The sequence below is a fragment of the Mytilus trossulus genome, chromosome 6 (assembly GCF_036588685.1).
Source record: "Mytilus trossulus isolate FHL-02 chromosome 6, PNRI_Mtr1.1.1.hap1, whole genome shotgun sequence".
NCBI classification, from domain to species: Eukaryota; Metazoa; Mollusca; class Bivalvia; order Mytilida; family Mytilidae; genus Mytilus; species Mytilus trossulus.
The window spans coordinates 31231650-31491509 of NC_086378.1; the positions used below are offsets into that span (position 1 = coordinate 31231650).

Below are 259860 nucleotides of genomic sequence, written 5' to 3' on the forward strand. Positions count from 1 at the left end.
TCCTTACAATTACCAATTTAGGGGCAGCAACCCAACAATGGGTTGTCTGATTCATCTGAAATTTTTTAGAGCAGATAGATCTTGACCTGATTAACAATTTTACCCCATGTCAGATTTGCTCTAAATGCTTTGGTTTTTGAGTTATAAGCCAAAAACTGCATTTTACCCTTATGTTCTATTTTTAGCCATGGCGGCCATCTTGGTTGGTTGGCCGGTCAAAAAACATAAATTTTTAACTGTGGCCAAGTTTGGTTAAATTTGGCCCAGTAGTTTCAGAGGAGAAGATTTTTGTAAAAGTTAACGCCAGACGACGGACGACGGACGCCAAGTGATGAGAAAAGCTCACTTGGCCCTTCGGGCCCGGTGAGCTAAAAACTAGTTTTTAAATCTATATAATGCAATATATTTTTACCTTATTTTCAGAGAAAAGAGACTAGTCTTTCATTTCCCTTTTGAAACTTAATTTGTTTTTTTCTAAATTTTGAATATTGTAAGAAGAAGAAAAAAGAAGTTTCACAGAAATTTTCCGTTACCTTTATCTTATTTAAAATATATTATATGTTAATTACTCCTGAACAATTCTCAAGTATTAGTATAAGTAAAATACAGATGATAACAATTAATGTTGAAACAGTGTTCATAACATGAAACTAACAAAAACAGGTTTACAACGGTACTCGACGTGTGAGTGTGAATATGGTCAAAGATTTACTTAAGGACTAGCATACACACGGTAAACCAAATTTTAGTATTTCTTTGTATTTTAGAGACACATATTGTCGTTTTTTGTCTGTTAATGGTTTCACTTGCTACGTTATCCCATTTAATTGGTGTTATTGTCAAGAACTTCTAGACTGGTTCAGATCTTTTCCCATTTCGGAGGACGTCAGTTCGACGATCATTCCGTCGGATCAAACTAAATTAAGACTTTATATTTACTTTCGGTTGCTTAGAAAATATGGCCAGGTTTAAGGATCTTAAAAATGACTAATGATAAAATAATTGACAGATGAGAAGTAGATACAACAAGAAAAAAAACAGAAATCGTTATTTACTTTAAGGTTAATTTCTATTTACGGAAGTGTCAAAAATGTAAAATCACAAAAATACTGAACTCTGAGGAAAATCCAAAACGGAAAGTCCCTAATCAAGCTATTTGTAAAAACAAAAAACGGGAAAACACTTATCATATTAGCTGTATGTTAAAAAACTGATAAGAAATGTTCAGACGTTTTTAGACGCTGTATATAAGGAAACAAAAATCCAATAAAGAAGGAAAAATGATTTTAAGTACATATATATTATAGATATAGGAAGATGTGGTGTGAGTGCCAATGAGACAACTCTCAATGCATATAACAATTTAAAAAAAAAGTATTTTTACCATTATAAGTGACTTAGTCAATGTACCGCCTTCAACACGGAGCCTTAGCTCACACCGAACAACGAGCTAACAAGGGCCCCAACATCACTCGTGTAAAACCATTCAAACGGGAAAACCAACGGTATAATCTATATTAAAAAAACGAGATACACGTAAAAATTACATAAACAACGACAACTACTGAACATCAGATTCCTGACTTAGGACAGGTGCAAACATTTGCAGCGGGATTAAACGTTTCAACGGTACCAAACCTTCTCCCTTTTCCTGAAACAATAGGGTAACATCACAACATAGAAAAACACACGATAAAATATCAATTGGCAGGCTTAACTAAATCAAAAAACGCAAATTAATAATATGCAGCTTTACATGTAAGAATGTCCTTATATTGCTATGGTGTACTTATATGTTGCTGATTTTTGAAGGCATGAACTTATGTTGACTTAAAGATGAAAAATTACCAAAAAAGGCATCGTGTCATAGCTTTGATTGCACGGTATTGTTATAGATATGTCAAAACAAGGTTTACTCCATACCCCTTACATTTAATTATCAATAAAATGTTCCATAGTACTCAATAACTTACAAAAAAGCAGTGATGTTGTTATATATCTGTAACAAGAGTTGCTAGTAAAAAAAGAGGCAGATGACAATTTATGTATCAAAGTATCACACATGTTTATATTTATAAAATTAGGTATGCTATATTATGTTTGTGCATTTATTAAAAAAACAACTTATTGAAGTTTTATATATAATTCGAATGAATTCGAATAGAATGCGAATATAATCGCTTTTCGCGTTTAAACACTCGGAAGTTCTTTTTTAATTCGAATTATTCAATTCGCATTAGAAATACGCTTTTGTGAATACGAACTAATGTTTACGGTCAAGTTGCAAATATATAGTTCATAATGGAAAGTTGGCAATCATATTACATCTTATTTTTATGAGTCCTATATATATAGAATGTTTCCGAAGATGTGGCAGACATGCGTAGACTTGTACAATTCATAATATCCCTGAAGATGGAGAAAATGGCAATCAAAATTCCTTTCCGCGTGTTTTCTGAAGATAGAGAAGTGGCCGAACACGGGTGTTATTCAGAATGTTTCATAACGTAGAGAACATAATTAATATTCATAATATTTATACAGATGGCGAAGAGGGGTAATTTTCAGAATATTTGCAATAAAATTGAGAATGGAAATTGGGAAAGTGTTAAAGAGACAACAACCCGACCATAGAACAGACAACAGCAGAAGGTCACCAACAGGTCTTCAGCATTGCAGCGAGAAATTCCCGCACCAGAGGTGTCCTTCAGCTGGCCCTTAAACAAATATTTATACTAGTTCAGTGAAAATGTACAATAATAGTTAACTTGAAGAAAAGAGACTGACTATTCAGAATCTTTCTGAAATTAAAAAAACATGGACATGTGCTGCTCAGAATTTTCTGAAGACGGCGAACACGACGAATAGGTTGGCGAATTGTCGACATGACATATTGCCAATTCTGTACCAGCCTGATATGCCAGTCATTATTCATTCCGAGTCCATTGTTTCATTTTTACATAATTACATGAACGTTTGAATAATTTCGCTAATATCCGCCATTTTTTATGCACTATAATTTTTTCCCCCCATTAAGGCTACACTATAACCAACAGGTAATTATAACCCATTTTGGTGTCTGGTCCCAACCTGCTATAAAATATTATTATTATTAAAGATAGCAGCTAATAGGATGCATGGTAGACAACTCTATTGTCAAATGCCACGTATATATACATCAGTATAGGTAGGCTTAGATCAATATGATTTAAAAGTTCAGTATTAATTCACCATGTGAGAAAACAACATATGTTATTTTGAAACAGATTATATATTACATATTTAGAGATATATATTGGTTTTATGGACATATTTATTTAATACATCCATTTCACAACAATATGTAAGTGCATTGGAAATGTTTACTTTGATAATAATTAGATAAAAGAAGATGTGGTATGAGTGCCAATGAGACAACTCTCCATCCAAGTAACAATTTATAAAAGTAAACCATTATAGGTCAAGGTACGGCCTTCAACATGGAGGTTTGGCTCAAATCGAACAGCAAGCTATAAAGGGCTCCAAGAATTACTAGTGTAAAATCTTTCAAGAGGCTATTCGTTCATTACTCATAAGTTGGTTTAGAAAGGGTTGTCCAAAAGAGGAGATGGGAAGATATGGCACACTGGACACAGATTTAATTATCGGCATTACAGAATGTAGCCTATTAAAATCTGCGAATCTTCGTCAACTGTTCTTTAAAATTTCAATAGAAACTTCATCTTATAAAAATTGGTGCGAGCGAATCTATGAACTAAAAAATTCAGTGGCGCTATACAAACAGTATACATATTTCGATGTAAATTTATCATTCTATTAAAGTACTTATATATAGTTCAAGAAGAACATTTTGAAACTCTATAAAAAAAATGAAAGCGTTTCTATCGTACCTTACTTAGTGTTTCACTGCAAAAATTTAAAAAAAAGCGAATCGTGTTTTCTCTTTATATGTAAAAACATTCAAGCAACTTTACATGCAACAGAATCTCTTATCTAAATTGTTATGTCTTTGCATACAACGAATTGTTGTATCTGTACTACTTGAAAGACATAAGCTGCAGCGTGGACTTTTTTCTCTTCCCCTTTTGTGTTCAATTCATTCACTTTTTATTAAACATAAATGCTTCATTACTTGTTTAAAATGTAAATACCCTGTGTTACGAAAATCTCGTCTGTCATGTGTCTATTGTCCTTGAACTCGGTCTCATTTTCATGGTTTAGTGACTGCTTGAAAAATAATAACACTTTTTTTGTTATGTGAAATATTTACTTACTATGAGGAAAAAGGTAGCTTTATTTGGTAAATGGGTTCCCTGCAAGGTCTTCATGTTCGTCATGTATGGTTAACCTGTCATCACCCTTATTTAATTGATCACAGATCTTTGTCAAGTCAAGTTAACTCAAATACTAGTAAATCAAGATTGGAGACGAGTGCACCTAGCTGCCCGGTGGGGGATTCTTACTTACAACTTCATAGCTAGTGATACAGTAGTAGTTCGACTACTTAGGCCACTGGGCCACCGATACTTCTTTTAAATTTCTAAGAGATTTAAAGCAAAAAAGCCTAAAAATAGTAATGATTACCATTGAAGACAAATAATTCCTACAATAAGTCGTTTTACAGTTTTGATGTTAAATAACAATAAGCATATCTCAAAATTCTGAAAAAAAATTTACCCGTCAGATTTTCTCTTATTATAGCAGTTTTCAAGACAGTAGACCAAAACTAGCATTTTATGCCTATTTTCTGTTTTTAGCCTTGACGGCCACGTTGTTTGGCAAGCGGGGTCATCAGACACATTTGTGAAACTAGATAATCTGGTGATGGTTTGGGCAAAGTTTGGTAAAATCGGCTCAGTATTTTCATAGAATATGATATTTGTAAAAGATTACGAACGACGGACGACGACAAACGCCAAATGACGAGAAAATCTAACTTGGCCCTCTGGGGCAGGTGGTCTAAAAACTTGTATGCTCCTTTATTGTCTCTCAGATGATGATTTTTGTAAAAGATTACGGACGACGAACGACGACAAACACTAAATGACGAGAAAATATAACTTGGCTCTGTGGGGCAGGTGGGCTAAGTTATAGATAATGCATATTTTAAGGTTTTTCTTGTCGTAGAACACACCGAGGGGTGTCAGGATTGATCAAATGAAAGACCGACCGGAGGTGTGTTCTACGACAAGAAAAACCTTAAAATATGCATTATCTGACTTATATACCGTCAAAAAATATTGGTTTTATAAAGATTTGTAAAACTTAGTATTCTTTTTTACCGACAATACTAAAGTGGGATATTCCTTTCTAATGCGTTCAGGTTTTAATACGACCTGCGGCTCATTTAAAATGTGAAATAAAACTCACTAAATAATTTAGATATAAACCTTTTAAAAATAGTTATCCATACACAATAAAAAATATTACTATAACTGCATGAAGTAAGACACAAATGTATTTTTACCATCCGATAACGGTGTATGACAAATACAAGACACATTGTAAGTTAATTATTGTACCACTTAGCTTACGGAAAAGGGGGAGGGGGTATGTTTTTCTTCTTCTATTTGTTATGTTATTTCTATCGCGGAAAAGTTGTTATTTATTTAACCATTTTACTTGAATCGAATGAAAAATTCAGAAAGATTGTCTTTCGAATATTACATTTTATTAAAAGATAATCAGGATAAAATTATATACCCTCCGCACCCGACCGTTTCGTGAGTTACGTTAATGTTATTCAATAGAATATAAGATTATTTTATTAGTTGATCATTTGTTAGAGTAAAAGGTGTACATAAATTTTAAAAAGTTACGAACTGACACGAAGACAAATATAAATACATGTAGGTCACAATATGATTTCCTATTCAGTGTGTATCGTTCTGAACATGAATGAAATATTTGCCACTGGACGTTAAGCAATCAACCAAAAATCAATCAACCTATTCAGTTCGACTCAATCAGATTTTCAAAATCTTACACACGAATTTGTTAACTATCTGGATTTATTTTATGAAAGTCTACATTAAAATTCATCTAACCTATATGATAATGTTTCTTTATTATAGCGATAAATCAACAAAACTTCACGTTATTTGTTTCTAAAATTAAATTGCGGGTCTACAATGACGGTTTCTTTTACATCTATCATCGGTTGAACTTAATAAATTTCCAAATCGGCAACAAAAAACTATTAGACGAATACAATTTTGAAGTAAATCATAGATTGCATGTTTATCAAGGAAAATAATGACCTTACACAGGTCATTATTTTATGCCTTGGAGCATATACCATTGAAACATGGTATCGTCCGGGTTGATTCTGAAAAAGAATGACCTGACGTTCTGAAAGAAAATAACTCCATATAGGTATATAAAAACTTGTATGCTCCTTAATTGTCTGTCAAGTCTGATCCATTCTAAAAATAACTGATTTTTCATAGAATTGCTCGGTTCATTGTGTATGTGTTCGATTATTCTTCTATTATCTGAGCGTAATCGTTACTTTTGTATATATGATACTTTGATGATATGAAAACTTTATTCAAGCGTTCCAACTGAGTGCACTGTAATATTTTTTGTACAAAATACGTTTAATTCTGATTTTTTTGTGTATGGATTTAGTATTGCTTGCACATCATTTGTATTGAACAATACGTTTGTCTATAAAAGTACACTTATAGATCTGTCTTTGACAAAGCAGACGACTTCTTTATATCTGATGATATTCATGGGAAGTTTAATCATGTGAGATTGGTAGACCGTTAATATCTATTGTCCGAACGTTATTACATCTTTTAGATTTGACATGGAACATAGCCAGAAAATACTAGAGCTGAAGAAAAGACTGGTGGGAATTAAGCCACTAGAAGACGAGCCTGACTTCTTTAACTCAGAAGAAACGTAAGTTTTTAATTTGAATTCTGCATTTTAAAATTCACCCGTTATAACAAACTTTTTGTTTTGTATTACAGCACGATACCAATACCAAACTTGCTTTGATTCATCTCACCTTTTCTATCTAGGACAGTGGCAGATTTAGGGGAGGTCATGAAATCTGGAACCTCTTTGTGACGCTAAACATATATGATCATATATGGTTAATGCATATAGCTTTACATGTTCCACTCCTGATATTGCCTAGGTTTGCACCCTATTTTTTCAAATTTTAGGATCCGCGTCAGTCGGAAAAATATATTGCTGCTAGAAGCCAACCGCCTTAGCCACTTGTAGAACTCTTGACTATGTCGTGACCACCGGTTTTTGTCGAGCCTGCAACTTTTGTTGTAGAAAGCTCGACATATGGATAGTGATGCAGCGGCGGCGGCGTTAGCTAACTTCTTAAAAGCTTTATATTTTAGAAGGTAGAAGACCTGGATGCTTCATACTTTGTATATAGATGCCTCATGTTTTTCCGTCAGTAACATGTCCAATGTCCTTGACCTCATTTTCATGGTTCAGTGACAACTTGAAAAAAAGTTAAGATTTTTTGTAATGTTAATAAAATCAACGTTACCAATTTTGTTGCACCAGATGCGCATTTCGACAATACATGTCTCTTCAGTGATGCTCGTGGCCAAAATATTTGAAATCCAAAGCTTATATAAAAGATGGAGAGCTATAATCCAAAAGGTCCAAAAAGTATAGCGAAATTCGTGAAAGGAATCAAAGCTTTGCACGAGGGAGATACATTCCTTAATTTATAATAATTTTTAATATTTTGTAACAGCAAATTTTAATAACACAAAAAAATCCGTATTTTCATGCCAGTACCGAAGTACTGGCTACTGGGCTGGTGATACCCTCGGGGACTAATAGTCCACCAGCAGAGGCATCGACCCAGTGGTAGTAATAAAATCAACGGTACCAATTTTGTTGCACCAGATGCGCATTTCGACAATACATGTCTCTTCAGTGATGCTCGTGGCCAAAATATTTGAAATCTAAAGCTTATATAAAAGATGGAGAGCTATAATCCAAAAGGTCCAAAAGGTATAGCCAAATTCGTGAAAGGAATCAGAGCTTTGCATGAGGGAGATACATTCCTTAATTTATAATAATTTTTAATATTTTGTAACAGCAAATTTTAATAACACAAAAAAATCCGTATTTTCATGCCAGTACCGAAGTACTGGCTACTGGGCTGGTGATACCCTCGGGGACTAATAGTCCACCAGCAGAGGCATCAAATTCTGTCTTATTATAAGTAATTGGATAATTATATTTGGTATGTGCGTACCTTGCAAGGTCCTCATACCTGTCAAGACAGTTTTCACTTGACCTCGACCTCATTTCATGGATCAGTGGTCAAGGTTAAGTTTTGGTGGTCAAGTCCATATCTCAGATACTATAAGCAATAGGTCTAGTAAATTCGGTGTATGGAAGGACTGTAAGGTGGCAGGTGTCATCTGACCTTGACCTCATTTTCATGGTTCAGTGGTCAAAGTTAAGTTTTTAAGTTTTGGTCTTTTTATCTAATATTATATGCCAAAGGTCAACTATATTTGGTGTATAGAAATATATTATGATCTATATGTTAGTCCCGCAGGTTTAATTTGACCATGACCTCAATTTCACGGTTCATTGTACAGTGTTAAGTTTTTGTATTTTGTTCTAATATCATAGTTTTCTTAAACTATAAGTAATAGGTCAACTATATTTGTTGTATGGAAGCATTGTTAGCTGTACATGCCTGCCTGGCATGGTTTTCTTGACCTTGACCTCATTTTCATGGTTCATTGGTCTTTGTTTAGCTATCGGCTTGGTTTATGTTGAAAATTTATGTGACAGTTGTACTAAAGCTTTATACTTAGGACTATCAACATAATATGGATGATTAGTAAAGAAGGCGAGACATTTCAGTGTGTGCACTCTTGTTATTGTTAGCAGTAGGAAAATTTGTAGAGAACCATCGACCTTTTGCAGGAAAATGACAATCGTTGTCAATTAAGATAGGAATAAAATCGCACTTGTCACGAGCGGTGTTCGAACTTAAAACCTCATTGTTAACAAGCTAGTGGTGACTATAGACTAACTATTGAGACCACGAGGCCACCGATTTATTATAGATATTTTGATAAATTTTTAGCAGGTCTGTTGATAAATTTTATAAAACTTTGTGCGCTACTTTCAGTCAGGCAATTAAGAAATTAACAGGATTATTTTTACCCTTTAATGCAACCGTTACACTTTTCGTGATTTGTCTTGACTCAAAGAGTAAAAATGTCAAAAATAGGGGTGCAGCAGTCAATATTGTGTTATCATCTTAATCACTAGAAAATATAACCTAGGGATGTGTAACCTTAGGCTCTACACCATTCATAAATGTATTAACCTAGGGATGTGTAACCTTAGTCTCTACACCATTCATAAACGTATTAAAAAGTAAAAACACAAAAATACTGAACTCCGAGGAAAATTCAAAAAGGAAAGTCCAAAATCAAAAGGTAAAATCAAAAGTCCAAACACATCAAACGAATGGATAACAACTGTCATATTCCTGACTTGGTACAGGCATTTTCTGATGTAGAAAATGGTGGATTGAACCTGGTTTTATAGCTAGCTAAACCTCTCACTTGTATGACAGTCGCATCAAATTCCATTACATTGTCAACGATGCATGAACAAAAAAAAAAACATACCCAAAGAGTAAAAATGTCAAAAATAGGGGTGCAGCAGTCAATATTGTGTTATCATCTTAATCACTATAAAATATAACCTAGGGATGTGTAACCTTAATCTCTACACCATTCATAAACGTATTAACCTAGGGATGTGTAACCTTAATCTCTACACCATTCATAAACGTATTAACCTATATTATCGATAACCCAGACGCATATTTAAATATAAATTTTGATACTAGATACTTACCGTTTTCCAGGGTGTTTATCTATAAGACATATCCGCTGTCTATTTCGGGGGCTGGTGCTCAGTTTGTGAAAGCGCAATATTTCAGAAAGAAGACCTGAATTCGTCCTGCCTTTTATATGGATGCCTCAAATTACGAAGTGTGCGTATGTCATTTGTATTTTTGATTTCTCCCTATATGAGTAATAGGATAACTATAATTCGACTTTGTTTAGAATGTGTGTTCCTTGCAAGGTCTTCATTCCGGTCAGACAGTTTTCACATGGCCTTGACCTCATTTCATGGATCCAAAGTGTTTGTGGTCAAGTCCATTTCTTAGATACAATAAGCAACAGGTCTACTATAAATGGTGTAAGGAATGATTGTAACTTGTACATGTCCAGCTGGCAGGTGTCATCTGACATTGACCTCATTTTCATAGTTCAGTTTTTGTGGCTTAGTCTGTTTTTATATCACTGTATGCAATAATAGGTCAACTATATCTGGTGTATGGAAGTAATTTACGATGTACATGTCAGTTTGGCATGTTTTATTTGGCCTTGACCCCATTTTTATTTTGCATTGCTCAATGTTAAGTTTTTGGTTATTTTTGTCTGTTTTCTTGTTCTTAAAGCAATAGGTCAACTTTATTTGGTGTATGGAATAATGATAAGATGTATATTATGTTTGTCTTGAAATATCATTTAATCATGACCTCATTTCATAGTTCGTTTGTCAATCTATCCACCAAGTTGAAATGAAATGGACTTAAGCTATGATAGACAACCAACCGTACGACATTTAACGATAAGAAAAACACATCCTGTATAGTCGCTATAACAGTTATAAAAGGCACCAACATGAAAGATCATGGAAAATATGAACTGTACGTGTTCAATTGAGAAAACTTACGGCCAATGCGATTGCCTTTAGTTGCTAACATCCACTAGATTTGATCTTTGGTGGATATTTGTCTCATAGGAAATCATACCACATCTCCTTTTTCATTTATATTCTATAATACATACTGTAGATAAATGCTCGTTAGACTTGTTAGACACTAGTGTTATTGTAACACTAACGACTATTCAGCCTGTTCTCACTGGATTGCTAACGATTCAGTCTGTTCTCACGGGATTGCTAACAATTCAGCCTGTTCTCACGGGATTGCTAACGATTCAGCCTGTTCTCACGGGATTGCTAACGATTCAGCCTGTTCTCACGGGATTGTGTGCTAGGCTGTATGTATAGGGATGCGGAGTGTAGGTATTAATAATACAAAAGTTGTTTTTTCGGAGACAAGTGTGTGTTTTCTGCTTGTAAATTTGACATTCTCAAATACATATTGATGGGGAATACTGATTAAGAATTACTCAAGTTGTAAGCACGATTTGCTCACCGCATTATGGGGCATATCTCTTACACTATTTCATTTGTAATTTCAGGCTAGTAAGATTTTTGAAATCAAGGGAATGGAATATAAACGATACTGAGAAAATGCTAAAAGAATCAATAGAATACAGAAGAAGAATTCGGCCTTTACATTTAGATTGTAAATGGTGCCATGACCGACCGGGTTGTCATTCAATGGTATTTTTTGTGTATAATTTTGTATGAGATGGCTCATTAACATAGATTCTAAATGCACATTAAGCATAATGACTTGTTTACATATCAGATATATCACCCGATAGACACATTCTCATTAAGATGGACCAACATTTGTACTGCTTCCAAGACACCTTTTGCCGAATGCGTACGATTAATAACTCAGTCAATAAATAATACCAGTCCGTCAATCAATTGATCAATCAATCAATCAACAAATCAATCAATTACGCAATCAATTCGTCAAACAATTGGTTTGATTACTTATATTGAAAAAAGACTGAACCGGTACAGTAGTTGGTAAAAAGGAAACATGATACTGAAAATTTATATCGGATTAAGGTGTGTCCCCAAATATTCCAAAAATAACACTTGACAATCATTGAAATTGTACAGGGCACTGTCATAACTATAACCAATGGCTTATAAATGGTATGACCACTCTATTTTACTGTCAAAAGCATCTTCGTTGGTAACATCATGGAGTGTTACACAGAAACTGTTATATCATTCTTACATTCAATGACAACTGAAAACTGCATTAGTCTTAATTTAATTATATTCATTTCTTATAAACCCTTGTGCAGATTGTGTCAGTTCAATGTGGTTTTTATACTTTTGTTTTGATTATAGACTTTACATTGAATTCACTTCAGAGACAAGTTGGTTTTGATGAAGCTGGAAGACCTGTCATTTACTCCAATTTTGCTCAGGCTAATCTACGTCATAATACAACGGAAGATACTATCTGTCATTGTACCTATCTTATAGAAAATGCAAAAAGGACTATGCCACCTGGAGTATCAACTTGGGTCTTTGTTATTGATTGTACAGGTAAGGACCATGCCACCTGGAGTATCAACCTGGGTCTTTGTTATTGATTGTACAGGTAAGGACCGTGCCACCTGGAGTATCAACTTGGGTCTTTGTTATTGATTGTACATGTAAGGACTATGCCACCTGGAGCATCCATATGGGTCTTTTTTTATTGATTGTACAGGTAAGGACTATGACAACTGGAATATCTACATGGGTCTATGTTTTTGATTGTACAGGTAAAGACAATGCCACCTAGATTAACAATATGGGTCTATGTTATTCATAGTACAAGTAAGGACTATGCCACCTGGAGTATCCATTGGGTCTATGTTATTGATTGTACAGGTAAGGACAATACCAAACGGAGTATCCACATGGGTCTTTGTTATTGAGTGTACAGGTAAGGACCATGCCAACTGGAGTATCCAAATAGGTCTTTGTTATTGATTGTACAGGTAAGGACTATGACACCTGGAGTATCCACATAGGTCTTTATTATTAATTATACAGGTAAGGACCATGCCACCTGGAGTATCCACATTAGTCTTTGTTATTTATTGTACAGGTAAGGACCATGCCACCGTGAGTATCCACATGGGTCTTTGTTAGTGATTGTACGTGTAAGGACCATGCCACCTGGAGTAACCACATGGGTCTTTATTATTGATTGTACAGATATGTACTATATGCCACCTCAAGTATCCACATCTGTCTTTGTTATTGATTGTACAGGTGAGGACACAACCACCTGGAGAATCAACATGGGTCTTTGTTATTGATTGTATAGGTAAGGTTCATGCCACCTGGAGTATCCACATTGGTCTTTGTTATTGTTGTACAGGTAAGGACCATGCCACCTGGAGTATCACATGGGTCTTTGTTATTGATTGTACAGGTAAGGATTATGCCACCTGGAGTATCCACATTGGTGTTTGTTATTGATTGTACAGGTAAGGACCATGCCACCGGGAGTATCACATGGGTTTTTGTTATTGATTGTGCAGGTAAGGTCAATGCCACCTGGAGAATCCACATTGGTCTTTGTTATTGTTGTACAGGTAAGGACCATGCCACCTGGAGTATCACATGGGTCTTTGTTATTGATTGTACAGGTAAGGACTATGCCACCTGGAGTATCCACATGGATCAATGTTATTGATTGTACAGGTAAGGATTATGCCACCTGGAGTATCCACATTGGTGTTTGTTATTGATTGTACAGGTAAGGACCATGCCACCGGGAGTATCACATGGGTTTTTGTTATTGATTGTGCAGGTAAGGTCAATGCCACCTGGAGTATCACATGGGTCTTTGTTAGTGATTGTATAAGTAAGGTCAATGCCACCTGGAGTATCACATGGGTCTTTGTTAGTGATTGTATAGGTCTTGACCATGCCACCTGGGGTATCCACATAGGTCCAAAATATTTGAAAGACTGCAATTGTGTTATATCACATTAAAACATACTAAATTTGCACTTCAAAATTATCTACTTAATAGTATCAGTCTATTTTTGCTAGTTTTTAATAATTTGATGAATTTAAAACTTTCATTCATTATCACTCAATATAAAAAAGAAGATGTGGTATATAAACTCATCATAGATACCAGGACTAAATTTTATATACGCCAGACGGGCATTTCGTCTACAAAAGACTCATCAGTGATGCTTGAATCCAAAAAAGTTTCAAAAAGCCAAATAACGTACAAAGTTGAAGAGCATTGAGATCCAAAATTCCTAAAAGTGTTGCCAAATACAGCTAAGGTAATCTATTCCTGAGGTAGAAAAGCCTTAGTATTTCAAAAAATTCAAAATTTTGTAAACAGTTAACTTATAACAGCTACGCCCCTGGTTTTTCTGTGTAAATATAAAAAAGAAGATGTGGTATGATTGCCAACGAGACAACTATCCACAAAAGACCAAAATGACACAAACATTAACAACTATAGGTCACCGTACGGCCTTCAACAATGAGCAAAGCCCATACCGCATAGTCTGCTATAAAGGGCCAAGATAAGACAATGTAAAACAATTTAAACGAGAAAACTAACGGCCTTATTTATGTAAACAAGAGGCTCTCAAGAGCATGAATCGCTCACCTTAATTCTTTTGGTTAAATCTCTCATCAATGATTATTTTGGCATTTCAATTTATTTAAATGTTTTTTGGATCGTCCTATTTTCTTCAAAAACCAAAAAAAATAATCATTTTCTCCTATGTTCTATTTTAGCCATAGGAGCTATGTTTCTTGACATACAAGGAAATAAAATATAGAATTTATACTAGATACTCTGAAACTCATTTAGCCTAAGTTTGGCTGAAATTGATACAGCAGTTTCAAAGGAGAAGATTTTTTAAAGTAAGTCAACATGATGAACAAATTGTGAAAAAAGTCTTTAAAGGGCAATAACTCCTTAAGGGGTCAATTGACAATTTTGGTCAAATTGACTTAATTGAAGATCTTACTTTGCTGAACATTATTGCTGTTTACAGTTTATTTCTATCTATAATTATAATCAAGATAATAAACAAAAACAGCAAAATTTCCTTGAAATTATCAATTCAGGGGCAGCAACCCAACAACAGGTTGTCTGATTCATCTGAAAATTTCAGAGCAGATAGATCTTGACCTGATAAACAATATTACCCACGTCAGATTTGCTTTAAATGCTTTGGTTTTTGAGTAATAAGCCAAAAACTGCATTTGACCCCTATGTTTTATTTTTAGCAATGGCGACCATGTTTGTTGATAGATCATAACTTCGGATACAATTTACAAACTAGATACCCTAAGGAACATTCAGTTAAAGTTTGGAAGTATTTAGCCCAGTAGTTTCAGAGGAGAAGATTTTTGTAAAAGATTACTAAGATTTACGAAAAATGGTTAAAATTGACTATAAAGGGCAATAACTCCTAAAGGGGTCAACTGACCATTTCCGTCATGTTGACTTATTTGTAAATCTTACTTTGCTGAACATTATTGCTGTTTACAGTTTATCTCTATCTATAATAATATTCAAGATAATAACCAAAAACAGAAAAATTTCTTTAAAATTACCAATTCAGGGGCAGTAACCCAACAACAGGTTGTCTGATTCATCTGAAAATTTCAGGGCAGATAGATCTTGACCTGATAAACAATATTACCCCATGTCAGATTTGCTCTAAATGCTTTGGTTTTTGAGTTATAAGCCAAAAACTGCATTTGACCCCTATATTCTATTTATAGCAATGGCGACCATGTTTGTTGTTAGATCAAAACTTCGGATACAATTTATAAATTAGATACCCTAAGGAACATTCAGTTAAAGTTTGAAAGTATTTGGCCCAGTAGTTTCAGAGGAGAAGATTCTTGAAATAGTTTACGACGACAGACGAAGACAACGACAGACGACGGACGACGACGGACGCCAGTGATGGCATAAGCTCACTAGTCCCTTCGGGACAGGTGAGCTAAAAAAATGAACAAAAAACAAATATGCAACACATAAACAAGCGACAACCACTGAATTACAGGCTCCTGACTTGGGACAGGCACATACATAATGTGGTTGGGTTAAAGAATGTTTGCATATAATATCATCAATACTGGTATATAGTTAATGTCAATATTGTATTTTGCAGGTATGACTATACAAGCTTGTAATCCAAAGCTTGGTTATGGTGTTACACAAGTAATGGCTAATCATTATCCAGAACGTCTAGGACTTGTTATCTGTGTTAATCATAACCCAGTCTTCCAAGGTATCTGGAAAGCCATGAAAGTATTTATACACCCAAACACTTCATCCAAAGTCAAACTTGTCAAGTCAAAGTCTAAAGTCAAACAAACATTCCTGGAGGTATTCCCGTCAGAATTGACAGACTGGATTCTTGAGGAAATGAGACAAAACAAGATCAAGCCATTACCTTCAACACAGAGGGAGTTCTGGAATAAACCTGCCGACACTGGACGTCATGATCCAAGAGGTTGTTTGTCATATGTAGAAAAATACATTGAAAGAAGTGAAAAAGAAAATGCTGCTATTGAGATTGAACATAAAGCACATCCGAATATGATAGATTCTATAAAGGGAAAAGTTGTATCGTTGAAAAAATCTTCTGAACTTGAAAAGAAGTCATCACCATTCCATCATGTTGATTCTTGTAATTCGGACAGTGATGAGGAATTTGAACAAATTGAAATGCTAGATATTCCAGATGAGTTCAAAGTTCCTGATGATGCAGTCAAATTTACATGAATAAAGTTTTGTTAATTGTTTTAAAAGTATCACATATTTCACCAACAGAACAAATCAAAAACCAAAGTATTAATTCTATACCATGTCCCATTCTTCTATTGGCTATACATTTGTCAATTTTGGATAACAAGCTCTTAGGTCATTTTTGGTCTTTTGTGGATAGTTGTCTCATTGGCAATCATACCACATCTTCTTTTTTATATCTTCATTCTCTTCAAATAAATTTTGTTGTCAAATATTTTTGCTACAAGCACCATAAGGCAAATATTGTCAATAGATCTGGTGCAGAAAAAAAGGTCTTGATTAGGAATTTACTTTGGAAAGTTCACATCATAATGCACATATGTTCCAAGTATAATGATGATGTTTATAGTAAAATACCTAAAACAAAGTCTTAAAACTGAAACCCAATGACCAAATGAAAGAAAAGATAAAGTGTGGAGATGGCGTAAACTTTTTGTATTTTAGAACATGTAGAAGTTAGACAACCTGGATGCCTCATATTTTGTATACAGATGCTTTATGTTGTGGTTTTTCCTCTGTGATATATCCATTCTGTAATAGTTGCTTATTAAAGTGAAAAGAACAACTATATTTTGTATATGGGATCATTGTAAGGACTAATGTTTGTTTTCCTAGACCACTTAACAAAGTTAAATTTTCATGGTCAAGTTCTTATCTCAGATACTACTAGTGATATATCAACTATATATGGTTTATGCAATGATTGTAAGGAATACAGGTCAGTCGTTTTGTCTGGCCTGATTCTGACCTTGACCTCGTTTTTGTGGTCCAGCAGTCCATGTTGTTTTTGTGAATTGATATATTTCTTAGTTACTATAAGCAATAAGGCCTGGGTGTCAAACATTTTAGGATGCATACCTTTGTAATTTTAAAAAAATGATCAGTATACTGCAGTTTCATTATGATTCTTGGAGGACGTATTATTTTCAATTTCTTAAGTCAAAGTAAAACCTGAATATCAATGTAAAACAACAATTGTTTTTACTCTAAATATGAGCATGGAAATTTGTGAAAACCACAAAATTAAATATTAAGCAAAAAATTGTTCCCCTCAATCTATGCAAATTAGTGTCCATGAAAACAGTAATGTCCTTAATGATGATTAATCGTATTTAACATCAAACAGAATAACATTAATTTTGCAGAAGGTGACTCAAATATCCTACATCAGAAAAATCATATAGAAACGCTTTTAGTCCAATAAAAATAAACAAAATGAAAAGGAAATATGTTGAATAAGAAACTGCTTCAAGGTTGGACAGAAAACAATATGTTCTTGGATACTGGAGTAAAAATGTTTCACAAACAAAATGATCAGAAATTTATCAATTTATAAAGGAAAACCTGTTTTGTAACAGTACATACTTATTGATCAGAATGTATACACATGGTAACATATGTTTATGTACCTTCTATACTATTTTACATTCACAGAATGAATCATAAAAAACAGCTGTATGGATGAACCTTCATAAATAGTGTTACATACTTATAATATTCGGTGTAAACAAATGAAGCTTCGATAGTAACAATTACAGGCAAGATACATAATTTCCATACTACATAAAACTATAAGTTGGTAGAAAAGGAGACAGCAATATTCCGAATGTTTTAACCTTTTTACCCCTCCCCCTTATATCAGATTTTTTATTAAATGCTGATGACAAAACTTAAAGATACCATATTCTCAGGTCAAAGTCCCAAAGCTAAAATAGAATTGCAGAATTGTAAAAGTAATAATACTTTAGTAAGTCAAAAAAGTTTATGAAAAAATACAAAATTATATTTTCTAACTCTAAACTATAATGACCAATTATACTCAAGAATTTGACTTATATCAATAATCATAATTCAACCAAATAATCAAAGAGACATATGAGAAAATGGAAGAAGGAGTTATCCCAAAGATTTGAAAAGCATATTGAATTATTTGTTATACTTGTCTTTTATATAGTTTTCAATAGCTATTTCAGCAATAAATCAAACATTTCTAAAATTTTAGAAATTGGGTGTCAAAAAAATTTACGAAAAATACAAAATGATGTTTTCTAACTCAAAACTATAATGACCAATTATACTCAAGAATTAAAAATCTCAAAAAAAGTTGGGGATTGTTGAGTTCTGTTATACAAACTTATATGAAGATCTTTAAAAAATATTGTTCTCGACATACTCAAGCATAGCCACAATCTAATAAACATCATTTCTTTTTACATTCAAGCAGCAAATTTATACCAGACATGATTCATAACAGACATACTGGTCATGTGGTTCTCATGGTCAATATTGTCCAGCAGAATTGATACTAGTTTTATGAACCTAAGTCTTTCCTTTGTCATGATTTTGTTTTATGATTGGCTCCAACTGCCTCTGTAATGCTTTTATAACCATCCTTTCTGTAATGATAAACATAATAATGTATTATGATTATGGTGATAATCTGAGAAGACACTCATTCAAATGGTCAGATAAAACAACAAATTATATCTTATCTGATCATCATGTTCAAATGGACAAAATTACTTTAAATCATGTGCTCTTTTGATTGTACATATTTAACAATGAACAAAAATTGCATTAAATTTAATGTTTATGGAGTAATGAAAGACAACGGGGGAAAATGTCAAAGAGACCAACTTAAAGAGGAGAAAACATCCCAAGGCCACCAATATATGTTTATGTGTGTGTCACTGGGGACACTCTATAGTGGTTGTCTCATGTTAATAAACAGTATTTTTGTCCACAATTTTTATTATTATTAGTGGCAGATCTAAGAATGTTTCTATTTAATTTATTATGCAACCCACAATCAATCAATCAATTAAATTGATTTGTAAACTTTGCTGTTAAAAAAAGCTGTTTTCATGTGGGTATATGGTAAATAAATGTCTCCTTCTGAAATACTTCAAAATTCAATAATACTTACATTAATAATTCTGATAATTCCCTATTAATTTTGCCTATAACAGGTGGACCTTGGTAAATTAAAGCTGTATATAACTGGACTAATGAAGCCCCTTCTTTGATTTTATCATAGGCATCTTCACCTGAACCAACGCCACCTACTCCTATAATTGGTACTTTTCCTGAAGTATAAAAATTGAAATAATTATTATCAAAATTATGTATCCCTAAAATGAGTAGTTTGTGGCCTTTTCTGGTTGACTTTGATGTATAGAATTTGCTATTGTTTTGATGTCGTATGGTGACATATAGTTGTCAATTTCTATGTTATTTGGTGTCTTGTGAAAAGTTGTCTCATTGGCAATCATACCACATCTTATTTTCTAAAGGTGCATTCACACAATACGATTTTCCGTTCGATTTTCCATTCGACTTGACACCGTCGCACAGGTAAATCATACAGCGTTATGTTCACACGATACGATTTTCCATTCGATTTTCATCAGATTTGAACAAGTGCTTTTTTTATATTTCTAAACGCAGCAACTTCCGAAATTATCTTTATACGCAAATATTATTAAAGTTTAAACAAATATTATTGAGTTTTTTTTTATTGAATGGTGATTTGATAATGAATTTCCAAGGACTATTCCTAAATTCTCCAAAATATTTGTTTCGCCGTCCAGCCAGTTTTCTTTATGTATACCTTAAGCTTTTACTTCTTTATCAGATATTTTATATTTCTTTAATATTATATACATATTGCACTACCATCTTATATTGAGACTACCATTATAATGATCGTACTGGCCGTTATTTATAAATTATAGTTCTTTGCAAACCTGTAGTTTCCGTTAAGACTAATAAGAAATAAGAGATAAAAGACCCAAGCTTGGCGAAATATTTAGCACAATAAAGAGTGTAGTACGAGTTATAAGTTTACCTTGAATACTTTTTGTTTATATCAATTGTGGTCATTTTTAAAATACTAGTACTCAAAATTATATGATTATCAGTCTTGAAACAATGTCAATGGTGAAAAATGCAGAAATTTATTAGTCATGTAATCTCTGTTTTCTAAATAAACAGTTTTGAAAATAGATTCTACACCCAACATATTGATATCGGTATACAAATTAATTCTAGTACAACTTCTGTCTTCAGATACAGGTATAGTTTTATAAAAGATGGAATACTCGAAATGTAATATCCGTGGAATGTAACATAATAATTTAATGTGGTAATATATCCGTTGAAGTTTTGGTGAAGAGTGCTTTCTTTCACGTCCGCACTTCTATCAAGTATGGCATGCCAAAATAACATTTAAAAATTTATTGCGGATCATGGTGAATATATAAATTACAGAACAATAACATACAGAGACACCATGTGACACTCTTAATTTTTCGATTATATTAGTGTAACAGAGTTGATTTTCTTCTCAGATCTAGAAAAAAAAGTAACGGATATTTATACATCAATATTAATGCTAGTAGAAAATTTAAACACGATTTCAATATTCAAAAAATAAAACTTGTATTTAAAATATAGATTAAAAGGAGAACTCGATACGATTGAAGAATAGAACTCTAAAACAGATAACCGTGTTGCTTGGTGTCTTAATTTATTGCTACACATATGTCTTTCTTAAATAGGCGCATGTTTTTTGTGTTATTCACGTCTTTCTTGGTAGAGTTAAGTCATATATTTAACTAATATTCTATAGTGTGTCTTTTCGTGTTGTAATGTTATATACATATACATACTACTTTTTAGGTAAGGGCGAAGGTTGGCGCCTTTTAAAACATTCATACTTGCTATATTATCATGATGCAGCTGTCCCAAGGGCTGTTGTTAATTATATGTCGTGTGTGAGTTTCATAGATGTTTTTATATGACCGCAAAAATATTTTTTTTGTCGTACATTAGTGAGTTTCCAGTCAAAATAAAGTCCTATCATTTCTACTAAAACAAATATTTTTCAAAAAATGATGAACAGTTCTTTATATTGGTATGTAATCATTTTAAACATTTCAAATTTATGAAATTATATTTGTACATCAATGTTTTTGATACACCAATAACTAAAACTGAAATATATTGAATTGATGCATTTTGTAATTATTCAAAATTATATCAAAAACCTATACTTAATTATAAAATAATGAACCTATTAAAGGGAGACAATACTCGCATAACTTTTTCGAATTAGCACATAATACAACGGAATGTCATTCTTGCATACACATGGCACATCAAATTAACTATTTAACTGGGCAATCGTGCTCCACCTTCAATGATGATTTATATATAACCAAAAGTTGTTAATCTATGGATAGTGAAGACTAATGAAAGCTAACCCACTGTTAAAATATTTCTTTGCAATATTTTAAAACTTCCTCCGAAAAATGCTCGAGCCACTTGACTTTCATAGCTCATAATTAACGTTTTTACACAATGTTTAAAAAAGTAACTTAAGATTATTCGCTTCTCAAAGTGTAAGACGCAATAAAAATGGTATGCATGCACCATCTTACCCAAATACAGATTTAATTAAGTTATAAACATTTCGACATTTCTTCGTTTAAAACAAATCACAAGTACATGTTAAGATCCGACTTATTCCCTTGGAATATGTACAAAATGGTCTATCTCTATTATTTATTATATCTGTAGTTTTGATACAATTTAAGTTTGAAAAGTTTATACAAAAATGGCTACAGAAGGGTACATAAGCCTTAACTCATCAGACGATGAAAACGAAATGTATATTGGTATCACGAGGTCGTCGACATCGTTGTTGTCGTCTGCGTCGTCGTCGTCCGAAGATCAATGGTTTCCGGATAATAACTTAAGTTTTTAAGTTAATCGATAAATATTTAACGCAAGGTTAATTACCACTAAAAGAAGGTTTGGATTGAGTTTCGGGGTTTTGGTCCCAACGGTTTGTGAATAAGGGACAAAAAAGGGGCACAAATAAGCATTTTTCTTTATTTTCGCACAATAACTTCAGTATTAGTAAAAAGAAATTTTTGGTCCCGTTTTCAAATAAGTCTACATTAAGGTCCAAAGGGTCCAAAATCAAACTTAGTTGGATTTTAACAAAAAATGAATTCTTTGGGTTCTTTGATATCCTGAATCTAAACATGTACTTATAGTTTCGACTACGGGCCCACTTTTCAAGTTGGTTCAAAGGGGGGTCCAAAATAAAACTTTTGTTTGATTTCAACAAAGTAATTGAATATATGGGGTTCTTTGATATTCTGAATTTAACCATGCATTAATGTTTTTGGTGTTAGGGCCCTTTGTCAAATTGGTCAACATTGAGTTCTCAAGGGTTCAAAATTGAACTTTATCTAATTTCACAATAAACGAATTATTGGGGTTATTCTGAATCTAACCATGTATTTAGATTTGGGATATTGGACCATAATAATAAAATGTCCAATTTAATTTTTTAAAGTTTTTAGTGTCAACTATTTTATCACAATCCAAATTCAGAGCTGTATCAAGCTTGAATGGTGTGTCCATACTTGCCCAACTATTAAATTTCCTGTTACAAAACTTTAAATTTTTTGAAAAACTAAGGATTTTCTTATCCCAAGCATAGATTACCTTAGCCGTATTTGACACAACTTTTTGGAATTTTGGATCCTCAATGCTCTTCAACTTTGTACTTGTTTGGCCTGACAAATATTTTGATATGAGCGTCACTGATGAGTCTTATGTAGATGAAACGCGCGTCTGGCGTACTGGATTATAATCCTGGTACCTTTGATAACTATTCAGGGTTCGATCTCTGCGGTCGTATAAAGCTGCTCCCTGTAGAGCATCTGGTTTGTTTCCCGTTTGTAAATAAATTAGACCGTTGGTTTTACTGTTTGAAAATTATACACTGGTCATTTTGGGACCCTTTATATTTTGCTATTTTGGGTAAGCTAATCAAAAGACGGCTCAGTGTTGAAGGTTGTACTTGGACCTATAATTGTTAGATTAAATTCGCTGAGACTTGGATGCGGAGTTCTCTCAATGGCACTTATACCACATATTCTTTTTTTTCAAACTTATTTCGAAATATTTTAATTGGAAAATAAAGAACTTTATTCATGTGCGAACTAAAGTTGGGTTTAGGGGTGGCATGAATATAGGAAAATAATTCCTTTTTATAAATTAATGCTAAAGGTCTTCGAAACTTTGCAATAACATAAATTGGAAAATTTAGAATAAATAAAAAGGATATGAGACTTTGCAATCCCTTAAAAAAAATTGCCAAGATTCAAGGTCGCTACACGTCATAATATTATAGGACAAGGAATAGCTAGCATGATTTGATTTCCTTTACAATGTCCATTCGAATATTCAGTATTAATATGATCCTACAATATAAGCTATACTGCCAGTTCATACATTCTCAGATCTAACTGAATCTTACCTCGAAATCCAGAAGTTTATAATTTTTCTGATGACACGACTATTTCAAGAGCTAAGAAAGTTTGACCTATTTTTATAATTTGGATTATCGTCACTGGTTTCTAAGATACAACAGGGGTTGATTCCTGATGAAGCCAGAGGCAGGGGATCATCCCCCCCCTTTTTGTGAAAAAAAAATGGTTGATTAAATAGGGAATCACTTAAGCATAACTGGAGCCCCTCTTAGGCAGTCAATGGGCCCTCTTTTATGAAAATTTTTGGATCCACCACTGGACGCGGTATAGATTATATTTTTCATTCGATTAAGATAGATTATTTTCCATTGTGTTATTCATTTTGATCCCTTTTGATAGAGTCAATGCATACGGTTGTTGAGTTTAAAGGGTAACAAACTACTGAAAAACACACTTAGCCAAACTTTTCTTAATGGTATTTAATATTCTTATTTTCAAACCGAAATTTATGGGGTCTTTTGCATAATGTTCCTTATAATGTTCATCTCTTAAGGACTGCAATTTCGCGGACATCATTGAGTGTATGCTTATATCAAAGAGAATATATCGGCTTGCGACGTTCTATCAATGTATTCTTTAATCTTTATATTTGGAGAAATGGAACAAAACATCTGTTATTCAATTTTTAATAACTGGATTTAAGTATGGCCGTTGCAATTTGGTTACTCCGCATTACGGATCCTGGATCGTTAGGAGGTCTGTTCAGACCAATTTTTCTTTGATTCAATATGAATTCAAACTCAAAGTTTTATTTATTGTCGATACAAAGTAAACAAAAGTGAGCTTTTATAATCGACATTATTTTTTTTCAAAATTCAAAATTAAATTTGTGTAAACAATGATACCTCTACAAAATAAACACAGAAAGGAAATTTTTGTCTAAATAATAAAAAAAACCGTAAGTAATTTTTTTTATAAAAAATAGGTGCATAGTATACTATTGTAACTATGTATATTGTTTTGGTGAATTATTTAAAAAAAAAATCATCTACATTGTATTAATCAATTCATTATGAGCTGTTTTATTTGGGAATAAAACATCCTCTTTTAAATGCTTTGTCGATTACCACTGTGCCTGAAGTGAAATATTTATAAATAGATATCAGAACGCGGACGTGATAGAAAGCCTAATTTAGAACATTGTCTAGTCTAGAAGAAAGCCGGAAAGGAAATAAGTTGAGTTAAAAGTGATAAATATTTAAGAGGTGCATCATATACGGCTTGCACATTCAATGCACAGAACTACTCACAACAAACAAATGCTGGCCCCTCGTCATCCTTTGGAGATATGTTGATAGTAGGTCTTCCCATTGATAGAAACATGCAATCGCCTGTGTATGAAACACTTCCTTAATCTTCCTTATCTTTTTGTAATTCTTGAACAGGCAAATTCATCCAATGTCACTCCTCCTGACTTTGGAAGTGCTAAGGTAAATTGCATTGACTAGCACTTGTCACCCTATTAACGCCATGTAAGTCCGTCAGTTCTTATCGTTTATTTGAACCACACCCTCTTTTCGTAACTTGGTCTAACCATAATCCCCCAGCCAAGTACACGATAATATAGCAGTTACTGTAGTAAGTATTATGCCAGGATTTACCTACTACAGTATTATGCCAGGATTTACCTATTATTCACAATCATTATTTACGAAGGCTTTGTGAAACGGCTGTAAAACCTAATATTTATTAACCATGGTTTTCACTATGGATCTAATGACACGTAGACTTCGGAAGGCTTTGTAAAACGGTGGCCAGGTTTATGAACAAAAGATGACAATGTTTCCTGTACGAATTAAAAACGTTTAGAATGATGCCAAAATCGGAATGTTGTCGATTAAATTTATAAGCTTGATTTTTTCAATCGACTGATTAATTTAGTCGATTTGGCGTTCACAAGGTCCGATTCCAGTCAAAACGTCGAATGAAAACAGCGTATGTTTCGATTTCAAAACAACGTTTCGACTTGACGTTCGACTTCAGATTTTAGTGTTCACACGATACGATTTTAGTCGAAAGCAGGTGCACAGGTAAAAATCGAATGAAAATCGAATGGAAAATCGTATCGTGTGAATGCACCTTTAATGTTTCATTATGTTTAATTGCACTAGTTTCTGATAATCCCATGAAGCAGTGTATTTCCCCTTTATAGTCATAAAGTTGATTAGTATTCACTATAATTTAAAAAATCAATACTTACCTCAACACTTGATAAATTTTGAATTGTTCAAGCAATTAAAATGCCATCTCCTATTAAAGGCAGAGCTAATGTTATTTGGTTTTTATTATTTTGTTTAGGTCACTTTTGGTCTTGGTCATATAGTAACTTAAGTTTTTATATATACTTTTTTTTTAATTCTTGATATTTAGGGAAATGTATAAAAGAGATTCTCAAAGTGTTGTTTTGATTTTTAAACATGTTGTTTACTGTTAGGTATAGCTGATAAACTCACCTTCAGTTAACCTGTACATATCAGATATGGTCTTTGTAGAAAGATCTTTTAATGGTTCTCCACTTAAGCCTCCAACTTCATCTTTATGTGAACTTTTTAGTGAGTCTGGTCGACTCACTGTAGTATTACTAACAATTAACCCTCCAAGAGATTCCTGTAAATATACAAAGAGTGTATTACAATGGGATGTTCAAATTCACTGTGATATTACCAGGAACATATATACTGTTCCCAGGCAGTGACATAGTATGTATGCTCAGATTCATCCACATCATTTTGAAAAAACTAAATTAAGAACAAAAAATTATTGCATGTTTTATCTGTCAAGCGGAGCCATGGCGTATATATGATATATCAGCATCACACCAGTATTCATATCAACTTTGCCAAATCTAAACCACCATATCATGATATCTGGTCCTCTTACATGAATGACGATGCGATAAAAACTCAATTTGTCAGAGTGAATGACTGATCATTCCTGGGGTAATACTTCTCCAGTTTGTTTTACTTTGGTTAAACCTCAGAGTTTACATCATGTCCTTTTGTATTCTTTGCCAAATCTAATAACACTTATTAATTATTTATTTTTTCCATCTAGGTAAAAATACTTGTTTTATTTCCATGATTTCATTTCCAATAGTATTCATTTTGTAACATTGGATACGCATAAGGTCATTGCTTGAAGACATGCAATTTTAGGCCCTCACGGGGGTTTGGAATGGACCAAGCAATTTCATAATCACTGAAAAGGCCAAGCAACTAAAGACAAAAAAGACCACGGGGAGGCTCAAATTTCAGAAAAGGGAGTCAGTTTGTTCCCTTTAGTCGAAGTTCAATATGCCAAAGTGCCGCTGTAATGGGTCCTTTTTGCACTGTTGAATATAAACTTTTACATTTAATATTTATGAATTGAATGACTATAGTTTTGAGTATACAATACAATTCTGCATATAGAAAAATGTTTGAAAAAGTTATATTTTCTGTATAAAATGGTCCATTTTTTTTTTATAGCAGTTTGTATGTAGAACACTATTAAATTGAATAATATGCAACCAGGTTTGGAACTAGAATATTATTTAAATTCCATCATATTGTGAATTTTGAATAATTAAGAATGTCCATAGTACATGAATGCCCCACTTGCACTATCATTTTCTATGTTCAGTGGACAGTAAAATTGGGATCAAAACCTTAATTTGGCATTAAAATTACAAAGGTCATATCATAAGGAACATGTGTTCTAAGTTTCAAGTTGATTGGACAAAGTTCGAAAAACATGAAGCCATCTAGAAGGGTCATAATAATGCCCAAAAGTTTAAGAGATGGGGGCACAAATATCAAATTGGTCCCTGTATCAAAACAAAATTCTGAGCAGCATTGACAGCAAGATCCAGCTGGACCTATAATTGTTTACTTTTTACACATTGTTACTTGGCATTGGAATTCCTACCACATCTACTTTAATATTTTTATATATAAACACAGAAGCCAATTGTACAAAGAACAATAACTCAAACATTTATCTCCACTCATTCAAATGATTATGGTGACTTGAAAAACACCGGTATCACTCAGATTACATTTCTACCTTGACAGGTAAGTTTGTATTTAGCCTATGAAATACTTATTTAGCCTTGAGAATTGAAAGGTCAGTTTATCCCATTCATACAAAAGAAGTTTACCTATGAGGGTCAGAATGTGGTTTACAGAATAGAGAATACATGTAATAGCAACAAAAAAATAGAGAAAAGAGAAAATGATCAACAAAATAAAATATAGAGAATACTGTGGTGCAAAAGTATAAAGAATACTTGAAAAAGGTAACTTGAGTGACTGTAATGCAATACTGATAATATAATGATCAATGTACATAATTGATAAATAATCTTGTAACAGAAAGACTATATAGTAAAATCATTTTCATGAACATTTTACAGAATGAGAGTTACTTTCATGACTTTTAAGGCCAATAAACATGTTAAAAGGAAAATGCCATAAAAATTTAAAGAATACAGATATTAAAAAGACCCATGCAGGTCCTCATGTCATTTACATTATCAATATATAGGACACATCATTGTTATTCCAAGACTCATCTAGTCAAACTGGTTTTAAACTAAACATCTAGTCAAACTGGTTTGATATAACTGATAGTTTGTTGCCCTAGTTGTATATTTCACAGTGACCCTATGTGTTTGTGCTAAGAGTACATTGTAATGTCATATTTATTGATTTTCTGTTGGGACATGACCTACATTGTTAACATGAAAAACAGTGGCTTGAAATTTCAACTGATATAAGTATAATAAAAAATGATAAATTAATATTTGGAGTTTTATATCCTGGTTGATGATGTTTTTTTGGGATCAAGATGTTTTCTTCATTCTAGTTTATATTATGATTATTTTAACCTTCAACATTGTTCAATGCACATTTTGAGATTGAAAAAATTTCAGGTTTTATTTTGAATATTTTGCAACTAAATAATAATTTGTCAGAAAAACAAGACAGTGTAATAGATAACCTGCAAGCATAGGCTATTTCTATAAGTCAAGCAGATAGTTTTTTTTTTTAAATCTGAAAAAAAACTACCATGTAAAGAAATATGCAATTTAAAGGCCTTAAATAACACCTAAAATTCAACATTAACAGATTTTTAACAATTAAATCAAGATGCACAAAGTTTTAAGTAATGGTCAGAATACAGGGTTCTTTTGTACTTTAACAATATCACAATAACAATCAAGTGACCTTAATTTTGGACAAGGTAAATGGCATGAAGCCAAATTTATCAACTACTATTGTATGAATGGGATAAACTGACCTTTCAATTCTCAAGGCTAAATAAGTATTTTATAGGCTAAATACAAACTTACCTGTCAAGGTAGAATTGTAATCTGAGTGATACCGGAGTTATTCAAGTCACCATAAAAGATACACTGTCAATATGGATAGTAACACACTGACATGTCTTATGAAAAGTAAAAAAATTCCGTGGTGGAACCAGAACTTTTCATAAGGAGGGGCTCCCTGACTGATCTAAGAGGGCGGGGTGGGATAGGCTCCAATCATGCTTTAGTAATTCCCCATATAATCAACCAAATTTCTCCCACGACTGGGCCCCCCACCCCTGGGTCAGCCTATGCAATCACATAGTGATGTATAATGGTATACAAAGTCCAAATACATCTAAGTTAATCTATACCTGGGATAAGAAAGTCCTTAGTATTTTGAATAATGCATACTTTTGCAAACATTAAATTTATAAAATGACCTAAATTTTACCTTTCTATTTAAAACAACTTCAGCAATATCTTTTTTATCTTGATCTGTTAGATCTGGAGCTATTTTTACTAACAATGGTGGCTTTCTACCTCGTATATGATCTCTCTCTGATAATACCTGAAAATGAACATAACAAACAATGATTGCATATTATACACTTTAGATGTCTTACCATACTACAGCTGGGACTTAAACTTGGTAAACAGCATCTTTTTTAAGGTAAAATTTGGAATACCTGTAATCAAATACTGTCAACCAACTTATTTTTGCGGTTACTTTATTTCGCGTTTCATCCTTTCTTGTCTATTTCGCGGCTATTTAATTTCGCGATATTCTAATTTCTGGATATAGTTTAATAAGGAAAGATCTAAGATAAAGCATATTCGTGTTATTTTCCTACTCGCAAAAGTCAAGAAAATAAATCGCTAGCGAAATAAGTTGGTTTATAGTACAGTTGGGTATAATTTTAGAAATAGAGAAAACCAAGATTCCATTTTCAATTTTTCAAAATTATATTTAACCCCTATACATATAAAACATTGCATTTATCTTTTAAAAACACTGTATGGTTGGCAAAATCCCTTTTTTCTTCTTCATGGAAATGAATTGGTGGAAAGTTCTTTTTAACAAAGTTACCAATACTTACTTTTTCTAACAGTGTATCTAGCATATCTTTCCCTTGCATAGCTCGTAAGCCTGGAGTATTAGGACTAGATATGTTTATGACGAGGTAATCAGCCACTTTACCAAACTTTCTTACACCTTGTACATAGTCCTCCACGGGATAAGACGAGGTTTTGTTTTTACCCAGGTTTACACCCATGATGCCGGGAACTAAAATAAAAAAATAGTCATGGTGTCATTTTACAGAAACATGTGAGTATAGATAATAGAAATGTCATGGTTTTGTAATTTGATTCAGTGAAGTTCTTGGTTTTTTTTAAACATTAATTTATAGTGGATTGAGATTATTACAACTTATATCAATCCCTATCCACTTTGCAGGTGTGAGTGCTGCCTTGTGATGGCACTTAAGCCTGCTTTGTTTTCGAAATCTACAAGGGTGTTTTTACGTGCAAGAGATATTGCTCTCTGTTAAAATGGTTCAGTGATTTATCTTCCCCTTCCAATGGCTTATCATTGTTTGTTAAGACCATATTCGCATATGCTGTCATGGAAGAGCCTAAAATTCTGTCCCTACAATTTTCTCCCTGGATTGGGGATTGAAACCAGGAACCTTTGTGTTAATAGTATAATGCGCAAACTAAGTACACCACAGCTATCTGAATTCCAAACAAACTTTCCAAAATATATTTTTATTTTCTGGATTGAAATTGTTGCAATATAAACAAAAAAATCTTTGATAAAGTCCACTTTTATTATTTTTTTAATATTCATAGCTTCAAATTTACAGCATCATATACACAAAAAGTAAAAGCAATAAATCTTTCTTAGAAGCATTTTTTCTAAGTCCCAGTTTTTGAATATCACATAGTTCTTCATCTTTTTCCTGAAACTTTGAACAATGCATTATAAGTTAAATTTCAACACAGTGTGTCCTTCCAATCTGAAAATGAACATTTGTGTTTAAGAATTTGAACTAGAAATGAACTCAACAAAAATAAAAGTAAAATGATGCATATTGTGATACCTTTAAGGAGCCTTATATCATCTGGGACAGTGGTGTCTGTCCATAGATTTATATTTAACATGTTTCTCTCTTCACTCATTTGTGGAAAGTGGGGTAGTAACTCTGTAAAACAGAGTAAAGTTTTTATAATCTCACTACCAGTCAAATTGTAAAAAATGTTATTCATTGTAAAAAAAGAGAACAAATATCAATTTGTAACAAACATAGTGATAATTCTTTACTAAATATTCACCCAGTTAAACTTGTGTTTAATTTGTAGTAAAATTGTAAACTTATTTTTTTTTTACATATTATATTTTTGTTATTATATAAAAAATACATACAGCTGAGAGGAAACATTGTTAATTGAGGCGAAGCCAAGGTTAACAATGCTTTTTCCAGGGGTACCAATCTGCTCTATCACCCTCTAAGCTGTATGTTATTTAATTATTGTCTTTTACAGTTTAAATTCAAAATTCAAAGTATTTTACTTTGAAGTCATGTACATAGCAATGTTACAGTTATTCCAAATATCAACAGAAGTGAAACTATATTTATTTTATTTTGACAGTCGACTAAACTGTTCTGTGCCAAAAGGTAGAACTTAAGTATTGTCTTTAATTACCTAATGTAAATTCAATTCATTGTCAATTTTTGGATTGTTTTTTTCCCAGAGAGTGACATTCACAAAAAAATTGTCTCCTGCTCAACCATGGGAAAGAGTAAATTGTCTCCCTCGTATAAGCAATCAAAATCTTGCATTTTTACATAAAGTATAATAATTAAAATTGCCACCCTCCAAAAAAACCCAACCCAAAACAAGAATTGAAAACTGCTAAATACTAGTATTCAAAATCACCAGTTTTAACCAAATTTAGTGAAATAAGACCTGAATTCTCTGGAGGGCTGCTCTCTTTGAGTGAATGGTTCAGTTGATTTTTGTACGGTTACAATCATCTTGTGGATGGATTACATTATTGAGCATATCTTAAGAAAACTTTGCTGCTTTCATTTATTTCCATACATATCTTGATCATCCCATTATATTGTACTGATAAAGTTATTGACAAAATCTGAAGTTGTCCATTATTTCTATATGATCGAGGTATTCCTCTTGAGATGTTTTGATTTTTAACAAATACAGATTTTTTAGGCTCAGCTTATCATTCATTAAAGAAAGACGATTTAGTATTTTATTTTGTGTTGTTTAATTTTCTGTGTAGTTCTTGACATTCTATTAATTCTAAGTTATCATACTAACAAAGACTATTGTGATTTCTAAAAGTGTGGTTTTGAAGGCAGTGGTTTACAGAATGTACTGAACTATGTCGTCTTTTTAACCCTTTTTAACCCGTTGTCCTGAAAACCACACTTTTAAAATCAATTAATTAGTTATCATAATAGAGCATATTATTTTATTTGATGTATATTGATCAATGATGGTTATATGCTGAATTACTTAATTAGTCCAACCAACAGGTAAAATTTAAATCTCAATATTTTCTGGTTAACACAAAATTCAGGTAAACAAATATTATGACTATGGGTTTTTCTAGATCTATTTATAGACCTGGTTAACACAACTATGAGGCCATTGAGGGATAATATTTACAACTTGTATTTTCAATTATTTATCAGTATTATTATTGGTCCATATGCACAGTGGCATGTTTATAATGACCTTAATTAACTCAACATGGACAAGTTATTGTTTAACTAATAAATCTTTTGTAAAGCTTATATTTGAATTTTACAACTCCTCACTGTACATAGCATAGTGACTGTTAAAAATAGGCAATATACCTGTCACAATATCATTACACCAGAAACCTTGAGAGGAGAAAGACTGATTTAAAAGTAAGTCTATTTAAAGGAATAATCTTATATATGCAATTATAATACACATACAATTTTTTGTTTATATTTCTAAAATATTGGACTCTTAAATTGGTGGTGTATTAAAAACAAGGATAAATGCAAGAAAACAAAATTGTATGAAAATAACTTTAAATAATCCCCCATCTCAAAGCTCTTTTCAAATAACAAATTGAAACTTATCTATATGTGCTGAATAATGTAAAGCAAAAGGAGCAAGACCATTAAAATAAATTTTTCATGTAGGTAAGGTGCAAATGTAAATAACTTATAATTTTAACAGTACAGCATTTAATCAAGTTTATGTAAATTCAATATCTCTAATGAAATGTATAATGAACTGCTCCAATAATATACATATTTTTTCAGTTTATATGTGTATTAAGTGCACATGCATGAGAACAATAGGGATCTATATTTCAGTGTGAACACATTTAGTAACAGTAGCTAACCTGTTGTGTTGTTAGAGAGACCAGACGTGCCTAAGTAAAAATTTAGAACAAGTTCTAATCTTTTCAAAAACTGTATCAATTTTACCATTTGTTACCCAATGCCAGTTCGTTACATTAAAGCAAGGAAAATTATCTTCATTTAGCAAAAGTCTGGAAAATAATGATAGACTTTTGTTGATTGATTGGTGATATGCACCACTTTCAGATCAAAATAAACCATTAATTTCCCCATAGGCAACAATGGTAGCCTTTTCCAAGATACAGACTTAAGAAAGTTGATCTGTTTAACGAAAACTTGCTAGAATCAAAGAAAAGTTATTAAGACAGTATTTTTTGGTCCAAAACACATAGGTTCGTGTTGCTTTTCTTAGCATATTTTGTACTTATCTCCCATGCCTATCAATTTTGCTGTTACAGTGCTTATCCAGTGACCTTTGGGGTATCACATTTGCAAAGACCAAAACAGTTTACCAAATTGCAGTCAGATTTCTACTCCAACTAACTGATCAACTGGTAAAATATTTTAGCAGAATACTCAAGTAGTATGTTGTTAGTATGAAGTGAGTGCTGTAAAATAAAAAGTTATACTTACCATCCAGATCCAGTCAGTTGATACCTTTGTCAATCATTTCTAACACAAATAATATCCTAGTATAGTATGAGTCACTGAATAAAATGGTATAATTTTGACATGGAAACTTCTATCATAAATAAGTATTATAAATGAATAGTTTTTTGTAGGTGTATATTTAATAGCTTTGTCTTCTAAAATGAAGTTATTGTGCAATTGTGATTCGAATAACATTTTCTATACAAATTACTGATCTGCTGTCATTAAAGGGAAATAATTCATATTGAGTTTAAATGTACACATAAAATTTAATCAATGATACGAGGCTTATGATTTTGCCTACAAAAGATTCATAAAAAAAAATGAAATGCAAAATTAGTATGAAGTTGAAGGGCATGTAGAACACAAATTAGAAAGGTTTTGCAAAATACTGCTTATAAGTTATCTTGTGCTCCTTGGTAGACAATCCCTTATACTTTGAACAATTCAACATTTTGCAAAACAGCTGTTAATCGTCTTTCATCATTAAATAAGTTTCATCTTTCGTTTTAGAACAGAGGATAAAAGTTAAATAATAACAGAAATAATGTTACAAACAAATTAAATGGGGAAATTTGATATTTGTCAGACAGAACAAAATTTTGCTGATTATTTGTAATGTAAATTATTTCCCTTTAATGCCAGCAGATCAGTAATTTGTATACAAAATGTTATTCGAATCACAATTGCACAATAACTTCATCTTAGAAGACAAAGCTATAAAATATACACCTACAAAACAATGTTTTGAACTATTCATTTATAATATTTATTTATGATAGAAGTTTCCATGTTAAAATTATACCATTTTATTTAGTGACTCATACTATGGTATGATATTATTTGTGTTAGAAATGATTGACAAAGGTATCAACTGACTGGATCTGGATGGTAAGTTTAACTTTTTATTTTACAGCACTCACTTCATACTAACAACATTTCACTTGAGTAATCTGCTAAAATATTTTACCAGTTGATCAGTTAGTTGGAGTAGAAATCTGACTGCAATTTGGTAAACTGTTTTGGTCTTTGCTAATGTGATACCCAAAAGGTTACTGGATAAGCACAGTAAAAATATGTGTCTTGTTCCAGCGTTGAAAAGTCTTCTCAGTGCCTTTAGGGCTACAGAACAAATTTTATTTTGCCTTTTGTATAAAGCAGAGTGCACGAAGTCTCTAATAATAAACTAGAGGCTCTAAAGAGCCTGTGTCGCTCACCTTGGTCTATGTGCATATTAAACAAAGGACACAAATGGATTCATGACAAAATTGTATTTTGGTGATGGTGATGTGTTTGAAGTTCTTACTTTACTGAACGATTTTGCTTCTTACAATTATATCTATCATGAACTTTGCCCATTAGTAACAGAGAACTATATTTGGTAAAAATTTACATAAATTTACCAAATTAATGAAAATTGTTAAAAATTGACTATAAAGGGCAATAACTCCTTAAGGGGTCAATTGACCATTTAGGTCATGTTGACTTATTTGTAGATCTTACTTTGCTGAACATTATTGCTGTTTACAGTTTATCTCTATCTATAATAGTATTCAAGATAACCAAAAACGGCAAAATTTCTTTAAAAATTACCAATTGGAGGGCAGCAACCCAACAACCAGTTGTCCAATTCATCTGAAAAATTCAGGGCAGATAGATATTGACTTGATTAACAATTTAGCTTCTTGTCAGATTTGCTCTAGATGCTTTGGTTTCATAGTTATAAGCAAAAAACTGCATTTTACCCCTATGTTCTATTTTTAGCCGTGGCGGCCATCTTGGTTGAATGGCCAGGTCATCGGACACATTTTTCAAACTAGATACCCCAAAGATGATTGTGGCCTAGTAGTTTCAGTGGAGATTTTGTAAAAGATTACTTAGATTTATGAAAAATGGTTAAAGATTGACTATAAAGGGCAATAACTCCTAAAGGGGTCAACTGAACATTTTGGTCATGTTGACTTATTTGTAGATCTTACTTTGCTGAACATTATTGCTGTTTACAATTTATCTCTATCTATAATAATATTCAAGATAATAACCAAAAACAGCAAAATTTCCTCAAAATTACCAATTCAGGGGCAGCAACCCAACAACCGATTGACCGATTCATCTGAAAATTTCAGGGCAGATAGTTCTTGACCTGATAAACATTTTTATCCCATATCAGATTTCCTCAAAATGCTTTGGTTTTTGAGTTATAAGCCAAAAACTGCATTTTACCCCTATGTTCTATTTTTAGCGGTGTCGGCCATCTTGGTTGGTTGACCAGGTCACGCCACACATTTTTTAAACTAGATACCCCAAAGATGATTGTGGCCAAGTTTGGATTAATTTGGCCATGTAGTTACAGAGGAGAAGATTTTTGTAAAAGATTACTTTAATTTACGAAAAATGGTTAAAAATTGACTATAAAGGGCAATAACTCCTAAACGGGTCAACTGACCATTTTGGTCATGTTGACTTATTTGTAGATCTTACTTTGCTGAACATTATTGCTGTTTACAGTTTATCTCTAACTATAATAATATTCAAGATAACAACCAAAAACAGCAAAATTTCTTCAAAATTACCAATTCAGGGGCAGCAACCCAACAACCGATTGACCGATTCATCTGAAAATTTCAGGGCAGATAGATCTTGACCTGATAAACATTTTTACCCCATGTCAGATTTGCTCTAAATGCTTTGGTTTTTGAGTTATAAGCCAAAAACTGCATTTTACCCCTATGTTCTATTTTTAGCCGTGGCGGCCATCTTGGTTGGTTGACCGGGTCACGCCACACATTTTTTAAACTAGATACCCCAATGATGATTGTGGCCAAGTTTGGTTTGATTTGGCCCAGTAGTTTCAGAGGAGAAGATTTTTGTAAAAGTTAACGACGACGGACGCCGGACGCCAAGTGATGAGAAAAGCTCACTTGGCCCTTCGGGCCAGGTGAGCTAAAAATAAAGGGCGCACATATCAACCAATCAGGATTAGCCATACTCTTAATTATGAATACCATGTTATGCTCATAATATGGCTGCGCCCATAAAATCTAATGGTGTATTATAACCTTCAGCACTATTGTGCTATTTGGCGGTGGAAATTTATAATTGGAGGAGGACTGTGGGGAACACAGATCAAGTTTGAATTTTGAAGGGGTCACTTTACTGTTCGAGAGTTATGTCCCTTTACAGATGGAAACAAATACTGGATTTTTCATTTCTGTTACCTTACTAAGTTGCCTAAACCGAATGCAATGAAACTTGTATACAATGGTTATTTCCACAAAACTCAGATTAAGTTCAAATTTAGGTAGTTTCACTTTAACTTTTCATCAGTTATGTCCCTTTATAACTTTATATAAGATATGGAAGTTAGGGATTCATCTGTGTCCCATGGACAAATTTTCCATTTATTTGATAGTATTTAGTTTCAAAAATTGTCAAAATTGGAGTTTAAAAGGGTTAGATCAACACCTTTTATAGGGAATATTCCACATAAAGTAAGAAAGTAGACATGTACTATTCAGGTACATTCCAAATTTAGCATTTCTGGTTAACACAAAATCAAGGTAAAAAATAAAAATATTAAATTGCTGTTTTTTTAAATCTAATTATAGACCTGGTTAACCCGTGACAACCATTTGTCTTTTAAGGTATAGTGATAACAAATTGTCATTTTAATTGGTTAAACAAATAGAGGAGAAAGACTGATTTTAAAGTAAGTCCATTAAAAGGAATTATGCTATATACACAATTATAATACACATACAAATTTTGTTCGTTAACATATTTGACTATTAAGAAGGTGTTACTATGAAACAAAAATAAATACCAGAAACCAATATTGTATAAAATGCTGTAAAATCATCCCCTTTTTCAAAACTGTTAACAGTTTACTATAAATATATATGAAACTGTTCTTATAATATAAATATGTGCTGAATAATGTTAAGCAAAAGGGAAAAACAAATATCAAAATAATTTTTTGCATATATTACCATGTATACTGTGAATTCATTTATCATTGTCAATATCAGTTTTCGTAAATAAAAAAATAAAATAAACAATGATTTTTCATGATCATAGAAAAAATGTAATTATAAGTATTACGGTCAAGTTACAGTAAATATTCAAGTAACAGTAATGGGCCATGTCACAGATTTCAGTAAAATTTTGCACACAACTCGGGAAGGATATCAATGAACTTCAACTAAAAATTAAACCAGGTGCTCTGCAGGGCAAAACTTTATACAACCCCAGTGGTTGAACCCTGTACAGTTTGTGGCAAATTTGGTCACAACATTCAAGCTTGATTCTGTCTGAATTTGGATTGTGATCAAATTTTTTATATAATATAGGTTTTTGTCACAAAATTAATGTGGTCAAAGATCTAACAAATCTATTGCACAATACTGTTAAATTGAAGATTTCTTCTTAAAAATTTTCAAAATTTTGAAAAAAAGAAGCCCTTCAAAAAATGGTAAACAAAAAATCCCCCTCCCTTTTGAAACCCCTTGAAGCAATAACCCTTAAACTCAATCCCATGCTTTCCTTTGTAGTATTGAACCTTGTAGTGTAATTTCAGAGACATCCATACAAGATATTATCATGATTGTTTGGAAACTAGAAACATGCTTCTTTTTGGCCCTTTTTTGGCCCATAATTCCTACATATTTTGGGCAATTAACCCAATACTTAATCCCAGCCTCCCCTTCATTATATGGTACATAGTGGTACAATTTTAGAGAGATCCATACAATTACACACAAGTTAATGTCTTGAAACTAAAAATGCTTGTTTTGACCCCTTTTTGGCCCTTAATTCCTAAACTTTGGCCCCATAACCCCTAAAAATGAATCACAACCTTCTACTTGTGGTAATAAACATTGCGGTATAATTACAGAGGATTGAAATGCCTCTACACAAGTTATATCATCCTCAAAATAGAAAAATGCTTGTTTTCTGCCCTTTTTGGGCCCCTTATTCCTAATCAGTTGGGATCACCATCCCCAAAATCAATCCCAACCCTCTTTTTGTGGTATTGAACCTTCTGAAAAAATTTCATGAAGATCTATTCACTTAAACTAAATTCATTATCCTGAAACCAATGTGTCTTCGGACAACGACGCAGATGACAACATCATACCATTATACGATCCCAAAAATATTTTGGGGTCGTATAAACTGGAGGCTCTAAAGAGCCTGCAGTGTCGCTCACCTTGGTATATGTAAATTAAACAACTTTACTGAAAATTCTTGCTGCTTACAATTATCTCTTTCTATAATGAACTTGTCCGTGTAGTTTCAGTGGAAAATGTTCGTAAAAATTTACAAATTTTATGAAAATTGTTAAAAATTGATTATATATGTCAATAACTTCTCAGGGGGTCAATTGACCATTTTGGTCATTTTGACTTATTTTTATACGACCGCAAATTTTGAAAAAATTTTCGTCGTATATTGCTATCACGTTGGCGTCGTCGTTGGCGTCGTCGTCTGCGTCGTCGTCGTTGTCGTCGTCATCGTCGTCGTCCGAATACTTTTAGTTTTCGCACTCTAACTTTAGTAAAAGTGAATAGAAATCTATGAAATTTTAACACAAGGTTTATGACTATAAAAGGAAGGCTGGTATTGATTTTGGGAGTTTTGGTCCCAACATTTTAGGAATTAGGGACCAAAAAGGGCCCAAATAAGCAGTTTCTTGGTTTTCGCACTATAACTTAATTTTGGGAGTTTTGGTTTCAACAGTTTAGGAATTAGGGGCCAAAAAAGGGCCCAAATAAGCATTATTCATGGTTTTTATACGACCGCAAATTTTGAAAAAAATTTCGTCGTATATTGCTATCACGTTGTCGTCGTCACGTCCGAATACTTTTAGTTTTCGCACTCTAACTTAAGTAAAAGTGAATATAAATCTATAAAATTTTATCACAAGGTTTATGACCACAAAAGGAAGGTTGGTATTGATTTTGGGAGTTTTGGTCCCAACATTTTAGGAATTAGGGGCCAAAAAGGGCCCAAATAAGCATTTTCTTGGTTTTCGCACTATAACTTTAGTTTAAGTTAATAGAAATCTATGAAATTTTGACACAAGGTTAATGACCACAAAATAAGGTTGGGATTGATTTTGGGAGTTTTGGTTTCAACAGTGTAGGAATTAGGGGCCAAAAAAGGGCCCAAATAAGCATTATTCTTGGTTTTCGCACAATAACTTTAGTTTAAGTAAATAGAAAATAATGAAATTTAAACACAATGTTTATGACCACAAAAGGAAGGTTGGTATTGATTTTGGGAGTTTCGGTCCCAACAGTTTAGGAATTAGGGGCCAAAAAGGGACCCAAATAAACATTTTCTTGGTTTTCGCACCATAACTTTAGTATAAGTAAATAGAAATCTATGAAATTTAAACACAAGGTTTATGACCATAAAAGGAAGGTTGGTAATGATTTTGGGAGTTTTGGTCCCAACAGTTTAGGAAAAAGGGGGCCCAAAGGGTCCAAAATTAAACTTTGTTTGATTTCATCAAAATTGAATAATTGGGGTTCTTTGAAATGCTGAATCTAACTGTGTATGTAGATTTTTAACTTTTGGTCCCGTTTTCAAATTGGTCTACATTAAGGTCCAAAGGGTCCAAAATTAAACTTCGTTTGATTTTGACAAAAAATTAATCGGTTGGGTTCTTTGATATGCTGAATCTAAAAATGTACTTAGATTCTTGATTATCGGCCCAGTTTTCAAGTTGGTCCAAATCGGGGTCCAAAATTAAACTTTGTATGATTTCATCAAAAATTGAATAAATGGGGTTCTTTGATATGCCAAATCTAACTGTGTATGTAGATTCCTCATTTTTGGTCTTGTTTTCAAATTGGTCTACCTTAAAGTCCAAAGGGTCCAAAATTAAACTTATTTTGATTTTAACAAAAATTGAAATCTTGGGGTTCTTTGATATGCTGAATCCAAACATGTACTTAGATTTTTGATTATGGGTCCAGTTTTCAAGTTGGTCCAAATCAGGATCTTAAATTATTATATTAAGTTTTGTGCAATAGCAAGTCTTTTCAATTGCACAGTATTGCGCAATGGCAAGAAATATCTTATTGCAAAATATTGTGAAATAGCAATTTTTTGTTCTGATTAGAGTTATCTTTCTTTGTCCAGAATAGTAAGCAAGAAATATCTAATTGTAAGAATTTTTTTTATTTGGAGTTATCTTTCTTTGTCCAGAATCAACTTAAATCTTTGTTATATATACAATATACAATGTATATTCACTTTTTACTACCAACTGATAAATTAAAATAATCTTTACCATTCAGTGATAACAAGCAGTTTTTTTTACATCTTAATATTTTATGATGTATTTAAATGAGTAGTAATTGTTGCAAACTCCATTAGAAATTTTAATTGAGATTAGTTTTGGAATAAGGGAAAGGGGGATGTGATTAAAAAAAATGGGTTCAATTTTCTCATTTGAAATTTCATAAATAAAAAGAAAATTTCTTCAAACATTTTTTTGAGAGGAATAATATTCAACAGCATAGTGAATTGCTCTAAGAGAAAACAAAAATTTTAATTTCATTAGAACACATTCATTCTGTGTCAGAAACCTATGCTGTGTCAACTATTTAATCACAATCCAAATTTAGAGCTGAATCCAGCTTGAATGTTATGTCCATACTTGCCCCAACCGTTCAGGGTTCAACCTCTGCGGTCGTATAAAGCTACGCCCTGCGGAGCATCTGGTTGTACAATAACTTTAGGTTAAGTAAATAGAAATCAATGAAATTTAAACACATTTGTTTATGACCACAAAAGGAAGATTGGTATTGATTTTGGGAGTTTAGGTCCCAACAGTTTAGGAATTAGGGGCCAAAAAGGGACCCAAATAAGCATTTTTCTTGGTTTTCGCACCATAACGTTAGTATAAGTAAATAGAAATCTATGAAATTTAAACACAAGGTTTATGACCATTAAAGGAAGGTTGGTATTGATTTTGGGAGTTTTGGTCCCAACAGTTTAGGAAAAAGGGGGCCCAAAGGGTCCAAAATTAAACTTTGTTTGATTTCATCAAAATTGAATAATTGGGGTTCTTTGATATGCCGAATCTAACTGTGTATGTAGATTCCTAACTTTTGGTCATGTTTTCAAATTGGTCTACATTAAGGTCCAAAGGGTCCAAAATTAAACTTAGTTTCTTGATTATTGGCCCAGTTTTCAAGTTGGTCCAAATCTGGGTCCAAAATTAAACTTTATTTGATTTCATCAAAAATTGAATAAATGGGGTTCTTTGAAATGCCAAATCTAACTGTGTATGTAGATTCTTCATTTTTGGTCCCGTTTTCAAATTGGCCTACATTAAGGTCCAAAGGGTCCAAAATTAAACTAAGTTTGATTTTAACAAAAATTAAATTCTTGGGCCTCTTTGATATGCTGAATCTAAACATGTACTTAGATTCTTGATTATGGGCCCAGTTTTCAAGTTGGTCCAAATCAGGATCTTAAATTATCATATTAAGTATTGTGCAATAGCAAGTCTTTTCAATTGCACAATATTGTGCAATGGCAAGAAATATTTAATTTCACAATATTGTGAAATAGCAAATTTTTTTTTAATTAGAGTTATCTTTCTTTGTCCAGAATAGGAAGCAAGAAATATCTTTTTGCAAGATTTTTTTTTAATTAGAGTTATCTTTCTTTGTCCAGCATCAACTTAAATCTTTGTTATATACAATATACAATGTATATTCATTTTTTACTACCAACTGATAAATTTAAATAATCTTTACCATTCAGTGATAACAAGCAGTTTTTTTAACATCTTAATATTTTATGATGTATTTAAATGAGTAGTTATTGTTGCAAACTCCATTAGAATATTTTAATTGAGATTAGTTTTGGAATAAGGGAAAGGGGGATGTGATTAAAAATTGGGTTCAATTTGTATACGACCGCAAATTTTGAAAAAAATTTCGTCATATATTGCTATCACGTTGGCATCGTCGTCGTCGTTGTTGTCGTCCGAATACTTTTAGTTTTCGCACTCTAACTTTAGTAAAAGTGAATAGAAATCTATGAAATTTTAACACAAGGTTTATGACCACAAAAGAAAGGTTGGGATTGATTTTGGGAGTTTTTGTCCCAACATTTTAGGAATTAAGGGCCAAAAAGGGCCCAAATAAGCATTTTCTTGATTTTCGCACTATAACTTTAGTTTAAGTTAATAGAAATCTATGAAATTTTGACACAAGGTTTATGACCACAAAATAAAGGTTGGTATTGATTTTGGGAGTTTTGATTCCAACAGTTTAGGAATTAGGGGCCAAAAAAGGGCCCAAAAAAGCATTATTCTTGGTTTTCGCACAATTTCTGTAGAATAAGTGAATAGAAATGAATGAAATTTGAACACAATGTTTATGACCACAAAAGGAAGGTTGGTTTTGATTTTGAGTGTTTTGGTCCCAATAGTTTAGGAATTAGGGGCCAAAAAGGGACCCAAATAAGCATTTTTCTTGGTTTTCGCACCATAACTTTAGTATAAGTAAATAGAAATCTATGAAATTTAAACACAAGGTTTATGACCATAAAAGGAAGGTTGTTATTGATTTTGGGAGTTTTGGTCCCAACAGTTTAGGAAAAAGGGGCCCAAAGGGTCCAAAATTAAACTTTGTTTGATTGCATTAAAAATTGAATTATTGAAATTCTTTGTTATGCCGAATTCAACTGTGTATATAGATTCTTAAGTTTTGGTCTGTTTTCAAATTGGTCTACATTAAGGTCCAAAGGGTCCAAAATTAAACTTAGTTTGATTTTGACAAAAATTGAATCGGTTGGGTTCTTCGATATGCTTAATTAAAAATGTACTTAGATTTTTGAATGTTGGCCCAGTTTTCAAGTTGGCCCAAATCGGGGTCCAAAATTAAACTTTGTTTGTCATTTCATCAAAAATTGAATAAATGGGGTTCTTTGATATACCAAATCTAACTGTGTATGTAGATTCTTCATTTTCGGTCCTGTTTTCAAATTGGTCTACATTAAAGTCCAAAGGGTCCAAAATTAAACTTAGTTTGATTTTAACAAAAATTAAATTCTTGGGCTTCTTTGATATGCTTTATCTAAACATGTACTTTGATTTTTGATAATGGGCCCAGTTTTCAAGTTGGTCCAAATCAGGATTCAAAATTATCACATTAAATATTGTGGAATAGCAAGAAATTTTCAATTGCACAGTATTGCACAACAGCAAGAAATATCTAATTGCCCAATATTGTGCAATAGCAATTTTTTTTTTCAATTGGAGTTATCTTTCTTTGTATGGAATAGTAGTTGAATCAACTTTAATCATTGTTTTATACAATATACAATGTATTTTCATTTTTACTACCAACGGATAAATTAAAACAATCTTTACCATTCAGTGATAACAACCACTTTTTATAACATTTTAATATTGTATGATGTATTTAAATGAGCAGTTATTGTTGCAAAGTTCATTAGAAATTTGAATTGAAATCAGTACATTATAACTTTAGTATAAGTGAATAGAAATCTATGAAATTTAAACACAAGGTTTATGACCATAAAAGGAAGGTTGGTATTGATTTCTGGAGTTTTGGTCCCAACAGTTTAGGAATTTGGGGCCCAAAGGGTCCAAAATTAAACTTTGTTTGATTTTGACAAAAATTGAATTCTTGGGGTTCTTTGATATGCTGAATCTAAATATGTACTTAGATTTTTAATTATTGGCCCAGTTTTCAAGTTGGTCCAAATCGGGGTCGAAAATTAAACTTTGTTTGATTTCATCAAAAATTGAATAAATGGGGTTCTTTGATATTCCAAATCTAACTGTGTATGTAGATTTTTATATTTTGGTCCAGTTTTCAAATTGGTCTACATTTAGGTCCAAAGGGTCCAAAATCATAATGTGACATAAACCTATGTTGTGTCAACTTTTTAATCACAATCCACATTTAAAGCTGTATCAAACTTAAAAGTTGTGTCCATACTTGTCCCATCTGTTCAGGGTTCTACATCTGCGGTCGTATAATGCTGCGCCCTGCGAAGCAACTGGTTTAGTCTTAAATTGCTGTACATTATTGCTGTTTACAGTTTATCTCTATCTATAATTATATTCAAGATAATAACCCAAAAACAGCAAAATTTCCTTAAAATTACCAATTTAGGGGCAGCAACCTAACAAAAAGTTGTCCGATTCATCTAAAAATTTCAGGGCAGATAGATCTTGACCAGATGAAAAATTTTACCCCCTTGTCAGATTTGCTCTAAATGCTTTGATTTTTGAGTTATAAGCCAAAAACTGCATTTTACCCCTATGTTCTATTTTTAGCCGTAGCGGCCATCTTGGATGGTTTGCCAGGTCACAAAACACAATTTTTAAACTAGATAGCCTAATAATGATTCTGGCTATATTTGGTGATATTTGGCCAAGAAGTTTCAGAGGAGAAGATTTTTGTAAAAGTTAACTAAGATTTACAAAAAATGGTTAAAAATTGACTATAAAGGGCAATAACTCGTAAAGGGGTCAACTGACCATTTTGGTCATGTTGACTTTAAATATTTGTAAATCTTACTTTGCTGAACATTATTGCTGTTTACAGTTTATCTCCATCTATAATAATATTCAAGATAATAACCAAAAACAGAAAAATTTCCTAAAAATTACCAATTTAGGGGCAGCAACCCAACAATGGGTTGTCTGAATCATCTGAAAATTTCAGGGCAGATAGATCTTGACCTGATAAACAATTTTATCCCATGTCAGATTTCTCTAAATGCTTTAGTTTTTGAGTTATAAGCGAAAAACTGCATTCTACCCCTATGTTCTATTTTTAGCCATAGCGGCCATCTTGGTTGGTTTGCCAGGTCACAAAACACAATTTTAAACTAGATAGCCTAATAATGATTCTGGCTATGTTTGGTAAAAGTTTGTAAAAGTTAACGCCGGACGCCAAGTGATGAGAAAAGCTCACTTGGCCCTTCGGGCCCGGTGAGCTAAAAAAATGCATGACATGGGTTATGATCTTCTCATTTATATATGTTATGATGGTATGATACTTAACCCCTAACGGGAAGGTTTGTGCCCGATATTCTTATGATAAAATATCAGTTTAAGTCTGAAGCTGGCATATGTCAGTTAACTGCTAGTACAAAAAATGTAGTCTGTTGTTATTTATGTATTATTGTCATTCTGTTTATTTTCTTTGGCTACATCTTCTGACATCAGACTCTGACTTCTCATTAACATGTTTAACCCCGTTGTATTTTTGCGCCTGTCCCAAGTCAGGAGCCCCTGGCCTTTGTTTATAGTCTTGCACTATTTTAATTTTAGTTTCTTGTGTACAATTTGGAGTTTAGTATGGCGTTCATTATCACTGAACTAGTATATATTTGTTTAGGGGCCAGCCCGGTGCAGGAATTTCTCACTACATTGAAGACCAGTTGGTGACCTTCTGCTATTGTTTTTTCTGTGGTCGGAATGTTGTCTCTTTGACACATTCCTCATTTAAATTCTCAATTTCATTTATCTCTTTTATTATCTGAAGTATTACAGATTGAATTCTTACCAAATGGGTGAACATTTGTATAGAAAGCAAATACAAATTGGTGCAAAAAAAATAATCTAAAATCGGTCTTAAAATCATCAAATATCTTATTCTACTCCATAGATTTTTCTGACACAAAATAAAGATAGGGTCACCGACTCTGGTTAACATAAAATCAAAGATAAGAAGTAAATATAATTATCGATTCTTTAAATCTATTTATAGACCTGGTTAACACAACCATGAGGCTATTATGGGATGATATTGTCATTTAATTATAAATCAAGATCAGGGATGGGGTAATCGTAATCTGTAATCGTAATCAATTGTAATTGATTACATTTTTTCAAGTATTCAACTTTCGATTACATGTAATCGTAATTTAATCCATTACACTGAAAATTTGGATGTTATCATCGATTACTTTTCGATTACATTTCGATTACTTTAGTAAAATAGTTTGATGAAAAATAACCTATTTCAGAGGAAAATATGCATGTTATCACTTTGTAATTCAGATAAAAAATTATGCATCAACAATACTTGAGAGTTAAGCAACTGCCTTATTTCTATCTATTGTCTCAAGCTGCATTATGAGTACCCAGATCACCTACCTAAATTTACTTTATATCTAGCTTTTGAAACAAATGGATGTATGTGCTTGTCAATACTTCAAGAGCTTTTAGTATTTAAATAAATAGATTTGAAATAAAAAAATAGATCTTAAATATGAAATGTGTCTGTCTTTTGTTAATTTCTTTACTACATTTTTTAAAAGTAGTAAGCTTATTTGTATGAACTTTCCTGAAAACATAATTTTCAATCAGCGTTGAAATTAAGTTTAGAATAGATAAACAGTTGATTTCTTAAATGTTATGATATACATGTATATAAATTAGATAAAAAAGAATGCAAAATCCTTTTAACAATGAACTAATGGCAATGCATATCATTTCTTTTTAGAAATAGATACATGTATCCCTTTGACACTATAAATACATTTTGTATATAATTTGTTTGAAGAAGTTACAAATCTTAAAAAAATTTTTGCCTTTACTAATGAGATGATCAAAGTCTTCTAATCAATAACAAACATACTTTGTTTTTATTTCAATTATCTTTTTGTCTAATTAAGAAGGAAATTTACAATATGTAGCCCCAGGTTCAAATTGTACTCCAGTGGCAGTTGTAATTGTAATAAGTTTATTGCAAATCAGCATATAATATAATGCTATAGCATCAACAACATATGTAATATAGTAAGCGACATAATATAAATGAAAACAGAAAGCAAAATAATAACACAAAAAAAAAAACCAAAAAAACAACACCACATATTAAACAGATAGTACCATATATAATCTACTTTATCAGTTGTGACCGTAGTTTCCAGTTTTCATTTAACAAACAACAAAGTTTTAATACCAAAGTCCTTGAACTTGTTTGAATAAGTAATAAACATTTTGACATATTAGGCCAAGAACAATAATATTTAGGCAAAAATCTTAAACGCAGATGTCTATAGGCTGGACAAATCATTACAAAATGATATTCATTTTCAATAGCTTTCTTATTGCAACATTGACAAAGTCTTTCATTACGAGGCACATTATTATATCGTCCAGTTTCAATGTTGAGTTTAAGTGAACCACATCTAAGTTGTGCTAAGAGTTTAACATTGACATCAAGAAGTAAATATTTTTCTAAACAAAAGTCAATTTTGAACATTTTAAAAATATCCAATTTTTCACAATCGAACATACTAGAACGCCAGTTTTGTATAAACTGATCATAGAGGCGTAGTTTCAAAACATCATATGAAAAAAATACATTTTCTTGGTTATACCATAAAAAATTATAACCAAGATCATTTAACAAGGTACGAACATTTGACACCCAGTTTGTTTTACCATTCTCAGCATCATTAACTAACATTTTATATACATCAAATACAATAGGAGGTTTCTTGGTAACAATTTTCAACCAATATTTAAGTATTCTTTGTTTTCTAATAATATACATTGGGAAATGTCCAAGTTCACCGATAACAGCACAAATAGGTGAATTTTTACCAACTTTAAGTACAAATAAAAAGTTAAATAATCTGTAATTAGGGTGGTTATCCAAACAAAAGGTTTAAATCATGCATGTCATTATAAAAATAAATTTTGATCTTAAAAATTATCTAAACTAATTAATTATTCTACTTTTTTTTATATTTCCTTAAACATTTTAATTAACTATGCTAATATATTTTTTTTTATAAAGAGTAAAAACTAAATAGCTAACGTTAGTCAGTAAGAAAGCTAATTTTTTTTAAAAACAATTGCTTATGAATAAGTGATTATTGCAATGTGATGACATCTTACATTTATGTTGAAAGTCAAAATTTCAAAACACAACCATGAGGCTATTATGGGATGATATTGTCATTTTAATTATAAATCAAGATTCAAGATAATCAATTATTATAAATATGTACTATGACATGACTTATTTTTTACCTTATTTAGTTCAACATCAATAAATTATATTATAACTTATGAATCGTTTGTACAGTTTATATCTTGATTTTACAACTCCTACCTGTACATAGTATGTAGGTAGAGTAAAAAATAGGAAATACCTCTGTCACAATATCATTACATCAGAAACCTTAAGAAAGACCTTTTTAAAGGTAAGTTAAATGAAAGTAATTAAATTATGTTATATACATACACATTTGTGTTTGTTCTAACACATTCTACTCTTACAAATAGATTAAATAAACCAAGAATAAATGAATAACACTGAGGAATAAATGAATCAAAGAGCTGAAAGCTCTGTTTAAAAATGACGCCACTGTCTCTAATATTGGGATAGTTTTTATGCAAGTCTTGATTTTCACATGCCATAATTAGTTTAACAATGCAACATGTATCGTAAGCATATAATTGATATTCGTATATGTGTGTGTGTGTGAAGTGAAGGTGACAACTGGCTGTTTTTTTTAAGACAAATGAATAGGTCAAGACTACCTGAATTGTACAAATAAATACCGTAGAAAGGCTTGTATATTTCTCACTGGTACATAGTCTGAATCCGGGTCTGTTCGCTTCCATTCACGTTTGCGCCCACTCATTTTCACCCCCTTTCACTTTCACACCCTACATGTTCGCACCCAATCTTAATTGGTTTTGTGTTTAATAACTCTGTAAGCAAGTGTTTTCTTATAAGTATAATTGTTGTCATATATAATGTCTCAAAATAAAGTGAGACAGTATTTTTTTTTTGTTGAATAAATCTTAATCATATTTTGGATAGGGTATTGTTAAAAATAATAATAATCCTTTCTAAATAAAGTGGTATTTTATCAACGTTTTATTTTGTGTTGAATAACTCTTAATCATGTTTTGGTATTAAAGTGTATTGCTATAACTTGTTTCATTGACTTGTTTCAAAATGAAGTGAGATTCTGACTATATGTTTGTTTCTGTGTGTTGAATAAATTTTATCATGTTTTGGTTATATTAGTGGATTGCTATATTTTAGTTTCTATGTTTTATTGTTTTGTTGTTTCAGATCAAAGGGACCAAGCTTTTAAAAACAATTATCTTTTGTGTTTTTCCTTTAAAATCTTCAATGTTTTACTCATACCAAGCTATAAATACATTCAGTATTTACACCAAAGCAATATAAAAAAACAACCATGATTTTCCAATTATTCAACTTCAATTTGAATTAAAATTGGGTGCGAATGAGTCGAGTGCAAACGGACCTTGGGTGCGAATGTGCGAACGTGTAGGGTGCGAAAATGTATTGGGCACAAACAGACCTGATACCACATTGTCTGAACCCACTTCTCCCACAAAACATTAAGTAAATAATCTTTTTGTTACTGTTATCAAAGGTCTAATTCAAACATTTCTCAAAGAATTCTAGTCAAACCGGCACCTAGTTAAAATTGGCACCTGGACAAATCAGCACCTGGTTAAAATCGACACCTGATATAGCCAATTTGTCACCCATGTTAAATATATATTTTTAACAGTATTTTAAGCAAAAAGAGTAAAAACAAGAAAGGGGTTGCCAGAATTTTTTTAAGTATTTAAGCAAAAAGAGTTAAATACTAACTTTTACATTTTTGGGTGTTCGTGTACATTTTGTATATATTTATTTTTCTCAACTAAATGACTTTTTTGGTGTATTTTTAATGATATATATATATATGAGTAGTCCAAATAATTATTACGTCTGGCAAGGCCTTCCTATAACCGCAAGGCTATGTTAATTTTTTTCTGGGACGCCTTCATTCCTACGAATGTCGTAGGAAGGCGTCCCAGAAAAATAATAAAATAGCCTTGCCAGACGTCATAATTGTTTGGACTAATATATGAGATATTGGGTACTTTTCTGCATTATTTTAACCAGTTGAGCATTTTACAGGATTGTTGGTTTAATGCTGTTTAACTTTACTGAAAAAAAACACCTTAAATTTGCTAATTATTTTGCATGAAAGTTTGATTTATTGAAAGGGACTCATAGTTTTCCATTTTATTTTAAAAATTGTCTAATTGTTAAAACAACAGCTTTGATAAGGTCTTTGTTGTTTACCTTTATACACAACATATTCACTTTAGTTTCGTTGTTTACCTAAATATACAACAACATATTCACTATGTTCTTGGTAACAGTAATTAATTAATAGAATAGAAAATATTATAACAAATATTATTGGATGCCGAATTGACGTCATCAAAGAAAAGAAGAAACTGCTTTAAATGATTCTGGAACGCTTCATGATTGTTAAAATAAGTTTAATTCACCCAAAAAACAATTTTAAAACTTGCGATGTTTTTAAAAACAGGAAGTTTCCAAAGCACACGTAAAAGAAGAAATTAACCGGTGAGAGTGGAAATCTGTATATGACAGATATCACTATAGTACGACATTGAAAGTAAAACAGTTAAATCCTTTTGTAAAACAGTCTTTAATATACCTATCACATTAATGTTTGAAGGGTCTTAAGCTTATTAAACCATATAAGTCGGTATGAAACACCAAAACGGAATGAACAATAACCGATCACGTTTTGTAGTTTACAAATTCTAAACTGGTTCCCGTCAAACTACAACACATTGTTCGAGTGTAGTGGAATACAAGCAGAAACCAGTGTAAACTGGTTCCTGGCTGATTACTACACAATGATCATGCATACATAATGATAACACAAGCAGATTCAAGTTTGTATGGAAAATAGTAAATACGAAACCAAGCGCGGTAGGCAGAGAAATGTAATGAAGTTCAGGTCGGCAGTTATGGAACAATGACTGCGTCATTTTCCAAAAACAAGATAAAAGGAAATCCAAGAATAAATGAAAAACAGGAATAAATGAAAAACAAGATGAAATGAAAAACAAGAATAAGTGAAAAACGAGAATAAATGAATAACAAGTTTTGTATGAAAATATAAAAATAGAAGATGTGGTATAATTGCTGATTATTGATTTTCTGTCAAAATCTTAACGAGTTCAAGGTGAATTCAAAGTATTGAATGATAGGTAAAGTTAGAGAAAACCGAAAAAAGTACATAAACAAGATGGCTGAAAATAAATCGTTATATATATTTCTTTCGCCAAATTCTTTCGCCAATGACGAATTTTAATCGTCAAAATTATTATTTTTTTCGCAAATTGCGAAAATGGCGACCGCCAGCGGAAACCCTGTTGCCAATAAGACAACTCTACACATGGGACCATAAATGACACAGAAATTAACAATCATAGGTCACAGTACGACCTTCATCAATGAACAAAGCCTATACTGCATAGTCAGCTATAAAAGGGCCGAAATGACAATGTAAAACAATTCAAACGTGACAATTTAGACTGTATTATAATCCATTTCTGTTTTCAATATTTATAGATGAAACAAATCTATTATGATTTATGTGTAACATAAGGAGAAAGACCTTTAAAATAAATCTTCATAAACGTAGAGTACAAATGAAAAAAAATTGTAATCCCACAGTGCTAAAACTGTCATTAAAAAAACCAAAATCAACTAGATATCATTGAGATGGAAGCCTTCTCTGTGGGCCCCGCTGTCAATAACGTTGGGTAAATAAATATACTGTGAATCAAAATTGTAAGCGATGGACAGACCAACAGACAGACAGACCTTTGACCTAGGAAGTTGTACATACATCATGACACACCCTCTGGTGTTGGTTAAAATGGATGTCAAGTATAATATTTGAAATCATAACGGTTCCTAAGATATAGAGCGGACACAATCTTCAACTCAGGACACAGGGTTGTCAACTAAAACCAAAGTTTTTTTTACCTTGACCTTTGACCTAGGAAGTTGTACATACATCATGACATGCCCTCTGATGGTGGTTAAAATGGATGTCAAGTATAAACTTTGAAATCATAAAGGTTATCCAGATATGGAGCTGACATGATCTTCACCACAGGACACAGGGTTGTCAACTGAAACCAAAGTTTTTGACCTTGACCTTTGACCTATCAAGTTGTACATACATCATGACACACCCTCTGGTGTTGGTTAATAAACATGTTACATTGTAAGTATTAAGTATAAAATCATAACGGTTATCTAAATATGTAGCGGACAGGATCTTCATCACAGGACACGGGGTTGTCAACTGAAACCAAAGTTTTTGACCTTGACCTTTGACCTAGAAAGTTGTACATACATCATGACACACCCTCTGGTGTTGGTTAATAAACATGTTACATTGTAAGTATTAAGTATAAAATCATAACGGTTATCTAGATATGTAGCGGACAGGATCTTCATCACAGGACACGGGGTTGTCAACTGAAACCAAAGTTTTTGACCTTGACCTTTGACCTAGGAAGTTGTACATACATCATGACACACCCTCTGGTGTTGGTTTAAATGGATGTCAAGTATAAACTTTGAAATCATAAGGGTTCTCAAGATATAGAGGTCACGATCATCACCACAGGACACAGGGTTGTCAACTTAAACCAAAGTTTTTTTACCATGACCTTTGACCTAGAAAGTTGTACATACATCATGACATGCTCTTTGGTGGTTGTTAATAAACATATCATGACACGCCCTTTGGTGGTGGTTAATAAACATGTAAAGTATAAAGTATGAAATCATAATGGTTTTCTAGATATGGAGCGGACACAAAGTTAAAGTGTTACGGACAGACAGACAGACAGACGGACGGACGGACAGACTGATCATTATAGGGCGACCCGACTAAAGTCGGGGCCCTAATTTACAAATGAATCATCATCCTATTTCCATGTTCAATAATTATAACTGTTAAATCACAAATAAAGGCATCAGTAGTGTACCAATGTTCAAACCATCCATCCCAATGACAATTTATCCTTATATGAAACAAGAAATCAAAATCATCATTATTGAACTTGACCTTCATTTAGTTGTCAGTAACAACATACAAAATTTTAAAAGCTTTAGTCGAACGGTTCATGAGTTAATGCACAGACAACATTTGATTGCTGAAAGCCCGCCCACCCCACCGACCGGCCGCCCGCCGTACATCACCAAATCAATAACCGACATTTTTGTCACAAAAATCCGGTTAAAAAACAAATGAACATACACTGGAAAACACACAAAACTTCATAAACATAAAATTAAGAAATGGAGCTATACTTCAGATTCATATTGTACATTTGGAAAAAAATATCATTTATATAAATTAAAACCTCATAACAAATTGCTTAGTGACCAAATATATGTCCATTTATAACCTGTAGATATTACCATGGAGATAAATATAAGATTAAAGCCACCATAGGGGAGAAGCCAACTTTCATTTCTACAAAAGTACGACCGTTGCCAACATCAACATTCAAAAAGGCATTTTATTATCGGACATCCATAACTAGGACATTACATAGAAGATATGGTACACAGATTTGGAATAGAACACTTGGTACCAAAGTTTACAGTCAACAATGAGACATCATTGGCTCAACATGGAACAGATCAGTCTAAATCATGTTTATGTTCTGAATCTTCTTTGGATGTGGAGGAAATTAAAAAGACATCATTGGCCCAACATGGAACAGATCAGTCTAAATCATGTTTATTTCCTGAATCTTTGAAAGTGGAGGAAATTAAAAAGAAATTAAGAGGCTACAACAGAGATCTAAATAATATAAATTGTTTTGCTCTTGATGAAAGAATACCGGCAATAAGTGAATCTATAAGAAGACTAACAAAAGAACTAGAGGAATTGATTCCATGTTTACTTACACCTGAGCTACTGTCTTATTTACAAGCTTTTTTGGTATGTGATGCTTGTGCATATGTACAGTTAATTTTCCATCATGTATTAGGTATATTAGACCATCCAGCAAGAGAAAACTTCAATTCTGCTGATAAATGGAATATCACTTTCTATTACACGAATCAGTTAAAGTGTTACTTTTATCTGTTTTATAAAGATACAAATCCAGAAGTTGCCTTTGATTTAATACATAAAAAATGGAAAAATCATCCAGGGATTGAGTTTATACTCAGAATACTATGCTGTAAAAGATTGCTGGAAAAACAACAATATGATATATTAAACCATTTGATACAATATAATGAAGACTATTTTTTGACTGCTCTGAAAATAATTGGACAAGATAGTACAATTGAATACGGGCCATCTCTTACTGTAGCATTATTTCTTCTCTGTAATTATATAACCTCAAGACAAACAGAAAATATTGAAACAGTACTGATGGTGGTTAAACGCATATCAAATTTCGGAAGTTTACATGTAACTATAAGTAAGGGCTGCAAATATTTTATGCTTCTAACACTAAGCCTAAGACAGACAAGATTGATACCATCATTAATCAAAGTATTGCTGAACAGACCTGAACTTCATAATATCAGTACATGTATAATATCATTATGTAATGAAAGATTACTGAAGGTGGATTGTCATAAAATGTCAATGGATTTCATCAAGGATAATTCTCACTATATTCTAAATGTACCTTTTATTTTGGAAACGAAAAAATGTGATGAGAGACAAAAATACTGCAAACTTGTTTTGACTTTACTGCATGCTTACGTGATGTGTGATGATTTAACAAACATGAATTATGTGCTGAATAGACTACAAGAGTTCAGACAATCATTACTTTCATCCACATTTATCTCATGTGCCTGTTTTATGGGCAAACAAGATTGTCATGCCAATATGAGAATTACTTCAGGTTGTTTACTTCCATGTGATGGTCAAGACATGAATAGATTTAAATCTTCCTTATTGTCACTTTCTATAAATAATATAAGAAATAAAGTCATAAAAGAAGAATTAAGACCAGATTGTTACCTGACACAAATGATATTTGCAGTGGAAAAATACACAGATTTCAGAGAAGATTTAATTGAAGAATTCATCTCTTTTATCGAACAAACATCACTTCACAATGAGAATGGATTATATGATATCATTAAATCATTGTGTGATCTAGAGATGCAACCAGAAATACAAGATATGTTTATCCAAGGACTTATTGAGTATGTACATAGGAAATGCAACACACAGAACAGTATTTTGTCAAACTTATTATTAGATATAAATATGACATGTCGTAATGGAGAATTCTTACAAAAACTGACAATAAATATGGGACAACATTTACTTCCTTATAAAGAAGATACTGTTGAGAAAATTATTTACAGATGTTTCTGTATAGTACGACATGAAAACAAAGTGAATGATGACAAAAAAGCAGATCTTGAAAAATATAAAACCCTTTTTTCTTTCATTCCAAAAATGGAAAAAGAAGAAGAAATGGAAAAATTGTCACACCACAGAAGTTTCTTAGTAATGTTGATACTTCTGATGATTTCCTCTGGCAGTCAGCACAAGAGTGCAAAGTTAAAGAAGTACTTGTCACTGAAGTATGCCTATGAAGATGCCATCTTGTATTTACTGTGGTGCTCTGGGGATGTGGAGATAAATCCTGGACCCACCCTTAAGAAATTAGAGAAAAAAGCAGATTCAGTTAAAAAAAGGAACTGGATTCATGACATGTGTACAACTACTCTCAAAATCTTAAAGAGGATAGAATTGGATTCTAAATCTGATGGTATGTGGAAAGAAAAACCAGATAACTGGAAAGAACTTCATGGTGACAAGCCATTTTATGACCCTAGAAACAAACCAAAAGGTAAACAATACAGTATCGAGACTGATGAGGAACTCCTTAACTGTTTACTAAGATGCTGTGATCATCAAGAGAAGAATATAACATTACCGTCAAATTTTGAAAAGGAAATAACTGCCTGGAAAAATGACAAACCACTTCTTCTTGAACTCTGGGTTGCAAGACAGGAAATAGAGACTATGAGGATGGCAATGGGTTTATTGATCACTTACAGTAAAACTCCTGATTTAAAACGAATTCTGAAAGATTGTAATGTTGATCTATCATTTAATCCAAATAGCGCACAAAAGGTCAGTCCAAAAGGATATTCAGATATTGTAAGGGACTTAGCAACAACATTTTGTAGAAAAAGTAAAGATTTACCTATTTTGAAAAAAAAAGATGGAATTTGGAAAACACCACCAGATAAATGGAACATAAATAATTTATATTACAATCCTTGTAATACAGCGAAAAGACATGAAAAACACCAGGACCAAAAGTTGGTTGATGATTTATTATCTTATTGTGAGGGGAAAAAAAATATACCATCTGAACTGCAGCTAGTTGTAGAAGCATGGAAACTAGGAAATAGATGTGACATATCCAAACACTACACAATCTGGTCATGCATGGCACTAATACAACATTCTTTGAAATATCTTGAGCTAGAGGGTTTACTAGAAAAGCAACATGTACAGCAAAGCTTGAAAAAAATAGGAGTTTCACTTCACTTTGAGAAAGATCCAAAGCATTTTAACAGTGAAAGCACTATTAACACAGATAATGAAGTTTCAGGACTTCTTAATAATTCATTATCTGACAACCATAGAGGCACTGACTCAAGTTCTTCGGATATTGTATACAGTCAACATCTATATGAAGCAAAAGCCTTAACCAACAGACATTCAACTAATTCTGCGATAAAATGTTCAAACCCTGACTTTCAAAACCATCCAGGTACCTCAGGTTGTACCATTTATTCAACACTAGTACCCTGTCCAGATAGTAGAGGTGATTTACAATCCACAGATGAAAGAATGGAATTTTCTGACAGTCACACAATTTTGTCTGAGATATTATATGAAGGGACTGACTTACAATCAAGTATCTCAAGTTGTACTACTTATTCCAAGAGAGCTCCCTGTAGAGAAAATATTGGTGATAAACAATACAAAGATGAAAGGTTAGACATACCTGACAGTCACAAGTGTGTGTCTGAGATATTATGTCAAGAGCCTGACTTTCAACCAAGTTCCTCTGGTTGTTCCACTTTTACAAACAGAGCTGAGTATATAAATGTCAGAGAAAGCATTCCACCCACTGAAAGAATTCAGGTAAATATACATTCTAATTATTAAAATGAAATTAACATCTGGTACGATTTTCCTTGTGCCAAACGGAGGTTAAACCTTGCCTAATGAAGTGACAAACATTGTGCTATTATTACAGCTATATAATTCATAAATGGACAGGTTTCAGCCAGACAGTTAAATGTACTGCTTTTGCAGATAGCTCACTATGACAGGGACAAGTAGACATACCAACTTGGTAGCAATATTAAAAATAACCTACTAAGTGCAAACAGAAATGTTTTAACAAACAAGGGCAAAAGTAAACTCCATATCAAAAGTTTGGGTGATCAAATTCATAAAATGTTTATGAGCACATGTAGCTAAGATCAAAATAGTGTAACAGATCACATATAGTTTGTTTGCCTGATAAAATTATAGTCTATATTAGACAAATTAAATTCTAAATTTAAATGCTTGAAAATAGAACTATTTTTTTTAGGAACAAATAAACATTTATCCAAAAAATACAACTTATAATAAGTCAGTTAATTTCAAAGGTTACAAAAGGAGCTTGTTTTTGAATGAAAGACAATATTTCTAGCATATTTATAATATTTTTTAGAAAAGACACAGGGCAAGAAGTAAAGACAGATCTGACAAGAGACATAGACTGCATTCAGGAAATGAATCTGTAAGTGTAATTAAAATTATAAAACAAATTAAAAAATTTGAAAAAAGCATTGTATTATTTATCAATGCTAGGTCTATCAATGTTACTTAATACCCCAGTCCCACTAGGCCACCATCACACTACGATCTGTGAAAAAACTGCAAATTTTGATGATTGTAGATCGCAGTAAGGTCGTATCACGGTAGTGGTGAGGTCTTCAAGATCGTGATGAGCGTGGCAAACTTTGAACATGTTCAAAACAATCGTGGTGCGGTCGTGACAAAATCAGGTCGTAGTAGAAGCGTAGAGAGAGCGCACTAAGATCGTAGTAAGATCTCAAAGGTCGCTGTGCCATCGTAGTGAGAGCGTAATTCTATTCGGAACTACTGCGCTATGATCTCATTGCGACGTTATTACAACTTCACTACGACCATTACGTTCTCACCGCGACAAAACTACGCCTCCAGTACGACTATACCACGCTGTTCACAACCATAGTACAATTCTAGCACGCCCTTGCCGTCCTCACCACGCTCTTCTTACGACCTGACTACGTTCATACTGCGACCATTATTCTCATTGTCATTTTCCCATAAAATATATTAATTCTCTCCAGGTTTTGTTTGTATGTATGTAATTGGGACTTCTTGTCCATTTTCTCTAACGGCTCAACCATGGTTCTTGTTTTCATATAGATTAGACCGTTGGTTTTCCCGTTTGAATGGTTTAACACTAGTAATATTTGGGGCCTTTTATATCTTGCTGTTTGATGTAAGCCAAGGCACCGTGTTGAAGGCCGTATCTTGGCCTTTAATTGTCACTTTTAAAAATTGTTACTTGGATTGAGAGTTGTCTCATTGGAACTCATTACACATCTTCTTATATCTGTTGACACATCTGTTTCATATCTGATATCGTTCACTAAAATATCGTCATTTCAGCTTTATGGACCAGCAATAGGTTGTAATTTAGGTCGGATCAGTCGGTCCGACATCTCTACTTGATCAAGATTCGTTACTATGATATCAGAGCTCCATCTGCCTCTACATCAACCCTAACACCACGCCCACGTGCTCTAGTAGATTTTGATGGCATGACTGTATTTTTTTTCAAGGAAATCTACGTATTAATCAGATATAGAACTGAAGGAATGATACTGTATTGTTATGGAACACGATGTTGACGTTATTGCTGAGAGCATAGAAAGATCGCGGTTTGAACGTAGTGTAATCGTGGTAAGAACATGCTATAATCGCAGTAGAAGGGTGGTAAGATCGTGTTGCAATCGGATAACTCGTGGTATGGTCGTATTGAGCGTAGAAAGATCTTGATAAGCGTAGTAAGGTTGCAGAATAAGCGTGGTGAGAACGTGTTATAATCATAGCGGGATCGTTGTGGAAGCGTAATGAGGACGTAGTAGCATCGTGAAAGCAATGAAAATTTACATTTTCATGCCGCTCATACCACGACCTCACCACGATCTGAATTTAATTTAAATCGCGGTGAGCGTGGTGCGATCGTGGTCTAGTGGGACTGGGGCTTAAGCTGATTCTCAGTGTATAATTATTATAATCATCTTATATAAATATCACCAAGAAACTTGTAACCTTTCTGTTGCAGCCAGCATCCACATCACCAACCACCAGATGTAATGGTGATACTACCCCTTCATCTCATTGTGATTTAGATTATGCAGTCCAAAATGTACATAGTTCTAATACAGAGGAGGAAGTTGACCAAGACCTGAGTTCAAATAGAATACCAGTACTAGACAATGTATGAATGAATATAAAATAAAATGTTGGTTAAATTATTTACAATTCACATGTTGGTTTTTATTTTAATATTAATGTTGTCCTTTTTTAAACAAGTGATTGGTTTTATTTCATTCTACAGCATCACACTTGTTTGTAAAATAACAAATTGTGCCCACCTGTTTACATTCTCTCATATTCACAGTGAAGATAGAAGTTGAAGAACTTTGTTAAACACAATTATACAAAGAAAAGGACAAAGAAAAGATAGGGGTTACTGCTAATATATCATTAAAACAAACATTATTTAAATATTTATAAAACAATAATAACTGTAAACTAGACCCCTGCTGAAGTTTTGCTCTTTTCTACACAAACAACAGGTCACTGCTGATTTAAGACAGCCACGATCAAGGCCGTATTGTACTTTCTCTGGCTCTTTATGAGAGTTCAGAGTTTAGATAATTGAAAATGGCGATCAACAAGTAAACATGAATCTACACATAATTGGAAACTTAACGCATATAAATTTAATGTTTTTTTACCATCAATTTAGAAAATAAAAAAAAATTCTTTGTTGAGTGCAGAGCATAAATTCAGAAGAATGTCAAGTATTTAAATTGTTAGAAACTTAGAACATAGAATTCCCCGACTTTATTTGCAAAACTGACACAGTTCACCCATAAATTTGTATTGGTCATAGTAAAGAATACAGAAAATATTTAAGGGAAGGACTGTCTATCAAATGCTAAAACATTGTCTGAACATAATACCTGTAATTCAATGTTTTCAGATCTTTTATGTGATGATTAACAAGTATGCAGGAAAAAGATCCAAATTTATTAAGATTGTAATTTTATCACTTTTTAACAGATACCAGACACAGACTCTTCAAAGGATCAATTATTTGGCTCAGAAGATGAAATTCCTAACCATTTACTTCAATACCTAGATAATTATATAAGCTGTGATAATCTGGAAGACTTGGAAGATATAGAGAGACAATTGAAATTGTGGGAAACAATCTAAATGGAATGACAATTAAAATGTATAACTTCAGCAAAGATTGGAGTTAATAAAGAATACTTGTTTCATTAACCTTTTATTTTCATCAAAACTCTTATCTTCGTTGAAATAAGAATAACGTATTTAGTTAAGCTCTATTCAAAAAGTATAATTGAGGCTGTCAGGGGCTGCAAAGACATTTTTAGTTTATCTCATTATAACAACAGAAATTCCAAATTCAACCACATCAATTTCAAATTAGTTAATGAATGTGCTTTCTTAAATAACCTATCTTATAAATATTTCTGAATGTGTTCATTGTATAATGAAATCCTTAGTGTAAATAAAGAAATTATTGCCAGGTTTTTATTAATAGAACAGGTTTCAATACTAAAATTTTTACTTATGTGCAGAGATTTACTTAAATCGCACTAATAAAAACCGGTTGGTGCATCTACAATTCACAGTTTGCATCAGCATAATGCAGATAATATTGAAATATTGAAAAACTGCCACATTTTCATATAGCATTCATTTGATTAGACAATTTTTTAGTTCTATTACTAAAAGTTAAGGAGGTACTGAATATTTTAAAAAAAATCCCTTTTCAGTTCTCTCAGTGATACATATGTTTTTACAGATCAATGCCTACAAAATTTGGGTACACTGAATAATTTTGAACTATTTATGTAGTATTTACAATATGTAATGCATTGGCAATCAATGAATAATATATCATGCAAGTTAGAATTATTGCTGAGACATGTAAAACTTGTGCTAATTTTTCAGTCTTATTATCCTTATTCAGTATTTCATCTTGCTATGTACAATCAGTAAATTTATTAATCCTTTTTCAAATAAAAAAATAGGACTCAAATAGACACCTAGTACATATGATTATGTTGCTAAAACTTTCTTGCCTTAACATTTGAGCTTTCATTTATATATACATATTTTGTTGTATAATTTGTTTTTGAGTTGTACATGTTGTGAATTTCTTTAAAAAGCAAAACAATTCTAAAATTGTATTAAGGGAAGTTATTGCGAAAAAAAAATAACATTCCTTACAACATATAGACATTCCAGGAGAATATAGAATTGATATATTTATGTTCTAACCTCTTCAGATTTTCAAAACAAGCTTAAATAATTAGTTAATACTGTAGCAACAATATTAAATAGATATTTTCAAATTGAGCTGACAAGAAAAATAATCATCATTCATCATTTTTTTTAAAATTAGAGACGCATCTTAAACAATTTGTTTTGGACTATATTGTTTCAAATTCTCTAGTAAACTGGATTGTTCTTTCTTATCTCTCAAAGCTTACTGTTATTTTGATTTTTTATCCTTTAAATTTTGGAAATATTACATATTACAATAATTTTGTTTGTATTTCACATATATCATATGTATTTTATGTTCATTTTTATTTTCTCTTCTATTTCAATATATCATATTTTTTCAAATTGTATGTAATCGAGATGTATATATTGTTTAGTTAGTTATAATTCAAAATATTTTGTATGAATTTGATTAAACCGTAATATGAAAATACTCAGACCACAAAATGTAGCGTAGCATTAACATATCATAACATTTCCAATTATATGATAATGGTGTATAACATTTGTTCATCTTACAAAAATTCTGGGAATTTATAGTTATTTCCCCTTGCAAGAGATATTACATCATTTTTATACGACCACAAAAATTGAAATTTTTTGGTCGATTTATTGGTATTGGTATCGTCGTCCAAAGACATTTGGTTTTTCGCTCTCTAACTTTAGTAAAGGTAAATAGAAATCTATGTAATTTAAACAAAAGGTTTATTAGCAAAAAAGGAAGGTTGGGATTGATTTTGGGAGTTTTGGTCCCAACATTTTAGGAATTAGGGGCCAAAAAGGACCCAAATGAGCATTTTCTTGGTTTTTGCACAATAACTTAAGTATAAGTAAATAGAAATCTATAAAATATTTACATAAGGTTTATGACCACAAAAGGAAGATTTGGATTGATTTTGAAAGGTTTAGTTCAAACAGTTTAGGAATTAGGGGCCAAAAAGGGGCCCAAATAAGCATTTTTCTTGGTTTTCACACAATAACTTCAGTGTAAGTAAATAGAAATCTATGAAATTTAAACACAAGGTTTATGACCATGAAAGGAAGGTTGAGATTGATTTTGGGAGTTTTGGTCCCATTAGTTTAGGAATTAAGGGCCCAAAGGGTCCAAAACTAAACTTTGTTTGATTTCATCAAAAATTGAATAATTGGGGTTCTTTGATATGTCGAATCTAACTGTGTATGTAGATTCTTAATTTTTGGTCCTGTTTTCAAATTGTTTTACATTAAGGTCCAAAGGGGTAAAAATTAAACTTCATTTGATTTTAACAAAAATTGTATTCTTAGGGGTCTTTAATATGCTGAATCTAAACATGTACTTAGATTTTTTATTATGGGCCCAGTTTTCAAGTTGGTCCAAATTTGGGTCCAAAATTAAACTTTGTTTGATTTCAACAAAAATTTAATATATGGGGTTCTTCAATATGCTGAATCTAACCATGTATTTAGATTTATTTAATATTTGGGCCTGGTTATCAAAATGGTTAACATTGAAGTCTAAAGGGTCTAAAATTGATCATTATTTGAATTCATCAAAAATTGAATTATTGGAGTTCTATGATATGCTGAATCTAACCATGTATTTAGATTTTGGATATTGGACCATAATTGGTAAATGACCAATTTAAAAATTTTAAGTTTTTAAGTTTAAGTTCTTAAACCACATTCATTCTGTGTCAGAAACCTATGTTGGGTCAACTATTTAATCACAATCTAAGTTCAGATCTAACTGTATCAAGCTTAACTTGCCCCAACTGTTGAGGGTTCGACCTCTGTGTTGTATAAAGCTGCCCCCTTTTACATCAATGGCAAAAGATGACTTAAACATCCTATACAAAATTAATACAAAACTTTGTATAAGTATTCCAAGTAAGACTAAGTTTGTATTTCAGTTACTTAAGATATATTGTAGCTTATGGTCATTCAGGTTTATTTCCATTTGAATGTGAGGATATATTACATAAATTAATAGTTTTTAGATCTCAAATGATCTGTCACTGATGTTTATATTGTATTATAGGTTTTTTTACAATTGCTGTTTCAATAATTGTTTATTTTTGTTATAATTCAAAATATTTTGTATTAATTAGAATGTAAGGAGATGTGAGAATAACAAAAGGCAGCAACCCATCAACTTTTGTATTCTGATTTTCTGATAATGATAAATCATAATTAGTTCATGGAATATTCATATTTATCTCCAATTGCAAGTGAAAGATATTAAAAAAATTTTTTTTGAGTCAAATCAATGTAACATGTTTATTTTTTATTTATATATATTTTTTTTATAAATAAAAAATATTACATGTACATGCAAAATTTATTTTGAGTTTTCTAAGTCCAAATGTGTTATTGACTTCTTTAGCTGCTTTAAAATATTTTGTATTGAACTTTGTATTTTGTATGAACAAAAATAATACAGCAATCCCAAAACACACCATATCTTTTTCATTTGCTTATACATGTATTTAAAATTTTGTAATTTGGTAATTGCTAAGACCTAGGTCTGCACATTACAGTGACATACAGAAGGAAATCTACAATAAATGCACATTTTCAAAGTAATATTTGATTTTCTATATCTGGGGCAATAGGTCTGACTTTCATTTCTCTAGTGACTGTAAGAAAGTAGTGTAAATAGTTGTGCTGTTTGTTTTATTGCAATTTGTTTGTTAATAATATGATGTATTTTAGTTTAAAATATTTAATGAAATCAGGACACAATCTTATAATGAAGGCAGTATAGTGAAATGTGGGTAAAGAATTTGAAGATTTGCGAGAATACTTTCTCCAACTTTTACTTTTTTCAAATTTTTTGGAAATTCTATTCTTCATTCACTTGTTTTCTAATGATGTGTTATGTTTAAAAACATTGCTGTACAAAAAAAATTGTTTTTTCATAAAAAGATAATAACTTTTTGTTACTCTGATCAGTTTTTTTTTTATTACTAAAAAAGTAAAATTTAATAATGAAAACATTTTCTTTTCACATTTGTTTTATAAACAAATCTCTCACTTTCAAAAGTATAAAGATCTGTCTGTTTTCACATCTTTTAAAACTGCATGCATATAAAACTTAAAACAAAGAATAAAGTAGCTTTTAGTACTCGTTAAATAATATAAAACAATCTTTGAACATTTTTAGTGCCTCTGTAAATACTGTAATATTTTGATTGCATTTATTGCTGCAGCTGTTGAACTATAGATAAAAATGAGAGAATACTCATTTGGGAAATTTTGTTTACAACAAATGTTATCAAAATTTAAAATGTTAAAACAATGCAAATATTACTGAATAACAGAACTTCAACGTCTGATTTTTTTGTTTTTATAATGTCTACAAATACTAAGTTTTTTTTATTGATATGTATATATTGCTTTTAACATAGTTTTTTTAATAAATAATAGTTTGAACATTTGTTTTTGTATCATAAATAAAAATATTGGTATTTTATAGGCTATAGCATTTGGTCTTAACAAGAGTATTTATACAGAAGATATAACACTTAATTCCCCGAAGGGATAACTAACCCAGTAGTCAGCACTTCTGTGTTGACTTGAGTTATCCATATGGTCATAATTATAAATCAACTCTTGTTTTCAAAATTCCAATAGGGAACATACTTTATATAATTGTATAAATAATAAAAATTAAAAAATTGGTTTATTTATACAATTATATAAATTAACTGTTTTAAACAAATCTTTGAATTTTTGAAACACTAAGGCTTTTCTACCTCAGGAATAGATTACATTAGCTGTATTTGGCAAAACTTTTAGGATTTTTTTGCCCTCATGCTCTTCAACTTCACACTTAATTTGGTCTTTAAATATTTTTTCAATTGAGCATCACTGATAGATCTTTTGTAGACGAAATGCGCGTCTGGCGTCAATAAAAAAAATTAATCCTGGTATCTATGATGAGTTTTTTTATACAAGTTTATAGATCTGTGGATTCATTTATTTTCATTTGTACCAATTTTCGTAGATTCCACAACAACTGTATTTTCATATTTATTTGAATTGGTGTTTTAACAAAAGTGACAAATTAATGAAAATAAAATGAAATTAATCCACAGCATGGGATAAAAGAGGGACGAAAGATACCAAAGGGACAGTAAAACTCGTAAATCTAAAACAAACTGACAACGCCATGGCTAAAAATGAAAAAGACAAACAGAAAAACAATAGTACACATGACACAACATAGAAAACTAAAGAATAAACAACACGAACCCCACCAAAAACTAGGGGTGATCTCAGGTGCTCCGGAAGGGTAGGCAGATCCTGCTCCACATGCGGCACCCGTCGTGTTGCTTATGTGATTACAAATCCGGTAAATAGTCTAATTCAGTAGGTAAAATTCATGAAAGGGAAGGGGATTGTAGTTACAACGTAAGGAACATATCCGATATCATTTGTGAAACGGTTATTCCATAACGGTCAACCAACTTGTGATGGCGTCCGTAAAATTTACGAAGGGATGATTTCAACTTCACCATTTGGAACTCTTGGTTTAAAAGCTTCCTTGTGAGCAGTAACCCTCGATCAAGAAAATCATGATAGGAAATGCAAGCACAGGAATATCGTATCAATTGGGAGATATATACCCCGTATGCAGGTGCTGCTGGAATGTTGCTACTTAGAAATGGAAAGTTCACAATTGGAAAGCTGAAATCATCTCTTTTGTCGTAAAGTTTTGTCTTCAACCGACCCTCATTGTCAATGATAAGTGTCTATAAGATAGAATTTGGGAAATTACTATACTTGCTTCCTGTTCTCGTCCTGAATATGCATGAAATATTTGCCACTGGACATTAAACAACCAACAATCAATAAATCAATCCTGCTCTTAGTTCGTTACTGCATATGAGGCCATCACTTGATTTTGTGAAAATGAGACTGTAATTGAAACATATGGTATGCAAGGGAGATGGATGGAGCGATTATGGTATTCAGTATCTTAGTTATGTATCATGAATTTCAGTTACTTACCAACAACAGGAGGCTCTACTTCTCGAACTTTGAGTCTGTTATAAACTTTATCATGACCTTCACTATTAAAACCGTATCTATAATGACAATTTATTTTAATGAATTTGAGATAGTTTCTCGAGTTGTTCATTGTTCTATGCATTGTTCAAAGTTATTTCAACATTGATGCCAAAATGATGCTGAGCAGAGCTTTTTAGAAATTCACTTGACTTTGACATTGTTAGTAGATCATCTATGTTCAAATAAATGTCTGAATAATTTTTGGCCAACAATACCTTACTTCAGTTATTGAAATACCATCACAGGATATTCAGAAGAAACAAGTAATATAAAAATAAGGAAATGTGGTATGATTGCATCTTTTTAACGGATATTTTTCCGTAACATTTTTGTTTAGATGCGATATGAGTACAATGAGACAACTCTTCACCCAAGTTACTATTTGCAATTAGTTTTTTTTATTTTTTTTAATTCCCACCATGTGTTAATTGAAATTGCTAGCATAAACTAAGATGTTTAAAGGAAATAAATTATTTTCAAAAGCGATAAGTGTATTTCTTATGCTTTAAATTATTGACTTGTGAAAATTTTGTACCAGTACAAATCACTACAGATACCTATTTATAACTGCCTTATCCTCTTTGAGTCTGAATACTCTAGGTTTCTCATTACCAGGTTGTGGGTTAGGTGTGACACTGCCGATTTCAACAAAACTAAATCCCATTTTTAACATGCCATCGACAGCTTCCCCATCTTTGTCAAAACCTGCAGCTAACCCTACTGGACTAGGAAAATCTCTGTCAAATACCCTTGAAGCCTGAAAAATATGGTAAAACAAATTAATCCCTAAGTTTTGGGTATCTTATGTATATCTTTGGTACTTTCTCTTCAAATCATTAAATCCATTTTTAGAATTTTGGTAATTTAAAGGCTGTCATAACATAAAGTAACTTGTCAGAGAAAGATAGGTTGTAAGCTGACCTCAGAATTTTTTATTTATTGTTTTCCTGCCATATTTATATATACATGGTTTATTAAAAAAATATATGTATTTGGTTGGTGCATGTACATGGGAGAAAAAAATCCCTTAAAATAAATCCATTGGAGCTCCTTTTTTTTTGTTTTAACTATGAACAACAAACTATCTTGAAAATTATTTTATGAATGGCTTTCATTTATTTTGACTTTATTGAACCATAAAACTAATTTTTGACTCTTCACATTGAATAATCCGCGAAGCGGATTATGTAAAATGTGAAGAGTCAAAAATTAGTTTTATGGTTCAATAAAGTCAAAATAAATTATTGCCATTCATTATAAATAAATTTCTATGAAAAAAATAGGCTCAAAGAACTTTTAATACTATTTATATTAAAACAATAACAACATACACACATGTTGGCGTATGAATACACAACATCAGAATGGGCGTGTCTCCATAAAAATTGATAACATTGAAAATAAAACTAATACTTTTAACCAATCAGAAGACAGTAAATACACCAAATTTATTTATTAGAAAATGTTCAAATGGGAATAATCCTTTCATATTTATTGTTTTCCCTATCAACTTTCTATCTCATTTGTATGCACTGACAATTCATTTTATCCTGATTTAGAGTTATTTCTCGCAATTTGATTGGCTGATATTGTCCTAATAAATTTCAGTACAATTTTTTATTACGTCAATAGGAATTATCTCCCTAATTTATTACGTCAATTGGGATTATCTCCCTTCTACCATTGACCTAATAATATTTTTTTTTAAATGAGTTGCTTCATAGTCCTAAAATTTTAATTTTTCACAGTTTTAGATTAAATATCTAAAATATATTTGGTTGATGTTGTTATTATATTGAATTTAAATATAATAATATGTAATATAACAAAATCAGGATAAATTTGTTGCACAGTGTTCAATTGTCCTAATACGGAATTTATCGGGTCAATAAAATTCATATCGGGTTTGGCTTCGCCTCACCCGATATGAATTTTATTGACCCGATAAATTCTCGTATTAGGACAATTACACACTGTGTAACTAATAGTTCTATTTTGTTGTATTTTATTATGTTATTGTCAAAAAAATAAAAGCATTGTAATAAATGAGTGAAATTTAACACCTGCAAAACAAAAGAATTTCTATTTCTATTCTCCACATCTACTCCTATACATATTAGCAAGAGCTGAATTCAACAAAATTACATACGTAGAATACCTAAAAAGGTTCAAAAGTACACGTAAAACAAAATACAAGCTTTTAATTGATAAATATTATCAAATATAAATAAATTTGATACCAACATACACATGTACAAGGATGAAAGTTGGTGCCTGTTAAAATGTTTAAACCAACTGCATTTGTTTGAACCTGTACTAAGTCAGGAACCTGTTATTTAGTTGTTGGTGCTTTTTGGTGTGGTTCATAAGTGTTTCAGTGGTGTTTTTTTTTTATAGTTTACTCTGTATTCCTGTATGAATGGTTCAACACTTATCATTTTTTGGGGCCATCTATAGCTTGCTGTTAGATGTGAGCAATAGGATTGGGTTGAAGGTCTTATTTTGACCTATAATAATGATAATGTTTTACTTTTCACAATTGTGACTTGGATGGATAGTTGTGTCATTGGCACTAATACCACATCTTCTTATATCTATAGATGAAGATTTGAAGCCTGTGAAAGCCTCAAATATACAAACCAGCACTGGATGTGGTGTTATCTTTGATTTAGGTACCAGTTTATACTTTGCTGCCTTCACTGCCATCTTGTGAGATGTTTCAGCATCAAACAGTTGGAAAAATGGCATTACATACTCTTTATAAAACTTCTCGTTTCCTTTATATATCTGATGTCCAGCAAACATAACAGTGCCACCAGTTGTAATAAAAAAGGCATCTTTCAGCAATTTCTGAAGTATGAAATAAAACATTGTAATCAATGATCCAGTTATGACAGTGGTGTGAGGCCAGCTGAAGGACGCCTCCGGGTGCGGGAATTTCTCGCTACATTGAAGACCTGTTGGTGACCTTCTGCTGTTGGTTTTTTTATTTGGTCGGGTTGTTGTCTGAGGCAGTCTCTTTGACACATTCCCCATTCCCCATTTCCATTCTCAATTTTATTTATGATCTAGTCAATTTTTGCTGATTTTATTTCCTAATATTATTCCTTCTTAATTAACCAAAGTATAACTAAATTTTATACAGATTTCATTTGATTTGTTTGTCTTTTCTTTAAAAAAAAATCCATCTTATATAAAGCAGTGGCGGATCCAGGGGAGAGAGGTTCCAGGGGTTGGAACCCCCTCTTTTTTTTTTAGACGAACCTGTAATTGGAACACCCTCACCTTTTATCCTGGTTTCAGAACCCCTTTTTTAAAATGGCTGGATCCACCTTTGAAAAGTGTTTTACTTTTCAATCAAATGAGATAAATATCTCAGTTTAAAGAGAAAACATTAAGAATTATGAGACTTTTTTTTATAGGATACATGATCTATCACTATTGTCAGGTATTTTCTATTCAAATCAAACTAGGTCTAGGTGATGTACATTTGTAAAGTTCTTGAAAAAAAAAAATCAGAAAAGAGTGGACATATAAAGCTTGATTTTGAGGGGCTTATCAGAAAATCACCCCAGACAAAACCAGATGCTCCGCAGGGCGTAGCTTTATACGACCGCAGAGGTTGAACCCTGAACGGTTGGGGCAAGTATGGACACAACATTCAAGCTGGATTCCGCTCTAAATTTGGATTGTGATTAAATAGTTGACACAGCATAGGTTTCTGACACAGATTGGATGTGGTCTAATGAAATATTTTTTTAGCCTTTGAGCAATTCACTATGCTGTTGAATATAAATCCTCTCGAAAAAATGTTTGAAGAAATTTTCTTTTTATTTATGAAATTTCAAATGAGAAAAATTGAACCCAATTTTTTAATCACATCCCCCTTTCCCTTATTCCAAAACTAATTTCAATTAAAATATTCTAATGGAGTTTGCAACAATTACTACTCATTTAAATACATCATAAAATATTAAGATGTAAAAAAACTGCTTGTTATCACTGAATGGTAAAGATTATTTAAATTTATCAGTTGGTAGTAAAAAGTGAATATACATTGTATTTTGTATATAACAAAGATTTAAGTTGATTCTGGACAAAGAAAGATAACTCCAATTAAAAAAAATTCTTGCAGATATTTCTTGCTTACTATACTGGACAAAGAAAGATAACTCTTATTTAAAAAAAAAATTGCTATTTCACAATATTGTGAAATTAGATATTTCTTGCCATTGCACAATACTGTGCAATTGAAAAGACTTGCTATTGCACAATACTTAATATAATAATTTTAGATCCTGATTTGGACCAACTTGAAAACTGGGCCCATAATAAAAAATCTAAGTACATGTTTAGATTCAGCATATCAAAGAGGCCCAAGAATTTAATTTTTGTTAAAATCAAACTTAGTTTAATTTTGGACCCTTTGCACTTTAATTTACATCAATTTTAAAACTGGACCAAAAATTAAGAATCTACATACACAGTTAGATTTGGCATATCAAAGAACCCCAATTATTCAATTTTTGATGAAATCAAACAATGTTTAATTTTGGACCTCGATTTGGGCCAACTTGAAAACTGGGCCAATAATCAAAAATCTAAGTACATTTTTAGATTCAGCATATCAAAGAACCCAAAGGTTTCAATTTTTGTTAAAATCAAACTAAGTTTAATTTTGGACCCTTTGGACCTTAATGTAGACCAATTTGAAAACGGGACCAAAAATTAAGAATCTACATACACAATTAGATTAGGCATATTAAAGAACCCCAATTATTCAATTTTGATGAAATCAAACAAAATTTAATTTTGGACCCTTTGGGCCCCTTTTTCCTTAACTGTTGGGACCAAAACTCCCAAAATCAATACCAACCTTCCTTTAATAGTCATAAACCTTGTGTTTAAATTTCATAGATTTCTATTTACTTATACTAACGCTATGGTGCGAAAACCAAGAAAAATGCTTATTTTGGTCCCTTTTTGGCCCCTAATTCCTAAACTGTTGGGACCGAAACTCCCAAAATCAATACCAACCTTTCTTTTGTGGTCATAAACCTTGTGTCAAAATTTCATAGATTTCTATTAACTTAAACTAAAGTTATAGTGCGAAAACCAAGAAAATGCTTATTTGGGCCCTTTTTGGCCCTTAATTCCTAAAATGTTGGGACCAAAACTTCCAAAATCAATACCAGCCTTCCTTTTATGGTCATCAACCTTGTGTTAAATTTTCATAGATTTCTATTCACTTTTACTAAAGTTAGAGTGCGAAAACTAAAAGTAAAACGACGACGACGACGACGACGACGACGACGCCAACGTGATAGCAATATACGACGAAAATTTTTTCAAAATTTGCGGTCGTATAAAAACTGAAAGTGGGATACAGCACGCATATATATACAGTGAGATTTGTACAAAAACTGCCTTTAAACAGTAGGTTTAAGCAGCACAGTGTCAGTGAGCTATTATATGCACAAAAAAAAAACCCCAAAGTGGTCCCATGTTCCGGTTGTCCGGTGTATTGGTCAGCAAGCATATGCAAAAACAACATGTACACAGTCCAAGTCCTTTCATACACTATCAGTACACTGGGCTCTAAAGGAATTGGATTGCTATATTGTATGTATATATTAAATATTATTTATAAGTATGTCTGAGTCAGTGACAACTCTACAACAGATTTATCCATCGGATCACTATCAAAGATGGTGATACATGGCTGTGTACATTATGTATATACAACTCGTCTAAACATCAACCCAACAATGTTAGATCTGTAAATTTGCTTTCGCCAATTTTTTGTTCTTCCCTCGCCGGGATTCGAAACCCATGCTACTGAGATATCGTGACACCAAATCACCTGCACTGCAGCCGTCCCGCTTGACCACACGACCACCTGAGCTTCTAAAATAAAGCTTTCGGTGACCGTGTGTTACCTTTCCTCGTCAGTTTTAATCTAGCGTCGTACTACAGTACATTAATTATTATTTATACAGACTTGTGAAGTTGTGTACAGTTGTGTTTGGAAAAATCAGTGCACTGACACTGTAAGTAATGGTTGCACTTTTCTTTTTATAGTGAATGTCATCTTATGAAAATTGGAGAAAACGTTTACCAAATTACCAGGACCTTTCTTAGCTGCTCCACTCATCTCAGTATTTGTTATTTATAACTGTGATACACGGAGAAAGTTAACCCAAAGTCATTTTTTGATGTTATAAAACTCAAGAACATGTAAAGCTATGGGTAAACTAAAATCTCAAACACTTCACAATCTTATAAACTTGCGTGGAAATTCTTTTAAAAATTGAATTCAAATTAAAAATATTTGATTCTCAAGATACAACCTAAAAATTCTTTGCAAAATATATTTTTTAATTTTTATTGTTTAAAATCCGTAACTAATTGTCCGCGAAAATAGCTCTAGTAACAAACCAAAACGTCCAGCATGACAGCTTTTGAAGGTATACTTTTATTTTGTTGTATAAAGACATTTAGAACTCACACATTTAATTTGTCAATATTTTTTCTTTAATTCATATACTATACCTATGACATAAATTAAAATATAGGTTAGCATGCCTAGAATAACTAATATTGATGCCGGCGAAATGTTTTTTTTAGCATGCCGTTAGCTCCCATGAACAACCGGTGTAAATTCTCAATTCAATCAATATTATATAAATTCAGGGGCGGATTCAGCCATTTAAAAAAGGGGGGGTTCCTAACCCAGGCCAAAAGGGTGTTCCAATTACATGTCCCCATTCAAATGCACCGTCCAAAAAAAAAGGTAGGGCTCCAACGGTATCAGGACTGTGTGCCCTAGTAACATGTTCGCCCTGGGTCCGTTTGCCCTGAGTTCGTTCGCCCTTAGAGTCTGTTCGCCCTACCAAAAAATATTAATATTCAGGGCATTGAAGTTGAATAAACTTAATCAGGACTGTGTGCCCTAGTAACATGTTCGCCCTGGGTCCGTTTGCCCTGAGTTCGTTCGCCCTTAGAGTCTGTTCGCCCTACCAAAAAATATTAATATTCAGGGCATTGAAGTTGAATAAACTTAATCAGATATATTTCTATGGTATATATTCTTGAAATTTATGGAAACATGGAAATATCTAAAAGTTTATGGCTTGTTAAGGATAATTAATTTATTGTTTTATGACAAAATAATTCGGATCACTGCTTATTGTGATACCTGTCTTTTGATGGATTTATAATATAAAAAACAAATTTGTTTTGATAATACATTGTAATATATCAGCTTGAAATATTTTTTTTTTTAAATGTACGAACTGTAAAACAGATTTACAAGTTCATTCATTAAAATACTCTGAGACTAGTCTAAGTTATACTGCATACATTAGTGAATGACTGAATACAATTATTTTGTTAACAAATATCAACAAAGATAAATACATTGTATTTCAGTATTCTACTGCAATCAAAGGGAAAATGATGAAATTGATTGCGGTGTGATGATTTTTGTATCTATGGTTAAATTGTTTATATTGGTTACAGTTCAACAGAAGCCTTATTGTATATATTTGTATAATACTTTAATAAACATAGAAAAGAGTAAGATGTTTCGCTGGTAAACTTTGGGTCAGGTTCAATGTAAAGGGGTGTTCCTTAGGAAACTCAGATACGAGTAACGAGGCACTTGATAGAATACCCCTCCTTCAATAATGGTACGGCTACCATTGGGGTATATAAGCTGGAGAGAATCCTAGGTTAGAAGTCATTGGAGAAAAAAGACCACGGTACGGTGATATTCGAGATCGCTCGCTCGTATATATTATAAGTTATTACTAAGAGTAATAAAGAACAGGTTGGTGCCTGTTAGAAACACGGACTTGTACATTTACAAGCTAATCCGTATTGTACCGTATAGGACAAGTGTGAGTCTGTGTGACCACCTTGTAAAGTACATAATTGTACAAGAGGAACAAAGACAAGTGCGTAAACTAGTAGGGTACACTATTGTACCAGCAGGACAAGTTTGTTCCTGGCCTAGGACAAATTTGTAAGAGAACAAATTTGTACCAGTGTATATATTATAAAGTAGAATTGTTTATAGATACTTTATTAGAGATTGCAAAGAGCAGTTGTACATATTTTGGTTCATTGACGTTAATATTTGAATACAGATTATTTGTTATATGTTTTTTAAATAGAGCAATTTTGGATCCAGTATCAAACTGGTAACGTACTCATTCTAAATTGAAATAGACACGCTTACCCTGTGTACACGTTACATAATTTGGTGGCAGCGGTGGGAACCAAATTGTTCATTTTTAAATCCATAGTGAAATATTATATCCAAATTTGATCATCTTATTAACTTATATCCAAACTGTCTTGTGAGAATTTACTGTTCACTTTTGCACAATTCGTTTTTGTTCAAACTGTTCACTCTTGCACAGATCAAAATTGTACTGTTTACGTTTTAAATTTCCCACGGTTAAGTTACGATTATTATTTACATTTGCGATCGATAATGGTACAGGCAAAATTTTGATTGACATTTATTACGTTGTACATTTATGACATTGTGTTGATATTATTATATTGTGAATGCATAGTTATATCGCAAATTAAAGTACAAAAATGTCTTTTGACGACGAATTGACAAAACAAATTGAAGGTTTGGAAGAGACAAGGTATAGAAACAGTTTTGTTTCGTCTACACCTAAAGATCAGGGTGTTAGTCCAAAAGATACTTTTATAAAAAGAAATGATTTGGGTCTGGGATCAAGAGGGTCCTCATTGTCAAGGAAGGGAGATAATGAAAAAGTTGATTTACCAACATTCAACAACCCGAATATGCACAAAACTGTTAAATTTTCCCAAATTGATTTAAAGGAAGGGGATACTTTGCCTTTACCCATAGATAATAGTTACATTAGGGAAAAAGACAAAACTGACAAATCAAAGTACCGACATACTGGTAACACAAATAATTCTGTTGTGAAAATTAAACCATGTCAATATAACAGTAGCACATCATGGACAGACTATTTGTCCCATTTTGAAATGTGTGCACTTGTAAATAATTGGTCGGAAAACCAAAAAGGGTTATATTTGGCGGTATCGTTAATGGGACAAGCACAGGCTGTACTTGGAGATTTACCAAGTGAGAAGAGACAAAACTTTTCCGATCTAGTCAGCGCACTTGAAGAGCGATTCGCGCCTTCTAGTCAAACTGAGTTATACAGAGTTCAGTTTAAAGAAAGACGTCAAAAAGCCAGCGAATCTCTTCCCGAATTAGGCCAGTCAATTCGGAGATTGTCCAACTTGGCATATCCTACTGCCCCATTGGACGTACGTGAAACTCTCGGGGAAAGAGCAGTTTATTGACGCGCTCGTTGATTCGGAAATGCGACTTAGAATAAAACAATCGCGACCGAAAGGTTTAAATGATGCCGTGAGACTTGCTGTTGAACTAGAGGCTTACAATAAAGCCGAAAATAAAGTGAGAGAGGGACGAGGTTATTTACGGCAAACTAGGAACGATGACGAGTTAAGTAGGGAAGAAAGGATTACAAGTAGTGACTCGCCAACGATTGACATTGCATCATGGATGCAAACAATTGAGAAAAGTCTAAGTACTCTTACGACTGAAATGGCAACATTAAAAACTAGTGGTACAAAAGTGGGACCTTCTTATAATAAAACGAGATATACCCAAATTAAGAGAACAAATAAGGGTTGTTACAATTGTGGCAAATTTGGTCATTTAGCAAGGGACTGTCGCCTACCCCGAAGAAATCAGAACAATTATAATCGAAATGAGGGGGATGGGACTGTCAAAACATTAATGAAAACTAGAAAACAAAATAACCGTAAGACAAATGAAGGTGCGGTTACAACAGCATCTGAAGATGCTGGTATGTATGTCAAACTAAATGTAGGAGACATTGAAGCCAAGTTTGTGGTTGATACAGGAGCAACTTTGACTTTGGTATCTTCCAAGTTATACGATATGTTGACTCCATTAGATAAATCATATCTAAGTGAAGTTAAGACAAGTGTTAGGTCAGTATGTGGCACTAAGCTAGAGCTTCGTGGAAAAGGCAGGTTCAATCTGCATTTCGGTCCAAATATGTTGCAATCTGAAGCTGTAGTGACTGATCTGCAAGTTGATGGTATACTTGGTTTGGACTTCATGAAACGACATAATTGTTTAATTAATGTTAAGAATGGGCACTTTTGTATTGGGGACTTTAAGGTAGATTTGTGTTTTCAGGGATCAATAGGCTGTTACCGAGTGGTTGCTTCAGAAGTGGTTGTTATACCGCCAAGGTCAGACATTGTCATTAATGGCACGGTTTGCTTAGCAGATGGTCAGAAATTACCTGCTGACAATGCTTTGTTAGAGGCAAATGAGCATGCAGGGAAAGACTACATTTTGACTGCTAGAACGTTGGTAAGGTCAGGCTAAAAAGTCCCTGTTAGATTAATGAACACAGAACTAGATCCTAAGACAATCTATCCTGGTACAACTATAGCCCAAATGTCTGGTGTTGAACAAGTACTGGATGGTAATATTGGTTCAAATGAAGAGAAACATGACGGACTTAGACCAGATTTACAAGATCTGTTAGACAGGACATCAGATGAATTGACTTCGAAAGATAAACAAAAAGTAAATTCTTTGTTGATAGAAAATCAGAACTTGTTTGCTTCTTCTGATGTTGACTTGGGAAGGACCAATCTTGTAAAACATGAAATCAATACAGGAAACGCAAGGCCGTTTAAAGAACCACCTCGTCGTACACCTTGTCATTTTAACAAGGTAGTAAATCAAAAAGATATTATTAAAGGTATCCCTGCACATAAATGGGCTTGGGAACTTAAAGAGAAGTTAGAACACTCTCACAGCTTTGTCAGAGGTAAAATTAAAGGACAGATGCGCAGACAGAAACACTATCACGACCTCAAACTGTCATATCATAATTTCAGAAAAGATGATGAGGTATACGTCTATTTCCCAGTAAAGAAACCTGGGATGTCTTCAAAACTGACTAGTTTCTGGAAAGGTCCTTTCAAAATTCTCGACAAATATGGCGACCTTACATATAAAGTTGACTGTGGGTACAGAGGGAAACCACAAGTCATACATGTCGACAGACTTAAGAAAAAGAACAAACAGACATTAAGGACAGAATCGGATAACACTTTTGTTCCATTAGACACTGAAAACAATAGTGTTGAAGATGGTCCTATGGACATGATAGAGACTCCATATCTGCAAGACATAGCTGTACACGAGTCAACGTTGCCTGTTGAAGAAACTCAGGAAATTAGTGTTGAAGGGCGTCGTACAAGGCGAAAACCAGCCTGGATGGCAGATTATATTGTTAAATAGATTTTGTACATTTAACTGAATTAAAATGTGTATTTAATATTTCTATGTTTTATCCGTTTGAAACATGTTAAAGATAGTTTTAGACATGCGGGACGCATGTGTTTTTGAGGCGTGGGTTATGTGATGATTTTTGTATCTATGGTTAAATTGTTTATATTGGTTACAGTTCAACAGAAGCCTTATTGTATATATTTGTATAATACTTTAATAAACATAGAAAAGAGTGAGATGTTTCGCTGGTAAACTTTGGGTCAGGTTCAATGTAAAGGGGTGTTCCTTAGGAAACTCAGATACGAGTCACGAGGCACTTTGATAGAATACCCCTCCTTCAATAATGGTACGGCTACCATTGGGGTATATAAGCTGGAGAGAATCCTAGCTCAGGGTCGATTGTTAGAAGTCGTTGGAGACAAAAGACCATGATACGGTGATATTCGAGATCGCTCGCTCCTATATATTATAATTTATTACTAAGAGTAATAAAGAACAGGTTGGTGCCTGTTAGAAATACGGACTTGTACGTTTACAAGCTTATCCGTATTGTACCGTATAGGACAAGTGTGAGTCTGTGTGACCACCTTGTAAAGTACATAATTGTACAAGAGGAACAAAGACAAGTGCGTAAACTAGTAGGGTACACTATTGTACCAGCAGGACAAGTTTGTTCCTGGCCTAGGATTTAGGATAGCTTATGATTCTAATAAATGTTTAAAACACTTTTAACTGCAGACTGTACATGTATGTTATGTTAACTGAACAATAGAAACCAAGTCCACTTATAAGTAAAAGATTCATAATAACAAAATTTTCCTCTAGAAAGATTTATAATAACAAAATTTTCCTCTAGATACTAACTTTTGATCATTAACAAGTTTGGTATAAATCCAGGTTAGTTTAAGAAAGTTATTCAAATTTCCTGGCAGAAAAAAACTAAGTCCATTTATAAGTAAAATACAGATAGACAGGATTTTTTTTTTACCAAATTTACTTGTGTATACTATCTTATGATCAGAAGCAAGCTTCTGTCCAGTTTGGTAGAAATCCAGGATAGTTAAAGAACAATGAAGAAGGTTATGAAAATTTCCAAAATTAACCACAGAGTGAACATTTGTTGATGCTGCTGATGCCGACAATGGACTGTACGAATGCTTTTTCTCACTTTTTCAACAAAATCAAAAGGCTCAACAAAAAGGAATGGTTATGTATGATAACACCAAACAAAATCTACTAAAGATCAATTAACTTTGATGTAAGCAACTATATGTAACCATACTGCCCTCAAAGAAGAGCATAACAAACACTGCATATTATTTAGCTATGAAATGCCCTGACATAACCATGATAACAAAATGTAAAACATTTCTAACAAGAAAAAGCCTTATTTACAGTACCCTTCAAGAGTACCAACTCTCCCACACCCTACACCGAGGAAAATGTCGGAGCCACTCCGAAAAACTCTGATATTCCTCCCAAAATGTTGGGAGGAATTTGGGAGTAATCTCTCCCAAAATCAGGTAAATGTTTATTGTGATAACGAGCTCACTCTCTACACCGAGGAATTAATTGCCCTTATCCTACTTTGATCTATACTGGCACAAGACTGAATGGGTAATTGGATTACCTGACAGGTAAAGGTTGAAGTAATAAAGAATTATATTTCCGGTCTACTGTACCAGTTTAAGTGTCAAACAGGTGTATAATTTTAAATGTCTTTTATACTAATTAAATTTCATTTGTGGTAATAAAAACTAAAGTCAAAATATTTTTGTATTTTTTGTTAGCCCATCTAAAAATATCTTAACCTTAATGTACTTGCTTTAAAAAAAAACCGATTATAAAATATAGCGGAATATGTGAAAAACAAAATATTCTACTTCAAAGTTAAAGTCTTTATTTAAAAATTATAAGTCTAAAAATTTTATATATGCAAGTAAAAAGGAAAATTTATTCACCATTCATTAGACAAAATAATTGGCCCGTAATAATTGTGTAAATCTACAGCATTTTCTTTTTACAATTATCTAATTGCTGGAATGAATAAAAGATTTAAAAGCAAAATGTTGTTTTTAATTCTTTCAATTGTATTTAAGTTTTATTAAAAATGAAAACTGCTTAATTTTGACCTCGATGTCTTCACCAGTAAATTAATATTTTATTGACAAAATGAGCATACTTGTGTAAAAATAACCGGAAACTTTCGCTAAATTAATCTGAGCAGTTAAATAAAATTACGTGTTTGAAAGTTTTGTATATTCAAGTAAAAAGGAAAATATTATTCACCATTCGTTATGCTTAACATTTACGGCATTTTCGTTTTACGATTTGTTGGCAGTACAGCAGAATAATAATACATTTCCGTTACAACAGGAATACTTCCAGCTGCATTAATTCGTCTTTGTTAAATATTAACTTTCGCACAATGAATGTAAATTTGTGTATTTTCAACAAAAGATTTTAAAAACAATTATTTGCCGTGCGAAGACAATTCCACGATACACATCTCAGTTATCAACAGTTTGGGTTGAACTTGAACTTGACTTACTTAACAATGTTAAATGCTAAAAATAGTTAACATCAATGTTATCCACAGCACAAGTTTTTTAAAGGGCAGGAAAAAATATCGCGTACTAGTAAACTCAGGTGACCTTTCTGGCCGACTGGGAAAGTCCATTCAAGGTTTCTAAAGTTGCAGAACGACATTTTTGTGCAATCGTATTGAGGCTCCAGAAGGTCCTTTTACAATTTATTTTTTCGGGAAAATATAATTCTTATCCTAATAAACGTGAACACATTTTTATACGACCGCAAATTTTTAAAAAATTTTCGTCGTATATTGCTATCACGTTGGCGTCGTCGTCGTCGTCGTCGTCGTCGTCGTCGTCGTCGTCGTCGTCGTCGTCGTCGTCGTCGTCCGAATACTTTTAGTTTTCGCACTCTAACTTTAGTAAAAGTGAATAGAAATCTATGAAATTTTAACACAAGGTTTATGACCATAAAAGGAAGGCTGGTATTGATTTTGGGAGTTTTGGTCCCAATATTTTAGGAATTAGGGGCCAAAAAGGGCCCAAATAAGCATTTTCTTGGTTTTCGCACTATAACTTTAGTTTAAGTTAATAGAAATCTATGAAATTTTGACACAAGGTTTATGACCACAAAAGAAAGGTTGGGATTGATTTTGGGAGTTTTGGTTTCAACAGTTTAGGAATTAGGGGCCAAAAAAGGGCCCAAATAAGCATTATTCTTGGTTTTCGCACAATGACTTTAGTTAAAGTAAATAGAAATCAATGAAATTTAAACACAATGTTTATGACCACAAAAGGAAGGTTGGTATTGATTTTGGGAGTTTCGGTCCCAACAGTTTAGGAATTAGGGGCCAAAAAGGGACCCAAATAAGCATTTTTCTTGGTTTTCGCACCATAGCGTTAGTATAAGTAAATAGAAATCTATGAAATTTAAACACAAGGTTTATGACTATAAAAGGAAGGCAGATATTGATTTTGGGAGTTTTGGTCCCAACAGTTAAGGAAAAAGTGGCCCAAAGGGTCCAAAATTAAACTTTGTTTGATTTCATCAAAATTGAATAATTGGGGTTCTTTAATATGCCGAATCTAACTGTGAATGTAGATTCTTAATTTTTGGTCCCGTTTTCAAATTGGTCTACATTAAGGTCCAAAGGGTCCAAAATTAAACTTAGTTTGATTTTAACAAAAATTGAAACCTTGGGGTTCTTTGATATGCTGAATCTAAATATGTACTTAGATTTTTGATTATTGGCCCAGTTTTCAAGTTGGCCCAAATCGAGGTCCAAAATTAAACATTGTTTGATTTCATCAAAAATTGAATAATTGGGGTTCTTTGATATGCCAAATCTAACTGTGTATGTAGATTCTTAATTTTTGGTCCAGTTTTAAAATTGGTCTAAATTAAAGTGCAAAGGGTCCAAAATTAAACTAAGTTTGATTTTAACAAAAATTAAATTCTTGGGCCTCTTTGATATGCTGAATCTAAACATGTACTTAGATTTTTGATTATGGGCCCAGTTTTCAAGTTGGTCCAAATCAGGATCTAAAATTATTATATTAAGTATTGTGCAATAGCAAGTCTTTTCAATTGCACAGTATTGTGCAATGGCAAGAAATATTAAATTTCACAATATTGTGAAATAGCAAATTTTTTTTTAATTAAGAGTTATCTTTCTTTGTCCAGTATAGTAAGCAAGAAATATCTGCAAGAATTTTTTTTTAATTGGAGTTATCTTTCTTTGTCCAGAATCAACTTAAATCTTTGTTATATACAATATACAATGTATATTCACTTTTTACTACCAACTGATAAATTTAAATAATCTTTACCATTCAGTGATAACAAGCAGTTTTTTTTACATCTTAATATTTTATGATGTATTTAAATGAGTAGTAATTGTTGCAAACTCCATTAGAATATTTTAATTGAAATTAGTTTTGGAATAAGGGAAAGGGGGATGTGATTAAAAAATTGGGTTCAATTTTTCTCATTTGAAATTTCATAAATAAAAAGAAAATTTCTTCAAACATTTTTTTGAGAGGATTAATATTCAACAGCATAGTGAATTGCTCTAAGAGAAAACAAAAATTTTAAGTTCATTTGAATACATTCATTCTGTGTCAGAAACCTATGCTGTGTCAACTATTTAATCACAATCCAAATTTAGAGCGGAATCCAGCTTGAATGTTGTGTCCATACTTGCCCCAACCGTTCAGGGTTCAACCTCTGCGGTCGTATAAAGCTACGCCCTGCGGAGCATCTGGTTAACTATTTGAATTTTAATGTTTTATCTTTCAAAAAAGAAAGTACATTAGTTATATGTCCATGGTCAATAATATAGATTTACAGTTGGTGATGTATTAATTGAAATTATGATGGAAATTGTCCGGGGTGATTGATTGTATTCAAATGACAATAATCATGTTAATACGATAAAGAAATGCCAATTGTAGGCGGTTGGGAAATTTTGAAAATAAAATGATGACTGATTTAACTGGAATAGAATATTATGATGGGCAATTATGAGGTTTGATGAATTTTATTAATAATTAAAGGATTAGGACCTATCGGATAGCGATAAGCGGATTACTTATCATCACAACTTTTAACATCTTTTGTAAACGTAAAATGATTGAGCGTCATAAACTTGTCAAACACCGGTAGAATTATAGTACATTTATTATATAATTAATGTGAAAATATTTTTCACTTTCCAAATTCAAATGACGAAATTGATATAAATACTTTCGTCAATTTGAAAACCGCTCCGTAAAATGCAAAAATGACGAGCACTATCAATATCACTTGAAATTATTTCCTTTGTCAACTGAGTTGTCATTTAACAGTTTCTGTTCGTAATTTGAATTATTCAAGTCTGTATAAATGTACCGAGGTGGTGAAACATCATATTTTACATTGCTCAATAAATTAAGTTTACTTGATGATCCGATGAATCGGGTTACCGAAAAAACAACATGATTTTATTAGCCAGTTGATTTTTTAATAATGAACAATTAATGCGCTGATATTGCTTATTGAATAAGTTATAAAAGAAACTAATTGTGGCAAAATCGTCCTTGCTGAAAGAACACAATGTATGACCTGACCGGACTGTAATAGAAACACAAAATAACAATTTTCTTCATACTTTTTCGTATGTACGTTCTATTTTAAAGATAACGGCATAAGACACAAATATAAAAGATAATAATTATCTTATTCTAAATGATATTGTCACATCTTTATCTGTCAAAGAAAGGAAAACATTTGTTCAATTTATAATACCGTGATTTTAAAGCACACCTGTGCAACCCAACCAAGATCGATTAAATGTTCAAAGGTAAATTATCTGGGTAATCCAATTATGTTGTCACGCGTCGTTAATTTGAAGTACATCCGATGGGCAATAAACCAATTAACAGCCACACGGTGTTGGGAGAGAATCTTTGGAGGATTTTAGGAGTGAAATCCGCGGTACTCGGTGTGATTCCGAGAAACACGGAAATCGGAGAAAAAAGTTATCGAATCGATATTTTTGAAGAGTACTGTATGTACAAATGAAAAACATTTGTATTATTCAAGATCAATCAACTATAACTGAATTACATATGTGGAGACACATAAGGAAATGTGGTGGGATTAAACATATTGATGGTTACAATGATACTCAGTACAATAATACTCCTATGGAAGGCTTGTACTACATTTTGTATAAAGGAAGAAGAAGAACCATCTACTTTCCTGTTAGAGCGCAGCATAAGAAAAAACTACATTTGTACAAAAATCAGTCAAAAGGGGCTTGACACATCACTTGACATTGATACAAAAGCACAAAAACAATTATTTTAAACAATAAAGATGCATACCATGTACTGATCTTAAGTACTAAAATTTACTGAAAGCTAGTTAACTATTCCTTAGATAAAAGTCATGGTATTTTATGTACTTTTTTTTACAGAGATGGCAGTGATGCCTGAATTAGGCCAAGCTGTAGAGGAAATGGACTGGAGGTAAGCTTTATAATTTCTTGTAAACTAGAAAGTATGACAATGTATGAATAAATACTGTAAATTCAGAAATTAATGTGAGGTTTTTATTATTGTGAAAAATGCGACTGAGTTGTAAACGCAATAATTTAAACTCGCATTTTGAAATATTTTATATGAATTTAACAGGATTTTTCTCAAAATCGTAAAAATTTAAATCACATTTAAGTCGAAAATGACAAAATCGCAATAATAAATGCACGCAATAATTTCTGAATTTACAGTATTTATATAGGTCAAAGGCCTTCAAAGAAGAAAATCCTGCAATTCTTTATTTTTTTACATATTTGCAAAATGTGTAATCAAATCAGACTGCTTCAGTGGTTAATATTGATTCAGTATACAACGGTTGATTGATGAAATAATTCTTCTCAATACCACATCTTTAATTTTAGGTGGATTGTTGCAGAAAGATTAGTTAACATTCTTAAAACAAAAACAAGGACAAAAGAAAATGTATGAAAGAGCAGTCTATTTGCCTTGAACAAAAGCTATTCCATATTAAATGATCCTCGGAACTTCTAGTATAATATTCAAGAATTTAATGCTTTTTTTGGTAAATTTATTGGAGAGTAAAAGAGTTGACAGAAGTACAGTTTGTATGAAGCAAGGAAGTGCATCATTCTAAAAATGTGTGCACAATATGCTTTTACAACCCTATAAAATTACTGAAAGAGGCATTCCATACTCTTAATTACATTTTTTGTAGGTCATAATAACATGATTTTTATCAAGTTCTTCTTTTATTTACCTGCACACCTTATTCGTGTTATAGTAGAAGGCTAATTGTTAATTTCAGACTGAGAGGAGATTGTGTTAGCTAATCAAAATAATGTATAATAATGAAACATAAATATAATGTAACTATTTGTATTTGAATTTCAGTCTTCCAACAGATGTACAGTCAGAAGCCATTCCCATGATTCTTGGAGGAGGTGATGTTCTGATGGTAATACATAAGGATAGTGATATCATATTTTCTTTTCCAGAAATGGAGAGTGGTGCTGTCTTCAATTTGATATTAATAATGAAGTTTAAAGACTGTAAATTCAGAAATTATTGTGTGACTGTAGTTGTCATTGCTATATTTGAACTCGGAAGAATGGACAAAAATTGGAGATAAATTATTATTTTTTGGCTAGGATTATAAAACATAATTTCTATCAAGTTTTTATTTTGTTTACTTGTGCACTTTATTGTGGAAGCTTATAAATTCCGAAATTAATTAAAATGATTCATACATGTGATGTAATTATATAATTATGAATATTGAATATTGGCCTAAGAAAATTTTGGTTGGTTTTCATAACAAATGATTCTTTTGTCAACTTTTTGGTAACAAAATGTATATCAGCCAAAGTAAGATTATAAAACGTGAAGATGATTATTCTTTTTTTTTGTTGTAGGCTGCAGAAACTGGCAGTGGTAAAACTGGTGTAAGTATACTGTTTAAATTTATCTTAATATAAATTACTTTACAAATACATTTGGAGGAATTCAGGAATTTACAAACAAATCATACAACATAGGCCTAGAAACAAGGACAAACTATAAGAAGCAACCCATGAAGCAGATAGCATTACTTGTTCAAGCACAGACATAGTACTGTACGTTTGTGGAGGTATTTGCATATTGAAAGATTTAAAAAAAATCATTTTAAATTATTAGTTCTCAATAATTTGGGAACAAATATTCAATGATATAATCTGTAAGATTGTTTTATATTTTGTAGGCCTTTTGTTTGCCCATCATTCAGATAGTGTATGAAACATTGAAAGATCAACAGGAAGGAAAAGGGGGAAAACTTCTGACCAAGGCACATGGTAAGGAAATAAGCACCAGATTAAGGGAGGACTGTAATATCTTATACTGTGGATTTATTTATTTTCATGGATCAGGCAAAACATATATATTTATAGATATTTAGCTGATGTCTGCATTCAAGCATTTAGAAAATTGGTGACTCGTAGAACATTTAATTTTCTTGTTCACCGGGGCGTCCCAAAAAGCCACAAAACTACTAAAATTGGTTTCAAATAAATAATATTGAATCCACAGTATTATGATAATTTTACTTCAATAAAAATCTTGGCAATTGTGTTATTGAAAGATATTTTCTTTTAAAAAAAATTAAATCAAAGATAAATATTGATCTGTTGATTGATAAACAGACCACATAGACATTTCACTCTGACTTAAAATAAAAACTTCCAAAAATTTGACTTTTCAATTATGGAGCACTATATATAAATTATCCTTTGAGGGAGATGAACATGATGAATATCAGATGTTTGAATAGAATTATGACAATATCTCACTGTTTGTAGGAGGGGGAGGCAAATGGAAGATGAATGTCTACGACAGAGGTGATGCTATGGGTATGTAAACTTCCTTATCATATCTTATATACACATGTGTAATATTATGGACATTAATTTGATAATCTCCAAGTTCAAACTATCTTGATTTTCACAGACAATGATAACAGCTATTACTGCATAGCAATTAATAACTGAACCATATTTCACATAACCAGTGTTTTTAAAAGGTTAATACAAGAGTAAAATTTTATTTGTAGATGAGTTTGAATTCAACACAAAATTTTCTATTGTACCTATTAAACCAAAATATGGTAACATGTTTTATAAATTATATCTCCTAACATGAATGTGATCTTATTGTCTTAATCTATTGCAGCTATTGACCCAGAGGGTATCCTTTGTCAGGCAAGAGATCCCCAAGGCTGGCATGGTACAAGATCCAACAAGGCTGTTACAGGCAAAGGTAGGAAAAATGAACCAGTCATGATGGCAGCATGTAAAAAACAACAGGTTACCACAAGAATATATGCATCAAAGAGGGGTGAAAGATACCAGAGGGTCATTCAAACTCGTAGATTGAAAATAAACTGACAAAGCTCTGGCTAAAAAAGAAAAAGACATGCAGCCAAATAATAGTACACAAGATACAACATAAGACTAAGCAACACAAACCCCACAAAAAACTGGGGGTGATCTCAGGTTCTCCGGAAGGGTAAGCAGATCCTGCTCCACATGTAGCACCTGTTATATTGAACATCTGTAATGATGTAGAGTTATACATGTTATAACTACAAAATAGGCATAAATAGAATGTTTTGTCAAGGTAGATGTCATTATAAAAATAAGGACCCCTTCTATGTTTGCAATTTAGACAAGTATCCACCAGAGTTTAAAGAGGCACTAGCTGTCAAATTCATGGTCACCGATTTGAATCAAATTCTCATATTTGATTTATAACAATGTAAAACATTTATCCAAACTATTAAAAGTCTAAAATAAATAGTTTACAGAGCATGGGGTAGATAATATAATAGATTAAAAGTAGATGTTTCTCATTGTTTTTAACGGTATAAGAATGATTTTATGTGCATCAAATTAGTAATCAAATGATTTACCGTAGTTTCACTTTCATTGTTGACATTCTTTTTCTTTAGATAAACAGTAAACGTACAATGCATGCGTTGTCAATTTCCAGCTAGGGGTTAAATTGAAGTTCACATGAATACGGATTTAAAGAGGTTGACTCTTTCACTTGCAAGTGAATCAGTAATTATCAATGTTTCTTAGCGTAATTTGACAAAATTGAACCTTTTTGGCTGCAAAAAGCGAATTTTTATTTCACTATTTCACTTTCATATTGATAGTACAGAAAAATATCAAACTTTAGATTTTTATATATCTTGTAGCTAGTGCCCCTTTAAAATAAGTGGATGTAAGAAATTTAACTGTATGGCATTCAACTAGGAGAAAAGTTCTCACTGTATACCGGTAGTTTGCTGTAAAAGTCTTTTCTTGAATGCAACACCAATTAACTAAGTTTCAGAAACAGTATTCATGGTATTGTTTGTTCTAGATTTAGTCACTTCATTAAATGTCTGATTGTATTTTATAGAGAAATATTACTACGAGGCAGTGGTTACTGATGAAGGGCTGTGTAGATTGTATTTTATTTTACAGGGAAATACTACTACGAGGCAGTGGTTACTGATGATATTTTATTTTACAGGGAAATACTACTACAAGGTAGTGGTTACTGATGATATTTTATTTTACAGGGAAATACTACTACAAGGTAGTGGTTATTGATGATAATTTATTTTACAGGGAAATACTACTACCAGGTAGTGGTTACTGATGATATTTTATTTTACAGGGAAATACTACTACAAGGTAGTGGTTACTGATGATATTTTATTTTACAGGGAAATACTACTACGAGGTAGTGGTTACTGATGATATTTTGTTTTACAGGGAAATACTACTACAAGGTAGTGGTTACTGATGATAATTTATTTTACAGGGAAATACTACTACGAGGTAGTGGTTACTGATGATATTTTGTTTTACAGGGAAATACTACTACGAGGCAGTGGTTATTGATGATATTTTATTTTACAGGGAAATACTACTACGAGGTAGTGGTTACTGATGATATTTTGTTTTACAGGGAAATACTACTACGAGGCAGTGGTTATTGATGATAATTTATTTTACAGGGAAATACTACTACGAGGCAGTGGTTACTGATGATATTTTATTTTACAGGGAAATACTACTACAAGGTAGTGGTTACTGATGATATTTTATTTTACAGGGAAATACTACTACCAGGTAGTGGTTACTGATGATATTTTATTTTACAGGGAAATACTACTACAAGGTAGTGGTTACTGATGATATTTTATTTTACAGGGAAATACTACTACCAGGTAGTGGTTACTGATGATATTTTATTTTACAGGGAAATACTACTACGAGGTAGTGGTTACTGATGATATTTTATTTTACAGGGAAATACTACTACCAGGTAGTGCTTACTGATGATATTTTATTTTACAGGGAAATACTACTACGAGGCAGTGGTTACTGATGAGGGACTCTGCAGGGTAGGATGGTCCACAGACAAGGCATCACTTGATTTAGGTACAGATAAATTTGGTTATGGATTCGGTGGAACAGGAAAGAAATCTTATGGAAGACAGTTTGATAGTTATGGAGAGGTATTCTTAAACATTTGTATTATTGATGAAGACTTTGTATCTTTTTTGTTCTGGAATTGAAAGGATGAGGCATTTTGTTTATTTAAGAATTGAATGCTTCTTTTTGTAAATTCATTGGGGTGTAAAAGCGTTGACCGAAGTACAATTTTTATGAAGTGCAGAAGCGCTTCATTCTAAAAATGTGTGCACAATCAACGCTTTTACAACCCTCTGAAGTTACAGAAAGAAGAATTCTATACTTATAATTACATTTTTTAGCTATGATCATGAAAACATGAATTTTATATTTTTTTAAATTTTATTCACCTGTGCACTTTATTGTGGGACCATGTGTTGTCATGAATGACAAGTTTTATTGAGTGATGCAATTCCTTACGGAATAACATGTGATGTGCAGTTAGCCACAAGGGTCCGGAAACGGTCATATTTGCCAGACATGTCCTAAACTGAAACTATGATGTCCTAAACTTTTAATTTGGATTTAGGTCAAATTTTATTTTTCAACCGAAATAATTTCGGTCATTTCGTTGAGATCTAATTTCAAAATCGCCATTTTGAACATATTTTTGTTTTGTTATCTATTTCCTGTAATTAAACTGCCACTTCAATAAAGTGTTATAAACCTGAGGGCCCTCCTAATACATGTAACTATATTAATGCCTCAGGGAGCTATTGGCTAATGATTGCTAATCTCTTTACCTGTGTTTTTAATTCACACCTGGCAATTAATCACAAGCTCCAAACTATTATTATAAAGAAATAAAAAGTCCATACCAACTGGCTTCATTATTTAATTATTCAACAGGTCAGACAATTGTCAATTATGATTTAAAACAAAATTAAACTTGGTTTAATTTACGTAGAAAATTTTTTTTTTTTTACTTCTAACACACGTGCTTTGTTTACTATGTAATACGCATGCTTGAAATTCTCTTCCACAGATTTAGACAATTAATTGTAAATTAAAAAAAATTTCATCCTAAATAAAGCTAGTACAACTATTTTAATTAATATTCTTACACTATTAAAGGTAAAATATTAAAAAGCCGATGATTTCCTGTGATTTGGATAAACAAAACTAATCCCGGAAATGAGTCCGGAATTGTTCGTTTTACTATTGTCGCAGTACATCCGGGTTTGAATTTTGACTTCAGAATCAAAGGAAACGTAAGCGATAACTGAGAATATTATCGTTTTGAGTCATTAAAATCATTTTATTTTTAAATTGTTGCCTTCCCTTGATTGCTCTTAAATGATTTTTGGAACATGGTAGGACAAATCATGAAGTAAATGCGATGCAACAGTGAAACAAGTTGTTGATGCTACGAACATGACGATCGAGTATGAGCATACTCATAATGAGTCTCATGCAGTAATGTGATTTTGACAATCATTTTTTGTAAAGGGGCATAAACTTTTAAGTTGTATGAAAATGACCGAAATTAGGTGAAAAAATTTCCGGATCCTTGGTTAGCCAATCAGAGTATGAGAAACTAAAATATAGAACACTTAAAATGTGATTAAATATTCTGTATTGAATATTTTTTGTTATATTTAATGTGACAAAAGTTGACTGCTTATTTAAAAATGTACTTTACTTTATAAATGAAATAATATACAACATATACAACATTGTGATTAAAGTCCTACATTTCTCAACTGAAATAAATATTTGAAGATTCTGGTTACTCATGATTTGTTCGAAATATTATTTTGTTTGTAGGCCTATGGTATGAATGATGTGATTGGCTGTTATCTTGACCTTGAAAATGGAGACATACAATGGTCCAAAAATGGTATAGTATATTTTGCTGATTTTGTTTTAAAATTGCAGACATTTTCCATATTTTCTTATATGATAAAATTTATTTGATCATATCTTTCTGTGCATGGTCTCTTTAGCCAAATACCAGTCTTTTGTTCATTAAACTTAATGAGAAACACCAATAGAGGAAAAGAAGATTTGTAATGTATTTGATGGGATTTCCATCTAATTGTCTTTACTTTTGATTGATTTAGAGTCTTGGCATAGAGACTATTTTTAGAGCCAAGATTTTTATATTGTTTATAGCTTTATCATGAATTATAAACAACATCTCATTTTATTAGCTCACCTGGCCCACAGGGCCAAGTGAGCTTTTCCCATCACTTGGTGTCCGGCGTCGTTGGCGTCCGGCGTTGTTAACTTTTACAAAAATCTTCTCCTCTGAAACTACAAGGCCAAATTTTACCAAATTTGGCCACAATCATCATTTTGGTATCTAGTTTAAAAAATGTGTCTGGTGACCCAGTCAACCAACCAATATGGCCGCCATGGCTAAAAATAGAACATAGCTGACTATGCGGTATTGGCTCTGCTCATTGGGGCTGCCCCACTCATTGCAATTATTCTCTTTCTTACAATATTATATATACCCAAACTGTGTGGCCTGTGTGAATTCAATTAAAACATGTCCTTAGGAGCTATGCTGCCAATTTTTTGTATGCATTAAAAACATTTCAGTACACTGAGACCATTTACTTTTAATGGGGTGCTATGGATTTCACCCTAAACTTAATATTTCTTTGGTTTTCATTAAAGCCTGGCAAAAATATAACCTTATCACATATAATTAAATATTGTTAGAAATATGGACAGTTGGATGTCTTAATACTTTTTTTTCAAGTTGCCTTTTTTTCAATTGAGGAAGATTCAATGGTTATTTTTTTTTTAAATTAAAAATACACTCTTTAAAAATTGTCTTATAAATCTAAAATATATACATTTTTCTGATGAAAATACTCTACTCATGAAAACATTCTAGTCAAGAAGCATACATGTCTGTCAGAATATATTTTTTTAAAACAGTTCTAATCATAATGACATTCCTTGTTTATAAGTGTTCCAGTATTTAATAATTATACCATATTTTATGTCATAAATTGGATAATGGCACTATGTTAAAGTTTCAGTTTTGGTTAAAAAGTTTTTTATCTGGAAATGCCTGTTCATTTGATGTTGGTTTTCAGCATGTCCAGTGTTTGTTGTTTTAAAATGTTTTTTTTTTCTTCACAAGAAACTTGGTTTAGTGTAACTGCTTGTTTAAACTGTATTTTGGCTGATAAAATAAAATATTTTTCCTACCTACCGACCCTTCAGTCTGAAGGTACAGTTGGAAAACTGCAAACAAACATATTTTTAAGGTTGGCCTCAGTAAAGTAAGATGTACAAACACATCACCCCACCACCAAAACACAATTTTGTCATGTATCTATGTGCTTCTCTTGTTTAATATTCACATATACCAAGGTGAGGGACACAGGCTCTTTAGAGCCTCTAGTTCATATTATCAACTGTCACACTCACTCTAGGTATCGATGAGCTCCTTACATTATGTTTTAGAAAATGTAATGTCACAGTACCCAAATTGCACCTTTTCAACATATTAAAATAGCTGTGAGAATTTTACAAGTTTTATTTGAGACTAAACACTTGGTATTTTTATGATTTGACTTTATATACGTCTTTCAACATAGCTAAATATATTTAAATATACACAAAACCTTCACAGTTAATATCAACAGATTAAGTGTTTACTGAAAAAGTAAATATATGAAAACGTGGTCATACAACATTCTTAATGGAATGGAGACTTTTGTCTGGATCATAAAAAAAAGTAGGTGAAAAAAATGCTTTAAGACTTCCAGTTATGAGAAAGGAACTCCTTCTTATTATTTTGTAGTCAAATACCAACAAAAAAGTTTTCCCTTTTTGGAAGCTCTACCACTTTAGAGGTTATAAAAATGTATACAAATCTGTTTAAAGCATAAAGTTCCTTTTGTAAAGAAATTACCAAAAAATAAACCCAATGGAGGGTGCAAGACCATGAAATGATACTTACTTATTTTATTTTCAGGAGTTGATCTTGGAAAAGCATATAATATACCACAACATTTATGTACAGAAAGATTCTTTGCTGCAGTTGTCCTTAAGGTTAGAGGCTTAAATTGATGGTTTCCTTTCAGTGATATTGTTTGCCATAAATTAGTGGAGAATAAAGGCTTTTTCCCCTGGAGAAAAATCCCAATATGAAAAAAAATGGCTTAAAATTATTAAGACAAGCTTTTTCCCAATCAGTGCAGTGTCAGTAGTAATTGTGCATGGATACAAACTGAAACACTCATTTAAACAATTTTCTTGCCTATAAAAATTACTATATGTGCACATTTATGCATCATCACTGACAAAATGGGGTCTTGTTTTAAAGCAGGGTTTGACTCGTGAAAATGGGTCTGTAAATTGAAGTCTCAGTCAAATTCATGGTTTATTTCAAATTTCCCAATTTTATGTAAATAATCATATTTTTCCAATAAAAAAGGGTAGAGGTAGTTTTGAAAAAAAAGCAAACAATATCACTGCCTTTTGAAAAAATGTATAACAAAATACAAAATGAACTATGTATGATAGAATCATTTATTTGATTGAAGTACAATGTATTGAAGTTGTCTTTTATTTAGTTATGTTTTATGCCCCACTTAGGGACATCATGTTTTAGGTTGAAGTGTATGTTTATACTTCAGTCCGTATGTCTATCCCACCTCTGGTTAAAGTTTTAAATGAAATTGAAATCCAATTAACTTGAAACACATTAACATGTTCCCTATCATATGAACTTTCTAATTGTAATGTCAAATTAGAGAATTGACCCCTATTTAACGATCAACTAAACATAGAAAATGCTTGTGTGTGTGATGCATCCCTGTACTCTGGACACATTCTTGTTTGATTTTTAAAAAAATTGTAAATATGCAAACTGTCTTAATTTGTTTACTTTACATGAACAAATACTTACACAAAATTGTGTATAGCACATACAATATTTCATTTTCATTTTAATTGTAATCCTTTGATATTTATTTGAATTTATTATGTTTTGTAGAATGCTGAAATGAGTTTTAATTTTGGAGGAAAACCCTTCAAGTTCCCACCACAGGTATGGATTATATTAAGTTATCAATTGAAATCATATGATATACTGAAACCTAACCAAACCCAACACCCTCTGGAGATTCAAACACAATTCATGTAAGGGAAAGTTCATTGTGTATGTGTGATCTCACTTAAAAAAATTCTAAAGAAGCTTTCTTTTAAAAATTTAGAATCTGTAACAGATTGCTAAATGTGCACAGCTTGATGAAGTTAGCGATTTGTCTTAAGTTGAAGTTCTTATGTGTTTTTCATCATTCAGAAAAGTTTAGTCATATGGTCAGTATTGGCAAATGTTAACACAAGCTGAATCTGGGATACTGTAAACCAACTTATTTTCACGAGCGATTTATTTTAGTGAGTAGAAAAATAACACGAAAATAAATCATTGCGAACATATATATCTTGGATCTATCTTTACCAAACTACATCAAGTAAATTGGAAAATCCCAAAATTAAATAGCCGTGAAGTTGACTAGAAAGAGGAAAACGCGAAATAAAGTATCTGTGAAAATAAGTTGGTTTACAGTATGGGTTTTACAGGAAGGTAAATACCTTGTGCTGGAGAATGAAAACTGAAGGTTAACCTTTTAACATCCTTGTCTAATTGTGATTGTTACTTTCTTTTTGGAATGTTTTACTTCTTTACTTAAATATATATCATTGTATTTGTTGACAGAAAGGAACATATGTAGGACTAAATCAAGCTCCACAGAAAGATATTATTGAATCCAGGATTATGGGTAAGGACATAAATGTTGCTTTGTGTTGTAAAATTGGGTCTTTTCAGTATTGTAAATGTTTTGTTGAGTTCTGACCTTGCAGACATAAAACTTATAAACAGGATTATTATACTCAGACTCAAAATTCATCCAACAATTTTATAATTAGAGCACTGAATAAAGTTTTATGACCTTGAACTAACTTTTAAAGTTTGAAAAGACGTGAATTACAAATTTAAGGATTTTTTCATTGTTTCTTTTTATACGACTGCAAAAATTTACGACTGCAAAAGTATATTGGTATCACGTCAGCGTTGTTGTTGGTGTCGTCAGCGTTTTTGAAGATGGAGGGTTTCCGTATAATAACTTTAGTATAAGTCTTTAGAAATCATAAAATTTTAACACAATGTTTATAACCAAAAAAGGAAGTTTGGGATTGATTCTGGAGTTATGATTCCTAAGGTTTAGAAATTAGGGGCTCAAAGGGGTCCAAAACAAGCATATATCTAGTGTCAGGACAATAAGTTGTATATAAGTATATCAATTGTTCTGAAATTATACCACAATGTTTAATACCATATGTAGAAGAATTGGATATATTTTAAGGGTTATTGGGTAAACAGTCTAGGAATAAAGGGCCAAAAAGGGGCCAATAATCGTTTTTGTAGTTTCAAGACAATCAATTGGAGTTATCTTTCTTTGTCCAGAATGGTTGTTGAGTCAACTAAAACCAATGCTTTATGAAATCTTTAAAAATTTGAGTTATCCTTCTTTGTCCAGAATAATAGTTGAATCAACTTAAATCAATGCTATATACAATATACAATGCAATATTCACTTTTACTACAAACTAATAAATTAAAGCAATCTTTACCATTCAGTGATTACCAGCACTTTGATATCCATTCTAGGGTTATGCCCCTTTACAAGTAGAAAAAATGAAGATTTTTTTCGTTTCTGTTCTCTTAACTTAAGGCAGTAGACCTATGATAAGGGAAATAACTCTTAAAATCATCAGTACGTTTGTGTCAGCCATTTTCTTAAATATGTTCTAAGCATCTAGGATAAATAGATTACTTTCAATCTGTTTCAGGTAAATGCTTAAAATACATTAATAAAACTTGACTATTACAAACGCATCACTGAATTAAAGAGTTATCTCCCTGGACCAAGGTCTACCTCCTTAAGTTTGTCTTATCTAAATTGAATGAAATGTGTAGGTAATGCTTATTACCTCTAAACTCAGTTTAAGTTCAATTTTTGGCAGCTTCTCTTTTACAGTTCTCGAGTTATGTATAACATTATATGCTAGCATGGGCATGATCTGTGTCCTTTGGACACATTCCCCATTTTTAGCTCACCTGGCCGAAAGTACAAGTGAGCTTTTCCCATCACTTGGCGTCCGTCGTCCGTCGTCATTAACTTTTACAAAAATCTTCTCCTCTGAAACTACTGGGCCAAATTAAACCAAACTTGGCCACAATCATCATTGATGTATCTTGTTTAAAGTTTGTGTTTAATTACCCGGCCAACCATCCAGATGGCTGCCATGGCTAAAAATAGAACATAGGGGTAAAATGCAGTTTTCGGCTTATAACTCAAAAACCAAAGCATTTAGAGCAAATCTGACATGGGGTAAATTGTTTATCAGGTCAAGATCTATCTGCCCTGAAATTTTCAGATGAATCAGACAACCCATTGTTGGGTTGCTGCCCCTAAATTGGTAATTTTAAGGAAATTTTACTGTTTTTGGTTATTATCTTGAATATTATTATAGATTGAGATAAACTGTAAACAGCAATAATGTACAGCAATTTAAGACTAAAAAATAAGCCAAATGACCAAAATGGTCAATTGACCCCCTAAGAAGTTATTGTCCTTTACAATCAATTTTTAACAATTTTCATAAAATTTGTAAATTTTTACTAACATTTTCCACAGTAACTACACGGACAAGTTCATTATAGATAGAGATAATTGTAAGCAGCAAGAATGTTCAGTAAAGTAAGATGTACAAACACATCACAATCACCTAAACACAATTTTGTCATGAACTGTCTGCTTCCTTTGTTTAATTCACATATACCAAGGTGAGCGACACAGGCTCTTTAGAGCCTCTAGTTTTTGTCGAGCCTGCAACTTTTGTTGCAGAAAGCTCGACTTAGGGATAGTGATCCTTTGGCTACGGTGGCGGCGGTGTTAGCTCACCTCTTAAAAGCTTTATATTTTAGAAGGTGGAAGACTTGGATGCTTCATACTTTGTATATAGATGCTTCATGTTACGAAGTTTCCGTCAGTCACATGTCCAATGTCCTTGACCTCATTTTCATGGTTCAGTGACCTCTTGAAAAAAAAGATCAGATTTTTTGTAATGTGAAATTCTCTCTTATTATAAGTAATAGGATAACTATATTTGATATGTGCGTACCTTGCAAGGTCCTCATGTCTGTCAGACAGTTTTCACTTGATCTCGACCTCATTTCATGGATCAGTGAACAAGGTTAAGTTTTGGTGGTCAAGTCCATATCTCAGATACTATAAGCAATAGGGCTTGTATATTCGGTGTATGGAAGGACTGTAAGGTGTACATGTCCAACTGGCAGGTGTCATCTGACCTTGACCTCATTTTCATGGTTCAGTGGTTATAGTTAAGTTTTTGTGTTTTGGTGTGTTTTTCTCATACTAAATGCAACAGGTCTACTATATTTGTTGTATGGAATGATTGTAAGGTGTACATGTCTAGTGGGCAGATGTCATGTGACCTTGATCTCATTTTCATGGTTCAGTGGTCAAAGTTAAGTTTTTGAATTTTTGGTCTTTTTATCTTATACTTTATGCCATAGGTCAACTATATTTGGTGTATGGAAATACTTTATGATCTTTATGTCAGTCGCGCAGGTTTTATTTGACCGTGACCTCATTTTCACGGTTCATTGCACAGTGTTAAGTTTTTGTGTTTTGGTCTATTTTTCTTCAACTATAAAATCTGTAAAAGTTTTATAAAATCTTAATTATTTTTTAATAGTTTTTGAGAACTTAAACATGTCAATGATAAAGCTATGAGAAGTCAAGAGAGAATATTTTCCGCCAAAATTTCAATGGCTAATATCTCAAAACAAGCACAGTGACCTATATATTTTTTTTTGCTTTTATAGGATTCCTTTATTAGTCCCCTACCAATATAAACTAGTGTTTTGAAAAGTTAAATACTTTGAAAACGAGAAGTGAGCTCCCTTAATTTATGGAATACCAATTTTTGTGGATTTTACTTTTTTTTTCTCAATCAATGAAAATTGGTACCAAGGAAATAAAAGAATCCACATTAAATAGATTTGTTAAAACTAATAAGAATGTTGAATAATAAAAAAGTTATCCTGAACACTATGTTTGACCTCTGGAGTACTATTTTATTTTGTATTTCTAGGTTCAGGAGCTGTGAATGCCAAACCAGCACCCAATGCACCACAAGCTATTATTATAGAAGTGAGTTATTGTGGTACTGTTCATTCAGAAATTATTGTGTGCATTTATTATTGTAATTTTGTCATTTTTGACTAAAATGCGATTTTATTATTTGCGATATCGCAAAAAATCTTGTTTAATTCATATAAAAAAGGTGTGAATGTGTTGGATTATATGTGAGCTCTTAACCTTCCCACACGCCTGGGGCAGCAAAACATAAAGCAAGCAGTAACAATCAGTTGAATATTTTTAATACCTCAAGTTCATTGCTCAACTTAAGAGATATATAGGAACACAAAACAAAGAAGGGTTTTGGTTCAGAAGTTCTTTATGTCTCTTTATTTTTCAATTACTTATACAATGAATTTTAGGTTTTCTTTCCTATTTTTACCCTTGTCTTTCTAAGAGTAATTGCATCAATACATTTCTGTCAATTGAAGGAAATGGAAATAAGTTATCTTTCTTTTAACTCTTTGTGAAAGCTGTTGCTGTACATAAAATTTCAAGAGTAATTTGTTTGTTGATTTTTAAAAGACTAATGTCATGGCCTTGACCTGATTTTTGACTTTTCAAGGCCAGTTAAGAGTTTTGTCTCTGAGCATCTAGGGTTGACAGGTCAGCAATAATAGGGTTTGCATAGAAATTTGTCTTTTAGAGTACATGTCCATCTGACATATTTTTATTATTTTATTAGTTGAGCTCCTTTAATAAGTAGCAAGGCAAACTGTTCAACAATTTTTGGTATTCATGAATAGAAGGTCAAAAGTTAATTTGATGTTTACAGTTTTCCAGGACTATGAATTAAAAGATGGGGTTATGCTTAGCACTTCAACGCCAGTGACTTCTGGTTTTATGCTAAATTGCTGGAGAAATTATCTGATTTGGCCATATCTGAAAAACTGTTGACGTTCATTTGTATCTGTTGGCATTACTAGTATAATGATTACTTTGTTCCCTTGATCGTTCAACCATTTTTGTATTGTGATCATGACAACATGATTTTCTGATAAATGTATAATGTAGGTAGGCTCTCCTTTGTTATATTTTAGAATGATTTTATTTTTTTGTAACACATCTTCTGATTGGCTGAAAGCCTTTGGTCTATATTAGATCATAGGCATAATTTTGTCATGTGACCATGACATCAACAATTGTTTTATGATTTACTCCTGGAGTTTAGAAACAAATGAAATTATTAATAACTGAAATGTCTATTCAAAATAACCTCATAAATTTTGTGCACATTTCTAAATAACCTGTACACGTTATTGTTGTTTTCTTTTTAAATATAACCTCTAATAGAATGTTATATATTTCAGCCATCCAGAGAATTAGCAGAACAGGTATGAAAAAAGTTAAAAGTTTCAGAAATAAGTTACCTTTTTCTCCAAGTATTTGATGATATGTATCAGGGCTCACTCTAACAGGCAACTAGGATGAAGAAGTTGATTTCCCACCAAGTCACTTCTACTTATGATTGAGGGTCTGGATTGAGGGGGCGGGGGGGGGGGGGATATGTTATTCTGTAAACATTTAATTTTCACCCCTTTTTCTCTAATCTTTAATAAATTAACCCCTTTTTTTTGCCCATTATTCTCTAATCTTCATTTTTTAAGGGCATTATTCTTTAATCATTTAACCCCATCCAAACCCTCATGATTCTGAAGTTGTGTGAGCCCTGATGTACATCATTAACTGAAATTATGTTAATGCTAGAAAACAGCATCTGTGTTTCATGCTCTTTGACCTTGCAGGTAATTCATACTACTTCAGTGTTAGAACTTAGATGTATTTAGAGAAGGTTTATTTAATTGATTCTTCACTATCTTATACTTACTTTATACATACCATTTAAGTATATGTTCTTTAGTAAAAGTTCAGCTATTATAATCATGCCAGTTTCAAGTTGAAGATGATTTGACATTTTGTAATAAGATAATATGAAATTGTCTATATTAAAAAGCCATTTACTTTTAGAGATATAAAATATCAATGAATTTTAATCTGCCTGTAATTTCACAACAGTTACCGGTATATATAAATTGAAAATGTTACTTTTTAAGCCAGAATAAAATTAATATATATTTTTTTGTTGGATTGATCTGACATGCTAACAGACTTTTCCAGATTATTTATTTATATATAACTTTTGGGAATAAGAATATTTTGCTTCATTGAGATGAATGAAAAGTATTTATAACTTCTTAAACTGCTATGCAAAACTGCTCAATTTTTATATGCATTTAATTGAGATTAAAAGTTCTTTGATCATTATACATATGTTAAAAATAAAGTTCTTACAAAAATCTACTTTTAAATTTGATATCATTCATATCCTAACCGACAAAACCAGTCAAGATGGCTATCAAAAGGATATTGAACTAAAGCATTGTCTGCTGTTAAAATAAGTACCGCCACTATTGTCTATGTCAGATCTTCAGAACAGAGTAGCATGTTTAATGTATCTGATTCTTCAATTTCAGACTTTTACACAGATTCAAAAGTTCAAAGTTCATTTATCAAACCCATCAATCAGGTATGCTTATATTTGAAGTACCAGTATATAGGGGACGACATCAAAAGATAAAAAACTTAATTCAAATAGTTTGGAGATGGGGGGATTGAACTGCTGCAAGATGTGGTTATCTGACATTGATTTTTACATATATCTTTTCCCAAATTAAGTAAAGAGGGGGGTGGGGGGTCAGTGAAAAAACTATGTGAATTAAGTTTTTTATCCTTCATTGAACTTTTGATGTGGTCCCTAATCACCTTGACTACAGTTTGTAATTTTTTTATCAGCAGCAGAAAAAAAGTATGTATGACTCCAAAGTCACAATTTTATATATAAACAAAGAAACAGACAACCATATTCAGTGTAGCAGAACTTTCTTTAGATTAGAGACTAATACAAAAATCAGGAGATATGGTATGATTGCCAAGTAGACAACTCTCCACCTGAATCCAAATGATGTAGTTGTCAATTAAGATCACCTTAGTAGATAAATCCGGGTTTGTTCTGAAATTATTATTCAATTGTCACTTCCCGTTTCATTTTGTTTAAAAAATCGAAAGTAAACATGATCTACAGTCTACAGTCATTAGAATCGTCTCAATAAGTATTGAAGCAGATCTTTCTATCCAATATTAAAGATATTTATTCCAAATATCGATTTGAATGTTTTTTCAAGGATATAAATGATTGTGAAGTGAAAAAGGTCGTTACAAGTTCATTTGTGCAGTGGTTTAAAAATTAGAGACACCTGTGACCTAATTTTTGTTGATCAGGGGTGTCCCCTGAAAATAACTGAAGTGAAGTTGTGAACCATATTACCAGATCCCTGTTCTGATCTTCATATCTAAGCATCACATCAGTCAATTCATGCAATATTGCCAATAACTGCCTACATTAGCAACCCTAAAGTATTTAAAGATCCTAGAATAGTCATTGAAGGACTTGGACATAAATGAATAGCTAGTATAATATACATCCTAGACCCCTTGCTATCATAAAGAATAAGGCTGATTTTTATCACGCGCAAAAGTGACTAAAGCCCTCAAAATCCTAGCTGAAACCCTGCATCTATGTCAATTTGCCTCTGATGGAGAGTTAGTTCATTGGCAATTATACCACATTTCTTGTATAAAATCTGTATTCTTAAGACGTAAAATATATTGGATACATGAAGTACATGGTTATGAAGTTTATGAAGTACTTTTGCACAAAGGTCACACATGTATTGTTCCTTTTGCCACATTACAAAAAGTCTTAAATAACAAAAAAACAAAACAAAAAACAGTCTTGGTACAATTTAAAAAAGAAGATTTATGATACATGATACAAACAGTGATTTCTACCAAAAAAGAGTGTTGAATATATACCAAAGAGACTGTTTGTGGCAGAAAATGACCACAACCTAACAAAAAATATAAAGAAGTCACAAAGACAATGAAGTAAATGCAAAAAAAAATACATTCAAATCTAAAATCTTTTTGTGTGTATGTGATATTAAAATAAACATAGAATTGATATTGATTATATATATATTTATTGTAATTTTTTATTTTTTATAAACTTCTTTTTAAAGAGAGTTGTTAATTATTGGTGGTGTGAATGTAAAAGAACAAGTTGATGTGCTTCAGAAAGGGGTGAGTATTGACAGCAGTGTTATTTATTGCTGAAAAAGCAATCTATTATTGCGAACCCTATCATAGTTTTCCATAGATTTACCTGCAAGTTACCTGTCCATTTAAACTTTTGTAAGTTCTATTGTTCCATTGAACAAATACAACAGGTAATGTTCTCTGTATAGTTTATTTGATGGGACCTTTAAATTTCATTTAAAAGAAATCTATCACTCATTGATTAATTTACCTGAACAAAAATTTGTGTTTTTTTTTTTTTTGCCCTTTCAATACATGTAGTTATAAGCAATAAAAAATGATTCCAATTAGCACTTGTCACATTCTGATATCATAAATAAAACATATTTAGTTCATAATACATGTATATTGCTTCAAATTATATTATTAAATGTTAAATGTATACATGTTTTTTTGTATAACAAAACATTTGGAATTTGAAAAATCATAGGTTATGCCTGCCATTTTCAAAAATGCTGAGTTAGTATTCTTCAAGAATTAAAAAAAAAAAGCTTGACTTATCTGCTGACTCTTCCATCAATTGACAGAAACAAGCACACCCACTGTAGATATTCAATCCTATTGTAACAAAGATGTTTTAAAGTACCTTTCTTTGGTGTCGTTACAAAGTTCAAAATCCTACCGAGGAATAGATTTCCAAAAAAAATTCTTTATTGTAATTGCATGTCAGTAAAGTGCTTAATAAACAGAAGTTGGTTAATGGAGACAAATTAGGAGAAGACAAGTAGATAAAACTATACTTAACCAAATTACATTTCAATACCAGTTATAACACTTTGTCTCATTATAGCTGAAATAGATTTGTGGGACGGGAATGAAATGATGACAAAATCTATACATGTACATATATGTATATACTTTTAAACTAGATTTCCAAAATAAAAAAGAAAGTTGTGGTATGATTGCCAATGAGACAACTCTCCACAAGAGACCAGATGACACAGAAATTAACAACTTTAGTCATCATACAGCCTTCAACATTGAGCAAAGCCCATACCGTATAGTCAGCTATAAAAGGCCCTGAAATGACAAATGTATAAAAAATCACTTGAGAAAACTAACGGCTTATTTTATGTACAAAAAATGAACCAAAAAAATAAATATGTAACACATTAACAAACCAAAAACACTGAATTACAGATTCCTGACTCGGGACAGACACATACATATAGAATGTGGCATGGTTAAACATGTTAGTGGGATCCTAACTGGGACTGGTGTTACTACTCCATTTGATATTTTTAACATGTAAAAAATCTTTTTATCGATACATATACATATTCATTTTTGATTTAGAGATTATAAACTCCATATTAAAGAAAAAATGTCATGTGTTAATTTTATAGGACTAACTGTTTATGTGTATACTTATTTTTATTTTTTTTATTTTTTTTGGAAAATAATCATTTATACTCCTATTTTATTGAGATCTTTTCTTTAATTTGAAAACAGATTAATTGAATTGAATGACAAGATTTACCTGGGTTTTGCCTGAACAAATTGGATTTAGTTTCTCGAAATTTTTTTCACTCAAATAACTCTTTACAGAATTAGAATTGATGTCATTGTAGATAGGAATTGCTCAATGTATTTGCAACCCTTTCTAGTCTCCTTTCTTTCTGACGTGACATTAAGCAATAAACAATCAGTCACTGTCAATCTTAATTTCTTATGATTGTTGTATTGTTAGTTTGCTGTCTAATTTGGATGTACTTCTCAAAAAAAAATAATCAAAAAAGTTTTTGGTGTAATTTGAAGACAGTGAAAGTTATTGAATTGACAAAATGTTTTAATCCATATATGGTCATGGAATTTTAAATGTTAACCTGTGGAATAAAAATAGGAAGTCTGAATTTTATTTCGTAATAGACTTGAAAACAAAGTGGGTTTTGTTGGATAAAGCTTTAGTTAGTTTGACCTTGTCTTTAAATTATATTTCCGGATAAGATTTTGATGGAATTACATTGGAATTTGATCGGATTCAAAGGAAGCATTTAATTTAAAGGCAGAGGATTATTGGGATTTAGGGAAAAAACAATAAAATCTGGACTAATTTATTATGAACACATAAAACAGTTTATGTTTTTTGACATAGTTTTTCAAGCTAGTTCATGGTCACTTAGCAAAGATATCAGACTTCTTGTATATTAATGATTTTTGTTATAGTCAGTTTTTCATAAGTAAAATACTCGTACATTGATTTTTTCTTTCTTTCAATTATTGAATTAGTCTAATAGCATACCTCTTCCCCTTAAAATAATACAAAAATCATACTTTGCAAATAAATAGTAATTTTTGTTCTTTTTAACAAGAAACCACGATGATAAAGTTTTCTGAGTTTGTAAATTCAAACTAAAAAGTTATGGATATATATCTATCAAGATCTAAAACTGATATGAATAATCTACTTATTCTCATACTTCTATTGTTTGTATATTTGTAGGTAGATATTGTAGTTGGTACCCCAGGACGTTTGGAAGATTTGATATCTACAGGCAAACTGACATTACATCAAGTTAGATTCTTTGTTCTAGATGAGGCAGTAAGTCAATGTCCTGTAATAGCTACAATAAACCACACATCTTTTCTGTTTAGGCCTATTGAGGTAGTTCATATTGCAGAAGTATAATACCATAAACTCAAATATATTTGAAAGTTTTCATTTTTGTGAAAATTATGATTGGATGAGTGTTGCTAAGAGAACTTACATTTTAAATTTCAAAAACTTTTTTGATTGCATCAATTCTTGAAATGGCAAAAATTGAAACAACATTTTTGTCCATTTCAAATATTTGCAATGATACATACATGCACAAATTTCTGAAATTAAAGTAACTGATAGTTTAAAACATCCAGGGAAGTTGGCCTTTGAAAGATGATGGACATTAGTATCGTTTAGTAAGAAACTGATTACATGACAGTTACAACAACTTGAAACCATTTTTAAAATAATAGTGTAAAATTATGGCTTTGACCCTAATTCACAGTTTGCTTGCTTTACATGGAAATAATATAATGTGAGCAGAACATTGTTTTCCATGGATGCATACTGCTGTTATTGTCAATATCCCTTCTCACAATCAATTTTAATAGATATAAGAAGATGTGGTATGGGTGCCAATGAGACTTTAGTCACAATTTGTAAAAGTAAACCACAATAGGTCTAAAATTCACCACAGAGCTTTGGCTCACAGGGAATAGGAAGGAGGCTTTTAAGGGCCCCAAAAACTGACATGTATAACCATTCAAAAAGGGAAAACCAATTTATATAAAAAAGAGAGAGAAAAAAAGCACTGATATAAACAACTATTTTGCATATTTGAACAAATTCTGTTAAAACTAAAAATAATGACCCATTTAATTTAATTTGATGAAAAAAATAAAATTCAACCTTTACTGGTAGTCACTTTCTGTGATTAGAAATTTTCGTTTCTGAAATGCCATCCAATTCTGTTTGCAATTCTGAAAACAACAAATTAAGTTTTTAAAAGAAATTCATTGTTTTGTTCCATTATTATTAAATTTTTTTTTTGCGACCTATTTTAATTTGACTTGTCTATAAACATGGTGTAATTAAAGCTTGATTATGAAGTCCAGACACGCTGTAGCTAGCAAAGTTTATTAACACTAAATTCAATATGACTTGTTGTTTAGAAATCATTGAAAAGGTTAATTGAACTTTTTATTTGTTATAACACTACTGTAAAACACAAATCAAGAAATAAAATTGAAAATAGGGAAAAAAATATGTAGTTGATTTAGGAAAATTATGTGTATCAAAATCAGTACATTGCTGCCTTTCTAACCTCTTTTAAGGTTTATGGATGTTATCCAAAGATCATCTAATCCCTGAAAATTTGATTAGGTTTTATAAAATTGTTTCCTTATTTGAACACTGTTAATTCAGACTTATTGTAACATTTGTTATTGCAACTTTTGAAGAATGGACAAAAAAGACTTACTTGACTTAATCCACTTCGTCCCATGGGGGACATAGGGCGACTACAGTAGCTTTCCATCTTTTCCTGTCCTTGGCTAGTTTCTTTGCTTCACCCCATGTTTTTCCAATTTTCTGAAGATCAGATGTTAAATCTCTGCGCCAGGTGGATTTTGGTCGCCCCCTTTTACGATGCCCTTGGGGATTCCAATCTAGTGCCTGTCTTGTTACAAAAAAAAAAGAGAGATTGATTATTGCAATTTTGGGATAAAAGAGGATACAGAGTCTGTGTCTCTATGAAAAACAAGAAGATGTGATATAATTGCAAAAGAGGAGCGAAAAATATCAGAGGGACAGTCAAAATCATAAATCTAAAACAAACTGACAACATCATGACTAAACAAGAAAAAGACAAACAAACAAATAATAGTACACAAGACACAACATAGAACACTAAAGACTAAGCAACACAAACCTACCAAGAACTAGGGGGATCACAGGTGATTTGGAAGAGTAAGCAGGTCCTGCTCTACATGTTGCACCTGTCATGTTGACACAACTATCTTCCAGAGTTCAAATGACCTGTATGTGAGCAACAGTAGGTCAACATCTCTTTACAATGAGTTAAACCCATACTGTGCAAAATGTGTTTAAAACTCAAGATGATTCTGCATTTTCTTCATGTACATGTATAAAACAATAAAAGACAAGTTTCTGCTGTTGTTCTTTCTATGGTCGGGTTGTTGTCTTTCCCCATTTCCATTCTCAATTTTACATATATCTTGTTATGTGTAAACAAAAGAGATGTACTCAATTATATGTAAATGACAAAATTTCTTCAACTAAACACTATTTATATGCCTTATGTACATGTGTGAAAATGCCAGATTGTAATATTGACAGCATCAGGAAAATAATGATGATTTTTATGCCCCATTTATAGGCATTGTGTTTTCTGGTCTGTGTGTCTGTTTGTTTGTAAATTTCCATTTGTCTGTTTATCCGTCTGTCCCACTTCAGGTTAAAGTTTTTGATGAAGTTGAAGTCCTTAGTACACATGTTCCCTATGACATGATCTTTTTACTTTTAATGCAAAATTAGAGATTTTACCCCATTTTCATGGTCCCTAGAAAATGATAGTGCAGGGCTCACGCTACCAGACGACTTGGGCGAAGAAGTCGCTTTCCCGACCGGCACTTCGCTTTCCCCGACCCCCAAAATCGAAGATAAGTCGCCCAGTTGTTTACGATACTCGCTTTTAGTCGCTTCTGTCATCGGACATTTTCAATTTTTACCAAGTTGGTGAAAAATCAACTTTTTATTAATAATTACAGAAATTTAGACATAAACGATTAATTAACTTATGAAATGAGGTTGAAGCATTGTTTTTGCAGTGTGTAGCAAAGTTATTTGATAAAAAATACAACTTTTTATCACTTTGTGCACTTCCGAAAGTTCCCGTGCTTGTTACTCGAAAACGTACATCAACCTAACTTGCGGCTGCAAAATAAGTTTGTTGCTTCATTTACACTTGATAAAAGTTGCCCCCAGTAAATGTTCAATCCATTTATTGCATTAAAAACGTCATGATCCTTTTCAAATTACTTGTCAAACATCGTTTATTTTTGTAAATTTTCTTGCAATCGTCCGCCATTGTCCGATTACTAAACTACAGATCGGAAACGGATCAGCTATGACCGAAATTCGTATTTTTACAAAAATTATTAAGGATGCATGGATGGAACAGCTGACAGAAGAATATTGATCCCAAAAGGAAAAATTACACATTCCACACGCATTAAAAGACTTGGTTACATCTAAATAAACTCATCATTGATTGGTGTATATAATTCCCTATAATTTATATGGATTGTTGTAAACTATTGTAAAGTTGCTTAACTCTTAGACTATTACACAAATATCAATATATTATGGCCCAGCTTACCTTTATACATCTTTTGATGAGAAACACTGATTTCATAGACAAGATACATTTGTAGTTTGTTATTAAATTGTAATTGATCTATTATTATTTCTTTACCTTTTTAAAAAAAAAATTTTTTTTTTAGTGCTAGACATTTAGTTGGTAGTTTCTCACAAGGACCTTAGTAAAATTTAAACAACTTTTAATTTGAAATGTTACTTTATTTGAATACTCAGACATGAATTGAACAATATAAAAAGAACATTATTTACAAATGACTGTTTATACTACAGTAAAATCCAAATATTGTAGCGCACCTCGCGAATGAGCACTTCTCTTTCAAATCTCACCACTTCTCCCTATCAGTTTCAAAAAGAGAAGTCACTTCTCCCTATAATTCTGAAGTAGTGTGAGCCCTGTAGTGCAGATTGGGCATCTGTGTACTGGGGACACATTCTTGTTTTTATTATTTCAGGATGGACTGTTGTCTTCTGGTTATGGTGACCTAATTAACAGATTACACGGACAGATTCCCAAGGTCACAAATGACGGAAAAAGATTACAGATGGTTGTTTGTTCCGCAACACTTCATTCATTTGATGTGAAAAAAATGGCCGTGAGTTTATTACATTTGAATATAATTTTATTTTGAATGTAACACATTCTGATTAGCTGATGGAGTTTTGTCTATAAGCTCATAGACATAATTTTGTTATGTGATTGTGACCTTATAAACATTTTTTCATGATTTACTCTGGCTTAAAATGGAATTACGAATTATTTTATAAGGAATAATTGTAATATTTTTTCTGTCTTTTTGAAATAACATAAAAAATGGAGTGCACACTAAAAAGAAACTCGCTACACAAATTATTCAGTGTTCACCATATTTTTGATGTAATTTCTATATAGCCAGAAAAAATATTGCAGTCATTGTTTTTAAACATAAGCTTTGAAACATAAGTTTCTATGATAACATACTGATATAAGGGTTTAGGGAGCATACATATGGTTTCTATGAACTGGTACAACTAAACTACAGTAACTTTTTATTTTTTTTAAACAGGAAAGACTTATGTACTTCCCGACCTGGATTGATTTGAAGGGAGCAGATGCTGTCCCAGAAACTGTCCATCATGTGGTAAGATTTACATTTGTTTTGATACCCAATTAAACTCTTTTGCCCGATTTCAAGTAGTTTAAGGAGCTCTGAATATTTCTATATTGGCTGGTGAAATACCTCATAGAAATATATTCTTGAAAATAGGAAAGCATTAACATATATGAAGTTCGTGACAAATAACAGTTAAAAATCTTGCCAAATAACTGTATTTTAACAGTTTACTTCCCTCAAAATTGAACCGATTAAAATCTTGTATTTACTTATTACCATTGCTCTTGCTTAACCATGTACCAGGATGTCCTACCATAGAGAAGGTAATCTGTTGACAAATAAAAAATTCCAGAGTCAAAAGTTGGTAATATGAAAATGGACTATTGAAGAAAACATTATCAGAAAAATCTTGAATAGAAAACATTAGATACAAGATATCTTCTACTATTTGTAAATAATGATAGAAAAAATACTTCAGCATAGGTAAAGTTTTATTAAGAAAACTCTGTGTAAAAAATGTTGTGTGTAATATTAGAAGTGGGAATCAGTGTAACCAACTGAATTTAGTTTGGGAAATATGAACTTATTAGTGAATTGAATTCACAAGCTTTGTGCCCAAACTTTTAGAACAGCCCTTGCTAACCTGATGTTCTCTCTGTCTGTGATTATTTAAGAATTGAATGCTTCTTTTTGTAACTTTATTGGGGTGTAAAAGTGTTGACCGAAGTACATTTTGTATGAAGCACTTCATTCTAAAAATGTGTGCATGGTTAATGCTTTTCAACCCAATAAAGTTACAAAAAGAAGCATTCAATATTTATAGTTACAAAAAGAAGCATTCAATATTTATAGTTACATTTTTTAGCTAGGATCATGAAACACAATTTTTTTCAAGTCTTTATTTAACTTTCCTGTGCACTTTATTGCGAGACCTCGTGTCATCATCAATGATAAATTGTATTGTGTAATAAAGTTAAAGGAATAACGCGAGATTACAGTGTAGTCAATCAGAATAATGTATCACAATGAAACATACATCTAATGTAATTATTTGTTTCTCCTAATTGAAGTTCTTATGACATACAAGATATTGCTAAACTGACACTACTTGCCCTATGCTTATCAGTACAAAACTAACATCAAGGCAAGTTCACCTATTTAAACCCTTGTTCAAAAATCATTTGTATTTTGCAAAGCTTTTAGGAATTTTGGTCCTTAATGCTCTTCAACTTCGTACTTTTTTGTTGTTGATTCAAGCGTCACTGATGAGCCTTTTGTAGAAAAAAAAACCATTTCTGGCGTAAATTCACAATTTATTCCTGGTATCAATGATGAATTCATTTCTAATTAGGCATTTGGTATTGCACAAACTTTGAAAGACTTTACATTTTTATAGCGAACTACAGAGTATGGGTTTTGCTCATTGTTGAAGGCTATACAGTCACATATAATTGCTTAAATCCACCTCATTTGTATTCTGCTGGATAGTTCCTCATTGGCAATCATATCACATGTCCATATTTTTATACTGTCTGTATGTTATGTTAAAGTCTGTTGACCTGACATTATACTGTGGATTCATTATTATTCATTGGATTCCAATTTTCGTGGTTTTTCTGGGTACAGCGCTAGCTAGCTAAACCTTGAATTTAAATGATCAATAACGTTTTATGCACTATTTAGCAAAACCGTTAAATTACATATACAGGAAAAGGCAAGTTATTCGAAATCCACCAAAATTGGTACCCACAAAAATGAATTAATCCACAGTATATTCTATTTTCTAGCAAAACTGACACAGCTTGTTCTTTATGAAGATGGCATAATCATTGAATAAGCTGTAAAAGATTTTACAAAACAATCTGTAAATTTTTTTTTATTTTCAAATGTGTCTTTTATGAAGTGTCTAGTTTTATATCATTCAAACCATTAATCAAATGTTTAAAATTGATGAAGACATTTAGTTTCTGGCCTTGAATTGTCATTTTATTCATTGACAGATGATTTATTACAATTTATACCCAGAGCTGCATTATTAATGCATTCATTCCGTAAAACATCGATGCTTTGAATCCCATGATGAACTCAAAAATAATACTGTTACCATTCAAAGAAACATGTTTAAATATGTAACTGTTTTACACTCGATGGATTTAAATCATGAGAAAGAAAAAAATATTAACAGCTGTACTAGGTTCAATATTATTAAAACTGCATTATTGCAATTAAAAAAAAATCACTAAAATTAAGCCATGTTAGGTGTGAGCCAAGGCTCCGTGTTTAAGACCTATAATGCCAATATTAATGATTTACATATACATATTGTGACTTGGATAGAGAGTTGTCTCATTCTCACTCATACTACATCTTCCTATATCTATGGTCTTTCTGTACTTTTTTTTCCAAACTTAGTGTGGTATGATAATTTAACTGTTTATATACCATATGGTTCTTCTTCCCTAGAATTAATTAATTCAAGTGTTGTTCACGAGACCATTTTTTACACCACAATAGATATGATGTTTTCTTCAAAGTTGTAATAACTTTTAATGGAAACTTTGAGGTGATGTTTATAGAACATTTCACTTTAATGAGTATGGTCTTATGGCCTATTTAATCTAGCTTTTAAGACATTAAAACCAGTTTATAAGACTATTAATTTCTATTATTTTTGTCTTAATGAGAATCTTACAAGATACTGAATAGCTCCAATTCTCCATTTGTAAAATTGAAATGGATTTTTACGGAATCCGAATGAAATTGGACACAAAGCTTTTGGATTAAGTTTCCAATTCAACATACGGAGATTAAAATAAAGTTGAGAAAGTTATACTTCATTGATTCATTAATAGGTTTTAATGAAAATTGACAGAGATCATTAAACCAAAGTAATTTGGTATTTTAATCTGGATCATAAGATGTAGAAACCTTATAACCATTGATTTATTTCTACTTCGTATTGTAATAAAACCGCTTTAAAGAGGAATACATTGTTTTTGATATAGCTATCTTGTCTTTTTATAACCATGTAATGTTATAAACTGTTTTTATGTTTAACAAATGGCCCAACTGTCTGTCTCAAACTTTTTTTTAAAGGATTGTTTGATACTAAACAACTCATTAAACGTTATGATGACATTAATTGGCAACTGGTCTGCTAAAGGATCATCCTAGTCAAGAACTTTAGAAAAAAACATTGAAAAAAAACCCCACTTATTGTGGTTGAAACACAATTGCACAGAAGGAATAAGGATATACTGTAAACCAACTTATTTTCGCGAGCAATTTATTTTTGCGACTTTCGCGAGTAGAAAATTAACGCAAATATAAATGGTCGTGAATATGTCAATCTTTGATCTTTCCTTAATAAACTTCATCAAGTTAATCTGATAATCACGAAATTAAAGAGCTGCTAAGTGATCAAGAAAGGGCAAAACGCGAAATAAAGTACCCGCAAAAATAAGTTGGTTTACAGTATTAATTATGTAAAGTCTTCTGATTTAGAAGCTGTTTATTGAGTTGTTTGAGCTTGGATTTCAACAAGTTAAACAACTGATCCAATCTGGTAGTGAACTTGGTGCATTAATGTTTTGTTTAAAACTTAAAATAGTTGGAAGGTTAATAATAAAGTAGACAATTTATATAACATCTATGTAGATCAAAGTTTGTCTATCAAATATCAGAAGTTTTTTTTATCTCATTTACATGGTTCATTACTTTCAAAGTCTTGTTTTTAGTTCAAATCCTCTGTTACTAAATCTTCAAGTCATATTTTTTCCATGGATATTTCTTAACCATTTGAACAATTCTGAGATGATATATAATATAATTGTCATATTTTGGATGATAGATAAGGATAGGCTGTCATGTACGGAAAATAGTTGTATATTGTAATTGTGTTTGTCAAGAATAAGAAAATATCAGGATTAAGATTGTTTTGACCATCACTCTCGGACGGAAATGTTTATTATGTATAAGGATGTCCTTTGTCATTAGAATAGATTGGAATTATTTGACTGACCGTCGTAGATTACCGTGTTATTTTATGTAATCCAATTTTATGTAATCCAATTTATTGAACGGATATAATATTTTGTTCGATCAATCATGTAAATCGTCCTTAATTTTGACAAATTGATGTCCATCCGGGACAAATCAAAACATTTCCGTGTTGATGATCAAATGAAGACTTGCGTTTGTATATATCTATGTAGAGGCTGGTGACAAATGACAGATTGGAATGATTTCCGCTGACCACCGTATAAGAATAATAGATTAGAGTTATCATATAACTGGTGTTGTACAGGAAACATGATGTTGTGGTCATTAAATCTTCTGGACACATCACATGTTTCAAGTTTATTACAACATTGATCCAGGATATTAAGCAGATTAATTTCACAGAATTTTATTGTAAAATGTCCTTCTTTATATTGCTGCATAAAAAAGTAGTCATAGATTGTATACATTAACCTCTTTTGAAATACAAAACAACAGTTATGAATACTGTGGATTCATTGATATTTTTTGGATACCAACTTTTTTTCGTGGATTTTGTGGGTACATGGGAACCAAAAATTTAAATGTTCAACAAATTATTTCTTAAAAAAAATAGTAATATATTTGAAGACATGCTGTGATAAAAATTGGTAGGAAAAATAGAATTGACATTTCTTGATTAGAAAATCGTAATTATAAATGCTTTGCATTTAACGAATTGTTTTGAAGGATAATGTACAGATATGCACATAGTGGTGTTCTGATCATGGAATTAAAAATTAAGATAATAAGACTATGAAATTCTAACTTTTTTTGTCTTTGAAAGTTATGTACTACTAGGCTAATATTCTGACCAAAATTTGTTAGGATTAATTATGTCCGATAAATCACTGATATATGATATAGATATGATTATTAGGATTAATTATGTCAGATTAATTACTGATATATGATATAAATATGATTATGATTACCAATGAAACAACTATCCACCAGAGACCAAAATATGTAGATATTTTTAACTATAGGTCACTGTACAGCCATTTGTTCTCTATCAATCATTCAAATGAATGCACAGGGAAATCACATTTCCTGTCATTTTCATCAGAATATTGCCCTAACATTACAGATGTAAATATTCAAACAAAAGTTAGGCTAATAGGTAAATAAATCAAATTAACTTGTTTACTGAGCATTTGTTATTTACATATAATTGTAACATAAAACCACAGTAAAGATCTTTTTGAGAAAATCTTGTTTATCAACTTTTTTGTTTACAAATACATATGTTGTACAATCAGGTATAACCACTGTAGAGACTAAAGATCTCATTTTGAAAAAAAACAATCGGAATATTGTTAATGAAACAGACACCACTTAATTGTGTTGACAGCTTCTCTTAATTAGATGAATAGACATCCATTTACACATTTGGGCATGTAGCTTAATTGTCTCTAAATGACCTTAGATCTTGTTCAGAATGACCTTCATACATTATACAACAGGTTTGACAAAGTTTTAACAAAAAAAAAAGTCATATTATTGCTGCATGTGATGCAAAAATTAGAAATAGCAGAAAAATTTGCATATAGCATATCATATACTTCCAAGAATCAGAAATGTGTAGAATAAGACAGTGAAATAAATTAAATGAATGATCACACGGCAAAGCAACACCCACTTTTACTGAAATGAATATTCTTCGGAGACCCCCCAAAATGCAATTATGAATATAATGTTTAGAGCTTAACATATGAAACTGACACATTTCTTTTGACTGCATATTGGTGTAGGTCTTGCAGCGACGGGCGTATCATACTCTCATGGCGCAGCCCTTTATTTTATTAGTTTGTTTATTATTTCATTGACAATTTCCCACAATGTCCTATTATTCATATCCCCAAAAAGTCTTAAAATCATAAACCTTAATTTGAAAGTTTATTATTGAATTTGTCCATGTAACCTACAATAGGTTTATTGGTGGATTGAAGATTCCATCGTAAAGATATTTGCTGTTTTCCTTTATATGACTTTATAGATGCTGCATATGGAAAATGGTAGATTTATGGTGTTTCTGATTGGTCATAAACCAAATCATTTATAATATGCCAGATGATTTTATTTCCAACAAATGGTCGTAAAGAAATCATTTTACACTAGCTTCTGATTAAATCATACATTGTTTATAATTGTATTATGGCTATCAGAGAAATGGACTTGAGCCAAGAGAAAATTGCTGATCGGTTAAATTGGAAAAAAAATATGTAATAGGATTTAGCCAGGTCTGTATTTAGATGATGAAGTACATTGTCCTTGCAGGTCTTATTTTCTGATATAAAGCAGGGGTGAAAAGTGACACATAATAAAGATTTATGGGAAGGCAGTCCATACATAAAATCAAAACTTCAAGGGTGAACAGAAAAGATTATTGTGTGTCATACAATTTCTGAAATATGAATATAAATGATGGAATAGGAGCTTCAATAATGCAAAAACCCAACTACGCAGTGATACAAAAGCAAATCATCTTGTATGTAAACATATCATACTGAGCATTTGACAAGTGTTTATGTCATATGTCAGATAGTTTAGATAAGTGATTAAATTTATCAGAAACCCCAGGCCTTGCAGTCTTAAAACTTACCCCAGGCCTTGCAGTCTTAAAACTTACCCCAGGCCTTGCAGTCTTAAACTTACCCCAGGCCTTGCAGTCTTAAAACTTACCCCAGGCCTTGCAGTCTTTAAACTTACCCCAGCTAGGCCTTGCAGTCTTAAAACTTACCCCAGGCCTTGCAGTCTTAAAACTAACTCCAGGCCTTGCAGTCTTAAAACTTACCAATCATATGATCATACTAAGACTCAAAAATCAACTAATGAAACTACTTAATTTGGTGTTTTGAGGACAAACTTTGTACTCCTAGTGAGGAGTAAAGTTTTATGATCGAGAGTTGAGGTTTGTCATCAAGATTAAATTAGTCAGAGGTATAAACCCACTACAAGCATTGATGAGGTTTCTTAGACAAGCTACTTTTATTAAATAGATATAAGAAGATGTGGTATGAGTGCCAATGAGACAACTCTTTCTTCCAAGTCACAATTTGTAATAAATAAACCATTATAGGTCAAAGTACGGTCTTAAACACAGAGCCTTGGCTCACACCGCACAGCAAGCCATAAAGGACTAAAAAATGACTAGTGTAAAACCTAATTCAATTGGGAAAAACAACACTGTCTTATCTATATAAATAACTAGAAACAAGAAACACATCAACAAACGACAACTACTGAACATCAGATTCCTGACTTAGGATTGGTGCAAACAATTCAGCGGGATTAAACGTTTTAATAGGAACCAAGTACCAGCCTTCACCCTTATCTGAAACAAAAGTGTAACATTTAATTTTGACAGTCTTTCGTTTTACTCATCCAGAGATCTACCAAATACTACATCAGAACCTTGAGGTGATTGAGTCTCCCCAATGTCAACTCTAATTGCTAAATCTCATTATAACAGAAAGTTATCTTGTACAAACTATCAGCATTCCAATGGGAAAGAATTGTGCCCCTCTTCTTGCCGACTTGTTTCTTTATTATTATGAGGCTGACTTCATACAGGAACTTCTTAGGAAGAAAGATAAGAAGTTAGCAATATCCTTTAACTCTACTTTCCACTATATAGATTATGTTCTCTCACTAAATAATTCAAAATTTGGTGACTATGTTGAACGCATCTATCCCAATGAACTAGAGATAAAGGATACAACAGATACAGTTAAGTCAGCTTCATATCTTGACTTACATCTATAAATTGACAATGAGGGTCAATTGAAAACAAAACTTTACGACTTAAGAGATGATTTCAGCTTTCAATTGTGAAATTTCCATTTCTAAGTAGCAACATTCCAGCAGCACATGCATATGGTGTAATTATATCTCACAATTGATACGATATCCCCGTGCTTGCATTTCCTATCATGATTTTCTTGATAGAGGGTTGTTGCTCTGGTGACACAAGGAAGCCATTAAATCAAGAGTTCCAAATGGTGAAGTTGGAATCATCTCTTTGTAAATATTACGGACGCCATCACGAAGTTGGTTGACCATTATGAAATAACCGTTTCACAAATTATATTGGATATGTTCCTTACAACCCCCTTCCCTTTCATAAATGTGACCTACGGAATTAGACTTTTTACTGGATTTGTTATCTCATAAGCAACACGACGGGTGGCACGTGTGGAGCAGGATCTGCTTACCCAGCACCTGAGATCACCCCTAGTTTTTGGTGGGGTTTGTGTTGTTTATTCTTTAGTTTTCTATGTTGTATCATTTGTACTATTGTTTGTGTTTGTCCTTTTCATTTTTAGTCATGGCGTTGTCAGTTTATTTTCGATTTACGAGTTTGACTGTCACTCTGGTATCTTTCGTCCCTCTTTTGTACACAATGTATATTGGTTAATTAATTAACCAAAATGTATTTCATATCTAATTTAAGAAATTGTTTAAGAAAATAAAGTATCTACATTCCCAAGTCTGTTAAAACAACAAGTTATTTCTGGGAATGTTGTGATGTTATTTATGTAACAGACTTTGAAACAGAGATATTTATAGATATTTACTGAAAAAGGAAATTGATATTAGAAATAAAACAGTTTTGGTGAGGACGAAATCATTTCCTGCTTGTCACTGTAAACTCACAGTTTGCTGCCGTTGGGTTGTACTATTACATCATCAATTAGATCCAAGTGTCGGCTGGTTTAATATAAAAGAGATGCATTAAGTTGTAAAATTGTGTTAATGAAAAAATCAGAGCAAAAAAAAAAGGCATGTTTAAATTTAATTAAATTTTTACATGTAAACAAGTTGTATCTTCAATTAAATGATTAAAATTTTATGAAATGTAGAAATGTAATTCCCATGAATAAAACTTCTTGTTAACATCATGAAAATCTTCTAATTTCAGTATGTTTTTATAAGGTAAAATGCTTTGACGCTTAAAGCAGAATTTTATCTTTTGAATAAAAATCAGTTTGCACTTTTAGAATTAAATCGTATCCTTTTATAAAATCTAATAAATGTAATATTGAATAAGTATTCTAGTGGCAAATTTCAACACTTGTCTTATATCATCGTGTATATTTTATATATATAATATTGTATAAGAAAACTATATTTAGGAATTGGGACCTAGAATCTGGTATAGGTAGCAAGCATTGAAACCACTGGTTAAAGTGTCTGTCACATATGTCAATGATTAATGTTGTTACTCTTGGTATTGAAGAGGGAGGGGGTTTGTTTGGAAATTTTCTTTTTCAATTTCCTTTTTTTTCAGGGCTTTATAAAGCATTAAATAATGTATGGGGACTTACCCATTCTTGATCATAAAACATTGAACTTCAGATGTCTCTCTTGGGACTTCATTTATTTTGAATGCTGTCTTATTGGTATTTTAAATTATTATTTTCAGTTTGTACATTTGTGCTTTATTGGATGTTTTCTGTAAAATTGTTGGTTGAATTTATAAACTATACTTGCCAAAATGAATTGCAATTTTGGTCGTGAGATATAAATAGATATAAATTTACCAGTTACAGAAGACAATACAATAACCAGAAGATATCTTTTGATATTTTAATCGACCTCATCATACCTGCCAACTGTCACTATTTGCAGGGTATTTCTCCCATGGAGGCTTCCAAATTGAAATTTTGAAAGAGCAATTTTGTCTACAATTTAAACAAAACAATTAATTTTCCAATTAATTCAGGCTTATACAAGTATGAAGAAGCCAAAAAACAACATTAAAATGTATTTGAAGGCCCCCTTGAAGGTTTTTTAAGACTATGACAGCCATCTTGCACGCAAAACCCCCATGGGCATTTTGAAAAGTTGGCAAGTATGCCTCATTGAAGTACAAGCATCTACTTCTATTCACATGAAGAAATGATGACTATACTTATTTTGATAATTTTGATCAATCTTTTTAGCGTTATTTGAAGACATAAATATAAATACCGGACATTGATACTGGTATAAAATTTGTAGACATAAGCAATTACCTGAAAAAGATACCTGTATGAAATTATCAGACATATGTAATTACCGAACATGACATTTGTATGAAATAAAGAACTGATGATTACATGTAACGAGAACTGAAGTAGTATTACATATGATGAACACAGACATTTGATGTCATGTGATGTCTTCATATTTTTAAATGAGACTATGATTACTAGTGTACTGTCTTTGTGTAGAATTACCTTCTATTTTGATATTTCTTATTCCAGACCAATTTCATGTAATTAGTATTTATATAAGACAGATTTTTTACTTTTGCTAGGTTAGTGGGTTTGTTCCTTATCATGCTTATAGCAGTGCTATATAAACAATTGTCTTTTATTATAAATATTTTTATGGTCTAGTGACTACATAAAGGCCTGGGCTGTGTTAATCCATTGTATATAAAAGCCTTATATTATAAAGTTCTGTCTGTCATATGTCAATTGTCCTTGACCTCGTTTTTATGGTCTGGTGACTGCTACTTGAAAAATTAATTAAGATTGTTTTGTAATGTTCATTTTATCCCTCTGATTTTGAATAAAAGGATTGCTATATTATTTTATTGCCTGAGTGCATAGCTGTATCTATGAATAGGGATCCCTTCTATCTTGTTACGCACCATCATCCATGTCATCCTTGTTGGAGACCTTTGGAGTACTTTGACCTGTAATGGTTTTTCTTTTTACAAATTGTGACTTTGCTGGAGAGTTTTCATTGGCCTAATACCACATCTTCTTATATCTACATAAAAATTATATAATTTTTTGGCAAGTTCTTCATTGGAGATCGCTTGAAAAAACTAAACCAAAATTTGTAACCAGAGATACTAGTTATTTTACAATGGTATCTAAAAATAATCAGATTGCAGTTTTTGTTTGTGTAGGAATTTCCTGGTAATTAAATCAAAAGAGGATTATGGAAGATTTGTGGTAACATATATATTGTTATTTCTGTCTGTTTTGATATAATTAATACAGTCATTACCATTGATGAGAACTAGTAGTCCTTAATTAGAATCTTGACTGAATCTTAAAAATTTGAATAATTATAATGGTAGAGTAAATATTTTTTAAAGGTTTGGTTTGTATTAAATGTTCCTGTAGCATGCTTAAACTAATTTAGTCTTTAATGTAATTGAGCAGAGAATTGTTGTTATTTAACTTTGTAATGTGAATTGTTGGTATTAAACTTTGTAATGCACCAATTAACAGATAATTCTGTTGACTTTGATGATACAGATATAATAATTAATTCTCAGAATCTTTAATTTTGCACGATTACTGTAAAAATGAAATAAGAAAAATTCTTTCCCAGAATGTATGTTGTTTTGTTCTGGTTGTCTGCCTGAGCATTAGAATTGTTTTGTAAGCAATAGTGCTTGAGACAAATATTCAATAGAAACCAAGAGACAATTATTTTTGGTTTAGCCAGCAACTTTTGACGCAGAAAGCACAACATAGGGATAGTGATCCAATGGCCATAAAGGCCTGGGCTGTGTTTATACATTGTATATAGATGCCTTATAGTATAAAGTTCTGTCTGTCATATGTCAATTGTCCTTGACCTTGTTTTTATGGTCTGGTGACTACTACTTGAACAATTAATTAAGATTGTTTTGTTATGCTCATTTAATCCCTCTGATTTTGAATAAAAGGATAACTATATTTAGTGCGTATCTTGCAAGGTCCTCATGCCTGTCAGACAGTTATATATGACCTTGACCACATTTCATGGATCAGTAAACAAGGTTAAGTGTTTCATGGTCAAGTAAATATCTTAGATACTACAATGTATAAACAATAGGTCTACTATAATTGGTGTATGGAGTTGTTTGCAAGGTGTATATTTCCAATTGTCAGGTGTTGTCTGACCTTGACCTCATTTTCATTGTTCAGTTGTAAATGTTAAGTTTTCGTGTCATGGTCTTTTTTAATTTGAATACTTTGTGCAATAGGTCAACTATATAATAGTTGAAAAAGTCATTGATTACTTCAAAATAACATATTAATCGTCAGTTCATTACAAAGTGAGAAAATAACTTCAATTACAAATTTTTGCCATCTAATTGTGATCACTTGACAACCATCATCCTGTGTGTAGTTTTAACTTTGATGTGTACTATAATTCCACATGACGTTTCCATATTCTTTGAGACATTGTTAACTTTGTCTTTCATTCTACCATATAAAATGAGAGATTTTTAAACAATCAGATGGCTAAATAATTGAACTTGTGCACATTTCTAATAGCTTTAAATTATTTAAGCACTATCAACTTTTGTCAAAATTAATGCAGTTATTTAATGGAGTCCCTCCTTTACAAATGTAACATTATCCCTAATTGATAGTAGCTGATACTGATTGGTCAGATTTCAGACTGGTTCACCTCTGTTACCCCTTATTGTAAGTAGCTGATTGGTCAGATTTCAGACTGGTTCACCTCTGTTACCCCTTATTGATAGTAGCTGATTGGTCAGATTTCAGACTGGTTCACCTCTGTTACCCCTTATTGTAAGTAGCTGATTGGTCAGATTTCAGACTGGTTCACCTCTGCACATTTTACATCATTAAAGTGATACTTAGTGCATTACTGCAGGGAATACCAGTTTACAAATTATATTTCAGTTTAAAATGTCTATGATAATTCAAATTAATTGTTTCAGCTTTATTCTAAAATGACTTGTTCTTGCAGGACGGAACTCATTGCAGTCAACTTTTCTATTTTTCTGTCTGTTGAGTCAATTTGAGGAGAAGATTTAATCAGAATTTATATGTTTTCTATTGATTGTCTGTATTGGTTTGAAAGACGTGTAATAGTTCTGGTCATTGGTAGGAAATTATAAAGGAAATTATCATTAAATAGATACAAGCATTTATCCTTAGTCGCTACTCATAGAATCTTTTTACCCTATTATGATCGGAAATTGGTGAGCGAGATCTGACAAGTCCATCATATTTACACTTGTTTTGGCACCTTTTGGAAAGATCACACCATTTAAACATTAAATTCATGACTCCCATTTAGCTCCAGTTAAATAGGTGTCCATTTTGTCTGACAGTAAAAAATGATGATATTTTTTTAATTTGAAATACTTCATATTTCTACAGTTCAGATAAAAGATGATTTATAATGCTTCAAAATAGTTTGTTCTTTTTACACTAACAAAATAAACATTTCATTTTGGACGTGGACAGAAATACTGATTCTAATTCTTTTATTTAAGGGAGTTTCAAATTAATTAACTTTTCAAAACACTAGTTTATATAGATTGGGGATTAACAAAGGAATCCAAAAAGCAAAAAAAAGCATATAGGTCACCATGCTTGTTTTTCGAGATATTAGCCATTGAAGTTTTGGCGGGAAAATATTCTCTCAACTTTTTATAGCTTTATCGTTGACAAGTTGAAGTTCTCATAAACTGTTAAAAAGTATTAAAAGTTTTATAAGACTTTACAGATGGCTTATCATTGTACATGTAAAAGATTTACAAAAAGAAAAATGGGGGTCACTGGGCAATTTTTTTCAATGCATTCAAATGGATAAAACCAGAGGATCGGAAAATCTGACAAAAAAATCTAAAACATGACAACCCAGCTGTCAGATTTGAAATGATTTATGGAATTTGTATTAATAAGAATGGTCTTAATAATTATCTGCTATAAATGTCGTTCAAGTATCTGGCTCCTTTGAAAATGGAAAAATTATTGAATTTTTGGTTTCCGTTTTCTAACTTAAGTTGTCTCAACCAAATGTTATGAAACTTATTCACAATACTAATTACATTTTTTAACACAAATTCAGATCAAGTACAAATTTGGGCAGTGTCACTTAAACCTTTTTTTAGTTTAAATAACGTCTCTTTCTAATGTTATATGAAAGCAGGTGCCTCATCTGTTTTCCTAAATTATTGCCTTTTGGTTGCTGTCTCATTTCCACATGTATCCTTATTTAATTAGTTCTTAATTTTTTTTTTATTGTATTGTTTAATGAAGTTGAAGAAAAATGAAAGTCAATTGATTTTAATTTTTTGTTTGTTTAAATAAACTGATTTTTGTTTAAATTGATCCTGTATATATTGGAAACAGTTTTGTAAAATAAAGAAGAAATATTCACTTAATTAACATTTTGAAATTAATGGGTTGAAGATAACAAGCCTAATTCTCCAGTTAAGTATTTGCCATTTTTTTTCTTAAATCTGATTAGTTTACTTCTAATCTGAATGGGAAATAAATCATCATGCAGGGTTTCCTAAGAAGGAAGATTATTTGCCTTCAGAGACGTGATTTAGGGTCTTCCCTGTCTGCAGAAAACCCCTTCAGAAAAAAGAAACCAAAGCTTGAATGAGACATTTATTTTTATGTTTGAATGATACATAACAGAAGTTGTAACTGTACTTTACATGACCCCTTAAAACTTTGGAAAAAGATTGAATGTTGTTAAAAAAATGTCATAGATGCCAAATTCATTACTAACAAAATGGCTCAAACACTTTGATTTTACTACTTTTATTTTTGACATTACAATTTACAACTTGCAGTCCTGCATGTACCTATATCACTAGGTAAATAACACACGAGGACAAAATAAATCCTAGGCACAAAAAAGACGAGTATAGGATATGTGGAATAAATATGATTCTGTCTTAGTAGAGCAGATTGATTTAATATTGTGAAACAGAACTCTTTTGTCGTAATTTGTCTTCAAGGCCTTTAATTCTTTTTATTAGAATACAATCAAAGCTAAGTGAAATTGATAGTAGATTATTTACTGGAATTTAAAATATCTGTCTGAATTTTATACTTCATCCAATAACAGAAAAACCTATGGTAGGGCAGTGCAAAATGGTTGTCAATATTTCTGTACCTATTTTGACGTACATTGAGACAGCATTGGACACATGAAACTATATCCATTTGTACACCGTTATTAGAACTTTGACTTACCCTGCCACTTAAAATAGTGCAGAGCAGTGTTAATAGAAAAAACGGTTACATTACATTTCCTTTTATCCCAATTAACTCTGTCCCTGTTATTTGTCTTTTGTTTTTCTCAGAATTTTTCTCACACAGGAAATGTGTTCTAAAATATACTCAAGAAATAAAAACACATTTAAAAAGTATTGGCAAGAAATTTGTTATATACCTTAATACATTTGGTTTATAAAATATCTGAAGCCATTAAATTTATTATGTCCTTAGCCATACTTTAAAAACATTATAATACTAAAAGATTGAGATAAAAGGGATTTTCTTCTAATAACCATAATTCTTGGCTTTAATTTTAAATATTAAACATTCTTTAAAAAAATTCAATGAAAACAGATATTCCTGTTTGATCTAGTTTGTGGAAAAATGGTCTAAAGTTTAAACAAAACTCCCCCAGATGAACTAGCTGTCTGAAACTCACAGGAGCAATTAAAATATATTTCTATCATTGTCTATATGAAACACAATTTTGATATGAAATTGATGTTCTTTTTAGTACTTTGCTTTGTGATAATTTTGTTTGTCGTGCAAGTCTGTTCATTTGAATTTATGATATCGAAATAAACAACTTATATGTAGCACAAAATTAGGATTTGAAGTCTTAAAATATTAATTTTTTAGGATTGCTGCATGTATTAGGGTGTTGAGTATAGCTGTCAATCATTTCATATGATGGTCTCTGTCAGAATGTACTCAGATAGAATTACACATTCACTACAAATCTTCTCAAATAAATTGAATATTATTGTTTAATGGGATTGGATTGTAAGGTTTTCTGTACTTTTGTTGTCAAGACCGATTATGGTAATGCATTTTTTTTTAAATTTCTTTAGGTTGAAAATTACAGAAATTCTATTACAGAAATAAATTTAAGCTGCACTTTTACTCTGAAAAATGTTGATGAATGTCAGTCATTCAGAAAGTGCAATGTGCATCGAAGGAGACAGAGGTTACATCAATGAGACAGCAACACATCAAAATGAGCAGAAACATTTCATGTGTTGTCTCTTAAATTAGAAATTATGTTTTCTTCAGTTTGACAGTTGCAGGAAATAAATGCTACGTTTCATTGTAGTAAAACTTTTCTGAGTCATACACAAATTTCTTGGGTGTTTCAAAGAATCATTATTTTTTTATTTGTTGTTTCTATAGAATAGAGACCTCGGTGGCTAAGTGGTCAACGTTGTTACTACATTGTACTGTAATCACTAGCCAGTCAACACTGAGGTTGTGAGTTCTAACCCTGCTCCTGCGGGTGCACTTTACTCCAATCTTAATTGACTAGGATTGTCAGTTTTCCTATCAAGGGGTCATGGTTTTCTCCAGACACTCAGACTTCCTCCACCAATACATATTGGCCACCACAAAATAGCTTAAATGTAGTGCTTATAATAAAATCGGCGTTAAAACAAAAAAAATCAACAACAAAAATCTTAATAATTATTGTTGTGTCCAAGATTATTTTTGCTACCCCTGACCCAAGTTAGGAACTTTGTCTGGTTGTCTTTGTTTATTTCTTTTTTTTTTTTGTGTGTATTCACCAATTTTTCTGTTGACACTAAATCTTAGGATACCTCAACTAAAATTATGTGCAATTTGGTGATTTAGATCTTGACAAAGTTGTATTGTTAAACAACTGTTTTTTTCTCTAAATGTCATTTTTAGCTTGTATGATATTGTTGGGTTGTTGACTCAGTCAATGCCACACAGAACATCTCCCTTTATAGATATACTCATTTGTAAATAAATCATTTTTTAAGGATGATGTATGCCTCTTTAGTCTATGCCTTCTTCATATGGAATTATATATAATAAAACATCCTTATCTCGTGTATATAGATAGTCCTGATTGAAAATGCAATAAAAGATTATAGAAAAGTTATAACAAGCTATGCTACCAACTAAATATGTCTCTGCATATTTGAATAATTTTGTTTTTTTACAATACTAATTGCTAAAATATTTGACCAAATTGCTGTTTGTATTCACCTTTTCAAACTGATCAACTGGTAAGTCAAGTTAGCTAATTTTATAAGGTTTTAGAACTAAAGGCTTCTAAGCCCAGCAGCTGTGACCCTTTTCTTTGCATTCCTGTAAAGTTTCATATTGTTATGAGATAACTATATTTGGCATATGCATCACTGCCCTCATCAGGTCTTCATGTCTGTCAGAGAAGATTCACTTGATCTGAACTGAGTTCATTTCAAGAATCAGTCAACAAGGTTAAGTTTCAGTGGTTCAAAGTTCATATCTTAGATACTATCAGTAATAGCAGGTTTTATGTGACCTTGACCTCATTTAAATGATGCATTGGGTAATGCTAAGTTTTAATGGTTTTGCCAGTTTATTTAAGGTACTGGAAAGAATATGTCAACTTTATTATAATGTATGGATAAGGTGTTAATGTCTGTCTGGCTTATATAAAAAAGAATATGTGGTATGATTGCCAACAATGAGACAACTATCCACAAAAGACCAAAATGACACAAACATTAACAACTATTGGTCACTGTAAGGCCTTCAACAATGAGCAAAGCCCATACCACATAGTAAGCTATAAAAGGCCCTGATATGACAATGTAAATCAATTCAAACGAGAAAACTAACGGCCTTATTTAGTTTATCTGACCTTGACCTCATTTTCATGAATCATTGATCATGTTAAATGGTTCAATACTTGTATTTGAAAATGTATCTCAATTTTATTTTTAGGTTTGCAATGTAGATCCAACAAATGATCCAAGATGGAAAAATTTACAGAAACACGTACAGACAGATGAAGTTCATTCAAGAGACAAAGTCAGCGCCAACTCAAACACAGCAGGTAGGTTAAACACATACAGACAGTTGAAGTCTATTCAAGAGACAAAATCAGCACCAACTCAAATACTGCAGGTAGGTTAAACACATACAGACAGACGAAGTTCATTCAAGAGACAAAGTCAGAGCCAACTCGAATACTGCAGGTAGGTTAAACACATACAGACAGATGAAGTCCATTCAAGAGACAAAATAAGGGCCAAATTAAATACTGCAGGTAGGTTAAACACATACAGACTGATGAAGTCCATTCATGAGACAAAGTCAGCTCCAACTCAAAAACTGCAGGTAGGTTAAACACACAAAGACAGATGAAGTTCATTTAAGAGACAAAATCAGTGCCAACTCAAATACTGCAGGTAGGTTAAACACATACAGACAGATAAAGTCCATTCAAGAGACAAAATCAGTTCCAACTTAAATACTGCAGGTAGGTTAAACACATACAGACAGATGAAGTCCATTCGAGAGACAAAATCAGTGCCAACTCAAATACTGCAGGTAGGTTAAACACATACAGACAGACGAAGTTCATTCAAGAGACAAAGTCAGTGCCAACTCAAATACAGCAGGTAGGTTAAACACATTCAGACAGATGAAGTCCTTTCAAGAGACAAAATCAGTGCCAACTTAAATACTGCAGGTAGGTTAAACACATACAGACAGACGAAGTTCATTCAAGAGACAAAATCAGTGCCAACTCAAATACTGCAGGTAGGTTAAACACGTACAGACAGATGAAGTTCATTCGAGAGACAAAATCAGTGCCAACTCAAATACTGCAGGTAGGTTAAACACATACAGACAGTTGAAGTTCATTTAAGAGACAAAATCAGTGCCAACTCAAATACTGTAGGTAGGTTAAACACATACAGACAGATGAAGTTCATTCAAGAGACAAAATCAGTGCCAACTCAAATACTGCAGGTAGGTTAAACACATACAGACAGATGAAGTTCATTCGAGAGACAAAATCAGTGCCAACTCAAATACTGCAGGTAGGTTAAACACATACAGACAGTTGAAGTTCATTCAAGAGACAAAATCAGTGCCAACTCAAATACTGCAGGTAGGTTAAACACATACAGACAGATGAAGTTCATTCAAGAGACAAAATCAGTGCCAACTTAAATACAGCAGGTAGGTTAAACACATACAGACAGATGAAGTTCATTCGAGAGACAAAATCAGTGCCAACTCAAATACTGCAGGTAGGTTAAACACATTCAGACAGTTGAAGTTCATTCAAGAGACAAAATCAGTGCCAACTCAAATACTGCAGGTAGGTTAAACACATACAGACAGATGAAGTTCATTCAAGAGACAAAATCAGTGCCAACTTAAATACAGCAGGTAGGTTAAACACATACAGACAGATGAAGTTCATTCGAGAGACAAAATCAGTGCCAACTCAAATACTGCAGGTAGGTTAAACACATTCAGACAGTTGAAGTTTATTCAAGAGACAAAATCAGTGCCAACTCAAACACTGTAGGTAGGTTAAACAAATTCAGACAGATGAAGTTCATTCAAGAGACAAAATCAGTGCCAACTCAAACACTGTAGGTAGGTTAAACACATTCAGACAGTTGAAGTTCATTCGAGAGGCAAAATCAGTGCCAACTCAAATACTGCAGGTAGGTTAAACACATACAGACAGTTGAAGTTCATTCAAGAGACAAAATCAGTGCCAACTCAAATACTGTAGGTAGGTTAAACACATACAGACAGACGAAGTTCATTCAAGAGACAAAGTCAGAGCCAACTCGAATACTGCAGGTAGGTTAAACACATACAGACAGATGAAGTCCATTCAAGAGACAAAATAAGGGCCAAATTAAATACTGCAGGTAGGTTAAACACATACAGACTGATGAAGTCCATTCATGAGACAAAGTCAGCTCCAACTCAAAAACTGCAGGTAGGTTAAACACACAAAGACAGATGAAGTTCATTTAAGAGACAAAATCAGTGCCAACTCAAATACTGCAGGTAGGTTAAACACATACAGACAGATAAAGTCCATTCAAGAGACAAAATCAGTTCCAACTTAAATACTGCAGGTAGGTTAAACACATACAGACAGATGAAGTCCATTCGAGAGACAAAATCAGTGCCAACTCAAATACTGCAGGTAGGTTAAACACATACAGACAGATGAAGTTCATTCAAGAGAAAAAGTCAGTGCCAACTCAAATACAGCAGGTAGGTTAAACACATTCAGACAGATGAAGTCCTTTCAAGAGACAAAATCAGTGCCAACTTAAATACTGCAGGTAGGTTAAACACATACAGACAGACGAAGTTCATTCAAGAGACAAAATCAGTGCCAACTCAAATACTGCAGGTAGGTTAAACACGTACAGACAGATGAAGTTCATTCGAGAGACAAAATCAGTGCCAACTCAAATACTGCAGGTAGGTTAAACACATACAGACAGTTGAAGTTCATTCAAGAGACAAAATCAGTGCCAACTCAAATACTGTAGGTAGGTTAAACACATACAGACAGATGAAGTTCATTCAAGAGACAAAATCAGTGCCAACTCAAATACTGCAGGTAGGTTAAACACATACAGACAGATGAAGTTCATTCGAGAGACAAAATCAGTGCCAACTCAAATACTGCAGGTAGGTTAAACACATACAGACAGTTGAAGTTCATTCAAGAGACAAAATCAGTGCCAACTCAAATACTGCAGGTAGGTTAAACACATACAGACAGATGAAGTTCATTCAAGAGACAAAATCAGTGCCAACTTAAATACAGCAGGTAGGTTAAACACATACAGACAGATGAAGTTCATTCGAGAGACAAAATCAGTGCCAACTCAAATACTGCAGGTAGGTTAAACACATTCAGACAGTTGAAGTTCATTCAAGAGACAAAATCAGTGCCAACTCAAATACTGCAGGTAGGTTAAACACATACAGACAGATGAAGTTCATTCAAGAGACAAAATCAGTGCCAACTTAAATACAGCAGGTAGGTTAAACACATACAGACAGATGAAGTTCATTCGAGAGACAAAATCAGTGCCAACTCAAATACTGCAGGTAGGTTAAACACATTCAGACAGTTGAAGTTCATTCAAGAGACAAAATCAGTGCCAACTCAAACACTGTAGGTAGGTTAAACAAATTCAGACAGATGAAGTTCATTCAAGAGACAAAATCAGTGCCAACTCAAACACTGTAGGTAGGTTAAACACATTCAGACAGTTGAAGTTCATTCGAGAGGCAAAATCAGTGCCAACTCAAATACTGCAGGTAGGTTAAACACATACAGACAGTTGAAGTTCATTCAAGAGACAAAATCAGTGCCAACTCAAATACTGTAGGTAGGTTAAACACATTCAGACAGTTTAAGTTCATTCGAGAGGCAAAATCAGTGCCAACTCAAATACTGCAGGTAGGTTTAACACATACAGACAGTTGAAGTTCATTCAAGAGACAAAATCAGTGCCAACTCAAACACTGTAGGTAGGTTAAACACATTCAGACAGTTGAAGTTCATTCGAGAGGCAAAATCAGTGCCAACTCAAATACTGCAGGTAGGTTAAACACATACAGACAGTTGAAGTTCATTCAAGAGACAAAATCAGTGCCAACTCAAATACTGCAGGTAGGTTAAACACATACAGACAGATAAAGTCCATTCAAGAGACAAAATCAGTGCCAACTCAAATACTGCAGGTAGGTTTAACAGATTCAGACAGTTGAAGTTCATTCAAGAGACAAAATCAGTGCCAACTCAAACACTGTAGGTAGGTTAAACACATTCAGACAGTTGAAGTTCATTCGAGAGGCAAAATCAGTGCCAACTCAAATACTGCAGGTAGGTTAAACACATACAGACAGTTGAAGTTCATTCAAGAGACAAAATCAGTGCCAACTCAAATACTGCAGGTAGGTTAAACACATACAGACAGATAAAGTCCATTCAAGAGACAAAATCAGTGCCAACTCAAATACTGCAGGTAGGTTTAACAAATTCAGACAGTTGAAGTTCATTCAAGAGACAAAATCAGTGCCAACTCAAACACTGTAGGTAGGTTAAACAAATTCAGACAGATGAAGTTCATTCAAGAGACGAAATCAGCGCCAACTCAAACACTGTAGGTAGGTTAAACACATTCAGACAGTTGAAGTTCATTCGAGAGGCAAAATCAGTGCCAACTCAAATACTGCAGGTAGGTTAAACACATTCAGACAGTTGAAGTTCATTCAAGAGACGAAATCAGCGCCAACTCAAACACTGTAGGTAGGTTAAACACATCACTTTTATACCTGAGCCAACCTCTGATAAATATATGCAACTCTCAAAACACAATTTCTAGATCTATGGATGATTAAAAGTTAGAAGAAAGATGCAAGCATTAAGTTTATTAGTTTAAACATATTTTATTTGCGTAAATGTGCAAAAGGTCAGTGTCATACATATATATAAGAAGCAATTTTAAGGCTCAGTACAGACTTTTGATATAATGCAGCCAATAAATGCTCTTAATCTATAAATTATAAATCCCAGAACATTTTTACTTTTCATTACTGCAAGGCGAGTTTTATGCCCAATACCCTTCCCAGTGACAGTCCATCATGAATCATTACAGATCTATGTAGGACAATGTTTAACCAATTTCAGGTGATGAAGGCAATCAGGGAATGTTGGTAATTAGCAGTGGAAGTTTACCTTAAAACCCTTTGAAAAATTATAAAGGTTTTAACATTATTGAATTTTGTTTAGTCATAATTTACATTAGTAAAAGGAGTCTTATTTCATATCTTGTGCTTAGGAAATAAACAAGAAGATCACCATAAGACTATTTTTGTTCTAGAAGATTATTATTCCATGCTTTGCGCCCACAAGGCAGTTTTTTTCAACCATTTAAATTGATAGCCTGTATCTAACATGAACCATTATGAAATTTCAGGATATAACTTTATTTAGATCTTATCCTCAAAGCCACTTAGCTTTTAAGGTGTTTTTGTTCTGATACTATGAGTGAATTCAATATTAGAAACATTCTGATGATATTAAATTTTCTCCAAAGCAGAACAAGGCTATTAATACTAAAGAAATTAAATTTGATAAAAGATGAGCAGACTTTATTCGTGAGACAAAACAGATTGTTATACACGAGACTAGATATAAAGGAAGTCAGTTAACTTTTTTTTATAAGCTATTGTATTACTGTGTCTGGCTAATATCGGAAAACTGCAATTTGAATAGCTTAAGTCATAGAAATGTTTTGTAATATCTTATTTAAACCATATAAAACCTTTCTGCACTTTCGTTATTAATCTAGTTGTAAATTAGAAATATTTCAGACCCTATTTTGACATCTTAGAGACTATTTCAGTTTCACAAAATGAAAGTGTACATGAAATAAATGATTTCAGATTTGCATTGGTTAAAACAATGACTTATCAATTGTAAAATATGTGGAATTGAAAAAGAATAATGTCTTGTCTGAAAATGTTTTTTTTATTTTTATGTATTCTAGAAAAGAATTTCGAAAATTTCATTCATCCTGACATTACATGCTTTAATTTGCATACCGGGAAAAATTAGAAATACAAATGTGTATATCAGTTCTTAAAAATTTCAATATTTTATGCATTATCATTAATTTTGTAACAATGCAGATAGCTGAAAAATTAAACATGGCAAGCAAGCAACTTTTCATAGACATTGAATTTTTTTATATATATCTGATTTGTTATGGCGTAGCAATCTGGTATTGTTTTCATCACAAAAACTTGTATTGAAACCAATCTTTAAAAAAATAATTTAAAAAAAATGAAATATTTGTTTCTATATATGACATAATGACCTGGTTAAGCAATACAGACTCCTTTGGGTCTCTTATGATATAAATTTATAAGCAGGAAGTTTGAATATTTGATGAAAAAAATTTAAATGAGGTATTTTTTTTTGGTGCATGTCATAAACCATAATGATTGATATTTGAATGTTTCAATATTTAATCAAAATACACTGGTTTTACATACTGTGGATTCATTTATTTCCGTGGATTAAGGAAAACTTACATGTTCGTGGATACCAATTTTCGTGGATTAAGGAAAACTTACATGTTCGTGGATATATAATTCATGATTTTACTTAAGTCTGCATACAAGCCTATATAAAATTTGTAATTCATTGAACATTGATTTTTGTGGTTCATCTTTGCCCACAAAACCAACAAAAATTGGTATCCAACAAATAATTATGAATCCACAGTAGTGGAAATATTAATTGAGAAACGTTTCTCTTTTGATTTTACATGAGCGTTACAGGTAATTGAATTGGGAAAAAAACATTAGACTATACAATGGAGTAAACTTAAATATATATGTCTGCGACAGCCATTATAAAATTACAGTAGTTAAAAACATATGAAGAAAGGTTCATATGAAGAAATAATTTTGTAGCATACAAATTCTTGTGTAGTATATTTATTTTCTTGATGTATAGTATAAGTGCATTGCATGAGATAGATTAAATCTATCCAATGTAACTCATTTTATCTATCAGAAGAAGACAAAATAAATGAGAACATAGAAATTTCAGGGTATAATAATGTATGAAAATGTAACTTATTCACGAGATTTATGAAAGTAGATCAAAGAATTAAGTGTAACTTTTCAGCATTCTAGTCATGAGAAGGTGCATCTGCTCTGCTAACGTCTGTTATTAAAATGTTGTCAATTTAATTATCAATACAGAAATGTACATGAATAAAGATAGAATATTTATTGGTAAGGTTTTAAGAAGATCTAAATCCTCCAATTAAGTAAGTTGCATTCATCAGAATTTTCCTTATAAAGCAGATTAAAAGACAAGCTGAGACTCTGAGTGATGCGAGGTTTTATGGCGGGGCTGGCGCAACGAAGTTGTAGGTGCCATTTAGTTTTACCCTTGTCGAAATTCCATAATTCCGAAATCTCCAAAGTCCTAAATTCTGTACTTCCATCATTCCTTCATTCAGCAACAAACCATTATACAGAGTTTTTTTCTAAACACCTTCAGATATTGGGCTGATTTTTGGTATGTGAGATAACCATGATGAGTTACAGATCAAGTTTTGTTCCGCTTCGCTAATTTTTGTGGAAATTACGGGCTTCATGGCTTTGATGAATTGTTGAAAATCACAGTTATGTGGACTTTTTTTAACACTTTCAGAAATGAGTTACAGATCAAGTTTAAGTTTCGTTCTGCTCCGCTAATTTTTGCCAAAATTAAGGTTATACAGACTGTTTTTCTACACACCTCCAGATTTTGAGGGATTTTTTATATGTGAGACTACCATCATGTTTGTGTCCACATGTGATATTGAAATTGAAGAATTTGAACTTTTTGAGAGGGGTCATTTCGTGTCGCTTTGACACATCTAATTTTTCTTATGTACTTAAATTGTCATGGGTTTGAAAAAAGATGCTTTTAATTTCATAATTTTATCCTTTGTTTTTGTCAAATAACTGGAAATTTGTGCAAAGGAAGTACTTAATATAACCAACAAAATCTGTGAAAATTAGTGTCCTGAGAATAGATAACGATTCACAGTGCCCTGTAATTGATTTAAATGAAAATCATAGTGATTGTGCATTTTACATTTTCCAAACTAGGAAGTCCTGTTAGAAATAAGTTCTTCGTGACAACAAAGTGCTAATGTAATTGTTATTATAAAGTCAAATGAAGGAAATGGATTGTGATTAGATGGTTCATAGAGGACCGTGGTTCGGAGACAATGTAATGTTAATTTAATGGTACAAAGTACATATTATCAGGGTAGCAATCAACAAGGCTTGCATAACTTTTCTACTTTACTGATGAGACAGTTAGTTCTAAGCTGTTTGGTCTTAATCACAGTTATGTCGTAAAACTGAGGAAATAAAATAATTTTTACTGTGGCTTCATTTATTTTGGTTTGTAGCATTTTTTGTGGCTTTATGAAAAGTCATTCATTCAGATACTTAATTTTGAGGTAATAAGGAGTCCAGCATTCTAGCCAGAATAATGATTTGTTTTTTGTTGACTGCTTAAATAAGTTGTTCACTATTACCAACTTAATTCACTAAATCTAGTACCCAGTGTATATATCATATATATACTATAAAGATACCGAAAAGTTAGTGAAAAGTTTTTGGAGAGTTGACCCCTCTGAATATCTTTGCCATACATAAAAGTCAATAAATGTATTACTATCCTGTCAACACTGAGGCTGAAAGTTTAGCCCTGTATGCTGTAGACATCCCTCTTTAATCTTAATTGACTTGGATCATCAGTTTTCATGCTGAAGGTTAGTAATGGTCTCTCTGAAGACTCCAGGGTACTCCACCACTATAAAATGACCACCATGACAAAGCCAATGGTGCTGAAATGTGTCAATAAACACCAACAATCAATCATCAATCAATCAAACTGTGTACACACTTTGATGTGACAACCCCCAATTTGACTTTCTGTTTGGAGAATATAATACACCAGCCAATGAAATGTCTGCTGCAAAATTTTGAAGGTGTATATCAAAACAATTTACAAATTGAAGGATCCAGAAAGATGTTTAAATCAGAATGTAGAACGGAGTGCAGCAGTTTTTTGTAAGGGAAAAGTTGACACATTATCTGTATTTTAATCTGTGCAGGAAAAAAGTATTTCATAATTATTTCATAAGTATTTCGTTCCTTTTTTGGTATTGATGATTCTATCAGCATTTAATGATTTATCGATTTGGGAAGAAAAAAACAAAAGTGTAGTAAAAAAATCTCCTCTTTTTTAAATGATGAATTACAAAGATAGTGTTTCTGTCACTAATAGTCTGATACTGGTACAAATGGTTGAAAGTAGTTTCCATTTTTGTTTTGATGGATGAGGAATGTTGAATTTGTCCATGTTTATAAATAATTTTACATTAACTCGTTGATATATGAGATTTCTTGGAGTATTCCCATTGATATTTGTATAAGTACAATAAATTTATTATAGAAGAGATTTTAACAAGTATACTTTATAGTTTTTGTCCTTTGGGATTTCTGAATGGATAAAATATATAAATAGTTTGATGAAGATGACTTTAAAATGATATGCTTTTAAAAAAAATCATGATAATACTATAATTTGTAATTAAGAAATTATTTCAAAGAAAGTACTAAACTAAGGTGTCCTTCAATGATAAATACTAATACAGGATATATTTGGGGAATACCCCACATTGAATTTACTGGAGACCAAACAATTGTCAAATATCTAAGATGTTAGTGGGGAAACAAATGGTTCCAAACAGTCTAGCCAAAACCATTTCAGTTCAATTTTCTTAAAGGAGTTTAAAAAAGATATTATAATTAAAAAAATGATAAGAAACTGAAAATAAGTCATAATATATCATTCAAATCATGGGACATGCTATTTTGAGAACTTATAAAGCGAGATGAATTCATAATTTTAATGTTCATGTCTAACTTCATTTGTATCTCTTACAATTGGATGCTTTTAGAACTAATCTCTTTTGAAATAATCTGATCTTGGAACTACTAACCATTTTCTTCATGAATAAATTGTTCTAAAAACTTTCAAGAGCACTTACATCATTAAATTAAACGACAAGCGGTAAATTCATCTATATTCAATTTCTACAGCAGTAAAGATACTTAGACGGTCAGTCTAGCAGTATGTAATTCAAAACCTTTATCTTTTGTCTTATACGGCCTTACAAATAAAATGTCCGTAAAAAAGTAAATTGTTTTATAAATATTAATTTAACTATGGTTATTTTTTTAGAAAGGAAAGAATATATCAAATAGGGATAACATAAAGATGAAAATAGGTATATGTTGTATTATTGCACCAGGGACCAAATGAAGTTCAAGTTATTAACAAACGAATAACAAGATGTGGCATGATTGCCACTGAGACAACTCTTTACCAGAGACAAAATGATGTAGAAGTTTAAGTAAAGAATGACAATATTCTGGACACCTTACAAACTTTATCTCTGGGTCTTGAAACTGGAACATTTGAACCATAAATATATCTTTGTCACTTTTTGCTGTTCTTCAGTCATGCTGAATAGAAATAGGAAGATGTGGTATGGGTGCCAATGAGACAACTCTCAATCCAAGTCAATGTGTAAAGAGTTAACTATTATAGGTCAAAGTACGGCCTTCAACACAGTGCTTTGTCTCACACTGAACAGCATTTAAAGTATGAATAAAAGATGTCCACAAGTTTTCAACCGAACAACACAAAAGTAAAAATATCTAGAAGTCACTTCTTTCTAAAATTGAGAAGAACCCTCAGTCTTGTAAAGTATTTTAGAGAATCTGAAAACAAATAATGATACAATGTAATTTTCCTTGTTTGTTTTTATTTTACTACATTGTATTAGGAGTCTAAACAATTTTTTCCAATATTAATTGAGATGTCAAAGTCACTAGCCATTTTTGATTGAGAAAATTGACAAGTCAATTATAGTTTCTATTTAGTTGTTTCATCTGATGCGGTATATAAGAGTTAAATATATTCAAATCATATACCAGAGACTTCTGATGTATTATTTTTAAAATGCCCAAGGACGTAGACTGTATACATATTTATGTTTACCAGAGAATTAAGTTGATTATGTCGTTTTATAAATATATAACCTAGACCAAAGAAAAGTATGAAATATATAAGTTCCCTGGGGACTTTTAAGTTTATTCCAAATTATTTAATTAGCTACTGTGAAAGTACTTTTATTCGTGGGGTACCAATTTTCGTGGTTTTCGTGGATGACTTTATCCACGAATTTAAGTGTCCAACGAAATAAAACAACCATTGTCCAAATCTAGACGTGGAAAGATCCCTATCGGTAGGTTTGACTACTGATATGATCTAGAGAATAAATATATAGAATAACGCCAATCTGAGAATACTTTGATATCAGTCACAGAACTACAACGGCATGCAGGATTATACCCGTTTAATCTTTAATAACCTAAACTGTACAACTTTTGATCTTTTAGTTCTCATAAAAAATATTTTTCATCGATGAAAGTCAGATTTCCGGTATTGATATGCTAGTATAATAAAGTGTTCATTTTATATCCTCATAGCTCTTGACGGTGCATATAGGAAATAATAGTTTCTTGCTGGCCTTGATTTTGATAAAAATTATTTGACTATTAAAGATACGATTATAGCATTTGTTTATGTTCCTGTTTTCTTTGGGTGACATTTTTATGGCCTAATTAACACCTTTGATGGTCTTTTATCTGTTGATCACTTTATCATAGGTTAATTTATGTTATCACTACGATTTACACGGGTCAATGTTTACTTTGCAATTTCATTCAATCCAGACTATTTGTAACCTTCGTTTCTAAAGGTTTTTTTTAGAAAATTAAAATCCACGAATTTAAAAATCCACGAACATGTAAATATTGCTCAAACCATGAAAATTGATACCCACGAATTAAAGTACTTTCACAGTAATATGACAGAATGAGGTGTATAATGTTTCCCAGTGTACTTATTTTTTATAAGTCCCTTAAAACGAACCTTATTAATTAGTATATAATCATCTTTTTTCCACAATCCATCTATCCAAAGGTTTATCCCACAGTGGTCTAGCCGTCAACAATTCATGTAGTAAATCAAATTTTATTTGAATAATTCTGATGTGAAAAAGTTGCATGCTATCTAAACTGCAGTCATTATAAAGTGGGGTATGCTACCCTCCTTTCAGAGTAGTCTAGCTAGACAGATAGATTGGTTATGGGTCTGACTAGTCTGTACTCTATAAAAAGACTAGTCCAGCAGATAACCTATATATCTAGCTGTCTGTAGGACTAGACTACTCCGAAAGAGGGAAGTTAATATAATATATACAGTATTCAAAGGTTCTACAAGGTAATCAAAGGTTCTACAAGGTAGTCAAAGGTTCTACAAGGTAGTCAAAAGTTCTACAAGGTAGTCAACGGTTCTACAAGGTAGTCAACAGTTCTACAAGGTAGTCAAATGTTCTATAAGGTAGTCAACGGTTCTACAAGGTAGTCAACGGTTCTACAAGGTAGTCAACGGTTCTACAAGGTAGTCGAAGGTTCTACAAGGTAGTATAAGGTTCTACAAGATAGTCTAAGGTTCTACTAGGTAGTCATAGGTTATACAAGGTAGTCAAAAGTTCTACAAGGTAGTCAACGGTTCTACAAGGTAGTCAACAGTTCTTCAAGGTAGTCAAAGTTTCTATTAGGTAGTCAACGGTTCTACGGGGTAGTCAACGGTTCTACAAGGTAGTCAAAGGTTCTATAAGGTAGTCAACGGTTCTACAAGGTAGTCAACGGTTCTACAAGGTAGTCAACAGTTCTACAAGGTAGTCAAAGGTTCTACAAGGTAGTATAAGGTTCTACAAGATAGTCAAAAGTTCTACTAGGTAGTCATAGGTTATACAAGGTAGTCAACGATTCTACAAGGTATTCAACAGTTCTACAAGGTAGTCAAATGTTTTACAAGGTAGTCATAGGTTATACAAGGTAGTCAACGATTCTACAAGGTATTCAACAGTTCTACAAGGTAGTCAAATGTTTTACAAGGTAGTCAAAGGTTCTACAAGGTAGTCAAAGGTTCTACTAGGTAGTCAAAAGTTCTACTAGGTAGTCACAGGTTCTACAAGGTAGTCAAATGTTCTACAAGGCAGTCAAAGGTTCTCCAAGTAGTCAAAGGTTCTACAAGGTAGTCAAAGGTTCTACAATGTAGTCAACGGTTCTACTAGGTAGTCAACAGTTCTACAAGGTAGTCAAATTTCTACAAGGTAGTCAAAGGTTCAACAAGGTAGTCAAGGTTCTACAAGGTAGTCATAGGTTCTACAAGGTAGTTAAAGGTTCTACAAGGTAGTCAAAGGTTCAACAAGGTAGTCAAGGTTCTACAAGGTATTCATAGGTTCTAAAAGGTAGTCAAAGGTTCTACAAGGTAGTCAAAGGTTCTACAAGGTAGTCAACGGTTCTACAAGGTAGTCAACGGTTCTACAAGGTAGTCAAAGGTTCTACAAGGTAGTCAACGGTTCTACAAGGTAGTCAAAGGTTCTACTAGGTAGTCAAAGGTTCTACTAGGTAGTCAAAGGTTCTACAAGGTAGTCGAAGGTTCTACAAGGTAGTCAAATATTCTACAAGGTAGTCAAAGGTTCTACAAGGTAGTCAAAGGTTCTACAAGGTAGTCAAAGGTTCTACAAGGTAGTCAAAAGTTCTACAAGGTAGTCAACGGTTCTACAAGGTAGTCAACAGTTCTACAAGGTAGTCAAATGTTCTATAAGGTAGTCAACAGTTCTACAAGGTAGTCAACGGTTCTACAAGGTAGTCAACGGTTCTACAAGGTAGTCAAAGGTTCTACAAGGTAGTCAAAGGTTCTACAAGGTAGTCAAAGGTTCTACAAGGTAGTCAAAGGTTCTACAAGGTAGTCAAAGGTTCTACAAGGTAGTCAAAAGTTCTACAAGGTAGTCAAATGTTCTATAAGGTAGTCAACAGTTCTACAAGGTAGTCAACGGTTCTACAAGGTAGTCAACGGTTCTACAAGGTAGTCAAAGGTTCTACAAGGTAGTCAAAGGTTCTACAAGGTAGTCAAAAGTTCTACAAGGTAGTCAACGGTTCTACAAGGTAGTCAACAGTTCTACAAGGTAGTCACAGGTTCTACAAGGTAGTCAAATGTTCTACAAGGTAGTCAACGGTTCTACAAGGTAGTCAACGGTTCTACATGGTAGTCAACAGTTCTACAAGGTAGTCAAAGGTTCTACAAGGTAGTATAAGGTTCTACAAGATAGTCAAAAGTTCTACTAGGTAGTCATAGGTTATACAAGGTAGTCAACGGTTCTACAAGGTATTCAACAGTTCTACAAGGTAGTCAAATGTTTTACAAGGTAGTCAAAGGTTCTACAAGGTAGTCAAAGGTTCTACTAGGTAGTCAAAAGTTCTACTAGGTAGTCACAGGTTCTACAAGGTAGTCAAAGGTTCTACAAGGCAGTCAAAGGTTCTACAAGTAGTCAAAAGTTCTACAAGGTAGTCAAAGGTTCTACAAGGTAGTCAAAGGTTCTACTAGGTAGTCAACAGTTCTACATGGTAGTCAACAGTTCCACAAGGTAGTCAAAGGTTCTTCAAGGTAGTCAACAGTTCTACAAGGTAGTCAAAGGTTCTACAAGGTAGTCAAATTTCTACAAGGTAGTCAAAGGTTCAACAAGGTAGTCAAGGTTCTACAAGGTAGTCATAGGTTCTACAAGGTAGTTAAAGGTTCTACAAGGTAGTCAAAGGTTCTACAAGGTAGTCAACGGTTCTACAAGGTAGTCAACGGTTCTACAAGGTAGTCAAAGGTTCTACAAGGTAGTATACGGTTCTACAAGATAGTCAAAAGTTCTACTAGGTAGTCATAGGTTATACAAGGTAGTCAACGGTTCTACAAGGTATTCAACAGTTCTACAAGGTAGTCAAATGTTCTACAAGGTAGTCAAAGGTTCTACTAGGTAGTCAAAGGTTCTACTAGGTAGTCAAAAGTTCTACTAGGTAGTCACAGGTTCTACAAGGTAGTCAAAGGTTCTACTAGGTAGTCAAAAGTTCTACTAGGTAGTCACAGGTTCTACAAGGTAGTCAAAGGTTCTACAAGGCAGTCAAAGGTTCTCCAAGTAGTCAACGGTTCTACAAGGTAGTCAAAGGTTCTACAAGGTAGTCAAAGGTTCTACAAGGTAGTCAAAGGTTCTACAAGGTAGTCAAATGTTCTACATGGTAGTCAAAGGTTCTACAAGGTAGTCAAAGGTTCTACATGGTAGTCAACAGTTCTACAAGGTAGTCAAAGGTTCTACATGGTAGTCAACAGTTCCACAAGGTAGTCAAAGGTTCTTCAAGGTAGTCAACAGTTCTACAAGGTAGTCAAAGGTTCTACAAGGTAGTATAAGGTTCTACAAGGTAGTCAAAGGTTCTACCATTACCTACACACTCCATGCATTTTGCTTTAAAACTCAATGTTCATTTAAAAAATGCAAATAGAGAGTTAAACATTACCAAATAAAACTTTGGAAGAAATCTTGCATTAAATGAAAGGAAGATCAATATGCCACTTAAGAAAAGATATTTAAGTGTGGTAATGACCCCTGTTCTTAAACTCAGAAGAATAATAATCCTGTTGTACAGATAATCAGGTCATTTTTAGATAATATTACAGACTTTTCACTTGAATAATTTCCTTCCATCATTTTCAGGGCCATTTCATCTCTAAATCTGTTCATTATTCCTTGTTGACTGACCATTGAAGCTTGATAATATCTGATTACTAATTCTTAATTGTCTCTACAAATGCTGGACATTGTTTAATCATGCTTAGTTCTTGTTTAAAGATGATGAATGTTTGTACGATTAACCTCCTTTACAATTAGACCTTGCTTAAAGACAGGGACTGACTAGTATGTTTGTACGATTAACCTCCTTTACAATGAGACCTTGCTTATAGACAGGGACTGACTCGTTTGTTTGTACGATTAACCTCCTTTACAATTAGACCTTGCTTATAGACAGGGACTGACTAGTATGTTTGTACAATTAACCTTCTTTACAATTAGACCTTGCTTATAGACAGGGACTGACTAGTATGTTTGTTCAATTAACCTCCTTTACAATTAGACCTTGCTTATAGACAGGGACTGACTAGTATGTTTGTATGATTAACCTCCTTAACAATTAGACCTTGCTTATCGACAGGGACTGACTAGTATGTTTGTACAATTAACCTCCTTTACAATTAGACCTTGCTTATAGACAGGGACTGACTAGTATGTTTGTACGATTAACCTCCTTTACAATTAGACCTTGCTTATAGACAGGGACTGACTAGTATGTTTGTACGATTAACCTCCTTTACAATTAGACCTTGCTTATAGACTGGGACTAACTAGTATGTTTGTACAATTAACCTCCTTTACAATTAGACCTTGCCTATAGACAGGGACTGACTAGTATGTTTGTACGATTAACCTCCTTTACAATTAGACCTTGCTTATAGACAGGGACTGACTAGTATGTTTGTACGATTAACCTCCTTTACAATTAGACCTTGCTTATAGACAGGGACTGACTAGTATGTTTGTACGATTAACCTCCTTTACAATTAGACCTTGCTTATAGACAGGGACTGACTAGTATGTTTGTACAATTAACCTCCTTTACAATTAGACCTTGCTAAAAGACAGGGACTTACTAGTATGTTTGTACGATTAACCTCCTTTACAATTAGACCTTGCTTATAGACAGGGACTGACTAGTATGTTTGTACGATTAACCTCCTTTACAATTAGACCTTGCTTATAGACAGGGACTAACTAGTATGTTTGTACAATTAACCTCCTTTACAATTAGACCTTGCTTATAGACAGGGACTGACTAGTATGTTTGTACGATTAACCTCCTTTACAATTAGACCTTGCTTATAGACAGGGACTAACTAGTATGTTTGTACGATTAACCTCCTTTACAATTAGACCTTGCTTATAGACAGGGACTGACTAGTATGTTTGTACAATTAACCTCCTTTACAATTAGACCTTGCTTATAGACAGGGACTGACTTAAGTATGTTTGTTCGATTAACTTTTTTACAATTAGACCTTGCTTATAGACAGGGACTGACTTAAGTATGTTTGTTCGATTAACTTTTTTACAATTAGACCTGGTTTGTAGATGGGGAATGACCACAATATTTTTACAATTAACTTTCTTACAATTAGACCTTGTTTGTAGACAGGGAATGACCACAATATTGGTACGATTAACTTTCTTACAATTATACCTTTTTGGTATACAGGGACTAGTACCAGAATGTGCTTTGAGTTGATATAATACGATGGATTCGTTTATTTTTGTGGGTATCAATTTTCGTGGATTGCTAAAACTAGTGCATATTTGTGGATATTTGATTTCGAGATTTTGCCAATTTCTGTATACTGTCTAAAGCCTATTGAAAATATGTTATTCATTGAACATTTGATTTCATGGTTCACATGTACCCATGAAACTCACGAAAATTGGTTATCTGATGAATAATAATAAATCCACAGTAGGTAAAACCCAGGAGGAGGGAAAGTTTATCGGATTTAAATACATTTACTTCCTAGACTTAAAGAATGGTTATTTTTTTATCTATTTACAGTACATCATGCTAAAAAAATCTTTAAAGATCATTTTGCCACTTTAGTTTGTTTTCCTTAGTAAGGGAATATTCTATCGGGACATGACATGCAAACACCACATTCAGAATCCTAATTGTAGAAAAGAGGAAGTTGGTAGAAAATTAGGTTCACCAAGTACAGTATATATAAGATTGGTTTTATTTTCTTCCTTAATAAACAAATGTTAATAAACATAAGAATTTCAGAATCCAGCTGTTCTATAGCTATGATACTGTAATATGTATTTCTGTTCATGCTGTTTCATGTAATAATGTTGAGTTCTACGTTTTTGCTTTCATCAGTAAAAAAATTGTAATTATATCATTGCTATCCCTGTACTTTTACCAATCATTGATGCTAATAAGTATCCATGGACAACTTACAAGTGTTTGTACCACTTTACCAATTCTAATTAAAATCTCCTAGTCATGGAACTGGTTAGGAATCCATTCATTGAGATTTATTTGTCCATTTTGATTTTCTAATTTGGTGACAACAAACATTTCCTTCCAGATAATCTTGACGACTTTGCCAAAGTAAACAAATTCATTTTCTTACATAATTGGTGCACTGTTGAACTGATTCTTTGCCGTAGAAATGTTACATTGTGTCATATAAGGTGGTTTTACCCTGTTGACTCCTTATTAGGTTAATTTGTGTATGGGTCACCCCATTGACATTTTATATACAGTCCTGATCTTTAATACCAAGCATATAATAAGTAGCAATGTTTGCTTTCTATTGAGTTATATTCTCTACTTTATATTCAGCAGTCATACTTACTATATATAAGGTGGACAAATTATTTGATTATAACGTCCAACAAAAGGCCTCGTCTCTCCAGCTGTAAACGTGACATGGCAGTCTTTAGAATTTGGAAAGTCGAGTTCGATTTATAAAATTGTCTTTATTAGTGTAAGTGTTATATATGTTTGATGTTGTATTCAGGACAAAAACGGTTTGGCGGGTTGTGATTATTGCTGTGTTTTGGTTAATTTGATTAAACCTCTTGATGTTCTGTGGTCATTCGAGGTTAAATTATTAATATAAAGTCTAGTCTATAATATAATTCAGCCATCACACTATGGACAGAATGAGAATAGAAGGTTGTATATAAAACATTATTGAACAGTGATATCGAAGATTTTTCTCTTGGATATTTTCGTTGCAATATTTTAAGGGACAATTTCACTTTCTGAATTTATTGACAAACATTAAAGGATATTAAAGATGATCGCCATTGACCTTTCAACTCACTGCTCCAGAAGATGGCAGTATTGCAGGCTACTGATGTTTAGAATACTACAACTGTTTGAATGACATTCTTGGCTATGTAATTGATGGTATATATTTGAAGGCAAGTATGTTGGCTGTCTGATTATGACATCAATCATACAACAAAACCTCCCCCTGTGCCATCCATTAAACTGCATTTTACATATATAGTACCAAATTTTGTGTGACTTTGAAAATTATGGGTAGTCAACCAATAAGCCTAAAAATGACATGTAAAACAATTAATTCAAATAAGAAAACTAACAGATTTATGTAAAAAAACACCAATGGTTGAAAAAACAAATATGATATACACAACAAACACTGAATTATGAAAGGTCATTCTACACTCACATAATTAGTATGAACATGTATATACAATCTTTTGCTATCTGATATGGGACTGTTTAATAATATAGGCTTATTAATGTGGGGAAAATATGTGTTCTGGACATTAGTGAACCAAAGATCTAAAGTTCAGAATACATATTCTCACATGATTTACTTTTTGATTCATTTTTGCCTCGCTTGTAATTCTTGGGATTATCTTTGGCATGACATGAATTAATGTCCATGTTCTGTAGTATACATTTGTATTTGTTTCTCCTCAACTTCTGACCAGAATTTAGAGAAATTTCTCAAAATCTTCATGCTGTTATACAGTTGTATTGTTTTCATCTTAGATTTTTGGGGGGTATCTGTTAGCAAATAATTGACTTTTCATTAACTGAGGTGTCACAAAAGTTTTTTGTTGAAACCTCCAATTCAAGAATTTGTCTCAGAATCTCAACCATAGACCACAATTGTGCATATCTTTATTAGTTTCTGTATTCCAATAAATTTTGTGAGTTTCTTAGGCAAATCATAATGTTTGCCATAGCTTTATGTGGTGGTTGTATATTCTGAGTTTCATTATTTAAACATGTGTAGCTATGTTTAGGGATGGTTAAAAAGAAAATGAGTTTGCATATTCATAATGTGATTATTTATTTTGGAAAATAGATTTTGATTAATATAGACATAACATGTTTTTCGTAAAGTACATTATAAAGAAGTTTTTTAGATTGTTTGTGGTATTTTTGTTAGAGTAATTATCCGTCCCTAACCTATTTTAATGTGGTTCCTAGAAACTGTCTACAACAATTTATGAAGATCTTTTTACAGTTCAAATTGAGTAATGAATAATTTGATACAACTGTTTATTTGAAAACATACTTTAATGGGATTAATTTAGTATGATTATTTCAGATGCTGGTACAAGCATGCTAGAATTTTAAAAAAAAATCTGTTTCAAATTTAAAGTACATTGTTCTTTTAGCAAATGAAATTACCTATAATGATGAATTTTAAATGAAAGAGTGCATTTTCATTTGAAATTAAATAAAATATCTAACAGTCTCTGTCCTTTACTGGGTTAAATACTTATACATGTACTTTGAAAGTACAGTGATATTCTACATGGATCGATTCATAGATTCCTGAACATTTGTTTGTATACCCCCTTTACTAAGTTGTTTTGGCATTTCTTTGCCTCTGTCAGTTTTAATTAACAGTCCATTATTAGGTCATTTTTAATGCCTCCACTGTAGTGAATTAGGGGAATTAAATTTATCAATATCAGTGTGTTCGTCCCAAACGTCAAAAGGCTAAAATAGTGCATTGTAAATAATAAATGCAGGTCTAGTTTATGTTTCAATTTTTTTTAAGTTTTTCTGTTAACATACTCAGAATTATTACATTGTTCCAAAATAAAGAAAACAACTAAGGCTTTTTTTCAACATTTTTTATATTTGATTTGCAGCATGTACAAAACAGACAGTTTGATGTTTTACCGAGAGATGTTTAAAAAGGTTTCATTTTTATAGGTTGATCGACTTAATGGAGCTAATGTAAAGCATCCCTTTTGAACTGACAAGATATAATAATTACATTGTGTTCGATCTGCTTGTTTTGTTATCCATAAACAATTATTTATCTATTTTTTTGCACGTTAACGATGATTTTCTATCATCCTTTTTTTCATTGGAAACATGTCAATGCAATTATGTTCGAGAAATTATGTCCACAATAAAACTTGATTATTCTGTGACAAGGTTATTAGTAGGGTTATAACGGTCAGCTATACAATTTTCACGCATTACATGATTCAGACAAAACACGGAAATGTGTTGCTTCAGGTAAAATTGGATGAAGTCCATCTTGGAACAATTAACTAGCTGTCCTAACTGATATTCTTGGACTTCATGTTGTTGCATCTAATTTTTTCATTTTTTATAATCAAGATTGACGATGATTTGATTAAAGAAGACTTGTGTATAGATTAGATTTTTTATTCTGGTTCATTTTATGGCAGACACATGATTAAAAAGCCTCAAAGTAATGGTGATGTGGGTATTAGATGACATGTGAGGCAGAATTACATATTTATTCTGTCCCGACATTTTGGTATTGTGATTTCAGATTTGGATACTTTTATAAATCTTGTTAACTAAATAGTAAAATCACATCCTCAATTAGTTTTAGTACACTTTGGTTAAATATAGGTACAAATTTATTTGTATTTGTCAAAATCTTTCGTTCTCTCTGTCATATATTAGAAGTGAACAACCATTGTATATATCTGTGGTACTCATATAAGATATAATAATTAAATTGTAAAATCACATCCTCAATTAATTTTAGTACACTTTGGTTAGATAAAGGTACAAATTTAACCTTTTTTGTCCTAATTTTTCAGTCTCCGTCATATATCAGAAGTGTAACACCATTGTATATATCTGTTGTAATCCTCAGATATCAATCGTGCTTTTTTTCCTAGTAAACAATAGAATTGTGCAATATTCAAATTACTTTGACCTACAGTTCATGCATTAAGGACTTTGAGAATGATGTTCAGATACATTTCTCAGCAATCCAAAAAGTTATATTTTATAATATATTTCTGATCATGTTGACCTACATTTTACAATAGATAAGTTTCCAGATGACCTAGGTTTATTTAAAGTAAAATGGAAAAGTTGGACATAAAGTAATTTGCTTTTTGAAATTAAATTTGTTCAGGGAAAAGCCCTAAGTTGCAGATTGGGAATTCATTGAATTGGTTCAGTAATTAATGTTTACCGAATTTCTGTGCAGATTATGCACCAATACAGATTATACAAGGCTTACTACGGTAATTAATGTTTACCGAATTTCTGTGCAGATTATACATGGCTGACTACAGTAATTAATGTTTACAAAATTTATGTGCAGCTTATACAAGGCTGACTATGGTAATTATTGTTTACCAAATTTCTGTGCAGATTATACATGGCTGACTATGGTTATTTACATTTACCGAATTTCTGTGCAGATTATACAAGACTGCCTATTGTAATTAATGTTTAAAAAATTTCTGTGCAGATTATGCACCAATACAGATAATACAAGGCTGACTATGGTAATTTATGTTTACCGAATTTCTGTGCAGATTATACAAGGCTGACTATGGTAATTTATGTTTACCGAATTTCTGTGCAGATTATACAAGGCTGACTATGGTAATTTATGTTTACCGAATTTCTGTGCAGATTATACATGGCTGACTACGGTAATTAATGTTTACCAAATTTCTGTGCAGATTATACATGGCTGACTACAGTAATTTAGGTTTACCAAATTTCTATGCAGATTATGCACCAATACAGATTATACATGGCTGACTATGGTAATTACTGTTTACAGAATTACTTGGTAGATTATACAAGTCCCTTCATGGTAATAAATTATGTATGTCAGAACTGCTTTTCTGGAGTTACCTATATCTGGAATTTTAACAAGAACAATTTAAAACCAGTAATGATAAGTAGAAGCTATGCTATATACATTTGTAGTATCCACTCAGTTAATAGAAACTAATAAGTAGGAGATAAATAATTGCATAAAAGAGCATTTATTGTCACTGACTGAAATAGTACAGTTATATGTGACTTTTTGAGAAAAGTTTTATCTCTTTTTCCTCTCTTTTTCCAAATATTTGACCAAGACATTTTATAATCTGACAATTTGATTACAGTATACTTTTTCTTTGAATGAAATATAGTACAAAATTTGATGTTGTATCTGTTTATTTCCTTAGAAACCTAGTAAAGAACATCTATGCTATAATGTCTTTGACTTTTGATTGCTGCCTATCACAGGAAACAATCATTTAGGACGGAGTTACCACCTACATAATGGTAGTGTTTTGATTAGGTTTTTTATGTGATTGATTTTAGTATGACCTATTTCAGAGAAAAAAATGAGATCAATAAATTTATACGGAACTTCATAACAACATTGTACTAAAAGTGATGAATTTAGTTAAATGGCAGTTGTTGTAACTTAATATTAAAAATAAATATTTTGTAACTCTTATTAAAAATAAACCTGACAAAAACTATATCTCGTAAAGTGTTCCACGTCCTATAACTGTTTACATGTCAATAGAAATCTTCATTCTATTTCTAATCTTACCAATTGTAAATCTAAGTGGATTCCTTTTAGTATGAAAGTCTATAATTGCTTATATGATATCAAATGGAAATACGGGAATCTACAATCTTTGAAATATGGAACAAATTACATTAGGATTTTATAATGATTTAAGTGTTATGAAAAAGGAAATCCAATTGTCACTATCCTTACTGAGAGGAAGTGCGATGATTACGTGTGCATTCAATCCTATAGGGAAATCTGTCTGAAACGAAGGTTAGAAAAACTGCAAATTGATGCAGGCATCTAGCAAATTTGGTGGCACTCAGAGACTGCATGTAATTAAAATGCAATTAGTAGTTCATATGAGTGAGTTCATTCAGTCTCCATGGTTTCTATTTATAGATGAAAGGGTGTACGTCGAATCATCAGAGACTTTATAAGCATATAATTTCCATACCACTCAATTCATACTTAAGTGTTTTATATATTATTGATGGTCTTGTGAAATGTTGAAGTTCAAATTAATTACGAAATACATTTGTACCATTTATATTGTCCCACCTTAATTTGTACTTGATGAACTGAATAAAACTGGCTATTATTTGAACTTGAAATTACTTTTAATTATGGAATTTGCTTGATTTCTTGTTATTGAATTTATTTGATAAATTCCATGTTTATTCTGTACTGAAATGTTCTGTGCTGCGCACAACACTTTCTTTTACAAAGAAAATAGTATATTTTCAACGCGCACAACACCATCTAACCAAAATACCTTGTATGGAAAGTGTTATTAACCACTTAAAAGATTATAATACCAAATAAACATGGAATTTATCAAAAAAATTTAAACACAAGAAATTATGCAAATTCCATAATTAAAAATAATTCCAAGTTCAAATAATAGCCTGTTATAAACTAGTTTAAAATATACATGTTGAGAAATAGATACAGCAAGAGTCCTATAGTTGTTGCTTATTCAAGTAGGTTTTTTCCAGTGGATTTAGGACCAAATATGAAATAAAAAATCAAAATGGTTAACCAGTCGTCCAAAACACTTAGTTTCCAGACAATAACTTTAGTTTAAGTGAATAGATCTTTATGAAATTTACACAAGGTTTGAAACCACAAAAGTAAGGTTGAGGTTGATTTTGGGGGTTATGGTCTCAACAGTTTAGGAACAAGGGGCCCAAAAGGGGTCAAAATAAGTATTTTCCAAGTTTCCAGACAATAATTTGTGTACGGATCTTTCTGAAATTGCACCGTAAGGTTCCATACCAAAAAAGGAAGGTTGGGATTGATCATGGTGGTTATGGCCAAAACTGTTAAGGAATTAGGGGCCAAAAACAATACTTTTCCAATACTTTGTATAAATTGCTTATTTCTTGACCAATTTCAATGGGTTTTTATTTTTGAATTCTTGAAATCATGCTAAAATAAGAGGAGAGAGATTAAAAGTGTAAAATGCAAGAAGGTTCAATATGACAAGATGTATCTACAAGGAAAATTTGATAAAGATTTGTATGCATAAATTGGAGTTATTGCCCCTGAAGTAATATTTTTTGCACTTTTTGGCTGTGAATGTGAAAAACATAGGAGCTAAGTAAATTGCTAAAATGAACATTATAACAAGATATATCTAATCTATCTGATGTGCATCCTTGTTTTAAGGACTGCCCCTGAAATATACATGTTAACTGTTATCAGGGCAGATTAAGCTTTTATTGGAAATATTATAAAAAATAGCTAATACATTTTACTGATCAGCAACTGTTAATGTAATAAAATATATCAACTGAGGCTTGTGTCAGCTCACTCATACATAATGCATCTAGCTGTTACCAAGCATTGTGATTTTTACATTACTCATTAATGTGTCCAAATTTGGTTAAGGAATTTTATAGCTTGCATGATAGACTGTAAAGATGCTTTTAAAGTTTTAAAGTTTATTGGAAACATTGCATGTCTACTAAATTGCTTGAACAGTTGAGTCACTAGGAATTTGAAATTTTGTTACTTTTAATGTTTTCTTCATAAGTTTTGATGACAATGCACCTCTGTAAACTGACTATGGTTGGAAGGGTCTGTACTTTGAAATTAATTGAGCCTTTGTAACTATAAGTGCACCACTGCAATGGCATGCAACATGATGAAGGGTTTAAATAACAAGATGTCAACTTTTTGTCTTACTTAACCACAGACGTGGTTTCATGCAATGTATTGTATTGATCTGAGACAAAAACATGTGGAGATTAATGCACAGGTCATACATCAAAAATATTCACCTGCTAGGAATTAATGCCTTTTATAGATACTCTTGATTTCCCACAGTGCATCTGGATTGATAATTAGAAATCATGGTAATAGATTAAATCACCAGGAAATAAAACTTAACATCAAAGATTATATATTACCTTTTAATTAACGATAATATCTTAGAGACTTGGATGTTTTTTGAGGTACTGTAGTTCGGTATTAAAACATTGATTGTATCATGCTTATCAGTATAAATTTAATAATTATCAGTATAAATTTAATGATTATCAGTATAAATTCTTAGATATATAAACTATTATCTAAGTCATTTTGTATTGAATCATCACTGTTTCTCAGATATGTGCTTTGGTAGATTCCATCGGAAGAATTTTTTTAGCAAATTTGAAAGTTTGGAAATCAAATTTTGAAACTTGTTTTTTAGCTCACCTGGCCCAAAGGGCCAAGTGAGCTTTTCTCATCACTTGGCGTCAGTCGTCAGTCGTCCGTCGTCCGGCGTTAACTTTTACAAAAATCTTAACCTCTGAAACTACTGAACCAATTCAAATCAAACTTCATCTGATTGATTCCTAGGGTATCTAGAATAAAGTTTGTGTTTTGATTCCCATTTCATTAAAAAACATGGCCGCCATGGCTAAAAATAGAACATAGGGGTAAAATGCATTTTTTGGCTTATAACTCAAAAACCAAAGCATTTAGAGCAAATCTGACATGGGTTAAAATTGTTAATCAGGTTTAAAATGTATCTGCCCTGAAATTTTCAGATGAATCAGACAACCCATTGTTGGGTTGCTGCCCCTAAATTGGTAATTTTCAGGAAATTTTACTGTTTTTGGTTATTATCTTGAATATTATTATAGATGGAGATAAACTGTAAACAGCAATAATGTTCAGCAAAGTAAGATTTACAAATAAGTCAACTTGACCAAAATGGTCAGTTGACCCCTTTAGGAGTTATTGCCCTTTATAGTAAATTTTTAACCATTTTTCGTAAATCTCAATGATCTTTTACAAAAATCTTCTCCTCTGAAACTACTGGGCCAAATTAATCCAAACTTGGCCACATTCATCATTGATGTATTTAGTTTAAAATTGTGTTTTTTTACCTGGCCAACCAACCAAGCTGGCCGCCACAGCTAAAAATAAAACATGGAGGTAAAATGCAGATTTTTGGTTATTACTCAAAAACCAAAGCATTTAGAGCAAATCTGACAAGGGGTAAAATTGTTTATCTGGTCAAGATCTATCTGCCCTGAAATTTTAAGATGAATGGGACAACCCGTTGTTGGGTTGCTGCCCCTGAATTGGTAATTTTTCAGGAAATTTTGCTGTTTTTGGATATTATCTTGAATATTATTATGGATAGAGATAAACTGTAAACAGCAAAAATGTTCAGCAAAGTAAGATTTACAAATAAGTCAAAAGGACCAAAATGGTCAGTTGACCCCTTTAGGAGTTATTGCCCTTTATAGTCAATGTTTAACCATTTTTTGTAAATCTTAGTTAACTTTTACAAAAATCTTCTCTGAAACTATTGGGCCAAATTTAACCAAACATAGCCAGAATCATTACTAGGCTTTCTTGTTTAAAAATTGTGTTTTGTGACCAGGCAAACCAACCAAGATGGCCGCTACGGCTAAAAATAGAACATAGGGCTAAAATGCAGTTTTTGGCTTATAACTCAAAAACCAAAGCATTTAGAGCAAGTCTGACATGGGTTTAATTGTTAATCAGGTCAAAGATCTATCTGCCCTGAAATTTTTAGATGAATCGAACAACTCATTGCTAGGTTGCTGCCCCTAAATTGGTTATTTTAAGAAAATTTTGCTGTTTTGGGTTATTATCTTGAATATTATCATAGATAGAGATAAACTGTAAACAGCAATAATGTACAGCAATTTTAGACTAAAAAATAAGTCAAAATGGTCAATTGACCCCCTAAGAAGTTATTGTCCTTTATAATCAATTTTTAACAATTTTCATAAAATTTGTAAATTTTTACTAACATTTTCCACTGAAACTACACGGACAAGTTCATTATAGATAGAGATAATTGTAAGCAGCAAGAATGTTCAGTAAAGTAAGATGTACAAACACATCACAATCACCTAAACACAATTTTGTCATGAACTGTCTGCTTCCTTTGTGTAATTCACATATACCAAGGTGAGCGACACAGGCTCTTTAGAGCCTCTAGTTTGTTATGTCGAAGACGAAAAAATCATGAAATTATACAATAGATAAAAGAAGATGTAGTATGAGTGCCAACGAGACAATTCTCCATCCAAGTCACAAATTGGAAAAGTTAACCTTAAAGGTCAAAGTACAGCCTTCAACATGGAGCCTTAATTGTCTTACATCAAATAGCCAGCTATTAAGGACTTAAAAAATGACTATAGTGTAAAATCATTCTAACAGGAAAACCAATGGTCTAATCTATATAAAAAACAAGAAACAACATCAACAAACAACAACCACTGTCAGAACATCAGGTTCCTGACTTTTAAGGACAGTCACAAACAAATGCAGCAGGTTCAAACATTTCAACAGGAGCCCACCTTCACCCTCACCTGAAATAATAGTGACAACACAACATAGAAGTACACTATATGATATGTCAATTAGTACTTGTCCTAAGTCAGGAATCTGATGTACAGTAGTTGTCGTTTGTTTATTGTCGAGCCTGCGACTTTTGTCGCAGAAAGCTCGACATAGGGATAGTGATCCAGAGGCGGCTGTGTTAGCTCACTTCTTAAAAGCTTTATATTTTAGAAGGTGGGAGACCTGGATGCTTCATACTTTGTATATGGATGCCTCATGTTACGAACTTTCCGTCAGTCACATGTCCTCGTTTTCATGGTTCAGTGACTACTTGAAAAAAAAGTTCAGATTTTTTGTAATGTTAAATTCTTTCTTATTATAAGTAATAGGATAACTATATTTGGTATGTGCATACCTTGCAAGGTCCTCTTGCCCGTCAGACAGTTTTCACTTGACCTCGACCTCATTTCATGGATCAGTGAACAAGGTTAAGTTTTGGTGGTCAAGTCCATATCGGAGATACTATAAGCAATAGGTCTAGTATATTCAGCGTATGGAAGCACTGTAAGGTGTACATGTCCAACTGGCAGGTGTCATCTGACCTTGACCTCATTTTCATGGTTCAGTGGTTATAGTTAAGTTTTTGTGTTTTGGTCTGTTTTTCACATACTGTATGCAATAGATCTTCTATATTTTGTGTATGGAATGGTTGTAAAGTGTACAGGTCTACCTGGCAGGTGTCATATGACCTTGACCTCATTTTCATGGTTCAGTGGTCAAAGTTAAGTTGTTAAGTTTTGGCCTTTTTTTCTAATACTATATGCAATAGGTCAACTATATTTGGTGTATGGAATTATTTCATGATCTACATGTCAGTCGGGCAGGTTTATTTGACCTTGACCTCATTTTTTACGGTTCATTGCTCAGTGTTAAGCTTTTGTGTTTTGGTCTGTTTTTTTTAAACTATAAGCTATAAGTCAATTTTATTTGTTGTATGGAAGAATTGTTAGCTGTACATGCCTACCTGGCATGGTTCATCTTACCTTGACCTCATTTTCATGGTTCAGAGGTCAATGTTTAGTTTTCTTGGTATGTTAAGTTTATGTGACAGTTGTAATAAAGCTTTATTATTAGGACTATCAACATAATATCAATGATTAGTAAAGAAGGCGAGACATTTCAGTGTGTGCACTCTTGTGTAATATATACCTGTTTCTTGTTTCTTGTTTTTTTATATAGATTAGACCGTTGGTTTTCCCGTTTGAATGGCTTACACTATTAATTTTGGGGCCCTTTATAGCTTTTGTGTGAGCCAAGGCCGTACATTGACCTATAATGGTTTACATTTTAAAAAAATTGTTATTTGGATGCAGCGTTGTCTCATTGGTACTCACACCGCATCTTCCTATATTTATAGCTCAATCAAAATGAAGTTTTAACAAAACAAATCATACACTGAACAAAGAAATTTTATCTTTGACACGATATAAATACAATTATCGCTATTATCTGTATTTTTCCTTTGATGTTTTTTTGTGATAATTTTCATATCACTCGTGTAGAGTGAGAATGAAAATTATCGCTAGTTTCTAAGGTCCTTAGCAACAGCGAATTAATCTAATGCATGCCCTAGAGTGTCGGCCAATCAGAAAAGATAAGCCGGAACTATACAAAAATGTTATTGGATGGCTGCGCGCTAAAATATCAAGTACAAAAGTAACCCGAATAATTCAGTCGTTTTAATCTGCACATCTACGAAGTTGATCTTATCCATAATTGGCAAATACAATTTTAGGAACATTCTTGTTTTATTATTACTGATTACTGAGTCTTCCAGTTGACTTGGCCTTTGTATATTCAGTGTAATAACAGACAGTCTGTTGTTGAAATGTCTAGTGAAATTACTCCTATATGAATGGAATATTTAGACATCCATTGACGACCTTACCAGCTTTTGCCATCCCTTAATTGTATTGTTTGTATTTTGGTAGTTTTATTTTGCTATGGCTCTTATATTTACCTTCTGTTATTGTGTTATAATGTGCTATAGACTTTTTTGGTATTTTTGTAACTCTTTTTGCTTACGTGTTTTTTCTTAGAATATGCCATTTTGTTTTTCTTTGTTGGCATGATTGTTTCTGTATTATAACACAATATTGACTGCTTTGTAATAAAAAATTATTAACTTACCTAATTAATTTCAATATATGTTCGAATGAAATGCTTATGATTTTGGAGGGCTTTTTTTTTCTGGATTTTTTTATTAAAGATCGAGCCATAATGACATACAAAATGGGTCACTTATAGCATGTAGAAAACTTTAGTGTTCTTCCATGTTTTTTTATGACTATTCCTAACTGACAAACTCTTCAGAAAGCATAATTTTAGAATTCCTACATTAGGAAAACTGCTAATATTTTTTGCACTTATTTGAAGTGTTTACTCCACGTGAATATAGAAGAAAAAATTGCCTGTTATTTTCACTGAATTATGCTCTTAGCTCTGCTGTACAAATGTCAAGGGGAAGCAAACATTTATTATTTTCAGTAATAAAAGGTTGGATTCCATTTATATTAAAACATAAAATGAATTAAATTAAGCTTGTTTTTGTTTTTTGATTTAATCCTGTGAAATAAGAATTACTTTTATATTCTTATTTAAAAATCCTCAGTGCAAAGTGCTCACAAAAACTTTGTTATATGAAATTTCTATTTTTTTCATGTGCATCTGAAACCACTTTTTAATACTAAATCTATTATGAATGGATCGGTAAATCTTGTGTCGTCAATTTGTCATAGGAAAAATTGCTATTCATCCTACGACGTTTCTGTTTATGGTTAATACGTTATCTACATGCAATACAGAAATCACGATCACCATTAGTAAGATTGATGGTTAGCGTAATCGGAAGACATTTCCCAGTTTTATGTTTATATAGCCATTAATAAATTGTATAAATCAAACATTACTAGTGAAAAGAACAAGAATATTTGTTAAATGTGACAGCTTTCTCGACACAGGACACACACAAAAAAGTCCAAAGATTTATGGCGGTAATCTTTTGAAAGACTTGATATTGTGTCTCTTATCTCATAAGACTTATTGCAAATGTAAACGTCATATAGTGACTTTTTCAATGAATACTAAACTAGATTCCCATCCTTAGTATTTGTTTTTTATGCCCCACCTACGATAATAGAGAGGCATTATGTTTTCTGGTCTGTCCTGCTTCAGGTTAAAGTTTTTGGTCAAGGTAGTTTTTGATGAAGTTGAAGTCCAATTGACTTCAAACTTGGTACACATGTTCCCTATGATATGATCTTTCTAATTTTAATGCCAAATTGAGAGATTTTACTCCAATTTCACGGTCCAATGAACATAGAAAATGATAGTGCGAGTGGGGCATTTGTGTACTGAGGACACATACTTCAACTTGTTTATACACTAGTCCTTCTTTACTCAATACTTTTTAGTTCCAATTAGGTAACTCTTGACCAATTAATACTCAGGCAACTCTGTTGACATGTATACCAGATAAGAAATCATTTGAATTTGATTAGTGACAATTTCAGATATATCTTTGAATATTTGAAAAGTGCCTTTTAAACTATCAATACCATGATGTTTAGTGGTTGTTGTTTGTTGATGTGGTTCATAATGAAGACTTTCTCATTTCACGGTTTTTCAAATATTTCTAGAAGAAGGATGTTTACATATTGAAAGGTATGGGCTGTGCTCATTGTTGAAGGCTGTAGAGGGACCTATAGTTGTTTATGTCTGTGTCATTTTGGTCTCGTGTGGACAGTTGTCTCATTGGCAATCATACCACATCTTATTTTTTTATATTTTCTTCATCAATTCTGGACAAAACACTGAATATATCTGGTATCAGATAAATGTCAAATAACAATGTGCAGCTCAATCTACAACTGATTTTTTATTAGAAAAATATTTATATTTCTTAGCATTCAAAATAGAAAACTTTTGTTATTTGATAGAAATGAATTTTTTTCCAAAACAATATAGAAAGGATCGAGCAATTTCAGAAAATATTTTTCATGTTGTTTAACAGTTAACTAATTGGTTTCCAACCATCTTAACATTTGTGGTATGTTTTTTCATTTTCACTATTCCATTTGTTATTCATGAAGTTTTAAGTTTCAACAGATAAAAGTTTTTGATATCTCTATGTATATATATATAAAGATATAATTTATAGAGGTGTGGTTTCTGTGCACATATCAACAGTTTCAACTTGGGTAGCGGCACTGCTATTTGATCCAACATGGAGTTCATATATCCTTCTCCTTTGTTGTATACACCAGTATGAGCGAAATTTCTCCATTAAATCACGATGAAAAGCTACCAACTCCAGACGAAATGTTCTTGAAAAGAAAAGGCAGACATAAAAGACAGTAACTGTATTTACCCAAGCCATATAATGGCTAATTATACTAGCTTTCTTCAATTGTGTCATGAATTTGAAATCTTCTAACCAAGATGGAGGATATGTTCTGACGACAACGTTTATCACGGTAGGAGGAATAACAAACACAAAATACATCATTGATAATCCCAGGGTTGTGTACGTCAGTACCATTGGTAACTGTTCATGATGTCGTCCTTTTGTGGGACGTTTTAGGCACAGTCCCGTCAAGATTGACACATCAAATATAAATATAAGTGTTAATGGGATGTACGAGTAGAAACTAGCTGATACCCAAGGCCATATAATAGCATGTAGATCTTCATTGTGAAAGAAGTAACATTTACCCATCATCAGTTCGTGAAGCCACATGGCATGAATGCTTATTACCACCAGACCAACCATTATAATCACTGCCACAAACTTGGCCATGAACAGTGTACACATGCTCGATACATGTTTGGCCTGCCAGATAATGATATAGCGATCAATTGTCATGGCAACTACGAACCATATGCTTGAATATGTAATAGCTCGGCTGATAAACTGCCACAAGCGGCACAACCAGTCTGTTTGGTCGTCTATAGTCTTAGCATGGGCCAAAAAAGCTATCCATTCTGAGCCTAAAAACAGATAGATTGCCAACAGACTTGAAACAGCATAGGCAGTAATGTAAAAACTTATTGCGTAATGACAAAACGGAGGCCTCCTCATTATAAGTAAAGTCAATATATTACCAATAGATCCCAGAACAATAAGGATAGGAGGCACCCAGGTGGTTAAAACTATTTCTAATTCGTGTGCTGAAGGCATGTCATCGGACACTAGTTCATACTCATTAGATATTCCAATTAACAACAGACTTCCGTTGTTCGGTAGTTCAGTAATATTACGTAAGCTGGTGTTGGTAACATTGGTCATATCTCTGTCAATGATGTTAAATGACATAATGACACATGTTATAAATTAGTCAATTCTTCTATTATTATCTTAAATGGTGAGTTATTAATTGATTCTGCTTTCAATGAAGACAATTTCTCATGTACGGATACTGTGAAAGCATGACAGACTTTGAGGAGGCTTATATCCGTTCTAATAGATAGCTGTATGAAATCCACCAATCTCCAATGCTTAATTAGGCTGTGACGTAACAATTCCTTAATCCCATGGAGATAATTCTGTTCAATTGACGATTCCCGCAGATGTTTTAATACACGACAACTTCCATTCAAAATCTTGAAGTTACTTGAAATAACCTGTAAAAAGAAAAAAAGGAAATCAACAAAATTGAAATTCAATGTTTAAAAATTGCATTTAAATTGAAAACATTCAACGATATTTGATTAAGAAATTATTTGATTGACAAGATAGGGTTTAAATTAGGAAATTTCACTATTACCGCTTCGTCAATTTAATGTACGGTACTTTAAATTTGATTTTAACCTTTAGGGTTTTCAATTAGTCCTATCATATCAATTCTTTAAACATGATTCAGTCACCAGCTAAAATTTTAAGTGTTGCATATAATTCTGTCGTTTTCAGCTTTGTTCCATATTTAATTATTTACGTCTGTAAGATAGATCACGAGAATGTAAGGTCATAACTCTCTATATGGTTGTAGTTATTATGGTTATTTTGAAGGAGTTTATTGCTTGGTAAACTCTACAGACTAACATTCAAAATTGTTATGTTACATTTGCGAGTGAAAATTCCTCAATTATTTCTCAATATTTTTGACTGAAATTGTGTTCAGATAAAAAAAAATCATGATTGCTAATATAGCTGTGTAGGAATAAATATTTGTAATGTCATTTAACGGATTAATGCATAAATAAATCAGGGGTTGTTGTCTCTTTATGTGGTTCATCATCATAAGTGCTTCTCGTTTCTTGTTTTTTATATAGGTTAAACTGTTGGTTTTCCCGTTTGAATGGTTTTTCTAGTAATTTTTAGGGCCCTTTTTAGCTTGCTGCTTGGTGTGAGCCTAGGCTCTGTGTTGAAAACTGTATCTTGACCTAAAAATTTTCTTTTATAAATTGTGACTTTGATGGAGAGTTGTCTCATTGGCACTCATACCACATCTTCCTATATCTATTGTTAATTTCCATGACACATACCAGTACTAAGAAATAACATTTTATTTTTAGTTTCTCTGACACAAACCAATGAAATAACACTTTATTTAAGTTTCCACAACAATAACCGATTAAGTAACACTTATTTGCAACTATCAATTTATTGTTAAAAGTAATGCTTTTGTTGTATACTGTTTCTGCTTTAAATAATTTGCAACAGGCTTTCAGTTGGTGGCTTTCAATATTTAAAATGGTTTTGTGCCACGTTACCTGCTTTAATCCATTATATAGTTTAGACATTTCATAACCAATTAAACTAATTTACACACACATTAATACCAAGGCAACTAACATTTCTTAGTAACAGGGTTTTCTGGAATTGAATGAGTAAATCATTGGTCATTTATTTTGTGTTAGATTTGTAATCAAGAGTATGCAATTATGCTGCTTTGAATTGATTTACATTATTCCTAAATAGAACTTCTTTCCCGCCCCAGTCAATTAACATTGTACCCAAAAGGAACTACAGATATAACATATTGCAATCTTTATACTCTTGATTGCGGTAGAGTTTTTCAGTGAATTGTGGTAAGGTCCAAAAAAAAATCTCTGAGCATTGAACCATAACTGAAAAAACATTAAAACCAGAAAATAAAATTTTGATATTTATTATTCTGGAATATGGCCAGTATTCCAAGATAAGGTCTGAACTCTATGTTAAACTCTTTCTGAATAGCCTTGAAATATTTTAAACCTATAAACAATTTGACCTTGTGGGTGACATGAATGGCATAAGATTGAATAAGGTGGTATGTTAAACTCAATGAAAATAGAAGTGATCAATCATTGTCTTCAAACGATTCTTAAACGAATTATTTCCGGCAAACTTTACTATGAGATAGTTCTTCAAAACATCTCGGAAGTCCTTATTTTAATCCATCTTTAAACCCATGAGAACAAACCTACACAAAGTTAAGGCAGTTGGTTAACCCTATCTGTCTATGTGAGTGCTACACTACCGATTAACCAAGTTTTTAAACAACAGAGTGAACTGAACCCTTGGGTACAAAAAACTGTTATTATGTTCGAATGATATTTCTATTTTTTTCTAAAGTTTTGAACTAATTAACTCACTGTGATTTTCAGCAAAATTTTTAAAAAGATGTAAATAGTTTTTAACACAAATCTTTGGAATTTTACAAAGAGTCAACTTATGAAGATTAAGGATGTAGTTAATAGACTACAATTTATGCAGAAAAGTAGTTATTGGATGCTTAATCAATAATATATATTAGGGAAAAGAAAACTATCCATTTTGAGATAAATACCTCAAAAGTCAAGGTCATAGTTGCTAAAATCAGCTCAAAGTAAATATAAAATGATTGTAGATCATAACCAAATACTAAATGTGGGATTAAAACCTTATTTTGATATAAAGTGACACATAATAAAAAACTTCAGAATTATATCCTATTGATTTTGAAATGAAAATGTCTGAAGGTGTCTTAAGTTAAAAAAAAAAATAGAACACAATTAGTGCAATCTCTCAAAAGTTTTTTCATTTCTAATAAACATTCATTGTTGTCCTTTTCTTTGGGGTGTTTTGGTCATGTTGACCATCATGTAATTACCATACATGTTATCAAGTTACTTGTCCAAATTACCTCCAAGTCAGATTCATTAAGGGTTCTCACTCTAGGTAGTAATTGTCTTTTTTAGTCAGATTTACCATGCCTAATGTAAGGGTCTAATGCTTTAAGTCGTAATTATCTATATTTAGTCAGATTTACCATGCCTAATGAGCCAATTAATTTAAAATCAATATATCTTTTATTTGTCAAAGATTAATGCTATATAAAGATGTTTTTTTGGTTTAGAGTACTCATGTACTATGTTAGAAAGTGTAGATTTCATGTAGCACTGAACTGATTAGATGAGTAGTATTTTTTTCTCGCAGCTTCAGACTATTGTTATGTAAGGAAGGTGAAGTGTAGATTTCATGTAGACTGAACAGATAGATGAGTAGAAAACTCTCAGCTTCAGACTGTTGTTTTGTAAGGAAATAGGAGTTCAAAGAATTTTTACTGCTTCTGGTATCATAAATAGATGTTACTGCTTAATCCCTTTAAATGTCACCCATTTTTATTTCTAGATTCCTAAGTAACAAGATAATCCCATGTCGTAGTTGACATTTGTAAATCCTTGATTCTTTACATCAAATGCATTTATATGCAATAAATATTTTATTGCGAAGAATCGGAATTGCGTAACAAGCTGACAACGAATAGGATATTGGAAGATTTACTTGTTTATAAGTTCCTAAGAGATTTTACTCCTCAACTCTATAATTGACATTATGTCTTCCTGATAAAGGGGAGATAATTGACAATATGTCTTCCTGATGAAGGGGAGATAATTCTCTATAATGGTCTTTGATTGATAAGTTGCCATTCATCATTAACTGGTAATATAAGAGCATGTTTTTGCCAATCCTTGTCTGATTTAGAATAAAGAGGATGATGCTTTATTTGTACACTTAAAGAATATCCCTGAACCAACAGAATTCAAGACTTCTTGTTTGAATGAAACAATAAAGGAGTGAGTTCTGGAGGTGGGTCTATTTGAGACTTTGTTAGAATTAGTTCAAAATGCACCTATAAGATAATACCCATTTCCTACTTATGTAACATTATGCAATGTCTTAATTACCAACATGTTTCTTATACAAAAAGGGAAATTCCTTAGGATATTTAAATGCCATTATAGTCATAAAAACATATATATGTTTTGAACTGGCTTTAACTAGTAATTGGAGTTAAAAAAAACGACTACTTAACCTATTTGTATTCAAAAATTATTATTTGGTAATTTGGTAAAATCTATAGTACACAAATATATTTTAGTGTTGTTAGATTGCTGTCTAATTGATGTTTTATCAACCTTCACCTACTAAGGTCAGAAGCATCAGATATTTTGTTTTCAATCCCCTTCAGGTAAATTTGCATATTTTATGCATAAAGATTAACCCTTGTCTGACGGTCATCCCAAAATTGGTTTCCTTTTCTATTTCCAGTTTGCCTCAATCAAATTTTATGAAACTTATGCAAAATGTAAATTTGCTGTTTTAGAGTTATGCCCCTTTACAAATGGAAAAATTGCTGCATTTTTAGCTCCTGTTCAGATTTACTTGAATTTGTTGTAATCAAGAATTTTGTTATCATTTGCATAATTATTCGGATCTTTAAAACCATAATATTGTTTGTAGTTGTTCTGTGAGCAACAGCTCAATGATGATTAGTTTCTGGATTGCATTATTGACTATTTCAAATAAAAAATCCTCAAATTCCAAGTAATTAGTCATCTTCAATGAAAAAGTCTTGTAAACTTAAAAAAAAAGTTTTAAATAGAATGGAATGACATGGTAATTCAAAGTAAACCATATTGATGGATAATACCACTGTCTCGTTGGCAATCGCATTCCACATCTCCTTATCTTTATAAAAATTTTTTTTTCATTGCCTAATACCATGATTTAAATTTTTCATTAATACTCCCTCAATGGATTTTTTTCAAATTTGATTAAATAAATCTTGTCGTGCAAATGATAGACATTTATTTCCAAGTAATTAATCAGGTTATTTTGATTCACCAATATTCTAGAAACTGATAATCAATTTATAAAAAGAAAAAAAATGAAACTCTATTAAAAATCTATTTTTCAAACTTTATTTATGTAACCATGACAGCTAATAATGTTTTATGTTGTGTGATACATTTTAAGTAGGTCATTACAGATAACATGTCAGTAGGAGACATTTTCAAGGATATGGGGAAAAGAATGAACAAAATGTTACCCTGATTAATGGTATCTTTGTTTGTTAAATTCATTCACTGACTTTTATAATATTTGAAGATATAAATGTGTGCACTGTAAATTCAGAAATTATTGCGTGCATTTATTATTGCGATTTTGTCATTTTAGACTTAAATACCATTTTATTTTTTTACAATTTTGAGAAAAATCCTTTTTAAATCATATAAAATATTTCTAAATGTGAGTTTGAATTATGTCGTTTACAACTCTGTCGTATTTTGTATTTTTCGCAATAATAAAAACCTCGCAATAATTTCTGAATTTACAGTATGACAATACAAAGTCTATCTTCAAAAATAGCCAGTTTACCATATGGCTGGGATTGTAACACCGCTGTTATTGAATGGTGGTCACATGCCTATTAATTGCTATCTTATTGGCTCTTATACATGTTTCCTTTTAGTTATCATAGTCGTCATAGAAGTAAAACTTTTACTTCGTAAATTTTTTTCTGAATTTACATGTAAAGTTTAACTCTTGATGCTATTTAAGCTGTGAGCCTGGTATAAATTACTTAATCAATTATTTGATAACAGTTTTTTTGTTACTGTTTTAAGCTATTCTGACCCAATGTTTTCTCTGAACTTAAAAAGTATTTTTTTAACAACCACAATTTTCTTATTACTTTTAAGATAACACTTGCATCACATTAGCTGTTTTTACACGGATAACAATTTTAAGATAAAGTTTTTATATAGTTTTCTAATTGTAGCAATGGTTACAATGCAATATTAAACTCAAGGTAATTTGTTAAAAGATCAACATATAAAGTGTCTGTGAAAAGCAGTTGAAGTGATTGTTTTTTGCCTTCTTTCAAATCTAAACCTATTACTATGTCTGGGTAATTCAATCAAAGCTTTAACTCTTGTTAGATGTTAGAAAATATGCATTTGAATTGTATAACTTGTTATTAGATGGATTTTATCATTACTATAATGGCATCAGCAATGCATCAGTGTTGAAGATTTAGAAATTTAATTTTCATTTTGACCATGTTAGCAGGAAATGAAGCAAGGATGTTGTATAATCGTAACGATTATTGTTCAGTATTGTTTTACTCCCTTTATTTATGATGGATGCTGGTACTTGCAAATAACCAAAGTAAAAGTCTATGATTGCAAAATATGAAAATCTTTTGAAGAGAATTATTGTAATGAAAATTTATAAATGGACAACAATAAGTTCTCATCCAGTTGCTTTATGACTATGACAGGTTTCAGTATCTATATATATTGTAAATTTGTAAATTATTGCCATATTTTTATTATTGTGAAAAATGGTACACTGGGTGTTATGGCCATTATAACTACTTTAAACTTTAAACTCATATTTTGGATTATTTTTTATATGAATTCAGGAGACTTTTTCTCCAAATGGCAAAATTGGTTATCATATTTTGGTCTAAAATTACTAAATCTCAATAATAAATGCACATAATAATTTATAGAGATGTTATTGAAGACATTAAGATCATATTGCAATTAATATTGGAATAATATCCTTTGCATTCAAATGAAAATATTATTGACAAATGATGAGGTGATTGAACTGAATCTTAAAATTGTGTTTTAATTTGACCTTCATCAATATATTTTTTATTTAACACAAAACATGCAGTTTTTAATTTCTGATATAAGATGATAAACAGTTATTATTCATTCCAAGTTTTATAATCTTAATTGATATCTCAGTATCTGATATTGGTAATTATTCACTTCCATCGTGAACCATTGCAGTTCTTATCAAAAACAATTGATTTCAGATCAAGTTTTAGAATCGTGCTTTATACAAGATTACATTTTGTCACAGTGTGTTATTGGTAGATAAAATCTAGGAAAAAATTATTCGCCAACAAAAAATATAATTGAAATCAAGGCTTCCAAAACGGTCATATATTCCGGACATGACCGAAACTTTCATAAAAAGTCTGGCTGCTCTCAGTCTCAAACGGTCAAATAGAATTGGTTTGCCACTTTTGTTATTCAAGGCATTTTTCAAAATACGGTCATTTCAATTTTGACCAACTATGGATCATTTAAAATGTCCGTTTGGGTTTTGGACATGTCCGCTTGGGCATACTATTTCACAAAGATATTTTGGTCATAATTGTTTTTTTTACAAATTTTTCAATTTGAAATTGTTATGAACAAATTTTCAGATTCTCACCCTCTTGTACAAAGATTTTTTTTAAAATTTGATATGGACAAACAACAATGAGTCACTTGAAATTTTATCTTTTCCCATTTTTATCCCCCACATAACAGGTTTTTGAGGACAACTGAATATTTAATTAAGCACTATGAGTTTTATTTTTGCAATTTTATGAAATAGAATAAGCTTATCATTCCGATCTTATGTTTGTTTTCTGTTTGTCATTTATTTTATATGTATGTTTTATACATATTATCAAGCTCTTGGTATTCTCAGTTTATTTTTTTTATTTTTAAAGGTTGTATGGTAACCCTTAGTTGCTTTGCATCCATTCATTTGATCTCCTGAGTGAGTGAATTAGCTCTCTCATTGGTAATCATAGAACCATTTGATCTCCTGAGTGAGTGAATGGTATAAGCTCTCTCATTGGTATTCATAGTACCATTTGATCTCCTGAGTGAGTGAATGGTATAAGCTCTCTCATTGGTAATCATAGTACCATGTGATCTCCTGGGTGAGTGAATGGTATAAGCTCTCTCATTGGTAATCATAGTACCATGTGATCTCCTGGGTGAGTGAATGGTATAAGCTCTTTCATTGGTAATCATAGTACCATGTGATCTCCTGCGTGAGTGAATGGTATAAGCTCTCTCATTGGTAATCATAGTGCATCATCTTAATTTTATATATTGAAGCAATTATGAATTTAATTGATGCTGACTCAGCTTCTTGGTGCTATACAGAACTTCCCATTTATAGCTCAATAATTTAGTTGAATTTAATTTGTATGAACAGATTATATGCCAGGGTTGTTTAAAGCATTAGTTTGAATTCAACAATTTTCATTGGTTTAATTAACTTCACAGTTGTCAAACTTTTAAAGATTTTTCAACATTTTGTTCCAAAAGTCCAATTGTTTTGACAGTATTTTATTAAATTTTTCATTCCATATAATTCTGTCATTGAAATTTAACTTTCACTTTTAGTTGAACTTCTACAATCAATATTTGATATAATTCCATCAATACAAATTTCAAACAAATATTTAATACTTTAAAGGTTCTTGAACAATTGAAATAAGAAAAGTGAATCAAATTTGATCTTAAACATTTTTATGTAAACAGAATAGAATAAATATAAGAAGATGTGGTATGAGTGCCGAATTGCGGAAATAGTCTCTCCATCCAAGTCACAATGTGAAAAGATTAACTATATAGGTCAAAGTATGGCCTTTAACATGGAGCCTTGGTTCACTGTGACTGAACAGCAAGCTATTAAGGGCCCCAAAATCACTGAAATAATACAATTCAAACAGAAAACCCAAGATCTAATAAAAATTAAAAAAACACTGATAAGGTTCATTTCCAGTTTGGGAAGGATTTGCATACATAAAGTGCTTGGGTCAAATTCATTATTTCAAGATTTTTGCCAGGAGAAGTTTTCTTGATTCTGTATACATACATGTTTGATGGGTGAAACCATGTATCATGTATTTTAAAAACTTGTGTAAACAATTCCTGTGTTTAGGCAAACCCTTTGGAAATTTGAGTCATGAATTTTATGTGTCATTTGGTTCAATTCCCATTAGCAAAGCTTTTAATTTAGAAAATATTCTCATTTCCCATTTCATTTAATTAAAAAGGATTATTTCCTGATGATACCACATTTTATTGCGAATTTTATGTTTTTCTTTGGTCTTTATTGGTAATTATTAGATACCATTTGATACTGCACTTTTCCCTAGACATTCCGATTGTCATGACAGGGATGCATTTTATTGAAACTTGTCATCTTTTCCCACACTAAATTGTGAAACAAAAAAACTAATGTGATTTCTAGAGCCTTTATTTCACATTTCTGCTAGATTTTACAGATAACTTCATTGCTATAAAACTAAACATTAAATAGATGGACTTGCACTTTTGAATAACAAAAGAAGTTTGAAATGTTATTTTCTTAAAACTTGGGTTAAATATACTGCACTCACAAACTATTATCTGACAGAATTAGATTTTGATAGGTTCCGGAGTGTTAATTTTAGAAAATGTGTCAAGTTAATTATTTCAAATTTTTTAGCTATTTGAAGTTTTTCAATTAAGTGAAATATACATAACAGTTTGAGTTACATTTACACAAAACTTGAAATTGTGTTAACTAATTTTCTTTCAACTTAATGTCTTTTGCCAAATTTATATTTATAAATTAACATTACTGAAGATGTTTTTCTTGTTTTGGATGATTATGCAAACATTATTGTTTTTTATTTGGTCGGGTTGTTGTCTCTTTGACACATTCCCCATTTCCATTCTCAATTTTATTATAGATTTGTTTAAGCACAATCAGACAATAACATTTCATACAAAAAAAACTTTTTAGAATTACTATGAAAGAAATACAGGACCAGTACATGTTAAATTTGAGCATCAGATGCCCATTTCTAGGTTACCTCCAACAGTACATGTTAAATTTGAGCATCAGATGCCCATTTCTAGCTAGGTTACCTCCATCAGAAATGCTGAAACTCAAACATTTGAGAGTTCAGAATGTATCGATAAAAAAGACTTACAAAAACATTATTTTTTAACCTGACAAAGGCAGCTTGATACTTAGTATGAAAAAAAAACAGAATTCATCCTTGCTTAATTGATATTTTCTGCAATATTAGTTTGCCATCAGGACACATTTAGACTTTATTATTGAGTTGATTTTACATCAAGTTAATTCTTAGCATGATTTTATAAGGTGTTTCTATTATATGATTTTCCAGCTTCAGACTCCCTTCACATATTGCAGATAGATTCAATCATAATCAAGTATTTCCAATTTAGTGTTTCATGAATTTTGAGTAAATCATCATTTTTTTTTTCGATATATGCTATGCAATTTCATCTCCAGCCATGTCTTAAGTTTTGTGCTATTTTGAATGCCATAATGAAAAGGTTTCTCCTGTTCTCCGTATGATATAATCACAGATTTTTGTTTCACGTTTTGATGACTAGACACATGTTACATGTCATCCATTTCCTGGATTTGTTTGAATTTCTGAACCTTAAAGAACGTTAAAGGTCAATCTATTAAATCGACATACCTAATTCAATTTTTGAGGTAGGTTGTACTTCTCTAAAACCAATGCTGCATTTTCCTGAAGTTCATTGAACCATAGAATCCACTGCGTGGATATTGATATGATTTTACGATTATTACACGTTACCACACCATCAAGAGCTGATGGTTGCTGATGGTTGTTTTGTCATTCAGTAGTTTTTGTTTCACTAAGTGCACACAACTTCCTTGTAAATTGATATTATTATTTCATATTATGTGGGCAGATTAATATAATAACTAATGTTCTTTTAATGTTGTACAGGTGTTATTGATACTGTTACAATTAGTATGACTCTCTTTATGTAATATTTTATATAAATCATATAGAGATTTCATCTTTTAAATTTTCATCGTAAATTCTTAATCTGTCAATATTTGATGTCTTTTGGCTGCCAAAGAACTCATTATAAAATCGACTTTATGTTGTAATTAGATATTAAAATATTTTTATTTGAATTGTTATTAATCAAAATTAGAGGAATTAATCTGTTTATAAATCCATTACACGTATGATATTTAGAAAAATAAAAGATTTCAACATGAATAATAGATGCGGGGTTTAAATGATAGAGACAGAAACCCAGCAACAACTGATTTACATTGATCATGATTCATCCAAAGGGCAATCATAACCAAAGTCTTAAGCAGTAGAATGACGTTCCAGTTTTTGGTCTTTAATAACTGAAATTATACCACTATTCAAGCTTTTTTCATCACATGTAGAAAGTGAGTTTTTGTTCCTGTGTAAAATTATTGTGATTTTTGGAATTATGGCCCTTGGAATCATGCAGCTCAGGCCATCTAGACACATGTTTTTTTAAGTTCAAATATTAACAAAAGATTATCAGTGATATCATTAAGTGTTTATACTTGTCTGTATGTGTCTCAGCTTTGCCTAAAGCAATAGTTGGTATCTCAGGGACAACAAACTTGATATTACCCTCACACCCAGTCAATAGATGTATTATATGCAATGCAGTAAATATAAAGATTTGTAAGACATGAATCTGAAGTCATGCCATTATGGCCTTTAGGAAAATCATGGTGGTTTGACATATTATATTACTGCAAAAGTACAGATTTGTAGAATAAAATATTCATTGTCTGCACAGTTTTTGAGCATTTAATGCAATTCATTGTGCAAAACCTGAGTCATATTTCTAAGATTTTTTGTAATGAACTGAATTTGGATAAACATTTTTTCATGCTGTAAACAGATTTCTTTGAAGCCATATATAATTTGCCACTGAATAATTTTTTTTAACCATAGTACTATTTTCAAAATATTTTTTTCTTCTTTGATGGAAGTCAAAGATTGTCTGTTTCCATAACTTTCTTTTAAAGTCATAGTTTTATATTGTTGTTAACATTGTTATACAAATGTCTACATGCATCATCTAAGAATTTGATGGTTCCCTTTCAGGTTTTCAGGTGCGGATCAATGCATTTGAATGGGGACATGTAATTGGAACCCCCTTTGTCCTGGGTTAGGAACCCACCCTTTTTTAAATGGCAGGATCCGCCCCTGGGTTTCCATAAGATAATTAGATTATGATGGAAAAAATACATTGTTTTTGCAGATTTTAACACAGAAACCTCTCTATTTGATGTAATATTTAAAAGAGTCTGTTTTATATTATTGATCTTGATACAAGAATTAATATGGATTGTGACTTTTATCAAAGTTAATATTAACTACAAATTTAAATTGTTTAATTGAAAAGGTATGTCAAATTATCAGTAACTGATTAAATGAGGGTTTAACAAGCCACAGACTTGTTTGATCTTTGTGATGTTTACCTTAAAATGGAATGGAAATATATTTTGTGGATGTTATTGATTAGTTTTGAATATAGTAAACCTAGAGTAAAACAATTGTTTGGTTGTACCATTTATTGAACGTGAACTAGCTAATTTTGTGAGGTATCTCTTGAGTATTGTTGTCTGCTCTTAGGTTGGGTTGTTGTCTCTTTAACAGTTTATGAAGTATGAATATTCCTGCTTTGCATAACTCTGAAATGCAACATGTGCTTGGGAGGGAGCAGAACATACCAATTTAAAGTCTTCAAAGTATTTTACTGTAGTGTACTAATAGACCATATAGGCAGTGGTAATTTATAGAATTTAAATATTAATGAGCGCCAACAAACATGTTTAACCCCATCACATTCTGTAAGTGCCTGTCTCATTAGTCAGGAGCTTGGGCTCTTGGTCATAAAACTTTACTCAGTACTCCAAGTACAAAATAAGTGATCGAAACACAAAATCCAGTATTTTGATTGGTTGATTCTTGAGTCTGAGTACAAAAATCGTGCTCAAAAGTTTCATGACCGCAAGGCCAGTAGTTCAGTGGTTGTCGTTGGTTTATTTAGTCTCATATTTGTTTATTGATAGAATTGCTTTGTTATAAATTAGTTTTCTGAATTGAATAGTTTCATATTTTTTAGCTCACCTGGCCCGAAGGGCCAAGTGAGCTTTTCTCATCACTTGGCGTCCGGCGTCGTCCGTCGTCGTTAACTTTTACAAAAATCTTCTCCTCTGAAACTGCTGGGCCAAATTAATCCAAACTTGGCCATAATCATCATTGGGGTATCTAGTTTAAAAATTGTGTCCGTTGACCCCGCCAACCAACCAAGATGGCCGCCACGGCTAAAAATAGAACATAGGGGTAAAATGCAGTTTTTGGCTTATAACTCAAAAACCAAAGCATTTAGAGCAAATCTGACGTGGGGTAAAAATGTTAATCAGGTCAAGATCTAACTGCCCTGAAATTTTCAGATGAATCGGACAACCTGTTGTTGGGTTGCTGCCCCTGAATTGGTAATTTTAGGGAAATTTTGCTGTTTTTTGTTATTATCTTGAATATTATCATAGATAGAGATAAACTGTAAACAGCAATAATGTTCAGCAAAGTAAAATCTACAAATAAGTCAACATAACCAAAATGGTCAGTTGACCACTTTAGGAGTTATTGTCCTTTATAGTCAATTTTTAACCATTTTTCGTAAATCTTGGTAATCTTTTACAAAAATCTTCTCCTCTGAAACTACCAGGCCAAATTTAAACAAACTTGGCCGCAATCATCATTGGGGTATCTAGTTTAAAAATTGTGTGGCGTGACCCGGCCAACCAACAAAGATGGCCGCCATGGCTAAAAATAGAACATAGGGGTAAAATGCAGTTTTTTGCTTATAACTCAAAAACCAAAGCATTTAAAGCAAATCTAACAGGGAGTAAAATTGTTAATCAGGTCAAGATCTATTTGCCATGAAATTTTCAGATGGATTGGACAAACTGCTGTTAGGTTGCTGCCCCTGAATTAGTCATTTTAAGGAAATTTTGCCGTTTTTTGTTATTATCTTGAATATTATTATAGATAGAGATAAACTGTAAAGGGAAACATTGTACAGCAAAGTAACACCTAAAAATAAGTCAACATGACCTAAATGGTCAATTGACCCCATAAGGAGTTATTGCCCTTTATAGTCAATTTTTAACAATTTTCATAAAATTTGTAAATTTTAACTAACATTTTCCACTGAAGCTCTTAGGCCAAGTTCAATATAGATAGAATGATTGTAAGCAGCAATAATGTTCAGTAAAGTAAGATATACAAACACATCACCATCACCAAAACACAAATTTGTCATGAATTCAAATGCGTCCTTTGTTTAATATTCACATAGACCAAGGTGAGCGACACAGGCTCTTTGGAGCCTCTAGTTTAATTTCTGGGCCATTTATAGCCAACCATTTGGTAAAGTTTTTTTTCTCATAGTTGAACGCTGTAAGAGTGTCTATTATTGCTTACATTCACTTTAAACTTCCGGGATATTCCACACTCGGGCACCAAAGTTTTCTGTACCAAGAAGAAGAAGAACTTTGGTGGATAGTTGTCTTGTTTGCAATCATATCGACATCTCTTTATTTTTATATGGTACATTGACTGCACTTAATTAAAAGAACAACATGTTTTGATGGATGTTCTTACTCAAATTATCACTTAACTTTACCGTATTGTATAAAACCAATCGTTGATTAATAACGATCTTACTGTAGGATGACAATAAGCGTTCGTCCCCTAGACCTAAAACGAATTACAAACTACTTAATTAAAATCTTCGTGTGTAATTGATGAGTTTGAGAATCTTAACTATCCATCTGTTTATGTCTAACAAGATCCATTAATTATAATACTTTCCATTTTTTTTTGGTGTTGCCTTTTCATGATCAGTTAGTTGTGGCATGTTTCATGTTTATATGATTGATTTAAATGTTTATAAGAGAATGGCTGGCAATATCTACTTGATTTAAATGTTGATAAGAGAATGGCTGGCAATATCTACTTGATTTAAATGTTGATAAGAGAATGGCTGGCAATATCTACTTGATTTAAATGTTTATAAGAGAATGGCTGGCAATATCTACTTGATTTAAATGTTTATAAGAGAATGGCTGGCAATATCTACTTGATTTAAATGTTTATAAGAGAATGGCTGGCAATATCTACTTGATTTAAATGTTTAGAAGAGAATGGCTGGCAATATCTACTTGATTTAAATGTTTAGAAGAGAGTGGCTGGCAATATCTACTTGATTTAAATGTTTATAAGAGAATGGCTGGCAATATCTACTTGATTTAAATGTTTATAAGAGAATGGCTGGCAATATCTACTTGATTTAAATGTTTAGAAGAGAATGGCTGGCAATATCTACTTGATTTAAATGTTTAGAAGAGAGTGGCTGGCAATATCTACTTGATTTAAATGTTTAGAAGAGAATGGCTGGCAATATCTACTTGATTTAAATGTTTAGAAGAGAATGGCTGGCAATATCTACTTGATTTAAATGTTTATAAGAGAATGGCTGGCAATATCTACTTGATTTAAATGTTTAGAAGAGAATGGCTGGCAATATCTACTTGATTTAAATGTTTAGAAGAGAGTGGCTGGCAATATCTACTTGATTTAAATGTTTATAAGAGAATGGCTGGCAATATCTACTTGATTTAAATGTTTATAAGAGAATGGCTGGCAATATCTACTTGATTTAAATGTTTATAAGAGAATGGCTGGCAATATCTACTTGATTTAAATGTTTATAAGAGAATGGCTGGCAATATCTACTTGATTTAAATGTTTAGAAGAGAGTGGCTGGCAATATCTACTTGATTTAAATGTTTAGAAGAGAGTGGCTGGCAATATCTACTTGATTTAAATGTTTATAAGAGAATGGCTGGCAATATCTACTTGATTTAAATGTTTATAAGAGAATGGCTGGCAATATCTACTTGATTTAAATGTTTATAAGAGAATGGCTGGCAATATCTACTTGATTTAAATGTTTAGAAGAGAATGGCTGGCAATATCTACTTGATTTAAATGTTTAGAAGAGAGTGGCTGGCAATATCTACTTGATTTAAATGTTTAGAAGAGAATGGCTGGCAATATCTACTTGATTTAAATGTTTAGAAGAGAATGGCTGGCAATATCTACTTGATTTAAATGTTTAGAAGAGAATGGCTGGCAATATCTACTTGATTTAAATGTTTAGAAGAGAATGGCTGGCAATATCTACTTGATTTAAATGTTGATAAGAGAATGGCTGGCAATATCTACTTGATTTAAATGTTTATAAGAGAATGGCTGGCAATTTCTACTTGATAGAAGCTCTTAACTTTTATGAGAATAGGTTAATTGTATCTAAAGAACTTGCTGTGTAGGTTTAATTATTCAAAATAATGGAAGAAGAAAATAATATCAGTATTTGTAAATGACTTGTTAGTAACATAAAAAGTAATGAGAGGTTAAAAAACACATGATTTTATTTTCTCACCTTTTTATTAAGTAGATTATAGGAAAAACATTTCATTTTTTATTAAACCAATTTTCAAACAAATTGTTAATTCAATTTATATTGCTACCGAAGTAATTTGATTGGTTGTATCTTGCTTATATTTTAGTTTCCACTGTTTTAAAAAAATATAAACTTTCAGTTGAAACTGTGAACATGATTTAATAAAATGTTATATTGTAATTTGAAAGAAATTATTATGTGAATTTAGTGACTATCTGACATTATGGTAGATTAATTTAATGGATTATAAAATTTCAGAACACAACTAAGTCTTGTTATTTAATGAAATAAACAAATTTTGAGAGAGGAAAGTTATTCATTGGAAATACATTTTATATAAACAAACAAAATTATGATTTGAAAACTAAACAATACATGTGACAGAATATAAAAAAAAATTGGGGTCACTCACAGGACTTGTTTAAAATCTTGCTTAGAAACCAAAGGAAACAGAAACTTTCCTTCACATTCCTTTATAAAAGTATGTTTATTTGAGTTATCTCCCCTTTAATGGCAATGGTCAGGGAAAAAAATGAATATTACAAATTATTGTTCAGTATTTAAAAAAAATATTTAAAAAAAATATTTATACAAATTTTGTCAATTTACTGAATCTCTTATACTAGAAAAGCTTAGTAAAAACAAAATTTTGCCAAATAGTTAAAAAGTTATTAATTTTGAAAAAAGTGCACATTATAACCTTAGTAGAAAACTTAAAACAGGGACCAAAAGTGAAAAATGAGTGGTATCATGCACTGAACTCTTCGAATCTTTCCACTCGTGAATTCAATCACTTTGATTAATATTTTAACAAGTAGCGGTCTTTGACAATCTACATAAATGAATGCAATGAGAAGTGGACTTGACGTCAAGAGACGATCACCAAAGGACATATATATGTATACTATATATTGCCTGCCTGATCATTTGGTTGGCATGCTAGGTAGTAATTATATGTTACACTCTCCCATTTCCAGTTTTATTTTTGGTATTGATGTGTTTTTTTTCTAATTGAAATCAAGAACTCTGAGAACAAAATTAGAACTTTAAAATTAATGATGGGAAAGATGTTGGTTATTTAAAAAACAACATTCTTTTCAGCTATTCTAGCTTTCCTTTTCTTTAATTCAGTTGTGTGAAAATCTTTTAATTATTTCATCAAAGCAGTTTCTAAATGAAATGAACTGTTAAATTGCTCATTTCTGTTGGAGAAAAGATTGTTTCAGCCAATTACAATTACAATTTAATTTGTTTAAAACATCGTAAATGCAATCTGTTGTTATAATTTTTCTTTGCTAATGTTGTAACTTGTAGAAGTGCTGTTTTTTTGCATTATTTGTAAAAGATTGAGACATGATACCATGCAAACATTCCAACTACTGTAAATTCGTAAATTATTGTGATGTTTTTATTATTGCAAAACTGTGATTTAATTTCCATATCAAATCAGAAAATATCAGTCTTACTATTAAGCTAATTAAAATTATTTTTAAAGCCATTATGGTTAAACAGTCATTTTAAGATCAAGACTTTAAACTTCAAAAAGCCATTATGGTTTAACAATCATTTTAAGATCAAGACTTTAAACTTTAAAAGCCATTATGGTTTAACAGTCATTTTAAGATCAAGACTTTAAACCTTAATAGCCATTATGGCAGTCATTTTAAGATCAAGACTTTAAACCTTAAAGGCCATTATGGTTTAACAGTCATTTTAAGATCAAGACTAGATTTTTGAAGCCTATGGTTTAACAGTCAAATATTTTGCCTTAAACCATTAAAATTCAATGAATGGTTTAATAGACACAGATTGAACCTTTAAACTTTTAATCCCCTGGTTTAGTAGGCAAGTATTGAACATTAAACTTTATAAACTAATGGTTTTACAGGCAGAGAAGGGGACTGAAAACTTTTTAGATAATAGGTTTATCAGGAAATGAATCAGAGCCTTAATACCTTATTAATTTCAAATTGGCCTGGTTTAAAACTAGATTAAAATGTGTATTATATGTCTCTGATATAGCTATAGCTTAATACATAAAACATTAGTTTTTCAAAGTTAAGAAATTAAGCATATTTTCCCCAACATATATTAAACTTATTCAGGATAAAATTTGTCTTTCAATTTCTTTAAAGTATTTTTTATTAAAAAAAACAAAACAAAAAAACAACAACAAGGTATTGCTTATGTATTAAATGTTTTTTACAAGATTAATTTGTTTTAGAAAATTTTTAATTATCAAATTCATGCTGAAAAAAGTAAAAAGATTTATTAAAAAAAACAGGAATTATAATTAAGAATTTATATTTGGTATAAAAGTCTATTAACGCCTTACCTTAATTAGACACCCTATAGATTTAAGTAGTCCTATATCCAATGAAGAATATTGTATAGCTCATACAGCTCGTAAATACGGAAATCAGCCACAGATAGCTGTCACTTATCTGTTTAAAACTATATCAATTTAATTTCCCTGTTAGAACAAAGGCTTGCTGTGCTGATTCTTTTTCCAATAATGATGGAATATAAATATTTTTATTTCTCTCATAGCAGTTATAACTATTTTCTCCCGAACAAAAAATTTCAGAAAAAAGTCACTACATCATGTGATTTAAAACCACCCAATGATTTTACATGAATATTTTCAAAAAAAATAGGAAAAAAAATGCGACAGTTCTAAGTGGACAAAATTCCAGAGATTAATCAATTCACATAAAATCCAATTTTTTACGAGTTTGTTGGTGTGAAGAATTATAAATTTAGCTTTTGTTACTACTATTGCTAAGTAATTATCTGAATAACAAAAACTTCTAGTAAGTTACGATAAAGCTTTTCAGTTGATAGATCTAAAGCAGTATCAAAGTTTTTAGTCTTGTTATTTTAAGTAATTTTCCCGTTGATTAGAAGTCCTGCATATAAAGTAATTGAGAAATGTTGGAACGAAGCATGCCTATAAATTGCACGTAATTTTGTATGTATCAGGTAATGGGATCTAACAATTTAATTCTGTGATAAGTTTGTTGGGTTAATAGTGATAATCAAGTTCAGATTAACAGATATTCAGGTATCCATGGCAAATGTAGTGATTTGTTAATGTGTTAGATAACTATTTATGCCATTTGATAATATGATAATATTTCTTAATAGCTATCTAATGAATTTTAAATTATTTCAACCCTTTAGTGTCATAAAGAATACATTACACTGAGACAGAAAATCAGTACAATATTATGATCTAGCCTAAAAGGTCAAGGCCATTGAAAGGTCTCTTTGTTTTACATCCACCGTGAACCTTTGTCAAGGTCACAAAACTTGTAGTATATATTGGATATTATTATGGTGCTTTTTGTAAACTAATTTTCTCAAATTAAAAAACCTTTTTCTTATGTGATTTCTATGTCCAACCATATCGAAGGAGGCATAAAGCTTGTCCATATATCTCAAAGTTGGTTTCTGTTCTCCAACCTTTATAGTTATGAAACTTACAAATGTATATAGAATGCTTAATATTATCACAAAAAACCAGATCAATTTGGAATTTTTGTTGTGTCACTTTAACCATTCTAGAGTTATGTCCCTTTACAAATGCAAAAATTGCTGATATTTTTGTTTCTGTTCTCTAACGCAGTTTTCCTCAACAAAATTTTATGAAACTTCACAAGATTATTTTGACAAATCACAGATCAAGTTTGAATTTTGGTGGTGTCACTTTAACCGCTCTAGAGTTATGCCCCTTTACCAATGGAAAAATTGCTATTTTTTTTGTTTCTGTTCTCTAACTTTAGTTTGCCTCAATCAAATGTTAAGAAACTTGTACACACTGCTTTTACCACCAACACAGATAGAAATGGAATTGTAGGGGTAACACTATATTTGTGCTAAAGTTATGCCCCTTTACATATGGAAAAAGTGCTTAATTTTTCATTTCTGCTCTCTAACTTATTAGTTTGCCTTAACATCAAATTTAAAAGATAAGAGTAAGGATCTAAAAAAAACAACCATAAGAGTTAATCCTGCAACCAGTAATGAAAATGTTGTGATTTTGACACTAGACAAATAACATCCATCTTACCTACTCAAAGGATTCAATTGCTAAGTTATTATAGACAGATCCAGACTGTTACGAGTCTTGGTTTTTAAAATCATCCATTAAACCAATGAAAAGATTTTGTCCAATTTTAATAATATTTCTTCTGCAAGGAGAGGGTTTGAAGAAAAATAACAGTACCATCAATTCAAAATTAAATGTGTTTTTTTTATTATTAATATAAATATGTTATACAGTCAGCAATAATTAGATATTAATTATTGTGACTACAGCTTATGTTGTAAAAACTGTTTTTCCTGTCACATTTATCATAATGATATAAACATCACAATAATTTCTGAATTATGGTTTTTTGTTTCTACATAAAGATTTTATGGAATGATTTATATACACGTTACTTGAAAATAAAGTAAGATTGTTGTAAAAACAGCTAGAGCTGCAGGATTTTAAGCATCCTAACACTCACATTGATTCTTATTTTCTACTTCTTCAATTCTTGTACATTTTTGGATACTGTAGATAAACATCAATATGGACAGCAACATATCAACACATAAAAACCTAAATTATCTAGAGGTCAGCAATGTTTTAAATGGTAGTTGATACTGTAAACCAACTAGTTTTCGCGACTTTCGCGAGTAGAAAAATATCGCGAAGTTAAATTGTCGTGAATATGTAAAAACTTGGATCTTTCATTATTTAACAACATCAAGTTAATTAGAAAATCGCGAAATTAAATTGCAGTGAAATGGACTCGAAAGGGCTAAACGCGAAATAAAGTTTCCGCGAAAATAAGTTGGTTTACAGTATACTAAAATATAATCTTTGAATAATACAGAAATCCCCACAAATATTTGACAACACCCAACATAACTCCTCCTGGAAACAGACAAACAAACAACAACTACTAACAGCGATCTTAACTCCTGGCAACAGACAAACAATTAACAACCACTAACACAAAATATAACTCCTTGAAACAAACACAAAACAAACCAAACGTTATTTGGATGGAGAGTTGTCTCATTGGCACTCACACCACATCTTCCTATATCTAAAAACCACTAACAGCGAACTTAATCCTAGAAACAGATAAACAAACAATAATCACTAACACAAAATATAACTCCTTGAAACAAACACAAAACAAACCACCCACACATCCACACCTTACATAACTCCACCTGGAAACAGACAACAAACAAAAACCCTAATAACAATCACCAACACCCTACATAACTCCACCTGGAAACAGACAAACAAATAACAACACAGAACATAATTCCTGGAAACAGACACACAAACAACAACTACAAACACCCAGCATAACTCCCCTTGGAAACAGATACACAAAAGAAAAACACCAGTAATCCACTTGGCTCCTCCAGGAAACTGATATTAGTAAAACACCAATACTAGACCTAACTCCTCCAGATACACAAAAGAGAACAAACAACACCCAAGATAATTCCTCCAGGACACAGATTCACAAAGAACAACAACCACCAACAATTGACAACTTCTCAAGGAAACAGATATTAGGTCACAAAAAACAACACACTTAAGAACACCAACCACCAACAACTGACTTGAATCCTCCAGGAACCGATACTGGTTCACTAAAAAACAACAACCATCAACAACTGACTTGAATCCTCCAGGAAATAGATACTGGTTCAATCAAAAACAACAACCACCAACAACTGACTTGAATCCTCCAGGAAACAGATACCGTTTCACTAAAAAACAACTACCAACAACAACTGACTGGATTCCTCCAAGAAAACTGATACATGTACTGGTTCACCAAAGAACAACAACCAGCAACAACTGACTTGAATCCTCCAGGAAACAGATACTGGTTCACTCAAAAACAACAACCACCAACAACTGACTTGAATCCTCCAGGAAAAAAATACTGTTTCACTAAAAAAAACAACTACCAACAACAACTGACTGGATTCCTCCAAGAAAACTGATACATGTACTGGTTCACCAAAGAACAACAACCAGCAACAACTGACTTGAATCCTCCAGGAAAAAAATACTGTTTCACTAAAAAAACAACTACCAACAACAACTGACTGGATTCCTCCAAGAAAACTGATACATGTACTGGTTCACCAAAGAACAACAACCAGCAACAACTGACTTGAATCCTCCAGGAAAAAAATACTGGTTCACTAAAAAACAACCACCAACAACAACTGACTGGATTCCTCCAAGAAAACTGATACATGTTCTGGTTCACCAAAGAACAACAACCAGCAACATCTGACTTGAATCCTCCAGGAAACAGATACTGGTTCACTAAAAAAACAACAACCACCATCAACTGACTTGAATCCTCCAGGAAACAGATACTGGTTCACTAAAAAACAACAAACACCAACAACTGACTTGAATCCTCCAGGAAACAGATACTGGTTCACTCAAAAACAACAACCTCCATCAACTGACTTGAATCCTCCAGGAAACAGATCCTGGTTCACTTAAGAACAACAACCACCACCAACTTAATTGACTCTTATAGGAAGTAGATACTAGTTGTTTTCAGAACAACAACCACCAACAACTGACTTGACTCTGCCAGGAAACAGATACTAGTTGTTTTAAGAACAACAACCCCTTACAACTGATTTGACTCTGCCAGGAAACAGATCCAGGTTCACTGAAGAACAACAACTACCACCAACTTAATTGACTCTTATAGGAAGTAGATACTAGTTGTTTTCAGAACAACAACCACTAACAACTGACTTGACTCTGCCAGGAAACAGATACTAGTTGTTTTAAGAACAACAACCACTAACAACTGACTTGACTCTGCCAGGAAACAGATACAGAAACAACAACCAGCAACACATGACTCAGTCCCACAGAATGTTTTGGAAATTCTACATACACTCTATGCACACCCTGCCCAATGTAGGCCACATTATTTAAAAAGAATAAACTACAGAAAACTGTATAACACAGCCACAACTGTCTTACCTAGTTTATGAAGAAAAAAATCACCTAAAACTTCATTTTCATGACAAAGTAATTGAAATATAGCCTGTAGAACAGGGTTGTTCAGAATGGCTGTATTTACGCTATCTGTGTAGAATAATTTCATTACAGCTGGGCTTTGTTGTACAGAGTTGCTGGAAAATATGTATGCCCTGCAGAAAGTCTGTCTACTCCATTGTTGTTAACTAGAAATAAGTTTTCATTAAAACTCTTCCATTTTTTTCTGCTGTCAATGACATATCACGACTGGTCTATATTATCAAATAAACAGAATTGTCAGAATTGATTGTGTTGGTCTTTTATCACTTATAGGATAACAGTAATATTTGATCTAAATACCAAAATTAATACAATTTTTTGTGACAAAGATAAATGACCATTTCCATAACTTGATAACTTCCACTAGGTTCCTATTCATAGAAAAAAGACATCATTCTAGACTATTATTGATAGAATAAATTCTTATTACAACCACAAAATTTGTAAAGTCAATATTCAAACTGATTGGTTTACAGTAACATTTACTGCATTTTAATTTTTCTTGTGATTAAATTTACAGTGAAGTTGTAAAATAATCAAATGATACATATATGGTTAAACAACATAATATAGATCAGAGATAATATAAACTAAGTAAGTTGTCTGGCATGGTGGGCAATAGACAGATTTTATGTATAGCTTTATATTATTATTCATTACTTCATTGAGATGTTCATTGCATTACAGACAAAGTGGATGGACACTGTCTTAATTACATTTGAGTGGCAATGATCTTTCATTATGGATAGCTGACCGCATGATGTTTTATTCAATATATAAGGCATGGCCAATTATACAAAGATGATAAATTTGGCAATTGGTCTGTTTGGTTCTCATACTTACATTCACTCAGGAACTAATTGAATATGATAAACTGCTGTAACAAAACAACCTTGGTGTTGAATGGACCATTTCCAATTACCAATTGTTTACAAATTTAGATATATTATTCATTGTTATGTAAATGTATTATTCTGATTCTTATGGCGTTTTCTTTTCTATTTTCAGGTAAGAAGTTTATAATTTGACAGGTCAGTGATTTCTCCATGGTTTGTGTGGCTGTAGAAGGGTAAGTCTCTCATTGTCTTTGTTAATGTTCATAGAAGAAAACCAAAGAGCCAATTGGTAATTATATGGCATCGAGATGACAATAAAATTTCTGGAATTTGATGCGACTGTCATACAAGTGAGAGGTTTATCTCTATAAAACCAAGTTGAATCTATCATTTTCTACATAAGAAAATGCCTGTACCAAAAAATGTATATGACAGTCGTTGTCTATTCATTTAATGTGTTTCAGCTTTTAATTTTGCCATTTGATTAGGGAAGTTTGCATTTTGAATTTTCCTCAGAGTTCAGTATTTTTGTGATTTTACTTTTTATTTAACAATAATTGATTACTAAGGAAATGAAACCTTTCCTCTGAATCGATTGTGTTTATCTGGCCTTATTGTCCCATTGAGTACAATTACTATTATAGGTATAGTATATTTCTCTGGATTTCTTTCAATGGGAAGTTTAAATTTCTCCTTGGAAAATACAATCGTTCATTGATTAATAATAGGTTGTACAAAATTAAGCTAGTGGTGAAAATACATGTACCAATACTGATTCATTTACATATACAACATATATATGTTGATATCCATAAATCTGACTTAAAATGGAGTTCTCTTGCTTCAGGAAAGGATCTATTGATATTTTTACATGGTATAAAATAGATGAGACATCATAATTTTATTGGACAGACAAAAAATTCTATAAACAAATGTAATGCAATAGTACATTGGACATGAAGCTGCTAGAATGTAATTAATGCCAAAGTTTTATGGCGAACTGATGTTGGCACCAGGCTTTTTATCGCATAAAGTAAACAGGAAATTGACAATTAGATCGAAATGACGATGCTTAGTCTGTCACAGTGACATGTATTAATTACAGATATCAAAACAAAGTGCCATAACTCATGATGCATTGTAAAATATTGTTTTGTTTTAATTTGGTTGAATCTTGATGTGTTTTGCTTGTCATAATTGCTTATTTTGAATTGTTATTTTTCAAACTACTCAACAAATGTCATTTTTTGAAAACTTTGATATTTGAGTGATAAAATATTGCATAATTCATGCTTTCAGATTCAAATTAGATTTTAGCGACTAGTTCCTCGATTAAAGCTGGTATCTTTGTGAAAAGATAATATGCTATGACAGCTTTGAAATTAAAATGGCATAAAAAATATTGTTTGTTTATTAGATTACGTGTTGGAAGCATTTATTTTGTGTGCTTTAATAATGTGTTTGTGTTGAAATTTCAGTGTTCACAATCTTGAGCTCAGCTCATCTGTACTATGATCATCATTTTTGGACATCACATCTTCATCATCTTTAAATATACCACCCTCGTCTTGCGACACCTTTTTACTTGTCTTTGTAACTCTGAACTTTGACATTTAAATGAATAGTGGGTCCTTTAAGTAGTGACCAAGTGGTCAGTTTAGTAGTCCATTGACATACAGGCATCACTAGCATGTAGAATCTGAGGGTGTGAGTTCAAACCTTAAAATATGGCAAGGTCCAAGATCCTAATTGACAATGCTTACCAGTTTTCTTACTTATTTATGATAGTTCTCATTGGTTAATCATACTTTCTCCACTATTAGAAGCGTGTGGCCATGATATAGCCAAGGATGCTGAAAGTGGTATAAAGCACCAAAAAAACAGATTACTAGCTAGCATGCTTGCCTCATGCCTTGCAGGAAGACGTAATCTACATGTCATGCATATTCATGATGATTATGTCATGCATATTCATGATGATTGATGCTGTCTTTAACTTATACCCAATCTATGATGATGGGAAATTCTACAAGATATTTAAAGTTTTGATAACTTTTGCAATGAAATTAGAAAAATGACGCTAGTTTGAGTATTGCTGTTCACAATGTTTTTCCTCTTACTTGATTAATGCTTATAACGTGATGTTTATTAAGGAGGTAACAATAGAAAGCACTGCAGTATAGCTATAAATTTAAATATATGACCTCAACAATGAAATAGATTGCTTTCTTAGTGAAAGGTTTTATGTATTGACGGTAATTCAGGAATTAATTTATAGATTTTACCATTAAATAATACAATTTAATGAGGTAAGATAACCTTGGAAATTATAAAATTGCATGTCCATATAGTTAATTGTCAAATGTAAAAACAAAAGCCGTGTTAATTGAATCATTATTCAGCAAAATAAGTCAAAAAGTGGGTGGAAATTATTCAGCAAAATTTAAAAAAAGAAATGTTTCAGTTATTCAGCAGAAATTTAAATGAGGTAATATTTTACACGCAAGTATCATTTATTTTACACCCATTGAATTATTGAATAGTGAAGATACCTTGCCTTAACTCCATTTGAACGTTCTTCATTGAAAAGGTTTAAGATATATTGTTTCAGAAATGAAATGATGTCATAATTTAATGACCTTTACAATTGTCAATTGTTCCATCTATGTCTAAATAAAGCATCACTTCCATAGTCTTGGCTGTGCATGTATTTATTTTGACTTTAAAACCACAATAACAATTGACACCTTATGAATGCAAGTTCTCTTGACACCATTTGATAAACAGCTGTCTTACTTGGTAAGAATTTTGTGTTTGCCATCATGTGTTGTTGCCCATGATCATACTGTCATTTTGTTTTTATCAGGTTTTTTGTAGTTTGTGGACCTGTATGCCATATTTTGATTGTCATTATACCACAATGTGGCAGACAATTTAATTTCTAATATATACAGCTGCAGTAGACATTTTGCTACAGCATAAGTACTTTTCTCTTACTTGTTAAACAATAACAAAAGGGAGCCTCTGGTATGCATTTATATTCATATAAGTTTACATAATTGTTTAAAAGGAAAACAATTTTTCCTGCATATGTAAGGGAAGATGGGATCTGATCTAAATATTTCGCAACATTGAGGCAAAGATTAAATCATTAATGTCTTGTATCAAATTTCTATCTTTGGAGCCATTAGTAAAAACATATTTTATTGTTTAAAACACTAAATGGATCTATTAAATATGTCTAAACTAATGGCTTAATTATAAGATGTAAAAGACTGAGCACAATAAGGGTCTTAAATTGTTTGTCTAATTTTTCAAAGAAATACAAACTTTAAATTCAAGATTACCGTTTATGTGCATGAAAATCAAAAGCAGATAGATTAAAGATCACATCATAAATGTAGCTGTATATGTCATCATGAAAAAGGTGTTTTTGTGAAAAACTCAAAGATAATTCTTGTCAATTTTGAACTACTTTTTAGACCCTGAAATATGGAGCACATTTGAAGTACCAAGTTTGTAAATTATGTTGTCAGTTGTAATAATTCACATTTTCCATGGACAGTTGACAATAATTCATTCATCTTAATTCATACCACATCTTCTTATGTCTATATACATGATCTTTTCTTTATTGAACATTGGTAAAGGTTTAATTGTCAGTTTTAATTCCTGTGAGTTCTATCCAGCAGGTTACTTATTCTAAGTTAAGGCTTCATCAAGGGTAGCTAAGCGTGTTGTAAGTTGCATTCTGATAGTTATCAATAGTTACCATAGTTTGGTTATATTATCTACATGGGCCACCAACCTTTTCCCACATACAGATTCTATAGTTATCCTTAATTGTCTCTCATGCAGACCAAGGTCCGAAGGCTTTCAAAAAACTTTACTCAGTACAAATCTATCATTTTGATTGGTTGAGTCTGAGTTCAATCATTTTTGTGACCATGATGCCTGGGGTTGTAGTCATAAAACTTTGCTTAGTGCTCGGAGCACAAAAATTATGCTCGAAACATGAAATCCAGTCTTTTGATTGGTTGATTCTTGAGTCTGAGTACAAAACTCAGGCTCAAAAGTTTTATGACCGCAAGGCCTGGTTTTCTATTTCTGAGTAATGGACTAAAATCTTTTAAGAGCAATTTTGTCAATCATTACTGCACTCAGGGGCTGTCACTCTTTGTCCATCATGTAGATCTGGTTTTTGATATTATCCATATTGGTGATTTTGACCGCAATTTTACCCGTTTACTTAAACTCATCTGATTTCTTGATTGTTTTTGTTTTTCTGTAAAAAAACAATTTATCAACATGTTTCATGTGGTACTAAAAGACATTAGATGTTGATGCTTAGATAATGAAGCATATTTTGTATATTTAGCTTCCTTCCTCTAAAGATAGATTTTAATCACAATGAGATGATGGTTTTAACCATTCAATTAACAAGTAAATGTATATTGTAAGGATTTCCCATAGAGAATGGACTATTGTCAAGTCATTTCCTGCCATTGATAGTGAACATATTGAAGGAAGTCACTCAAAGTAAGAAAGGGAACATATTGAGGGAAGTCGTTCAAAGTAAGAAATATTGTGATGTAGGGAAATATTAAGAAAATAAAATACAGCTGTCAGTTTATAGATTCATTAACAGACCTTGAAATGTCTTTATCAGCTTTAGTGGTCTCCTAGTATTATATTTGCCTGGAGTTTGACAGTTTTGATCTCTGGCTGATTTAAACTTAAAAGACCTAGTTGTGGTTTGCTAATGTGCTTCAGAAGTGCTTCTCGTTTTGTGGTGTTTTTTTTTTATGTCACTGCCATAGGGGAGTAGGCATTAAGTTTTACCCTTGTCTGTCTGAATGTATGTATTTACGTACGTCCCAAAGATAGTTTGCTGTTCTCTAACTTTAATTTGCCTCAACCAAATGTTATGAAACGTATACACAATGTTTATTACCACTAAATACAGATCAAGTGGACTGCACATACAGATTTTTAAATTATCTATGTCTATTTTAGAACTTTAGCCAAGTACATGAAGGTATATTGACATGTTGAAAAATATATAGCTGAGGGTTTTTGATGAAGTTTACAAAATTTATAGAAAAGTGAATAGTAGACTACATGGAAAGTTCAGGGCAAAAAAAGTAGACTATTGGGCCAAAAAATGTAAGAACAGAGAAGGATGGAGTGCAAAAATCTATATAAAAAAAGAGAAAAATGCCATAAAAATTTAAAAAATGATGAAATAAAGACCCCAACTTTTTATGTCCTAATAACTGACTCAGTCTGTAGAGAAATAAAGGAGAATCAGTAAATATTAACCACCATCCTTTATTCATGACTATCTGAACTTCACCTAGCTGCATATTAAGCCATGTCACATGTATAAATGGGAAAATTTCTAATCAAGAATTGTTCTTGGAAATCCCGGCATCAATAGGCTATATATTGTCTGAATGTATTTCAAGCATTAATGAACTATTCAAATATCTCGAAGAAAAAGAAATATTTCAAGGATGTCTTGACAGTTGTCAAACTTTTTTAGAATGATAGATCATTTAGATGAAGATTTATTCTCTATATGAGTTTGAAGTAAGCTATTCTCATCATTTATCCTCCATTGTGTCAGTTTAAAAACAGTAAAATGATCAGCTTGACAAGATCTACAGAAAATTTAAAATATAATGATAATGATCAGGTCAAATCGCCAAATGACTCCTATGTGGATTTTTACCATTTGTTTGCCTTTTGCCTAAACTCTTCAAAACATAAATGTAGATAGAGAGAAAATTTGAATAGCAAAAGTTATCAGCAAGACAAGTTTAACAAATAAATGATCAGCAAAGAAAAACTTGTAAGACCACTTATTAATTATAATTACTATCCTTTAGCCTCTAGTTAAGGTGTGAACAGATTTAGAAAAGTTGCGTAAATTTGCTCCCTAAAAAAAGAATAAAATCACGTACAAGAAAGATGCAAAAATTTAAACCTTGGGGAAAAGGTTATAAGCACCAGAAATCCAAAAGTTTAAACCCCCGCTAAAATTAACTGCTTTATAGTAGTAAGGTAACGTTTGATAATTATCGTTAATATGTAAAGGCTTTACTTTTATTGGTTATTAGCATTTTTTTTGTTTTTATGTCCTCAACCTTAGGAGTCGAAGTAATGATGTTTTAAATGATTCCAGCAAACCAAATATTACAGAAATACAGCACTTATTTATTTTAGTAAATTGTTAAAGACAGTTACGTGATGTTATTAAAGTAATCAAGCCTTTAGATATAATTTAATGGCCGTCATAAAATTTTCATAGCCAAAGGTATATTGGTGTTTATAAAACAGAAACAAATTTGATGCTAGCTTATATCAGATGTCAGCTTGATTTTTTTTTATTTGTAATTTAATTAAAACCAATGGTTGTTGAGATAATTTAGAGATATCTTACGTTATTTTGCTTGTTTGATGTGGAGTGCAAACTCAGTTGCTTGTGGGGCATGGATCTTGATGATGAGCCGAGATAACGCTCGTTGATTGTAGACAGGGTATTTATAATGTTGTAAGAATCTTATATTATGTTATTTGCTGGGTGGTTTATTGGTTCGTACTGAAACTATCAATGATATAGGCAATTAATCTACCGTTATTAGATTTGTAGTAGAAATTGCATCAATGGGTTGCAATTTTTTCTTCTTTGGGAGTTTTCGATAAATAGATAAATACGGGTGATTGCCTTGTTGTTGTTTTGGCGTTGAGAAGAACTACGTGACATTTGTCAGTGCTCTTGAGTCGATATTAAAAGTTACTTTTAGCATTAATCATAATAAAATGCAGAATCAAAACATAGAACACTCCCGATTTCTATATGTTTGATTTGTGTTACTCCATTAAAAGTCAGTTTAAACCTTAGAATTCTCTGTGCATTAAAAGTCAGTTTAAACCTTAGAATACTCTGTGCATTAAAAGTCAGTTTAAACCTTAGAATTCTCTGTGCATTAAAAGTCAGTTTAAACCTTAGAATACTCTGTGCATTAAAAGTCAGTTTAAATCTTTGAATACTCTGTGCATTAAAAGTCAGTTTAAACCTTATAATTTTCTGTGCATTAAAAGTCAGTTTAAACCTTATAATTTTCTGTGCATTAAAAGTCAGTTTAAACCTTAGAACACTCTGTGCATTAAAAGTCAGTTTAAACCTTATAATTTTCTGTGCATTAAAAGTCAGTTTAAACCTTAGAACACTCTGTACATTAAAAGTCAGTTTAAACCTTATAATTTTCTGTGCATTAAAAGTCAGTTTAAACCTTAGAACACTCTGTACATTAAAAGTCAGTTTAAACCTTATAATTTTCTGTGCATTAAAAGTCAGTTTAAACCTTAGAATACTCTGTGCATTAAAAGTCAGTTTAAACCTTAGAATACTCTGTGCATTAAAAGTCAGTTTAAACCTTAGAAAAATCTGTGCAAATTTGCAAAAGAACAAAAAGGAGAGCTATACAAACTAAATTCATAATGGAACACTTGATTATTGTATCTTTGAACTGAAAAACATGTTGTAACTAACAAAACAGCAAAACATTCAGTATCCAGGAAATTAAAAAATCTCAAGCTGGTAGCTTAAAGTTCTCTAAAAACATTGAAAATGTGAACCTGTGAAATTAGTTTAAACTGTTTACTGTAATTGTTTGTTATTGATGTTGTTTTCCATGGTTTATTTTTATCAGTCTCTAATTAAAACATGACCATAGTTTACAGTTAATTCTGTTACTGACGTAGTTGTTGATAGTATAGTGTACAATGAACCCAGACTGATAAGAAACATATATTACATCTCCAACGTTGAACCATGGTATAATGTTTAGTCTATTCACAATGTTATGAAATTTAAAAAGATACAATTACATTTGAAACAGTAAAGTATCTATGCAATCTTATTAAGTATAATTAAGAATTTGTAGTACCATAGCTCGCTCTTTAATCACTGTCTAATATCAGAGCGACTAAGTGTTGTAATTGGTCCTCATTATACACGATATAGTAATTTGCTCTCTGTAGGGAGCCATGTTTAGCGGGGATAACAATTCATCATTATTTTGACGAGCAGTGATAGATACTTTTGCACTGCTGATTGATGCAGAAGTAGGAACAAAGTTCTCTTTCAATGTGCAGCAAACTAATTATTTCAGTGGTAATAAAAGCATATAATAGTTTCATAAAACTGGATGATTTCTGTGGTATGTTTATTGATCAGGATAAAAATTCTTTGAGAGCTGGTACAAATGACTGAACAAATGCTTCGAGACATTAATTGAAAAAAAACTTGGACCTACTTTTACTGGTCCATTTCTTAATTTGAATTGCTGGTCCTGTTTACAAGTTCAAGCTCTATCCTACTGAACAAATATATTTATTAGATCCTTCAAATAAACGCACATACTAATTAAATCTTTAAAATAAACAAACATTCAAATCAGTGTTGTAAGAATAATTGTAGGTTTTTTTTAGTTTTTTTGTTGCTGTATCTTTGTTTTTCTGTATGGTGTTTTGTAGACTATTGTGTGTGTTTTTGTTGTTGTTTTTAGTTGCTGTATCTTTGTTTTTCTGTAAGGTGTTTTGTAGACTATTGTGTGTGTTTTGTTGTTGTTTTTTGTTGCTGTATCTTTGGTTTTCTGTGTGGTGTTCTGTAGACTGTTGTATGTCTTTTTGTTGCTGTATCTTTGGTTTTCTATGTGGTGTTCTGTAGACTGTTGTATGTCTTTTTGTTGCTGTATCTTTGGTTTGTCTGTGTGGTGTTCTGTAGACTGTTGTATGTCTTTTTGTTGCTGTATCTTTGGTTTTCTGTGTGGTGTTCTGTAGACTGTTGTATGTCTTTTTGTTGCTGTATCTTTGGTTTTCTCTGTGGTGTTCTGTAGACTGTTGTATTTTTTTGTTGCTGTATCTTTGGTTTTCTGTGTGGTGTTCTGTAGACTGTTGTATGTCTTTTTGTTGCTGTTTCTTTGGTTTTCTGAGTGGTGTTCTGTAGACTGTTGAATGTCTTTTTGTTGCTGTATCTTTGGTTTTCTGTGTGGTGTTCTGTAGACTGTTGTATGTCTTTTTGTTGCTGTATCTTTGGTTTTCTGTGTGGTGTTCTGTAGACTGTTGTATGTCTTTTTGTTGCTGTTTCTTTGGTTTTCTGTGTGGTGTTCTGTAGACTGTTGAATGTCTTTTTGTTGCTGTATCTTTGGTTTTCTGTGTGGTGTTCTGTAGACTGTTGTATGTCTTTTTGTTGCTGTATCTTTGGTTTTCTGTGTGGTGTTCTGTAGACTGTTGTATGTCTTTTTGTTGCTGTATCTTTGGTTTTCTGTGTGGTGTTCTATAGACTGTTGTATATCTTTTTGTTGCTGTATCTTTGGTTTTCTGTGTGGTGTTCTGTAGACTGTTGTATGTCTTTTTGTTGCTGTATCTTTGGTTTTCTGTGTGGTGTTCTGTAGACTGTTGTATGACTTTTTGTTGCTGTATCTTTGGTTTTCTGTGTGGTGTTCTGTAGACTGTTGTATGTCTTTTTGTTGCTGTATCTTTGGTTTGTCTGTGTGGTGTTCTGTAGACTGTTGTATGTCTTTTTGTTGCTGTATCTTTGGTTTTCTCTGTGGTGTTCTGTAGACTGTTGTATGTCTTTTTGTTGCTGTATCTTTTGTTTTCTGTGTGGTGTTCTGTAGACTGTTGTATGTCTTTTTGTTGCTGTATCTTTGGTTTTCTGTGTGGTGTTCTGTAGACTGTTTTATATCTTTTTGTTGCTGTATCTTTGGTTTTCTGTGTGGTGTTCTGTAGACTGTTGTATGACTTTTTGTTGCTGTATCTTTGGTTTTCTGTGTGGTGTTCTGTAGACTGTTGTATGTCTTTTTGTTGCTGTATCTTTGGTTTGTCTGTGTGGTGTTCTGTAGACTGTTGTATGTCTTTTTGTTGCTGTATCTTTGGTTTTCTGTGTGGTGTTCTGTAGACTGTTGTATGTCTTTTTGTTGCTGTATCTTTGGTTTTCTGTGTGGTGTTCTGTAGACTGTTGTATGTCTTTTTGTTGCTGTATCTTTGGTTTTCTGTGTGGTGTTCTGTAGACTGTTGTATGTCTTTTTGTTGCTGTATCTTTGGTTTTCTGTGTGGTGTTCTGTAGACTGTTGTATATCTTTTTGTTGCTGTATCTTTGGTTTTCTGTGTGGTGTTCTGTAGACTGTTGTATGTCTTTTTGTTGCTGTATCTTTGGTTTTCTGTGTGGTGTTCTGTAGACTGTTGTATATCTTTTTGTTGCTGTATCTTTGGTTTTCTGTGTGGTGTTCTGTAGACTGTTGTATATCTTTTTGTTGCTGTATCTTTGGTTTTCTCTGTGGTGTTCTGTAGACTGTTGTATGTCTTTTTGTTGCTGTATCTTTGGTTTTCTATGTGGTGTTCTGAAGAATGTTGTATGCCTTTTTGTTGCTGTATCTTTGGTTATCTGTGTGGTTTTCTGTAGACTGTTGTATGTCTTTTTGTTGCTGTATCTTTGGTTTTCTGTGTGGTGTTCTGTAGACTGTTGTATGTCTTTTTGTTGCTGTATCTTTGGTTTTCTGTGTGGTGTTCTGTAGACTGTTGTATGTCTTTTTGTTGCTGTATCTTTGGTTTTCTGTGTGGTGTTCTGTAGACTGTTGTATATCTTTTTGTTGCTGTATCTTTGGTTTTCTGTGTGGTGTTCTGTAGACTGTTGTATGTCTTTTTGTTGCTGTATCTTTGGTTTTCTGTGTGGTGTTCTGTAGACTGTTGAATGTCTTTTTGTTGCTGTATCTTTGGTTTTCTGTGTGGTGTTCTGTAGACTGTTGTATATCTTTTTGTTGCTGTATCTTTGGTTTTCTCTGTGGTGTTCTGTAGACTGTTGTATGTCTTTTTGTTGCTGTATCTTTGGTTTTCTCTGTGGTGTTCTGTAGACTGTTGAATGTCTTTTTGTTGCTGTATCTTTGGTTTTCTGTGTGGTGTTCTGTAGACTGTTGTATGTCTTTTTGTTGCTGTATCTTTGGTTTTCTGTGTGGTGTTCTGTAGACTGTTGTATGTCTTTTTGTTGCTGTATCTTTGGTTTTCTGTGTGGTGTTCTGTAGACTGTTGTATGTCTTTTTGTTGCTGTATCTTTGGTTTTCTGTGTGGTGTTCTGTAGACTGTTGTATATCTTTTTGTTGCTGTATCTTTGGTTTTCTGTGTGGTGTTCTGTAGACTGTTGTATGTCTTTTTGTTGCTGTATCTTTGGTTTTCTGTGTGGTGTTCTGTAGACTGTTGTATATCTTTTTGTTGCTGTATCTTTGGTTTTCTGTGTGGTGTTCTGTAGACTGTTGTATATCTTTTTGTTGCTGTATCTTTGGTTTTCTCTGTGGTGTTCTGTAGACTGTTGTATGTCTTTTTGTTGCTGTATCTTTTGTTTTCTATGTTGTGTTCTGAAGAATGTTGTATGCCTTTTTGTTGCTGTATCTTTGGTTATCTGTTTGGTGTTCTGTAGAATGTTGTATGTCTTTTTGTTGCTGTATCTTTGTTTTTCTGTATGGTGTTTTGTAGACTATTGTGGTTGTTTTTAGTTGCTGTATCTTTGTTTTTCTGTAAGGTATTTGTAGACTATTGTATAAAATTGAGAATGGAAATGGGGAATGTGTCAAAGAGACAACAACCTGAATGTAGAAAAATACAACAGCAGAAGGTCACCAACAGGTATTCAATGTAGCGAGAAATTCCCGCACCCAGAGTGTCCTTCAGCTGGCCCCTAAACAAATATATACTAGTTCAGTGATAATGAACGCCATACTTATTTCCAAATTCTACACAAGAAACTAAAATTGAAATAATACAAGACTAACAAAGGCCAGAGGCTCCTGACTTGGGACAGGCGCATAAATGCGGTGGGGTTAAATATGTTTGTGAGATCTCAACCATCCCCCTATTCAGTTCAAGAGAAGTTCGAGTCTGATGTCAGAAGAAGTAACCAAAGAAAATAAACAAAATGACAATAATACATAAATAACAACAGACTACTAGCAGTTAACTGACATGCCAGCTCCAGACTTCAATTAAACTGACTGAAAGGTTATGATTTTGTCATATGAGCATCAGGCAGAATCCTTCCCTTATGTCTTTTTGTTGCTGTATCTTTGTTTTTTCTGTGTGATGTTTTATAGACTATTGTGATTGTTTTTAGTTGCTGTATCTTTAGTTTTCTGTGAGGTGTTTTGAAGACTGTTGTATGTCTTGTTATTGTGTTTTTTGTTGCTGTATATTTAGTTTTCTGTGTGGTGTTCTATAGACTGTTGTATGTCTTTTTGTTGGGGTTTCTGTGGTCTTGCTTGTTTGTTTTTGATGTTATTGTTTTTGGTCATGGTGTTGTCTGTTTATATTTGATGTTTGGTTGTTGATTGTCATCTTGGTGTCTAACCCCTCACTTTGAGACCATGAGAGGACTGTAAAACAACAATATAGTGTGTTTTTCTATTTTGTGATGTTATACTATTGTTTCAGAAAAGGGAGAAGGTTTGGTGATATTAAAAAGTTTAATCCTGCTGCATTTGTTTGCACCTGTCCAAAGTCAGGGATCTGATTTTCAGTGGTTGTTGTCTGTTTATGTGCTTAATAAGAGTTTCTTGTTTCTTATTTTTATATAGATTAGACTTGGTTTTCCTGTTTGAATGGTTTTACACAAGTAATTTGTGGGGCCCTGTATAGCTTGCTATTTGGTGTGAGACTGAAGGCTCCATGTTGAAGGCTGTACCTTGACCTATAATGGTTTACTTTTATAAATTGTTACTTAGATGGAGAGTTGTCTCATTGGCACTCATACCACATCTTCCTATATCTATCAAGTAAAATTCAACATGGAAAGATTCAGAAAAAAATTCTTATTTAGCCAGTTTTGCAACAAGTCTTGTAATTCAGGAAACAACATGAATTATAAATGTTGAAAGTAAAGTAACTTGCATAATTTCAGTAATAGAGTTGCTCTTTGTCTGAAAACATGTCAATTTAAAATTCTATATTAACACTATCTTTTTTAGGGCTCAATGCATCAAATATAGAATATCTCAATATTAGAAAATAATTAGTTCTATTATTGAAACCATCTTTTAATATTGTGATAAGTTCGTCATCATTTCACCAGACTTTTATATAAGTGACCTCAATGTTGAAGTTATTATATACTGAGACTACTATAACACATGTGTTAAACCTTTTCTGTCTTAAATAGACCTTGTATAGTTGACAGTGCAATATGAATTTTACGCATTGCTTAGAGCCTTTTGGTCACCTTAAAATGTTGATGTCTGTATCATTTGTTTTCTTGTGGAGAGTTAGACATTATATTGCATATACTGTACAGAAAAAAATGAATGTCATACACTCGCATATCAATATGTAATAAAAAAATGAAATATTTGCCACTGGACGTTTAGCAACCATCAATTAAATCAACCTGATCAACAACAACAAAAATGAAATATTTGCCACTGGACGTTAAGCAAGCATCAATTAATTCAGTCTGATCAACAACAAAGGAAGACACCTTTTCGTGCAGTTTGTATAAAGTAAAAAAGGGTTTTAACTAACAATCAAGTCAAAATGTTGTTTCACTATTCACACAGGTCCATGTCAAAATGTTTCAAAATTAAAATGAGATTTTTCTAGTCTAAAAAGTAAAAAAAAGAAGGGAAACATGTACATTACGCTTACAATATGGTTAATCCCTTTATATTCGAGGTCAAAAGTGAGACTTGTATTGCAATTTTCTATTAAATGATCATTAAGTGTAAATTAAGTCCTAACTAAATACACAATCCGTGAAAAGGAGAAACCATAAATTTACCGACAATCATAAAAACAACTGAATGCAAGCTCATAGTATTTCGAAAAAACACAATTAGAAAACAATTTACAGACAATCATAAAAAATCAACCCAATACAAGCCAAATTAATAATGAACCCAGAAAGTAATCATTTTTTAATGATCTATACAAATTATAAATATAAGACAAAGTCGATCATGATAAACGATATTTGTCAAACAATATTTATTATTTAATTCTATAATTTGTAAATAATATTTTCGGAAGGAGTGTGAAAACCTGTGGTGTAACTACTTCGTGTGTACCAGGTGTCAAATAAAACTCATTTTAACAGGTTGTGATTTACCTGACCATCGGATAATTCAAGCCGAATATACATGTCGCACTGACATTATGTCTCCGAGACAGGTGTATATTTAATAGAAACCCATTATGAAACAATCAAATAATTAACTCCGATACATGACATACAATTTATTACGTATTAATTATTTAATATCGTATTTTTAATACAATATCAAATCTGAGACTACTATAACACTATATGGCCGTAATTAACCTTTATTTGGAAAAACAAAAACAGAAGCCTTTTTCCATTTTTTTTCAATCATTCATGAAAATTTAAAAAAATTATTAAATAGTTTCGATAATGAGATTTATATATCTGAATTCCATTTTTAGTTAGCACGTGTACACGTGTATACGTGTATCAAAACTATATACCAGCCAATTCACAAATGCACCTGTTTTTACAGGTAGGTAAAACAGGTAAAACATTTGTATATTTGATCGGGGGATTGTTTATATGATTCCTTGATTGGATGAAATAAACGGGACCTGTTTCAACAACTTCGTTTGTCGGATTTATGAGAATTAACAATCCATTCTCAATCATAGTCGCATAGCTTATTTTAAAAACTTTTAAAACATGTTTATTATGAAAAACTATTAAAATACATTTATTATTATAAACTATTATAATATAATAATTATTAAAGTAGGATAATCATAATAATATTCATATAATAATAGGAATAATAATGACAGCATTGAAAATAATATTTTGCTTTGTATTATTCATTTTTAATTGAACAATTACATGTCGTCTGCTAACGGTAAAATACGAAACTACGTTAAATTAACGCAGCTAGCTTTTTTGAGTGTAGCCGGTTTAATAGGGAAATCGAGAGTGACCAATCTCTGTGTTATAGTAGTCTCAGTTATATATCATTGGTAATTTGATCATTATATAAGCATGAAGTTCAGATAGACCTGTATATTTTATTCACAGTCATTTCATGCCTGCATGTCTACAGTATTTTTTTCTCATGTTTACTGTCAATATGAATAATAGCTTGATTGAAATAGTATAATTATGTTTTATTGCATTTTATGACATGTATGCATAAAAGTTCCATGTTTTAGCACAGAAGCCTATATTTTACTGTCTACTAAAGTATTTTTAAGAGTACATTTCTGGATATTTACCATATATTATAACATTTATCATAAATCATGGAAGATTTTATTTTTTTCTACAATTATAGCGGACAATTGTTTTAAAAGAGGTCTTGGATAGTCATTTAAATGCATTCAAAGAATTTAAGCAACATAAATCTATTTTAGATATGTCAGATTTGCACATGAACTTGACAATGTCTAGTACAAAGAAACAACACTTAAACTATTGCTGTTCTTGGTCTCAAAGTCACAGTAGTTAAAACACCCCCTGCCACTGATTTGAGTGGCATTATTTGCTTAAAATCGTTATAGTTAAAACACCCCCTGCCACTGATTTGAGTAGCATTAAACACCCCCTGCCACTGATTGGAGTGGCAATATTTGCTTAAAATCGTTATAAAACTACAACTGTGCATTGAAAACAATCCTGTTTATATTCTTAGAATAAATATTTGCCACTGAACGTTTAAAGCAACCAACAACCAATTAAATATTTTTCTAATAATGGCTAATTATTCATTAAACATATATATGTATAATGAAATATCAGTGCAGATTGGAGGATGCAGAACATCTAGATATGCATTGGAAGCCATGTCAACTTTTGCATAACTCATTTGATTAATAAATAATATATTGAAGTTTTTGTGCTTCATTTGATGAATTTATTGTAAGTGTGCTTATGAAAACTGTCAAAGAAGAAAAACATAATCATAGTTCACAGTGGTCATGAAGTTTTGAGTTTTTAATGCTACAGTTAATATTGATATTATGATAATTTTTATAACCTGTACCAACTACATTTGTACTTTTAGAAGATGATCAACAGAAAGTTTTTCAATAATAACAGACTTTTTCATATCTAATGAAGTTGTTATAAATTATATGGAAAAATTGAAAAGTCTATCCATTGACATTGGAAACATGGTAGTGGAATAAAGTATATTATCGTATAAGTAACAATTAAGTCAGTAACCTGTAATTCAGTGGTTGTAAATGATAGTTGCTGTATATCTTATTTTTGAATTGTTTTATACTTCAATTTGGCTGTTAATTTTCTATAATTGTATCAATAAACCAATTTTTTAAGACGTTTTGGCCATTGGCCCTCTTCAAATAATTTTCTCTTTTGAATAGTTTTGCATTTGTTATTTCGGGGCCTTTTATAGCTTGCTATGCAGAATGGGTTTTGCTGATTGTTAAAGGCTGTATTTTCCTCACCTTCAGTTTCTTTCATCTCTGGTGGTGTGTTGTGTCAATGGCAATCATACCACATTTTCTTATTTTATAATTAACATAAGAGAGGTTAATCATTTTGCTAAATACAGTATATGTAAATTGAAAAAGAAAATGAAAGAAGAATTGCCCAAACTACTGAACTCAATAGAAAACTGCTCTTACATTCAGCTTGTTTTAGACAGCAATAGACATTGAAAACAATGTATGCATTATTTTTTTTTATTTAGACAAAAGTTTTTGTGTCTCTAATCTGTTAGTGGAAAATCTCATCACTTGTTTTACTGATGATAACAAGCAAAGACAATAAATAAGTTGATCTGGTTTTTAAAATAGAAAAAAATCAATTTAAAGTTTTAATTATAAATTGGAGCATTGCTCAGTCAGTTTGTCTGTCCTCAGTGCAGCAATTAATTGTGAAAAGTCAAAGATTTATCTGCAATTTGCCAGTTTTAAAACTAGGATTGGAGGAGTCAAAAATGATTTAAGTTAACTGCATATAAACATATGTTTCAACAATTTAATTAATGAAGTCTGTTTAAGATACTACATAGAGAAGTTTATTTCAATAAAAGTGACAGACAAAGAGGTTTTCTTTTATTTGAAATATAAAGTCGAGCAGTAACATTTTGTGAATTATTACGAAAGTAGCTAGAGGGGCATGTTTTCTAGTCTGTGGGTCCATTTGTCCATTTATCTGTTTAGTCTATTAGTCCTCTGTTCTGCTTCAGATTAAAAAATTTGGACAAGGTAGTGTTTGATGAAGTTGAAGTCCAATCAACTTGAAACATTTTGTGAGAATCTGAATATAATGCACTTAGACAGAACATTATGCTTCAAAACAGCTTCTTGGTAAATTCCATGCAAAATATTTAATAGCAGAAACAGGATAGGTTATCTGCTGTAAAAAAATAAGTTCTTAAAATTTTTATTTAGATGTATTGTGAACTTTTTAACAGTTAAAATTAATATTTCCCTTATGTGTTATTTAGTCCTCAAATCTTTTAAAACAATGATGTATTTGTTTCTGATGGGGAAAAAACTATTGAGAATCTAGTGTATTTGCTCTGATATGATTTATATGAAATCATAGTGAATATATCTTTCCCCAATTTATAAGATGTTAGCATTAATAATGATATTCTTTAGATTTATTGTCCACTTGAGCTTTGTAATATTTTTTTGTGGTAAATTTTAATTTCAGAATCATTGTTTAGGGTATTGTGATTAGATACAAATTGTTCCTTTGAGTATTGTGAATTTAAAGATTGAATCAATTGTTGTTAGTGTGATTTTATTTATATAGAGTTATAGGAGCATTATATATGTCATGACTGGGATAAGAAGATGTGGTACCATTGTCTATGAAACAACTATCCTCCAGAGACAAAATGACTTTGTTGCAAAATAGCAACTATATGTATCACTTATATGGCCTTCAACAATGTTCAAACTACAAACAGCATAGGAAAAGCTATATAAAAGATTGCAACATAATAAATTGTACAACAACTTAAATGAGAAAACTAACGATCTGATTTTTGAACATAACCACAAATTGTAAGGGTTCAAACATGTCTGAATGTCAAACAAATGAGGCTTTAAATTTTTCAAAAGAACTTGAACAGTAATTTCAAGACTTTTTGTACATACTCATATAGACAATAAGGAATAGGCAATTAGAAGATTTATCTGATCTATAAGAGTTGCTTTTTAATCATATATATTTCCTTGATACTTATCCTTAACTCAAGCTTTATAACTTCAAATGGCTCTGAGTGACATTGCAAAAATATCAGGTGATTGGTAATTAAAATGTTTTGAACTTTTGATTTAAGAACAAAATATAAACACAACAACACCCTGAACTAAGGTCGGGTAAACCAAGGTTGTATACTTGTCTATATTTGTATCCTTAACATTACCATGCAATTATATTACCATTTCTGTTTTAAAATGCTCGTTCATACCAAGGTTGAACTTGTCTATATTTGTATCCATAACATTACCATGCAATTATATTACCATTTCTGTTTTAAAATGCTCGTTCATACCAAGGTTGAACTTGTCTATATTTGAATCCATATCATTACTGTGCAATTATATTACCATTTCTTTTAAAAAGGGCTCGTTCATAATGATGAGATAATGACAAGTCTTTTGACGACTATAGTCACGTTGTTGATTACAATATCAGGTTTGTGTCTGATATCTACCTAATTAGTATGATCAGAGGGATAGGTAAATTAATGAACCTTAATTAGTATTTACAAACCGGAAATTTGTCAATCACATCATTATTAGAATATGCTTCAGATCTTACTGTTATATGATGAGTTTGTTCATGACAAAAGATACAGTCACGGAAATTTGATGACTTTGAAATTATTTTTAATTTGAAGTCATTAGTAGATTTTCGTTTCATTTCAGGAAATTAGATTGTTCTTGTATGTTTTCTGGTAATTTTGTTTTACTTAGATAAAATAGATTATTTATTATCAAACAGTTTATTGGAAAAATAGAATAGCGAATCCTTGGTAAACATACCGTTTCTCTGTTTAGTTCAGTTAGTTCTAATCTTAATAGTTTTAAGTAACAAATATGTGGAGAAAATCAAACAAATATATTGGATTATATAAGATAAGAAGATGTGGTATGATTGTCAATACGACAAATATTCACCAGAGACCATTATTACGTAGATATTTGGCAAATTAAGGTCCACTTGCATGACTAAATACCATCATATTAGCTTTGAATTTGTTTTGCTCTCCTTCTGTTAGGATTATTGTTTTCCAAAAAAAAAAGTAGTACAAAAACAGTAATATTCTTGACTGTTTCTATTTTTGATTCCAATATTTTCCTGGATTAATTATGAATAATATTTTTTTAATTAATCATATGTTTACTTCTGATCATTAGTTTATATTTAACATCATCTTTTAGACTTAAATTAGAACAAGCAAGAAAAATGGAGATTTTTTGGCTTGCTACTTGTGCAGTATGGGTTTTGCTCATTGTTGAGGGACGAGCACAACAACTTGTATTTGCGAACATCATTGTCCTTTTGTCCCCGGTGGATATTTGTCTTACTAGCAAACTTACAACCTATCCTTATTTTATATAACTAGAGCTCTCATAAAGTTTTTCTGTGATATGACAATTTCAAAACACAAAATTTGCTGAAATTATACATATCAAGCAAAAGATGAAATTCTCTAACCAAACAATTTATAATATTATACCCTAATAAAGACCAACTATAAAAACCCTAAATTTAGCTATTTTGAATTAAAGCTGCACTAAATGACCTTTCTGAAGCTATTTGTTTCTGTCAGAGCGGGATAATTCTATTTGGTTAGTGTTATTTATATTAAACAGTAATTTATAAACAGGATTTAATTGTATAAATTAAGCTAAACTTAATATAACACATTTGTAAGTTAAATTATTGGCAGTTTCAAATTCACAAAAGACTGAAGATTAAAAAAAAAACATGACAAAACATAGCAAAAACAGTTCAATATATATGATTGCTTTACTTTATAACCTTTCTTGATAAAATAGGTTGTTCCGACTTGTTAGAAGTGTATATTCTATGGGTTAACTTTATTAGAATACTGGTCAGACAGTAATGTCTATTACCATGAATTCTATCAGTGTTTGTGTGATTGTTGACAGCTTGTTGCATGTTAATCAGTGGTTAAGATAAATATTATTACAGTACAATTCACATTTGATTATTGTTTTGGTCAGTAGATTTTTATACGACCCCAAATTTTGAAAAAAATTTCGTCGTATATTGCTATCACGTTGGCGTCGTCGTCGTCGTCGTCGTCGTCGTCGTCCGAATACTTTTAGTTTTCGCACTCTAACTTTAGTAAAAGTAAATAGAAATCTATGAAAATTTAACACAAGGTTTATGACCATCAGAGGAAGGCTGGTATTGATTTTGGGAGTTTTGGTCCCAACATTTTAGGAATAAGGGGCCAAAAAGGGCCCAAATAAGCATTTTCTTGGTTTTAGCACTATAACTTTAGTTTTAGTTAATAGAAATCTATGAAATTTTGACACAAGGTTTATGACCACAAAAGAAAGGTTGGGATTGATTTTGGGAGTTTTGGTTTCAACAGTTTAGGAATAAGGGGCCAAAAAAGGGCCCAAATAAGCATTATTCTTGGTTTTCGCACAATAACTTTAGTTAAAGTAAATAGAAATCAATGAAATTTAAACACAATGTTTATGACCACAAAAGGAAGGTTGGTATTGATTTTGGGAGTTTCAGTCCCAACAGTTTAGGAATTAGGGGCCAAAAAGGGACCCAAATAAGCATTTTTCTTGGTTTTCGCACCATAGCCTTAGTATAAGTAAATAGAAATCTATGAAATTTTAACACAAGGTTTATGACTATAAAAGGAAGGTTGGTATTGATTTTGGGAGTTTTGGTCCCAACAGTTAAGGAAAAAGGGGCTCAAAGGGTCCAAAATTTAACTTTGTTTGATTTCATCAAAATTGAATAATTGGGGTTCTTTAATATGCCGAATCTAACTGTGTATGTAGATTCTTAATTTTTGGTCCCATTTTCAAATTGGTCTACATTAAGGTCCAAAGGGTCCAAAATTAAACTTAGTTTGATTTTAACAAAAATTGAAACCTTGGGGTTCTTTGATATGCTGAATCTAAAAATGTACTTAGATTTTTGATAATTGGCCCAGTTTTCAAGTTGGCCCAAATCGAGGTCCAAAATTAAACATTGTTTGATTTCATCAAAAATTGAATAATTGGGATTCTTTGATAAGCCAAATCTAACTGTGTATGTAGATTCTTAATTTTTGGTCCAGTTTTAAAATTGGTCTAAATTAAAGTGCAAAGGGTCCAAAATTAAACTAAGTTTGATTTTAACAAAAATTAAATTCTTGGGCCTCTTTGATATGCTGAATCTAAACATGTACTTGGATTTTTGATTATGGGCCCAGTTTTCAAGTTGGTCCAAATCAGGATCTAAAATTATTATATTAAGTATTGTGCAATAGCAAGTCTTTTCAATTGCACAGTATTGTGCAATGGCAAGAAATATCTAATTTCACAATATTGTGAAATAGCAATTTTTTTTTTAATTAATTTTACTACCAACTGATAAATTTAAATAATCTTTACCATTCAGTGATAACAAGCAGTTTTTTTACATCTTAATATTTTATGATGTATTTAAATGAGTAGTAATTGTTGCAAACTCCATTAGAATATTTTAATTGAAATTAGTTTTGGAATAAGGGAAAGGGGGATGTGATTAAAAAATTGGGTTCAATTTTTCTCATTTGAAATTTCATAAATAAAAAGAAAATTTCTTCAAACATTTTTTTGAGAGGATTAATAATCAACAGCAAAGTGAATTGCTCTAAGAGAAAACAAAAATTTTAAGTTCATTTGAATACATTCATTCTGTGTCAGAAACCTATGCTGTGTCAACTATTTAATCACAATCCAAATTTAGAGCGGAATCCAGCTTGAATGTTGTGTCCATACTTGCCCCAACTGTTCAGGGTTCAACCTCTGCGGTCGTATAAAGCTACGCCCTGCGGAGCATCTGGTTATTTTAAGCACTGATTTGTAGATTTATCCTTCTAAACTTGAGACATATAAATTATATACGCTTTTGAACAAGGTGATTGTTGTCTTATTTGGTATTATATGGCACATAAACTCTCATTAACATCATATAGATTTTAATATAGGAGCAACAAATCATCTTTCAATGCTAAATATTGTGTATTTGTATATATCAGTGTGTATGGTCAGTGTATGTTTATGTGTTTAAGAGAGAGTTGTTCCCCTTTTACCAGTATTTTGTATTTCTGTTTGTGACATCATTTTTGTCTGAATAAAATGAAAATGGAAGTAGATGTGCTTTTATCTGTCCATATATAATCACCTCTATCCTTGCTACCAGAGCCATTCCCCAAGTCTGTTACATGGTGGAGGACCAGTGTCCTCTACCATATTACGTACATAGCGGGACATTTATACTTAAGAGCAACAAAAACACATCTATTTTCATAGCACGTTTATTTATAAGAGGCAGATAACATCACATGACAAATATGCAACATTATACAAAGGGACACAACTCTCACAACTGAACTACAAAACACATACTACCATACATAGACATAACATTATGTACAAACTTGTTGAATAATTTCAGTTACTTTTATCTACTTTTAGAATCCTTAAAATTAACTGCATTTGTTAAAATTCATTCAGGATTTCTTTAATCTTCCCAATTTTGTCATGATATATGTCATAGGTTATACATGTAATAATCAACCTTATATTGATATGCTAAAGGAATGGTTAGAAGTTAACAATGTTATTAAGGCAGAGAGTATTTCATATGAATGTGTATTTAACATGAGTAGGTTATGATGACCTAGTTTTTTAATTAGAAAACTGTGACATTTTCAAAAGGGAGTTTCCATAATACAAATGAAAAGAGCATCTAAGTTGCAATTACCTAGCTCAAGTTATATTTATAAAATCATTTTTCATCCATAAATGAAATATAATTTTAAGCTATCGATCACCTGACGATGATTGCATTTATACTGATTGCATTAAATGCATTAACAAAAGTATTAATTTTAAAGGTCAAAACTTCAACGTTAATGGGAGTGCACTGTTCACTACTATAACAAAATGTCAGTGATGTCATTCTTTCAATAAATGACTGTCCTTGGTGATGGTCCTTGGGTCATTGCTGAAAAAAATAAATACACAGTCATAAAAAAAAACTAAAAACATAAAAAATCAGACATGCTCTGTTTAGAGTTTTTTGGTTCTTGTTTAACTATATTTATAATCTGATATTTATAGAGTAAAATTGAGAATGGAAATGGGGAATATGTCAAAGAGACAACAACCCAACCAAAGAGCAGATAGCAGCTGAAAGGCCACCAATTTCTTGGTCTTCAATGCATTTAGAAAATCCTGCACCCAGAGGTGGTCCTCAGCTGGCCCGTACATAAACATGTTTTATAGTTCAGTTATAATGGACGTCAAAATTAACTTTAAAACACAAAAATGAACTAAAATTCAAAAATATACTAGACTTAAACAAAGGCCAACTAGAGGCTCCTTTTTTTAGCAGGAATATGGAAAGCCTTATCTCGCAGAATCCTCTTAAATAACACATTAGAAAGGTTGTGGAAAGCACCCATTACAATTTCTGTGCTTAGAATGCTTCAGAACTTGGAGACCTTCTGTGAAGATTGTAAAAACCTGTGATTATGATAAAGTACATATCTAATTTTAGTAAGCAAAATACATGTTTCTGTAAAAACATGCTTTATAAACACCTAAAAGAACAAAAAATTTGGTTAAAATATTGTGTGTGGCCATAAAAAGTACAGCTGTTTGGAATGAAATATGAACTTGATGTACCTGCTATTTCTGTTCAATTTTACAAGCTTTTTTGTTGTTTTGATGTTTTTTAGTAGAAAACTTTAAAGTGTGCATTAGTTTCAATGGTTTGGTAATTTGTTCTTTGGTTATTATCTTTTAATGAAGTAAAGTAAGATATTACAGAGAGTTTATTGTGAGCATATAGCAGTTATTAGTGAAACTATGTTCATGTACTAAAAGAGAATCTTCACCGCTGCTTGTAATGCACATTTAATTTTTTATTATGGAAGAATTTATTTCAAAATGTTGGTCATAAAATTCATTTTTGAAATGATAAATCCAATTTTCCATTGGTATTCAGTTTGCTGGAAATTTTGTCATTTCATTATAGATTGTTTTAAGAATTTTATTACAAAACAATTCCAAAGTTACATAATCTTAGCAGAATTAACCAGCTTATTAATAAAGAAAATATTATTGAAAATAAAGGTCAATGTAAAAAGCCTAAATATATTTCAACCTACTCATTATATGCAAATAAACCTCTACTAATTATAGTATATTGTATTCAATCAACTTATTATTGTGATTTTCACAACTTTGAACTGTTGCAAGAATGTCAAACTTTGAGTTTTGCTGTTGGATTTTTCAACAAAGTAAAAATAGATTGCCAGGAAAGGGCCATTTTAAATAAATGTATCAACTAAAAAGTTGGTTCACAGCATTTGGTGTCCACACACATGTATGTACTTTTGGTGTCCACACACATGTATGTACATTTGGTGTCCACACATATGTATGTACTTTTCGTGTCTACACACATGTATGTTCTTTTGGTGTCCACGCACATATATGTTCTTTTGGTGTCCACACACATGTACTTTGGGTGTCCACACACATGTATGTTCTTTTAGTGTCCACACACATGTACTTTTGCTGTCCTAACACACATGAATGTACTTTTGTTGAAAAATCAGTGAGTGAACAACTATGTTATCAAGATCAGTTTTGTCATATACCAGGTTTAATATCAACTGCAAATTGAGTATATTTGAATTGAGTCTAATAGTAACTCCTGGCCATTATTGGTTTTAACATTTATACATAGATACAAAGTCCAATTGTTAAGACACCACTAGTGGCACTATTTCCAAAGAAAAAACAATAACAAAACATTATACAGAAAACCAAATATTGACCAATATGAACACAAGGGTTGAATACAGGTGCTTTAGAAGTGTGAGCAGATCTTGCACCAATAGTAACTTCCTGTAATAGTTGTTGAATTATCCTGAAAGAATGTTTTCATTGAACTCTTTAATTACAAGAAAATTGGTTTGATTTCTGTTGCAATGTATTTGTTTCAGTTAATTCATAACTGCGGAAAGTTATTTGACTTTTAATTGAAAAGTACAAAATATTACATGATAACATCTGAACCTAATCTTGGAAGTTTATTTTAATGAGGCCACATATTGCATGGTATTTCTATAAGGTTGGAAATAATGATATTTGTTCCCTGAGCCAAAAGAATTGTGATATCATCATAAACAAATCTTGTTTAATTAGGAACTAAATAGGAAGTGGTTTTAAACTGAAATTACCAATTAGCAGAATTATAGAGATTCTGTTTTTGACAAAATGAATATTTGTTTCTAGTTTCCTTTACTCAACTTTTCAAGGTTTTAAAAATTCAATTATTTTTAAATTAGAACCAAATAATGTGCTGAAGAATTGTCAATTTCATTGTTAAATATTCACACTTCTGGCTTTCTTGAGTACAGTGACAACTGGGATTATAGCAGAATATGTTGTATGAGCTTTGCTAATTGTTGAAGGCAATATATAGTGACCTAAAGTTGTTAACTTGAACATCATTTGGTCTCTGATTGTCTAATTGGCACTCATACCACATCTTCTTATCTTTATATTAAGTTGAACGGATGGTTTATAGCAATGAATGCTTATCTGTGTTCAAATTTCTTTTAATAATGGTCACTTTTGTAGAATTCAACAACCAAAATCTTAAATTTACCAATTTCTTGTAACTCAGGTCAGCTTGATTTAAAATGTTAAAAGGACCACATTGATAAGTTGGAATCCGACCTGTTATATAGTAATCAGCTGGAGTCACTGTTCAACTGAGTTTCCCCTGTGCATAGGTACAAAAATGGTTTCTACAGCTTAAGCTCTCACTTTAAAACACCTTGTGGAGCAATGTGGTTCATCTGTCTTGTTTTGAATTATCTCCCTTTTATTTTTCTTAAATCATGGGTATATTGAGCTGTGGATATTCCATCCCAGAAAACTTCAAAAAATTGCATCCCAATTATTTTGTGTCTGTTGTTGCAAAAAACTTTGACTTAGTTTTCAAAAATCTGTGTTATCTATTTAATAATCCTTGTGATATTTTAATTATAATGAATACATGATTCAAGATTTACATAAGAACCATTAACCCATACTATACTGCTCTCAAAGTATCACTTTTATGTTTAAGTACCATTAGAATTGTCAATATGCAGCTGTAATATTATACAATGTATTCAGGTGATACAAACTAGGACAAATAGTTTATGAGAACTTATATTGATAGTGAATACAACCAGTTATAGGCGTAAAATAAAAAAATCTGTTTTTAGTGTTTTTCTTCCTATATGCCTCAAAATACCTATGGTAACTTTTTGCCGAGATTCATGTCAAAATTGTTGGGGATTACCTGAAAATGAAGATCAAGCAAAATAACCAAAACTTAATTTAATTCCTACCTAAATTCCTAGACTTTTTTTGCCCCGTTTGAGTGGAGGAGGCATTAAGTTCTTCCCTTGTCTACCTGTACGTCTATCAGTATGTCCCAAACATGGTTTCCATTCTCTAACTTAAGTTTGCCTCAACCAAATGTTATGAAACTTATCCACAATGCTTATTACAACATAACACAGGTTATGTTTGAATTTTGGTGGCATCACTTTTACAGTTTAAGAGTTACAAAAGGAAAAATAGCTGTTCTAAAAATATAAATGAAAATAATCTTTTTCAAAAATTGGAGTTATCTTTCTTTGTCCAGAATGGTAGAATCAACTACAACCATTTTTTTTATACAATGCAATATTCAATTTATTTCCACTGATAAATTAAAACAATCTTTGCAAGTACTTTGATTACCATTCTAGGGTTATACGCCTTTACAAATGGAAATTGCTGAATTTTTTTGTTTCTGTTCTCTGAATTTGTCTCCACTAAATTTAATGAGATATATATATATAATGCTGATTACCACTAAATTCAGTTTAAGTTGAAATTTTGGCTTCACTTTTATAGTTCTTGAGTTATGTCCCTTTATAAAGTTATATGCTAGCATCATCTGTATATTCAAATGTATATTACTCATTGATATTGATGCTCAGCCGAAACTTGAATTTTAAGTATTTTGGGTTGAGCATTATATCACTTTTAAAGAAAACACTTTTTTTTAAATATGCTACTATTTTGTCGTGTTTTTACATCAAAATATTTGTGTTTATAAAACAAAATTTAAATTTGTATCAATGAATGATGGAAATCTGTCATTGGGTTTTATAACAGTAGAATCTTGTAAAACATAAAATGTGGCTTTTCCTGTGTCTTAAAACAGATTGACTTTAGCCACTTTATTTCTCAGAGATATGTATTTTATAACTAATAGGTTACAGATAGTTTGCTAAATATCCTGTTTTTTTAAGGGTGTAAAAGCGTTGACCGAAGTATATTTTGTATGAAGCGCGTAAAATTCTAAAAATGTGTGCACGGTCAAATTTTTACAACCCTATGAAGTTACAAAAAGAAGCATTCAATACTTATAATTATATTTTTAAGCTATAATCATGAAAACTTGAATTTTATTGTTGTTTTATTTAATTCACCTGTGCACTTTATTGTGGGACCATGTTTTATCATGAATGAAAAGTTTTATTGAGTAATGCAATTGCTTAAGGAATAACATGTGATGTGCACTTAGCCAATCAAAATAAAGTATCATACTGAAACATACATCTAATGCAATTATTTGATTATGCGTCTGATAGTGGAAGAAAACATTGGTAAAGTACAAAATTGTCTGTTCTATCATCTACCAGATGATGTTAATGATGTGTTATATCAATTATCAGGTCCCGCTTACTGTTTTGTCAGATTCCGTATCCAGCTTACACTATGTAAGTAAGCAGTTCTCATTTTTTTGTCATTTCCCGGATCCCACAATCCCTCATTTCCCGTTTTCACGCCACAATATATTTTTTTTTACTTTCACGTGTCACGCTAACAAAAAAATCAGTAATCCCGTGTCACACTTAGACCCCAATGAGACCAACTATTATAAGAGTTTTTAATAATTCTATATTTTGCCAAAAGATAATAAATTTGATATAAGTAGATAAAATTTTATTAAAAATAGATATCTCCTTATATGGTCATTTTTCAGGGTTATTGCACATATTGTTTGGTTCTGGCAGTAATTTATTCTGCTAGATGGGAAGTAACTCTGGCAGTAATCTATTCTGCTAGATGGGAAGTAACTCTCCACTTATAAGAGATCAAAATTAGTCAAATCTATTGAAAACGAAAAATAAATATTGCTATTTCAGGAAAATCTGCATTTGTTTATATGTAACAGAAATATTGACCGTGAGTTCTTATTATTGTAATACTCACCTATTTGCATAGATAAAAACTTCGCACAATAATTTCTGCGTGAACAGTAATCAGCTACAGATAAGAATTTAAATGATACTCGGACGTCAGATTTTTATAAAACCCTTAATTACTAAAGCACTACTAAAATAGTGGACAACTCATTAATATAACTTAGTTGACAGTTTAGAATGGGGATATATGATAGCTTTGAATTATGGAGAGATCTTCTTTATCTGTTGATTAACAAGGCTTGATGAACCTTGATATTTCAGTTACATATCATATGTAAATATGACCAAGAATTCACCCCATTCTATCATCTTTAAGGTGGTACCTAACACTACAGGGAGATAACTCTGTAAAATCAGCTGAACGTTTTAATTACGTTCTGTTGTGAAGGGAATATTAAGCTTTTCAATAATCAAAATTAGTGTTTGTCAAACTGCTATATAACCAGTGTAATTTTTCTGATAAAAGGTTGGTTCAAATTTTTTGAATTTTTTATATTTATGTCAAAGGGTTGAAGTTAATACTTTGTCCAAATTTAAGATAAAATTAAACGAGCCAAATTAATTTTAGTGAAATTGTTGGGTACCACCTTAATATCAAAGAAATTATAAATGTTGTGATGTTGCTTTCTCAATGTATAACCAAAGAGAATATACCTGATTATGTGTACATTAATTACAACTTAGTTCTACTGCCAGGTATAAATGGAAAGTAGAATACTCACTTTGTGTATTCCACAGGTTTTAGTTTCAGAAGTAAAAGTGAAAAATATGATAAAAAAAGATGGATGGTGTTAGATTGCCTTACTTGTTTACAGAATGCATGACATATGAATTCTTATATGGATATATATATAGTATTTAAGATGTATGGTTGAAATCTACAGGAAAAAGTTCACTGCACTTTAAAGTCATAAGAAACCTCAAATCAAAAAAAAATAATGCATATGATTTTAATAACTCAATGGATAGTTTTCATTATAAAATTTATGTACATATACTTTTTTCTGAAGAAAATTCTTTAATTTATTCATATTTAGAAGAAATTTACTTTATTTCAATCAAGCAATTCCCCCGACATATTTTCCGTATGCAAGGTGACCTCAGAGTGACCCATCTCGTAAAAATCCGGTGACCACAATACGCATCGATGTCCTTAAAATAAACTATTATCTGAATTTACATGTTAAACACGTGCTCAATTTACTTGCTTTTTTGTTTATTTTTCGTCAATTGTTGACAAACAGGTGACAATCGTTAAACTTCGGCTTCAAAACACGAACTTTAATTACCTGCCATATTTTTACAACAACACTGACCGATTGAAAAAAAAATGACAATTATACGTAATTTACACGAAAAAAATGATAAATTCGAGCACAGAAGACTAAGTTTATGATGTTTGTATTGCATCGGTTCAAGAATTGGAAGAACATTATTTTTCACCGGTCACTCGTTTCTTATGACTTTAACCTCTTCAACAGTCAGTATATTTTATCAAGTGTAAAGTTGTCTTGCAGTCTGTCTGACAGGAGTCACTTGACCTTAACATTTTCTGTAGTTCATTGATAATAACAAGTTTTCTTTATATAATTACAGGTAGATCCTTATCACAAAGACTTGTCAAAACATTTTTTAATTTACAATTTAGCATGTACATTCTTGGGTTGGTTTTTTTAAACATTATGTATCCTCTTTTTCTTTTAGAAACCCTCTCAGAAGCTATAAAGATACTGAAGGGAGAATATGTTGTTACAGCCATTGATGAACACAACATGGATGCTGCCATTATTTTCTGTAGGACAAAGGTTGATTGTGATAACCTTGAAAGATATCTTGGAGACAGAGGCAGAGGTCAATTATCCAATATAAACTAAGAATTTGATGAAGCCATAAAAAATCAGCTCTTTAGCCATTGAAAAAAAGAAAGATTGCACACACTAATTATTTCAACGATTATTTTTTTTCTTAGTCAGCAACAACAACACAACTGTTCATTTAGAACTTTGGTATTGTTTAAAACACAACAAATGTTGCAATTTCAATTTCTGACATTAATCATGATCTATAGAAATAAGATTATAGCTTTATTACCTGCACTTATTATATACATCTTATAAGAATCTGCATGGAAAACTTGTATTAGATTAGAGATGCTTGTCTGTGATTACCATTTTGTTCTTGAGAAGGTTGTCAAATAATGCTATTGGCATAGAAGTTTTGTTCATTTGAAAACAAAAAGCTAGGTATCAGTTATACAGCATTTCAACAACAGTATGAAAAGACATTTTGAAGTAAACATTGGTCTTCCACAAAAGACACTGTCTACACTTTAATTTCTTAATTGCCAAAGTCTTAACATGTTGTCAATGCATTTAACATAAGGACTGTCAAAAGTCTGACAGCAACTGCTAATTTTCTAAAACAACAAAAAAATGAAAGATAAACAGAGACAACTTGGGAAGAAGTTCTTGACATTAACATGTTCTATATGATGAGAGTAAAGAGATTATCAAGACATGTGATCAAAATTGTCTAATGCAAGCAGTCAATTAATGTCACTGGCTGATGTGTTAGGCAGGATGTCTAAGTTTTCTTTAGTAGAAATTTTGTTGAATTTTGCCTAGAACATTATTTTTTTCAGGGAAATATAGCTGTGTATGTCTCCATGGTGACAGAAAACCACAAGAAAGAAAAGCAAATTTAGAGAAATTTAAGGTGTGTTACCAGTCAATTTTAGGACCATTAAGTGCATTAAATGCTTTCACTGTTGGTGAATAGTCATTTTGTAAGAAAAATCTCCTCCCCTCCCCTCCCCCCAAAAAAAATTCACTAGGAAAAAAGAAAAAACAGAAAAGTTTCTAAATCTGAAAATATTATTAAATTTTAAAAGTGTGGTTTCCTTAATAATATTTTTTTATCTTTAAAAATTGAAAGTATTGTGATATTTTCTGTATAATGCCAAACTTTTACATCAATAGGCATTATTTTTTTAATGACAAAATAACTAACCTCATATACATTCATATTGTTAATATATGTATACATATTCCAACCTAGTTGTTGTTTTTTTTCCTCACCAATGCTTTTGTTTGTTCAGTTATTATAAATTAGAACTATTTTTTGTTATCTGACATATAAACATTAAGGTTGCCATGTTTTAACTCACATTTTTGGCTATATTGGTACAGAACTACTGTGTTGACAAGGAAATTAGAAACACTTTTGTCTAAATCTTAATTTTGGGAATAAAAATGAATTGATGATATATTATTTGTGGAAGCCTATGACAGACATAGGAGAGTCATGAGTGATTTTTGTCGTTCCGTTATAATTAACTGTCTGATGAAGAAGACTATGACAATATAAAGTATTTAAATGAAGCTGTAAATCTTCCAAGGAATTAAGACATAGGCTTCAGGGCAGAATGGTCAAATAGTTCAATTAAATACAGACTTAGTACTGACGATAAATTTATATTAAACTTAGCACATGGTTTTGTCTAGCTTTAATTGTAAATAAACATAAATGAAATCTGATGAAAAACTGAACACATAAATGGGTAAATCTCAATAAGGAGAAATAATGAATGAATATTGCAGGGGGTCTCATTGGGGGTTCTGATCCAGGATCCCGCTTACTGCTTTGACAGATTCCTGTATCCCGCTTTCACAATGTATGTAAGCAATTCTTATTTTTTTGCGATTCCCTTCTCCCGCTAGACTTCATTTCCCGTTTTCATGGCACAATATTTGACTTTCATCTGTCATGCCTACAAAAAAATCTGCAATCCCGCGTCACACTTGGACCCCAAAGAGACCCACATTGCAGACTGTTTTATTGCATGTTTTATCATTGATTAGCTTTGTCTGAGTGAAAATTAGACCTCAAGTGGAGCAAAAGTAGAGGGACATTTTAAATGAAGTAGGATTTTATAAATGATTAAATATAAACTTCAGTATATATGCAATGAAGTATTTTTTATTATGATAGAAAATGTTAAAAAAAACCAGGAAGTTCCCCTAAATTTGTGTAGCACCAGATAAGATCATTTCCTAATTTATGTTTTTGTCTTTACAAGACTGTTTTAAACCATGTCTATGGTATAATCTATAAAGCTGACCTTATAATCTGTCTCTTGTGAACATATTTCTCATTTCATATCTTTTTGAACTTTATGTTTGTATGTAGACAAAAAAAAGAATAAAAAATTGACATGAAAATTTTAACACACAAGAGACAGATAATTCAGTCTACCTATAAATCTAAACCAGGGCATTTTACTTTAACCAATCATACCACATCTTATTTCTAAGTCAATCTGATTAAAATAAAGATACTGCGTCTAAGCTTTGCTTTGCTTACAAGTATCTGAGAACTATCCATTTTACTATCTCTTCTGAAATTATATCATCAGCCAATGAAATGCAGACTTTAAATTTATGAAGGTCTGTATTAATTTGAAAAAGCCAGATCTCAAAAATTCCTTAATAAAGAAAGTAAAACAGAGCATGTTCAGATCCTTGTTATCAAAGCTTTGACAGTCACATTTACTTGCATGATAATCAGATGATTTCTATATGTGAGGTAAACTAGAATTTGAATATTACTGGTCACTCAAAATAAAATCAGAATAACTAAGCAGTGGATATTTGCATAGTATACAAATGTCACATAATTTTATTTGCTTAGTAAAATTGTTGATTGTAGGATAGAATTAACGGCTTTGGCCAGTGTTTCTTTCTATTAAGAAAATTTGAAAAAAGTCAATTTTCAATTAAGTCCAACATGATTTCTGAAACAATTTGAAAGGTTGAATTAAAGTAAACCAGTCATGGTAATGTTAAAAAAAAATTTTTGGAGATGATAATTAAAAGTTTGTATTTGTTAACCTATAATGATACTCACAACGGCTTGTCATCATTGGCATTTAATGTACTTAGATTTTTTTCTTGCTGATATTTGGATGATTCTAAACAGACTAATATCAAGTGAATTATGGAAATTTTTATATTTTTTTATTGGTTTTATTTGGTTGAATCTTCCAAAAAAACAGGTGTCCAAATTAATCGGTTGTAAATACATTATTAACTCTTCCAGATAAAAGACCACATTTTTCATTTTGAATGTTTAGAAATATCTTTAAAGCTTTGATATCTCTTTTTTCTGGCGGCTAAATATTTTATCAAGACCTAAAAAAGACGTGGAAATGGTTTTTTCATGTCTAGTGATTATCAGAGTTGGAATTAACGTTTTATTTCGTTAAATCTTGAATGATTTATGGCCAATAAATGTTGTGGGTTGATTATTAAGGGAATTATCAAAAATGTCAAACCAGGTTACTGTAATATTACACTAGACGAAGGTGTTACCGATTCAAAAGTTGCTTTTCACAAAGATTGTTATTGATTGTCATACAGCAGATTATACCACCCGTTGGGGGAAATGCATTTAAAAGTAACAAGATTATTCCAGTAAGGTGTATTACTAACTTGTAATGTTTTAATTATTATTAGTCTATTTACATTCATTGTTTAGAGAGAATTGAAGTCAGGTTATTTCTCTTAATGTAAGACTTGTTTAATCTTTTTATTCTATTGCAGTCGTTTCATATTTTATTCTAAATTTAGGTGTTTTCATGTGGAGCAGATACTATGTTAATACAATGAAAATAGTTCAACTTAGTCTATAGTATAATTCTGACACCTTCATCAGTTCTGATATTACTGTAAACAAACTTATTTTCGCAAGCGATTTATTTTCAAGACTTTCGCAAGTAAAAAAATATAAATCGTCACAAATGTGTAAATCTTGGATCTTTCCTTATTATACTTCATCAAGTAAATCAGAAAATCGTGAAATTAAATATCCGCGAAGTGGTCAAGAAAGGGTAAAACGCGAAATAAAGTATCCGTGAAAATAAGTTGGTTTACAGTATTCAAAGAAGACCTATGGGAAAACTGACTCTCTGAGGGTTGCTTTTAAAGATTCACTCATATAGAAACCTTGTATGTTGTGTAAATCATGAAATACTTGTATTTCTGCAAAACTTCTCGTTATATATATAATAAGGCATCCTTTGGAAAAGCAAAATTTGAAATAATCTTTTGATTGATTGATTGATTGGTGTTAAACACCACTTTCAGCACTTTTGAGCTTTTACATGATGGTCAGTGGGTTTTTTATGCCCCACCTACAATAGTAGAGGGGCATTATGTTTTCTGGTCTGTGCGTCCATTCATTTGTCCGTCTGTTACACTTCAGGTTAAAGTTTTTGGTCAAGGTAGTTTTTGATGAAGTTGAAGTCCAATCAACTTGAAACTTAGTATACATGTTCCCTTTGATAAGATCATTCTAATTTTAATGCCAAATTAGAGAATTTCACGGTCTAGTAAACATAGAAAATGATAATGCGAGTGGGGCATTCATGTTTATTTGTGAAGTAAGCTACAGTGCACAGTGCACAGTGCCCAGAGGCACACTAGCTTTGGTAGGAAAACTGATAATCCTTGTCAATTAAGATTTGACTCATTTGAGAACATAAATCTAAATCCACAGAATTAAGTGTCTTGACTGCAACAAGTAACAATTTTTGATTGGTTAAAAGTTGAATTTTGAACATTGTAGATTCATTCTTATTAATGGTATTGACTTTGTGGATATAGAAAATCTTCAACAAAGTGCTAGTTTCCAATAGTCTTGTATACAAAATGCTATTAAAATTACCAATTCAATTATCCAGGTATCCACGAGAATTAGTACCAACAAAAATAATGGAATATCTCGTTTTTGAATTCACTTTAAGCTCTTTTTTTTTTTTTTATAAATTCTTAATCAAAGCCATTATTAATTTAGACCTACAACTGGTTACTCTTTATACATTGTGACTTGAATAGAGAGTTGTCTCATTGGCATTTATACCACATTTAGTTACTATACCATATTTCATTCTACTTTCAGCAAAAGAAAGTTCGTTTTTTGATCTGTACAGATGTAGCAGCCCGTGGACTGGATATATCAAAGCTTCCTTATGGTGAGTACTCCATTGTTATCCAAGAAATATTCTCAACCAATTATCATGCTGCTTAACTGTAGAGTAAATTTCAAATATTAAGACATGTTGCCATGGATATGAATACTTGTCTTTTTTCCTTGACAACTATTACAACTTCATGTATAAAATAATTTATCAAAAAACAAACTTTTTTTTCAATGCTTGTTGGGCTCAAACCATGGTACATATATAAAAGTTAGATAACATGGTATTATTGCCAAATGAGACAATTCTCCACCAGAGACCTTCAACAATGACCAAAGCCCTTACTGCATAGAAAGCTATAAAAGTCATCTATTTGACAAATGTAAAACAATTCAAACGAGAAAAACTAATGGCCTGATTTATGTACAATGCCATAAAGAAACTTTATGTTCAAGGCTGTAGTCAAATTATGTTTGATCCATAAACAAACTACTTGAATGATGGATGTCTATGTTTATCATTATATCAAGTGGATTGAGACATATAGGTTTTACTTATAAGTTTTCACTTCACGTTGTATAATATCATATTTAATTTGTAAGAAAGAAAAAAAGTTGAATTGTATGAAATTAATTACACCCAAAACTACTTAAGTTTTAAGCAATTTCTTGACACTGGGCACTTAATATCTAAACTTTATATCTAGAACAATTTCAACTATTTTAAGGTATTGAAATATATATATTGATATTGAAGTGACACATCTTGCTTTTTAATCGTAAGGAGAGGTGGTATGATTGCAAACTATTGAAGAGAGACACAACTACAACTGTAGGTCTCTGTACCATACAATAATTTACCATAAGCAATTTTGTTTCTACCATATTTTCCAAAACATTTTTTGATTAAGAAATTGCTGAAAAGCTAAACTTAAAAACCTTTCTTTTCAATCAGATCAATATAAAACAAGAAGATGTGGTATGATTGCCAATGAAACAACTATCCACAAAGGACCAAAATGACACAGACATTAACAACTATAGGTCACCATACGGCCTTCAACAATGAGCAAAGCCCATACCCCATAGTCAGCCATTAAGGTGACTGTGTTAACTAAATGACATGCAAAAATAAAATAGATAAATTAGTAATAATGAATAGTATAAAACAAATACTGTGACTTTGTTGATAGTTGGTTATGTATATTTTCAGTAATTAATGTGACACTGCCGGATGAAAAACAGAATTACATCCATAGAATTGGTCGTGTAGGTAGGGCAGAAAGGTAATTAATTCTATTTTAGTCAATGCTGAGATCCAATGGCCTATTGATGCCTGCATCCCTTTTGTCAACTAAATAAGGTTTGTGGTTCCAATTAGCAGCTTAATAGAAAAAATAAAAGATGTGGTGTGCCAATGAGACAACTCTCCGTCCAAGTCACAGTTTGTAAAAAGTAAACCATTATAGATGAAAATAAGATTATTTGAGGAATAGAGCATACATTGAATTAATAAAGTATGGCCTGCGACAATGAGCCTTGGCTCACACCGAACAGTAGTCTATAAAGGGCCCAAAAATTACTAGTGTAAAACTATTCTAACATGAAAATCAACAGTCCAGTCTATAGAAAAAAATTGAAACAAGAAACACTTATGAACCACATCATCAAAAGACAACTACTGAACAACAGGTTCCTGATTTAGGATAGGTGCAAACAAATGCAGCGGGTTTAATGGTTATAACAGGTGCTAACTTTAACCCTAACCTGCATGTACGTTACAATATATAAAGACACATATATAAAATATCAATATAAGTTTTGTACTTGATAAAAAAGAAATATTACTAAAACAAGTAAAAAATACACTGAAGAATAAATTTAATCTATGAGACAATATGAATACAATATCAAAAAGACAACTTTAACCTGGGACAAAATGTGAACTGTATTGGCAGGTGTCATCTGACCTTCACCTCATTTTCATGGTTCAGTGCTTAATGTTAAGAATTTGTGCTGTGGACATTTTTCTAATACTATGTGCAAAGGTCAATTATATTTTGTATGGAAATATTTGAGGATGAACGGCAAGTTTTATTTAACCTTGAACTTATTTTCAAGGTTCATTGCTCAGTGTTTAAATGATTTTGTGTTTTGGTCAGTTAATCTTGGAACTATAAACAATAGGTCAACTATATTTGGTGTATGAAACAAGTGTAAGGTGTGAATGTCTGTCTGACAAGTATCATCTGACCTTGACCTTCTTTTTCATTGTTCATCAGTCAATGTTAAGTTTTCATGGTTGAGTTTGTTTCCTAGAAACTATTAGCAATTGTTCAACAAAATTTTGTCCAAAGAATGATTGTACAATGTACATGCAATTCGGTTTGGTTTATCTGAGATTAGCCTCATTTTCTTGGATCATGTTAAGTTTATGTGATGCTTGTAGGAAAGCCTTATATTTAGGACTATCAACATAAATTCAATGATCAGTAAAGCAGGCAAGACATTTCAGCGTGTGTGCTCTTTTTGTTTAAATATCGGACATTCACTGATTCAAACCAATAATTGTGTTGTCAAAAAAACTAAAATATTAGGGTAATGGAGACTACACTTTCAAAATCAGTAGATCTTTTTTCAATAGGTAGGTATTAGGAACAACTAAGAATCGGTACATTTGGCATGAATGAAAACAATGTAAATAAGGTTAACTAGAATACAGACGGTTTAAATCATTCTGGCTTCCTGGGAAGTAAATGCTTGTTAATCGGTACTATTTCATAAAGACTCTGAAGTATTGACAAAAGCTATATAAGATGGTCTGCAGACATCCTGTATTAAGTTATCGGACGATAGATATCTTCATTAAATCATAGTCATTTTACAAACTTCATAAAAGTCTGGCTTTTATCAATATACCAACCAAACCAGGATGTAAGACATTATATAGGATATTGACTTGTCAATGGACAAAACTTTCACTCCATAACTAACCATATCAGAATTTTTTACAGGAAAAAATATTATTAATTCTATATATATAGTCTAACAAAGGTTACATTTTTGTAAAACTACATATTCCAGTGCTATTATGGGTCAAATACTTCATTTTATTTTAACTTAACTTTTAATAGTACCGAAACAAAATTATAATAATTTTTCCTCTTTCAAGATGATGCCTTGAAATTCAACATGCAACAATTTGTATGCCCCTGACGTAGCAGAGGGGCATTATTTTTTAGGCTAGTCTGTCTGTTCATCTGTATGTTCCAAAGTTCGATTCTGATCTCTTAACTTTAGTTTGCTTCAACCAAATGTTATAAAACTTGCACAATGCTTACTTCCATAAAACACAGATCAAGTTTGAAATTTGGTGTCACTATTACAGTTCTAGAGTTATGCCCATTTACAAATGGAAAAATTGCTGAATTTTTTTGTTTTCTTTTTCTAACTTAATTTTGTCTCAACCAAATGTTATGAAACTGATCTACTTTCATAACAATATATGCAAACAGGGACATTATCTGTGTCCAATGGACACATTCCTCATTTATGTTCAGGATGTTTTACTGTGCAAAATGCTTTTGTCCTGTCCCATTACCATTACCGTTAAATGTTGTACCAAATTATAGTTTGGATTCACATTTACAAATCTATCAACTGTTAAAGCATTTAAGCTCATTGTATAATGGTTGTTAATATGAAGATGAAGTAAGCAGAGTTTAATAGCAATCATCCCTACCGTCTAATTCCATTGATTGGCTGTCTGTTGGACAGTTTGTAGAGTGAATTTAAACAGCAATAATGTCATACATTTCAGCAATTGGTACTTTCAAAGGAGAAAGACTTTTTGATTTTAACAACAAGTGGGTTAAATTGTTTCAAACTACCTATATGTACCTTGTACTCAGGGGCAGATCCAACCATTTAAAAAAGGGGTTCCCAACCCAGGACAAAGGGGGGTTCCAACTATTGTCCCCATTCAAATGCATTGATTGGACAAAAAAAAGAGGGGGTACCAACCCCTGGAACCCCTCCCCCCCCCTTTTGGATCCACCAATGGTACTTATGTAAGAATCTGTGTTGCCTTTACTTTAGACTGGAAAAAGTGAATAAGACAATGAAATAGACCACTTTCAATTTATGTCTTTCAACGAAATATTATGCATGTCTGTATGATGTCAATTTACAGATTATTCCCTGCACTATTAAAGTTTATCAAGTTTCTTTGTGATTTTCATAATGCAGGGTTAACTAGAAATAGTGTATATTATTTAGGTACCTAATCACAATTCCCGAATGATAGCAGTGATGATAATCAGTTAAAAGAATTTGATCTGTGGATGATAATTTGTGCAAAATAGCATCATATTTTTTTAAACACTTGCTCAACATTGGAAGAAAGAGACTATGCCCCTAAATGCACGAATGATATTCACAAAAACCAAAGATTTTGACAGAAAGGCAACAAACTTGAAAGTTGTCTATTTAAATAACATGAAAACAGCTCAATCTTTTAGTTAAATATTGAAATATTGCAAATGTTTGTGTTTTTCTTCTTTTCAGAATGGGATTGGCAATATCTCTTGTAGGAACTGTCAAAGAAAAGGTTTGTTTAAACAATTTCTACATTCTTAATAGTATAATGTATTTTTAAAAGGGATAGTTATAACAATAGCAGATTTTCATTTGCTAACCAGCAAAGGGTATTTGTCTTGCATGCATACTGTTTTTTTCAAATTACTTTTTCATTGACTTTCTTTCAATAGTTTTAGTGTTCTCTATACTAAGTAGAATAGCACAGATGAATTATAATCTGTATTATGAAAAACTAAAAATAATTTCTTTTGGGAAACATTCTTTGTATAAATTGTCTGCAGAAATCTTGATTCCGTTGACTCAAAAGATAAGTATGGTCAGATCGTATGTTTTCATACGTCAAATGAATTTGTTTTATACATGCTTTTCCAATGGAAACTGTGATGTCACAATGCATTCTTAATAGAAATAAAACCCATGAGACGAAGATATATTTTTAAATTCCAATACTAAGGTCTTTAATCTAAAGTCAGTCATAGCACTTTTTTACTTTACATGGAACACATTCTGTGATATATTAACTTCATAAGAAAATATCCAACTATTCCTATAAAATAGAAAAAGTTATATACTATTCTTTTAGGCCAATTGAAATTAATTGATAGATTTTCATAACCGCCCGCCCCTCAGAAATCATCCCACCCCATTTTTTTATTTTTTTTAAATTTACGATTCCGGATTTTGTTCTTGTCCGTAACCAATAACCATTTATAATTTTGTAATTACATTTATAACAGTGGTTACCAATCAGAGATATTTATTCAAGAGTTTGAAAAATTATGTACATGATATAAGCTTATTTACACTTGCCTATACGCCCTGCGGTATGAAGAACTGGACACAAGAGGGTTTCGTATGAACTAAAATTTTAAAAATAAAATACTCCCACCCGCCCCAGTTTTTTTTAAAACCTGGATGAAAATCTACTAATCAATTTTAGTTGGCCTTACCTAAGATAACAAAACTGGAATGCTAATTGAGGATAGTATTATACAAATGTACAATATAAAAATGAGGAGATTACCAATGAGGACAACTTTCCTCCAATGTTCAAATGAAGCAAATTTAAGCAACAATAGGCAAACACACAGCCTTCAACAATGGGGAAAACCCATACTGTGCAGTCAAAATCACTGCTTAAGGTGGTTAAAAACCAAGACTAAGTATAACTGTTTCTACCAGCATAAAGTATTTTTTAGATACACATAAATAATTAGTACTGCCAACATGGACTTTAATATTGGTCTCAGTTGCAAACATGTTCATTTTTAGAAGAGAAAGAAAAAAAGCATTACTCTGAATTCATCAACTTTCATTGGAAACAAAATTTAGGGAGTTTTAAGTGTAAAACTTTTTAAATAACTTTTAAATTTTCAATATTATGGAAATATATTTACGGCATGTATAAATCTATACGGAAATGAACACAAAATTTAAAAAAAATCAATATTTACAGTTTTGATTCGTCCAGGGTAAAATTGGTACCCTGGACAAAAATAAATGAATCAATAGAAATATTTTTTTTTTAAATAATTGGTCCTAACTAACGATGATGACATCCTGTCAACAACCAGGTTTTTCCAATTTGATTGCTTGCAGTTTTTACTTGCTTATAAATATGGAATCCAGTGGCGGATCCAGGAATTTTCATAAGTGGTGGTCCACTGACTGACCTAAGAGGGGGCCCGCTCCAGTTACGCTTCAGTGATTCCCTATATAAGCAACCAATTTTTTTCCCCAAAAGGGGGGGGGCTGGCCACCCAGCCCCCCCCCCTAAATCCCCCTCTGGAATCAATTATTCAATTTTCTCTTACAATATAGCTTAAGAAGTTGGTTTTCAAAATCTTTCTATTTCCTTATTTCCATTTGATTTGAGCTTTATTTTGAGAACAAATATTCTGAATTAGAGGAGGAAGCTTTCTTTAGTTCCAAGGTAATTTCGATAATCTCTGTAATGTGTACTATTTGTATTGCTTGAACTAATTCCTTCTGAAAGCAGGCTTCATCTGTCAACATAACAACTAAGCGGATCATATAATTAAATTAAATTTATTCTCTTTTAATTATTTAATTTCCTTGTTTGCACAATATTGTGTAAGTTCATTGTCGCCATAACTCACCCACAACAACTTGTACTCTAATTAGATATTCTTCATCCTCCTTTAGCACTAGAACTAAGAATTTGTTACAATTATCTGTCATATAAGAAGCTTATTATATCTCAAAATGTACTTCACAATTAATTTCCTTATTCCATATGACATTGTTAACTAAGAAAATTAATAGCATTTGCGCCAAGGACAATATTTTATTTTATTGGAACATAAAAGAATGTATTATTTGTATTTTAATTTCCATCTTGTATTAAGAAATATCTCTTGAAAAATAGTTTTCCTTTGAAATTTATCAAAAAGGTGCACTATAAAAGGCCTGAAATAAGTTCCACTCTGTGTGAGGGCTGTATAGCCAGTCAAGGTCGTTAAACACTTCCATCATCATCACTTTGTGTTTGTAAACTTCTTAAAAAACACTGTTTTCTTGTTTTTAAACATTTGTACTAATAATACGTACAATGTAATGTATCTTAATTTGTGAATACCAAATGTTAACTTCTACAGAATCTTTTGTATTTATCTCTGAATATAATTTTTATAAGGAAAATAATCCCTGAAGCTTTATATGCAAGTTAATATACAAACTTTCACAAGAGGCCATTTGAAGCAAATATTTTCAACTATAAGTCACTGTACTTCCTTTAACAATGAGCAAAACCAATACCACATAGATATTTTTTTCTTTTTGGCTTTTATAAATCATCTAAATAAATTCTGAATATAAACTCATCAAATATACCATATTTGTACAAGATGTGCATTTCTTCTACAAAAGGCTCATCAGTAACCTCAAATCTAAATTAGTTAATAAAAAGGCCAAATGAAAAACAAAGTTTAAAGGATTGAGGACCAAAAATTCCTAAAAGTTTTGCCAAATACAGCTAAGGTTATCTATTCCTGAGGTAGAAAAGCATTAGCATTAGCATTTCAAAAATTCAGTTTTGTAAACATTTAATTTAAATGATGACCATGCATATCAATGAGAATAGATTAGTGCTGACTTTTAGGCTGGGCTGCAATTTTACTGTATATCTTACAATGTTTTATAGGTATGGTATCATTCTAATTGTAACACCAGAGGGAAAGGATGTTATAACACAAATCTGACTGATTATGGAGGATGTTGTATCTGGTATGACGAACCAAAGGTAATTTATTAGCACTTGGCAGGAAAAGAGGTTTTATTCAGTTGAAATATTGCATTAGTGATCTACCTTTAAAATTACCTCCCCAAAGAAGATGAAAATGTAATTTATAATCATCATGGTAAAATGTATTTGCTTTTAACTTAAGGATATTTTTTACATTTTTAGCTCACCTGGCCCAAAGGGCCAAGTGAGCTTTTCCCATCACTTTGCGTCCGTCGTCGTTGTTAACTTTGACAAAAATCTTCTCCTCTGAAACTACTGGGCCAAATTAAACCAACCTTAACCACAATCATCATTGGGGTATCTAGTTTAAAAAATGTGTCCCGTGACCTGGCCAACCAACCAAGATGGCCGCCATGGCTAAAAATAAAACATAGGGGTAAAATGCATTTTTTGACTTATAACTCAAAAACCAAAGTATTTAGAGCAAATCTGACATGGGGTAAAACTGTTTAGCAGGTCAAGATTTATCTGCCCTGAAATTTTCAGATGAATTGGACATTCCGTTGTTGGGTTGCTGTCCCTGAATTGGTAATTTTAAGGAAATTTTGCTGTTTTTGGTTATTATCTTGAATAATATTATAGATAGAGATAAACTGTAAATAGCAATAATTTACAGAAAAGTAAGATTTACAAATAAGTCAATGTGACCAAAATGGTCAGTTGACCCCCTTAAGGAGTTATTGCCCTTTATTGTCAATTTTTAACCATTTTTCGTAAATCTTGGTTATCATTTACAAAAATCTTCTCCTCTGAAACTATTGGGCCAAATTAATCCAAACTTGACCACAATCATCTTTGGGGTATCTAGTTTAAAAAATGTGTCCTGTGACCTGGCCATCAAATCAAGATGGCCACAACAGCTAAAAATAGAACATAGGGGTAAAATGCAGTTTTTGGCTTATAACTCAAAAACCAGGCATTTAGAGCAAATCTGACATGGGGTAAAATTGTTTATCAGGTCAACATCTATCTGCCCTGAAATTTTCAGATGAATCACACAACCTGTTGTTGGGTTGCTGTCCCTGAATCGGTAATTTTAAGGAAATTTTTCTTATTTTGGTTATTATCTTGAATTTTATTATAGATAGAGATAAACTGTAAACAGCAATAATTTACAGAAAAGTAAGATTTACAAATAAGTCAAAATGACCGAAATGGTCAATTGACCCCCTAAGGAGTTATTGTCCTTTATAGTCAATTTTTAACAATTTTCAAATTTGTAAATTTTTATTCACATTTTCCACTGAAACTACTGGGCCAAGTTCATTATAGATAGAGATAATTGTAAGCAGCAAGACTATTTAGTAAAGTAAGATGTACAAACACATCACCATCACCAAAACACAATTTTGTCATGAATCCATCTGCTTCCTTTGTTAAAGATTCACATAGACCAAGGTCAGTGACACAGGCTCTTTAGAGCCTCTAGTTGATAATCATGATAATATGTGAAGTATTCAAGAGTTGCCTTTTACTGTTAGTTTTGATTGAAACTCGCCAAAAAATGTATTTTATGTGTTGTGACCTTCTCAAAATGTAATGGATTTCATATTTATTGTGGAAAGATAATTCCCCTTTTCAGAATCTATTGACTATTAGTAATCTCATTGTTTGTACACCAAAATGAAAATAACTTTACATCATTGGCTCATTTTCCATTGTATAGAATGTTTTAAACCAATCACAACATTTTGGTGTACCCGTTTAGACATATTAACTGAATGCATTAAATTCTGAGACAGTGAATTGATTAGACTGTTTATACAAAATTCTCAGAAATGATCCTGAATATGTTTAATTGTCATTTGTTCCATGTTTGCATTGTGTTCTGATTCTTTGTAAATATTTTTAAGGGTAGATTTATTTCTGTTTGATGTGATGCTGTTCTAATCTAATTTTAATTGTCTTTTGTTTATACTGTATCTTTTCTGTGGTAATCTGTTATGTAATAGGGAAATGTGTGTTAACACCTGAGCAAACATCCAACCTCATATCTTCTTGCAAATTCTTTGACCTGACAATTAAACCATCCTGATCTAACTTTCGGCCCTATATTTTAATTTTGCTAATAAATGTGTCAGTGAACAAAATCCTCAAAGTCACACATAATGAGTTCATATTAATTTCATAGTAATTTAAATAATTTAATTACCCCTGATTTCTTTCAGAACACGCCATTTGAACTCATGATATGTAAAATTAAGGATTTAGTGCTCACATTATTATCAACCTAATTTGTCCTGCTATCACCTATCTTGTAAATAAACTCCTGGGAAATACTGTGTAGCAATGCCATTGGTATCCATGTTTGAATTAAACATAAATCATAATTTAATTACAACTTTTATTTTATATATATACATCACAATTATAATTTGGCCCTTGGGGAAACTACTCAGCTAAAAAATTAAATTTTTTGCTCCATGCCTAAACCAAGAGCCTAGCTATGTGCATACTGAAAAGTAGCAAAGTATAGACCCCTGGCTTGACATCACACCAATCCAATTCAAATTCAAATTCAAATTCTTTATTACCTTGAACTTTACAGTTCATCGGTGTAAATACAATTTTTCATAGTAAACAAGTAAGCAGACAGAGAATGTTCATGTAATATTGTCTCTGATTTTAAATGCATTAAAAATGTATTTTCCTAAATTGGTTAACTGTTTGATATTCTTTAAACTTAAAAGTTCAATAAATTTAAACACACTTGGTCTAGACCAGTAGTATTTCTTTATAAATTTTACTCTAAGTTCCTTATATTTCGGACACACTAAGATGAAATGGAATTCGTCTTCAATACACTGACGGCAAATTGTACATATACGACGTGACTGCTCAATGTTTTGGTAGCGTCCAGTTTCCACTGCTAAAGAATGAGAAGAAAGTCTTATTTTTGAAAGAGCTCTTCGGTACACAATAGGAATATATTTTGTCAAATAAAACTGCAAATCAAAACTGTTTATAATGTATTTATAGATACGGCACTTGCTACTGTTATCAAGTAACGAATACATTTCCTGTTTTTTAATATCTAAAAGTCGTTGTTTACAATTGGAACGATGGTTCAAAATAAATGCATGAGGCTATCAGGAAGCCTATGAGGCTATCATTCCTAGAGGCTATCATGCCTATGAGGCTATGAGGAAGCCTATAATGAGACAATGAGGAAGCCTGTAAGGAGGCTATGAGGAAGCCTAGTAGTGTTGATGTTGAACTGGTGTTGGAATGAATTTGTATGAAATTTGACAGTTTATCCTCAGAAATTCTTGGGGGATGAGTGAAATTTTTGAAACAACCAGTGATAAAATTTCATAAATGAAATCAATAAACATAATGCTGAGATTGCTTCCCCTGTCATGGCAATATTGAAGGTGAAAGGAGGGGTCGGTGGGAGGCAAGTTTTTAGCTAAAACACTATTAGCACTATTAGCCAAGATTATTCTATAACTGCTTAATCTGCATTTAGATAAATGAATACTCAAGGCAGCATACACAGGTTTTTAATACACAACTTCTTAATGAGATACTCCTAAGTGGGAGGAGTTAAAACTGCACCCAGATTAATGTATCAAGAAACAAAGGACAAAGGAAGCCAAATGCCACAAGTGGTCACTAGTTTACATAAATGCATGAGGCTATCAGGAAGCCTATGAGGCTATCATTCCTAGAGGCTATCATGCCTATGAGGCTATGAGGAAGCCTATAATGAGACAATGAGGAAGTGGTCAGGAGTCAGTTTATCAAAAAAACTTGGACTTCAGATTGATCATAAATCATGAACAATTCAGTATACTAATAATAAATCTTAGTATATTTTGGTGAAATTGACTCCTGGAGTAGCACACAACCTGTGTTTAAATATGATTCCAATCCAATCCACTACATTAGAAAATGCCTGTACCAAGTCAGGAATATGACAGTTGTTACCCATTCGTTTGATGTGTTTGGACTTTTGATTTTGCCTTTTGATTTTTGATTTTCCTTTTTGAATTTTCCTCGGAGTTCGGTATTTTTGTGTTTTTACTTTTTACAAGACATGTATATTTGTATTGGAACTGATGAAATTAGACCTCCTGCTAAGAACATGTGATAAACTTCATATCTAACTGATTGACATATGATAATATATCTTTTTCATCTCAACAGCAAAGAAAATACACATCCTGGGAAAATCCTAAAATAATGACTACTGAGTAATTAAAATCAAATTATGTATAAACATAACTTATATAACATATAAGCACCAATTTTCCAATTCTCTTTCTGTCTATTACAGTTACTATCAGATATACAGGAGCACCTTGATATAACCATTGATTCAGTACAACCGGATATGAAAGTGGCTATTAATGAATTTGATGGTAAAGTAACATATGGACAGAGGAGGAAAGTTGGAGGTAGGTTTAAGATTTAGTGGTCAGGAGTCAGTTTATCAAAAAAACTTGGACTTCAGATTGATCATAAATCATGAACAATTCAGTATACTAATAATAAATCTTAGTATATTTTGGTGAAATTGACTCCTGGAGTAGCACACAACCTGTGTTTAAATATGATTCTAAATCTGTTTCACTTTAGGAAAGTAATTTGACCTTGCCCTTAAAAATGGTTTACCAAAGTACAATCAGTAGTATGGTAATTTGACATTGACCTTGAAAAAGGGTCATCAAAGTACAATCAGTAGTATGGTAATTTGACATTGATCCTGAAAATGGGTCATCAAAGTACAATCAGTAGTATGAACGATCAGTTAGCTAATAGTAGTGTTGTTGATGACTTCTTAAATGTACATTAATAATACTTGTGGGGAAAGGGAAAACATTCTAGATTCCATCATTGTAAATATATTGGAATTTTATGCAACTGTCATACAAGTGAGAGGTTTAGAGCTATAAAACCAGGTTTAATCCACCATTTTCTACATTTGAAAATGCCTGTATCAAATCAGGAATATGGCAGTTGCTGTCCATTTGTTTGATGTGTTTTACCATTTGATTTTCCAAATTGATAAGGGACTTTCCACTTTGAATTTTCTTCAGAGTTCAGTATTCTTGTGGTTTTACTATTAAGTATCACTTCTTTATGTAAGTTTAATTTCACCTTTATAGTAAAAAATCAAAAGATTTTCAGTTACCTATTGGGACCCATACTCTATTTATATTTTTGGTTATTTTAATACAATTACACAATTATATTCTTATGGTATGCATGAATACATTATAATTTGATACAAGAAGATGAGTTATTAGTGCAAATGAGACAACTCTCCACCCAAGTCACAATTTGTACATATTAACCATTATAGGTCAAAGTTTGGTCTTCAAAAGACAGAGCCTTGGCTCACACCCAACAGCAACCTTTAAAGGACCTTAAAAAATGACTAGTGATCATTGAAATGGAAAAAATACCTATTAGAGCTATTACTGATTACTGATTTTCAGCTTCATAATTTACAAGTAATGATTGGTAAAGACATGTACATGTATTACAATATCTATTATAATTTGTCTTACAGGTGGGTCATACAAAGGTCACATAGAAACATTGGCTCCATCTGTTAAAGAATTAGCAGAACTAGAAAAGAGAGCTCAGACGTCATTTATAGATCTTAAATACAGGAAAAAGTTCATGACTAGATAATTGGACATATATTTTTAGATCCACAGTAATCGTGATGTTAACTAGTCCTTAGGTCCTGGGATTATGTTTATATTAAGCTTTAACATTTTCAGTTTAATTAGCCTGACTGTGGAGTTATTCAGACATTCATTGTTGTGCAGTTAAATATGAATGAAATCCATTATTAATGCTTCTGGTGCAATTGTTATGTTAAGAATATAAATATCTGGGATTAAAGTATAAAAAAATAGATGGAATAAGTACCTTGTTAAGGATTCTGTTGATGTTTTTTTTTAATCTGTTCACACTACATTTTTATTGGACAATGATCACATATTCACTTTGGATATGATGTTTACACTACATTTTTATTCAGCAATACTCACTGATTTAATGGATATAATAGATATAGAAAGATGTGGTTTGAGTGCCAATGAGACAACTCTCCATCCAAATAACACTTAACAAAAAAAAGTAAACCATTATATGTCAATGTACAGCCTTCAATACAGAGCCTTGGCTCACACCGAACAAAAAGCTATAAAGGGCCCTAAAATGTTCACATATAAAAAATATCTAAAAAGATTTATGACTAAAAAAAAGTAAGATCATAATAATATGAATATTGCTGTTAAGTCCCTTAGGAGTAAGAATTACTTAACAATCATTTACATTGTCGTCAAAAATAGATATGCACTGTTGTTTTTAGATGCCTGTGGTTAAAATGTTCGCATGAAACTTTATATTTCAGGGTAAAAAAAAATGCCACTTGTTGACATTAGACAAGTTTTTTCCCTTTTGATGTATCAAGCCCATTATGTTGCAGGTTCTTAAACTTTTTAATTCAGAATTATGCAATATTGCTGTGGTCCAATTTTTGTTGATTTTTTATATGTAAATTCTATAGTCGTAACCTTCTTTTTTCATTACCAACTTTTGGTATAATGGGTCTTTAACCTAACCTCATTTCTAGAATCAATAATAAAGGTTAAAGTTATGTGATTATGTCTGTTTCTCAGAAACTAAAAGTGGCAGTAAACTATATGTGATGTATATGCCTCAATATGAAATTAAGAAGATGTGATATAATTGACAATGAGAAAAATCTCCACCAGAGACCAAATAAAATAGAAACTTCATTATATAGGTCACTGTTGAGCAAAACCCATTCTGCATTGTCAGCTATCAAATTCCTTGAAATGACAAATGTATTAAGCAAGTCAAACATAAAAATAATGGCCTGATTCAGGTGAAATAAAATATGGAACGAAAAAACAAATCAAATACCAAGCAACACACAACAAGCACTATATTACAGGCTCCTGACCTGTATCAGGCACATACAGAATTGCAGGTATTGTCAGTCATTGATATCATTTTCACAGTGCTCTGTCGAATATAAGCTTCAGTAGTTTGGTTCCATTCTCAGATACTATAAGCAATTGGTCAACTGTATGCAAAGTATGAAATAATTATAAGGTGTACATGTCTATTGCCTGATTCATCTGACCATTACCACATTTTTATGGTTCCTTTGGCAGTGTCAAGTTTTCTTGGGTAAGTTTGATTCTTAAATACTATAAGAAATCAGCTAACTATATTAATGGATGAATTGATTCTAAGTGCACATGTCTGTCTAAAATGTATCATCTGACTGTAACCTCATATTAATGGTTAATTGATCAATGTTAATTATATGTGGATAGGTTTGTATCTTAAGATATTTCAAGCAGTAGGTCAACCTTATTTGGGTATAAAATGATTGTAATGGAAACATGTCTGTCTGGCAGGGTTTATCTGAGCTTTACATTGACCTCATTTCTATGGGACCTCTGTACAGGGGATCGAAATATCCACTAGCAGTGGTATCAACCTATTGGTTCTAAGATACCATAATTGTTTATTCTAGACAATCGATTCATCTACACAAGACTCATAGAAGACCCTCCAATCGAAATTGGTAAAAGATCAAGATAACACCAAAGATATATTTTGAAGCAAGTCTCACTAAACTCAACTTGATTTCAGCATTATTGGCTATATAGCTATATTCATACCTGCCAACTGTCACTATTTGCGGGGGATTTCCCCCATGTAGGCTCCCAAATTGATATTTGAAAGACCAATTTTGTCCACACTTTAAACAAAACAATAAATTTTCCAATGAATTTGGGCTATAAAAGTATGAAGAAGCCAAAAAACATCAAAATGTATTTGAAGGCCCCCTTGAAGGTTTTTTAGGACTATGACAGCCATCTACCACGCAAAAACCCCATGGGCATTTTGAAAAATTGGCAGGTATGTATATTATGTATATTTATAAGGATAATATTAGTGAAAACAGACAATTTCAAACAGGTGGAATAATAAAAACCCTGAAGTTTTCTTTTCATCATTTACTGGGTGGATGCCACTAGAATGAACTGATAGTCCCGATGTTATCACCAACTTAATAGCTGAATTATGGACAAAGATTTCTATTTGAATGATAAACAAGAATCTGTGTTGTCAAATCCTGTTGGAGCTCTATGTAAGATTGAATTTGAAATATCACCAGGAAGAATAGCAGGTCCTTCTCTTGGATTAGTTCCTAAAAAAAGCCTGGGGACAAGAAAGTCACAGGACAAAAAGTCACAATTCAGTTTTTACAATTTTTCTTTGAACAAGTTTACCTTGTAAACATCAAAGGAATGCTGATCCAATTCCATCATCAGGTGGAGTCCTCCTTCCTTGGCTGTTTCGGCGCTATTCCACAACAACCTCCAGAGGTGCGCCGGCTCAGCCGTGATCAATCTGAACCTAGAACTGGATGGCCTACACGGCTCCGATGTCTCAGCTGATGTCAATGATGTTCTTCTGTAACTGAATGCTGTTCTGTAAATCTATATCTGGGACAACATCCCTAATGCGCCTTGAAATGAAGAACTCAAAAGTCACGTGTAAAGAAAAAATCTCTGTGTAGAGATATTGGACATGTTTCTATTTTTAGCAAATGACTGAACTTAATTATTTGTGGTGATTAGGAAAGTAGAGGAACATAGAAACTATGGAGCTATTGAATGTGTTCAAAGTATTAAATTTTCAAAGAACTTATTGTGTTAAAAAGGGGATATTTTACCACAAGGAGCCGCATCACAACAGGATGTTCGGGGTTTGCTAATTTACGGAAAAAGTAATCTCACTTCGTACCCCGAAAATTTAACCACATATGTGAAAATGTCACAGCTTCGAAACAAGCTATCATACATTTCCAAGTTAACGATATGGACTGAGCTACAGGAAAGAACGTTACCATTACCGCCTATGTAAAAACAATTAAAGATTTTGACCCATCTGTCCATTATCTACACAATAAATGTTCATTGTTCTATCACTTTGCACTTTTCCACACTTCGTCTCTTTTCCTCCAAATCCACTGTGATGCCACTTCTGCTTCTCTTCACACTTCCTCTCTGCTCCTACCACTCCCAAGGTCCTAAGTGCCCGCCACATTGACTGTCCTGCAAAGCCCATGCATCCGACTTCTATTGCCAAACACCACGTTCTCCATCCCCGCTGTTTGCAATCCTCTACTAGCTGCTGGTATTTTGCCATCTTTCTTTCATAAGCTTCCTCTATTCTGTCTTCCCATGAAACTGTCAGTTCCAGCAAGACCGCCTGCCTAGTTCCCTGTGACCAAATGACTATATCTGGTCTTAGCGATGTTGCTGCTATTTCTGCTGGGAAACTCGTGCGTTGATGTATGTCTGCTGTCATCTGCCAGTCTGCTGCTGTTCCAAGTATCCCTAAACCTTCTGCCTGGTTGTCTTTCTTTTCTCCAGCCCTCACAAAATTTACAAATGTGATGTTCTTCTGCATCTTTCTCTTCTTTCCCCTGGTGGTATCCAACTTTGCTGCTATTGTTTTCAACACACTGTCATGCCTTCATATATATCTTCCATCTTTCAATGCGACTGGACATGCTGACAACACATGCTGTAGAGATGCTGGTTTGTCTTTGCATAAGGTGCATGTTGGGTCTTCTATCAACCCCCAGGTATAGAGGTTTGATGGGCTTGGTAAAACATACACTGATCTTAGGAGAAAACTCAATCTGTATCCCTCCATACTCCAAATCTCGCTCCAGGTCAAAGCCCTGCTTCTAGCTCCTTGCCAATTCAACCAACTACCCTGCTGTTTCATTTCTACTGCCTTAACATTCCTACTCTCTTCTTCCATCTGTCGTATTTCCTGTTGCACCAGTTCCCTCCGTCCCTTCTCATTTGCTGTATCCCACCTTGGTTTTGTTGTCATACCAAATCCCTGTCTACCAACTGCTGTTACACCAACGATGACACTGCTTTAGTCTGGTCTCAGCTTCCTTAACTGCTTCCTCTGCTTTCCATTTTCTTCCTGTCCTGATCTTTACTTTGGCTCCTCTCACTTTAGCATCTTTGCTGTCTCTCAACGTCATAACCTGTCTTGTCTTTGTAACTTTATACTCTTCTATCAATGCCTTCATTGGTAATTGTAGCTTTGTTCCTGTGCTGTACAATCCAATGCTGCTGAAACTTCTTGGCACACCCAACCATCTTCTTAGGCATGCACTGATCTTTCTCTCTAATGCGGGGTTCACACATTGCCGATTATTGCTCCCGTTTGAGATCGGACAGCAATACGATATGAAAAGTGAAAAAGTCGGATTGGTATCCTCAATTATCTGGAATGTCCTATCATTGTCTGAACGCATTCGTTTTAGTTCGTAACAGATTCCTACGGATCGGGAAGGGTCCGAATAGTTCGGCAAATCATCCCGACAGTTGGGTGCGTCCCGTAACATTCGGGGCAACTCAGCCGATTTTGTCTAATCGGATTACAATCGTGGCTATGTCGTGACAGATTCTGCTGTATCGGATCGAATTCCGAACAATGTCTTGTGTATTCTGGACGGTGTCCTGTGGAACGGGAATGATCCGGAGTAATTTTTCATAGCTGTTTTTCTGCCGATTGAGTCCAGATTGCATCCAGATCTTGTCGATTGCGAACCGTTTTTTGCCGAAACCGTTCCGAAACAGTCCCGTTATTAATACGAAATTCGTCAACGATACCCACGTCAGAGTCCCGACAACTACAGAATACAATACGACTGAGACCAGACAAAGCCGTTTGCAATGCGATAGAGCGGACCGTGATAGGATTACGTTCCGACAGTACCTGATCATCCCGAAAATGCCGACAGTTTTCGAACAAATAACTTCCGTCAGCGTCGGTTCACAGTCTGGTCACTGTCTGATCTCAGTCGGATTACATTCGGTAGAGTCGGGACGCAGTCGTGACAGACTCGGTCGAATTTTACCTGGCGAAAAATACAAATCGGATTAGAAGCGGATTAAGAACGGGATTATCGGGACTTATTCGCTTAGAAACGGTTGAATATCGTTGCTTCCTGAACACTATCTGATTGTTGTCGTGATCACATTATTTTTTTTACAAATTTTAATTTAAGTTTGAATTTCCATCCACGATTCACAGGATCTTGATCAGACTTTTAATAAATTTTAATCGGGAATGGTCCTGTCAAGAACGGTAGTAAAAATCGTGAATGTGTGACCCTAGCTTAAGGCCTCCACTTTGAACAATGGGAATTCGTAAACTAGTAATGGCCACAATATCCTTGGTAAGACCCCATGTTGATATATCCAGGCCTTATATCTTCCTGGGAGCCCACTTTTGTCTATCTTCGTCAGCCGTTTTACCAATTGCACTTGAACTTCACCCATATTTACCATATCTGCTAGTGTTGCATCAAACTTTTTACCTAGGCATTTCACTGGTTTCTCTCCAACTGTTGGTATCTTTTCACCTGCTAACTCAAATGTCTCATCTTGCACTTTGCCTTTCCTCACTATCAAACTTCTAGATTTGATAGTGAGGAAAGAACTTCATTCTGGTCCACTTAATTATCCTTTCCAATTCCTCTAAAGTCCATCTTCCCTCTATGACTGTTTTTGCTGTCACTGTCATATCATCCATAAAAGCTCTTACTGGTGGTTGCCTGACCCCTGATGACAATAATCGTCCTCTACTTGGTTTTTCTACTGATTTTACAATTAAGTTCATTGCTGCTGCAAACAGGACTACTGATACTGTACACCCCGTTAGTATTCCAACTTCAAGTCTATGCCAAGCTGTGGTGAAGTCGCCAGCTGTGAACCTCATTTCAATCTTGTCAAAATACTCTGGCAGCATAGTTCTGATAGTTGGTGGAACATGATACCTCTCCAATGTCAGGTCTTTTAGTTTGTGAGGTATGGACCCATAAGCATTAGCCAGATCTAGCCAAAACACTGCTAAGTCACTTTTTTTCTCCTTTGCTTCTCTTAAAATCTGTGTAATAACGCTGGTGTGTTCGATGCACCCAGATACTTCAGGCATGCTTCCTTTCTGGACTGCGATGTCTATATATTCGTTGCCAAGCAGGTACCTCGTCGTTCTTGCTAAAACTGCCAGGAATATCTTCCCCTCAATGTTCAATAGGGAGATGGTTATAAACTGTTTTACAATGCGTATATTCTTTCACATTTGGATTACTGTTGTTCAGTATGGGAAAATTGTAAAAAGTTTTTAGTTGACAGTTTACTTAAATTGCAAAAAAGGGCAGCTAGAATTATTTTAAACAAACACAATATTCGTAAACCATCCAGTGAACTATTTAAGAAAATAGTTACTAAAAATGTTACTAAGAAAATATCTTACCACAAATCATTATTAATGTATAAATCAAAACACCAACTGGCACCAAACTATTTATCAAATCTTATTGTGCCTACAAGTAGTAAACAATCGTACAATACTCGACTTTCATCATCGGATAATTTTATTGTCCCTAAATCAAATACAAAATTATACAAATCAAGTTTTTCTTTTAGTGGTCCAAAAGTGTGGAATTCATTGTCCAGTGAAATTAAAAAATCAAAAATATATCTGCATTTAAAAACTCTTACAAGTCATTTTATTTTGAAAAGTGTTAAATTTTAAGTTAAGCCACAATGTATACCATAGGTGTTGTTGTTGTTGTTGTTGTTGTTATATTACTTTCTATACGTCTATTCTTTACATGTGTGTAATAGTAGATTAATTATGTTTTATTCATACTGTTAACATTGTATGTATATAAAGAGAGCCTTATTGAAAATTGGTTTAATCCAAATAAGTTCAGTTTTAATTATACTCATCATAGATTTTAGGATAAATATTGTGTACGCAGACGCACGTTTCGCCCACAAAATACATAAATCAGTGACGTTCGAACAAAAAAGTCAAGATTTACTCGTTTCTTTGTGAACCATTACAGTGTAAAAAATACTCAATGTAAGGAAAATATAATTTCAAAAGGTTGTAACAAAGAAGTATTAACACTAGATATTCAAGAATAGACAAAAACGTACTGCTGAATTGATCCTGCGTTTAAACAAAAACATAAAATAATCATCAACTTGGTTGAACTAGTATTTTGAGTAACAATTCTTCCTTTATTCTTATTCAAATTAAAAGGATAGCTGAAAATAGAACATTTCAGCGGCTTATATACTGTAAACCAACTTATTTTCGCGAGCGATTTATTTACGCGACTTTCGCGAGTAGAAAAAAAACGCGACTTTAAATCGTCGCGAATATGTATCATTTGGATCTTTTCTTATTTAAACACCTCAAGAAGTAAGAAAATCGCGAAATTAAATAGCCGCGAAGAGGCCTAAATAGGACCTAACGCGAAATTAAGTATCCGCGAAAATAAGTTGGTTTACAGTATTCTACATTGTTTGATATATATATTCTACATTGTTTGATATATACACCTGAAAGTCGAAACTATTTTGTTTAAAAAATGGCTAGCCATAAAACAAGGTTCAACTAAACATTTTTTCTTCAAATGTCCTGTACCAAGTCAGAAAAATAGCAGTTGTTATCTGATAGTTCGTTTTTTGTGGGTTGCATTGTCTTTTTTATTTTGTTGCACTTCAGTGCTTCTGTTGTTTCGTTGTTTTTGTCTTATAGTTAATGTGTTTTCCTCGGTTCTAGTTTGTAACCGGGATTTGTTTTCTCTCAATCGATTTATGACTTTTGAACAGCGGTATACAACTGTTGCCTTCATTTACTAATGAATGTGCAATAGTAGCTTTCCATGATCATGTTTCCTCACAAGTTCACTTCTTACTACTAGCTACTCGCAGATATTGCTTTTTGCGGTTATTCCGTGATATTCTTTTAATGTCTACTGATGACTTTGAAATACGTATTATCGGATTAAAATGTGTTATACAGTTCTATACATCTCTCTTTAGTAATTTTGTTCCGTTAGCTTTCAAAATATTTCACCTATCGTTCATCAGGAATATGTCATTGGCTTTAATATTCCCTAGCTTTTCCCAGGTACCTTTGCTCAGTTTTTTGTTTGTAAATCATGTTTTACGGACGTTTCACTAATAAACATATCCTCTAATCCATTGTATCTCCTTTATCTATTCTCAAGAAATAGATTGTTGTAGTCACTTGTTGTTTGAAAAATATATATCTGGATTAATGACGTCGGTATACAAACTTTTATAGTTGCAATTGTGTTTGTCATTTGTTTTAAATTGAAGATCTTAAGAAAATATGATGTCTTGAAACAAAGTACTATAAAAGAATTGGTGTGAAAGGATTTTGTAAATGTTATGCTATAATAAAAGTTTAAAAGTGGAGGGCAAAAAGTCAGATTCAAACATTTGAAATTTGCCTTCACAGGAATAATATTTTTATTGATATGCAACTCAATTCTTGTCATTAGAGAAATGGTAATAAGCAGAATAAAGTTCTTTAAATGCTCATTAGGTAAGAACAAATTAAGATTTGATCTCGCCTTCAAAATATGACTACACATACATTTGTCCAAGTTTTTTGGCTATTTTTAATGTAAATGTTTATTAGTTTTCGGGTTGTTTAAAGGCGTTTATTTTTATAACTTCGTCTTTTTGTTGAATGTCGGAAGTCGGAAAGAGACAAGGATGATGTTTGTTTACTTGTACCGATTTAAAATTAGCTGAACAAGGTTGACGCATCCTTGACCATCATTTTTGTTTTGTATACAACTATTAACAAATCTTAAAATAACTTTATTTTGCAATAGTATTAAAACATTTGACCTTTCTACACTTTACACAAGTATTACCAACTCCAAACTGAAAGACACATTGAAAGAGTTGGTATTGCTTTGTTTCATAAATAAGAATCAATAGAATAGCAGAATATATGTACACGTAGTAAGGAATGTACCCAAAAAAGCTAAAAAAAAAGTCATTTTATTAATTTCATTATAAGAAAACTAAAAAATCGAACTCCGAGGAAAAAATAAAACGTTAAGTCCCTAACCAAATGGCAAAATCAAAAGCTCAATTACATGAAATGAATGGGTAACAACTGTCATATTCCTGACTTTGTACAAGCATTTTCGTATGTAGAAATGTAGATTAAACCTAGTGTTATAACTAGGAAATCTTACTTTTATGACAGTCGCATAATTTCCATCATATTGAACAAAAAGAACAGACATAATAGGTAAAAATGTCAAAAATATACAATAAACCGACCACTGAAAAGAGTGTAAGTCCGGGAAGTCTGGTACACACAAGGGTAAACTTTCGGGCCGTTGAAAAGGTTTAGGGTAAAAGAAGAAATCAATGAGACTACACTTTTTCATTCAGGAGGTTAGGTTAAATTCATCAACGATATTTAGACTAAATAGGAGACGAAATATATCAGTCTATATCAATCTTTCAATAAAAAACCAACAACAGGGTGATAATTTGAATGATATATATACACCTTTCAAGATCATATTTTGCAGAAAAATTGTTCCATCGTTCTGCCTGTTGCACTATCTTTTAATCTCTTCCTTACTACTTCATATTTTTTATTTGAACAGTCCTATGGGAGACACCATTTTACCAAAATATTTTTTGCGTTCTTTTTGTGTTCTGTAATGTTTTTTTATGACCATAGGATCTAATGAATTGTGCAAAGAGTTTCGAGATAAATTATAAAACAACTAAAACGAGCTAAATACCGAAGACAACGGAAACTATACTGATCTTTAAAGCTGTAACATTAATAAAGTAAATTCTTTTTTTCAATCTATTATCCGAGTTTTTTCTGGATTTACTTTTAAAAGTGATCAACGCTCATTTCGTTTCCTCTTTAAAACAAACTATAATCTACAGTTACTTAAAGAGCATGTATTAATTTGATGTCTTCATATCTAGAGTACCCGAAATGAGGAAATCTTATCACTAAAGATAGATTTCTTTAAAAATACGCATTAAGCATACAAGGCTATTCTGAAGGACACTTGTTTTCCTGTGTGTGTCCTGTTTGTGTTGTATATGTTGTATATAAGCCACCATCATGCTTATTTCCGAGTTGCTGTTGCAGTGTTGCAAATTAGTTAATCAAAAGTGAGTATATGTTTAAAGTAATTGATGTAATAGTGGTATTTACTTGTGCAGTTTATCTAAAAACAATTACTTCATATTTCAGAGTTGATTCCTGTTTCAGATGAAAGCAGTATTCGTCTTGTTGGTGGTTGGTGTGTGCATCATGATGATGGATGGTAAGGACGATTCTATTCAATAACATTAATTTAAAAAAAAAAAGTGATAAAAGTACATATCTTTACCTTTCAAGAACTGGATAATGGAAACTCTTTGTATTGGCTTTTTTTCGGGAAATAGCTATATATATATATATATATATATAGTGGGCAGATTGTATTTAGCTTTTTTATTGTTTTTTTTTTTGTATTGGGCGGGATATGCAGATCTGCAAAAGCCGTTGCTTTTCTATTGAAATTAACTTTTTTTAAATTGAAAAGTTGACACATGTAAAAAGTAAAATCACAAAAAACATTGAAATCCGAGGAAAATTCAAAAAGGAAAGTCCATAATGAAAAGCTCGAACACATAAAACGAATGAATAACAGGTTTCATATTCCTGACATGGTACAGGCATTTTCGTATGTAGTAAAAAAACATCCACATCACCATCTTTACTAAACCAGATGCGCATTTAAACAATCATTGTCTCTTAGTGATGATAGAGGTCTACATAGTTGAAAATTCAAGACCAAGAAATACTTACCCAAAATAAAAATATAAAATGATTTTTAAAAATATGCCAATCTCTTTATAGTGGCGAGTGCTGGGTTTGGCTGTCCAAACAATTATAGTTGTCATGCACATTGTAAGTCCATTCCAGGACGATGCGGTGGATACTGTGGTGGATGGCACAGATTGAGGTGCACTTGTTATAGATGCGGTGGGAGAAGGGAAGATGTGGAGGATATTTCTGATATCTTTGATAATGAAGCATCAGATCGCTTCTGAATTTGGTAAGCGAATGTCTTAATTGTATTTTAATTCAAAATTGCAATGTTGTATTATCTAGCTTAAATGGTTAAGGTTATTTCAGAAACACGTGGAGTCCACTCAAAAATCATACCATTTCAAAATATAGAGGAGACAACAAGAGGGCAATACAAGAATACGAATGGACCAACAATGGTTTGTATAAGAATATAAACATAATGGATATTTAATAATCCATTTCAAAGACTAAGGTCTCCATGAACTTATGAACTCCAAATTCAAAAGTTAGATATCAATTTAAGTGAATTACTGTGGTTTATATCGAAATGTAATTACAGTCCGTGTTAAAACATGCTTTCTTGTGATGCACATAACATTAGATAGAGTATTACTTATAACATGTAATCTTATCTTGTTATTTGGCTCGTGAAATCTAAATACACTGTTGTCATATTACATTTAGAAGAAAAAAAACTGTTGATTAATATTACTAAATAGATGCTTCTTATATTTGCTAAATGGTAATTGATTTATAAAATGTCATAAATTTTATATCAATTCGATTTTTCCTTGATAGTTGAAACAAGCACACAAAAATAATTAGGATAGAAATACAAAAACACATTGTTTGTGTTCTGGACCTGTTTGGAAATTATCTTTACATGGTGGCGTTACTATATAGTTGAAATGGAACATAATTTAAAGCTTATACATATCAATGCATAACAAGTTTTTTTTTAACTTACAGATGGATATTTTCGAAACGAAAGATGATGAAAATGAATCAGCTCTATTAAAAGTATTTTTCTTACTGATACTAAATCAATATATATTCAATGACTTTTTTTTTACTTTAAATGTTCTTCTTTCTAGTACTAAAAAAAAATAAAAGTAAAAAAAAAAAAAACTCTTTAGCATCAGTTTAGTTTTTATTCAGTCCTAATTTGGTAACTGTGATAACGTATAAATAACGAGTTTGTTAACCGTGATGGGATAACCGTTTCACATGTGATATCGGATATGTTCCCTATGTCGTTAATACAATCGACTTCCCATTTCACCACGAATTTAATCTATCTATTTAGATTATTTACCGGGTTAGTAATAACATGAGCAACATGATAGGTGCCACATGTGGAGCAGGATCTGTTTACCCTCCCAGTTGGTTTGGGTTTTTTTTTTTGGGTGGGGGGGGGGGTCGTATTGCTTCGTCACTAGTTTTCTATGTTGGTTCTTTTTTGTACTATTATTAGTCGGTTTGTCTTTATATTTTTTAGCCATGGCGTTGTCAATTTGTTTTCGATTTGTAAGGTTGACAGTCCTCTGTTATATCTTTCGCCTCTCTTTTAAAGGATTAGTAGTGTATCGATGTTCGAGTCTCATTAAACGATTTGAAAAAGATATATCTAGATAACAAACTAAGAGAATCACATGACTAAAAAAAAATATATAATCCGATGCGCCATCGGGCTATGCATGGACATCTACCGGTTTACAGAAGAATATAGAAGTGAGTATGGAGACAATCAATTTTTTTTTATAAATAGGAAATACTGTTCAATGCAAATAGGCAACGTTTTATTCAGCCAAACACAAATATAAACGCCGCAAACACTGACTGAAAAGACTGTAGAAAAAAACAAGGCAATATGTTGTATACGTTTAAAGAAAAATGTTAAGCCATTTTAACAGAAATTTAAAAGCACAAACCCATGTTATGTAAACACATCTTGTAGTCAATTAAAAAAAAACTTTTAGAACTAGAGTGCGAAAAGTTTCACTGAAGATCAGAATAGCATTGAAGAGTTAGACTCTCAATTCACAGAATCAAACCCTTCCAATTCTATTAGGTCTACAAAACGGGGGGAAAACTATAAGTTATTACAATTTCAATTCAATTCAATTCAAAGTTGTATTGCCATATAAACGTTACAGTTTGTGACATATAACAACAACAAAAATAAATAAATAAAGACAATAACTAAGTAACTCAATATATATACACAAATTCAGGTAAATATTAAAGGGTCCCCTGTCCTAAGTTCCATTGATGAACCTGACCGAATATATTTTAAAAGGCAAAACAATTATCAAGCCAGTGTTGAGAAAATTGTTTAATCATACATAGAGTGTGGCTATTTTCAAATATATGGGTTGCTATTCATGGCCGACACTCGGCTAACCAAGAGATAGGTCAGTTAATCTATATTGAGTATGCGGCTATATCGGCGGTGGGTCTGTTAATCGGGTTGGTTATACGTCTGTTAAGAGTAAAACACACAATTTAATGTCAAACTCTGTTAAATATACAGATTTTTTGACATATTATGAGAATCACATCAAAAAAAGAAAAGTGTCTGACAAAATGATATCTATCACAGAACATTTTCCACCATTAAAAAAAAGCATAGCCTGTGCAATTTTAAGTAAAACGAAAAGGCGTCGCGCAAGTATGGAGTTTGTACGCATAGCAATATTTTAGATAAAAGGCCAAAAACCATTTGTAGATATGATTTAAAGGACACAAAGTAGTACTTTGGTTTTAAAAAATCAATTGTCGTTGATAAATATTTTATAATTGTTATATAAGTTGAGTTATACCACATTTTAATGAATATTAGGGGATACAGTCTGTAAATGGGTTGGACAATTTAAATCGTGTCAGTTAAGAGTTATTTAGCCACGACAAGCTTAAGTCTTACTACCTTGAGTTTATATTTTCACATTGAAAAAAATGAGATGTACTTGCGACGAAAAAATTACAATACGGCGCAACAGTATCCTTATAGAAAAGGCACTTTTTTTTTTCTCTCTGCATTTCATTAAAAGGGTGTGTCACTTCAAATTAGCGTTATATGGACTGATTGGCCGCTCGAATTCGCATGAATTTTTTATTTACGCCAAGTTATCAATCAGCCTTATTTTTTGTCTGTTCAAAATCTGTAACATCTATGAATTTGTCATGTGTTGCAATGCAGCTGGTTAAATTCCATGCGTTTTCTTTGGAATTCTAAGGCTTTTCTACCTCAGGAATGCCGGCGTCACACATTGGCTGATAGACCGGTGTGCACCAAACGTACAAAGAAAACTGACAAAGTCGGTATACGTTAGTTGTACGCCATAAGAAAGCTTAGCAATCGTTCAAAGCGCGTTGCATAAGTTTGAAGTAAGTCGAAATACAAAGGTAAAATTGAGAAAGGAAATAGGGAATGTGTCAAAGCGACAACAACCCGACCATAGAACAGCTAACAGACAAAGACCACCAATGGGTCTTCAATGTTGAGAGAAACTCCCGCACCAGGAGGCGTCCTTCAGCTGGCCCTTAAAAAATATGTATTAAAATACAGTGATAATGGACGTCATAATAAACTCCGAATTATACATAAGAAACTAAAATTAAAAATCATATAAGACTAACAAAGGCCAGAGGATCCTGACTTGGGACAGGCGCAAAATTGCGGACGGGATAAACATGTTTATGAGATATCAACACTCCCCCTATACCTCTAGCCACTGAAGGAAAGTAAATACGCTTGATGAACACTACAACCCGAGTAAAATTACTAGCGTATTGGCAGCGTAAATGATTTTTAACACGCCGGAGCTATTCGCTGATGCGTGACGCCGGTATAAGTTACATATTCCCTCAATGCTTTTCAACGTTGTTTTTGGCCTTTTTAAACATTTTTTTTCGAGCGTCACTGATGAGTTTTTCGTAGACGAAACGCGTGTCTGGCATAAATATAAGGCGCAAATATCAAATTTCAATCCTGGTATCTATGAGGAGTTTATTTCCGGTATCTATTTTCCTTATGCCGAGTCATCATGCTCATTTTCTGTTGCCTAAGGAAATGTCTGTACCAATTAAGTTCTAAACCGTGGTTCTAAACAAGAAATTAACATTAGTAAGTTTTTTTTATGTTAGTGTGGGTGCTGATTTAACGTGTAACAACAAGACAATTTTATATTCCTGTAAATCACAATGAAAGCATAATATTAATTTTATTTTTCGAGTAATGATGTATTCCTATGATATCGTTAGTCATTTAGCAGACTGGCAGTCCGCAAACGTGCTTGTTTTTCTATCGAGGGACCTTCAAGGTGGTGAAGAGAAAGGTTGATGTTGAAAGGTTTGTCTATATTTGTTTGCATTATAAACATATTTCAGTTCATTTGATAAAAAAAAATCAAAACATTACGAAGTTTATCTCTGATTTATGTACTTGTTAACTATGTAAATGACAAATTGGTGCCATTCATATCATTGAAACAGAATCCACATGATATATGCGACCATTCTTTGATGAAATTAATATTACTTTGATTTTACACTTTTAAAAATCATTTCTATCAATTTTCAGATTCCATTGTCTAAACTTATGTTTCATTGTTCATGTGTTGTTTCCATTTATTCAAGCCACTAATCTTGAGCCTATCTCTTTATTCAGATAACACCCCATATAGCAATTAAATTATACTTGTAATGTCATCCATAACTCTTAACAGACCAGTTAACAGACCGAGTTTTATACATCCGACCCATGAACAGACCATATTTTTATCAAAAACTTATTTATGTCACCAAAATACAGTTTTTCGTGAAGATTTTTCAAATATTGATGTTAATATGGTAAACAATATAATGCCAGTCCTTTTTCGATGTTCAAAAGATTGCATGCAAGTAAACTCAACCAACTTGTCATTTTTGTGTACATTTTTTGTGTGTAAAATGTGTATAAATTTACTTATGAGTAACTCGCCTTTTTATTTTATAGATCGTTTATTGAAGCTAGAAAAAAAATAATGACACCACTGGATTCAGTACTCCAAATCATTTTGTCAGACATGAATAGTTTTTATGATATAAATACAATTAAAAAGTTATACAATGAAACATACTGACTTTGCACTGATTTTCACGATAACACTTGATTAACAGACCCACCGCCGATATAGCCGCATACTCAATATAGATTAACCGACCTATCTCTCGGTTAGCCGAGTGTCGGCCGTGATATTGTTATTCTGGTTTATGAAAATCTACCATTGACGACATCGACAACTATTGTGATATTTCACCCGATGCCATATTCGCAATTCATTCCTTAACATTCGAGTTGAACATAGTAAAACATAATTTCTAGGTACATAAATGATAACCATAATTATGATACATCAAGAATTTCAGAAAAAAAAGAAACATGTGTAAAACTTTTAAAAAAAAAAGAAGAAGAAAAAAGTCTATTGAACGATGTTTATTAAAAACAAAAGACTGCTTACACCAATAAGTTGTTTGATTATAATTGTCCTTGTTTTCAGATACAACCTAGAGACAACTTATGTGGTATTTTAAAAAGCAACTTCACAGACAGGAAGCTTTATTTATTAGAAAATATATATCAAGGAAATGAAATAGCAATGACCGAAATATTTTGAACAGATATATTATGTTATGGAGGGGTATTTGCGAAAAATACAAGTCAAGGGACTTAAATTTCCCGAGCCGCTAGGCAAGGAAAATTTTGTCCCAAGACTTGTATTTTTTTGTAAATACCCCTCCATAACATGATATATCTGTTTAATTACACCGAATACATTTTAATTTAAACTCTCTGTACTAGGAAAAGGAAATATTTAATTGAGGACAAGTACTGTCATAAAATATACACCGGGAACTATACATGTACGTATACGCGTTCACGCTGTCTTTATGTAACGTCATATCCGAAAAAATGGCGGGAAGATGCTCGCGAGGGTAAAAAGGGAATATCCCAAATGGCAAATACCATGGTAATTGAGGCAAATTAATAGGAAATAGGAAATTAAGGGTGATAAATAATCCTAGACAAATACTTATGTACTAAAATAACAGGATTACTGATGAAATTTCAGTGTCCGATATTTATGTATGACCAGTAACTATTTTGACAATTAAACATGTCTCTTCACTGATGCTCGAATCAATATATATGTGAAACCAAAACATTATATAATGTTATACAGCTGACATAATCGAGGAAAGTATTGCAAAACTCGGTCAATGATTTAAAGATCTACAAGAAAGGGATACATTTCTGAATTGCGAATTAGTTTCGTAGTTTTACAACAGCAAATTGAAATACTCAAGATCCGAATTCTATTAATGTAGTACTGACATACTGACCTTCTAGGCTGGTGACACCTTCGGACACTTACAGTCAAAAAGAAGACGTACCGACCAAGTGGAAATAATAAAATGTAACAGTACCAATGTTACTGCATGTACCAGATCCCTTTTTTTAAATAATGGCTCTACGTTGATACAATTTCATGTCATTACTTTTGATTTTTCACTTATCCCTGATTGAAATTTTGTCTAAAATTTATAAATTTCCAGTGGTATTTCTTATATTGCTAAAGACTTACTTTTTGGTAATTTTTTAGGTAAACACTTTCCCTCATATTTTAGGGGTTTTATTAATTATTTTAGAGCATTTCATTTCTTTCAAACGAGAACCAAGAATCTATATATTACAAAAAAGACAAAGGATTACGAATGGAAAAAAGCATTCGCCGTAGAAAAACAAAACAATTGCAAAAAACGAAATACCTCTAAAAGACTAGCAATTGTCTACAAAACACTAATTAAAGATAAAAAAAAAGGATGGACACAGGGAATGTGTCAAAGAGACAAAACAAAGTGACATAAGAGTAGAAAACAACACACACGGACGTTTATATCTTAAATGTGACCTACCGAATTATACTATTTACCGGGTGTGGAATAACATGAGCAACACGATGGGTGTAACATGTGGAGCAGGATCTGTTTATATATATATTTTCCTTCCGGAGCACCTGAGATCACCTCCAGTTTTTGGTCTTTAGTTTTCTATATTGTGTCTTGTGTACTATTATTTGTCTGTTTGTCTTTTTCTTTGTTGTCAGTTTAATTTCGATTTATGACTTTGACTGTCCCTCTGGTATCGTTAGCCACTCTTTTACAAATTAATTACTACACCAAAAAAAAACAAAAAAACAACCGCTTACAGTATCCACCAAGAAACGAAATATGTCATTGAAATGTAGTGTAGGTTTCATAGAATAATAATGAGGTCAAGGACACTTATAAATGAACTCTGGCAGAGAGACATGTACACCTTTCACTTATTCCGTACACCAAATAAAATTGACCTATTGGTTGTAATATCTGAGAACTGGACTTTACCAATTAACCTTGATAACTGTTCAATTAGATGAGGTATATCGTTGTCAATATAAGAAATTTTACACGACTGTCATTCAAGTGAGAGGTTTAGCTAGCTATAAAACCATGTTCAATCCACCATTTTCTAATTAAGAAAATGCCTGTACCAAGTCAGGAATAAGAAAGATTTTATCCATTCGTTAAATGTGTATCAGCTTTTGATTTTTCCTTTTGAATTTTCCTCGGAGTTTAGTGGGTTTTTTATTTTACTTTTTTCATAGATTTGCTGCATGAAATAGACTCCAAGAAACAACCTCCGACACTACAGTGTAGGTAGGTATAGTGGAGTGACAAAGTCGATGAATTTTCAACGTTAATGGACCACCCTACCTGCAGGCTAAATTATACATTTTTGGATAGAAATGATTAAAGTTTAATGTTTATCGAAATATGATGCATTTTTTTTTAATTTGGGGTTAAAGTGCAGTGGTCGATTTTTTCACCGAAGTACATTCATTTCACACGGGGCTATGAACAATCAAAAAAATGATATCACAATTGCTTTAATAAACAAAATTTAATCCTTTTTTTTTTTTAAATGGCGATTTTAAAGAAAATTCAGATCAGCAACAGTATTTACACACAAAATAAACATGTTTATGACCTTTAATTGGTATTTTTTTCTTCACATATACATTTTACGATGTATTTCTGATTTAGACGTTTTTTCAAATTAAAAGAGAGTAAATTAAGTTCTGGTAGGGTATATACCATTTGTCAGTGGCAAATATTTCACCAAAAGTATGTGAATGAGATCGAAACAATTAATTCCAATGCGTCATTGTTCTGTGTACTCCATTAAAAATACATATTGTACGGATAGAAAAACAAACTTTCCCTTATTGCAGGACAGCTATGAATACATGAAACCCATAAAAAAAAAAAAAGTGGTAAGTCATAAAGGGCAGTTGCAAATGCAAGCAAAACATACACAAAAACAAAGAACCAAACAAAATACACAGGTTCAAATAATCGCATAGTCGAAGTGAAATTAATCACAAAGAAACCAACTGTAATCATTTTGTTAAAATATTGTCATGAATATATACAGCTTTACATGATCCACTCAGACGCCATTTTCATCGTCATCTTCTTCACTAATTTGAATGTGAGTAAGATAGTTTTTACAACTCTCAGAACCTTCACACGAACAAATAGTTGTACAACCTAGATTTTGCTGATTGCAGACACAATTTTTATCGCAAGCCTTTTTACCCTTGCATGTGCAAATAATGCTTGAAAGAAATCTACTGACATAGGTCCTTCAAACAAAATCGGTAGTAAGCCATTTTTACTCTCTTGCCAACCAGAGTTTTTGGGCTGTCTGGTTGCTGGTTTTGCAATGTGTGAATGCACCCAAACTTGCGTCTGTAACATTGCACGGAGGATGTGTTGTAAAAAGGACGCCTCACATGGGGTTATCTAACAAGATTCATATCTTTTGTTGTGGCAAATTTCACCTTTAACTTGTTCAGGTCTTCATGTAAATCACTGAATTTCCTCTTCGGATCGTATAACAAAGCAACAAATTTGCGTCCATCATGAATGGCAGATTCCTGATCTCCCGTTGAAAAACCTATCTGAAGGGATTGAAAATTGTCTGCACTTTTCTGCAAAAGTTTGTACATAGACTTCTTTCTGAGACCAAAAAAAGAAAAAGTCGTATCGCATCCTGTGAGGGCATCTGTGGCTGGCAGTAAATTACAAATTGAGGGTTCAAGTGAGCGACATATATCGTGAACAGGTAGAAAACACCTTCCATCTTTCAAATTTGATACTGACCCAGTTTGGAACCACATCTCCTCTGTATTTTCAAGTTTAGGAAAATAGTGGACACAGAGCACTAACACATCAGTGTCAGATGACTTTATAATTATACGACCTTTTCTATCATTCGAAAAAATATTGGCATCTGCATACACCGAATGAAGAATCATTCGTGTATCTGCCTCTTCTTGTGTGCTGTATAAGTCAGTACAATTTCACAGGCCATTACAAGAAAATCTCTTGACAACTTCTGGGTTTTCAAAAACACCCGCGAGAAACAATTCGGTACCTCCCTCTAAAGGAGACTGTCCACAATACCGTTCGCAATACTCACCAAAATCTGATAAGTGACTGTTTATTTTCTGGATTGCAAAGGATCTTTTTCCAGTCCGGAATTGCTCTTCCTCTAATAACCTGATAAACCTTTTGAACTCCAAATGACAAGGTTCGACGCAATCTTTCCGCTGCTTTGATTGAATTTTTTACATCGTAGCGATCAGCATTTAAAAGTCAGAAGCATTGTTACATAGTTTCGTAGCAGATCACCAAATGTTTTGCATTTCTTGACATCCATACATTGAATAATTCCCATACCATCACGTATCAAAACTGTATTTGCTGTGTCATAATTTGGAAGGTTGAAGGAAGAGCAGAATCCTCTTCAAGTAGGTGAATTATATCTGATTTGCAACACTTACGCATGGTACCATCATCGTGGAAAAGGTATTGAACCAATAGGATATGCCAATATCTTGTCTACTGTAACATCTTCTCAAACATTAGCCAGAGCTAAAGTGCGACGAAATATCATCTCTGGGTTTATATGGGCTTTCACAAAGTCACCTGTTTTATATTTGAGTTTTGAAGTCTTAGTCATATTCTCAAATGTCTTTAGTGGAGACCTCGAAATAGGACTGTAGAAAACAGGGTTTTGCCACGTTCAAGAGATTTTAGAAGAGAATCTTGAACGTCTTTTGAGGCTTGTATCCCTGTAGAAATATTGATCAAGTATTTTGAATGATCGGTGATGTTAAATGGATCAGTCATGTTTGAATGCACATAACTAACCAAATCAGACACATTTTGTTCGTCGCGATTCATTGCTGTTGGTTTGTTTTCTTCGTGCTCACCTTCTGTGTCGGTCGATAATCCAGATCTTGCTCTCATTTCAGCACTGAAATGCGCAAGAATATGCCTTGTAAGCATCCACCGAAGTAATGCTGTTTTTTTTCCTTGTCAATCCTACAATGCCGCCACAACCTTTGGAATCTTTAATGATAGTTTTTTTCTGTGGCCATGTCACTCCAGATACCATTAAAGGTTCCAGGCTTTTGTCTGACTGCAAACTCACCTGACAAAAAGAAGGACTTAACCGTTTCTGGTAAAGGAGTAGGTCCGGTAAGAGCCCTTTTTGCCCCCAAAATATAGCAGTTTTACAAAATTCTGAAAATGTAAACTTTTAGTTATTTATTGGATAGTAGAATGGTTCTGCTACATAAATATTGGCTGTTTTTGGCAATGCAATGCACATATATTGAGAACTAGCACCATTAAGTCATGCTAAATTACTGAAAACATCAAAATTCAAGCATTTTAGTTAAATTTTAGACGGTTTTCGTGTAAAACGAAAGTGGCCGCATTCGTGTTCATCCAAAATATTTAAATGGAAGTTGTATTTGATGATAATGCATAACATATAAAAAGATTGAGGATGAACACGGATGCGGCCACTTTCATTTTTGACAAAAACTATCTGAAAAGTGACATTTTTTCGCATATTTGGTAGGTTTTTCATATTTAAGCTTGAATCGGATCATTTTTTATGACTTAATGAGTTAAAATCTTTCACAAAAAATAATTGAATCAAATGAAATAGACACTTAAGTGTTTAAAAAGTGGTCAAAATCTTTCGTCAGATGAAACTGAAATTTGAGGCCAAAATCGGTCCTTACCGGACCTACTCCTTTAACATATCCAAAACGGAGGCTGGAGGCCACCTAGCATAGTTTGTCCGGTTAGTTATGAAGAAGTATGGCAACATTGCAGACACTGATTTCAAATGTAAAAGCCACAAATCATCCCGTTCAGCTCTTATATTCTGTAACAATATTGCAACTGCACGAAGAAGCATAGCCCAAAATGCAAAGGTTGGTGATATACTACAATAATGTGTTCTGAATTCTTCAAACAAAGGTAAAATATGTTCTTCAAAAACATTGAAGAACTCCTCCATATCTTCAGTGCTTTGTGGTGTGCTGGGGACAGCAAATGAGCTATGAAAGTCAAGGAACACCTTCCACACATGTGGTTGAATTGTTTTCATACGGTTTTCATCTCTACAACAATTAAAGAACGCCTTAAACAAAAGAACCACAAGAGCCTCATAGGCCAATGCTAATTCTCGAACATTGTTTCATGGTGGTATATACTGTTGCCATGTCGCTAGGTTTGGCGTCAATGACCGGAGCATAGGCTACAAACGTAAATTCATATTTTGATTCAGATAATCTTTTGTAGGAACCGGTCCAAATTGTCCCATTTCGTTCATTACTTTCTACAGAAATAGGAATAGGATCAATGCTGCGTGTCGACAGTATTCGAAGGAATACCCAAGACATGTCAGCAACATCTATTTTTGAAACAATAAAGCTCGACACAATCTTGTCATAAGCATCTGCATATCGTGGGGGGGGGGGGGGGGGGGGACATAACGTTCTTTTGGCTTGTCGTAAGGTAAGCATGCCACAAGTTTGGTATTAGAATCATCCAACGTCAGATATCTTTCTGGTTCACGTTTAACCTTAATGGAACTAATACTTGCGTTGGATGTGTCATTTTGATACTGAAAGACAGCTCTAACCATTGAGTGAAAGGTATTCTTACCATCTATAGTTTCAACATAAATATCAATATTATCAGCCCCCTCCGGAAAAATATGACAACCTTCTTCAAAAGAAGCAATCCCATTAGGTAAATATGATGTGTCTTGGATTCTGCCTATTTCAAAATTTGCTAGACTAGTCAGATATCTTCGTACTTCTGTGTAGAATATGACAACGATATTTCAGATGGTGTTTGGTAAGTCTCATTTGATATATCTTAGGACTGCAATTGTCTACGGATTATTGAAGCGGCTGCATGTAAAGTCTGGTCTTCATTTAAAGGTCCTATTTCAACTTCAGCTTCCATTTCCGAAAGTTTTAACTCACATTTTAAATGGCTAGCTGCAGGAATGGCTTCGGCAATTGATATAGAACAGATGAATACTATATAGGATCTTCCCTGCCCTTTCTGTGTCTGAATGACGATCGAATTTCCATAATGCTTTTCTAGCCTTCGTTGAAGTTTGGCTGAAGTATATCTCGCTTTTAATAGGGAGGTAAGATGAAACAGTAGTTTTCTAAAAGAAAAGACATTAAGTATGCCTTTTTGTGAATAAGCAAGTCTTTATTGATGTGACCAACGAAGGATTAAAAAGCCTTGTCATGTACAGAATTGTCCACCTCATCATTAAATTTTTCTTTCTTTGGAATGCTAAGTAAATAATTAGCAATGCAATAATTAGCAATCAAAAGTAAGAATACTGCGTATCGGTAAGGAATTAAAAATCCGGAAATTTCATAGCAATGTTTATAAATTGCTTAAAATATAGATATACTCATCCGAATGAGCTGAAGTTGGTCTCATAGGTTTAGGAAATGAAGTTTTATTACTTTTCACATAAAAAAAACTTTGTAATATATCGATAAATTATGAATTACAAGTTTTGTAACCTCTCCGTTAAAATAAAAAAAAGAGTATGCATTTTTCAAAGGGGATAAAAAAGTTAAAAATAAGGTTCAATAGAACAAGTTTTCATTTTATAATATACATGTGTAGTTACTCTCTTAATAAAATCCAAAATTAAGAGTTTGTGGATTATAAAAATGAAATCATGTTAAAAAATGTTTTTGGAATGCATTTCAAGTTCAAATAAAAAAATTTAATTTCTTTTCACTCTCAACAAAAATTGCACCGTACGAAATGTCTACGACCGGGCAAAACAGTTAGATTAATGTATTGGCTTTGCAAAAATTTAATTTTCAGCCTGCAGGTATGCCGGTCCATTAAACTCGTAAAATAAGCACCTTTTTCGTGATTTGTCACTCCACTAGTATGATTTCGTATACGTAAGTTGATAATTTGATCTTTCAACAACTGAATTTTGTTCTTAATGCAATGTTGCATATTATTGTGTATATTCTTTCCTCACTGTTTTTACTTTTGTTATCCATTATACTTTCCCTTTTCAGTACTTATCAAACGTTCTCCTT

At 32.0% G+C, this 259860-nt stretch overlaps 4 protein-coding genes across 10 annotated transcripts; 2 read left to right on the forward strand and 2 right to left on the reverse strand.

The window, feature by feature from the left end:
• The first annotated feature begins 598 nt into the window (after positions 1–598).
• Positions 599–16551, forward strand: LOC134721112 (phosphatidylinositol transfer protein 3-like). 4 transcript variants are annotated; one of them, XM_063583863.1, is made up of 5 exons: positions 599–733; positions 6808–6909; positions 11301–11445; positions 12120–12297; positions 15909–16551. In XM_063583863.1, the coding sequence occupies exons 2-5, from the start codon at positions 6815–6817 to the stop codon at positions 16523–16525; spliced, it is 1035 nt and encodes a 344-aa protein (XP_063439933.1). In that variant the 5' UTR covers positions 599–733; positions 6808–6814; the 3' UTR covers positions 16526–16551. The 4 variants fall into 4 exon arrangements, with proteins under 4 accessions (XP_063439933.1, XP_063439936.1, XP_063439934.1 ...); XM_063583864.1 differs by lacking the exon at positions 599–733 and adding an exon at positions 1346–3343; XM_063583866.1 differs by lacking the exon at positions 6808–6909 and having other exon boundaries at positions 626–733.
• Positions 16552–17855: 1304 nt separating this feature from the next.
• Positions 17856–74069, reverse strand: LOC134721111 (dihydroorotate dehydrogenase (quinone), mitochondrial-like). 4 transcript variants are annotated; one of them, XM_063583861.1, is made up of 10 exons: positions 73960–74069; positions 70468–70677; positions 68381–68584; positions 67768–67840; positions 31291–31392; positions 30286–30473; positions 29640–29756; positions 26352–26505; positions 19476–19635; positions 17856–18945 (listed from the first exon to the last, which is right to left on the reverse strand). In XM_063583861.1, the coding sequence occupies exons 2-10, from the start codon at positions 70630–70632 to the stop codon at positions 18885–18887; spliced, it is 1224 nt and encodes a 407-aa protein (XP_063439931.1). In that variant the 5' UTR covers positions 70633–70677; positions 73960–74069; the 3' UTR covers positions 17856–18884. The 4 variants fall into 4 exon arrangements, with proteins under 4 accessions (XP_063439931.1, XP_063439930.1, XP_063439928.1 ...); XM_063583860.1 differs by having other exon boundaries at positions 73954–74069; XM_063583858.1 differs by having other exon boundaries at positions 73946–74069.
• A 162-nt stretch (positions 74070–74231) lies between these two features.
• Positions 74232–235406, forward strand: LOC134721113 (ATP-dependent RNA helicase DDX1-like). The gene is made up of 28 exons (XM_063583867.1): positions 74232–74294; positions 85680–85731; positions 86653–86716; positions 87174–87203; positions 87500–87590; positions 88095–88145; positions 88465–88551; positions 90648–90808; positions 92532–92604; positions 94705–94781; positions 95728–95781; positions 96454–96517; positions 99921–99979; positions 101278–101301; positions 102442–102494; positions 104047–104107; positions 106566–106664; positions 110459–110599; positions 111050–111124; positions 128857–128968; positions 216400–216546; positions 217337–217410; positions 221653–221725; positions 222884–222956; positions 226237–226279; positions 229433–229531; positions 233814–233934; positions 235053–235406. Exons 1-28 carry the CDS (start codon positions 74279–74281, stop codon positions 235175–235177), a joined length of 2199 nt encoding a protein of 732 aa, XP_063439937.1. The 5' UTR covers positions 74232–74278; the 3' UTR covers positions 235178–235406.
• On the reverse strand, positions 160880–180838 carry LOC134723319 (C-C chemokine receptor type 3-like). The gene is made up of 2 exons (XM_063586939.1): positions 180507–180838; positions 160880–162367 (listed from the first exon to the last, which is right to left on the reverse strand). Exon 2 carries the CDS (start codon positions 162057–162059, stop codon positions 160899–160901), a length of 1161 nt encoding a protein of 386 aa, XP_063443009.1. The 5' UTR covers positions 162060–162367; positions 180507–180838; the 3' UTR covers positions 160880–160898.
• Positions 235407–259860: the final 24454 nt, after the last annotated feature.

What these genes read in the sequence shown, in the direction of transcription:
- LOC134721112 (XM_063583863.1), top strand. Translation starts at nt 6,815, where the DNA reads ATGGAACATAGCCAGAAAATACTAGAGCTGAAGAAAAGACTGGTGGGA. An exon ending in GACCGGGTTGTCATTCAATG is followed by an intron (nt 11,446 to 12,119) that starts GTATTTTTTGTG and finishes AATTCACTTCAG; the next exon opens with AGACAAGTTGGTTTTGATGA. An exon ending in CTTTGTTATTGATTGTACAG is followed by an intron (nt 12,298 to 15,908) that starts GTAAGGACCATG and finishes TGTATTTTGCAG; the next exon opens with GTATGACTATACAAGCTTGT.
- LOC134723319 (XM_063586939.1), bottom strand. Translation starts at nt 162,059, where the DNA reads ATGTCATTTAACATCATTGACAGAGATATGACCAATGTTACCAACACC.
- LOC134721113 (XM_063583867.1), top strand. An exon ending in CGCCAACTCAAACACAGCAG is followed by an intron (nt 128,969 to 216,399) that starts GTAGGTTAAACA and finishes TTTTTCTTTTAG; the next exon opens with AAACCCTCTCAGAAGCTATA. An exon ending in TCTGGTATGACGAACCAAAG is followed by an intron (nt 229,532 to 233,813) that starts GTAATTTATTAG and finishes TGTCTATTACAG; the next exon opens with TTACTATCAGATATACAGGA.
- LOC134721111 (XM_063583858.1), bottom strand. Translation starts at nt 73,981, where the DNA reads ATGAGTGGAGCAGCTAAGAAAGGTCCTGGTAATTTG. An exon ending in TAACACCACATCCAGTGCTG is followed by an intron (nt 68,585 to 70,467) that starts GTTTGTATATTT and finishes CATATTTTTCAG; the next exon opens with GCTTCAAGGGTATTTGACAG. An exon ending in GAATTATCAGAATTATTAAT is followed by an intron (nt 18,946 to 19,475) that starts GTAAGTATTATT and finishes TTATCATTACAG; the next exon opens with AAAGGATGGTTATAAAAGCA.